Source organism: Meriones unguiculatus, chromosome 11, assembly GCF_030254825.1.
Source record: "Meriones unguiculatus strain TT.TT164.6M chromosome 11, Bangor_MerUng_6.1, whole genome shotgun sequence".
NCBI classification, from domain to species: Eukaryota; Metazoa; Chordata; class Mammalia; order Rodentia; family Muridae; genus Meriones; species Meriones unguiculatus.
Window position 1 is genome coordinate 72800757 of NC_083359.1, and position 240826 is coordinate 73041582.

The 240826-nt window shown below is 41.0% G+C and overlaps 3 protein-coding genes and 2 pseudogenes across 12 annotated transcripts; 2 read left to right on the forward strand and 3 right to left on the reverse strand.

Annotated features, from left to right (window-relative positions):
- Positions 1 to 109238: 109238 nt before the first annotated feature.
- On the forward strand, positions 109239 to 129073 carry Ivns1abp (influenza virus NS1A binding protein). 3 transcript variants are annotated; one of them, XM_021640012.2, is made up of 15 exons: positions 109239 to 109378; positions 113794 to 114015; positions 115520 to 115648; positions 116087 to 116256; positions 116351 to 116426; positions 118522 to 118695; positions 119260 to 119385; positions 120732 to 120839; positions 124270 to 124399; positions 124603 to 124827; positions 125323 to 125444; positions 125534 to 125660; positions 125738 to 125869; positions 126055 to 126228; positions 127754 to 129073. In XM_021640012.2, exons 3-15 carry the CDS (start codon positions 115538 to 115540, stop codon positions 128005 to 128007), a joined length of 1929 nt encoding a protein of 642 aa, XP_021495687.1. In that variant the 5' UTR covers positions 109239 to 109378; positions 113794 to 114015; positions 115520 to 115537; the 3' UTR covers positions 128008 to 129073. The 3 variants fall into 3 exon arrangements, 2 of the variants coding, with proteins under 2 accessions (XP_021495687.1, XP_060220425.1); XR_009584591.1 differs by lacking the exons at positions 124270 to 124399; positions 124603 to 124827; positions 125323 to 125444; ... (2 more) ...; positions 126055 to 126228; positions 127754 to 129073 and adding an exon at positions 119794 to 119934; XM_060364442.1 differs by lacking the exons at positions 109239 to 109378; positions 113794 to 114015; positions 115520 to 115648; ... (2 more) ...; positions 118522 to 118695; positions 119260 to 119385 and adding an exon at positions 119797 to 119934.
- Positions 129074 to 135803: 6730 nt separating this feature from the next.
- Positions 135804 to 200158, reverse strand: Swt1 (SWT1 RNA endoribonuclease homolog). 5 transcript variants are annotated; one of them, XM_060364439.1, is made up of 20 exons: positions 200019 to 200158; positions 195510 to 195608; positions 190985 to 191062; positions 189067 to 189156; positions 185526 to 185584; positions 183430 to 184117; positions 180696 to 180755; positions 178731 to 178860; positions 177305 to 177406; positions 176664 to 176852; positions 174996 to 175089; positions 170562 to 170707; positions 169227 to 169378; positions 165303 to 165441; positions 162029 to 162177; positions 158239 to 158435; positions 152512 to 152643; positions 144186 to 144252; positions 142583 to 142647; positions 135804 to 136631 (listed from the first exon to the last, which is right to left on the reverse strand). In XM_060364439.1, the coding sequence occupies exons 2-20, from the start codon at positions 195561 to 195563 to the stop codon at positions 136505 to 136507; spliced, it is 2718 nt and encodes a 905-aa protein (XP_060220422.1). In that variant the 5' UTR covers positions 195564 to 195608; positions 200019 to 200158; the 3' UTR covers positions 135804 to 136504. The 5 variants fall into 5 exon arrangements, with proteins under 5 accessions (XP_060220422.1, XP_060220418.1, XP_060220419.1 ...); XM_060364435.1 differs by lacking the exon at positions 189067 to 189156 and adding an exon at positions 198753 to 198915 and having other exon boundaries at positions 162029 to 162180; XM_060364438.1 differs by lacking the exon at positions 189067 to 189156 and adding an exon at positions 140480 to 140616 and having other exon boundaries at positions 136494 to 136631; positions 162029 to 162180.
- LOC110550248 (ATP synthase F(0) complex subunit C1, mitochondrial-like) lies at positions 171541 to 173355 on the reverse strand (annotated as a pseudogene).
- Positions 200159 to 200254: 96 nt separating the features above from the next.
- On the forward strand, positions 200255 to 228732 carry Trmt1l (tRNA methyltransferase 1 like). 4 transcript variants are annotated; one of them, XM_060364441.1, is made up of 16 exons: positions 200304 to 200645; positions 204523 to 204633; positions 206366 to 206479; positions 208905 to 209016; positions 209138 to 209202; positions 211097 to 211226; positions 212767 to 212890; positions 213315 to 213394; positions 214653 to 214896; positions 215365 to 215577; positions 217018 to 217208; positions 222212 to 222290; positions 224348 to 224514; positions 225332 to 225394; positions 228015 to 228141; positions 228240 to 228732. In XM_060364441.1, the coding sequence occupies exons 5-16, from the start codon at positions 209146 to 209148 to the stop codon at positions 228490 to 228492; spliced, it is 1728 nt and encodes a 575-aa protein (XP_060220424.1). In that variant the 5' UTR covers positions 200304 to 200645; positions 204523 to 204633; positions 206366 to 206479; positions 208905 to 209016; positions 209138 to 209145; the 3' UTR covers positions 228493 to 228732. The 4 variants fall into 4 exon arrangements, with proteins under 4 accessions (XP_021495694.1, XP_021495695.1, XP_060220424.1 ...); XM_021640019.2 differs by lacking the exon at positions 208905 to 209016 and having other exon boundaries at positions 200255 to 200817; XM_060364440.1 differs by lacking the exon at positions 208905 to 209016.
- On the reverse strand, positions 221461 to 221779 carry LOC110550257 (cytochrome c, somatic-like; annotated as a pseudogene).
- Positions 228733 to 240826: the final 12094 nt, after the last annotated feature.

Sequence of the window (240826 nt, forward strand, 5' to 3'; positions counted from 1 at the left end):
TCTGTTTCAAGTGTTTAGAGCAAATTTTAAACACCTTTTTCTTTGAGATTTTATTTATTTATTTTATGTATATGAGTGCTCTACCTGCATGTACACCTGCCTGCGAGAAGAGGGCATTAGATTCCAGTGTCAATGGTTTTGAGCCACCATGTGGTTGCTAGGAATTGAACTCAGGACCTCTGAAGGAGCAAACAGTGGGTGAGTGTTCTTATCCACTGAGCCATCTCTCCAGCCCCCTAAACATCTTTTTCTTAAAATAGACAGCACATGATAACAATCATGTAATAGTTAAACAGCAGGTAGCAAATACACCAGTATGAATAGAGTGATCTCAAGCTAACAGCATCGCTGCTGTCTGTTCTGTCTGTAACATCGCTGCTGCTATAGACACAACTACCAACGGGGTGACCAAAAGGCTGCTCAACATGAGCCAGCACACTTCTACAAAGAACTCAGAGCTGCTCACAGCGTCTCTGTGGCTAAGACAGCAAAAGGAGCCCCAGTGGATTGCATATTTGCTAAGAAATCTGCTCAGCAGCCTTACAGCCAGCTCCTGTGCTAGTCCTGAAGGGCTCCCTAACCAAGTACAATAGAATCCTCTGCCTTTCGGTAGTTTCTACTTTAAAAAAATAAAATAAAATAAAAATACAAAGACAACTTTGAAATTTATAGGTGGTACCAGCCTAGAGATAGTAAGAAAAATTAAAAAAAAGCAAAAACAAACGAACAAACAAAACCTGAAAGAATCAATACTCCAAAGTGTCTTGGGTTAAGGGATCCAGTTTTCCCCCTGGGTAACCGCTGGTAAGGATTTGCTGGTAAGCTCTTGGAGTCTTCCTTGGAAGTAATTACGGGGCTCTATGGGCCCAATAGAAAGTAAATATACAAACAGTGAGTTTTCCTTTCACTCAGTTGTTTAACAATGACTAAGTGAGTTTCCTTTGTGCTCCAGGGAAAGTCTGAAGTAGTTCAGTAGGTCTGGAGTTCTGGTCACATGACATCTGATCTCTGAGGATAAAGGAAAGCACCTATATTCATTCACTCTTGCCCTTTTTTTTAATTTTTATTTTTTTTTTATTAGTTACAGTTTATTAACTTTGTATCTCAGCTGTAGCCTGCACTCTCATTCCCTCCCAATCTCACCCTTCCTCTCTCATCTCCTCCCTGCCCCTTTCAAAGTCCACTGATAGGGGAGGACCTCCTCCCCTTCCATCTGACCCTAGCTTATCAGGTATCTTCAGGACTGGCTGCAAAGTCCTCCTCTGTGGCCTAGCAAGGCTGCTCCTCCCTCGGGGCCTGGGGTTAGGGGGAGGTCAAAGAGCTAGCCAGTGAGTTCATGTCAGAAATAGTCCCTATTCCTCTTACTAGGAAAACCCACTTGGATACGAGCTACCATGGGCTATATCCAAGCAGGGGTTCTAGGTTATATCCATACATGGTCCTTGGTAGGAGATACAGTCTCATAAAAGACCCCTGTGCCCAAATATATTTGATCCTTGTGGAGCTTCTCTCCTCTCCAGGTCATACTAACTCCCCCTTCTTTCATATGATTCCCTGCACTCTGCTGAAGATTTGGTTATGAGTCTCAGTATCTACTTTGATACACTGCTAGGTAGTCTTTCAGAGGCCCTCTGTGTTAGGCTCCTGTCCTGTTACTTGTTTTCTCCAACATCCAATGTCCATCCCATTTATCTTTTTAAGTGAGGATTGATCATCTTACCCTGGGTCCTCTTTCTTGTTTATATTCTTTAGGTGTACAGATTTCAGTATGTTTATCCTATCTTACAGATATAGTACCCACTTATAAGTGAGTATATACCATGTGTGTCTTTCTCCTTCTGGGATACCTCACTCAGGATGATCTTTTCTGGTTCCCACCATTTGCCTGCAAATTTCATGATTTCCTTGCTTTTAATTGCTGAGTGGTATTCCATTAGGTAAATGTACCACAATTTCTGTATCCATTCCTCAACTGAGGGACATCTGGGTTGTTTCCAGATTCTGGTTATTACGAATAAAACTGCTACAAACATGGTTGAGCAAATGTCCTTATTGTGTACGTGAGCATCTTTTGGATATATGCCTAGGAGTGGTATAGCTGGATCTTGAGGAAGCGCTATTTCTAATTGTCTGAGAAAGCGCCAGATTGCTTTCCAAAGTGGTTGTACAAGTTTACATTCCCACCAGCAGTGGAGGAGGGTTCCCCTTTCTCCACATCATCTCCAGCATGTGTTGTCACTTGAGTTTTTGATCTTAGCCATTCTGATGGGTATAAGGTGAAATCTCAGGGTCTTTTTGATTTGCATCTCTCTGAGGCTAAGGACGTTGAGCATCTCTTTAAGTGTTTCTCTGCCATTCCATATTCCTCTACAGAGAATTCTCTGTTTAGCTCTGTACCCCATTTCTTAACAGCTGCTCTTAACCAAAGACAGGTTAGACTACTTTTTTAAGGTCAAAAAACTAGTGGGTGAGCCAGCTGGGACTGTAGCACAGGCAGCCTGTTTGTGGTGTGGATACCCCAGATAGTACGCACTACCTGAGTGTGACCCCTCAGAGTCTACAGAGGGTGAGAAAGCTGACTCTACATGCCATCCTCAGACATCCATTTTTGCTGTGACACATGCACACAAAATAATAGAACAGCTTTTTTTCTTTATTAACTTCTTCATTTTACATCCCAATTGTAGCACCCTCCCTCATCTCCTCCTGGTCCCATCCTCCCTCCCTCTTCTCCCCTATTCCTGTCCCCTAGTCCTCAGAAAGGGGGAGCCCTTCTCCCTTATCAACTGACCCCAGACTATCAAGTCTCTTCAGGACTGCCTGCATCCTCTTCCTCTGTGGCCTGATAAGGCCTCCTTACCCTGGAGAAGTGAACAAAGAGAAGACAACAGAGTTCATGCATGGACTCTCCCTTGGACTCTCCCCTGCTCCCTAGTAGGTGAGCTGCATGCAAACTGAGCTGCCTATCAGCTACATCTGAATAGGGGGCCTGGGTCCTTTTCATGCATGGTCCTTGGTTGGTACATCAGTCTCCACAGGCCCCCCACAGGCCCAGGTTTGTTGGCTCTGTTGATCTTCTTATGGAGATCCTGTCCTCTCTAAGTCCTTCTATCTCCCCACTCTTCTATAAGACTCCCTGTGCTCTCTCCAAAGTTTGGCTGTGAGTCTCAGCATCTGCTTTGATTCTCTGCTGGGTGTGGAGTCTTTCAAAGGACATCCATAGAAGGATCCCATCCTGTTCCCTCTCCTCAGTCACTTCCAGTGTCTATTCTGTTTGCCCTTCTGAATGAGAATTAAACATCCTCCCTAGAGTCCTCCTTGTTACTTAGCTTCTTTAGATCTGTGGATTATAGTGTTGTTATTCTGTATTATACGGCTAATATCCACTTATAAGTGAGTATATACCATGCATGTCTTTCTGGGTCTGGGTTACCTCACTCAGGATGATCTCTTCCAGATCCATCTATTTGTCTGCAAATTTCATGATTTCCTTGTTTTTAATAGCTGAATAGTATTCCATTGTGTAGGTGTACCACAGTTTCTTTATCCATTCTTCGGTTGAGGGACATCTTGGTTGTTTCCAGATTCTGGCTATTATGAATAAAGCCAGAATGAACATAGTTGAGCAAATGTCCTTGTTGTATGTTGGAGCATCTTTTGGGTATATGCCCGGGAGTGGTATAGCTGGGTCTTGAGATAGACTATTCCCAATTTTCTGAGAAAGCTACAGATTAATTTCAAAAGTGATTGAAAAAATTTGCACTCCCACCAGCAATGGGGGAGGGTTCCCCTTTCTCTACAACCTTGCAAGCAAGTACTTTCACTTGAGTTTTTGATCTTTGCCATTCTAATAGGTGTAAGATGGAATCTCAGAGTTGTTTTGATTTTCATTTCCCTGATGACGAAGGATCCCACATTTCTTTAAGTGCATCTCAGCCACTCAAGAGTCCTCTGTTGAGAATTCTGTTTAGTTCTATACCCCATTTTTAACTGAATTATTTAATTTGTGTTGGGGGTTGGTCTGATGCTTATATTTTGATGCTAATCACTAGCACTCAAGATCTGGTTATTGCTTGGATATGCCTATCCTTGTTATGTAAACCCTCATAAGACATTATACTTGATGAGTTGATTAAAAGGTTTAAAACCTGGGCAGGGCAGAATGGGGTAGGCGTGGCTAAAGTTCCAGGGCTTTGGGAAGAGGAGAATCATGGGAAGAAGGCAGACAAACAGGAAGAGAGGAGGAAGGAGGATGCCACAATGGGTTGGCATGGAGAAGAAATCTCGTGGGCTGGGAGGAAGAACTCCAATAATGTCTTGGAAAGACCCAGATGAAGAATCCAAGCAAGTATTCATAAGATTATGGACAGAAGGTAGTCCAGATAAGGATGGTTAAGGCAGATGGCATTGGACGGGGGTTGGGAGGTGAATGGTAAGGTTGTTGAGACCGTGCAGGTGAAATATCTGCCTAGCCCAAGGTAAATAAGGCAATTATAAAATCAACTGGTGTCTGTGTTTTATTTGTGATAGTTAGTTAAATAATACTGCTGTGATAATCATACAGCAAATAATAAATAATATATAGCCCAACACCAATTTTTAGTGTTTAATTTCTTGAGTTCTTTATATATTCTGGAGCTATTTGCATTTGTGTGGTTTACTGCAGCACTGTGGAGAGGCTTAAGGAAGCCCCAGAGTTAGGGGAAAGTTGAATTCAGCCACTTCAGTCTAACAAACAAGGCAGAGGCGTTAGCTACCTTCCCTGTCAGGAAAGGCTCCAGCTGGAAGTCTGTCAGACCACGTGGGGAAATTCCAACTGTGGACGCCCTCCAGGAACACTTGAACCAGTACCATGACTACTCCAAACTAATATCTGGAGGTCTGTGGCCAAATGCTTAGCCGCATCTCCCAGTTGGGAGAAAGGATCAGTGTGAAGGTTCGTCCCTCAGATGCTCAAGCCCTCTACTTCACAGAGATAAACAAATGCTTTCTGAATGGAGACCAGCCTCAGGTGGCAAACACAAACCTCTGCAGACCTAGCTGTACTTCTGGAGAAAACCACTATTAGACAAGGGCCGTATTATGTTTGCAGACCTCAGGGCAAAGCCTGGCACATGTCCTACAGTAGCCTGGAGTTTACCAGGGAATGAGTAATTCAGAAAGAGGTTTGCAAACTGTGGGCCTAGACCAGATGGAAAAACAAGCTACTGGCTTCCATGAAGTACAAGTTTCAACCATGGTGCCAGCAATAGCCTCCTCCTCCACGATTGCATTTTGGAAAGAATGGGAATTATAGTAATCTAAATTACACATACTTTCCAAAGCAAAGTTAAGTCCGACCACGATACAAAAGGTTTGTTTACGTCTTCTCTGGTTCATTGAGACGCTGCTGCCTGGCTCCCACACCCTAAGCACTGTGCTCTCAGGGCACTGACTCAAGCAGGAACCAGCCACCACAGCCAGGAGAAAAAAGTCTTCTTCTGAATGAAATTAGCTTTTGTTTCCCTGGCCCCCTTTGAGCTTGATGGACATTTACACATGAAATATAGAAAAAGTAAGGCTCAAAGAGGCAAATTATCAAGTTTGTCGGTGTGGTGAGGTTGACAATGAAGCATACACATAATAAGAAAGCTGATAAAAATTTAAAGAGATTTCTGCAATAAAGACTTAAGTAATGGAAGTTTGGTTTGTCTGTTTGGTTTTTTTTTTTTAATGGATGAGGCTAGCAAGAAGGTTCAACAGATAAGGGCACAAGCCTGATTACCTGAGTTGGACCTTTGGAGTCGACATGATGGAAAGAAAGAACCGCATCTTTTTTTTTTTATTGTTTATTATTATTAGTTACATTTTATTAACTCTGTATCCCAGCTGTATCCCGCTCCCTCATTCCCTCCCAATCCCACCCTCACTCCCTCATCTCCTCCCTGCCCCTCCCTTTCCAAGTCCACTGATAGGGGGGGACCTCCTCCCCTTTCGTCTGGCCCTGTTTTATCAGGTATCTTCAGGACTGGCTGCAAAGTCCTCCTCTGTGGCCTAGCAAGACTGCTTCTCCCTTGGGGGTGGGGAGTCAAAGAGCCAGCCATTGAGTTCCTGTCAGAGATAGTCCCTGTTCCCCTTACTAAAAGATCATTCTAAGTGAAGTATCCCAGAAGGAGAAAGACAAACATGGTATATCCTCGCTTATATAGACCTACAAGATATGATAAACATAATGAAATCTATACACCTAAAGAAGATAAACAAGAAAGAGGATACAGGGTAAGATGATCAATCCTCACTGAGAATGACAAATGAGATGTGCATTGGACATATGACAGGAGTCTACCGCAGAAGGCATCTGAAAGACTACCAAGCAGCGTATAAAAACAGATACTAAGACTCATGACCAAACCTTCGGCAGAGTACAGGGAATCATAAGAAAGAAGGGGAGTTAGTATGACATAGAAAGGATAGGAGCTCCACAAGGACCAAATATCTCTGGGCACAGGGGTTTTTTCTGAAACTGTTTCTCCAACCAAGGACCATGTATGGATATAACCTAGAACCTTTGCTTGGATGAAGCTCATGGTAGCTCAAGAACCGCATCTTTTAAGTTGTCCCCTCGTCTCAATAAATGTTCCATGGCACAAACATGTGTGCAAGCATGTGTGCACAAACACACACTAAATAAGTAAAAACAGAAATTCTTAATAACACACACTGTCTCAGAATCACCTCTCCGTTTATTTCCCCATCAATCTCCCCAGAGCCCTAACATTGTAGATGTAATAATTATCAAAAGTCCCATGAACCCTGATTACTTAAATGACTCTAAATGGTTTTAACTATGACTTTCACTTCAGGCCAACAATATCACAACTTGTTTCTCTCACACTTGTGAAAATCAAATCTGTGGATATTAAATGAACATCACTTATTCATCAAAGGCTGTGAGAGATACAAATATCAGCATCTTGCAAGTTATAATCTAAAGAGAAAACATATAACCACGGAAAACAATAAATAATGAGATTTAAATGCATACTTTAATGCATAGAATCCATTACATACTCATACATGGTCATCACAAGGTCAACCAACTCACAACTGTGTAGGTAGATGGCTGCTGTGTGCATGCTAAAGCTGCAAGGCTGGAAAAAGAATGCAGACTCCTGTTGCCATTATGCTGGGGTGTGGCTTAGGAATGGTAGCTAATCGACCTAACAGGGGGTGTCAAATTCCAGCCCCAAAGCTTGCCCAGCACCAGAGCTGGTGATTACATAAACACCCAGAATCCACTCACCTTCCTCTATAAAACACAGACTAAACCCACCTCCCAGATGGCACCAAGGGTAAAGTAATACTCCCATAGCACATTCCCAGCGATGGTCAGTGCCCAAGAACTATCAACACCGTGCCTATCTGTGATTGAGTCTGGGGCAATTTTTTTTTTTTTTTCTGAGTATCATGATCCCTTGACAAATCCAAGCACAAGTTTTTATTGCATGGGTTTCCTGCATCCCATGTTGACTTCCAGGCTCCCAAGCACAGTGAGTCCTATCGGATTTCCCTGACAGCTCTAGTGAGAGGTGAGTAAACCAGTGCCTATCCCAGATGAAGCAAAGGTTCCCTAACTTCTTTCCCCTGAAAAGAATCTCTCCTTTCAGGCTTTCTCAAATCCAATTCCGTTCTCAAAGGCACCACCCTTGCCAGGCATCTTTTCAGACACAACTAATCACCTTCTCTACCCACCTACTCAAGGAGCTGTTAACAAGAACACAGTCCCCTCCTGGTCTCTGGTTGGCTCACGAGCCTGGCTGTTTTCGCTGACACATGCATGTGGATAAAGCCAGACATCTGTTCTAGAATTTCTCTCTGTGATTACTGGAGACACTGGGTAAGACCATAGAGATGCAATTAGCAAATTGTCCTGGCTGGGATACTATTGCTAGGATGAAACACCATCGCCAGAAGCAAACTGGGAAGGAAAGGATTTCTTTGCTTACTCTTCCACGTCCTAATCCATCACTGAAGTAAGTCAGGATAGAAACTCAAGCATGAGAGAAACAAGAGCTGGAGTCAAGAGCTGATGCAGAGGCCAAGCTTACTGGCTTGCTCCCCATGGGTTGCTCCGCCTGCTATCTTATAGAACTCAGGACCACCAGCCCAGGGATGTCCCTACCAAGGATGGGCTGGGCTCTCCCACATCAATCAATAATTAAGAAAATGCCTCACAGGCTTGCCTGCAGCTTGATCTTACAGAGCGTTTTTCTCAATTGAGGATCCTTCCTCTCAGATGACTACAGCTTATGTCAAATTGCCACAAAATACCAGCAAACAAATCTATCAGCAGTGCCATCTATTTAGGGACTCTCTCTACTGATATGCAGACAGTGACTCTGGCCTGAAAACCATGAAAAAGAAGGAAGCCAGTTCAAATGAAAATGAAAAGCCCCAAAGTAATTATGTTTTCTTTCACATAATGAGAGGAACTTGTCATTTCAAAACACCAACATCTATTTCATGCAGCCTGACACCCACATCTCAATCCAATGCCCTTTGTTTCTTTATTCTGTGCTTTCTACTGATGTCATATGGAAAGGAAATGGGCCATCTGAAAGCACCATAGCAAAGAAGGTCAGATGGAAGAGCACTTGACCTTCTTCAGCTGGAAAGTGGCCCATGGCTCTGCCCATTGGTCTGTCCTGTGAGTGCCAGGTCATGACTAGGTTTCCAGCGTAGTTGTACAGAAAGAGAATCAATGATCAATGAATAAAGCGGAGTATCATTAGAAATCATCTTATTGATTCTTTAAAAAAAAAAAACAGTAGTACTTGGTTTTACTCTAGGTCTCTGGGCTATCTAGTCTCTAGTTCTTGATTGCTCAAGCAGTATTGGATGTGGGCTCCTTCTCATGGAGTGGGCCTTAGGTCAAATCAGAGTACCCCAATAAGTTCTATTCCACTATTGTCCTACCATACTACGCAAACAGGACAGATTATGCCCAACAGTTCAAAGGTTCTGTGGATGGGTTGCTATCCCCATTTTTCTTTCAGCAGCCTGCCAAGTACCTTTCCACAAAGGACTAGAGAGACTAGAACACAGGGGTGAGGGCTCCGAGAAGGTAGCAGCTTGACTTCTCCATGTTCGATGAATTGTGTGGGTGTTGTCCTCAGCAATGGGGCCTCTGCTGTCAGTTTTCAGAAAGCATCCCTTTGTCTTAGCAACAGCCTAGCTTATTTGGGGATGTCCATAGGACCCCCTTGACCAACACCTCAATTGAATGCAACCTAGTCCTGCCACTAGAGATGCCTCTGAAAGATGGCCAGTGTATGAGACTCCATATTCCCATTACGAAGAGTCCGCGTTAGGATCACCCTTGTAGATTCCAGGAAGTCTGCGCAGTGCCACGTTTCCCCGCCCCACCCGGCACACCTTCAGTGCCAGCCATTTCTCCCCACAGTCTCTCCCTTCCCCCAGTCCTCACCATCTGATTCCCTTCTCTCATCTCCACATTCCCCCAGTCTGCCTGTAAAAATCTACTGTATTTCCCCATCGCAGAGTGTTCCCTGCACCCTCCGCAGATCCTTCTTTTTTTCCTAACCTCCCTGAGTCTATGGATCGTGGCTTGATTATCACTTACTTCACAGCTAATAAACACTTATGAGTGAGCACATACCATATTTGTCTTTCTGGGTCTGGGTCATCTCATTCAGGATGATTTTTTTTTCTAGTTCCATCCATTTGCTTGCAAATTTCATGATGTCATTTTTTTTTAACCACTGAGTAACACTCTACTGTGTAAATGTACCACTATTTCTTTACCCATTATCTATTCTCTTATTGAGGAACATCTAGGTTATTTGCAGTTTCTGGCTATTATGGAGAAAACCACCATGAACATGACTGAACAAGTGTCCTTGTGATGTGATGGGGTGTTCTTTGGGTATACACCTAAGGGTGGTGTAACCAAGTCCTGAAATAGATTGATTTTCAGCTTTCTGAGAAACCACCACCTTGATTTCCCGAGTCTTTGCAAGTTTGTACTCCCACGAGCAAGGTGTGAGAGCGTCCCCCTTGCTCCACATCCTCACCAGCATGAACTGTCACTGGTGTTATTGCGAGGAAGGCTGCCTGTGGTGGTTCTCCTACTGAAAGCCTTTATTTCAATGGTGTGTATCACACAATTAAAACACACTCATGGGCAACAATTAAAACAGTTAACCAAGCAGAGGGAGAAGCCCGTTATCCTGTAATTCCCTAGCTCCGAGATAAGAGCTCTTTTCTATCTTGTTTTCAATTAACCTTATGGCAACAAATCTATTCCTGTCACCGAGAACTGACTTCCTAACACTACTTAAAATGGTGGCGGTGTGTGTGTGTGTGTGTGTGTGTGTGTGTGTGTGCATTTTTCCTTTCTAAATGCCATCCTTGGCCAACCTCCATTTGTGGAGGTTCGGGTCACTCCTGCCGTTCTTGCGGTCGGAACTGCAGGACCCACACCGAGGCTATCACATGTTTGCTCTGTGTGTAGGCTGGGGTTGAGCCTCAGTCGCGTTTACAGATGGTGCGGTCAACACTCGTAGGATGTGGAATGCTGAGCCTCCTATGCTAGAGGATAAGGGAAGCAGCACAGCATATGGTCCGTGTTGCCCAGAAGGGGAGAGCCTGGATGGAGAGGGAAGCTGGGAAGTCATGTATAATCCTCATGGCTGTAGGTCCCACGGAAGGTCTGTCTTCCGTGACGGCGAACCGAAGAGCACAGGGGTAGAAGGCTGGACGTGTGAAGCTGCCCCCCCGGGGGGGGGGCACTCCCCTCCTCCCCAGCCAGCCCAAAGCTTGCGCAGTATTTTGTCATCAGGCAGGAGTCAGTCCCGGAGGCTGTGGACATACATGCTCAGCAACATTGTGCTTCGTCCAGGCCAGAGACTAAAAGGAGCGCGCTGTAAGTTCGTTCTTTTAAGATTTTTTTTTCCTTCAAGTCTTTCTGTGTTTATCACACGTTCTTGCTGGGTGATTTTGGAAGTTGGCGCGCACCAGGCCACATTATGATACTGTCCTGTGTAAGCCACACATTGTTTGAATCTACGCCCTTTCTCAGCCTCCACCTCCACGTTCAGTGACATCACAAAGCAATAAGGTTACTTACTTACTTTTTAAAAAATTACGGCACTGCACAGAGTCAGAATAAAGTATAAAATGTAACTTTTCATTGGGCTGGGAGGAAAGCTTTATTTCTGTTCCGCCACAGCATCTTCTGTTCCACCTCCTCAGACAGACGCATAAATCACTGGAAACTGCGGGATGATTCCCCGCCTCATAAAAACTGCCCCAGTGATCCGAAGTTGTCACCAAGAAATTAATTTTGCACTTTTTTTTTTTTTTTCTAAAACAGAGTCTCCTGTAGTCCAGGCTAGCCTTGAACTTGTCATGGAGCCAAGAATGACCATAGATTTCTGATCCTCTTGCCTTCAAAAGCTTCAAGCTCTGGGACTTCGGGTGAGTCCTGAAACTTTTACTTTCAGTCCCCAGCAACCTCCTGAGAAGAAGCAAACGTTAGATCTCTGAGGGTGTGGGAGGACAAGCTGCCACGTTCGGAGGAGGATTCCGGGAGAAAGAAGGTGAGACAGGGAGTGGGCAGGAACGAAGTCTCACAGGAGGACACATTTAACCTGGCTTCAAAGACAGAAGCTCTGCCAGATGCCCGGACTTGTTTTACTGCTGCTGGGGTGTCCTTTCATCCATGCTCAAGCCGAAATGCTGACTAATCAGAACACCAGAGTTACAGCCACACCTTGCTAGAGCCAGGGGTCCAGAAAGAGGTACTTTAGTGGGGAAGTGGCCGGAAATGCTTCTCTGCGCTATGGCCAGGCTGTTTTGTTCTCTTGCTTCTCCATGTATTTCCTTCCCCAATTGCACCACATCCCTTACATTCAAAGCTGAAGCTTCTGATCAAGATGTTGCAAACACTAAGGGTCAAAAGAAGGTTCACGGTGACTCAACCATCCAGCCGTGACGCAATCTCCACAGCCCTGTGTCCGCAGCACAGAGCAGACCGTTTGGAAACGGAGCCATCACGCTCCATCTCTTCCCGTAAGCTCGGTGGGCTCTGCGCGGCCCGACTGGAGAGAAGCTGGGACAGAGATGGCTGACGATTGGAATATCTCTCCTTCCGCTGCCCTTCATGAGAATTCTTCCCCAAATCTGCATCCCACATTCTCAGCTTAGCAACAACCTCCTAGTATGCCGATTTTCCCATTTTATCATGAGACTGTTGAAGATGGAAAAAAAGGTTTGGGGGAGGGGAGTTAAAATGGTTTAGCACATGTAGAAGCCTGCCACCAAGCTTGGCAGCCTGAGTTCGATCCTCGGATCCCACATCGTGGAAGGAGAGAACCAGTTCCCGAAGTTGTCTCCTCACCTCCACGTGCACGCTGTGGTATAGATGAGACGAACACACACACACACACGCACGCACACACACACACACACACGCTAAAGGTCCTGCAGAGTGTTAACTTCAGACTTCCAAGAGCTGTGTCCTCTCCTTGACCTCACAGACTCTAAGTGACCTGGAAGGGGGTGACTCACACTTCACCGGAGAGCACCGTGAGCACAGAATCTACCGCTCAGGTGGACCTGAGGGCCACCTGAGGACTACCCTACCTTTGTAATTACCTGGAATAACAAAATTTTACAGACTGCATAGATTAAACAGTACAGAAATTTCTCACATGTAGTGTGTGTGTGTGTGTGTATGTGTGTGTGTGTGTGCACGCACGCGCATGTGTGTTCATCTCATCTCCATGTGCAGCCCAGAACAGCCTGAATCTCTCAATTCTCCTTCCTGAGTGTTTCAATTCCATGTTCGCACCGAGTGGATTTTCTGCTGTGCAGATGTCCGCTTACTGATCTTCTTTGTTAACAGTATAATACAAACTGTGTTGAGGCTTTTCCTTCAGCGCCCCTTGAGTTCGTAGTCTGTGTCTCCAAAGCTAGCCACATTCTGCATTACCGGTGTGACTGATGAATTTGGAGAACAGCAGGGGACACGGTTTCATTTGTAACTCTGTCCTCCTGTCCTCAGGAAGGATTTCCAAGGGCTAAAGCTCCTTGCTCAGTCAGGGATGGTGGGTGTAGGCTTTCTTTGAAGAGAAAGGGTCCTGGCATGGAAGAGATGGCCAAGAAGGAGAAAGCTGCTTACAGCTTTCCTCAGCCCTGCTGAGGAAATAAGCCGGAGGAGGGACTGACTTCAGCAAGGAGGGAAACTTTGGACCTGGCAAGACACAGCCCAAGGTAAGAAAGGTGTCCCCCATCACCATCAGATGGCACATGGTGGGGCGAGCCATGTGGCCAGGTACTCAGAGCAGCAGACCTTACCGGCGGGGACTGCCCAGGCTTGACAGCCCAACCTAGTGACTCATCCACCCTTCCCCCAGGCCCAGGAAGAGCATACAGTGTTAGTTACTGTGGTAGGCATTGCTTCTTATCTTAGCAGGCAGATGGTGCTTTTTTCCTTTGTTTGTTTCAGTTACACTAACAACAATGACCACACAGTTGATTGGATGTTATCGGGTGTTACCCCTATTTGATACAGAGAGCAACTGAGGCACACAGAGGCTAGATTAACTGGTCTAAGGTCACACAGCTAAGCGAGTTCATGTTTGAACTAAGAACTTGGTCCAGTCAGCGTCTTCCCCGTTTCTATCTGTCTTTGGGAGGCAGCATGGTTCGGCTAGCATCCCATAACGAGAAAAGCACAAACCCTTGCTCCACCCACTCTTAGCACCCTAGTCTCATCGCTGTGACCGGAGGCAGGTTAATCTTGCTGCACTCAGTTGCCTCCTACTCAAAATAGGGATAACTAATGAAAATTCCAACCAAAGAAACATAGTGTATATCATTCTTCTTTTTCTTTCTTGGATGGCTATGGCTAAATGAAATTCTCTTAAAAATGTGACTTGTATCACAAGTTTACATTAATTGCTATTTATTTTTTTATTTTTAGTTTTGTTTCTCCTCACAGGGTTTCTCTATGTAGCTTTGACTATCCTGGAACTCGCTCTGTAGACCAGGCTGCCTTCGGTCTCACAGAGATCCGCCTGCCTCTGCCTCCCAAGAGCTGAGATTAAAGACGTGCACCACAACCACCTGTCTTAATTGATATTACTAATTTGAAATTATCCTTTGGGGGGGGGGGATCTGAAGAGATGACTCAGCAGTTAAAAGCATGCGTTGCTCCTCCAGGAGACCCAAGTTTGAGCCCCAGAACAGCCTAAAAACACCTGTAACCGCAGCTCTCGGGAATCTGACTCCTTCTTCTGGCCTTTGCAGCAACCCACAGGCGTGTAACATATACTCACACAGACACACACACACATACACACGAAAAAAAATAAGTATTTGAAGAAGTAAGGGGAAAGCTATGCGTCTTAATCTATTCTTCAGCAAAAGCATGTCAGGTTCTTTTTACCTCTTCTCCAAAGCCCCTACTGATTGCTTATTCATATCGTGTCTTCATTGCCCCTACAGTGTCTCAGTGCCTCATGTTCAGTTTCTCGCTCAGGCTTATGGTGACACTTTCCATAAACTGGTCCTTGTTAAAGTTCTCAGAGACCTTGAGGTACAGGCGGCTTCATCGACACTATTATTTCTCGGTTTTCTGCAGGGACTCCTCTTGGGCTGGGGTGACACTATTCAGAGTTCTTTGACAGTAGGTAACACTCTGCTTTATTCATTACATTTCCAAAGACGTTACTTTATTTTTCTCCTGAGTTGCGAGTCATGTACTAATCTTTTTCATTTCCTGCTTAGGGATTTGAAGTAAAGCACATGGCATTGGACAGCCTGGCTAACTCACCTGCTTCCTGGGAAGTGGCTGAAGGGAGAATGGAAAGGGAGAACCGGGGCTCACTGGCTTTGAAGCAGAGCCTTTTATTATAAAGAAAAGCAGTGATGGGGGGCGGCGGACAGAGAGGGTCTGCTGGGCCTTCTCTGTGCATTATCCAGATCTTTTGCATGGAATAATCAGAAAGACAGGCATTCTTTGCCCTGACTGTGGCCCTCCACTCTCCAGCCAAGATGTACCCTCAGTAGGGGACTGCCCATTTGCCTGGAGCAGAACTGAAGCCAGAACACAGCATTTTCCCTCTGAACCCAATCCCATGCTCTACGCTGTTTACATTTAGCTCAAGTGCACAGCGCGGTAATGCTTTGACCTCCCTTTGTTATCTAGCTGTCCAGTCAGCAGGCTTTTCATTCGTAGTAAAGAGAAAAATATAAACACAATCCAAGGTTACAAGTCACACGTATGTGGTGGCCAGAGGTCAGTGGTCAGGGTCCTTCCTGGATAGCTGTCCGCCTTTTTTTTTTTTCCCAAAGACAGAATCTCTCACTGAATCTGGAGCTTACTAATTGTCTAGACTGGCTGGCCAGTGATTTCTGAAATCCACCTACATGTGCACATGTGTGCACACACACACATGCACAGACACACACTTTTCCTTCAGTGTTGGGAATCCTCATGCATACACAGCATATACCTTATCAATGGAGTCACCTCCCCAGCTTCAGGTCTGTGGTTTCTCGGGATCAGTTTAGGCTCATGTCGCTCCCCTAAATAACATTTCACACTTTAAATAGCCACAGCTTTCCATAATGTAAACAACTCAAGGAGACAGGAGCCCCTCTTTCTTCTCTAGGGTGGTGAATAACCTGCGATTAGATAAGCTAGGGACCTGGAGGAAAACCAGCTCCTACTGTTCCCCTAACGAATATAGCAACAAAACAGCTCCTTAGGACGTTCTGCTCCACTCACAGGTCAGTGCCTTGCTCAGCCATCATCAGAGAAGCTCCCTCCTACAGATGGGAACAAACACGGAGACCCACAGCCCGACAATATTCAGAGAGAGTGAGAGACCTTGGAACACTCAGCTGCAGAGCAGATCCCTCATCAAATCTGTTTTCTCAGAGCTCAGGGAACTCTGCAGAAGACGAGGCAGAAGGAATGGAAGAGCGGAAGGGACTGGAGGACACCATGGAATCGAAGCCCTCTAGACACACCAGGGCTGGAACACAAATGAACTCCCAGAGGCTGAGGCAGCATGCGCAGGGCATGCACAGGTCTGTGCCGGAGAGAAGACACAACTCCCATCCCTAACCCAGAAACCCTCTCCAGTAGATAGCCTCTTACAGCTTCCCAAGGGAGCTGGGAAAACAAACCACTCTTAAGGGTAGGCGGCCTGCCCAGCCCTACGCGGCCAACACAGAGGGAACTCAACAGCTCCTTTGGAGGTTTTTATCTTATAATGTTAAGTCAGGGCTCTTTTTATTTTTTAACCTTATAGGTCCTTTGCTTCCTATTTGGGGTTTTTAGTGTGTATGTGCGTGCGTGCATGCGTGCATGCGTGTGTGTGTGTGTGTGTGTGTGTTTGTGTGTGTGAATATGTGTGTCTGTGTGTACGTGTGGTATCTGTGTCTTTGTGTGTGTGTCTGTCTGTGTAAGTATGTGTGTGTATTTGTGTCTGTGTATGTGTGTATGACTGTGTGTATGCGTGTGTGTCTGTGTATATCTGTATGTGTGCATTTATATGCATTTCTTGTGCTTTTACTTTGGCTCTTTTTCTTATTTGGTTGTTTTGTCACATTCTGACTTGTTTTTTATTTAACTTATGGTATTTTATTTTACTTTATTATTATTCCTTACAGCCCTGTTTGGTGTGTGTGTGTGTGTGTGTGTTTTCCCTAAGGAGAAAGAGAAAGTGTATGGACCCAGACAGGAAGGGCATTGAGGAGAACTAGGAGGAGTAGGGTGAGGGAAACTGTAACCAAACTAAATTGTGTGAAAAAAAAATCTTTTCAATAAAAGGGGAAAAAAAAGAATCTTTTTGTGAGGAAAATCGAATGGTTTATATGGTTTATATGGTGTTCCATAACCATTGAACCTGGTCTTCAGTAGTTGTTTAACACTATCTCATGAGCATTTTTTTTTAACTAGAAACTCTGGCATTCACTGGACCACCCCCCCCAGAATCCCATTTTGCCCCCTTTCTCTACCTCCTCCTGTAGCTTTGTGCTTCGCTTGTCTAAGAAAGCAGAGGATGTCTCAAGCAAATATCAGTTCCTTTCATCTCAGTATGGATGGTTTTAGATTTTTTTCCCCAAGTAAAACATAACAAAAGCGATAAAGAAATGTCGCTACTCAAAATAGATAAAAGCAATGAATAAAGAACTTAACAAAAACAATAACGTTTTAAATATTAGTATAGAGCACAGTGTCATGTAAAAGACAGAGAAGGTTGATATTAAAGGGAGTAGGCAGAAGAAGCTTTACAGTTCATCCGTGATTGGAGATCTGGGTACCTTTTTATATATATCTTTTTTCCATTATTTTTTATTTTTATTTTTTATAATTTATTAACTTAGTATCCCAGTTGTGGCCCCCTCCCTCATCTCCTCCCAGTCCCACCCTCCCTCTCTCTTCTGGTTCTGCTGGTGGAAACCAGTCTGGTCACAGCTTGGATGGGCAACAGCTGGAGGTTTCCTGGACACAGCACTTTGTCCCAGAGCAGGTTTGGATGAGGGGTGGGGAGGATAGCATGGAGCACCTAGACCTGCAGCTTTGGGACAAGTATGAGCACGACTTGCCGGAAGAGGCCTGCCATCTCTACTGTCTCACAGGGACCAGCCCTGCCACTCCTGGACCCATCAAAGCCTCGATGTGCACTTCCATGCCCATGTGAGACACAGCACACCCAATGCTTCTCTCCCTGTCTCTCCTCTCCAGTAACTTCCTGAAGCCATGGTTGCAGAATGAGAGAATAGCACAGAGACTAGGACGACAACAAGCTGTAAGAAAAATGCCCTCCAAATCAAGACACAAAACAAAACAAAACAAAAACACAGTCTTGAAATCACTGCGTGAGAGAGACCTTGACTACTGTTGAAAGGAGATGGAAATTAGATGCGCTTTGACTTTGGAAACAATGAACCGGGAGCTGCCAGAAACTCCTAACTCTGGAACGCCCTTGACCTTGCTACTATCTATTGCATTGAAAACAAGAAATGCTCTTCTGGGACTGAAGTTATCACTTGGTGCTGAACATTTCTTTGTTATATACAAGGCTCTGGGCTCAGTTCCCAGCACCATATAATGGCAGAAAGAAGGAAAAAGGGAAGAGAATGAGAATGGAGGGAAAGAACTAACCCGATCTCCTAGCTGTGAGAGGAGGATGTGGGGAAATATGAAAACCAACAAGATGAAGAGTGAAATTGGCCACCAATTTGACTGTAGGAGGGACACTAGTTAGAGTAGTGGTTCATTGGTCTAGTGACTTCTATTGCGCAAGCATCTTACTGTGCAGGTTTTATGTACTTGTTAAGGATGGCTCTACTTTTTAGCGTTACATCTTTCCCAAGGACTTCCCAGAACACATTTGAGATAGCCAAAGGGTCCTTGGTGATGGCCAGAGAAAAAGACTCTGCCCAAGGCTCACACCCCCATCTTATCACACAAAAATTCTCCGTGCAAAAACACAACTCAAGTGATGTCTTCACCGAAGCAGCCAAGACATCTGAACCAGGAAATGCACCGACGGAAAGGGACGCTCTGTGAGATTTTAAAAGATTGAACAGGAAGAGCCAGTGAGAGTTTCAGGGCTTGATGCTGCCTCGGGCATTTGGCATTAAACACGTGTGCACTGGAGGTAATGACAGAGCCCTTCAAGACGTGTGCAGGAACAAATGAAATTGGAAACTGGAATACACAACACTTTCTTTGATGGGGGAAGAAGTGGGGTGTAACTGAGCTCAGGCAGGAGACTGGCTTCCAGGCCAGTCTAGGCAAAGCATCTGCGTTTAGGGAGAGAGAATGCTTCAGAGGAGTTGGAGGACAACTGGGATTGAAATGTTCCCAATTTTTCCAATTGCACTTAGAAGAGAATTATTTGCTTGTTTGTTTTTTGTTGTTGTTGTTTTTATTTGCACTATTATTACATATGGGGGCACTTGCCCCAGTGCTAGGCTGGAGGTCAGGGGCTAACTCTTCTGAGCCGATTGTCCTCTTCCACCTTGTTTTACCTTGTTTTGTTTTGTGTTTTAAGCAGAGCCTCCATTGTTTCTGCCCTGCTTTGTCCTACAGGCTCACTGGCCCTTGAGCGTCTGGAAGATTCTTTTTCGCTCGGCCTCCTATCTCACCCAGGATCATAGATGCAGGCCTTCATGCCTGACACTTTGTGCAAATCCATGGCATTGGACTCGGATCATCAGGCCTGCATACCAAGCAAGCCCTCTTGTCCACTGAGCCTCCGTCAGGTCTTTATTTGCTTCTTTAGGTCATCTCCTTCCTGGGGAAGATGACTATGGCCAGTGGAGCAATGTCTACAGCTCTCTGATTAGCACACGAGCCAAGAGCTCTCCATTTGTTTTCACTCTTATCTCCAACTTATTTGTTCCTGAAAACACTAGTTTAATCCTATTGTCTCGATATATCAATAATGTGGGAAAGACGATAGCCTGAGCACTTTAGGAATACAAATTGCACAGAAAAAGAAAGGTGCCAAAGAGACCTCTTCATTTTCTTTTTTGTTGTCGTTATTTTTAAATTTTTTTTCAATTGAACACTTTTTTTAACCTCTTCATTTTCTGTTCCTCATCAAGTGTTCACCTTTTTTTTGTTTTTATCGTTAAGCAGAATTTTGCAAGCCAAAAGCATAAATAAAAACTAAAAGATCAAAAGATTTGAGAAGGGAGGAGGAAAAAAATTAAAGTAAAAGACAATGTTAAGGAAATCTTAGAAGCTCATTTCAAAAAAAGAAAAATTCACTGAGTTTGAATTACTTTTCATAAAATACGTGCTCACCTTTTCTGGCTCTTAATAACTGCCATAGAGAGCCAGAAATCCAATATCTGTTTGTGTTAGTGGTCAGTGTAAACGGGATAACTGAAATGCTCTGATTCCTACTGAGCAAGGGAACGTGAGAGCAAGTGCCTGCCCAGTGCTGTCCGCAGAGGGGGGTCCAGGACTCATTTACAGATGGACTTTAACTTATGCCTTGGGTATTTGTCTCAAAGTAACTCGGTGAAGTCACTTTTTTAAACACGTGAGTTGAATACAGGATCTTAGGCCTACAGTAAGAGAATAAAGATGAAAGCCCCCGAATCTTTTGACAAATAGCATAGCTTAGCTGCCCCCCCCCAAAAAAAAAAGTCTGTAGCTGCTCATGTACACTCCATGTGTCTCTATGGAGCTATTTCTGGTCAGGACGTGTTACAGACTAACATAGAAAGGTCGTTTCTTCTATTCCAAAGGAGTACTGGACTATGATGTGAGGACCAACAAATAAATTACTTACAATTATTCATATTGTTACTAAATGCTAGGCAAATTAATAATCCAATTTTATTAAAAAGGTGCACGTATCTTGGAAAATTACCATTATGCACTGTGGGTATGCCAGTCTCTCCGGCCGGGAGTGGCTGGGGCAACATCTGGGCATTGTGGGGTTATAATATTTGTGACATTGTTGTAAGGAGTACAGGAGTCAACACCTCATTTGTTGTTGGGGGGGTTGTTTGTTTGTTTGAATTTTTGGTTTTTCAAGACAGGGTTTTCTCTGTGTAGCCTTGGCTATCCTGGAATTCACTCTGTAGACCAGGCTGGCCTCAAACTCAGAGATCCACCTGCTTCTGCCTCCTGAGTGCTGGAATTAAAGGCACAGGCCATTGGGCCAGGTATGGTGGTGCACACCTTTAGTCCCAGCACTTGGGAGGCAAAGACAGGTAGATCTCTGTGAGTTCGAGGCCAGCCTGGTCTACAAAGCAAGTTCCGGGACAGCCAAGGCTACACAGAGAAACCCTGTCTCAAAAAAAAAAAAAAAAAGTATAGGCCATCATGCCCAGCTAACACCTGCTACTTCTTAAATGTTAATACTTGTGAACAGTAGTAGGGCGTACTCAAAACAAAACAAAACATTCTATTTTAAAGGTTGCTTGTTTTCAAATGAGCATGTAAGTACTTGAAATTTTTTAAGTATTTAGCCATTCTGGAGGATTTTGGCTCTTGGATGAATTTGTCAGATCCTCTTCCCTCCTGGAGGCTTGCAGCCAAATTGCAAGGGTGGGGGTGTGCGTCTCAGCTCTCCAAGGCTGCAGGGAGCCTGCTACACAAACCTTTGTCTCTCCACCTTGCATTCCTTCTGCAGCTGCCCCTCGTAAGCTGCCAAGAGATGGCTTCCCTTGAACTCCTGCTCCTTCAGGGATGACCTCATACCTCTTGGTACAGAAGGTGAGGGCACTTCCAACTCACTGCTTTCTCTTCTCTCTTTTACCACTAGCCAACCCATCCCCAAGGAAATTCCTGGGGGAATCTCAGGCCTCCTTTTTGTGATTTTAGCACAAGCTCAAATTCTATATGAGCTTCCTACACTAATGGGAACAGGATTCATATCCAGTGTATATTGTTCTGTTTTCAAATCCTTCAGGTTTTCTTCAAAACCGTGGCTTGTGATCCAACGATAATATGAGCAAATTAATTTTAAAAGGGTCTTGTGACTTGCGGATTAGTCAAGTAAGTGCATTTCTACTCAAATAAACCATATATACTAGGTAGTTTTGAGCTTTGGGGATGAGATGTGTTAAAACAATTGCAGTTTTTCCTCCTCTTACATACAGTAGAGAGAGTTTGGCTCTGAAAGTGGATCTATCAAAATACAAGTATTTCACCCAATGCCTGCTTTACACCTTTAACTTATTTTTCACATGCTCCAAGAGCTGAACTGAAGTTGTGCCAGTGGTACCGTTGTACGTGCCTGTAGTGCCTGTACTACGGGGCTGAGGCGCAAGCAAAACAATCCTGAGGCTATATGGCAAGCTGGGGTCTAGCTTGGGCTACGTAGGGAGCAGCGGTCCCACAAAACAAAGAACGAAAGTAAAGGGACCGCCGCGGCTCTCACAATCCAGTAGAGGATGAGGAAGGTCGGCGTGAATTCTCCGTAACATTCACTGCCCCCTGGAATATACTGATTCCCCACACAATATACTGTTTCCTCGCTTGTTCAGTTTTGCGCTTCGGTGTTTTTAATTTGTTTTCCAGTTTCCCTTTACGGGCTTCCGGTGCTTACATCACTCCTCCCCATGGGATCAGAAGGAAAAATCACCAGGTGTACCCATTGACAAGTTCCTCCTCTGATCCCGAGGATCCGGTCTGCTTTCTCTTTAAGCCTGCCATATTAAATGAACCTGAGGAAAAGTACCTTCACGTATTTCTCAATACACCACACCCTTTAAAACAGCAGCTTCCGGGAGCCAGTGGCCCCAACCTTGTGCCGCTTTGCATAAGGTTACAAGAACTCTTCTATTAAAAGACAGATGTTGGCCAGTGTCCCTCTACCAGTTGCTGTCCCCATAAAGCACGGCTTACCTGCCTGAGGCTTCCCCATAGACTGGCAAAGGATCAGAATTTTTATTTTAATAAACTTCTGTGTTCTTCCTTTATTTCAAAGAATGCCACTAGGTGTATACCAGAGTGAGCAGGAAACAGGGGTGACTGTCTGTGGTCACTGTGCCTACAAAACTCCCGTTAGCAAAGATTCTTTCATGCAAAACCTCCTCTTTCTTTTCTGGTGCCTCCTTACTCTGGTAATTATGAAATTGCTTCAGACAGAGAGAACTCTAGCTGGTAACACTTCAAAGCTATTTGTTCCTCTAAATAAATCAGTGACAGAAGGACAAAGTTTCAATGCGAGTTATGAGTACCTTCAAGCTGGTTGTGGCTGGGTTGTGCCTGCTTTCCGAGCTCTCAAGAGCTGGAAATACAAAGAGCATGAAGAAGTTCAAAGCCAATTTTTAACTACACAGCAGATTTTGAGCCAGGCTGAGGTACAGGAGATCCTGTTTCCACAATAACAATAAATAAATTTCAGAAAGATGTAAATAACAATTTTATTTTCATAAAGTTATCTTATAACTATGAAAACTATAACAAAACAATGATATAAATAAGGACAAAAAGAATGAGAATTATAGTAAATTGTTTGCCAGGACAGCCTGGCTTCTAGCTCTATCCCTTTACACTGATCCCTGTTCTCACAAACTTCTTGCTAGTTACCCTCATCACAACCTCTCCCATTTTACCATGGGAAAAGTTTACCATTTTACTTTCTCTTAAATAGCTGAAGCTTTTTAATTGAGGCATAATTTACACGTTTCATGTCTTAAAATTCAGTGGATTTTTTTAGGGTATTTACAGAATCATTCATACTACCATCCAGGTTTAAAACATTTCCCAAAGTTCATGTTAAACCTAACAGAGCTTAGTCTTTGAACACTTGTCCTCTTTCTTTCTCTCTCTCTCTCTCTCTCTCTCTCTCTCTCTTTCAATAAGCTCACCTGGTCTGTACATTTTAAATACCAGGTATATCCCAGGGACTCCCAAATCCATAACTCCACCCTGGACCTTTCCCTAGACTCTAGACTCATCTCTTGATGTCTAATAGACATCTCAAACCTAGCAGGCCTCGAATCAAGTTTCCATCTTTACCTAAACAATTGCTAGGAGTTCCTTATTACAGTTGCTGGTGCCAACACCCTAGGGTCATTCTCAACTCCTCATTCTCTTCATCCTAGCAACCACTCCATTAGAAACTCTGCTGACTCCACCTCTAAAATGCATCCATCCAGAATGCACCCACTTCTCGCACCCCGACTGATGCTCTTGTCTCTAAGCCAACATATCCCTCTCTTCTACCATTAAGTGGTGCCATTACAAGTCCCCTGGTCCTATACTTATTCCATATACACAGCCATGAAGATAGGAGCCAAAATGATTCCTTTTAAACTTGGGTCAGATCACACCATAACTCTAAGCAAAATCTTGGAATGACTTCCCATCTCATACACAGCAAAAGCCGACATCTTTTCAGTTGCTCACCAATCACCCGCCCTCAGTTTCTGGTCTTTTCCCAGGATCTCTCTGCGTCAGTCTCACTGTCTCCTTGCTATTCCTCAAACATGCTTGCCTTAGCATACTGCCATCAACACTTTCTTCTACCTGGAAGATTTTCCTCCAGTAAACTGTTCAGCTGATCTCTATTTCCTATAAGCCTTTGTTCTCTTTGGAGCCTTCCTTCATCATGCTAGTGTGTGTGTGTGTGTGTGTGTGTGTGTTGCTTGCATGTGTGTGGTCTGAGCACCACATATGTCTCGTATGTGCCCATAAAGACCAGCAGAGAGCATCAGATTCCCTAGAACTGGAGTTATAGATAGTTGTGAGCCACCTTTGGGTACTGGGAATCAAACCAAGGTCCCCTGAAAGAACCAATACTCTTAACAGCTGAGCTGTCTCTCCAGCTCAAATCCTTGAAAAAAAATAGGAAAATAAAGTTGTGACATCCTGGTATGAGATTTTTTTATAAACAAGACAAAATATGTACAAACCAGAAAGAAAAATACTGACATAGATGCTATACTTACAATAGAAAGCATGCACATAACAGGAGGCCCAACAAACAAAGTTAAACCATGTGCCACAACCTAAATGCTGAGACATATAACCAAAGAACTAATTTTCAGTGTTTGTTTTAACCACAAATCAGAAAGGAAAAGATGGTCAACAATGTAAATGTTGACTATATCACTAACAAAAAAAGGAATATTTTTCTGAGCAGTAAGTATTCCTATAAAACGTGTTCAATTTACAACAAGAATATACAGCTGTATATTCCTAGGTGATGGAACCTAGGTCTGGAGGTGCAGCTCAATTGCAGAGCACTTGCTTAGCGTGGGAAGGGACTTGAGGGTCACACTCTAGCCCCAACACACACGCAGACACACACACAAGAGAGAGAGATAGGCAGAGATTCAGAGAGACAGAGCGAGAGCTAGAGGGATCCTAATAATACAAAGTCTAATTTGTAAGGATGTGGGAGAAATAAAGTTGCTATATACCTCAGATGAGCTTTTACACTGGGTTATCTGCTTTGGAGAACAATTTGGGAATACTTAGTAAACCTGAGAGTATACAGATCCTAGAATCAAATAGATCCATTTTGAGGAATATATATACATATATATACATATGTGTGTGTGTGTGTGTGTGTGTGTGTGTGTGTGTAATTGTGAGCTGGTTTTGTTTTGTGGGTTTTTATCAGTTTTTTTTGTTTGTTTGTTTTTGAGATGAGGTTTCCTGTAGCCCAGGCTAGCCTCAAACTCCCTGTTTATCTGAGGATACCCTTGAACTTCTGATCCTCCTGCTAACACCTCCCAAGTGCTAGGCTTACACAAATACACCACACCCAGTTGCTTGCAGTGCTAGAGAACAAACCTGTGGCTCTGTGCATACTAGGCAGGTAAGCACTCTGCTAGCTGGCCTACATCCTCAGCCCCCATAATTGTGCATTTGAAGAACTCAATGTTCAAGAGCATATAATAAATAAGACAATACCTTGGTATGTAATTATGCTAATTTCAATGATATAAGGTTATTTATAAACATGCATTCAATAAATATAGAAATTACATATTTTATATATTAAACATATAAGTATAAAAATACAAAGCACAGACATGGGGAAGTCTCTGTGTTTTATAGTAGATCACAAAATGACGATTTTTCCACCCTCCTTCAAATCAACTCCCTTTCCATATAACCTTGCTTCTGTACCAGTCCATTTTCCCATCCCTTGAACAGATTGTTTCTGTGAGCTCTCTCCATCAGTAAGGTGAACAGGAAGAACTATTTTGCCAGGGGCCCTGCACACTTCTGTTCCACTCTCCCTCTTAACTTCCCTGTTGGTATAATGTCCTTTTAAAATGTATACACCTTACCCTTGTTCATTCAAATGCTGATTTCTCCCCCTCTTCCCCCCCCCCACTTTCTGGTTTCAATCCTGATATTGCATTGTGATACTTATCCTAAGCATCTTGTCTCAGCTTTGTGTAAACAGGCCAAAATAAAGCAACTAGCCACAATCTTGAGCAGGGAAAGAAAGTAGACTGGAGAAGGGAGGAGCCAGAGGACAGGAAAGAGAGTGGGAGAAAAAAAGGCGGGAGAGAACTAGGAAAGAGAGCTGGAGGACAGATCTTGGAATGACGTGGAGAGATGGACTGGACCTAATATATCACAAAAAGCAAGTATAATGTAGGAAATCTAAATGTTAGGAAACTATGAGGGCTTGGAGGTTTAGGTTGGAACAACTATTGCCCAGCATTGTGTTCTAGATTAATTAAATAAATCCCAGTGTCTGTGTGGTGATTTGGGTATTCAGCTGTTTAGGACTAACAGCAGCTTTACCAGAATATATGTCAATAGTAAATAATAATTACCACTTACAATTACCGCTGCCTTTTGAATGAGTCTCAGCCTGCTGCTGACTGATGAGCAGTACACAGCCCAGACGCCTCATACCCCAGCCTACAATTAACTAGCTGACAGGCATGTGATTAAGGCTCTGCCAAAACAAACCAACAAGCAGCACCCTGCTTTTTTTAACCATAGACACTGGGCAAGCCTAGTAACGTAAGTGCAGTCTACCTTCTATCCGAGGAAGGACCTGCTGACCTGTGGACTCCTGAGCAGTGATAAGCGGTGGTTGCTTTCAGTGACTCAGTTTGGGGAGGGGTAGTCGTTTTCACATAGCAGAATTACTAAGGCTTTATACCATGTTCAGAACTGTGATATATCTAAGGGAAGAGTATCCTGGGGCAAGAGCCTTTCACCTTTAAAACAAGATCCTTTCACGTAAAAACAAATTTCAGCTCAGCACTAGGAATGGAAGTCCGAGTCTTACTCATGCTCCGTGGCTTAGTTCCTATCGCTGTGATGAAACAGCAGGACGGAAAGCAATGTGGAGAGGAAAGGGTTTGTTTTGCTCATAGTTCCATATAACAATGAAAGCATCAAAAGCAGTGAAAGCAAGAATTCACTCAGGGCTGGAACCTGGAGACAGGAGCTGATGCAGAAGCCATGGAGGGATGCTGCTTACTGGCCTGCTCCTCAATGTCTTGCTCAGCCTGCTTTCCTATAGAACCCCGGACCACCAGCCCGAGGATGGCTCCACCCATAATGGGCTGGCCCCATCATTCACTAATTAAGAAAATGCCTTACAGGCTTGTCTACAGCACAGTCTCATGAAGGCATTTTCTCAGTTGAGGTTCCCTCCTAAGCTGCCTGCCATTGCGCTATAGTTGAGGTCTATAGGTAATTTTGAAAAAGATTTTAATGTCTCGAATGCTTGTTATATCTGCATAGTAGGGGTTGGAGAGTTAAAAGGGCGTATTGCTCTTTCAGAGGATCAAAGTTCAGTTCCCATCAGGCAGCTCACAACTGCTTAAAAAAAAAAAAAAAACAAAACAAAAAAACACTTCCAGGAGGATGCATTTTCTAGTTATCTTCAACATGTCTGGCCTCCAAAGGTACTGTGCTCACTTGCCATACCTACCCACAGACACACAGATACATACTACAAACTAAAACAAGTCTTTGTAAAAATAAATAAATAAACCTTCACAGTGGGGACCTGGCAGTCTGTTCTGACGTTCCATGACTGCAGACACTTGGGATGACGCCTCAGTAGCATAAAGATGCAGGTACCCAGGCTTTCCAGTTTTGTTTTTTGTTTTTAACCATGTCTGTGTGAACACAGCAGACATAGACATGACTAAAAGATTCGCCCTGTCATTTGCTTCCCACATAGACGGTCTACCCAGAAACTTGGACATAGGACACATTGACTTACGTAACTGACCTCATGAACCACGGTGACTCACACAGAACACATGTTTTGGTCACACCCCATGGTGTGGTAACTCATAAACAAGAGCTAGGAGAGAACGTCAAACCTCCAATTAATCAGAACTTAGGAAGTAATTTCTTTCATGAAAAAAAGTTATAATCTAATTTTAGCAGGAAACAAACTGGCATTAAACAGTTTGTTTAATCTTCAGATTGACTCCCGGGGCCAGGGAAGACTCATATATTGATGTTTCCATGTTTAATATTAGGGAGGAGACTGCATAAACCTGCTGAGGACTATGTTTGTCAAAGACTAAGATAAATGGATTTTCTACTTGATCTTTATTTATCTAAAAAATTAATTCAACTGTCATTTCCTCCCAATGAACAATGATGACATTATTAAAGTAGAATTATTTTAGTTTTTTTTTAGAAGCTTAAGCTTTAAAAAGCATTCATACCATAAGAGAATGAAGAAGTAGGAATTATAATCTACTGAAAATTGAGCCGTCCATAACTCCCAATTCCTCTTGTTGGAAAAAAAATCAACAGATTTCCAAGGACTTAGTGTGGCCAATTTTAATAGGCTAAACCACACAATTAAATTAAAACAAAACATGTCTGAGCTCAGAACATTGGACCACAGCATGAACAAGCAATAACAGGTCCCTCTGCCTTTAGAGTCGGAATGTAAATGATTCCTTTACACAGAAAAGAATGGAAAAGTCTAGTGCAAACATCATCCCGGGTGTCAAGCTAGGAGAATGGTCATTTGTAACCAAAGACAAGACCAGAAGAAGGACTTAGAAGAGACAGACAGAACAGGCAGACAACAGAAGTGGAAAGCGTATACTCTGAGATGCTTCAAATTGTACCCCAGCCAAGGCAGCAGAGCCATCAAGGCTACACACTGCTAAACACAAATTAATTTTATTTATAAACAGAAGTGCAAGCCAGTCCTTTCTCATCTACTCATGCATTAAACATATTAATGGCCCCTTTACCTTTCTAATGTTCTACCATCTATAATGATTAAAATGCAGTCTTATTAATTGGATTTTAGGTATGACTTTTGTTGTTTGGCAGGGATTTTGTTTGTTTGTTTTTGTTTTTGTTTTGAGGCAGGATTTCATTATGTGTCTCTGGCTGCACTGGAACTCACTCTGTAGACCAGGCTGGCCTCAAACTCACAGAGATCTGCTTGCCTCTGCCTCCCAAGTGCTGGAATCAAGGGCATGCCCCACCACCTCCTGGCTTGTTGTTTAGTGTTTTAAGACAGAGATTTAGTCTCCTCGATGGCCTGAAATTCCTTGTGTAGAGCAGCCTGGTCTTAACAGCAGCGATCTTCCAGCTTCTGCCTCCTAAGGTGCCAGAATGAGGGACATAGGACACCACATCTGGCCTTTAGGCTTAGTTTGTTTAATAACAAATGATTCTAGAGCTTCAAGAAGTTGAGTTGTTCGGGAGTCCAAGAGATCCCAAAACAGTATAGGTTCTTTCTGTTGCCCTTGGTTGCCTCTCAGGGTTAAAGGTAAGTTGCTCTTGCTGAAGACACCGTTCATATGGGACCCAGGACTCAGAGGATCAGAGCTGGAACTGGCCTGAAGACCTCCTCCCTGAGCGCTAGCTTTCAAGGTGATCTAAAAAGGCAATACGCAAGTGTTCAATAGTCCTTCCCAGCTGGCATACTGACGAACTACAAGGACAATCAACAGGGCACCATATCCCTGAGTGTGAGATGGTGGCACTCTTTTTTTTTTTTTTTTTGCAGTAACCAACACATGCCTAATTGGACTCAACAAGATGAGGATCGTGCTTGGTAATACAAACCTAGCCAACTTACCCAGGCGCTAGTGAGGCCACGGGTTTTAAAGAAGAACATCGTACCTAAATGTAACCTAACCAGGATAATCCCTATCTATATTTTAAATACTTATCCTTACACCCACAGATAAATATGTGTCACACCTTCATCAAAGAAACTTCTCTTTGCAACAGGTGGAGACCATCACAGAAAACCACAACTCATCAGAATTCAGAGAACAACTGATTATGGGCTGTCCAGCTTCAACTGGTACCTCTACAATACAACCCCAGCACCTGAAGCTCAGGAAACATCGTGGCAGAAAGGGAGGAAGCATTGTAAGGGCTGCGAGATTGCATTCCCTGGAAATGATAGGCAAGCTCCAACAATATGGATGCCGAAACAGGTATGACCCCAAGAGGAATGCCAACATGAAAGGGGAAAAACTCACAGGGACCCCAGCCAAAGGCAAATAGAACTAGAGTCAACTAAGGAACGCCGAGAGTGGGATAAATAATCTCTCCCAGGCATAACCCCAATTGGCTATCAATACCACTTGGTCAGTATCATCATATACATGCAAGTAACACTAATTGGGCAAGTTGTGTGTGTGTATACATATATACACATATATACATATAAGTATGTATGTATATGTGTGTGTGTGTGTTTGGCAATACCAGTTAAAGAAAAAAGGCCATGAATTTATGAGGTGGATGTTAAATGGGAGGGGTTGGAGGGAAGAAAGGGAAGGGAGAAATGATGCAATTACGTTTTAATTTAAAAATAAAAGTTAGCCAGGCAGTGGTGGTGCATGCCTTTACTCCTAGCACTTGGCTTTAATCATAGCACTTGGGAGGCAGAAGCAGGTGGATCTCTGTGAGTCTGAGGCCAGCCTGGTCTACAGAGTGAGTTCCAGGACAGCCAGGGCTACACAGAGAAACCCTGTCTTAGAAAACCAAAATTAATTCATTCATTCATTAACTAACTTGAAATTTACATTAAAAAATAGCATAGCAAAAAGACAATATGGCAGAGTGAATCAAATATCCTAACATCTGAAAAATCAAAACATGTGACAATAATAGTAAAAATGGGGTTGATGAGATGGCTTAGCTAGTAAAAGCCCATACTGCCAAGCCTCACAACCTGATTTTGCTCCCCAGCATCCACTTGGTGGATGAAGAAAGCCCACTCCCAGAAGTTGTCCTTTGACCATCACATGTGTGCCGTGGCATGCATGCATGTGAAAACACCCATGATAGATAAATGAAATGTAATCTAAAACTTAAATAATAATAAAAGAGCAAATAAACAGGGATGAACTGGGAGAGATGGCACATGCCAGTCTTAGAAGCACAAAGGTCCTAGCACCCATAGATGAGCACTGGGGAAACCAAGAATGTTAAACACACAAGATTGTCCCTTCAGTGGAAGAGATGTATAACCTGGCTGTCCACCCTGAAGGCTGAGAATGGAGGTGGTTGATTGCCCGGTGATCTCTAGGGCCAGGCCATACCCAGCTCCCACAACCAAGACTGGAGAAACTTAATATTCTAGGTGACCTTTGTGTTATATGTATGGCCGGGGGCTCCTGCAACCAGGACCGGAGATGGTTAATAGCCTACATGACCTTCACAGTATCTGTATGACCAAGACCACACCAGGTCCTCCCCTAGGCCCTTAAGAGAGCACATGTAGTCTATCTCTAGAACCCATCTTCATGGAACAAGACTGTGGGTAGGCAAGACAGGAACGATTAAGTGGAAATTAAGGCCCCAGGAAGAGTCAGAAAAAAATTAAATAAAACCTGGAAGAGTCTGTCCAAGAACGAAATACAGCCCCAGCTTGGTTGGATAATCTTTGCTACAGAACGTCCAATAAACTCTCGAGTGGAAGAGTAAAGCTCAGGTCTTCCAGCTGGGCTGCGTGTTACTCCAACCTCAAATGCAGCCATGCAGCCTCTAAAGCACTTCCCAGCCAGACAGGGTGTGGGATGCACAGCTGCCATGCCAGAACTGGGAGGTAGAGGCAAGGGGGTCGAAAGTTCAAGATCAGCTTCGAAGGAGATTGAGGCCAGCCTGGGATACAAGAACCTTTATGGGAAGAAAGAAGAAACGGAAGGGATGGGAGGAGAAAGGAAGAGACTGTCTAGGAGAAACTACAATCTAAGGAAAATTCCCTATGAGGATTTTCCCAGATGAACATTTTAAAAAATGAAAATAAAAACTTATAAAAAAAATTACAGGGCTAGGGAAATGGTTCACAGGAGGGTGCTAACATTGCAGTGTTTGATACACATACACATACTACTCATACACCATACACACATACACACCACACACACACGCTCCCCAACACACACACACAGTGGCACTTCACCACATCAGCAGAGATGAATTGCAGCAAAAAACAGAACAGTCTATGAAGCTTCAAAATATTTACTCAGTGACTGGTCAATTAATAATAATAATGCTGTTCTAGAGAATTCTCTGGGGATATATCTCAGTGGTTAAATACTGCCCAAGATGTACAAAGGTGTAGGTTCAATCCCCCTATACTATACACACACACACTATAACGAGAAAAAGAATTCTGTAAGCCAGTACCCTTGGGGAACACAGAATTGTAACAGTAAGCACTTAGTCATTCAGGCTAAGTATTTCTGTGCTTTCTAGGACTGTAGAAAAAAAAATGGTTAAGGTAGCAAGGGATACTGTTGGTATAATATTCTTTTGAAATGTATACACCTTACCCTTGTTCATTCAAATGCTGATTTCTTCCCACTCCCCTCTCTGGTTTCAATCGGGATATTGCATTGTGATACTTACTCTGAGCATCCTGTCTCAACTGTGTGTAAACAGGCCAAAATAAAACAACTAGCCACAATGTTGTACAAAGGGAGGAGCCAGAGGAAAGGAAAGAGGGGAGGAGCCAGAGGGCAGGAAATGAGTGGGAGGAGAAAGGGCAAGAGGAAAGCTTGGAGAGAGATCTAGGAACAACTTAGAAAGATGGACTGGACCTAATATATCACTAAAAGCAAGTATAATGTGGTGAAATCTAAATGTTAGGAAACTATGAGGACTTGGAGGTTTAGGAGGGAGTAACTATTGCCCAGCATTGTGTTCTAGGTTAATTAAATAAACCCCAGTGTCTGTGTGGTGCTTTGGTTATACAGCTGTTTAGGACTAACAGCAGCTTTACTAAAAGATAATTATTAGTAAATATTAATCATCACATACAACAGGATACAAAGTGTTATCCTGTGTCCTGGTTAGTCTTTTTGTCAACATGACACAAACCAGCGTTATCTGGGAAGAGGAAACTCAGTTGAGAAAATGCCTCCATCCAGATTGTCTGTAGGCAAGCCTGTAGGGCATTTTTTAAATTAATAATTATGTGGAAAGGCCCAGCCTCCCCTGCCACCTCTTAGCAGGCAGATCAGGTCATCCTGGAGTTTGTAAGAAAGCAAACTAAGCAAGACACAGAGCCATCCAGTGAGAAGCACTCCTATGTGGCCTCTGCTCCAGTTCCTGACTTCAGGTTTCTGCCCTGCTTGAGTGTCTGCCATGACTCTTTCAGTGATACACTGTTACCTACAAATATAAGACAAGCTAAACCTTTTCCTTCCAAAGTTGTGTTTGGTCCTGGTCTTACCACACAATAGAAATCGAAGACACTGTGTCTCAATTAACTAATTAAACTTTAAAATGTCCACAGATGCTGAATGTCACCATTCTCCTCATTCTCTATGATCACTACATTTCCATTTTAATTGCACTGAGTTTTCAATATATACTCATCACATCAGATATTGTTAGTTAACTCTAGCCTACATCAAATATTTATCCAACCCTAACTATGCTCCTCAGGGACTATGAAAGTACACATGGTGCTAAAGACGCTAATGAAAATAGCTCCCGAGCATTTTGTCATTTAAAGTCATAACTACAGATGAAATCCCCACCCTGTATGTTTGAAACTAGAATAGAAATGAAGAATTCTTTTGACATGCAAGTTCTGATCGTACAGCATCTTCCTGGAGCACTTTTGAGAATTCTAGGATAGAATCAGGGCTTGGGGAAAAAAATGTCCAGATCAATTAGTATACACTTTATGATTTTATTCATATTTTACTTTCATGACTTCTTTTTTTTTTAAAGATTTATTTATTATGCATACAAGGTTCTGTCTGCATGTACACCTGCACACCAGAAAAGGGCACCAGATCTCATTATAGATGATTGTGAGCCACCATGCGGTTGCTGGGAATTGAACTCAGGACCTCTGGAAGAGCAAGCAGTGCTCTTAACCTCTGAGCCATCTCTCTAGCCCCTACTTTCATGACTTCTTAAAGTGTTTTTGTTTTGTTTTGTTTTGTTTTTTTAAGGGAGCCAGGTATGGAATATTGGGCATTGACATTTAAAAAGGGAAAGAAGAAAAAAGAAAGGAAGAAAGGATGGAAAGAAGGAAAGGCAGGCAGGCAGGCAAGAAAGAAGAAAGAAAAAGAACCTCAGAAAACTGCTCAGTGGTGATACCATCCAGCTGAAAAGAGAGTTCCTGAAAAGAAGCAATCAGTGTGTCATAGGTCACGTGTGCCTGGAGGAAAAAAAGCCTGAAAGTGGCGATTCACTGGCGACCTCTCTGAAAGCAGTTGCAGGTTTGTGGTGGGATGGAAACTTACCAACAGAGACTGGAAAGGACAGAAGTGAACACTCTCCATATTTTCTAGAGCTCTGAGCTCCCTCATACTTCATTCTGTTTCTTCCTATACAATAACACACATGTTTGGTTCTGTGTTTACGTCTCTATAATTACAGATTCTAAAGTTGTAGCTCTAGGCTGTTTGCTTATAGCATATCCATATTTCTAGGACATGACTTCTTTCTGCAAACACAGATAGTTCTGGGAGCCTGTTTTCCTTATTGTCACCCTCAGCCAGTGCCTACTTTGCTTCTGTTAAAATGTCCCCTATTTCAATAACAAAATATTTTATCTCAATGTAGTGTTTACAACTCCTAAGACAGCCAATACTCTTGGGCTTTCTTCAGTTAAAGTTCTATGAGTGCAGAGCTGGCAGGGTCTAATTTATTTACCAACTAGCCTGTGTCTTTAAAACTATTTAGAATGTTTTTTAATATGAGTTGGTTCAAATAATTAATTATAGTCCAGTATAAATTAAGGAATATTTAATCTAAGTCTGAATGTGGTTGAAAAGGAGAAATAAATATGGTCCCCAAATGTGGCTCTCAGTAGGAGTATTCACTAAAACTGTATCATATACACATACTAAAGATATGCAGTAAACATAGGGTCCAATTCACTGCAGATCATACTAAGAACCTGAAAATAGCAGTTTCTGCCCCCACATCCAGCCTTGTTCTAAGGAAAAGGTTGCACGCAGTGTTTCACATTAATCTTATTTTGTCACGCCTTGATACCACAGAACAACAAACAATTAAATCAGGAGTCAAAGAAATGGAAAGACACTAAGCTGTGAGAAATAAACCCTGAGTAGAGATGAGACCCACACTAAGCTGTGAGAAATAAACCCTGAGTAGAGATGAGACCCTTGTTCTCTGCTGTGACAATGACAGTAAGCATGTGGCCTGCCAGGTCATGGAGGGGAGTTGGGTCTCTAATAAGCTCTTTCCTGTCTGAACAAAGACTGATTTCAAAATCAGTTAGTTATAACATTTATTTTGGTGTGTGTCTATGTGTGTGTGTCCATATAATGCAACCTGAACTCAAACTTGCAATCCTTCTGCCTCCAGACTCGGGTATTATAGGTTTGTCCCACTCCTGGCTTCAGGTTTGAATTATGAAAATTCATTCCAAACCAAGTGTGGGTGAGTCCTTCGGTCAGTTTTTAAGCTACAAAACCATTGTGAAGGTAATTTGCCATCAGCTGAAGCATACTGGAATAGTTACATCATCATCCTTAGACAATTCAGGATGAAGAAATGCCATCCACTATATCATGAGTCATTACATGACTTACTGTGGCTTTGTCTATAGCTTGTGTGACATGAACAAATTAATTGTTATTAAATATTAGTGTAAGATTTGTATCATTGGAGCAGGAGCTGTCTCTGACATGGACTCTGTTTCCTGCTTTTGGATCACTTTTTCCTAGCTGGACTGCCCAGCCTCAGTGGAAGAGGTTGTGCTTAGTTCTGAAGCAGATTGATGTGCCAGGCAGGGAGAGGGATCCTTCTTTTCTGAGGAACAGGGGAAGGGAGAAAGGGGGATGGTGGTGGGAGGGTGGGACTGGGAAGAGACGAAGGAGGGGTCTGCCATAAGGATGTAAATGAATATATATATAAATAAATTTTTTTGAAAGATTTGTGCCATGTAATTTAAAAGTCAAGATCAAAGCTCTAGAGACACAAACTCTCCAGCTCATTACCTCATGGGCATACTAATAATACTCTCTCCATTTATTTTTATGTCTCGTAAATATTTAGTCTTGCTTGGAAAACAGGCTTAAATCTAGACATCTAACACAGAGCCAAAAGTTTCCTTCTGTCAGACAAGACAGTTTTCATTTTTCTGCTGAGTCTGGAGAGTCATCAAGAGAAGAGCACTCTGCTACCAGGCTACATCCTGACCTAAAGCTTATTGTTTCAGCACATCCCCTGTCCTAAAACTTTTGTCGCTGTTTGTGGAGAATTTTAGGGCAATAGCTTAACACTTCACCCTAAAGTACTTTAAAAACCCAGCTCTAAGTGGCTGTGTGAATCTTCATTTGCATTTGCTAAATGTTAAGTGAACTCGCCTGCTTTTGCCATTTAAGTTGAGTGATAATAATTTATTCAATTTTTGCTGTGTCCTAACTGTGCCATGATTTTGACATAAATTACCTCATCTAACATTCACTCTACTTTCATAAGTAAATGTCACTCTCCTCATTTTCCAGATGAGAGGAAGAAGGCTTGAGGAAATCAAATGCCGAAAGGCAAAGCCAAACTGAAGTCACTTCTCTCGAGCCTTGTGGGAGGGAAGAGATGTCAGATACAAAGTGAACAATTGTCAGAGTCAGGAGCAGAAAAATCTGCATGTTCCAAGAAAGTCAGCAGTAGTAAAATTCCACTCCCCTGCTCATAATTCTGAAGATCCTCAGGAACTTGATAAATCCTCAGTGACTGATAGCTCTATCTCAGCCTGGAGTTAGATGGGACCATTGTGATAGCAAAAATAGACATTATCCTTGTTCTCTGAAGAAGCCGCCAAAAGCTTGGGTGGGTGAATGTTCATAGAATGTCACATGACCCATAAGAATGAAGCCCAGACACACACCCAAGTCCCCCCAAACACTGTCCTTTCTCTGGTATAACACATGGCCTTCTCATTGGCAGTGTTCTGTTTAAGTGTGTAGGGTCTTGACTTCATTGTTTAGCCCTTTGACTTCATTGTTTAGATTCCTAGGACCTGCTAAGAAAGGCTTAGACTTTCCTTTAATCCCTGGTATTCTTTAAACTTGACCTTGGGAAGAACCTGGAACTATAGATGTAGCTTTGTTGCTACTGGCAGAAAGATAAGTCATTAATCTTTATACCCACAGAGCCTAGAACTGACAAGGGGTGATGATGTTGGTACCTCAGTGATAGAATGGTTGCTTACTGAATACTGAATCCTTGGAATTCAAAGCAAGCCTAGCACTTGGAAAAAAATCTGTAAATGCTGCTTAATGGGTTAGAGAAAGAATACAGTTAGCATGATCACTTCTATGTAGACCAGTGGCCTTCAGCCTAGGGACCATAAATCCTAAGGGATATCTTAAGTGATCCATAGATATAGGAAAGAAAATGCCAGAATTTATACACCAATTTCTCACCTCATCAATTTTTAATTTCTGTCTTGTCTTATCATGCATATAACATATTAGCGTAGTGATACCATATGTATTTTACAACTAGATGTAAAGAAAATAACTGTGTAATTTCTTAAGCAGAGCAAATATAAATGTGTTAAGGAAAAACAAGTGAGAGTAAGAAGGGCTCTAACATAGAAACATCCAAATGACTATATAAGTATTAGGATTATTTTACACAAAAGTTTTTACTGATGAGATCTATAGTGACTCCTAAGATAATATACATTGGCAGGGTGGCGGTTGGTTGCCTCTCGGGAATTGAGTGTGGGCCTCTATTGCTGAAGACACTGCACACTCAGAACACAGACTACTGGGTGATTTGAACCAGATCTGACCTGGAAGCCTCTTTTCTGTGGTCTAGCTTTCATGATTCCAGAAAATACTACGTGAGTCAAAGAAGGGAAGCAGTTTTGCAACACTATGGACGGTGACAATTACCAGCATGGCAAGATATAGATAAAGGTGCAGCAAGTGTCACTGACATGTTAGTTGTAACCAGCAGCTGCCTAATTGTTTTTAAGACCTATTTAACAGGGGAGAAATATGCCTGGTAGCAGAACATGAAGCCAAGTATGCAGGGCTAATGAGGACATGGACCTTAAGAAAGAAATCTCCTACCATTACTTTGCTAGGCCATCATAATCCCTTACTACTTTCTAGTTCTTGTCCTTAGACCACAGAGAAGTGTAGCTACTGCCCCACATCAAGAAAAAAAAAAAAACTCTCTTTATAGCAAATGGAGACCATTGCAGAGACCACAACTGGACCCAATGCAGAGATCAACAGCCCCTGAGTCTCCCAGCTCTAACTGATAAACCTACAGCACAGCTCCTGTATCTATGGCTCAGAGAACTTGAGGGAAGAGGGGGCCAGAACGCCAGGAAACCTGCTGTGAAACAGTCTCTCCCAGAAATGGATGCATGAACAAAAAACCAGAACAATGGCAATATCAGTGGACAAATTAATGTGGAAAGGTGAAGTTTTTGAGGGGTCCCACCCCTAAATAAAAAAAAAACTACAGGCAGCTAATGACTGCTGGGAGAAGAATTAGCCTCTCCCAGGAATTATCCCCCTATTGTTTATCCACAATTATAATTTTTGTGTTTGTAACAATAATAATCAAAGAAAAGGAGGCTCCCAACTTGAGTGTGGAAAGATGTGGAAGGGGCTTGAGGGACGGTAGCTGTGATGAAGAAAGGGTAAGGGGGAAGCTATAGAATTCTATTTGAATTAAAAAAGAAAAATTTAAAAGATGGTAGAAACTTCTAGTTAAGATGAACTCATTTGTCTTGGCCTCCATGAGCCTTGCAAGGGATCCAAAAGACCTGAGGTGGTTGTTTTTAAAGATGAGTGGGAATCTCCTGAGTAGTTTGCTAACAGTGCAGATGTCCCCTTTCTACACTAATTCAGTAGATATGTAGTAAGGTCCAAACCCCCGCATTTTTAACAAACCAAATAAATCTGTGCAGGTGTTCTCACACCACAAGGCTGCAGTGAACAAGGGACCTCTTCTCCTACCACCGCTGCCACCCATCAGATACACCAGTGGAGTTTCGAAAAACAGAGAGCCAAGAAATCTCTGAGGGAGGAACAATTGTACATTGGCTATGGACTTAATGCCTTGGAAAAACAAGTATAATGGTGATAGAAAGATGATAAAATGAGATATCGTTTATTGATGACCCCTTAAGATAGTTTGTTTCTGATCGTTTTTATAATCCTGCAAGGTTGTTATCATCAGCTACGTCATATAAAAAGGAGTGGTCCTTATCAAGGGCAGGTGTGACTTTTCCATAAGCTCCAGGCTCGGAGGAAACTTTCTTTACAGCGTTCCAACTGCCCGTCATCCCTCTAGTGTGCAGGACAGTGGTACTTACGATCCTGGCCTACTTGCTATGTGCTGTATTCTGATTCACAACTCCAATGTGGCTGAGAATTAGACTTCCTGGTATCTTGTCTTTGCTCACGTTAAGCCTGGAAAGTCCAGAGAGAGCTACTGATATTATACTGCAATAATCCTCTCACGAAGAGGTATTATAAAGATAATGACTCTTAATAAAAATGCTCCAAAGTATTCCACTGAATTCATTTCTCAGGCCCTCAATGGCTGTCTGTAAAGTTGGAAGGCTTAAGCTAAACACCCATTCACCTATTCTAGCCCCAAACTTAAACAATTATAATGAACCTCAGAATTTCACAAGGCAAGCAATTCTTTATGTAAAAGCCTCCTGGTTTCCGTATCAGAGCTGTTACCAACTTTCCACATCTTTTCCTGTGCGGACTCATGAGCTTTCCTGCAAAAACTGGGTAAGCCCCAAGGAGAAGTCCAGGCCACCCAGAGCTACAGCAGCTGCTAAGGGCATAAACCTGGGAGGTGACTTACTGGTACCGAGAGAGTCAAAACTTCCCTGCTAAGCTGCATCTAGATTCCTGACCCTCAGAAGCTGTGCGTTAGGGGCTGGTGCGATGGCTCAGCTGTTCGCAGCCCTCGCCGCGACCGGGACTTGTTTTCTAGCACCCACATGTTGATTTGCAGCCATCTGTGACTCCAGTCTCAGGAATGCTGAATGTCCTCTTCTGGTTTCATGGGCATCAGGAACTTGTATAGAACACAGACATGGATGCAAACAAACCACCCATACACATAAATTAAAAACTGTAAGATAATAAATGTCTATTGTTTTAAGCTTAAATATATACATAAGTGGCAATACTCTGAGGACTCGTTGCTGAAACAGGCCAGCACAAGCCAACTCTCAGAGATATGAAGATTAGTCAGAACCCTAAAACAGTATTTGGTGGAGTCCTATTCATAGATCAGAAGCTCTAGAAGTGGCTTAGAAGTAATGCATTCCTCCCTTCCCACAGAGTTCCTGGATCTGATCAGCAGAAGAAGAGTTAAGTGAAACTTTAGGTCTGGACTCCAGCTATAAACTCATTGCGAAGTACTAGTACCTCATATGAGATCATTCTGACACTAAATTCTTCAAGAGAACTACCCTTAATCCTCAGCATCTGGGCATAGTCTAGAGTCTACAGGGAACCTAGGTCGGCTTATGTGCTCTGTAAAGATGACACTCATGTTGTTGGGCCATTACTTTGACCCTATTCTGTTGAGATTCCTTGGAATTTACATAAAAACCATGTCTTTCATCTTGACCCTCCAAAGGCAATCAATCAGACAAGATTCTAACTACTCAACTAAGGAATTTTTGTTTGCACCTTAATTCATATCTGTCTGTCTGGGTGCTAAAAAGATGACTGAGTGGTTAAGAGTGCGTATTGCTCTTCCAGAAGACCCCATGTCAGTTCCCAGCTCCTCCACAGACCAGTTCACAACTGCCTGTAATTCCAGTTCCAGTTCCAAGGGGTCCTCTTCTGGCCTCCAGCAGCACACAAATACATATGGCATGCACACAGCCATCAATAAAAATAGTACCTGATTGTGATCATAAGTACAGTTGGTAGGTTGTCTGGTACAGTTCTCCGGTGCAGTAAGACAAGAATCATCATTGCTTCTACTCGTTCCAGATGGGTCTGCAGGTGTCCTTACCGCCGAGTTCATTCTCTGACTTCAGAGAGAATTCTGTTGTGAAGCAATGACACTTCTGAACTGAAGAATAAGTTTGAATATATACCAATATCTACTAGCTTTTAAAAGGTGGTTATTAACTAACTTCCATTCCTATATTTTCTAAGTCGTAGGGCTTGAGTGGTTGTTTTGTTGTTTTTACAAGTGTGTTTTGTTGTTATGATATTGTTCCAACAACATCTGGTAGTGTTTTGATAAAGAACTTTATTTTTTAAAGTCTCATTGTTTTTCACTGCATTCTTCAATGAGCTTTGGCAATAAAAATATTCAATGCTATATCATCATTTAATTTTATAACTGTGGCTGTTTGAATAAGAATGACTCCCCTAGGCTTATATATTTGAATTCTTAGTCACCAGGAAGTAGCACTATTTCAAAGGATTTAGAAGGATTAAGAGGTTTGGGTTTAGCCAGGCGTGGTGACACACACATGTAATCTCAGCACTCAGGGAGGCAGAGGCAGACAGATCTCTGTGAGTCTGAGGCCAGCCTGGTCTACAAAGAGTGTCCAGAACAGCGAAAGCTGCACAGAGAAACCCTATCTCAGAAACATAAAAAGAAATGAGGTTTGGATTTGTTGGAGGAAGTGTGTCACTGGGGGTGGGATTTGAAGTTTCTAAAGCCCACGCCAAACTCACAGTCTCTCTTTCTGCCTATGGATGAGGGTGTAGAACTCTCAGCTACTTCTTTAGGATCCTGTCTGCTTGCACGCTGCCATGCTCCCACCTTGGTGATAATGGACCAACCTCTGAAACACTAAGCAAACCCACAAGTAAATGCTTCCTTTTATAAGAATTGCCTTGGACATGGTATCTATTCACAGCAACAGAACAGTGACTAAGGCGATAACCAAAACAGAAGATGAAATAACTATTGACTTTAGGGTGTAATGGTGGTTGTCTTCTGTGCCATAAAACTGTCTTTATTGTTCCGGAAAAACAACCGACAGGAGCTGTGCCACCTTCTTTATCCCCTGATGGACGCCCCACCTGCTGAACATGCCCAGGGTGTGCCCTTCAGCCGCTTGCTACATAGCACAGCCCTCAATTTCCTCAACTTCATGTGTAAAGGTTTGGATTTCATGGCAGTGAAAGTCTCTTCCTGGACCACATTCGATCAACACAAAATCTCTTTTCTGATATTTCTGAGTTTCTGCTCTTAAGCAAAACTTATCTAAAAAAAAAAAAAAATCAATTCCATGGCAATAGCTGTGAAACGCCGGCTAAATGAATATAGTCTGGCTCAAGATGGTTCCAGATGACCTTCCGGCATTTTTCTTTGCATCCTTTCGGAGAATGAACCCTCTCCAGTCTTGGCTTCATTTTACCTTCCCCTCAGAGAAAAACGATTCTCTGCCCACGGTGTTCCTTGGTGGAGAGATGCTCATTGCAAGCGGCTGACACTAAGAATGTACCCACTGTGCCCTGGTTTGACGTAACCATGAAAGCCAGACCTGACATGAGCGCTTCCCTCTGGCCTATCTAGATATAATTGTTTTGTCTTTGAATTAAATGTCTTCTGCCATTAATCCTGGCACTTGGGAAGCAGAGGTCAGTAGATCTCTATGAGTGCCAGGCTAGCCCTAAGGCTACATAGTGAGTTCCAGGCGAGACAGGATTACCTAGTGAGACACTGTCTCAAACAAACAAGCAAGCAAATAAATGTATGATATGGTGATTGGAATAAGAATGGGGCCCATAGCTGGGCACAGTGGTACACACCTGTGATCCCAGCCCTCAGTGAGGCAGAGACAAGCAGATCTCTGTGAGTTAGAGGCCAGCCTGGTCTACAAAGCAAGTCTAGGACAGCCAAAGCTACAAAGAGAAAGCCTGTCTCTAAAAACAAATATATATATATATAGTGGACCCCATAGGTTCATATATTTAAATGTTTATAGGGAGTGGCACTATTTGAAAGGATTAGGAGGTTAGGAGGTGTGGTCTTGTTGGAGGAACTCTGTCACTGGGAGTGGGCTTTGAGTTTTCAAAACTAGAAGCCAGGCTCAGTGGCTCACTCTTCCTGCTGCCTGCATATCTGGATGTAGAACTCACAGCTCCTTCTCCAGCACCATGTCTGTCTGCATGCCACCATGCTTCCCACCATGCTGAGAACAGACTAAGTCTCTGAAATACTAAGTAAGCCCCAATTAAATATTTTTCTTCATAAGAGTTGTCATGGTCATGGTATCTTTTCTATCAATAGAACATTGGCTAAGACATATACATATACATACATATATATATATATGTATGTATGTATCTATGTATCTATGTATATATATGTGTGTGTGTGTGTGTGTGTGTGTGCCATATATGTGCATCATATATATATAAAACATAAACCTTTACTGCCTCTGGAAAGATGTCTGTGTGAATTCCACTCTAGTTTGGTGTCTTGCTTATGAAAGGTCATAGGCTGACAATCTATGGACTTTATTTGGCTAATTAAGATATCATTGTCAAAAAAATTGCCCCAGAAACACCTGGTGCTACCGCTCCAATGGGACCAGCAGAAAGAGTTACAGTAGCATTGTTGACAGACAGGCATGTAACATTGCAACATAGACTGAACTTAATTTGCTGTATAACCAAGAATGACCTTAAACTTCTTATCCCCTGCCTGTACCACCTAAGTGCAGAGATTTCAGACGTACAGCACCAAACCCAGCTGAAATTCTGGAAGGATCAGCTACTCATTTTTCTCAGATTCTTGCTAGATTAACACTGAAAGATCTATGTCCTAGAAAAACCAGGATGGATGGTAATCCTATGAAAAATATTGGCTCAGTCATTCTTTGTGTGTTTTTTACATTCATTCATTCATTCATTTTGTGTATGTGTGCATGCATGGTATGCATTTGGAGGTCAGGAAACTTATTTTTGTAGTCGGTTCTTTCCTTCCAACTTTGCAGGTCACAGGCATCAAACTTGGGTAGCTAGGCTTGGCAGCAAGGACCTTCACCCACCCTTACCAGAAATCCAGCTAACTCTCGGAGGCTAGTGAAGTCAGGGGTCTTGAGTAGGAACCTACACCTCCCGCTTTACTAAACCAGCACAATCCCTAAACATTGTTCAAACAGTTGTCCTCGTGCCTAGAGATAAGTGTGCTACTCGACCCCATCAAGGAAACGTCTCTTTGCAACAGACGGCGACCATTACAGAAAAACACAACCAATCAAAATGCAGAGCTGTGGAACCCAGTCCCAATGGATATGCCTATAATGACTCCTAGCCCTTAGTCTCGGGATCATTTCAGAAGAGTGGATGGAAAGACTGTAAGAGTTAGAGGATCTGGGAGTTTGCTGAGATTGTGTCTCCTAGGAGAGTCAAAAGCTGCAGCCTGCACAGTCTCAGGCACATGATTGCCTAAGCCTGAGCTGAAAGGTACAGAAACAACAGGCATTAACATGGCCGGGCAGAGCTCACAAGGCCTCAGCCCTAACCCTACAGGAACAATGACAGGTAACTACGAATGCTGAGAACACAGTCTTCCCCAGGGAAGAGCACACCAATTGATTGTCTAGTGGCAAGCAGCCCTGAAAACATGCACAAAGGTAACATTATACAGACCGACCAGGTTGAACTTATGTATTTAGGAATGTATACATATTCATAAACCTACGCATATCACCTACAGAAACATACATTACATTAATTACAACAATTAATAAAAAACATGGCATGAACTTGAAGAAAAGGAAGAAGAGGTAAGTGAGTAGGTTTGGAAGGAGAAAAAGAAAGGAAGAAATGACATAATTAAAATCTCAAAACGAAAAGAAATAATTAGGATAATAATAAAAATACCTTGCGTGTTTGCTGTTCCTAACAGGATCAAAATTGCTAACACCACCAGTCCCACGCCACCCTACCCCCATCCCACCACGACCTCACCCAGCCCCACCCTACCCACCGCCATGGACAGGTAAAAATCAGATAAACCTTGTCTTGGCCACCAGGGAAATTCTTCAGTTCCAGTCTCTCTAATTTCTAAGCTTCATTAACCTTAAAGAGCTTAAACCTTAATTCACGATCCTCCCAGCTCGGCCTCCCCTAATGCTGCAGTTATGACAGGTAACACCATATCTAGCCATAGTTCTTTGTCAACACAGAAATTCCTCTTCTGAGACTCCCCATAATTTAATTCCTCCTTCAGTTTATTGCCACTGCCTCATGTTAGAAATAAATGTCAAGAGCCACTGTAGAAATGGTGTCAGGCTGGCCAGTCTCGCACTTTCCTCATAGAGCTAAAAAGAATGTATAACTCCCGTCTCTGGAGTTAGTTGGCGCAGTTGGGTTCCACAACGTGAGATGGATGTTACAGAAATGACAAAGTGCTTCATGTTCACGAATTTCAGCTATTGTGTCCTCTTGTATCTGTATTTTTTGGTTTTTCAGTTTTGAAGGTCAATCCCAAGGCCTCATGTATGTTAGGCATGAGTTCTAACACGGAACCATATACCCAGCCCCAGTTATTGTATTGGGAGGATAAGAAATCATTCTTAAAGAGGTGTTTTGAATGAGAATGGCTCACATATATTTGAATGCTTCGTCCCCAGCTGGTAGAACTGTTTTGAAGCTATTAGAAACTGCTGGCCATATAGATGCCTCACAGTTGTTGTCTCTGTAAAAGTAACTTTCATAAGCCTGATATAATTGTCATCTTCAAGGCTTACTGCCAACTGAGGCCTAGTCTTGGAAGCTTCTAGCCTCCGTACAATCTAATCTAGGCCTAGAATGTTTTCAGCCTCTGAGACTTCTGAACTCTGGCTGGCTGGTTCAACTCAGCTGTCTGTCTCAAACTCCTCTCCAAGCTGACTGATTGAAACTGGCTTCACTCAGTTTCTCACTGCATTGCTTTGCATTGCCTCAAACTAATTCTAACAATATGTTCTAATCTTCTGGCTCCTTCTCATTCTCTGGGTCATCTGTCTTCACCTGTGTCTAGCTTGTTCTCTTTTCATCCTGTCTCTATAAAAAACTGTCTCTGAATTCTACAAACTGAACTGCCAGGAACCCAGTCTCTTAACTCACTCTCAACTGAACTGCCTGAACAGCACTGACTAGAATTCAGAGATTTTCAAGCCTCTGTCTCCCAAGTGTTAGAATTAAAGGCATGTATCACCATGACTAGACCTAAGCTTTTCTTTACCTGAAACTTGCTCTATACCAGGCTGGCCTTGAACTCAGAGATCTGCTTGCCTCCATCTCCTAGAATTAAAAGTGTGTCTGTATTCCAGATGGATCACACAGACCCAGAAGGTCTTTAGATGTTCTTTCTTGTGAGAGCAGTCACATTCTGAATTAAAACTCCTCTTCATGTCTCAACATGTTATCTCTTAGCTACTGCTCCAATAGCATACACACCTATGTGCTGCCTTACTCCCTGACATGATGGTAATTGTTGAGGCTTGCTTTAACTTTTAGCATTTTATAAATTATAACCCTCTGATGAGACCTACTTTAGTTTTTAGCATGACTGTAGCTCCTCTGTGGACACCTGCTTTAGCCTAACTGAAGCCACTTTGTCTTTAGTCGCCATTTTAGTCATAAGGTGAAACTGAGTTATGTCACCAGACTCTGCCTGACCTAAGAATAGCCTTTTACTTACAATTCAATACTTTTTTTTTAATGTTCTGCTTGCATTGATGATAAATGTATGTTCTACTTAAGCAAAACCACAATAGCCTGCTATATTTCCTTTCTCCCAGAATGATGGGAAACTAGAAAGCCCCCAAGCTCCTCAACTCTATATCCTAGCCAATCATCTTAAAATGCTTTGCCTAGCTATCTAGACACAATGTATCTGGAATAGAATTGATTCTTCCTGCTTGGTTATGGTCTTTTTCCTTAAAAAAAAAAAACAAAAACAAAAAAAAAAAACTCACTCTGAAAAAGGCTCAGCGTCACAGTCCTGGTTCCCAAATCCAGACTGTGTCCCTCACCAGTCAGACTTTGCTAAGTATTCAATAAACTTCCAACTACCTGAGTGTGGTATCTGAGTAGTCAGTGTGTGTGGCTATTTCTGAGTTTCAACAGTCATGGACTCACCCTCTAAAACTGTAAGCAAGCCCCCAATAAAAACTTTCTTTTATAAGTTGCTTTGGTCATGGTGTTTCTTCACAGCAATAGAAAAGTAAGTAACTAAGACATATGGTATCCATCAGCATCATACCAAAGAGACATTTGACTATTTGGCTTGTTTTTACTGTGATGTAGTTGCCTGGAAGATACACCTTAAAAATTCCTTTACTTTTTTCCTCTAATTCTTTCTCTCCCATCCTGCCTGCAGATAGTGGACTGCCCCTCACAGTCCATTTAAAATTCCTTGAAATGTCTGTTCTGTGCTGAAAAGCTGAAAAAGCTAAATCCATGTTTTCCAGACTCCAACTATCCAAGACTTTGGTGTTGATTTGTCCGGCCATTTGGGTATTATTGGCTTGAGAGCCAGATGATCTGCCTGTAGAAGGTTCTTATTCATTTGTTTCAATTGTTGTCTCAGAGGCTTACTGCCTCCTTTGGCTAACCTAGGCCTAGGATGTTTTCAGCCTCTGAGACTTACTGCTTAACGAGCATACATTTTCTAGTTCTTATAGAGCTCTGGGTTGGCTGGTTTAACTTGGCTGTTCTGTCTCAATCCCATCTGACTTATACAATCTGGATTCTCTCTCAGCCCCTGAATTGCTCTGCTTGGCCTCAAACTAACTCCTGCAATCTTTTCTAATCTTCTGGCTCCCTCTCATTTTCTGGCTCATTTGGTCTGCACCTGTGTCTAACTTATTCTCTCTCTGTGTGTATGAACTGTCTCTCTATTCTTGTCCTGGTAAAACTGCCTTCTCTCTCTGTATTGACCCTTAAGTAGCTTCCCTTTCTTCTCTCTTCTTGTAAGAGTCGGGTATATCCTATTCTGTCAAGTCTTTCTCTTTTTCATTGCTGTTTCTGCCACTCAGACATCACTTTCAAACATGGGTGCTTCCTTCTACAAACTAACTTTACCTTCATTGTTTGAGATTAAAGGTGTGTGTGTGTGTGTGTGTGTGTGTGTGTGTGTGTGTGTGTGTACCACCAGGCCTGGATCTAAGCTTTTCTTTACCTGAAACTTGCTCTGTACCAGGCTGGCTTTGAACTCAGATCTGCTTGCCTCTGTCTCCTGGATTAAAGGTGCATTTGTATTCCAGCTGGATCACACAGACCTAGAAGGTCTTTGAATGTGATCTCTTGCCAGAACAGCCATGTTCTGAATTAATAATCTTCTACATCTGCCTCTGTTGCTTCTCTTTCTGCTGGCCCTACTTGAGTGGCGGTGTCAGGTGTCTATGAGGTAACTCTTGATAGTTCTGGCCACTTTCTCATAGTGGTCCTCTGCTTTGGTGGCGGCAATGTGGTCTCAGAGCCAATAACTAAGACTTCGATGTTCCAGTTTACCGATATACTGCTCAGTGAAAGGAGAGACAATATAGCTCCAAAAATGCATGACTTTCAAAGTTGCTCCTATAACTCAGCACAAGAGCCGGATGCGTTGGCACACTCCTGTAATCCCAGCACCCAGGGAGGCAGAGGGAGGCAGATCTCTATGAGTTAGAGGACAGTCTGGTCTACAAAAGCGAGTCCAGGATAGCCAAGCTACACAGAAAAACCCGTCTCAAAAAAACAAACAAACAAACAAATAAAAACTCACCATGAGGCTGTTTGCAGCCTTCAACATGATTCTATGAACCGTGGTCTGCTAGAGTGGATTTCTTCATTCTACCACTCCTTGGCAGGCACAAGCCCAGCTACTGGGAATTATCCCATCCTGAAATAGTTAGGAGATAGGTTTATTGATTCTACAAACTATAGATGTGGAAATGTCTTAGATTTGGAGATGACTTGATAAAAAATCATGTAGAAGAAATAACAGGATGGAGCTAAAGGGGTGGCTCAGCAGTCAAGAGCACGCACTACTCTTGAAGAGTTCAGTTCCCAGCATCTATGTAGGGCAGCCCATTACTGCCTGCAACTCCAGCTCCAGAGGGTCCAGCACCTCTGTCCTATGCAGGCATGTGTGCATACCTGAGCACAGACAAACACACTTACACATAATTAAAGATAATAAAATAAAAGAAGAAATGAGATAATTCCAAAGGTAAATGCAATCAGAAACTAAGATAAAGAAACAGTAGCTAAGCCAGGAGGGTGATGTAAGAAAGGATGAGCAGATATTGACAAGTGACATTTGATCAGAGATCTGAGTGGTAAAGAAACAGAGACCTGCAAACAGAGCTGGTCAGGAATGTCAGTTGAAAGAAACAGGCCCATAAGGAGAGAATGAGCTCCAGATGGAGAGAGACAGAAGAAAGAACAGCTTGCCTGCAGCAGAGCGAGAGAAGGTCTGTGCTCATTGCCTTCTTCACTGATGATATTTGTTGAAAAACTGTCAAGCACTAGATCAGTGCAGAATAGAGGTGACAATTTCTGTTCTCGTGAACTTGTATCTCAGTGAGGAGAAACGGGGAAACACACCAAGCAAATAAATAGACAGAATGCCTACTGAGTCAGTCATGGCTCTCCACCAGGACCAGGGGCATGAGATGTTTGTCATTATCTAGAGATGCTTCTGGCTACCACAACTTGAAGAAGTATACTCCATAGATAGATAGGGATATCTCTAAACATCCTACATTGTGCAGGACACACCCAACAACAAGAACAATCCCCTTACTAGAGAGCGCACTTGGACACTGAGCTGCCATGGGCTACATCTGAGCAATATGTAGGTTATCTCCATGCATGGTCCTTGGTTGGAGTATCAGTCTCAGAAAAGACCCCTGGGCCAGATATTTTTTGGTTCTGTTGCTCTCCTTGTGGAGCTCCTGTCCCCTTCAGGTCTTTTGTCTCCCCCTTCTTTCATAAGATTCCCTGCATTCTGTCTGCCTCTGACATGAACTCAGGGGCTGGCTCTTTGGTCACATCTCCCTGAAGGGGGGAGCAGCCTTATCAGGCCACAGAGGAGGACAATGCAGCCAGTCCTGCTGAGACCTGATAGGCTAGGGTCAGATGGAAGGGGAGGAGGACCTCCCCATCAGTGGACTGGGGGAGGGGCATGGGAGGAGAAGAAAGAGGGCGGGCAGGAATGGGAGGGGACTAGGGAAAGGGCTACTACTGGGATACACAGTGAATAAATTGTAATCAAAATAAATAAGCAAATAATAAAAATTTAAAAAGAATGATCCCCAACTATCTAGCGACAAGACTGACAGACCTTGTTTCAGATGATGACAAGAATTTCAGTGGCCGGGTTGGGGGGAGGCAATGAAGAGTTTTGAGAGGCAGGGAGAAAAGAAGAACTTCCGAGGAAGGTGGAATCCAGACAAAACTAAGGACAAGGTTGGCTGTGGTGGACCACGGTGGTCAGTCTATAACCTCAACATTTGAGAAGCTGAGATATGAGGCAAGTTTGAAGCCAGAACTACAGAGAGACCTGTCTCAAAGCAAATCGCAGAAAAGGGGAGACAAGGATGTAAGGGGACACCAACAGCAAGAGCACCACAGGGCAGGAGTGTGTGGCTGGCTCATCTTGGTTGTCAACTCGATTGGATCTAGAACCAACTGAGAAACATGCCTGTGGGTGTTGATTTCTTGTGAGGATTAACTGAAGAGAAAGACCCTCCCCCAGAGGGAATGGCACCTTCTAGTTCCAGCCCATATATAAGGAGGTTGGTGGGGGGAAGGGGGCTGCTTTTCGCCTCCAGGTCTTTCCTTCTTGCTCACAAGGCAACTGGGCTGTGCTTCTGCTGCCGCCGCTCTGCTACACTTACATCAGAGCCCGGCTTCTCGGGCTTGCAGCTTTGACTGAAGAACAGTGGCTCTCCAAGGATTCTCCAGGCCTTTTGGCACAAGATTGGGATCCTGTGTCATGTACCTTCAAAGGTGGAGCAGTTGCCAGGTTCTCAGGCTCCGCAGTGTGCAGATGGCCAGGCTGGGCTCCCCGTTATGCACCAAGAAGGCTAATCTAATCAATCTCATGGGTATTGCATATCCATTTGATCAGTTCTGTTCCAAGACATAAGAGCATTTGGGGGTTGGGAGGAAGACAAGATCAAGCAGAGCAAAGAGACTAATGTAGTACTTGAGAAAGCAAACTGGAAAAGCTAGCAGGGGTCCAGCTATGTCAAGCTCTGGCTTGTGTTCTGTGATAAGAAAACAATTAGGGAACTTTGAACACGACAGTGACATGATTTGTGACTCTGCGGTTTTTACTGTTACTGTTTGGCTTGTTTATTTTACCAAGAGAGAGCGTCATGTAGCCCAGACTAGCCTCAAACTTGCTATGTAGCCAAGGCCTCCTGCCTCCAACTCCCAAGTGCTGGGATTACATTGTATGCCACAGCACCTGGTGCCTGACTCCATTTCTGAAAGACTCAGTCACAAGCGCAGAGAGAGAAATGATCGGGCAGTAAGTGGACTGCAAGGACAAGGGAGACATTCAGCAGCAATTTAGCTCCAGATGTGAGCTAGCAGAAGGCCTGAGCTGCTGGGCATCAAAAAGGGAGCATTGTGGGAGAAGCAGGTATGGGAGGCAAGAGAACCATGCACTTCCTGTTCAATACCAGAGCTTGAGGCATGTGCCAAAATTCCAGAGCATGACCGTACTGGCTGTTCAAGGGAATGGACTGAGTGTGTATGTCTATCAAAATCAGTGAAAAGATGGTCTCCAGAAGTATGAGCTACGGAAAGTCACCAAGGACACGAATGTGATGGAGGAGAAGTCAAGACTGGTGGTTACACAGGCACAGGCTGCACTGGCTGAGAGGTGTCGAATGTAAGAAGCATGGTCAGATATTTTGCTAGCAAAGACATGTTATAATTACTCATCAGGCCGGGCATGGTATCATACACCTGTAATCCCAGGCTCTGGGACGCAGAGGCAGATGGATCATTGTGAGTTCAAGGCCAGTCTGATCTACAAAAAGAACCCAGGATAGTTAAGGCTACACAGAGAAACCCTGTCTCAAAAAATAACAACAACAAAATTACTCATCAGAATGCTACTTCTAAAATGAAGGACTAATGTCTAACTTTCATATATATTCACCTTTCAAACTAACTCCCAAAAGTGAATGATTATTACTATCACTTCCTGAGAGAAAAGCTAAAACCAAAATATTTAAAGTAATAGTATCAAGGGTCATGGAGATTGCCTAAAGAGTTCCATAATGAGATAGTTTTAAAAAAATCCAATCTCAACCCAAACATTAGAGAAAAGGAGACTAAAGGATTATGTATTCCATCCATAGGTTTCTGGGACATCAGTCTATAATTAGCCCAGGTCACACAACTAGTCTGAGGCATAAAAACAACAGGATGATTAATGAACTGTTTCTTATCTCAGTTCTCTCCTTTTTGTCTTATTAAGAAAACCAATTGAGAATAAAAACAAAATTCTTAGGAAATTAAAATTTCAGTCAGGCATGCAGGGGTGATTCAATATATGGAAATCCATCAATGTAATCCACTATATAAACAAACTGAAAGAAAAAAAAACACATCATCATTTCCTTAGATGCTAAAAAAGTATTTGACAAAATCCAACACCCATGCATGTTTAAAGTCTTGGAGAGATCAGGGATACAAGGCACATATGTAAACATAGTAAAGGCGATATACAGCAAGCCTATAGCCAACATCAAACTAAACAGAGAGAAATTTAAATCAATCCCACTAAAATCAGGGACAAGGCAAGGCTGCCCACTCTCTCCATATCTCTTCAACATAGTTCTAGAAGTCCTTGCTAGAGCAATAAGACAACTAAAGGAGATCAAGGGGATACAAATCAGAAAGGAAGAAGTCAAAGCAGATGATATGATAGTATACATGAGTGACCCCAAAAATTCAACCAGAAAACTCCTTCAGCTGATAAATACCTTCAGCAAAGTGGCTGGATACAAAATTAACTCAAAAAATCAGTAGCCCTCCTGTATACGAAAGACAAAAGGGCTGAGAAAGAAATTAGAAAAACTACCCCCTTCACAATAGCCACTAATGGCATAAAGTACCTTGGTGTGACTCTAACCAAGCAAGTCAAAGACCTGTTTGAAAAAACTTCAAGTCTCTGAAGAGAGAAATTGAAGAAGCTATCAGAAGATAACGCTCATGGATCAGGGATTAACATAGTGAAAATGGCCATCCTGCTAAAAGCAATATACAGATTCAATGCAATTACCATCAAATTACCAACTCATTTTTTTTTTTTACAGAACTTGAAAGAACAATTCTCAATTTCATATGGAAAAACAAAAAACCCAGAATTGTGAAAACAATCCTGTACAACAACAGATCTTATGGCGGTATCTCCATCCCTGGTCTCAAGCTGTACTACAGAGAAATAGTAATAAAAACTGCATGGTACTGGCATAGAAACAGAATGTTGGATCAATGGAATCAAATAGAAGACCCAGAAATAAATCCCCACACTTAGGGATACTTGATTTTTTTACAAAGAAGCCAAAACCATACAATGGAAAAAAAGATAGCATCTTCAACAAATGGTACTGGTCTAACTGGATGTCTACATGTAGAAAAATGCAAATAGAGCCATATTTATCACCCTGCACAAAACTAAAGTCCAAGTGGATCAAAGACCTCAACATAAAATCAGATACACTAAATCTGTTAGAAGAAAAAGAAAAGGGGAAGAGCCTTGAACTCACTGGCACAGGAGACAGCTTCCTGAACAGAACACCAATAGCACAGGCTCTAAGAGCAACAATCAATAAATGGAACCTCACGAAACTGAAAAGCTTCTGTAAAGCAAAGGACACTGTCATCAGAACAAAATGATAGCCTACAGACTGGGAATGGATCTTCACCACCCTATTTCTGACAGAGGGCTAATATCCAGAATATATAAAGAACTCAAGAAGTTAAACAACAACAAATCAAGTAATCCAATTAAAAAATGGGGTACAGAGCTAAACAGAGAATTCTCTGCAGAGGAATATAAAATGGCAGAGAAACACTTAAAGAAATGCTCAGTGTCCTTAGCCATCAGGGAAATACAAATCAAAACAACTCTGAGATTTTACCTTACAACCATCAGAATAGCTAAGATCAAAAACTCAAGTGACAACACATGCTGGAGAGGATGTGGAGAAAGGGGAACCCTCCTCCATTGCTGGTGGGAATATAAACTTGTACAACCACTTTGGAAATCAATCTGCTGCTTTCTCAGACAATTAGGAATAGCGCTTCCTCAAGATCCAGCTGTACCACTCCTAGGCGTACATCCAAAATATGCTCAAGTACACAACAAGGACATTTGCTCAACCATATTTGTAGCACCTTTATTTGTAATAGCCAGAACCTGGAAACAACCCAACTGTCCCTCAACAGAGGAATGGATACAGAAATTGTGGTACATTTTCACAATGGATACTACTCAGTAATTAAAAGCAAGGGAATCATGAAATTTGCAGATAAATAGTGGGATCTAGAAAAGATCATCCTGAGTGAGGTATCCCAGAAGCAGAAAGACACACATGGTATATACTCACTTATAAGTGGATCTTAGACATATAATATAGGTGAAACATACTAAAAGCTGTACACCTAAACAAGGTAAGCAAGAAGGAGGACCCTGGGTAAGATGACCAATTCTCACTCAGAAAGGCAAACAGGAGGAACATTGGAACAGGGAGAAAACAGGGAAAAAGACAGGAGCCTACCACAGAGGGCCTCTAAAAGACTCTACCCAGCAGGGTATATCAAAGCAGATGCTGAGACTCATAGCCAAACTTTGGGCAGAGTGCAGGGAATTTTATAAAAAAGGGGGGAGAAAGAAAGACCTGGAGAGGACAGGAGCTCCACAAAGAGAGCAACAGAAGCAAAAAATCTGGGCCCAGGGGTCTTTTCTGAGACTGATACTCTAACCAAAGACCATGCATGGAGATAACCTAGAACCCTTTACAGCTGTAGCCCATGGCAGCTCAATCTCCAAATGGGTTCCATAGTAATGGGAAGAGAGACTGTCTCTGACATGAACTTAGTGGCTGGCTCTTTGATCACCTCCACCTGAGGTGGGAGCAGCCTTACCAGGCCACAGAGGAAGACAATGCAGCCAGTCCTGATAAGACCTGATAGGCTAGGGTCAGATGGAAGGGGAGAAGGACCTCCCCTATCAGTGGACAGGGGGAGGGGCATTGGAGAAGATGAGAGAGTGTGGGATTGGGAGAGGATGAGGGAGGGGGCAACAGCTGGGATATAAAGTGAATAAACTGTAATTAATTTAAAAAAAAAAGTTAAAAAATTTCAGCCGGGGTGGGGGTGGGAATCCTACTTTCTCTAAATACTATGTTTTCATAAAATCCATCCTAGGTGTTAGTTTTTAGGCAGCCTGCTACTGGGTTGCCTAGCAACCTATGATGTCATCATGTGTTGCTGGCCAGGTAGCCACACCTGGTGGGCGTGGTTACGTTGCTCCTTTAAAGGATTAGTCAGCCACTTTACCCCTCTCTTGGCTCTTGCTCTCTTGGGTCTTGCCTTCTTGCCCTCTTGGCTCTTGGCTCTTGCCCTCTCCCCTTTCTCTGTCGGGGCACCCCCTCTGATTCCCCCAATCATGTCTCTCTCTCTCTTCATCTCCATCTAATAAACCTCTTTCTTGTAAAATCTGCTGTGCACTTCGTCGTTGTCTTATTTGGTCCCAACACTGGGAACAGTCCGTAGTGTAAAGCAAATGTCTCTGTAACTGGAGAAGAATAAAGCATTGGCCCAGCAAGTGAAGGAGTGTGCCCCTGAGCTGAGAACCTGCCTCTGTCCCTGGCATGTTTGTGGTAGAAGGAAAGAACCAACAAGCCGTTATCAGCAACCAATAGTTGCCCTCTGACCCCCACACACAGGCACATGCATACTCACACGAATAAATACATGTAATAAAATACTTTTTTGTGGAGACAGGATTTCTCTTTGTATCCTTGGCTGTCCTGGAACTCGCTCTGTAGCCCGTGTTGGCCTCGAACTCTCAGAGATCCGCCTGCCACTGCTTCCCGAGTGCTGGGGTTAGAGGTGTGTGCACCACCACCGCCCAGCTAAAAATATTAAAAAAAAGCAAAGCTGTGAAGCCAGATTTGGTGGCAACTCAGCAGTCCTACCACTGTCAGGAATGAGGCAGTGGGGTCTGAACTCCAGGCAGCCAGGGCTAGAATATGCCTCTCTCTCTTTGGCTTTTTGAGACAGGGTTCTCTGTGCATCCCTGAGTGTCCTGGAACTCATTCTGCAGTCCAGCCTGGTCACAAGAGATCCACCTGCCTCTGCCTCCCCAGTCTTTGGTTAAAGGCATGGGCCACTGCCAATGCCACCACTACCACCCTGCTGACCCTGTCTCTTAAAAGGAAGACAGCAGCAACAAAAAAGAGCCATGCTTGGCACTAAACTCAAGGATAAAATGGCAACCCTGTTTAGGGAAGATAGAATAAGCTCCCTGGCAAGCTACTCAGCAGCTAGGAGGGAAGTGGACAAGGGAGCAAACAGAAGAGTGCGCCTTGATTTGTCCAAGATGCTGTTTACCTCGTGCAAACATAAGCCACCATTAAGAAAGCTGCTGCTTACCCTGACAGAGTCTCCCACGGGTACTCCTGTAGGGAGAGTGAGTCTGTGCATTGCCTGAGGAGGACACACAAAACTCCTTTTCATTCATGCCTTAAAGCACACTCTCAAGGACACACATTTATTTCCGACAAATGAGGGCTGAGGGAAGGTGAGAAATGCCAGGTCTCCAACATAAACAAAGGAAGAGAAACAGAAGGGGAAGTAAGCTGGCCCAGACATCCGGTGAGTCAGTGACTCAGTCCCTGTCACCTCCCTCTGTGTTCGGCAAGCAAATGCGGAAAGACAGAGCCACCTTAGGTCTGGATTTGCCCAGGGTCAGGGGAAATGAGTAATAGAGCCTACAAGCTCACAGTGAGTGCCTCAGACTGCAGACCTTTCTTTTTCAGGAGAGCTATCTGTCCTGGGGGCTGGAGAGATGATTCAGCAGTTAGCAGAGTTGGATGCTCTTCCAGAGGATCAGGGTTCATTCCCCATCTTCCCTATGGCGGCTCACGATCGTCTGTAAATCCAGTTCCAAGGAATTTGGCAGCATCTGCCCTACAGGCTCCAGGCTTGCATGTGGTGCACAAACATTCACACACAATTTTAGAAAGAAGGAAAGAAAGAAAGAAAGAAAGAAAGAAAGAAAGAAAGAAAGAAAGAAAGAAAGAAAGAAAGAAAGAAAGAAGGCTACCATCTCACTGCCAGGCCCTGGGTTGGATCTCAGTACAGAAAAGAAGTCTCACTCAGTTACAATTTTCCAAAATGAGAATGATTTGTGTCTGCTTCTAGAATTCCACCGCATTCATTCTCCATAAAATTACTCTGGAGACAGAAAATATGGTTTAGGTGGTGTGATGGTTAGAGTTAATTGTCAGTTTAACAAGATCTACAGTCAGAGAGAGGAGAGGGGCTGTGTGGATTACATGAACTGATGTGGAAAGCCCCATCTTAACTGTGATGGAACGATTCTGTGGATCCAGGACCGTGGAAGTGGAGAAAGAGAACTGCATAGCAGCAGGCACTCATTGTTCTCTGATGCTTGACCGTGGAAGCAACATGACTGGCTGCTTCAAGATCCTGTGACCTCCATGCCATGGTGGACTGTGACCTATGAGCCAGGATAAGCCCTCCCCCCTTAAATTGTTCTTGTCAGAGTATTTGATCACAGCAGTGAGGAAAAACACTAAAACAAGCAAGATCCAGCTGTTGAGAAAGAGATGTGCTGATGGTATCTTCAGGATCAGTAGGACCAGAATCCTGATTCCCAAGCCCCATCCTTGAGTACTGTGGTACCTTGAGCTTGGTACTGTGGCCTCTAGAGGAACCAGGTTAACCACGTCACTAGATACTATTTGCCAGTGTCCCAGAATGTTGGTTATTTTCTACACCATTCTTAGGAACATATTTCCATATTCTTCCCACATTTCTCCCATGGGCTCTCCTCCCTGAATCTTCCTTCATTATTCTTCCCAGGCAACTGGTACTTGGGTCTTGTATCTCAGTTTCTCTGCAGAAATGAAATGTCCTTAGTTAGGACTCAGTCTACAGTATTCAATCCCATTCTGCCCCTATACTATCTAACATGGCACATTTATATAAAAATAAGAAGACCTTATAATGATCACAGATAGTAAGGAAATGTTGATTGGCTACAAGGATAGAAGGGATCTTTCCAGATGGTTCTAGGAATTCATGAGACATGTGTAAGTGCATCTAGAAACAGTATTGTCTGAAAGCGGTACTTTGATTCAGAAAATAAGTAAACCTTTATGTGATGTTGTAAAGGGCTCTAGAGACAGACCAAAGTTCAAAGCCCTTTCCAACTTTAATTTCAAAAATACTGTTTTAGTTCGTTGAATGGTTTTAGTGTGTGTGGGAGACTAGGAGCAGAGAGACAGAGAAAAGAGGGAGAGAAGAGGGAGAAAAGACATACTGGAGTTTCATACAGTCCAAGCTAGCCTCAGACTTGCTATGTAGACAAGACTGACCTTGAACTCCTGACCTTCCCGCCTCTCTCAAGCACAGGTCAAAATTATTGTTACAGTTTGTTCTCTGCTACTGTAATGGAATAGCTCAGAATAGGTAATTCTTAATAGCAGATACATTTTTAGCTGACAGTTCTAAAGATAAGGAAACCCAAGGCCTGGTACCCCCGCCACCCCCATGGGAAGGACCTTCATGCTGTATTGTATGTAGCATGACAGGTCATGTGAGCACACAAGAGACAGGGAGGAGAAACCGACTAACTCCTTTTCATTGAGGAACCCCCTTCATCGCACAATAATACATTAATCCATTCATGACCACTGAACCTAGTAGAGGTCTCACCTCCTGATGCTATTACAATGTCAATTAAATCTCTACCTGAACTTTGGAGCAGGTACTCAAACCATCACAATGATTTTGAGGCTTGCCTTAGCTGGATAATCCTGTCTTGCTACTGTCCCCATGAAACACCGCCATTTCCGCAGACAGTTCCAGATGCTCTAGCAGACAGCCTGATTGAAACGCTCCCTACTTACAACCCCTAAGGAAGACATCCTGGAAACTTCTTGCTTTGTGGTTGTCATACACTCATTTTACTTGGCCACCATGAACACTCACTGTCCAGGAAGGACACTAAGCAGGTGGAACCCCATATGGAGAAGGGCTACTTAATGTATTAGCCTTGCACTCCTTTGCTCTGTGTTTGTGGTGTATCCAAGATAGGCTGAATTCAGTAAAAAGTGAAAGAATGATTTTCCACTATTAGGTTATTTTTTTTTAACTCTATCTTTTCAGTAGGAAATGTCACATAGACTTCAGTGGGCTCCTTCTTTCCCAGGAATGGTAAGTTGCCTACGAACACCACAGAGAAAATAGTCAGGAAAGTTGATAACATGGCCCTTGAAAATACCACCCTTCCTGGCTTGATGCTCTTACAGCGGCATCCTCGCTCCCTGAAACACAGACAGACACTGCTGGAGACTACACTCTATGAGGTAATGCATTCAAGTGAGAATCCAGGGTTCAAGTTTCTACTCTTGCCTATCTGTACTGGCGAGTTTTCTGTCAACTTGACCCAAGCTAGAATCATCAGAGTGGGGAAGCTTCAATTGAGAAAATGTCTCCATAAGATCCAGCTATAGGAGAGTCTGGAGGACATTTTCTTAGTTAGTGATTGATGGCGGAGGGCCTAGCCCATTGTGTGTGGTGCCGTCCCTGGCCTGGTGGTCTTAGGTTCTAGAAGAGAGTTTGCAGGCTGAGCAAACCACAAGGAGCAAGCTGGTAAGCAATGCTCCTCCATGGCCTCTGCATCAGCTCCTGCCTCCTGGTTCCTGATCTACTTGACTTCCTGTCCTGACTTCCTATGATGATGAACTGTGATGTATCATATATTGATATATGATAAACAATTTCTTTATGTAAATTGTTTTGCTACTTGGAAAGAACAAAAGTAAAACAAAAATACTATCGCAAATTATTTTAAAGCTTTACTTACTTACCCGTGTGTGCCTACGTCTGCATGAATATCCATGCATGCATATGTGCAGGCACCGGCTTGTGTGCGTGCACAGGCCAGAAGAAGGCATGGGTGTCCCCCGGCTGTCACCCGGGCCCACTTATTTTGATACAGGATCTCTCCCTCAAGCTGGAGCTTGTGTTTTCTTGGGAAGGCTGGAATCTGGCCAGCTGCAGAGATCCTCCTGTCTCTACCCCTGTTGGGACTGGAGTTACAGACCTGTGCAGGATGCCAGGCTCCTTATGTGGGTGCTGGGGTCTGGACTCTGTTTCTACGATTGTGTGACAAGCGCTCCAAAGGGTGACACTGTCTCTGCAGACTCCATTACAAGTTCTTCTCACCAATCTCATAGCATAGAATGCTTTGTGAGCTCAGAGCTATTTTCTCCAGCTAGAAATTATTCTTGATACAAGCTGGGAGTGGTGAGACACAACTTTTTTTTTTTCCATTGAAAATAATTTTTTCATGCAATATATTCTGATCATGGTTCCCTTCCTTAAACTCCTCCCGGATCCTCCCACCCCTCACCCATCCAACATCACACCTTCTCTCTCTCTCTCTCTCTTTGGAAAATAAACAAGCAAACAAAAAAAAACAAACAAATCACAATATAATAATAATAACAACAAAGTGAAGGCACAAGGAGCATACACACAAACAAAACCTATAAAAAGAAAAACTTGGAAAAATAATAAAATAAAAAGAAAAACAAAACAAAACAAAAAAAAAAACTTGGAAGCCATAATAAACAAGCAGAAGATCAGTAAGACTAAATAAATAAATAAATAAACAAGCAAACAAACAAGTGGGACAAAATGTCTATAAAAATATCCTTGAGCTCATTTTGTGTCATCATCTGTTGCGGGGCATGGAGCCTGCCCTTACATGCAGTTATATTCTTAGTGACACTCCGCTGGAGAGAAGGAAACTAATTCTTCCCTCGCAAGTGGCTGTCAGTTGGGGACACTCCTTGGTGAGTGGTGGGATACCATGTCCACTCCCCCCTCGGCACTGGGACCCTGTCTGACTTGCGCCTTTGTGGGCCCACGTGGCTCGTGTCTTTAACTCAAGCACTGGGTAATATGATGTAGGTGGATCTCTGCGACATTGAGGCCAGCCTGGTCTTCAGAGTGTGTTGCAAGGACTCCACCGTTATACACTGTCTCAAAAACAAAACAAACAAACAAATGAAAACTGAGTTTAGATTAAAAAAAACAACAACAACAACACATAAAATTCAAGCAGGAACCCATGTGCCTGAATCTCAGTACTGGGGAGGCCAACACAGGTGAATTACTGGGGATTGCTGGCCAGCTGTCCTAGCCAAATCAGTGAGCTGCAGGTACTGGAGGGATGGCTCAGGATTAAGGGCATGGACTGCTCTTCCATAGGACCCAGGTTCAAATCCCAGCACTCCCATGGCAGCATACAACTATCTGTAACTCTAAAGATCTGACACTCTCATTCACACAGACATACATGCAGGCAAAATACCAACGCAAAAACAAAAACAAAAATATTCAAAACCTTCTGGTAAAGGCTATTCTGAATCCTTCCCAATTTCTGTGAAAATAACGAATTTAGTGACCAGAATCACACAAGCTACAGAACCTTCAGTAATTCCTTGAGCAGCTATAAAGGTTACAACACACCCATTCATTTTCCTGCTCAGAAAATCACTAGGCTGGGCATGGAAAAATCCCAAGTTCAGTACCTCTGCTGTCTTAAACCAGCTCTGCCGGCATCCGACAGGCCAATCTGGAAACCATGATTAATCCCTAAGTAAACAGAAAAGAGGCCATGGGAGCCCCGAGGAGACAAACCTGAGTCAGCCTCTGAGCCTGGACTGAGTCCACTGGCCTACCCCCTCCTTCAGGAGCAGGCTCACTTGCCAGGGGACTTCCACCGACCAGAAAGGCCTTCTGTGGGGGCAGGGACCTTGGCGTTCCTGAGGGTCTGTCTGGCTTCTTCTGTACCCACTTCTTTTCTTCCTATGTACTCCTATGCCTCTTTCTTCATTGGATCCCCTTCCCTCTCCCAAATTTACACCAGTTTACTGTGTACACGTAACTTTGATTTTTCTGTCTCCTGGAAGACAGAAAAGATAGATAGATCAATCGATCAATAGATAGATTGATTAACAGATTGATAGATAGATTTTTTTTTCCCTAAAGAAAAACAACTTTTCTTTTGTTTGGTCATTTGAATATGTGTATGTTTAAAATGGGGTCTCTTGTAGCTCAGAATGACCTCAAATTTACCATGTAGGTAAGGATGACCTTGAACTCCTGACCCTCCATCAACCTCCACCTGTCAGGGCTAGGATCACAGGCATGTGGCACCAACCCCAACCACAGCATTTGGTGTTCCACTCTTTCTTCCACCTATTCACCACAGGCACTTCCTCTCTCCTAGTGCTAGGCTGGGCACTGTTTTTCTCCAGGTGAGTGAGCACAGTTCAAAACATGCAGCAGATTCTTAGCAAATACCTATTGAGGCGAATGAAATAGATCACAGGGTCTCTGAGTTACAGCATAATTACAGTAGTCATTCGTTACTCAGTTTAACTTTTCCTAGCTTCCGTTACCTGAACACACTAGAAATGATCAAGAAGGAAAGAAAAAAAAAATGAATGCTGTAGTTGCTAGGGTTTACACCAAGAACAAGTCACCTACGTGTCCACGGAAGTCTAAAGGTTTCGGAAAGGTGCTATTTTGCACTCACACCACATACTGGAAAATGTGTGTAAATGTTTAGTTAGGACAAAAAAGGGCTTTAAAACATAAGTTCAGTATTATCTGTAGTTTCACACATCCACCGGGGTCGTGAAATAAACCCAATAGGGAAGAGGGATCTGCTGATATCCTTAAATATTGTCAGTGGCCACCTCGGGTTTTCCAGTTCTGGTGTTTTAGGGCAGAGTATTTAGCAGAGACAGGGTTATAGAAGAAGCAGGCATGGTTTGCTGGGAAAAGAGACACTTCCAAGAAGTGGGGAGCAAAGAGAGTTTAGGCCATCTGTCCTTACAGTACAAAGAGTTGGTCTTCCTGAATCTGTGTGTGTGGCACGTGTGCATTTGAATATGTTTGCATGCTTGTGGGCACACATGTGCACAGGTGTAGCTGCACGCGTATGGATGTGGCACGTGGTCGATGTCAGGAATCTTTCTCCATCGATCTCTACCCTCTAGCTTTCTCAATGAAGCCCAGAGCTCACCAGTTTGACTGGTCTTGCTAGCCAGCTTGCTCTGAGGATGTCCTCTTTGTCTTCCATGGCCAGCCAGAACCGCAGCCTGGTTGTGTGTTGTGGGGATCCAAAACCCCAGTCATGTTACTTATGTGGCAAGTACTTAAACCACTGAGCCATCTCCCCAAGACATAGACTTAGGGGTTATCATTTGCAAGACATGGGTTTTGGGGGTTTTGTTTGTTTGTTTGGCTATTTGCACTTTTCTGCATATGCTTGTCTCTGCTATGTATAATAACATATACAGCTTCATGTGTTGCATGTCTCATTAGCGTCTTGAATCTCTACCCAGGGGTGTGTATTGTAATATTTTAATGAGCCACAGGTCACCTTCAGGCACAGTGCCCCAGCACCTGAGCCAGATTTAGGCAGCCCAGCTGGAGAGTTCCAGCCTCTCTCTTTTCCAGCTGGTTTCTTCCATATGTTAATTTATTAGCTTCATGTGCAAAGCAAGGCTCAGAGCCTCATTCAGAATCATTCCCCTGCCTCACCAGTAGAACCACCTCAATCCAGTAATCATAATTACCACGGAGGCCAGACAAGGAGGCCCAAGGCTCCCGTGCAGCAGTGGTCCGTAGTTTCTCAGTTTTAGTACTCACCTGCTTTGTAAACTTGAGCTGGTCGCTTAACTTCTCCAGGCATCATTTTTCCTATCTGTGATACAATAGTGTTTTTAAATTTTGCTCGGTTCATATAGTAGTTGCAAGAATTAAATGGGACTATATACATGTGTGTGCCTCGGGTTCATCTGAGATGCATTTTCTATATAAGACAAGTAATGCATTAGGACGTTCCAGAAAGCTTTTAAAAACCTCGATTATTTTATCAAGTAGCGTAAATTATGTATATAAATTCTTTCCAAATTTCTTACAAGGCATTTTCTCATGAATAAAACCCGCTTTCATTTCCCAAGACCATTTATTTGTCTGTACTTTCAGCCTGCTAACCTATGCAAATTTTTTCTCTAAGCAAAATGCCTCCTGCTTTGTTTTCCTTTGTTGATTCTTGTCAACAGACTCTGCTTCCTTTCCAGTGAAACTATTTATCATATGAAAAGCAAGGTAATTAAAGGTCCTCCCTGACGACAACCTCATGAAAATGATTACACTTTAACATCAATGGTAAATTGCACTAGACCAGAAAAAAAAAAAAATTAAAGCAAGTTTTTAGATGTGGCAAGTTTTACTTAGCACAAAGGAATCACCACTTTTAGTATCTTAAAATAACAGCGAGTATAAGAATCCAACACATTTTCAAATATTTTAGCCTATAGTTCTCCTCCTTACTTCAGTATGTATTGGATTCTTGTAGTTGCTATAACAAATTGCCACAAGCTTTGTGGCTCAAAGCAGCCGAAATTCATTTTCCCAAGATTCTAGAGTCGGGGCTGGAGAGTAAGGGCTCAGCGGGTAAGGGCACTGACTGCTCTTCCAGAGGTCCTGAGTTCAATTCCCAGCAACCACATGGTGGCTCATGACCATCTGCAATGGAATCTGATTTCCTCTTCTGGTGTGTGTGAAAACAGAGCATTCATATACATAAAATAAATAAATCTTAAAAAAAAAAAAAAGGTTCTAGAGTGGAGGAAATTTGAAAACAGTGTTTTAATTCTTTTCATTTTGTGTGTGTATTATCTGCTTGTCTGTGTGCATCGCATTCACACAGGCAGGTGCCCACGGAGGCCAGAAGGTGTAGGATCCCTGGAACTGGAATGGCAGGTAGTTTGTTTCCTGACATAGATGCTGGGAAACAAACAAACAAACAAACAAGACCAGCAAGCTCCATTGAGCGCTGAGATGTCTCTACAGCCCCTTGTAATCACTTTCGCTTGGCTGACACCGAGGAGCTCACCACCCCATCTGCACCCCTCCCGAAGCCTTTCAGCTTCTTGTGGCTAGCAACTGCATCACTCCAGGCTCTGCCTCCACGGTCACACTGCCGCCTTGTCTTCAACATACTGCCTCTCCCTGTCCCTTATAAGGGTATAGGTGATGACTGTTAGGACCACCCAAGTGAGGGTAACTACTGTCTCTAGACTTTAATCACATCGGCAGACACATGTGTGTGTGTGTGTGTGTGTGTGTGTGTGTGTGTGTGTGTATGTATGTCTGCCTGTCTGTCTCTGTCTATTTATAGGTTTCAGGGATTAAGATGTGGCCCTCAAATTTAGCATCTACTAGAATCACCTGGAGGGAGATCCTAAGAAACACGGCTTGCTGGGCCTCCTGCTGAGCTTCTCATTGGATAATCTGGAGTAAAGTCTAAGATTCTGAATTATGAACCAGTTCCCAGGCAATGCTGCTGGTGGTCCTCCTTTGAGCACTACTAATTTATACAGGATTCAAAATTGATCTTCTTAGCCACGTGTAGCAGAGCATCCCTACAATCCTAGTACATGGGAGGCTGAAGCAGAAAGATCACAACCTCAAGACCAAACTGAGAAACAGTGAGACTGTGTGTGTATTTGTGTGTGTATCTCTGTATATGCATTCTTTCTTGCTTAATTTTACCACCTTAAGCTGTATGCTGCCAGCTTTTGTGTCTATCTCAGGCGTGTATTCAAATCAGATAGCTCATTGCAACAGGTATCTCTTTTCATATACTGACAGCTTGTGCAGTGAGACAAATCCTAACAGCTCATGCAGTGTTCCCGCTGGTTTCTGTGAGAGAAAGGACACAATAATTCCTACGACCTGGTACTCGAGGACCCACAGTATAACCTCTTTGCAGCTACCCTCTTTGGGATACCCGGGAAACCTCTGCATTCATCTCCCAAAGGCAAGACTCCCTCCTGTGCTTCAGTCGGAAAGACTATCCCTTGTCACCTGTCTTTAGTTAACGCCCCTTTGTCCAGCAGAATCCTGACGTTCCCTAAGGTCCGCTGCACCTTCTTCGCCTCTCTTCCCCTGATGGGTATCGCCCTACTCTCTACGCGGCACCGTCTAGAGCGACCTGGTAACAAAAGCTTCTATCTTGACTCACAATTACCCCTGCAGTCTCCAGTCCTTGGTTGATTATCAGCTCCACAGGGTAATGTTCCTGCTTGTTTAATTTCCAAACAGAATGCTGTCCAACATTTGGCACTTCACATCCGCTCCAAGCTCCTGGCAGCTGACGAGCTGACGGCGCACAAATGTTGTTGTTGTCACCTCTTTTCTCTGGGGACCTAGCACCCCCCCCCCCGCCTCCGTCCACCTCTGAGGCTCTCTCTATGGCTGTCAGTAGAAGCACTTTCACACAGAATCCATCTTCCTCTCTCACAGACATGAATTCTTTTCCTAAGATTTAAAAAATAAGTTTCTAAGCCGGGCCTGGTGGCACAGGCCTGAAATCCCAGCGCCCTGGGAAGCAGAGGCGGGCGGATCTCTCTGAGTTCAAAGACAGCCTGGTCTACAAAGCGAGTCCAGGACAGCCAAGGCTACCCAGAAAAGCCCTGTCTTGGGGGGGAAAAAAAGCTTCTAGAGAAAACAGACTCCTTCCTGTCCAGTGGAGAAGCTGGGGACATGTTCGCCTCATGGGGAAAACAGGCTAGAGAGACCGAGGTTGGCACACAAGGGGAAAAATGAGAGGGGAGACAGTCCCGCGACTCAGGAGTGCAGGCTCTTTGCTTCCTTCACCAGCTAATTAAGTTGCCACCATGCCTACTCTGACTCAGCAGCTTCTGCCACTGGCAGCCTGCAGTTCTAGGCACTAACTAATTCATGCAGAGGGCAAAGGGACTGGTTACCATAAGAACCTCTTCAGTGCCACCTCCATTGTCCTGAGAAGAAAGGCAAAGCCCCACCCCGGGGACCTCTGACCCTCTCTATAGGTTAGACCATGCAAAGCCCTCAAAGCTGTTAGGTACCGCTTATCATTACAAACTTAAGCAGGAAAACAAAAACAAAAACAAAAAGATAGAAATGGAGCTGTCTGGAGAACATTTCTTCTGAGGTCCTGGCCAACACTTTTACTATGATATTTGGAAAGCTCATGGAAGTGAAAATTACTAAAATTCATTATATACATGTATAAAACTGTCAATGGATTAAAAAAATTCAAAGCCCCAAAAACATCCCATAAAGAACGTTTCTCTTGAATAATAGGAAGCTCTGGGCTGGCAGGCAGAGAAACAAATTTAAAAGATGGCAGAGACATGTGCCAAAAGAAATCTAAGCAGACAAATAGCAGCGCTAAAAAAAAAAAAAAAAAAAAAAAAAGCCTTTACATGTCCAGAGCTGTTTGGCTTTGGGCAGGCTCTGTTACCAGGACTCTGGATCAAGGCTCCTCAAGCTGCATTTCCTCAAACTGCACGTGTCTAGAGAGGCCTGCACGCCTGTGCTGTCCTGCTCTGTATGCTTGACTTTGGAATGAATTCAGAATCGCCTCTAGGAATGGAAGTGCACATTAAGCATTTGCAGCTCTCTTGCCTCCTCTGGAACCTGCTGAAGTTGAAAGAAAAGGTTTGGCCTCTTGGTCACAGGTCTCTGCTTAACGAATGCTTTCAAGGCCAACAAATTTATTTACGAACATTGTAACTTAGGAGTATCGCCTTGTGTTCCTTCTCAGGGTCAAATACAATTGTTACCAACTTTTACAGGGTTGAACACTCAAGTAAAGATTTCTGAACCACACATTGAATGAAATGAAACGGCCAGTTCCCACAGCACTCCCGAAACTCAAATCCTCCACAATACCAACACCAGCCTTTAGCTTTTCTGCTCCCTTTTTGATGTGGTGATGGTTTCGTTGTTGGTGTCATTTTGATTTAGGGTTTGGTTTTCTTGAAACAGGATTTCAGTATGTAGCCCGGGCTGGCCTCAAGCCCATACCAATCCTCCTGTCTCAGCTTGTGGAGTGCCACCACTTTGAGCCGTCCTCCCATTCGTGTCAGTGAGAACATGATTCCCCAGAGGCTAGTCCAGACTTCACTCGTGTGTGTGTTGTGGTTCGCTGACACATACTGGGCGAGCACTCTGCTGCTGAGCCACATCCTCAGCCTTCCAAGTTCACCCTCTGGAAACTAAGCACCTCTGAGAGACAGTGAGTTTCTGGTGCTTGAAGAGCACTTGGTTCTTCATCACTTTTCTCTCCTTTGTCATTGCCTGGAAAAAAAATGTAATGCTCTTTTATGTATTATTTATTTATTTATTTATTGAGTGTGTGCATGTGTTGTGTGTACCCCCATGAGAATCCACATACCACACCACACAATGCTTTCCTTCCACCTCGTAAGTTCCAGGGATCAAACACAGGTCTTCAGGCTTGGCGGCAAGCACTTTGACTAGCTGGGCCCTCTTGCTGGCCTAGGGCATGGCTGCCTCTCAACACGTTTTTTTCCGATTGATCTAATCTGTTCAAATGTCTCTAAAACAACAGACAAAAGCACAATAACTTCCTGTAATTATTCGCATTTAAACACCCATAGTTAGGGTGTGTTACCTGCTACAGTGCCAACCCTTGGGAGGTAGAGGTAAAAGAATGAGGAGTCCAAGAGCAGCCTTGGCTACACCATGAGTTTAAGAGCCTAAGTGAAAATTTTATCTGCGCATGGCAGAGCCATGGTAGAAAGGCTGTTCTGGCACCATCAAGCAGCCACAGTAGCCAAAGTCTCCTTTTGCCTGACAATGTGTGAAAAAGAACCTTACGTCTTGCCTGAGATCCCTCTTTGAGCATTTGTTTCAGAAGCTGGTACCTAATGATGAGAGGTAGGAAGGTCAGCCTCTGGTCTTCCACAGTTTTCACCACAAATAATAAATTAGTAGAGGTGATGAACTTTCTATTCATTTTAGAGTTGAGGAACATGAGACGGAAGAAGCGATTACATCACAGAGGAACTGACTGTAGACACCAGAAACTCAACTTAGAGGTTTTTTGTATGTAGTATTCCAATAATGTCTGTAGAGCATGTGCTTATAGCTCCATATATTTATCTATAGAAAAGAGAAAGTCCTATAAATGCAGACATGCCCTCCCACCGTGGAAACTGAAAGAATCAAGTCACTGCCCCAATTCCCAATTCATCCCAACCATGGAGCAAGCTAATAAGGCAGGGGTTCTCAACCTGTGAGTTGTGACCCCTTTGGGGAGTCACATATCAGATATCCTGCATATCAGATATTTACATTATGATTTGTAACAGTAGCAAAACTGCAGTTATGAAGTAGCAACGAAATCACTTTGTGGTTGGAATCGCCATAACATGAGGAACTGTGTTAAAGGGTTACAGCACTAGGAAGGTTGAGAACCACTTTGTAAGACATTCATTAGTTATGCCATGTTCTCACTGACCATCATGAGACTCAAAGGAAGTGTCTGGAGACAAGGAAGGACCCACAAAGTCTTTTAGAATGCCTAAGGTTCCAGCACACCCCCAAACCTGGCTCTCTAATATCCCACCAATTCTGAGCACATCAGCAATAGCACCAAATATTTCGCCCCAATACTCTTCGGATTCAGTTCATCTGTTAGTTTTTTGTTGGCAGCAACTAAGAAATTCTCACCACACAATTTCCTAGCACTATGAGAAAATAAAAGAGAGACAGAGAGGGAGAGAAATCTCTCTTTCAAGCAAGTAATCTTTGTGAAAAACCTAATTCAATGAATAAAATACCAAAACAAAAAAATCATTTTAATAAGTATAACAAGGTCTAGTGAGGCACGGTGGTACAAACCTGTGGTTTCAGCTCCTTGAGGGGTGAAGAAAGGAGGCTCACATAAGCTCTAGTTCAAGATCATCCTAGGCAGCATACTCCCATATCAAGGTAATAGATAAAAAGGAAAGTCATTCTTATATAAATAATGAGCTGTAGAATATAAACGCATGTATGGTTCTACACATCTTGAGAAGTTAGTCCATGAATTTTCTTCTTTTACATGTGAGTTTTTCTATCCAAAACCTTTGAATATAACACTTCAAAACTTAGCAACTTCTAGATAGCTGGCAACTCTGAGCAGTCATGTGTACGCTTAACCACCTTCGTCAATTTCCCCATTGATAGATGTTTAAATTCTCTATTGGCATTTTAAAACATTAAATCTTACTTTTTTTCATTACAAACTTTTTTTTCCCAAATAAAAGAATTAAAATCAGACCTTGGAAAACTTTTAATGGCTAAGTGCAGGCTTATTTTTGTTGCTCCAGTTATATATATTTTTTAAGACAGAGTCTCATGAGCTAGCTTCAAACTTGGCTGGCCTTGAACTCCTGATCTTACCCCTCTACTTCCCAAGTACTAGAATTACAGGTATGGATTACAATGCCTATTATCACAGGCTTAAATGTAGAGTAAAATTATTCATTTATTTATTTATCTATTTATTTATTTATTTTTGAGGCAGGGTTTCTTTGTGTACCCTTGGATGTCCTGAGCTCACTCTGTAGACCAGGCTGGCCTCAAACTCACAGCGATCTTCCTGCCTCTGCTTCCCAAGTGTGGGATTAAAGGCCTGCGCCCAGCTGAGTAAAATTATTTTTAAGTGGATTTCCTATTTAAAAAATCAAGGTACTCAAACTATAAAATGCTGTTAATAAAAATAATTAAAAAAAAAACAACAACTTTGTTTTCAAGTACAAAACAAACAAAAAGCTTAGTAGCTTTTTAATCTCTGAAGTCTTCCTTTTTGTGTCCTAGTCTGCATTGTATCTCTTAGTTTATGTTCTTTAAAAATAATTAGTGAGGCCATGATGTAGCTTTATGTTTTAGAAATACTAAAAACTCTAAACCAAGTAAGTTGGGAGCAGCTTGGCTGAAAAAAAAAAAAAAAAAAAAAAAGGCGTGGTTGGTTCAGAACTCCCGGTGGCTAAAATGATTTGCCTCTGATCTACAGTGTTTTCCATTTTACACATCAGCCAAGCAGAAGCCGCTGGTTGCTAAGCAACAGCTCTTTGCTTACTGACCAGAAAAAGAAGGCCATGTTTTTAAAGACATAATATACACTATATAAAGTTAAAGAAAGATACACAGTTAGGATGTTGCCCAGATTTATCATACTGATTTCATAACAATAATATGTTCGTTCTGAATTTATTTATCTATGCATCTGAGAATAACTGTACACTTGTCCTGCCAGGATCTTCTTGCTACTGAGACGCTCTGAAGAATTACAGAAAGTAAGCATTTGCAGTAAAATTTTCCCTAGAAACTGTCAACTGTCAGCCAGGTTGTGTGGAACCACAACCTACCCAAAGAGGCATTACTCCTGCACCCTCGCCATGCCATGCTCTGAGAACCATTCACTTTTGGCTCTGTGTATTTCTCGCAGAGAAAACTGTTAGTGGCTCCTGGACATTTTACAAGATGTTAGCAGTGTCCTAAGGTCACCACACCTATCAGTTCACGCTGAGCTTTGCATTAGGCAGGTGGGGGAGAAGCGAGAGGTTGTGGGAGGTGTGCAGCCTTGCTCCTCTGCACGGGGCAGGACTTACCCAGACACTCGTGGGCGACACTCGTGGGCGTCTCCGTGCAGGAGACCACAGGCCTCCACCATTTCACAATTCTGCCTTTTGCAAGGTAGTTCACCTATTGCCTAACCCCACCACCAGCACCTCTCTCTCTCAAAATATATCCTCCTCCGGATACCCAGAACTCGGATTACATTTGGGAGTTCAATTTGTTAACAACCTTGCAACGTGAGTTTTAGTTCGCTTTTAAGGGAGCAGGAATTAAGGGTGGGAAGGCAATCCAACAGGTGTCGAAGAACCAGACAAGTTGTGGTTTTGGTCCAGAGAGAACTAAATGTGTGTCAGTTCATCTGCCTGTGGCCACATGCTGTGCTTGCTCAGAACAGATCACATTACAGAAGTCTCCAGGGAGTCTCAGGTAAACACTGCTTCTGGGGGTTGCTTCCTTTGAACACTAGAGTGGCTCTTTTTCATTGTAGTTGTTGCAAACTTAACTTACAATACAGACATAGAGGCGCATGCCTGTAACCCCAGTACTTGGGAGTAGAGGCATGAAGACCAGGAGCTCAAGCCTAACCTCAAATACATAGTTAATTTGAGGTCAGGCTAGGCTACAGAGGACCCATTCTCAAAAAGAAAAATATAATATAATATAATATAATATAATATAATATAATATAATATAATATAATATAGAAACAAAAACCTCAGCTTAGCATATAAAACAGTAACGAAGTTGCTGGAGTGATGGCTCAGCAGTTAAGAGCACTGGCTGCTCCTCCAGAGGACCCAGGTTCAATTCCCAGCACCCATATCTATCCCAGCCCACAACTATCTGTAACTCTAATCTCAGAGGATCCAACGTCCTCTTCCGGCCTCTGTGGGCACCAGGCATGCATATGCACAGACATTCATACACACAAAACACCCATGCACTTACAAAAACAGTAATAATACAAAACGACTTCTTTTCCTTAGCATCTAAAATGAGTAGTGTAGTCGTGAGAATTCATCCATTGTTCAGAAAAGGTCCGATTAGCCTGGGAAGATCTGTGGTCAAAGGAGTAGTGGACCATGTTAGGCCTTGAAGAAGACTGAGAAATTACATTATTCAGCGTGTGTGTGTGTGTGTGTGTGTGTGTGTGTGTGTGTGTGTAAAAGAGGGACTAAAGGAAGAGAGAGGATGAGCTTACCGTGACATGCATGTTGGAGTCAGAGGTCAACCTGTAGCAGTTGTTTTTTCTTCCTCCACCTGGGGATCCTGGGATCCGACTCAGGACTCAGGGTTGGTGGCAAGTGCCTTTACCTGCTGAGCCATCTTGGTAGCCAACAAGCTTTCAACATCATTTTACTCTCTGTAGCATCTTTAAATGTCTCAAACCAAGAACTGCTGGTGTAGACAGTACAGCGTGTACTTTACATGAAGCAGCAGCGTGGGCTTGCCCACAGCAACAACAAAAGAGAGAAAGAACACATTCATTTCTTTAGGGAAAAAAAAATGACCATATGTGCTCAGGCTTTGAAAGAGGCCTCCTGAACTGAGGCAGAAAGCAGAAGCTATGGGAATCTGAGACTATCTGCCGCATGTCCATGTCCGGTAACTGAAGAGAAGGGGACAGGCTCAAACACAATGACTGTCACGTAGTCACTCAAGCACTAGTGTAAGCAGACAATTCCTGTGGGCAGCTCCAAGCTGGTCTGGCTAAGGGAATGGGTGGAAAACCAAGAGAGCTTGGTGCTGTGATCAGGCAGCCTCTGGGCTGTAGAGGGGACCATCGAGACTGCCCAGAGAGGAAGACACCAAGAAACACAGCAAGCCTCTGTGTCTGCACTCGGTGACGTGGGCGGTTCCACAGGTCGCTCACTGAAATACAGGCGCCAACAGGTTTCGCTTGGTAGCTCAGGCTTGTTTAGAACTCACTACCGTGCTCAGACTAGCTTGAACCTGTTGGTTCCCCTCCCGAGTGTTAACAGCCTAGCTGTAAAGTGATCTATAGTTAGCCAAAGTGGCGCACGTCTGTGATTTCAGCCAGCACTAGGGAAGCAGAGGCAAGAGATCAGGGGCTTGAGAGCTAACCTCACCCAAATGAGTTTGAGGCGGCCTGGGCTACATGAGACCTTGTCTCAAAAACAAAATAAAGAAAAAACAAAAGTCCTAGGCCAGTGAGATGGCTTACCAGGTAGAGGCGCTTGCTGTCAAGCCTGATGAGTGGACTTCCATCTCCGGATTCCATGTGGTGAGGAAGAGAACTACCTCCCACAAATGGTCCTCTGACTGACACATCCATGCTATGTCATCCATGCATGTGTGATGTACATACACGCACACACAGAGGGAATAAATAATAAATAAATATAATAAAGCAGTTTAAAAATAAAAATTCTAAAATGGGATTATATCTATTAAAGTCTTTATTCTTGTTTTCATTTATTATTATTATTATTAGCTACATTTTATTAACTCTGTATCCCAGCTGTATCCCGCTCCCTTATTCCCTCCCAATTCCACCCTCCCTCCCTCAGCTCCTCCCTGCCCCTTTCCAAGTCCACAGATTGGGGAGGACCTCCTCCCCTTTCGCCTGGCCCTGTTTTATCAGGTATCTTCAGGACTGGCTGCAAAGTCTTTATTCTTATGTCTGCCTCCTCTCCTTCCTCGCTTTGGGCTCAGTGTAGGGCGGTGAGTGTTGGTTTGCCTGTAGTACAGGCAGAAATTATTTTCTCCTTGAATTATTTCTTCAAAGGAGGCAGACATTCAAGGTGATTTTTTAAAAAAAAAGTAAATACAACAAAATCAAGAAAAGGTTCCTGAAAACATTGTACAGTAAAATCAGCTAAAGAAAGAAAATCCCAAATGCACTCATCAATCTTTGTTAAAACTTCTTGTTCAAACCGGGCATAGCAGTTTGGTTACATCTGTGATCCCAGCACTGGGTAAGCAGACACAGGGAGCTTACAAGTCTAAGGCCACCCAGGACTATAGAGTAAGACCATGTACCAAAAACAAACAAACAAACAAACAGGAAACAAACAATAAAAGCCCTCTCACCTTGTTTTCCTATTTCATTCACTCTGTGGACAGCATCCCACCCTCCCCATGCTGGACACACAGGACAGAAACGCATGGTCCCAGTTCCCACACTGAAGAGGAAGCAGATGCCCAAGTCTGAAATGGCAGCTTAGGGTAAGAATATTCTAATGGTAACAGGAAGAGGGGACCAATGCCAGGGACCACCCATCTAGGAAAAAGGAAAGGAAGAATGTGTCTACTTTAAAAAAAAAAAAGATGCAATAGGAAGAAGAATATGGTGGGCACACCTGTTACCCCAACATTTGTGAGGTAAAGGCAGGAAGATCAGGAGTTCAAAGTCACCCTTAGCTACAGAACATGTTCAATGCCAGCCTGGGCTTCATGAGACCTTGTCTCAAATAAATAAAAAAATAGTGCAGTGCAGCTGTGTCTTGAGGCATGAGTACAAAATTCTAAAAAGATAAGTTTAGGGTCCTGGTATGGTTGTGCACACCTTTAATCCCAGCACGAAGAAGGCAGAGGCCTGGGGATGTCCGTGACTTTGAGAAAAGCCTGTTCTATATGAGTGAATCCCAGCCCTGCTGGGCTACGTAGTAAGACCCTGTCCAAAAGTAAAGCAAAGAAAAGGAAGGAAGGAGAGAGAGAGAAGAGAAAAAAAAGAAAAGGAATTGGAGGCTCAGGAGAAGGCACTGACTACCAAACCTGACAATCTGAGATCCATTCCCAGAACACACATGGTGGAAAGAGAGAACCGACTCTTGAAAGCTGTTCTCTGCCCTGCACACGCATGTTTGAGCTTCAGAGCTTAAAAACTGACAATATGTATAAGATCCTAGGAAGACAAGAGGCCCTGGTGTGCAGGAGGCCAGTGAGAACCAGTGAGAACGCCATGGCCTAGAGATAAGACAATAAAGATAGCACAGGGCCAGGCCTCTAAGGTTCTTTTGTTGTTGTTTTATTACGCTGGGAAATTTGGCCTCTATCCCAAGGGCAAGCAGGTGCTGACAGAGACACTGGAAGGCAATGGAATGAGCCAGAGATAGGAACAATGAATAGTGTGACCAAGCAAAAGTAGAGGAATAACTATGGCCCAAGGTACATGCCTGTAATCCCAGTACCCAGGGCCAGAAGGATTCAGAGTTCAAAGTGAGACACCCCCCCCTCAAAATGTCTTCCCCTAAAAAGAAAAAAGGCCTAACCAAGGAAAACTGGAAAAAGAGAGTAGAAAAATGCTTACTTGTACTAATTTATTCATTTTTCATGATAAGGATTCTACGGGAACACCTAAAATCCAATCAGAAAATAGAAACTGATATAGAAATTGCTATTACCCATAGCCTTAAAAGGTGACCATTAGGGGAAATCAAATACACAGGAGCTGACAAATGTCAAAAGTAAAAGTCAGCAATTTAGGTGGGACTTTTTATTAGACTGCTTCCTGTTCTTCACAGCAGGAAGTCTCTTGTCCAGAGTTGGCAAAGCATGAATTGGAAAATCGCAAACACTCATAATGAGACCCATTTCTTTCTATGTTATCCCAAAACTTTAAAATATTTTAACGCCAGCCAGGCGGTGACGGTGGCACACGCCTTAATCTTAGCACTCAGGAAGGCAGACGCAGGCCGATCTTTGAGTTCAAGTCCAGCCTGGTCTACAGAGCAAGTTCTAGGACAGCCAGGTCTACACAGAGAAACCCCATTTCGAGAAAAATATATATACACACACACACATACATACCTATGTACATATACACACAGTAAAGTTGGCAAAACAAAGTTGAGGGCCTAAGTTTAGATCCCAAGCTCCCATGAAGAAAGCCAGGCATGGCAGCCTGCACCTGTATTCCAGGATTGGGGATGCAGAAAAAGGAGCTCCCTGGGACTTAGGAGACAGCTAGCCTAGGCAAATCAGCAAGTTCCTTATTCTTTTGTCAAAAAAACAAAAACAAACAAAACAAAACAAAACAAAAACTTGTGGAGCTCCTGTCCCCTCCAGGTCTTTCTATCTCTCCCTTCTTTCATAAAATTCCCTGCACTCTGCCCAAAGTTTGGCTATGAGGCTCAGCATCTTCTTTAATACACTGCTGGGTAGAGTCTTCCAGAGGCCCCCCTGTGGAATTCTCCTGTCCTGTTCCCTGTTTTCTCCTACTTCTATCCTGTTTGCCCTTCTGAATGAGGATTAAGCCTTTTCCTAGTGTCCTCCTTATTGTTTAGCTTCTTTAGGACTGTAGATTTTAGTATGTTTACCCTACATTATATAGCTAATATCCACTTATAAGAGGGGACAGGAACTCCACAAGGAGACCAATAGAGCCAAATAATCTGAGCCCAGGGTGGGGGGAGGGGACCTGCAGAGATTGCTGTATCAACCGAAGGATCATGCATCAAGAGGAACTAGACCCCCTGCTCAGATGTAGCCAATGGGTACCTCAGTCTCCATGTGGGTTCCCTAGTAAGGAGAGCAGGGGCAGTCACTGGCATGAAGTCAGTTGCCTGGTCTTTGATCACCTCCCCTTGGGCAGATTGGCTTTACTAGGCCAGAGAGAAAGAGGATGCAGGCAGTTCTAATGAGACCCTATAGGCTAGGATTAGATAGTGGGAGAGGAGAACCTCCCCTATCAGTGGACTAGGGGAGGGACATAGGAAGAGAAGTAGGAGGGAGGGTGGGGCTGGGAGGAGATGAGGGAGGGGGCTACAGCTGGAATACAAAGGGATTAAACGATAATAAATAATGATGATGATGATGATGATGATGATGAAAGAAAAATAATTAATAGACAATAGGGTGGGACTAAGTCCACAATTCTGCATTTTGATTGGTGGTGCTTTTCTGTAGTAGTCTCCTTCTGTTACAAAGAGAAGTTGACTTGATGAGGGGGTGAAGACGACACTTATCTGTGAGTATAAGGACAGATATTTGAAGTGTAATAAGGGATTGTGCTGCTTTAGTAAAATGGATGGTTTGTAGGTTCTTCTCCAAGACCCGTGACTGCACCAGCTCTGGGTAGCTGACTAGGTTTCCAGCACCAGGCATGAGTCCCCTCGTGCTGAATGGGTCTTAAGTGCAATTGGAGAGCTATTGGTTACTGCCAAGGTATGCAAAATAACTCCAGTACCTAAGGCTCAGGGAACATTGTGGAACACATCCAAAGTCAATTCCGGGCCTCCACTGCAAATGCACACACATATACCCACCCACTCATATGTACCACACAAATGCACACCACACACACACACACACACACACACACACAAAGGAAAAATAACTGGATGAAAATACATAAAAATATTAACAGTCATTATCTGCAGAAAGTGGAATTGTGGGCTATGAGATAATTTTTTACATTTTCATAAATGCTGAGTTGCAAACAATTGTTACTATTGTAGTCCTTGGAAATTTTACTTAAAACAAAATAGCTCTATTATCATTTCAACAGTAAGGATGTGCCTAAGAGGGAGATGGGAGAGGGGGTTGGGGAGAGAGGAGCCAAACTCTTCGAGGTTGCCTGTGCAAAGGAGATAGTTAGGAAAGATGGCTGAGGAAGCGTCCATATGTTGTCATGGACTATGCTTTCATACTGTGAAAAATTTGCATTTTCTTCTATTCCTTTTTATACTTGAGGAGAGAGAGACAGGAAGAGAGAGAGAGAAGTGAAGTGTAAGAAAGTGGAAGGAGGAAGGGAGATTACCTTGGGTAGGAGAATATTTGGCAGTTTCAATGGAGATAATAAGTCTCTGGGTTCTAACCAACCCCATCCTAGCTACAGTTCCATCAAGCACTTACACAGACCTTTTGTTTTCAGTAATTACCCAGGATTTAATCCTTTTTCTTTCTTTCTTTCTTTTTTTTTTTTTAATAAAAGCAAACAGCAGCTAGCCTGTGAGTGGAAACACACCTCACCTCCGGTTGCTTTTTTAAGGGTATTTCTAGAAAGGCCTAAGTGAGGAGGAAAGGCCCACCCGGAGTGTGAACACGACCATCGCATGGGCTGGGGTGGAGGACTGAGTGAACAGGAGAAGGCCAGCTGAGCTCCGCTTCTCACTGCGCTCTGCTTCCTGACTCCAAGATCCAAGGCGACCAGCGGGTCCACACCCCTGCTGCCAGGCTCCCTCACCATGAGGACCTGCACCCCCAAACTGTGAGCCAGGCAGCACCTCTCCCTGGAGGAGCCCGTGCCATCAATCACTTGGGCATGCCTTGCTTTCTTCTGAGCTCCGCTCTTCCTCCTAATCTTCCTCCTTGAGCCTAGGTTGAAGCATCTGTATAAAATCTCGCTGCTCCACAAAGCAAGGAAGGTCCTGTGAGCTTTCGTTAGGTCGTTTTTTGTGGGACGTATTTTAACACCAACAAGAAACGCCATGACCATCTCCCTTAAGAGGAAATACATGTAGAAGGTGACCTGTAATTGAGATGTCAGAAATAACAAGTGGTAACAACAGTTCTCGGACTTACACTCTAGTTCCTGGCTTCACGAACGGAATTCCCTCATGTCTCAGGGAAAGTACTTTAGCCACGGTAGTCTGCGACCAAAGATGGAGATGTGATATCACCGGCTGGAGGATTTTTCTTTTGGAGAGCTAGGTCCATGTTATGGAAATATCTTTCTAAAGGGGAATAGCCAATTAACGGTGGAGAACTCCCCCTTTCAGTGGACTAGGGGAAGAGGGTGAGGGGAGGAGGGAAGGAAGGTGGAATTGGGGGGAATTAAGGGAGAGGGCTTCAATCAGGATATACATGAATAAATTGTAAAGAAAAAAATTTTTAATTAAAATTAAAAAAAAAAAAAAAAGAATAGCCAGCGAAAGAGGATCCAGACAGTCCTGATGAGCCTGATAAGCTAGGGTCAGATAGTAGGGGAGGAGGACCACCCCTATTAGTGGACTAGGGGAGGGGCATAGGAGGAGATGAGGGAGGGAGGGTGGGCCAGGAGAAGATGAGGGAGGGAGCTACTGCAGGGATACAAAGTGAATAAACTGTATTTTTTTTAAATGACTATGAACATTTAAAAAAAGGATAGTAAAAAAACAAAAACAAACAACAACAACAACAACAAAAAAACAACTATTGAAAAAAAAATTGTTCTTTATTGAATGGAAATATTAAGAGGACTTCCCCAAGAGAAGGAAAGACCTGGAGGGGACAGGAGCTCCACAAGGTGAACAACAGAACCAAGAAATCTGGGCACAGGGATCTTTTCTGAGACTGATACTCCAAGCAAGGACTATTCGTGGAGATAACCTAGAACCCCTGCACAGATGTAGCCCATGGCAGCTCAGTATCCAAGAGGGTACCCTAGTAAGGGGAACAGGGACTGTCTCTGACATGAACTCAGTGGCTGGCTCTTTGATCACCTCCCCCTGAGGGGAGTGCAGCCTTGCCAGGCCACAAAGAAAGACAATGCAGCCAGTCCTGATGAGACCTGATAGGCTAGGGTCAGATGGAAGGGGAGGAAGACCTCCCCTATCAGTGGGTTGGGGGAGGGGGAGGAGAGGAGAAGAGGAAGGAAAGATGGGATTGGGAGGGGACAAAGGAGGGGGCTACAGCTGGGATACAAAGTGAATAAACTGTAAAAGACTTCCCCAACCAGAAATGCTATTGGCTCAATCCCTGAAATGCCCTGTTTGGTGTGAAGGAGCACTCTCTCCCTGCCTGGTGTGAAGGAGCACTCCCCCTCTGCCTGGTGTGAAAGAGCACTGCTGCTCTTTCTTCCTCTTGCATCACTTTCTCCACCTGAGTGCTCATTACTGTGTTGCCTTTCCAGGGCCACCTCTGGCCTCTGCTCTCAAGAGTAAGTCTCCAAAGAGATGTTTATTATCAGTCTATGTTCAGCTAGCCTTCGATGGTATAATGAGAAAAAAAGTCTTCAAGGCATACACTAATGACACAGTACAGACTCCTGAGGACTTCAAAGGGCTTAAGATAATTAGCACACATGTCACTTCTCTACTTTAGACACAGAAAACCTGAGGAACAAGAAGTGGAAATGCTTTAATTATAAGTTAATTGAGAAAAAGCGATGAGCCGTACTATAAGTGCTAAATTAACAACCTAATTGTTTTTATTTCTCTTCATTGTTTTCATGTATATTAAGGAAGGCACAAACCCTATTAAATCTGCCCTAAATATTCAAATGGAAAAATGTCACAGGAGCTTTAAAGTCCCTTGAAAATAGTATCTTTGTGTTGTGATTAAAAAATATATATGACATCAACTACACTAAATGCAAAACAAGAATGCAAAACAAGCTCTGAATATTTCTCAAGGTAGGGTCCATTACACAAAACATCGGTCCATCATTTACAAGCCTTTGCTTTTCCTATGCAAAATGCCCAAGTGGGGCAGGGCATGGAGCTGGGTCCTATGCACTCCCTGACCTGTACTGTCTTTAACCCTTAGAGATTTCCCTTTGGCATTTCTTGCTGTTTGTTCTGTTTGACTATTTTTGAAATAAAGCCTCACTCTACAGCCCTTGGACTCTAAGTTGAGATCTCCCTGCCTTGGTGTTCCAGTACTACAATGTTCTTAAAACTGTTGAGCCATCTCTCCAGTCCCCACTAGACCTGATAGGCTAGGGTCAGAGAGAAGGGGAGGAGGACCTCCCCTATCAGTGGACTGGGGGAGGGGCACGGGAGGAGATGAAGGAGGGAGGGTGGGATTGGGAGGCGATGAGGGAGAGGGCTGCAGCTGGGCTACAAAGCGAATAAACGGTAATAAATAAATTAATAAATTAAAACAAACAAACAAAAAAAACCATAGCCTAGACTGTCCTCAAACTCATAATCCCCCTGGGGAGGGGCATGAATGTGCCAGCAGTGTCTGTGGGGTTTGGGACAGGTCCAAGGACAACAAGGAGTTGGCCTCTCCTTTCACAATGTGGATTCCAGGGACCAAACTCAGATAACCAGACACGGTAGCAAGAGTCTTTCCCTCCTGAGCCATCTCAATGGCTCTCATGTGGCAATCTCCATTAGAGTTCAAGTCACCTGAGAGCAGAGACAGACCTATTGGTTATGACATAATGATAACAGTCCAGGTAAGAGGGAGGGAAACGAGCAGATCCTTTGCCGGGCTGGTAAAACTGTAAAAACCTCAAATGTAAATTTGAATCATCAGCTTTTGGATTAACTATAATCACACTGCAGAGAATCCCTTTGTCTGGATCAGGACTGCAACCTGGATTCCCGGGGTGTCTGGCTCAGAGTGATGAGCCCCCAAGTGCCCGGTGCTGGAGGGGTGGTTGTTGAGAGCTAACCGTCAGTATCCTAAAGGGACTTGCCTGAAAGGAAGAGTTCTGTTCCTTTTTCCCTCCAGTACAACTTGCTCTCAGCTTTGAACTTGACAGGAAAACAAATACTGAGTGGTACTACTATTGCTACGACTTCTGGAAAAGCTTACGCCACACACCCAAAGCACACACATGTTCAGTGTGTATGAGCCATGATCTGAGTAATGTAGCTTTTAAAAGAAAGGCACTGAAACACCAGAATAAACATAACACATCAGAAGTATTTCAAAACACAAAGGACTTTTTTTTTTCTTTCAGGGCAGCTGTGCCCCACTGTCCTGAAGTCTCACTGAATACACACTGTAAACAGAATTTCTTGTCCTTGATCTTACAGTAAACACTAAAGAGCTCTCTGTCCCTGGGCTCTGATTCCAGAGGGCTCCTGGGAAAGGAAAGAGCAAGCAGTTATGCACACTTACTCTGAGAATGGATCATTGGGTCTGAAATAATAGCTTCTTGGATTTTTGCATACCCAAGTTCCATGAGCTGAAATGATTTAAAAACCTATGAAGAGATGTGTAACAGAAATATAACTGAAGAAACACGAGAGACACCTGCCATTTGATCACATGGCATCACTCACACTCAGATGAAGGAGACCTTCAGTGGGGATAGTGGTGCTCCTCTGTACAGTCCGCCAGGGCAGCCTGTCAGCGTGACGGAAGGAGAGCTGAAAATAGTCGGTGTTTTTCATTCCCAAGTTTGTCAAGGGCAACCCAGTAGCCAAAGACAGCCATTACCTTCATTCTGTGGATATCTGTGAGCCAGTAACACACCAGGCACTGTGCTGGGCTCAGCAGAAAAGACCGCACACACACGAACTAGAACTATGCGATGTCCCTGTTTTAAAAAGTGAGGGGGGGGGAGCATAGCACAGTAGATGTACATGTAAAGTGCGCACAAAGCCCTAGGTTCAAACCTGAGTACCCAAAAGAAACAAAAAGGGCAACCCTATTTGATTATAATTGAAACACATTATCTATTTAGGAAGATGCACAATGAAACCCATTATTATGTAAAATTCATATATGCTAATAAAAACATTTTTATTTACTTTTATGTATGTGAATGCTCTGTTTTCACAGCATACCAGAGGAGGGCACCAGATATTACTGTAGATGGTTATGAGCCACCATGGGGGTGCTGGGAATTGAACTCGGACTGTCTGGAAGATGCAGTCAGTGCTCTTAACCACTGAGCCATCTCTCCAGCCCCTAAAAAGCATTTTTAAACAGTAACCCTAGCTGCTATCTAAAGAAATATGAGAAATATCATGGTGGGTGGACCTCTTTCATGATGGCTTAAGAGAAAATGCCACACGGAAATGCGGAACTAAAGCCCACCCCACCAAAACCGTGTGGCTTATCTGAGCCTCGCTTTCAGAGAAGTTGAGGGAGGGAGAGTGGAGGAAGAGTTGACAGAGAGGACATAATGGGCTTGGTCACTTTGTTTTCCTGTTGTTCAAGCTCCTGTTTAAAGCTGCTGCCCCTCTCGCCCAGCACTGCACCTCCGTGTTTAGATGATGCTGACTCCAAGTTGATCTAATTCAATCTCTGAGCTCAATGGGTTGGATTTTTGTCTTCTAGAAATGCCTCTAAGAGGCACCCTTAATGCAAAACCCCTGAAGAGTACCTGGTTTTTAAATTTGATTGTTAACAACTTGATTGTTAACCTTTTTAATTAGGTGTGGGTAGGTGGGTATAGGCACATGCGTGCAGGTGTCTCCCGATGCCAGGGGCGTCAGATCCCCGTGCAGCTGGAGTGACAAGTGGTTGTGAGCCGTCTGATTATGGGTACTGGCAATCAAACCCAGGCCCTCTGCTAGAGCACTTCATAACTGCTAAGCCACCCATCTCTCCAGCCTGTTCGTGGTTTGTTCATTGGTTGGTTAATTGGTTGCTTTGCCGTTTGGCTGATTAATTGATTGGTTGGTTTGGTTTTGGTTTTTGAGACATGGTCTTCTGTACTCCAAGCTGGCCTTTAATTTATTATGTAGCCAAGCATGACCCTGAGCTTCTAATCTTCCAGCTTCTCCCTCCCAAGGGTGGGGACTACAGGCCTGTGCCACCACACTGAGTTTTACATAGTGCTGGGGATAGAGCCCAAGGCTTTGTGCAAACCAAAAGTGGTCTCCTTCTGACCACCAGGCAAACACTCAATGGAAATACATCCCAGCCCGGAACTGTACCTTTTAAAAGTGACAGCGGCCTCCGGCCTCTGCTCAGCTTCCTGCTCCTATCTCTGTAGAAAGAACTGAGGCAGACAGACAGACTGCAGAGTGGATGACAGAGAATTGCCAAGTAAAGCGGGGCACTGTCCCAGGGAGTCTCAGTGTAGTCAAATGTTATCTACTTCCTAACACTCCTGAGATAGCCTCCCTGAGGGGCGTTTTCCTGTCCAGGTAACTGACAGGCCCATATGGATTGACTCTCACAGGATGCAGCAATGGTGTGTTTCTGTTTTCAGGAAGCCCCCTGTTGATGTTAGTCTTGTCAGCTTAGGGTTTGGGGAACCAGCTTGAGACAGTCATCACTTATTGACTGTCAGGGTCTGACTCGGGTCTCTCCCACTGAGCAGCAATTAGAGTCCTGAAGTCAGAGCCCAGGCAGTTGACTGTGAAGCAGGAGTCCAGCCCTGATGTCCTCCCTGAAGCCTGCTGAGAGCTAACTAGGCACCTAACCCAAGCATTGATCCTATTCGAGCTACTTTGCAATTATTTTTCATGGTTTGATTACTCATTTGATTAAAAATATTCTTATTTTTTTGCCTGGACTCAGAAATCTAAGTTCTTAGAAAGAAGAAACTGTGCCCTGACAATCTGCTCTCAGCACTTTAACTTCATCACACCCTTGGGCAAAACTTGAGAATATTCCACAGCCTCTTCTAATTCCATTCTGGCGCATCTTCTTGAGAGGAGTAGCTGGCATTCACGTGCAGTACACATACAGGGAAACGAGATACTGGCTTTTGGTGGCCTTGGTTCCTGGCTTCTGACCTCTATTCAAGAGCTTTCTGACAACATAACGGTGGACATCTTCTTCAAAGAGACCGGAAATTTTGCAGATTCTGCTGGACACCACCCCCACCCCCAGGCAACACGGCGTGATAATATGTCAGCTCCAGAAACGCTTTCAACAAGAACAAGTGGAGAAACTCCAGGCAGAGTGAAGAGGGGTTTCTCAACCTGTGGGGTCCCATATCAGATCTCCTGTATGTTGGATATTTACATTACGATTCACAACCGTAACAAAATTAAAAGTTACGAAGTAGCAAAGAAATAATCGTCACCACAACAGAAGGAACTATATTAAAGGGCGGCAGAATTAGGGTTGAGAACCACTGGGCTAAAACATTACATCCTCAAATAGATGTGTGCCTTCTTTCTCTAGGTCTCCTTGAAGGCCTCGTACTCGATGGCAGGCAGACAGCAGGAGTCAGGACATCCTGCTTCGTGGGGGTATCTTTTTTGTTATTCCTGCCACTAACTGAGGTCCCATAGCTCCCCATCCTTCTCTACCTAAAACTGGAGCAGCAGCCTTCTTGCACAAAGTCTGCAGGTGCTGCTCACTGTCCAGTGGGTTTCTGACCTCAGGGGTCACAGAATATGTTCACTGCCATCTTGACGTGGCTGGAGACGCCAGGAAACAGGGTTTGCTTGCTTGGTTGTATTCTGCATTTTTTTTGGATGGTTTTTTGTTTGTTTGTTTGTTTGTTTGTTTGTTTTGAGACAGATTCTCACTCTGTAGCCCATGATGGCCTCCAGTTCCTGGCAGTCTCCCTGCCTCAGCCTTTTGAGTGCTGGAAATACAGGTTACAAGCATGAGCCACCAAGCCTAACAGACATTACAAAAGTGCGATGTTGGAAAACATGGTCAACATTTTATTTTGGGTGGAAATAATATAGTTTAAGTACTATTCCTCTTTGACTCAAGAGGATACAGGAGAATACATTCAGTAGAATCATACACATTCATACATAATCCTGTGTGTATGTGTGTGTGTGTGAGAGAGAGAGAGAGAGAGAGAGAAGAGATGTTCATGCCCACATTTGACAAAGAATCTTGCTATGAAACCCCACCTAGCCTTGAATTTGAACTTGTAATCTTCCTGCTCCCACTTCCCTACTACTGACACTTCTGGTTACAACTAAAAAAAAAGAAAAGAAAAAAAAGAAAAGAGAGAGAGAGACAGGATCTCATTATGTAGCCCAGGCTAGCCCTTGAACTCTCAACCCTTTCTCTCATTAGAAGCATAAACCACCTTTACCTAGGTTGGCTAGCTATTTGTTTTTTAAGAGAAATGGTTTTGGGTTTTGTAATTAAAAAACAAATTATCTCTTTGTTTATGACAGGGTCTAATGTTGCCCAAGCTGACCTTGACCTCCTGATCCTCCTCACAAGCGCTGAGATTACATGTACGCAGCACCACACAGAGCTCACATGATCTCTTTTTCAAAATAAATCCCACTTTAAAATGTTGAGCAAAATGGCTCAGCAGGTAAAGGTGCTTGCTGCCAGGCCCGAGGCCCTGAATTCAGCCTCTGGACCCACATGATGTAAGAAGAGAACCAATTCCTACACATTGTCCTCTGACCTCCTCATACAGGCAATGGCAAGCACACGCCACAAGTACACACACAAGCAAAATAAATACTTAAAAACAATTTTAAGTAGCTGCTGGAATTTTAGTTCTACCACACAGCGAATTTCACTCAAAAACAAGAAAAAAAATGCTCCCTGAATTCCAAGTCATTGTTTTATGAAATATTATATCTATGTAATCTAACATTTTACATATAAACACACACATATATACAAGTATATATATATATAATATATATATGTGCGTATAGTGAAGGCCTTTCTAAGTGAGCCAAAGCTCTTTACAACCTAGCTAGAGTCCCACTAAAATATTTAAGAACAAAATTATTCATGACACTTGTTAACATCAGGAAAAGCAGACTACGGGAAAAGCCGTGGCAGTGGAGATTCACAGGAGAGAAGAGAGATTGGCTAACTCCAAATGTAAAGAAAAGTGAGACTTTCCAGCCAACGTGAGCGTCCTGGGGCAGACAGACTAGGTGGACAGGAAGTGGCTAAGAGAAAGCGTCAAGGAACACAGTGGTTCCGGCTAAACCAACCAAGCCAGATTCTTGCTGGAGAAACAGGAAGTTGATTAGGCATCAGATGAGAGTGTACGAGAAAGACTGATCAGATTTTGAGGGTGACTAGACACTGAGGTGGGGATTCTCGATACACAGATTTGAAAGAATTTTTACTAAAACCGAGCTTTGGGGGGACGTGGCCAAGAAGGGGTCTATGAGGCTCAGCAGAGCTGGGTGGAAGTCTGGCTGCGTAGAGACAGGGTGAGTAGCACAGCCATGGCTCCGGAAAAGGCTCTGCAGTGTTTTCCCCAACACATCTGGGAGCCACAGGTAGGAAATGACCCACAAAGGCTAGTTTCCTTCGAAATCCTCCCTTTTGGTCACAACTGGTCCTGTTTTATGTAACAAGGGAGTTCTTTTAGTGGTGTGGGAAAAGCTGGCTTAAGCGCCCTGAATGGCTCCTGAGTTACAAGCGCGGCTACCTAGCTCCGGGTGAAGTGGGCAGGCATAGGGAACGCTTTAGCTTTACGCTCGGTTTGGGCTACACATATGCTCCTCTTCTAACAATGCAGCTAGCCACCTAGGATCCCCACCGGCATCAGGCCATGTGTTCATCCCTCCTGGAAGCTGGCAATAGGCGTCTTTGCCCGTAACCACCATCAGTGACTCTTCTGTTACAGACAGTTTTATGCATGTATATTCAGGATATACATGCGCACAGGAGTGAGGACATCCAACCGGCCCAGATTGGTGTGGGCATATATGAACCTTTAGAGATCTTCCTCTGTTTGCCATTTTATGGTTCCATTGGTTCTTTGTTGGGATCTCTTTTGTTGTTGTTTTGTTTCGTTGTTTGAGACAGGGTTTCTCTGTGCAGCCCTGGCTGTCCCGGAGCTCACTTTGTAGACCAGGCTGGCCTCAAACTCACAGAGATCCAGCTGGCTCTGCCTCCCAAGTGCTGGGATTAAAGGCGTGTACCACCATTTCCCTATTTGCCATTTTATGACCGTGCATAAAGGAGCATACGCATGATTAAAGATGAGGTGCATCATGGGAAGAAACACGCACAGCAGAAAAAACGGTCACATCAACCAAACCCATCAATCAAAGCATAGAATCACTCAAATTGCATCCCTTACCAAAACGGCCCCTCCTTTCCCTAAAATCTCATAAAGACAGGTGGCGGCCGTTGCTCTGACAAAACTCCCGATTTGAACTATCACTTTGCTCCTGAGTAAACATTACTTTGCAATCTGTATGCACTTGTATTTCAATTCTTTGATTAAGATGTCAAGAACCTGGAAACACCTGCTTCAAAAAACAACCCCCATTTAAAAAAAAAAAAAAAGCTTCAGGAAGAAAAATGTCTACAGTATATGTGGCTTGCTATACTATACACAGTCAACAAGCTTGCAGGTCCAAGCTAAACAACAGTCACACTTGCCTGAGCATGTCTCAGGCTCAGCTAGTGTCAATGAGAGGGTCGGAGACCATGGCCTTCAAGCTGGAGTACCCATAATCTAATTCTTGGGGTTCAATAACATAGACAGCAGAAAAGATCAATGCTCAGACCAACTTGGTCCTGTCTTCTTGTAGCCCTCTCTTCCTGAGGAGACTGCTGTAGCCATCTATGCCTCTCTGTCCTTCACTCCCTTTCTCAGCTGAAGGCCATGAACACATACAACCCTATACCCCATTAGGTCCTAAGCTTTTTGGGTGCTTGCTCCAGCGTAAATACCTCTGGGGTACAGAGCATGGGGAAGAGGGGAGTGTGATCTGCTGAAAAGGACCAGGAAAGAGAGAGCAAGGCCTTCTCTCTGCTACTTGCTCTGGTTCTGTCTGTCCCTCATAGTGAGAAGTGAGGTAGCAAAGACACGGCTTTAAGCTTTTCCGGACAGGAAAGGTGACCTAGTATTTAACCACTTTCTTTGCCATCATTGCCTGATTTGAATGCTACAAGCCTACAGCCCTGGGCTTTGAGGGATATGGTACTGAAAGCCCAACGATAAATCAGGACAGAGTGTTCAATAGTTGACTTACAAATGTACAAACAGTTACAAGCTAAATGAAAGTTCTTAAGCTTTGAGTTAAAATATGGGATGACAGTTGAAGCAAGGCCCCGATGAAAGGCCGGTGTTTGTTTATACACGTATCAGTTACATGTATAGGCTTTGTCGAGGATAAAGCTGATTTTTAATTCAACTGGATTATTCACAGTCTGATTCTTGGGACTTGTCAACTCTCAGGAAAAGAGGCCTGAGGTCATAAGATACCGAGTGCCACATCACCCAGACAATCCATGGGGTCAAAGGAACAATTATAACTTAGGTCTTAGTTGGCCTAACTCTCAGTTCTAGAACCAGGTATTTCATGCCATAAAACAGAGTAAATATTTACATCCTCAAGCAAACGGAAGTGGCTGGTTTTATAGACAGAAAAGGGTTTGGACACAGCTGACACAGTCATCAAATGCAGACTGGCCATTCTGATCACTTTCCCTGAAGACGAGGCCAAGGAGACAAAATAAAATTGTAAAGTAATAAAGTCTGCCAACTAGTTGACATCTGATTACTTCCAGCTACTTTTTCTGTGTGTAAAAAAAAAGAATGCAAATGGACCTTATTGTCACGCCAATCGAAACTGACCTCTTTGGGCAATAAGCTTTTATCTCTGCAATCCTATTTTCTTGGAGGTTCGGATAAACTAATTTTACCTGGGCCATGTGAAAACTTCAGTGCAGGAGGCCAATAAGTTAGCTCAATGGGTAAAACACCAACGCTGACAACTTACATTTGACCCCTGGGACCCTCATAAGGAAGGGGAGAACTGAGTCCAGAAAGTTGTCCTCTGACCTCCGCATGTGTGTCATGGCATGCACACACACAAATAAATGTGTAACTTGTTCAAAACTTTACTGCAGGCTGGTAAGAGAGCTCACTCGGTAGAGGGTTTGCCTAGCACATACAAAGCTCCGGGTTTGATCGCCACCATCACACAAGAGTGGGCTTGGTGACCTGAATCTATAACCAGAGCGCTGAGGAAGTAGAAGCAGGTGACTTAGGAGGTCAAAGTGATCCTTGGCCTCAAGGTGAGTATAAGGCCAGCCCGGACTACATCTCAACAGGAAGCACAGACTAGACACCAAACACACTGTCTGAAGGGCGTGGCTTTATCTTTTCTCCACATTTGTTGTTGTGGCTGTTTTGTTCTTAATCCTCAGCTTGCTGACGATGCCATTCAGCATTCAGCTGTGAAACAGGATTGGCTCAGATGTGGGCAGACCAAAGTGCGTGAAGCTGGTCACGAAGTGTCCCTCACTCACCAGGCCCGTCACACTGCTGGTGGCATCTCATCGCGTACAGGTCGAGCCTTGCCAAGAGGGTACTGGGTATGGTGGTGTGTGCCTTTAATGCCAACAACACTCAAGAGGTAGATCTCTGTGAGTTCAAGGCCAGCCTGGTCTACATGGAGAGTTCCAGGTTAGCAAGGGCTACACAGTGAGACCCTGTCTCAAAAAAAGATAGAAAAAAATTAAAAAAAAAAATCTGTTTTCTGTGGAGTCCTGAGAAAGATCTATAATATCCATACTCATATGTTTAGTTTTGAACGAGCTTACATGTATATAGCAAGCCAAAATAAAAAATAAATAAATAGCAAATGAGAGGTAGATAGAGAAAAACACTAAATCTGAGGCTGAAAACATGCAGCAGAAATCCACTAGGGAAGCCAAACAGCCGGAGTTCTCAATAGAGCGCCATAGACAGAGCAACGAGTCCCTGGAGATTGGGCTTCTAAGTCACAGAACAAGTTAACAGGGAAAGGCAGGACCGTCAAATCCGGGGCTTGCAAACATCTACCAGGAAGTGACAGAGGAAACCTGATTACGGCAGCCGGCAGAACTTCCACAGGGAGCATCCTAGGCACAGCAAAGCCAGAGAGGCTTCCAGCTGAACTAAAACAACAGATAAGAGATAACCCCGTTAACGGAGGATTCACAACGCCCAGCAGAAGACAGGTGGGGAACTGGGACGGCCAGCTAGTGATCTGGACCGGGCTTTCTCTTCCTGGATGAACGCCCCAAGGCCGAACCTCCAGCCTCTCTCTCCCATGGGTAATTTCATACCATGGGAGAAATAATAACAGCCGCTGGAAATGCTCTACCGTCTGTGTGTTTGCTTTGGTAACGTAAATTATGTGTAAGTTGGGAGAGCGGTGTGTACACGTGTGAGTGCAGGTGCCCCGGAGTCCAGAAGAGGCTGTCGGATCCCCTGGAGCTGCACTTACAGGATGTGGGCTGCCCAGCATGGGTGCTGGGAATCCAGCCTGCGTGCGTGCGTGCGTGCGTGCGTGCGTGCGTGCGTGCGTGCGTGCGTGCGTGCGTGCGTGCTCTGCAAGAGAACACCTACAGGAGTACACCTGAGGCCGTGGTTCTCAACCTTCCTAACGCTGCGACCCTCTAATCTGGTTCTTCATGTTCATTTTCCTTGCTATTTCGTATCTGTAATTTCGCTAGCTGTGAATCATAATGTAAACATCGGTGTGAGTGTTGAGAACCACTGAGCTAAGCCTTAGTTCCAGCCTCTGTCTTCTGGCTGTTTTTAAAGACATAATGTTTTGTTTTGTTTTGTTTTTGTTTTGTTTATGTGGCTGTTTTGCTGTTCTCTTCTCTCCTTGACAGAGTTAGAGGGACCAGCCCATTCCTTGGAAAACACTCTGAGACAAACATGCTTGTATCTGAAATAAGATGGGGGCGATCTTGCTTCCAAAGCCAGCTTCTCAATGAGCGCAAGCATCACTCGACAGTTTACCAGCAGAAAGTTCTTTATTGCCTGTACGTTGTGTGGTGAAGGACACACCACTATTTTCACCTCTTTGTCTCCAGGACTAGCCCTCTCTTTGATGCTGTTGCCCATTCAGTGGCCTTCATCCCATATGACTAAAACAACACTATTTTCTAGCTCAAGAAAAAAAAATGTCATTTTAAATATAGTCTATTGTTATTCTGTGTGTGTCGCAGGGGGCGGGAGGGGAGGAGGTGGCGAGGGTGCGCTGTGGAACACACACAGAGGTCAGTAGACAACTTAGGAAAGTCATGTGACAATTAAGAACAGCTTTTGGGAGTTGGTTCTCTTTCTACCAGGCTTGCTCGGAGATGGGGTTCCAGGTCGCCAGGCTTGCCCAGCAAGCACTTCACCCACTGAGCCATCTCGCAGGCTGGGCAACAACAGAAGAATCCCTAACTCTTCACATTGAGAACTTTTTAAGAACTTACAGTAATTCTAGCACTTGGGAGGCAGGAGGACGCTGTGAGTTCGAGGCCAGCTGGTCTACAAAGTGAGCCCAGGACAGCCAAGGCTACACAGAGAAACCCTGTCTTAAAAAATATTTTTACAGTCCTGCTTAGTCCAAGTATCAGCAGGAATTCAATGTATGCTTCGGCAAAAATGACTGAGTTCTCCAGGATGAGGAATTATTACGTATGGACCGCACAAAATTTGCAGGTTACGTTCTGTGCCAAAACATGTGTAGGCTTCCTCGCAGAGGACTGTTTAGTATGTGCTAGTGTACTTCTGCAAAGCTGGAATTTCTGGTCTCCTCGGCACCTGGAGGCCCTGTCACACTCCATTTTCTTCTAGACCAATAGGATCGTATATACCCTCTGGGTAATTTGGTGAGAACTTCAAATCATTTTCCGTAATAACCTTTTTACGCTCCGGTCCAGATGATCAAGACCCTCTGTGACCTCACACACATCAAGCAGAATTTAGAAAGGGCCTGGAAATTACCAGTGGGAACTTCACGGTCACTTCCCTTCATAAGACTCCCTGACGACGGTAACACATGGGGACCCGCCTAGCAACCAGCCCCACCACTTCTCAGCCCAGCGCTCTAAAGGAGCGGTTGTCAACCCAGGAGTCGAGACCCCTTTGGGGGCCGCATATAAGATTTACAGGCGATTCAAAGCAGTAGCAAAATTACAGCTATGAAGTAGCAACAAAAATAGTTTTATGGTTGGGGGTCACCACAAGGTGAGGAACTGTATTAAAGGGTCGCAGCATCAGGGGGATTGCGAGCTACTTCTAAAGCATTCCTGATAGGCAGTTGGAATCAATGTCTACGTTGAGATCTTTTTTGCGGTTCTAGGGTTAAATTAAACCACACACACACACGTAGATGCCTACCTAGCCCTTGTTTTCTTATCTCTTTGTGGATTGTGTGTGTGGTAGTGAGTGGTATTTGTGTGTAATAGGTGGGGGGTACATGTGTGCCAGGTGTGCAAGTGTGCGCATGTGAAGGCCAGAAGTCATCATTGGGTGACTTCATCATTTGCTCTCTACCTTAGTGATTGAGACAGGGTCTCTCACTTATCCCAGAGGCCATGAATTCAGCTAGATTTGCTGGCCGGCAGCAGCCATGAGGCTCCTCCCACCTCAGAATCACCAGCGCTAAGATAATAGGCATGATTTGCTGCAGCTAGCTTCTTATGTGGGTGCTGGCATCCAAACTCAGGCCCTCATGCTTCACAGGATGTATTTTATTGACCCTTTGTTTTATTTACATTCTGGTAGTGTGGGAAACAGAAGGCAGAACCTCAAGCACATAAAAGTCTAGTTTGGGGGAAGGTTTTTTGCTATTCACTTAACAGTTTTTGAGGGGGGGGTCTCATTGTAGCCCAGGCTGGCCAACTGATGATTTGAACTTCTGATGCTCCTGTTTCCACCTCCTAAGTGCTGGAATTACAGACATTTGCCATTACACCCAGTTCATGTAGGGATGGGGTTGAACCAGGACCTAATGTACACCAAGCGAGCACTTTACTAATGAAGTACATCTCTGGCCCTGGGGAAGAGTTTTGAGCATTCCAAATATTGTTTCTGGCACCCAATGTCATATCTGCGATGGTGGCGTCCTTTAGATGGCTCCAAAATTCATCTCCCTCTGTTTAACCCCACACCATAATTCTAACCCCATTTATAATGTTTGGACTTAAATCAAGATATACCTTCAGATGGACAGTAAGGAACAGCTTGTTTTTTGTTTGTTTGTTTGTTTTGTAAACTGTCAGAGAGAAAATGCCCAGTGGTTGCCCACATTTTCTGTTAAGGTGGCCCTTAAGATTTTAGTTTCCTTGGTGTTTAAGGTAAGTGCTAAGTGTTTTCATTTATTTATTAACTTACCTAACTGTGAGAGCTATTAAAAGTAATCATTACCTAGGTGTTATTAAATATTGACAGGTGTGCCTAAGAGCTACAGCTTCGATCATCTGTGATGGGTAAGCTCTGCGAGAAAGTAACTCCAAATCTTGCTTATAGGATTTCAGAACCTGAGCAAAGCATGTTAAGACCTGGGAGTAAGCAGATGTGCCTACCTAGTCTAGCATTTTACACAAACAAAACAAAACAAACAGAAAAAAAAAAAAACAATCAAAACATCGACAACACAAAACCCGTAGCTTCTACCTATGGAAGAAAGTCCATGGTCAATTACATGTTTACACATCTTTCAGCTTGCTGTCGTTGTTTACATTCTTTTCGAGACTGGGAGTTGAACCGAGAGCCTCACAGCTGTGAGGCAAGTGAGCGACCATGCAGTGACAGCGCATTACAATTATTACCACTGCTTCCTGTGGTTAAGGTTGGAGGAATCTGTTTCCCCCAGGTCGGTTGGGTCAGGGGCAATCTTTTAGAGAACGCTGGAACTTTTCTGTCTGTTAATAAATGGAACAACCTCTGAAGAACACATTTTGGGAAATGTGTGTCTAGCACATGGCCTCAACCAGGGAAAACACTTAAAATGGGAAAGAACAAAGAAGTGACCATCCAATACCTAACTTCAATCTGAATATCCTCTGACTGTTTCACAGACCCCAAGCCCCCACTCCCCAGTCACTCACAGGGTCAAGGATGATGTCTTAACAGTGTGATGGTTCTGAGGGAGGAAGAATCAGTTTTAAGGGTGTGGTTCCAGGTAGTTGACCATATTGAAATTGGTTGCACGTACTCATGAATCCACAAGCACTGTAAACTGGAAGAAGTGCATTATGAGAGGAGAGAGAGAGAGGGGACAAAAAAGAGAGAAAGAGAGGGGGACAAAAAAGAGAGAAAGAGAGAGAGCAGAGTTGGGAGGAGTGAATAACAAGGATGTATCTAGCAGGAGTTAGGGGGAGGAAGGTGGGTGAATATTATATGCATATATGAGAGGCTCAATAAATAAATTATATTAAACAACAACAAGAATTGAACTGAAGGCTTTCCCTGCCTTCCCATTTGGGTCCCCATCTTGCTGCCTGTGGTGGGGTGCGATAGCTCCTCTAATAAAGCTTTCACCTGAAAGGTAATTCTGTCTCACCTTCCCTTTTACCGAACCTGTAACATCTTTTATTTATAAATACTTGCTGCCAATACCTGGAATTGAAGGAGGTTTTGTTTTCAGTCAGTGCCCCATCGTGGCTGCCTGTGGTTTGATGGCTTTATTAATGAATAATCCTAATGAAGTTCTAAGAGGGAAAACAATTATTTTTCAAGTTTAAAGTAAAAAGAAAACTACCAGTGGGTCCTACCACCTTCTTGGAATACTGGTTTTTGGGGGGAGGATGGGTAGAGGAGATCGTGAAGGATCACAAAAAGGGTGTAGTTGTCACTTCAGACTATACACAAAGCAGGTCACAAGTTACCCTGGTGTATTTACATATCCGTGGGATCCCAGTATCTGCTAGTGAAAATGTTTACTATTATGGCAAGGGGGAAGCAATATTGTGTGCATTTTTATATTGTGTAAATTCTTTGCCTGCCATGTCTTGTTTGAATTTGTCATTGCTCCTGAAAGTCTCTTAACCATTAAAGATTCTTATAAGAAATAATGCTTTAAAAACACATGGAACAGCTGGGTGGTGGTGGTGCACGCTTTTAATCTAAGCACTCGGGAGGCAGGTGGATCCCTGAATTCAAGCGCAGCCTGGTCTACAGAGTGAGTTCCAGGACAGCCAGGGCTACACGGAGAAATCCTGTCTCTCCTTCTCGTTCCAAAGACAAACAAACAAACAAAAAAGCCAGGCATGGGGGCATGCCTTTTATCTCAGCATCTAGGGAGGCAGAGGCAGGAAGATCACTGTGAGTTGGAGGCCAGCCTAGTCTACAAAGCAAGCCCAGGACAGCCAAGGCTACACAAAACCCTGTCTTGAACCCCCACAAAAGATAATAAATAAATATTACATATATATACTATAGATACATGTACACATATGTAATATATATACAGTCTATAATAAAACACAGAAACTTTAAAAATAATTAAATAGACTGGTATTATGGCTCAATGTATAAAGGCACTCACCACTAAGCCTGAAAACCCTAGTTTGATCCACAGAACCCATATGGTGGAAGGAGAATCATTTCTCAATTTAGCAAGTTGTCCTTTGGCGTCCTGGTGCATATCATGGCAAGCACACGCGCACTCACACACACACACACACACACACACACACACACATACACACATACACACATTATTTTAAAATACATTTTTTAAAAAGCTCTGCCAGGCATGATGGCACATTCCAGGATTTCCAGCAATAGGAGGTAGAGGCAGGAGGATCAGAAGTTTAAGGTCAATTCTAGGCCAGTCTGGGATACATGAGCCCCTGCCTGCCGACCCCCCAAAGCCAAAATCCAAATGCCCACAAACACTACATTGAAAGGTAACATATCCTACTATGGGGCAAGGAATGGTTATTTTATTTATGGGATCTTCAAATAAGCACTTTTTAAAAATAAAAAATTTAAAGTTGGCATAAAAGTGATATATCTCATTATGGCATTTTCATACATATGTATTGTGATATTTTGTTCTTACTCATTCCCCTCTATCTGGTCTCCTTCCTGCTCCCAAAATAGTGTCTCATGTACCCCGTTATATTCCCTTTCCCCTCCCCCTTACGATCTCATTCTCAGAAAAAAAAAATCTCATTCTCCTCACCATATATATATATATATACACACACACACATATATTTTTTCATATATATGTGTGTATATATACATTATACATATTATAATGTATATTCTCGTTGTGAGAGAAAACATGCAGCGTTTGTTGTTTGTAAGAATGGCTTGTTTAACTTTACATTCAGATCTCCAAGTTCATCAATTTTCCTGCAAGTGTCATAGTTTCATTTTTCTATATGGAACGGGAACAATTCTAATGAAGGTGAATAAAGGCACATTTTTAAGCAATCAAAAACCACGTTAGAGCTTCGGGAGTGTATTAAAAACAGACTAAGTAGTTACAACTTCTACTTTGGTTCAGAAAATTGATTCTTCCAACAGTAGTATGGCTAAGAATTTTTAAAGACATAGCTGACCCTCCTCTATTAATCTATAGAGTAATGCCTCAAGCAGTAGGAAGATTTTACTGTGTGTCAAAGGACTTAACCCCCCAAACAGAATGCCTTTGTGATTATAACTCATATTTGAACATGAAAGACTAACAAAATACGTATCTCATTTCCTTGAAAACAAGTGAAAGTGTAAGTGTGCTCACGTGGATTACTGTGGAAAAGAGTAAAGAGTTCACATAGAACAGTAAAATACAGATCATAGATGCAACCACTGCTTTGGTTTGAATGCCCTCATCAAAACTTCATGAAATTTAATCCACACTGTTGAGACACAAAGAAGGTAGCAACTACAACTATGGTCTCTGGGGGTGAGGGGATCTTCGGGAGGTTGCTGGGGCCTTGATCCACAGGGACTGTGGATTTGGGGGCAAGCAGCAGGGTCTTATATATAGCCCAGGATGCCCTAAATTTGTGGTGTGGAAAAGGATGACCTTGAACTTCTGCCCTTTCATGTCTAACCACCCAGGTCCTGGAGCTTAGGGATGTACCACTATGCCCAACTGGGACTGTGGCTTTACATGAAGAGGAGAGATCTGAGATCTAAGCTAGGACATGGCTTCACCGTATGGTGCCCTGTGTCAACTTGGAACTCTACAAAGTCTTCACCGAAGAAGGACCCTAGCAGATGTGGCCACCATCATCTTTAACCTGTCCTTCTTTAAACTACGAGTAGGTACACTTTTTATTCTTTGTACTCAGTCTTTATTCAAATATAAGGTTGCTCAATTTGTCAAAATTATGAAGAGTATTTTGTTAAAATTATTTCAAATGTTTGAGTTTCCTACATATATGTAATGAATTTTAATTGTTTTCTTTCCCATTCCCTTCTCTCACCCACTTCCTTCTCCCACTGGAGCCCATCTTGACAAGTTCTGCCTCTTGCCTTCACAGCTGCTTTCTGGGTGACAGTATTTCCTATATTGAATGCCAGCATGAACTATTAAGCCTTTCCTACTTAAGCCCTTACTGAAAAAAAGGCCACCTTGAAAAAACATGCCCGAGCATAGCGCCTTTGCTGACAATATACAAAGAACTAACTGGTTAAGTGGAGAAAGGGCATGGCAACAGCCAGATTGCTAGGTTACAAGTGATGAAAAGCCAAGTTGCCTAGTATGAAAAAGAAAAAATAAAACAAACAAACAAAACCAAAAAACAAAACAAACAAAAAACCACTTACTGATTCATGTTAAGTCCGGGCCATTGGCTTCAGTTGGGGCTGGATTCTGAGGCTGCACCCTGGGCACCGGCCTGTCCCTCTTTGTCACTTCTCCCTTTGCTGGGACAGTCAGGCTTCCGTCAGCACAGGAGGACCCCAGCAGCACCATGCACACATCTTTCACATTCCCAGGCAGCCAGTGACCAAGGATTCGTTCTCATTGTGCTAATTCTGCAACTAAAATGTGCTATGCTAAAGCAGAGAGAGGAGGGGGGGTGTGACGGTTGGAAAACCATCGATATTTCTACAGCAGCTCCTGTGTAACCAACCTTTCAGCTGTGGAAGCTCCTAGTTTTGAAAATTGGATGGTAGGAATTCATGGAGCTATGAGCTCATATAACCACCTCAGACTTTTATGGCAGCAGGACAGTAGACTGAGAAAGGGTCCTATTTAAATGTTGCTGAGTGAAACTTTGTTGAGTGAAGCCCAAAAGCCATGAATAAGGAGATTATTACTCACACACTCACACCCGTTCTAGAGAGAAATGCCTGACACATCTACATACCAGACTTAGTTTAAAAAGCAGCAGAACTCTCACCAGTCTGGTATCTATGAAAACTTCACCTGTAGCTTCTGCATGAGTTCAAAATATGAAAAGTCACGAAGAAAGCGAAGAAGTCAAGGCGGGAGTTCAAGAGTATTGAGTGTTTGGGCTTCCTCTCCACCCACACTCCTCTCTCATGCTAACTCTCTTGCATAAAGAGGTTACCGTTAGGAAAGAGACAGAGGCACCTCCCTTCCCCAGTGTTAAATATGCTATCCTATGGGAGAGGAGAAAAACTGATCAAGAAGTGAAGGGAATGAGGCCGTGTCCCTTGAGGTAGCATGGTCAGGCCAGCCCTGCTGACAAAGTGACATCTGCACAGAAGGCTAAGAACGAGCAAGGAGGAGCTGCAGGTAACTCAGAAGCAGTGGCGTGTTTCTCTCTCAGTGTTGGGAACTGAACCCAAGAACCTGGTTCACCCTCCTGGGTGAGCCTCCTGAGGTCACACTGGAGGACAGTGACCCCAAAAGCCCTGGCTGGGAACATATGTAATATGTTCTGAGATAGAAACAGAGGCATAAGAGACTGTAAAAGAGAGAGAGAGAGAGAGAGAGAGAGAGAGAGAGAGAGAAGAGGCAAGAGGCAGGAAGTGAGGTGAGAAGATGGAGTTGCCACCCAGCACCATGGGGTCAAGAGTAAAACAAGAATAGGAGAAAAACCTCCCTATTCCCTGGCTCATGGTAAGGACCTTAGCTTTGGGTGGGGCAGAAGGGAGCACTGAAATAGAATGTGGGGTTAGTTTTGATTCAGATGGAATTATTACTTGTCTCTTAACAACTGAAAGTGGTTAAATACCCTAGAGAAGTAGAGAGCAATGGGATTTCCGAGAGGCATTTTATATAGCAGAGGTGGGGGAGGGGGTATAGAAGAGAATAAGAAAGAGTCCATGTTTGAAGCTTAGATAAAAATCTAAGCCAGGCACATTGGCTCTTGCCTGCAATCCCAGAACTCAGGGAGGCAGAGGCAGAAGGATCTCTGTGAATTCTAGGCCAGCTGGTCTACAAAGCGAAACCAGGATAGTCAAGGATAGCCAGAGAAACCCTGTCTCAAAAAAAAAAAAAAAAAAAAAAAATCAATCTATTTCCTGTAAAAGGAACTTTTATTTGCCTGTTTCAGTTACTGTCTCAGAGGATTACTGTTCTGACTGCTAACCTAGGCCTAGTACTGAAAGCTTCTAGCCTCCTCACGGTCTAACCTAGGATGTTTTCTGCCTCTGAGACTTAGAGCTTAATAAACTCACCCTTTCTTGTTCTTTCTGAACTCTTCTGGCTGGTTCAGTTCAGCTGTTCTGAACGCCTCTCTCTCCCAACTAACTTATTCAATCCGGCTTTTCTCTAAGCCTCTGCATTGCTCTGCTTGGCCTCTAATTCCAGCAATCTGCTCTAATCTTCTGGCTCCTCAGCCTCTGGCTCATTCAGTCTTCACTGGAGTTCTCTCTCTGCAACCTGTCTATTACTGTCCCAGTAAAACTGCCTCTCTCTCTCTCTTTATATATATATATACATATATATATATATCTGTATTGACCCTTAAGCAGCTTCTCTTTCCTCTCTCTTCTCCTGAAGCTCAGAATATCCTATTCTGTCAATTATTTCTCTGATTCAGCACTGTTTCTGCCACTCCATTAGACGTCACTTTCAAACATGGGTGCTTCCTTCTACAAACTAACTTTACCTTCTCTGTTTGGGAATAAAGCCAGGTACCAGCACACCTGGATCTAAGTTTTTCCTTACCTGAAACTTGCCCTATGCCAGGCTGGCCTTGAACTCAGATCTGCTTGCCTCTTGTCTCCTGGATTAAAGGTATGTTTGTATTCCAGTCAGATCACACAAACCTAGATCATCTTTGGATGTAATCTCTTGCCAGAACAGCCATGTTCTGAATTAACATTCCTTTACAATTTTTACAGCAGAGATTTTTATCTATCCAATAACTTGTTACCTTCCAAAGGGGGGGGGGGGGAGACAGCCCATTTGTAAATCTTAATTTATCTCTTTATTTTTATTTTTTGAGATTATAATTACATAATTTCCCCTTTCCCTTTCCTCTCTCTAAACCCTCCTGTTTATCTCTCCTTGCTCTCTTTCAAATCTCTGGCCTCTTTTTTTACTATTGGTGTGTGTGCGCGTGCGCACACATGCTTGAATGCGTTCCCCATACATGAATGCAACCTGCTCAGTCTGTACAATGTTACTAGCATGTGTATGTATGTTTTCAGAGCTGACCACTTGGCATTGAATAACCAGGTGTGCTCTCCCCTGGGGAAGACTCTTTCTCCCACTCTCAGCATCCCTTGGTGTCTGTAGTTCTCTGTGGTTAGGCCTCTTGTGCTTTCCCCATGTCTTCGTTAAGCAGATACTTGATAGACATCTGCTGTGGAGCCTCAAGTAGGCTAATATGCCATCTGGGAGAATAAGAATGATGTGGCCTGCATCAGTTATCAGTGTGAAGAAAGGGAAGACTTGTATACTTTAGATATTTAGATATATTAGACTTTCTAGATTGTATACTTTAAAGCCGAGGCTGTGGCCTTCACATGTGGCCTCCTGACCTTTCATCAGAGCCACCTACAAACAGCTTATGTGTGTTTGTGGGACAGAATCACTAACCAAGAAGTCCCTTGCACAGAAATGGTTACTTCTTGCCAGTTTCTCACGGGTGGTGTGGGCTCCAGGAAGTGCAAACAGCTGTGGTATAATACAGGGAACAGAAACAGAACAGCATGCAGAAGGCCCACAACCTTTGGGGTTATATAAGATGGAAGTTTGCTTTCTTTTCAGACAGCCGTCTCCAGTCCACCAGTCCAGAGAAGGCACACAGCAGCCCAAGGTCACAGGGCTGGGCCATTCCTAGGGCACTGCCTTGCTCATTCTTGTGAATGCATGGTTGAAAACAAAGACTTGACAGTCTGGGTGATGGTGGCTCATGCCTGTAATTCTAACACTCCAGTGGCTGAGGCACCAGGATTACTGGGAATTTGAGGGCTGCAGGGTAAGACATTGTTTCAAAAAAAAAAGAAGAACCGACCCATCGTTTTTAACTCTACCAGCAGGAGAAAGGCACTCTGCGGGACACCTCCACTATTAAGTCCTCTCACAGTGCCTCAGTTACCAAAGCTAAGTCAAATGGAGGTGGGGGTCAGCGCTTCAGTGAAGACAGAGAGAACAGGCGGGGGATAGAGGCGAGTACACATTTTAGCAACACACACGCACAACCATCACCAGTTTTTTCTTTGAACTCCTGACCATCCCGCTTCTGCCTCTAGAGTGCCAGAATTACACGTATTCAGCACCTTGCCCAGCATCCTGCCGTTTTCCTGTCTAATAAGCCGTGAGAGACAATTGGGAGAGAATGCATTTCACTTCCTGATTCTGTCCCTGAGGATATAAATTTTGGAGACACGTGGCAGAGAGGTGCGACTCTTAAGGAACAGAACCTTATCGATTATGGCATTATGACTTTGTCTTCAGCAGTTAGAAAACTTGGCTCTCACGATAGTGTAAAATTTTTGTTGTTTTGTTCACATGAGGTCTCACTAGGAAGCCCTGGCTAGCCTGAGACTCAAGGTGATCCTTCTGCCTTTGCCTCCTGAGTTCTGAGATTATAGGTGTGTACCACCATGCTCAGATCTAGTGTGGTAAATTTTCTCATTGTTCTTCCCCTCGTTGTCTTCAGATAACAGAAGGAGGAAGAATGTTACAACCCGGCTGCTCTGCCCTTTCTGCCATTTCCTTTTGCAAAACTTCTTCACTTCCCTTGCTGGGTGGTCAGTTTACACTAGCTACAGCTGGCTGGTTGTTGTACTTGAACTATATTGTGTAACTTTCATTCATTAAGTTTTCAATGAGATCACAACAAAAGATCTCCCAGGACTGAACTATGAAGATCATGCTACACGTTAACAGGACTTTGTTTTTACACTTGAGTCATGACATTGGAACTCAGTATGGAGGCTATTTCTTCCATGCCTTTCTTATTTGCAAGGATCAAACTGAGCAAACAAAGATTTTTCTTCTGTTTGGTATGGGACACAAGCCTGTAATCACAGCACACGGAGGGTGTAGGCAGGAAGATACGGACTTCAAGGTGATCCTCAGCTACATAGCAAGTGTGAGGCCAGTCTGGGCTACAGGAGAACCTTTTCCAAACAAAAAGGTAGCCAGGCATGGTGGCACATGCCTTGAATCCAAGCATTCAGGGAGATGGAGGCAGGTGGGACACTGGAGGCCAGACTCTTCTAGAGTCCAGGACAGCCAAGGCTACAGAAAAACCCTATCTTGAAAACATAAAACAAACAAACAAAAAACAAAGAATGCTTTGTGATTGGTTTTGTTGTTTTTTTGGTTTTGTTTGTTCGGCTATAAAAAGCCTAGAGTTCCAGGGTAGAACATAACACCTGTGGCCACATGTCAAACAAGAAGCAGGTTTGAAGGTTTTACCTGGGGAAGAACACGAAAAGTTTTATTTTGTGTTATTTTTAGAGACAGAATCTTACGCATTGCAGGGACAGCCCAGAACTTACTATGCAGCCAAGAATGACCTTGGCACATATAATATAGGATAAACCTACAAAAACCTGTACACCTAAAGGAGTTGAGCTAGGATGACGACCTTGGGTAAGATGCTCAGTCCTCGCTCATAAAGGCAAATGGGACAGACACTGGAAGAAGGAGAAAACAGGGAACAGGACAGAAGCCTTCCACGGAGGACCTCTGAAAGACTCTACCAGGCAGTGTATAAAAGCAGATAATGAGACTCTAAAACAAACTTTGGGCAGAGTTTCTTATGTAAGAAGGGGGAGATAGTAAGACCTGGAGAGGACAGGAGCTCCACAAGCGAAGCAACGAAACCAAAATATCTGGGGCACAGGTTTCTTTTCTGAGACTGACACTCCAACCAAGGACCATTCATGGATATAACCTAGAACACCTGCTCAGATGCAACCCATGACAGCTCAGTATCCAAGTGGATACCTCGTAAGGGGAACAGGGACTGTCTCTGAACTGAACTCAGTGGCTAGCTCTTTGACTGCCTTCGCTGGATGGAGGAGCAGCCTTGCCAAGCCACAGAGGATGACAATGCAGCCAGTTCAGATGAGACTGGATAAGCTAGGGTCAGATGGAAGGGGAGGAGGACCTCCCCTATCTGTGGACTTGGAGAGGGGCATAGGAGGAGATGAGTGAGGGAACTACAGCTGGGATACAAAGTGAATAAACTGTAATTGATATAAAAAATAAAAAATTAATTAAAAAAAGAATGACCTTGGCTTCATGATCCTCCTCTCTAGCCTCTTAAACCCAGGGCTTTGTAAGAGCAAGGAGGACAGTCTATCAACTGAGCAATATCTACATCCCAGTCTTAGCACAAAGTCTTAATTCCTTAGAAACTGTTGAAAAGGAACCTTTGTAGTTGGAGTAGGAGACAAGTGGATTTCAAAACTTTAACAGTAATGACTTCAGAAAATTAGCACAAGGTCATTAGTAACATTGTCCCTTTGGGTACTGTAATTGAGCACTAAGATATTCTAAAATATATTTAAAATTTGTTTTTGTTTTAGGTTTTTGTTTTTTTTTTGGTTTGAGACAGGGCTTCTCTGTGCATGTAGCCTTGGCTGTCCTGGATTCACTTTGTAGACCAGGCTGGCTTTGAACTCACAGGGATCTGCCTGACTCTGCCTCCCTGAGTGCTGGGATTACAGCTGTGTGCCACCACGCCCTGGCAGCATTTTCTAAGCATCAGATTTATAAACAAATAAAAGAAACAGTTTACTTTATTCTGATGAAAAATCTATGAAGGTCTTGCCAAGAAAATGGAATCTTTATAGCTGGGAATGCATATACAAGAAAATATTTAAGAAAGGCACCAAGCTAATTTTTATGCATTACAAAACAACAATTTCCAGTTGACCTACTTTAATGGGGGAGGGGGAATGGGAGCTGGAGGATTTTCCCCTAGGCTTCTTGTGCCTTTTTTGATACCACTATTTTGTAGTTCTTGCTCTTAAGGGTTCACTAATGTGCCCTGAAAAATACCTTGAAGGGCCAAAGGGGAAAAAAGAGGAAGAAACTGAGGAAATTGAAACATTAACTGCAAGGAATGAAAAATAACAGGCAAGCCAGTCACTCAGAACACAAGCGAAAACTGGATTGGAGGAAGAAAGCAGTGCTCTGCCAAGCTGGGCCTGCTTTCATTATGCATAGGACACACAGAAGACATCAGCAATTGATCCAGATAATGTCATGTGGCACAGACGTCTTAAGATGTAAACAAAAGTCCAACTTACAGTTAATGTTAAGACTGATTTATTGAGCATCAGAATTGCCAGGTGGGTGATGCTGAATTAAGTCAATCTGCTGTAATTAGCGTGCCTACTGAGAGAGAGGTGGCAAGTTATCTGAGAGAAATAAAGCTGGTTCTTCTGCTTAGAGCAGATACAAAGGGATCTGCAGTGTTTTTTGCTTTTGTTTTTAAACTTTAGTGTGGGGAAAAGTTGCTAGGATGCTTGTCAAATGTCTTAGGGCCCTTTCCCAGAGACTGAAACTCAGCAGCTGGAGGGCAGAGTTTCTGCTGTTAGTACTTTAGGTATCTGCAGGGTGAGGGGATCATTTTGTTCTTCTCACCCTGTGCACTGAGAGACACACGGTGTGCACTGAGGTGTTCTGGAGGATCCCACGCCCTTGATTACCAGTAGTAAGGCCTCAGCCTCCTAGTTGTTTCCAGATATTGCCAAAGGTCCCCAGGGAAAAATTAAGTCCCTCCCTTTGAAAGCCTAGGGACTTGTGTGCCTACATGATTTTTACACGTGGTCAGGGACTACACTTAAGGGCTGAACCGTGTCCTCTCCCTTCAAATTCATGAAGTTTTAACTCTCAGTGCCTCCAAACATGACCTCATTTGGGAACAGAGCAGCTGCAGATTTAGCTAAAATAGGGTACTGGAATACAGTGGCTCTTACTTCAACATGACTGGTAACCTCTCGGAAAATACCACATAAATATTAGAGTTGGTGTTGGCAGGGTGTTTCTGTATTTCCAGTACTTGGAAGCCTGAGGCAGGAGGATCCTAAGCCCAAACCCAGACTGGGCTCCTTGAACAATGGAATTATGCTGTTGAAGTTAGGGCACTATCAGAAGGTAGCTAGGAGCAAGCCCTTCCCTAGTTTCAGAGGAAGAACCTCTGGCTAGGGCCTTGACCTCAGACTTAACCTCTATAACTGGATACAAATGTATGTCCTCTAAAGCAGTCTGGTCATTTGTTTCGGTGGCCTTAGCAAATAAGCACACGGAGAATAAACAAACCACTGGCCAGAGGTCAGTATGGGATATTATCTGAAGCATGACCAAAGAGAAAAATGAAGATGATGATGGTCACCTGTAAAAGGATTTTTTTATTTGCCTGCTTCAGTTGTTGTCTGGAGGCTTACTGCCTCTTGTCTGCTAACCGAGGCCTAACACTGGAAGCTTCCAGCCCCCATACACTCTAACCTATGCCTAGAATGTTTTCAGCCTCTGAGACTTACTGCTGAATAAGCTCACTCTTTCATGTTCTGAGCCCTAGGCTGGCTGGTTCAACTCCTCTCCCAGATAACTTATTCAGTCTGGCTTTTTCTCTCGGCCCCGAATTGCTCTGCTTGGCCTCAAACTAATTTCAGAAATTTTTTCTAAGCTTCCGTCTCCTCATTCTCTGGCTCATTCAGTCTACACCTGAGTTCTCTCTCTGCAACCTGTCTATTACCATCCCAGTAAAACTGCCTCCTCTGTATTGACCGTTAAGCAGCTTCCCTTTCCTCTCTCTTCTGAGAGTTTGGCATATCCTCTTCTGTCAAGTCTTTTCTCTGGCACAGTTTCTGCCACTCCTTTAGACATCACTTTCAAACATGCATGCTTCCTTCTACAAACTAACTTTACCTTCATCATTAGGTAAAACGATGAAAGCAGGTATCACCATGCCTGGATCTAAGCTTTTCTTCACCAGAAGCTTGCTCTATACCAGGCTGGCCTTGAACTCAGATCTGCTTGCCCCTGTCTTCTGGATTATAAGTGTGTTTGTATTCCAGCCGGATCACACAGACCTAGAAGATATTTGGATGTGATCTCTTGCTGGAAGTGCCATGTTCTGAATTAAAATTCCTCTACGGTCACCAATCCCTAACACAAAAAAATGCACTCAATAAATGAGCACTTAGAGAAAATCTGTCTGTATGTGTTTGCGGTGTTGGACATAAAATCCAAGCACTCTAGGGCTTTAGGCAAACACTTTACTGCTGAGCTGTGTCCTCAGCCCTGACAGCAACATTGTATCATTTGTTACTGTTAAAGACATAATGCAAATAATCACTTCTCGCTCACTTTCAAGTGTCAGTGGCTATTCTTTTAGACTGAAATGCCTGACAGATACAGCATATAAATTATGCTAGTGTTCATAGAGAAGGAAATACACAAAGGCAAAAATGCACTGCCTCTGATCACACTGTAGCTTTAAGAGAAGTGTTGACTGTTTCAGATTACAAAGGCGCTATTTAGTGTACAGCAAGAAGGACCGTGTGTCCTGCAAGCCAGTCCTGTGCCTCTCTCACTGCTAGAAAGAGTCCAACAGTCCTGTTCCCTAAGAGTCTCATTTGCAACACAAGTAATGTACTATCAGAAAAAGTGGACTGGCAAATACCAGTCTTTTTCTCTTTAAGACACAAAAATCACACCAGTTGACATCTTGGTTTCCACTTCCTCCTTCCGTTAAAACAACAACAAAAAAAAGGAAGTAAGTCCCCTGGCCCGAGCTCATATTTTTTAAAAAGTAATGAAGATCCCCAATTTTATATTTCCTGCCCCAGAAGCATAAAGTCGGGTAGGAAGCATTGTCAAAGAGCTCCGAGAAATGCCTAGAAATTAAATGGGATGATCAAATACGAAGTTAGGTCTAGACTGTCCAGGTTCCCTCTATAAACCAGCACGAGCAGGCCATTAACCTAGAAACCTTGACCTGTGTATATTTTACGCACGGTTGGATATAATCTCACCAAATCCCCCTCATCTTCAGTCCAGGGAACTTTCCAATGTGCCCTTCAGAATCACGTGAAGCGGTTGTGGCGGCCACCTTAAATCACATCTGACCTAAACAGTTTGCCTCCCAGGGCCAAGGTGGGTGGATAATTGTTCTTGGCTCCGGGTTAAAAGGCCCCGGGAGGTCGAGATAGGGACTAACAATTCTCCAAGCTACTTTCCTTGCCCAAAGTAGGCGACACTTAGTGAGGAACTGACTCCCGGGGACAAAAAGTAGACGTGAACACGTTTTTATGGCGCGCAGATAATATCTCTTCAACTGTTTTCACCCCCTCACTGAACCCTCACCCAAACCAAGCCAAAAGAGGGGCTGGTTGTTCTGGCCCTCCTCTCGGACTTATCCCTTCTTCTTCCTCCATTCCTCACCCCTCCACCTCCAAGGCAAAGGCTCACGCCAAACCACTGCCCGGGTCCCACAACAGGCAGATCCAGTTTAGGGTGGTTGCCTAGAAGTCAGTGTGACGCTGAGAACTCCAACCGCCACGTCGGATCTCTGGAGAAGGCAGAGCAGGTGAAGGGGCAGGAGGGAATCGGTTCCCGGACGGCAAGGAAGGGCGAAGCCAGGGTGTGTGGCACCGGAGGGGACGCGCGAGATAAGTAACACGAGGTGCCGCCACCCGCTCCCCGGGATCACCTTGCGCTGACCTACTTGAGCCGGGAAGGGAGGAGGGGGCGGCTAAGGAGGGGGAGCCGGGAGGTGGGCGGGGCCCTGCGCGGGGGCGGAGCCTCGGAGCGGGAGCTTCCCGGGAGCTCGCCTCTGATTGGCCCAGGCCTCCGAGCCGGAAGCGGCCCGGAGGCGTTGGCGGCAGCGCACGTGGTGACGTGCGAGGGAGTGCGGCGCGAGCGCGCGCGGTAGCAGCGGCGGCGGCGGCAGTGTGTCCGGGACGCGCGTGGAGGTCGGTCGCTCGGAGCCGCTGGGCGCGTCGTGGCGGCGAGCGAGTTCCTGCGAGTTCCCGGTGGCCTTCCCGTGTCCGCAGCCTCCCGCCTGGTCGACCCGCGCCCCTTCCCGCGCCTTCCGCCTGCAGCCCGTCGAAGCTCCGGAGATGAATTTCGCCATCTCTTTAGGGATGACCCAGGTAGCGCGCTGTCCGCGGGAGGAAGAGGGCGGGGTGGGGAGATGGTGACCGTGCGGAGCGTCCGGCCCTCCCGGGAGAGGCGGGCGGCGCTGGGGGTGGGGGGTCCCGCGCTCGCGCCGTTGCCGGCTCGCGTGGGCCGAGCGCGGTGGTCCGGGACCGTCCTCCGCCGAGGCGGGGACCGTCAGGCTTCCCCGCAGGGTGACGAGGCGGCCCGGGACCTGGCCCCGCGGGCCGCTTAGGAGGGTGACCCGCCGGAAGAGAGCGGACTGTGGGCACCGCGGGCTTGCGGGCAGCGTTCCCCGCTGTCAGAGCGGCTGCCGGCTGCGGGTCCGGGCTCCCCGAGCTGGGGCTGCCCGCGGCCCGCGCCTGGACCTGGGGAGTCGGCTTCAGAGCGCATCGGTCCCCGGGACCCGACGTGGGGTGGCACGGGGTCCCTGGTCGCCGTGAACCGCGGGGTCCTTTGTTCCAGCTCCACGTTGCCCGCTTTTCTTGCCAAGCGCGGGGAGAAGGAGGCGGGAGGAGCGAGGGAGCGGCTGCCCTGACGTGTCAGCGCTGAGTGACTGCGCCGCCGGCCAATCGTGGCCGGGGGTGTGCGGGCGCGGGCGCCTCTCTGTGCCCGCCGAGAGCGCGCCCCGGGCCTGCATCTCGGGGTCCCTGCGCACCGGGCCACCGGCTCCACGCTCTCCGGGAGAAATGGGTGGGGAGTACGCGGTCTGAACGTTCATCCTTTTTTGTGAAGGACCTCGTTGTAGGTTCCTGTTAGGAAGAGGTCGAGGAAGTTAACGTAAGGAAATCTGAACACACACACACTCCCGAACTTGAGAAATATTTTGCCCTTTTTTCTCAATACCATGTAGACAAATGATTTCGGACAGCAGGCATTTCCATCGTAAAGAAACGGACGACCCCAAAGGGAACGTTTTGATTAATGTCTGTTGTCAGTCGTGGAGGAGTTAGAACACTCCGACGTCAAATTCTCGGGAGTTTTTGTTGTGGCAAGGCACCATAGCTGCACAGTATGGATTCCATCACCATCATATTGTCTTTAATTTTAAGGCCGATGGTTGATTTTAGGGAAAATAACTGATGAGAAATAGTTTCAGGTTGAATCCTGCTAAAACTTGCATCTTAAAAATGTTAGAGACCTAATTTGCAAGTCTCGGTGTAAACACTGAATGGCTAGAATTGGATTGAAACTAGTAAATTCTAATGCCACCTAGCAATCGGCATATCAAACACGATACATTATATCAGACCTCGCTGCAGAGAGGCCCCGAGTGGCTTTCCTCTTGGGTTCCTAATAGGTAAATTCTCAGGTTAACTAATAGATATCCATTTCTATAGCCTTTGTCATAATTTATAGTTGTCTTCTGACTTTGTCCTTTCCAAAGATAAAGCATATAAGGTTTTATTTTAGGGTTAAATTAGTGGGGGTTGGCCCTTTGCTTTTAAATGGTGAGGTTTTGCCTTTCTTGCGTTTTAGGTGCCATGTGAATGTAGTTTTCAGTTAAGTTTCTTTGAATGTCTTTGGCAATGTAATGTAACTCCCAAAAGAATTCTTAGCTTTTTATCAGTGTGGTGGTATAGTCAGGTACTGCAGGTAGGAATTCTTGCAGGTTGAGTAACTTCCTACTTTCTGTTGGTGTTAAAAATATTATTGGAGTGTGTTCTGGGGTTTTACTTAACTTATAAATGTCAGTTGTCAGCTTGTTATTTCTCCAACCGTGCCACAGTATTCAGCATCGTTGTTCAGAGTCTTCATTTAAATGTCTGTGTCCATGTTTTCCCCAGGAATGCCCCCACTACACTTTCTCAAGCGACCTTTCTTTTTTTTAACCTTCTTAAGAAAAGATCTTATTTATTTATTTATTTTATGCATATTAGTACTCTAAGAGGGTAGTAGAGGGTGTAGATGGTTGTGAGCCACCATGTGGTTGCTGGGAATTGAACTCAGGACCTCTGGAAGAGCAGACAGTGCTCTTAACTATTGAGCCATTTCCAGCCCCAAACACCCTTTCTTAAATCAGTCCTTCTCCTGGTCTTCATACTGAGCATTGTTTAAACCTTAAAATAAGTTGGTTACTTCCTCTCCCACCATGTACCATGTGCATCCTGCAATCTACCATCTATTGAAACCAAAATAGCTACAGTTTCTGGAATATGTGTGCTGTCATACCTTCCTTTCCCCTTAGCTTGAGCTCTTTGTCCTGTCTGCCTCTGCTTGCTTTGGCCTCTGAAATGTTTAAGGCTGCGGAATTAAGCGAACTCCATTTTGTTCTAAGCATTTCATTCCAGTTTTCATCTGCCACATTTAGTGTTGCAAATGTTTGTGGCTCAGTGGTTAAGTGCTTGCCTGATATGCATGAAGCCTGAGGAGGGAGTTCTTAAATTACTTCATAATTGACTTCCTTGAAAAAAATTACCTTTAAACCTAAATATTTGTGGTTTACCTTGGTAATGTTTTGAAAATGTGATGTTTCCTTTTGCTTAGTGGAGGGTGGGGACTGCTATGCCTTCTGTTTTCATAGCTCTGTAAGTCCTGCTGGATTATATTTCACTTAAGCTAATCTTCTGGGCCATAGGAGTTCTTGAATTCTGTGTTGTAAAAGCAAGCCCCCAGTCTTCTTGTGCTAGCCACACTAAGGCCTAGAAATGTGGTTAACAGTATATATTCTTTTTGACCCATCTTAGTAATAAAAATGAACTGGTTCAAACTGTATCAAAATAAATTTTTATATTCTTACATGACTTTGGGATGTTTGAGCCTTGGTCTGGCTTTTGAAAAACAAAATTTCTCTCCATTTAAAAATATTGTTAGTTATTATGTTGTATATATGAGCTAAGAAACATGAAATTTGAGGATATTTTAAGTTTTTAAAAAATTTAATGTGTGTGGATGTTTTGTCTGCATGTTTGTATGTACTCCACATGGAGTCCAGAAAGCATATATCCAAGCTTACCTTAATGAATGTGAACATGAACTTTTCAGTACAAGCTTGCATTAACGGCAACATCATTTGGACTTGGGCTAGCTTTTAAATCAAATAGTTTTAATGATGGGCTGGTGATGATAAAAGGGACGCTCATATTAAGTAAGATTCTTTTCTTGACATTCTCATGTAACCTAGGTCAGCCTTGAAACTCACTATGTAACTCAAGTTGGCTTTGAACTCTGAATCCTCCCATTTCACTCCCAAGTACTAGGAATATTGTCCTGTGTGCCCATCTCATATGTTAAGATCTTAATAGGCAGAAAGTCCCATAGTAAATGAAAAGACTATTTTACAAAAATCAAAACAGTATTGTATAGATACATAATGTACAAGTGCCTATGCCAGAATTGCTCCAAAAATTCTTTGAAGTTTTCTCTTTAAACATTATAGTAATTTTAGTGAATCCAAGTTAGAACATCCAAACTGTCAAAATAATAACCATTTGGCTGGGAAGCTGGCTCTTCCAGAGGACCCAGGTGTTTTCCCAGCATCCATGGAGCTGAGCACGCTTAACTCCAGTTCCAGGGTATTCATGCCTTCTCCTGGCCTCTGCGGGCACTGCAGCATGGTAAACAGACACGGACAGGCAGAACTCAACTTCAAAATGTTTATACATCTCCAGCGTGCTCTCTGAGTTCATGGGCTGGGATTACCTGTTTCCAGAGAACATTTATTTTGTTAAAACTAGCTCTGTAAGAAAAGATAGAAATTGTAAAGCAGAAGAATTCAACATATGGTGGTGCGATAGAGTTGGTTCGGTTTTGATTTTAAGACCGTCTTGTGCAACACAGGCTGGCCTCAAAGATGAACAAGGCAGAGGATTTTCCTGGATCAGCACAGAACAGATGGTTCTGGACAATCATGCATATCTTGCTAGAAGGCTCTGAGTGTGGAGACTGGGGAACACTGCTTCTTCCTGGCTCTAAGAAACTGGTGAAGGCTTCACAGCCAGAAGAGTTCAGCTGTCAGGGGTTGTTTTCCAGGTGGAGAGGCGACGTGAAACAAAGGCAGGGGTTAAATATAAAACACTTTGGGGAGCGGGGTGTCTGCCTTACAGCAGAGTCTATGTCTGGGAATTGTGCTCAAAGGTGGTTTCCTGGCTGCTAAAGCAGACATCTTGTGTTTGCATATTAGCTGGAACCTAATAGTAAATAACTTTGAGTTAATGTTCTTAATTGTTCTATACATATCAGGCTAGCGTATGCCTCTTGAACAAGAAGAAAAGTCTTTTTGTTTTTAAATCACTGAGTATTTGTATTTTAAATAAAAAGGAATTGTAGTTTGTGATTTTTTTTTAATGTAGTATGAATATTTTTTTGCCATTTTTTTTTTCTACCTCAAACTGATTTGTTTTGTATGACCTCTTCTACCTAGATAGCTTGGTTTGTGCGAATATCTAACTTACATATGCTATTGTTACAGATTATGATGCATGATTATCACAGAAGAAATTCATGTCTATAGCTTTTAAGGACTTGATTACATCATTTTCAAGCCTGATAGTTTTGGAACCACCATTAAAGCCTAAGACATCTACCTTCACTCAGCCACCTGTCTTCATACCTTAACAAAGTGCTTTGTTTCAACACTCTGTCTCCGGATCATTTGCATTCTCAGTGACACATTTCTCGTCAGGAATAGTTGGTAAGTGAATATTCTGCATGTCTTTATTTTATTTGTGGAGTCAGGGGAGGTTCTTGGGAGTTGGCTCAGTGGGAAAAGGCATTTTCTACACAAGCTTGGCGACCTGCGTTTGATCCCTGGAAACCCAAATAAAGGTAGAAGGAAAATGGATTAAACAAAGTTGCCCGACTTTTACACACAAGTGATGGGGCATGCTTCCCCCCACCCCATGATCACCATGATGATGATGATGATGATGATGATGATGATGATGATGATGAAGAATGTCTTGTTAAAGACCCAGGTTTTCTGAAAACTGTACTGAGTATAGCCTTAATTTCTCTTATTGTTTAAAAGGGCAGAGGGGTCCCTAATCATTTGAATATGAAAACGTTAAAAAATTATTATACCGTGTGTTTGTTGTGTGCGTGCGTGTGTGTGTGCGTGGTATTGAGGTCAGAAGAGACAAGTTGAAATACTTAGTTCTTTCCTTTTACAAACATGTGGGCCCTGGGCCTTGAATTCAAGTCATCAGGCTAGGTATTAAGTATCTCTGCCTGATTAGGACCCATCTTGCAGGCACCTGTAAAACTTCCTTATCATTTCCTTTTTAACTTTTTGAAATTGAAATGTGATTTTTTTTCCCTTCTTTTTCCTCCCTTAGTTTTTGTTTCTATGACCTGAAGTCTCATACTACTGCTCTTTAACAGTTTATTTTATGTATTACTAGTTTTACAAGTTAAGTTGAAAACATGTTTTGAGAACAACAGGCTGGAGATGTAGCTCGTGGTTGTGCTTGCCTAGCATATTTGAGGCCCTAGGTTCTGTTCTCAGTGTTGTATATGGAAAATGGTGTTTTGCCAGGGATAGGAGTATGTGCCTGTGGCCCCTGCCCTTTGGTAAAGGAAAGGAGGATTGCAGAGTTCAGGGCCAATCTCAACCGTGTTCTGAATTTAAGGCCGGACTGGGCTATATGAGATGTGTCAAAAAATGAACATTGATTTATTTTTATTTGATAGTAAAGGAAGGACAGCAGCCAAGTCCAGGAAAGTGTAGATGTGGCTCTTAAGTCATTCGGTTATATAGGTTTGAGCAGGAGTGTTTCATTCCCCTCCCATCAGAAGGAATGTGTGTTAGACATGGAAAACTGGTTCAGGTTTTTGGGATATTCACTACAGTATGACTGATTATAAAAACTGAAGATCAAAGTCAGGATAAAAACATGAGCATCCTAAAACACTGTTGTTTCAGCTAGATAAATTTTTTAGTGGGTTGGTAAGATAGAATTTGGGTATAAAGATACTATTTTATGATTGAAAAAAATTCACCCAGCCATTCTTTTTTGAAACAGGGTTTCACCGTGTAACTTGGCTAACCCTGCGTAGCCCAGGCTGGCCTCAAACTCAGCAACCTGCCTGCCTCTGCCTCCCAAGTGCTGATATTAAAGGCATGCATCACCTCCTGAAAACAAAAAAATTTAAAAACTATTTACATGTGAAGTAACAGCTTTCTTTTTTCTCTTTAGCCAAATTTATAAGGAAAAATGATTCCCAATGGATATTTGATGTTTGAAGATGAAAATTTTATTGAATCTTCTGTTGCCAAATTAAATGCCCTGAGGAAAAGTGGGCAGTTCTGTGATGTTCGACTTCAGGTATTTAAAACCCAGTTCATGACCTTTTGTTGCTAAAAAGGTAAAAACCCATTAAAGCCATCAGTCGGACTCCCCCCCCCAACAGGCATTTAATGAGATGAATAGATTTTGTGAGATTTTATTTATTTTTCTTTATGTGTATGGGTGTTTCACCTGCATGTATGTCTTTGTACCACATGTGTGTAGTGCTCATGGAGGTGAAGAGACACAGGATCCCCTGGAATTGGAGTTACAGATGGTTGTGAGCCACCATGTGGGTGCTAGTCCTCTGGAAGAGCAGCCAGTGCTCTTAACCATTGAGCCAACTTTCTAGCTGTGAGATGACACTTTTTTTAAAAAAAGACTTTTAACTAGAAATATGAGACAAAGCAAGCTGGTATGTTAGCTGGAGAAGCACGTAGTCTACAAGACTTCTCATTTTGGTTTTCACTGTTTCAGGTCTGTGGCCATGAGATGCTAGCACACAGGGCCGTCCTGGCTTGCTGCAGCCCCTATCTATTTGAAATCTTTAATAGTGACAGTGATCCTCATGGAGTTTCTCACGTGAAGTTGGATGATCTCAATCCAGAAGCTGTTGAAGTCTTGCTGAATTACGCCTACACTGCTCAGTGAGTACCTTTTAAGTGAACTAGAAAAATCAGAGAATACCAAGTGTCTGTATTTTAAAGCCTGGTATTTATAACTAAACAATTTTTTTAATAGGTTGAAAGCGGATAAGGAATTAGTAAAAGATGTTTATTCTGCTGCAAAGAAGCTGAAGATGGACCGAGTAAAGCAGGTAGAGTATCACACACTGTGACAGTGGCAGAACAGTAGCGTGTTCTCTGGGTTAGAATATAGAGATTGTCATGAAACATTTAGTTAGGCACAAGGATTTGGAAATTCTGTCCCTTCTCTATATGAGTGTTGTTTTTTGACCCTTGGGCTTTTAGTAAGTAATGTGGAAGGTTTGATCACCTGTCCTCTTGGCTGGCAGTCTTCTCTGGCATAATGGTTGTGCCAGTCTTTCTCAGTGAATTTTCCATTCAATATTCTTATATTTAAATGACTTCTAAATTTTTCTATGATGACAGATGGTATTGGGAAATGACATTACACAAAATGCTATGTTTTTGCAATGTGTATATTTATTTTTGACAGTATGTTAAATAGCATTACTTAACACTGTAAGGTTACTACAGAACTGTAGTTTAGCCTTGACATGAACCTTTTGGCTTGAGCATAAGCTGAGATCAGTTTCAAGATTGCATGTTCACCCTGGAGCAATGCAAAAGAAATCTGTAAAGGAATTAAAGTGGCACAGTGACATTATCTGAGAGCACGAATTAATATGTGTATGTTCTGCATGCATGTGAGAAAGTGCCTGCAGAGACCAGAAGAAGACGTTGAGTTCTCAGAAACTAGAGTTAGCAATGGTTGTGAGCCACCTGCCTGATATGGGTGCTGGAAACCCAAGCTCAGTTCTTCTGGAAGAACACTTAGCTCTTAGAAAAGCAACAAGTGCTCAACCCACCCTTTTCTCCAGCACCCGCAATCATAGCATTTTTAAGCAGAGAAGATGGCTTTGAATAAGGGCCAGCCTTCTTTTTAAATAAAGTTTTATATAAAAGAAGGGCTATGTGGATTCTATGCTTCGTAGTTACAGTAACAAAAGTTAAACTATTGGTTCTCAACCTTTCTAATGCACTTTAATTAATTTAACTTTCTAATGAACTTTAATACAGTTCATGTTGTGGTGACCCCAACAAAAGTTAAAGTATTGGTTCTCAACCTTTCTAATGCACTTTAATAATTTAACTTTCTAATGAACTTTAATACAGTTCATGTTGTGGTGACCCCAACCATAAAATTATTTTTGTTGCTACTTCATAACTGTAATTTGGTTATTGGTATGAATTATAATATAAGTAACTGATATTTTCAATAATCTTAGGTGACCCGTGTGAAAGGGTCATTTAACCCCAAAGGGGTTGTGATCCACAGATTGAGAACTGCTGAGTTAAACAGTTGGAACGGACAATGGTCCAAAAACTCTAGTTGCTTTTGGAAAAGACCCAGGTTTAGTTGGTTCTAAGCACAGGATGGCTCACAACCATCTGTAACTCTGTCGCCAGAGTTTAAGGCCTTCTCGTGGCCTCTGTAGACACTGCATGCGCATGGTGTAGTCCATAGACACACATGCAGGCAAACACCCATCTACACATAAAGTGAAAAGAAGTGAATCTTTAAAAAAGAAGCCTGTGATTAGGCCAGCAGGTAAGGTGCTTGCTGTATCAAGCATGGTGAACTGGCTTCTAACCCATGCAAAATGCTGAAGAGGAGAACCTACTCTATGAGCCTACCTTCTAAACCCACCCCCTCACACACACGGTGCACATCATTTAACAGTCTAGTTTCTTCCTACTACAGATGCTATTTTTTCAAAATTATTTTCTAATCCTCTTACCTTTTACTACATTCTGTATGTGTTGTATATACACTCAGCTTTTCTGTCGTGTAGCCAGTTTATATCTCACTTTGAGAGAGCCTTACCTGACTGCACCCAGAACCTGCACATCTGCTGCTAAACAAGTTACAGTTTTGTCTTGACGGTTCTCGTCTGCATTTTGTTTGCTTTTATTTTGAGACATCTTGTTATATAGCTCAGGCTGGTTTGGGGCTTTGATTTTTTTTTTTGGGTCTCAGCCTCCCAAGTGCCCCAGATTCTAAGCATCTGTACAACACCATCCCCATACTTGTGCTGTTAAGTTTGATGCTATACCATGTTTAGTCTGATTGCTGGCTCATCTTTGTATTTCACATGTTGTTTATGTACTGACATTAAATATCCAGGAAACTATGCAAATGTTGGTATACTGTATTTCTTTTGTAAGGTCTGCGGAGATTATTTACTATCTAGAATGGATGTTACTAGCTGCATCTCTTACCGAAATTTTGCAAATTGTATGGGAGACTCCCGTTTGTTGAATAAGGTTGACGCTTACATTCAGGAGCATTTGTTAAAAATTTCAGAAGAGGAGGAATTCCTTAAGCTTCCGAGACTAAAGGTAAGGGGCAGGCCAGATAGACTGACATTGGCACAGTCTTTGGCATGTGAATAAGGGTGACAATAATGCTGATACATTGCAGTGATTGCTACTCTTGGTGTAATGGGTTTTTTCCTCCCAGTTTGTTTATTTCCTTTATGTAGGCTTACCGATTTCCTTGCAAATTAGAAAAGAATTATGGAATGTAACTTTTAATACAATATTTTTGAGAATTTAAAGTGTGCAGTATGTTTTTACCACATTCACCCCCAGATCCACACTCAACTTCATGTCCTCTCGAATTTCTTTTGACCTATATGCTGCTTTGTTACTGATGAGTATGGAACAACCCACTAAAGTGTGGTAGGCCTACCAGCAGCCACAACCTTAAAGAAACCTCGCTTCCCAGAAACCATCAACTACTGGTAGCACCTCAGCTAGTGGTGGGGCTCATGGGGGCTCATGACCTCCCCCCCCATACCCCAGGAATAAAACTTATTATGAAGCTGAACATTAACTGAGAACTAGAATTTCAAAGCTAATGTGGATATCACTGGTTTTTGTTTTATTTATTTATAATTCTAGTTGGAGGTAATGCTTGAAGACAATGTTTGCTTGCCCAGCAATGGCAAATTGTACACAAAGGTAATCAACTGGGTGCAGCGTAGCATCTGGGAGAATGGAGACAGCCTGGAAGAGCTCATGGAAGAGGTTAGTTTTAAAGTAAATGGGATCCAACAGTTCTTACAAATTATTTTTGCTATGACATGAAGGATTCCCTTTCACTTTTATTTTATAACCATGACCCTAAAGAATTTAAATTTTGCTATAGGTACCCCTAAGCTGAGAAACAGGGGGGGTGTCCAGGTGAGCTGAATGAACTGTTCAGTTTGGTCTTCTGCTTTTCTTTTTTGTTTTGTTTTTTTTTTTTCTTTTTTCTTTGCTTATTATGTGCTGTTAACTTTCTTTAAAGTAGCATGTAACTTGCTTTAGAAATGGGAGGTGGTACTGACATTTTCTGTAGATTCTTAATTTTTCTTCACAGGTTTTTACTTTAAGTTTGACAAGTAGGTAAAGCTTCTAATGGTTGTTCCTCCCCATTGGTTTATCTCCCCATAGGTTTATTAACAAAACTAGGATCCCCAAGACTGAAGAAGCGAGAAGAAACCTCGAGTGTATTGACACGTAAAGAAGCAGCAGTCCTGCCCCAGTTCTCCTAAGAAAAGTCCGCTGTGGGCAGAGAACGATGATGATTTAACGGTGTTTACTCCTTTACAGGGCTCTTCCCTCTAAGGCTTGTGGTTTTCAATGGTGTTGTTCATGTAGTCAGTTAACTTGGGGCTGTTTTTAAAAGTACACAAGAAAAACAAAATTGGATGGAAAAGTTGGGACTAGTCCATGTGTTGGTTGAAGCAGTGGAGTAACTTGGAGTGTATCATTCCATAGAAGCCCTCCACATTCACTAAAGCTTACTAACTCTGTTAGGCCATAACCACCATCACTGCATTCTAAAAGGGCTAACAGATGCTCTTTAAATTCTGTGACTTCTTACTTGGGAGTCAGATACATTGTTCGTGTATTTGCATCTGTGCAGGAAGATTGCAGCTTGCTTGAAGTTTTGCATTTGTTTTTTTCTTTATGTGTTTTTCTTGACATTATCTACAGGGGAGAAGTGTGTTTATTCAAACAGTGCCATTTATCGTGAAAGGTGTTTTATTGTAAATATGTATATTTAAGAATCTCTGTTGTACTATGCCTTTTTCTCTTAATGTCATACAATAGAAGCTATGGAAACAATGAAGATTTCTTTCAAGCCAATCAAGCCAAGGACTCTTCAGCCAGTATTAGAAGATATTGTATTTGATTTTGATTTTTGTTTTGGTTTTGCTTTTTACATTTTTACCACCATGACATGTGTTTTTCTTTACTTCGGGATCCTGCCAGAGTAAGATGTCAAGACGCACACTGGAGGTTACCTTGAGGCGGTTGTGTATGTGCACACTAGCGAGTAGCCATGGTGACAGTAGCCACATGGGTGTTCTGTTGCTGTTTTGCAGGTTCAAACCTTGTACTACTCAGCTGATCACAAGCTGCTTGATGGGAACCTACTAGATGGACAGGCTGAGGTGTTTGGCAGTGATGATGACCACATTCAGTTTGTGCAGGTACACATTGCACAGTCTGAGGTAACCTCAGGTTAAATTTAACTGGAGAACTTTGTAGTGTACTTAAATTTCCTTTAATAAAGGAAAGTGGACAAACTTCATTGTTATAACTGGACAGAGACATTTTTGGGGGAAAACAAGCATATTTTAGAGCTACCAGCATTTTTACCACACCAATAGAAGCTAACTCAGCAAATTAGATAAACCCCATTTACACCTTTTCTCTCAAAATACCGTTCAAAACTAGTAATGACAACAGCAGTATATCAGGTTTTTGTTATTTTGATTCAGTGGGGTTTTTTTTTTGTTTGTTTCTTTATTTGTAACACGCATGACTAATAGGGCCAGTTTTAAAAAGATAAGAGTTGACTTAGATTGCTGATGGCTGTGAAAGAAACTTTGGCTATTTCTTTAATTTCTGAAACTCCCATGAAATAGAAATGGTATCATGATTTATAATGTTAAGTTATATGATGTTGAACGCAGAAATGGTTGATCGTGTCTTACTGTGTGAACTAGATATCTCTCAGGCATATATTTCAAAACAATATAGTTTAATTGTCCTGATGGAATTACTTCTGTAGTCTTTTATTTAAATACATAATTCAGATACTTTTTAACAGTAGAGAACAAACAGTGAAGTGTATAAACAATTTTAACCAATGGTCACTGACAGAATACAGAAAAGAAATATCTATTGTTTGTGTGTTGGAAATTAAACCCAGTGCTCTACATATGTTCTTCATGCCTTCCAACACTGAGCAACATCCCAGTAGCCCTATAAATTATGTCACAGTGAGCTGGTCACTAAACCATGGAGCCTTTCCCTTTTCAGTCACAGCCCTGTACTGTCCAAAGAAACATTGCCCTAACTTGGGACACAAACATATTTTTCCTGTGTTTGGAATTTTTATAAAAGAGTCATGCAATATGCATTTTTTTTTATTTGATGTTTAGCTCAGCACTGTGAAGTAAGGATATGGAGAGTAAACCCAGATCATGGAATGTTGTCCTTTAAAAGTTGGGTCAATTGGTAGTGTATAGACTTTTGTGCTTATGTTAACAGATGGTAGCTGTCTGTGGTGTCCTGTTACAGTAGTACTATTTCTAAAGAATTTGGGGTCTTGAATTGGCCAAAAGCCATGTTTATATCTGTACTTGGAGCATCTGGGGTTGTTTTCTCTGTTGATTATAAACACTGTAAGTTAAAGTAGCCTTTCCAATGGTAAAACATGCCAGCAGACTGTGAAGCTTGATAGGAGGACACAGCATATCTAGCTTCTGTTACACGACCCTATCAAGGTGGTAAACAGTACAGTCAAAGAAGAGGCCTCTACCGGAAGAGGGCCTAAGGGAGCCTGTGGAGATGTGAGGGAGAGGGCAGAGGAGAGTAGGCTTAGGACGTAGAGGATTTGTGTTAGACAGTGGTAGGTCATCTGTGCAAGGGTGCTTGCTCGGTGGTTGGCAGTCTAGTCTGAAAAGTAGGCATGCACAGCTAATGCTTTTTTCCTCCCAGTGACAAGATTTTTTTATTTTTTTCTTTTAAATTTTACTTTGCGTGGCATTGGGGATCAAACCTAGGGCCTTTCTATATGACAGGCAAATGTTCTACCACTGAGCTACATGCACAGCAAGGAGAATTTAGACACGAATACTAAGTGATAAGAATACATACATTTGAGAATGTTAATAGTGAAACATTTTGAAACAGTTTAGAGAAGTGTGGTCATTTCTGTTTCTAGTTGACATTTGTTAATCATAGGAAATGGCTAACTGTTGACTCTGGGCCATATGATCCCAACAGTTTGCATTTTTTAACTTTCCAAAATTGTTGGCTTGGACTTCACTTTTTTTTCTTTTTTTCTTTTTTTTTTAATGGTCAGACACAGATGGTAGATAAAGCTTATGAGAACAGTTTGTAGACTATTGCAGGTAACAGTTTAAGTTTTCAAGAATGGTGAGCTTAATAATCTACGGGTATGGAGGAGAGACATAGATCTCCAAAGATTGAGGGTAGGTCTTAATAGTATTTTAGGAAGGTTTGAGGAGATAATGACAGTGTGTGGTATTCTGACCTTTCTGTCTTGATAAAATCCTGAATAGAGATCACGGATCAGAAAAGGTCGTGCCGTAGGTTTCAGAATGGGAAAAGCAGGTTGAAAGGAAGCCTGGAAGGTAGGAATGTGATTAGAACTCACTCAAACTGTAAAAGCTGCCTATGAAGAAAAGTGTGGAAGCCAAAGAAATTATAGGCTCTCAAATCACGGAAGTCTAAAAGATAGGAATGCATTCTATTTGTGTAAGAAGCTATATAAGGATTTGTGTATCAGCTGTGCCCGTAGTCTTTAGTGATATAGTGTACATCACATTCATGCTCATTTTCAGTTACCATTCATATGTTAGAGCGGTTTTATTGCTGTAAAGCCTTTTGAGTATAAACATCACCTATTTCTTATTTTGTGATACTTTGAACTCCTACCCCCAGATTGAGGTAGACATTTTAATGTATCTTGTACTAATTTTCAAAAATCAGAATATTTTTCTTTGTCTTTCTATTGCTGTTTGTTTCCACCTGCAGTGCAAGTTAGTATTAGAAACTGTACTTGTTTGTGCAGTCTGTACCTGGGGACCAGAATAAGTGGGTGAGCAGAGTTTGCCAGGTTTTGAAGTGTGGCGCCTGTTCTCTTCATGGTAGACATTTTAAGGCTCAGTATCACTCTGTAGCTCAGGCTGTGATGAAAGGTGTGCACCACCATCAAATCCTGAGTGCTGCTCACGATTCTAGATGATCCCTTCTCTTGGAAAGCCATCTACAAAAGAAGGTCATATACAAACATACTAATTCTCAAAGAATCATTTGTTCCTGTTCCTGTATTACAGTTTTGAGGATGGTTCTTTTAGTATTAATTCTGATTGCTCTGTATGTTTAACCTAAAACATACACATATATGCTTCCAATTGACACTCCTTCCCTGCAAAATGCTTTCAGAGAGGTTGGCAGAATCTGTGTGGACTCACTCTTTGCTGGCATTGTATGAAGGATACTATTCTAGAGAGTTTGGTTAGGTTGACAGTTTCTTGCACAGAGCAGATGAGATGTTTTTTTTTTTCTCTTCCTTCCTGCTCCTACATTGAGATATCATTCTGGTGCTTGATCTGTGACTTGTTTTTTGAGTTAAGTTCATCTGTTCATCTTTTTCTGAGCATAGAGTTGTATAAATGTAGCCACTTCATTTTAAGTGATAGTGTAAGTGTGGCGGTAATTTGTCAGCTGGAAAGTGTTGGTTTGTGTTCAGTTTAGTGTGCTGTGAGTGTGCTGTGTAGGCGGAAGGCGCTCAGTGTATTGGCAGTGTTGCCCAGTAGCTCAGGAACAAAGGTACAACAGGAATGCTTCTGGCTAGGTTTCTGTAGCTGCCTTTTGATTTTGCAGAAAAAGCCACCCCGTGAGAATGGCCATAAGCAGATAAGTGGCAGTTCCACTGGATGTCTCTCTTCTCCAAATGCTTCAATGCAAAGTCCTAAGCATGAGTGGAAAATCGTTGCTTCAGAAAAGACTTCAAGTAAGTTTGTCTTCAGTTTATCTATTTGTAAGGATAGTTGTCAGTTTAATACTTGGAGATTGACTAGGGAAATACTCAGAGCAATGACAAATGGAAAGACATAGCAACGTGTTCCAGTCTGGAGACGGGAATACAATTCAGAATCTCTAACCATCCCAAGTGTTAATAGTTCCATGGTAAACACAGAGCTCTTGTGTTCACAGATAACACTTACTTGTGCCTGGCTGTGCTGGATGGTACATTCTGTGTCATTTTCCTTCATGGGCGGAACAGTCCACAGAGCTCACCAACAAGTACTCCAAAACTGAGCAAGAGTCTAAGCTTTGAGATGCAGCCAGATGAGCTCCCAGAGAAGCCCATGTCGCCCATGCAGTATGCGCGGTCTGGGCTCGGGACAGCAGAGATGAATGGCAAACTCATAGCTGCAGGTAAGAGCAGAACAGTGAGTGGGACACACAGCCTGAGATGAGTGTTTATATTGACTTGGGACGAGAGGGTCAGTATGCTTTATTTCAAGACAGAAAACATTCCTGTTGAATATCCTTGACTTTGGGTAGAGGAAATCATTGTTTTAAATTAAAACGGGTGGTGTGCTAGGGCTTGCTAGGCCAAGTGTTACAGTATACCCATTGTTAGACTACATAGTAAATAAACTTCTTAATTTCAAGCCAGAATAAGCAGTTTGCTCATACATTATGTTACTCCTTGACTATTAGGAATGTTTAGTTAAATGCTTTTCTTATAGGGTTCATTACTTAAAGACATCCTGGTGGGGTTCTGGTGACACATAATTTTCAATCTTAGTCCTTGGAAGGTGAAATAAGAGGCTCATATCTGTAAGACCAGCCTGGAATACATAAGAAAATGTAGCCATTCTGATTCTGTGTCACATTTTAGGCAAACTTTTATGATTCTTTTGCCAGGTGGCTATAACAGAGAAGAATGTCTTCGAACAGTTGAATGCTATGATCCACACACAGATCATTGGTCCTTCCTTGCTCCCATGAGAACACCAAGAGCCCGCTTTCAAATGGCTGTGCTGTTGGTAAGCACATTATGGTGCAAAACAATTTTTTAGCTGTTTTTTTTCTTAGACCTTTCCAGGAGAAATTCTCACTTAAAATTTTGACATAGGGACAACTCTACGTGGTGGGTGGATCAAATGGACACTCAGATGACCTGAGCTGTGGAGAAATGTATGATCCAAGCATTGATGACTGGACCCCTGTTCCAGAGTTGAGAACTAACCGATGTAATGCAGGTAATAAAACTTATGAGACAGGTGGGGCTTAGTCGTGTGTGGTAATTAAGTTATTAATATGTTTTACACCTTCCTAGGAGTGTGTGCTCTGAATGGGAAATTGTACATCGTTGGTGGCTCTGATCCGTATGGTCAAAAAGGCCTGAAAAATTGTGATGTGTTTGATCCTGTAACAAAGTCGTGGACAAGCTGTGCTCCTCTTAACATTCGTAAGTTGTTTGGTCTCTTGTTTTGTTTTGGGGGACAGGGTTTGGGCATGAACCCCTGGCTAGCTTGGATTTTTTTTTGCAGATGAAACCGACTGCCTTGAACTTGCAAGACTCGTGAATTAACAGTGCATATTTACAGTGTTGATGGCTTTAGTAATAATTCTGGTTTGCCTTGATTTTTATAGGTAGACACCAGTCTGCAGTTTGTGAACTTGGTGGTTATTTGTATATAATTGGAGGTGCAGAATCTTGGAATTGTCTCAACACAGTAGAACGGTACAATCCTGAAAATAACACGTGGACTTTAATTGCACCCATGAATGTGGCTAGGCGAGGAGCTGGAGTCGCTGTTCTTGATGGTAAGTATCTAGGTTTGGACAGGCAAACAGTACAAAGTGGCAAGAGTTAGTTCCAAAATTCCAAGAAGGGTTACTTAACACACTTGTGTACAGGGCCTGGTGAGATGGTTCAGCAGGTAGAATGCCTGCTTTACTGCAAGCAGCCCTGAGTTGGATCCCCAGAATCCATGTTAAAGGTGGAAGGGAGGAACGGACTCCACAGGTGTGTCCTCTGACTTCTGTATGTACTGTAGCATGTGCATACCCTCACCGTGTCATACACATAGTAATTATGAATTTTTTTTTTTTTAATTCAGATACATTCTGTCTCTTGTGACACAAAGGGATTAGGGATTTCCCTCCAAGTGTCTGATAGTAACTTAAATATATTCATTCACCCATATCTTAGTGGGTATTCTTAACCATGTTCCAAGTTTCCCTCTGTGAGCTGTATTTGTAAATCGGACTTGTATTAATTAGTTAACATCATTTGGAACAAAGCTGAATCTTAGACAAACTGTGGCTCAGCTCGTGAGCATGACAGTGTGCTGATAGTAGTCAGCAACCTCCTGCCCCAGGATCCTCAACCTTTGTGAGCCCTGTCAGTGTAATTACAGCTGTGTACATCAAGCTGGTTAAGTGATTGCCAGAAGCAAGAATAATGAATCTGAGAATTAATGATTTTTTTTTCCTGTAGAGTTTACTGCTGACAGTTTTGTTGCAGTATTTAACTATTGTCTACTTTGCATAGATGTTTGCAAAGTCATAAGTGTGTCTGGAAGAGATGTCTATACCAGAGATCATATGCAGATGAAAGTGCTAAAAGTTCAGTCATTGGTCTGTTTTCTGTAGCTTTTGTGGTGCTAGTTTGATCCAGGGCCTTACTTCTACTGGGCAAGTGTTCTACCATTGACATATGTATGTATCCCGGCCCCTCCTATAACTTCCCTTAACATATAGAACTATGCTAGTTTGTCGTATCTTTAGGCAAGTTTTCAACCTTTATGTCTCTTACTTCATCTGTGAAATGACCGCAGTAGTAATTTCTAGAATTGTGGGAGATTGTAGTAAAGATGGTGCAGTTTCTACCCTTTTTCTCCTTGTGGTCACCTGAGTCTCCAAACAAATGGATTCTTAGCCATTTAACTCCTCTTATATCCATGGATTCCTTCTTAGCCATTTAACTCCTCTTATATCCATGGTTTCCTTCTTAGCCATTTAACTCCTCTTATATCCATGGATTCCAGTATCCTTGCCACAGTCATACAGATCTTTTCTTTTTATAAGACAAGATCTTACTATGTAGTCCAGACAGACCTCAGACTGGTGTCCTCCATCTTGGCTTCACAAGTGGTGACATTACAAGTATGTTACTGTGCTTTGCCCACATAGGTATTTACTTGAAACTTTTTTTTTTTTTTTTTTTTCCTTTTTAAACAGAAGAGACAGTCATTTCTCCAGAAGACTCACCCAGAGTTTGGGAGGTTTTTAATTTTTGTGTTTTTTTGAGCCTCTTTAGACTGACTGTTGTGTGTTTCTCTTTTAGGAAAGCTGTTTGTAGGTGGTGGCTTTGATGGTTCTCATGCCATCAGTTGTGTGGAGATGTACGATCCAGCCAGAAATGAATGGAAGATGATGGGAAATATGACTTCACCGAGGAGCAATGCTGGGATCACAACTGTAGGGAATACTATTTATGCAGTGGGAGGATTTGATGGCAACGAGTTTCTGAATACGGTGGAAGTCTATAACCTTGAGTCAAATGAGTGGAGCCCTTATACAAAGATTTTTCAGTTTTAACAAATTTAAGACCCCCCCCCACCAACTAACAGGCTTAGTGATGTAATTGTGTTTAGTAGAAGTACACTTGTGAATATGGAGGGTGGGGATAGATGTTGCTAACAGCAACACAAAGCTTTTGCATATTGCATATTATTAAACATGCTGTACATACTTTTTGTTTGGAAAGGAATGCAAAGATGAAGGTCTGTTTGTGTATTCTTAAAGACATCTTTAGTTATTTTACTTTTTGAAGGTTGATACTGTAAAAGAATAAACCATGAATTGATTGGGAACATCATTTCAAGAAGTCCCTGCTCCTCCACATTTGTTTTGCCGATTTGCACATTAAATGATCCTTCCCTCAAATCTGTCTTCAGGGGCAAGAGAGGTAGGGTTTAAAAGTAGGCAGTTGGGTTTTTTAAGGGCCCTTTTTCAATAACTGGAACACTCTATAACAAGATACTTATTTAAATAGATAACAATGACTATTTTTGTTTTTATTAAAAGAAAGTTGACATGCCTACCAATATTTAGTCTTTTATGATTACATTTTTATAACTTTTTATATTCTCAGTGGAGTGCTTTATCTGTTGAAGTAAAATGTGACAGATTGACATTAGTAAAGCAGAGTGGCAATCGAAAGGATACAGAGCGGGGTGTTTCAAATGCTCAGAATACAAACTTTAGCATTTGCCGCAGCTATACTTTTTTCTTTTCTATTTGACAGTGCAGTATCAATGTTTATTTGGATGGAATTGCGGAACAGTAATATAGTAATAATTCAAGCCTGGGTTTGATGAATTACTTAATTTACTGAGAGTAGGACATTTAACCTGTCTTTATTTATCATTAACAAAACAGTTGTAAGTGGAAGCCTTTGATTGACAAAAATTAAACTGCATTGAGTTTGTGAATGCACCCTTTTCCAGAAGTGTTTTGTTCAGCTTTCTTACCTGGATTAATACTGGTTGGCGTGGCTGGGTGTCTGATGTGTAGTGCTACACACCTAATTTATGGTGCCCAAATGAGTGTATCCTAATGCTTACTGCAGATGCAAACACATTAAAGGTACTTTGCAGTAAAACCTTGCACTGTGGGATTAATGTCCAAGTGTTTGTTAATTCCTTACAATGTGGATTGTTTTTTGGATTTTCCTAGTAAGGATGAGCTTACAGTATCAGTGAAGAAGACTTATTTGTCATATCTGATGTGGGGCTTGTGTTTCACAGGAGCCCAGTCAGCCAGCTGGCATAAGATGGCTATGTGGCTGATGTGGGGTTAGATTGTATTTTATTCAGCTGTTGGACTGGTCCTTTGCCACTTCATTTCTCTGGTGTACAACCACCTACCTTAAAGAAAGGTCTACCTGTTGTGTGTAGTTGTTTCCTGGTTTGTTTTTTGATTGAACTAATTTGGCAGGTTAGCAGATTTGATATGCCCTGTTCCTTATACAGAGGAATATATAATGACTTATAATGACTGTTCCTTATACAGAGCTGTATTCTGTTCAGCTGTGAAATAAAGTTTGAGTTGAGGAATTTGAAAATCACCTTTCATTGCATAAGTCACGTGCTTCATGCAAATAGTATAAGAATACTTGATTTGGAAATTTGCCTGAGTTCACTGTAACAAAATAGGAATATGTTGCCGAAAAGCATGCTTTTCAAGAAGTGGCAATGACCTAGCTCCATACCAAAAACCAAACAAAACCCAGTACATCTAAAAGTTGTGGGTTTTGTTTTGTTTTTCAGGGAAGGGGAAAATGGCATTGTCTGTATACTTTTTAACAATTGGAGGTTCATTTTATCATTATGCAGTTGAAAATCTCTTTCAAAACAAAATAAAAGGTCTATATCTCTAGCTGTCTTGGAACTCTGCAGCACCAGGCTGGTCTTGAACTCACAGAATCACAGTGATCTGCTTGCCTCTGAGTGCCAGGATACCTGCATATGCCACCATACCTCGTAACCAGTACCTTTTTAAATTTCATTATCATTTTAACTTTTTTAGATGTATTTTATTTGAGTATGTATGTGCAGTGGCCACATAAATCAAATGAGATTGTCATAACACCTGGAACTAGAATTATATATGGATAGTTATGGGCCACTACAAGGCTCCTAGGAAGCAGACTCAAGGCTTCTGCAAGAACCACTACTACAGGCCATGTCTCCAGCCCCATTCTATACTTTTGATCGGTTGTAATAGACAGAAAACTTAAAACTTGAACAAAATATTTTCCCATACTCAAGGATGAGTTTTCTTTAAGACAAGATCAGGATCTCACAGTGTAGCACTAGCTGGCCTGGAACTTACCATGCAGACCATGCTGGCCTCTAATGTAGATGGTCTGTCTCTGCCTCCCAAATGCTAGGATTAAGGGCATGCTGTGCATTTATTATGTTCAGAGTAGTTCACCACTGCCTAAAGTGTTTTACAATTCTCTAAAGATAACTGGGAAGGATGTGGTAGGATGCAAGAATCCTTACTGACAAGTCAGTGTTTTATCTAACCTTTAACATCTCCAGAACTACTTAATGAAAGGAGGCAGAAGCTAAAGGTGTCTAGGTAAACAGTCCTGTCGCTGCAGCGTTGCCTCAGGAGTCTGAGTCACAGTAAAGTCTGTAGTATTTCTCTTGATTTGAAGGATCAGACACTTCATATACATAACCAAGGAAAATCTGAGTGGTAACATTAACAAGGGAAGAAACAAGGCATGAAGTAGATTAACTGAGTCAAAAGGAAAATCACAATGAATGTCAAGTAAGGCCAAACCCACCACTTCAAAGTTCAGCGTGGGTGGGAAAGTTGCAAAGGAACAACTGCCATCAATCAAGTTTTATCAGAAGTTAAAATGATACACTGAGTGACAAATATTTAACAGTGGCCAATACCGAAATTTACAGTGGCACACCTTTAATCCTAGCATTGAGGAGACAGGCAGGCTATTATATACATGAGCTTCAGGCCAGCCAGGGCTACACAGACTTTATCTAAAGAAAAAACAAAAACAGAAACAAAAACCAACCTTTGTCAGTACTCAAGATGTTAGTCCCTGGAGTGATGGCTCAGAGGTTAAGAGCACTGGCTGCTCTTCCAAAGGTCCTGAATTAAATAATTCCCAGCAACCACATGGTGGCTCACAACCATATGTAATGATATATGGTACCTTTTGGCATACAGGCAGAACACTGTATACATAATAATAAACCTTTTTTAAAAATGTTAGAGCCCCTCACAGGGCAGACAAGTATACTGCTTATGATACTTGGTTTGTTGGTGTTTTAACTTCTTGAGTTCTTTATATATTCTGGATATTAGCCCTCTGTCAGATACAGGGTTGGTGAAGATCTTTTTCCAGTCTGTAGGCTGGGAATCTGAAATCATCAGAATCTGGAAACAATCTAAACGTCTCTCAACTGAAGAATAGATACAGAAGTTGTGATACATTTATATAACAGAATACTATTCAGCAGTTAAAATACAAGGAAATAATGAAATTTGCAGGCAAATGGTGGGAACTAGAAAAGATCATCCTGAGTGAGGTAACCCAGAAGCAGAAAGACACATTTGGTATATACTCACTTATATATAAGTAGATATTAGCCATATAAGATAAACATATTAAAATCTATAGTCTAAAGAAGCTAAACAAGGAAGACCCCAGGGAAGAGGCTTAAGCCTCATTCAGAAGCTGGATTCTTAACATACAGGTGGAACTGCAAGATCATGTAGGCACTTTGAAAAGTGTAGTTCAGTAACACCTGAGAAAGTAACTGCATTGGTGGTTATTTATAAAAGTAAAAAGGGATTCAAGTTCCCCAAGCTGAAAGCTAATGGTGTATACTAGAATATGCAGGATAAAAAGAATGATGGTACTGATGGACTGCACACATTAAGAATCTGCCCTTCCTTTTAAACAAGGAAAATTGGAGCTATACAGATACTAATGTGGCCCTACACAAAGATGACATGCAAATTTGTGGTGAGTCTCTTCCAGCCCAACGGACTTTTTAATCTTGGAACTAGGAGGACACTGTAAGAAGGATGAAAACCTTGCATTGTCTTTTAAAGAATGACTGTTCAGGAAGCATTTGATTGTTGCTTCAACTGTGACAACTTCTACCATTGGCAGAAGACTACACCTTTGAGAGCATTTAGCATAGTCTGGCTGAGCTTCTGAATCTTTGCTTTTGCAGACATAATTTTTTTTTCCCAATACAGTTATTCAACCCGTCTTTGGCTCTATTTCAACCCATCCGAACTCCTGTCAATGCTGGGCCCTCACTTAGGAAATCTTTTGAGGATAGTCTTTAACTAGATGTAGTGGTTACTGTACAAGGTACCTCTCCATGTCGGTCACTCGATGGTGGAAAAGGCAGAAGTGATTTTTTGGAGTTGCTTAGGTGACTGTTTCTAGCAAGTAAATTCTTGAGGTTGGTATTCAGGGAAACTTCTTTTGCTGTGATATCATTTAGGCTTTTCACTTTGGTGGAACAGTCAAATGTAGATAACTCCATTTCTACTTGGCCCAGCTTGTTCCGTTTTGACATAGCAGGGTAGCGGAATAGCAACCTTTGATGCCATATGGCCTCACCACAGGTGTTCTGAAAGCACCACACCTGCTGGAACATCTCAGATGCGGCTGAGGTGGCTATCTCATGGGTAGCTAGATGTCAAGCAATTTTCCTACTTTAAATAAGGTGGAGAAATAAGTGAGGGAAATATCCCCCTATGAAACCCTGCTGTACCCACATAAATAGAAAGCATAACAACAACAAAAAGGCTCCAATTCTGTAGCATTCTAGAAAAGGGGAAACGGCAGAAAAAGCAAATTTATCTGGTACAAACCCCAAGGTGGGGATGGGAGTGGTTACAAAAGGACACAAGAATTTGTAGGGGTGATATGACTTCTGACTTGAATGAACTGGTGATTTCATGATTGTGTATTCACTAAAGTTCACAGAAGTCTAGAAGGGGAAAGTTGTTTTTCTCGCTTAACCCACAAAGTAGTTCAAATAGGCTTAAAAAGAAGAGGACAGACCTATATTTTACCTCACTAGGGAACCAGTTACTCTCACCTTGGAAACATCTTTACGAGCTGATAGTTTAGCTAGTAATCATTAGTTTACAGTAGAGTTGCAGAGGCTGAGAAAAGGTTAAAATGCAAAAATAATAATGTTAAAAGATGGAACTGTCGGGCTAAGGTGTAGTTGGTTGAGCTTGCTTAGTGCACAGGAAGACACCTGTGTTCCATCCTTAGCACCTTAACACAGCAATCCTGCCTCAGTTTCCTGAGTGCTGGGATTAGTTCTTATGTTATACACAGATTCATGGATATTTTTGTGGTTTTGTTTTTCAGTTTTATGTGTTGAGGGTGTTTTGTCTGCATGTATGTGTGTGTACCAGATGCATGCATGCTGGCCAGAAGAGTGGGGTTTGATGCCCTGAAACTGAAGTTATAGAGGATTGTGAGCTATCAGTCTTGTGTTAGAGGTGTGGCTAGCCTCTGGTATTGACTAGGTAGGCCAGGCTTGTTTCAAACTTTTGGTTATCATCTTATACTTTCCTTCTGAATAATTGGACCATAGCTTTGAGCCACCTTGCCTGACCTTCATGGATGTGTGTGTGTAGACTGCTGTCCCTTTAAGCTGTATTCCTGTCACTTCCTGAGGCAGAGTCCTTCACTGACTCAGCTAGACTGACCAGCAGGCAACAGGGATTCTCCTGTTCCCTGCTCCCCTGCACTATCATCACAGGGATGCACCATTACTGGCTTTCTCACCTGGGTGTGGGTATCACACACAGGTCCTCATATCAGCATGGCAAGCCTTTACCAACTACCTAATTCTGTCTCAAAATAAAATGCTGTACTGGAGAGATGGCTCAGGGGTTAAGAGCACCTACTGCTTTTACATAGAACACAGGTTTGATTCCCAGCACCCACATGTTGGTCACAACTGTTAAGTACAATTCCATGGTATACACTGCTCTCTTCTAACTTCTACAGGCACCAGACACTTAGCTGGTACACACACTTGCATGTGGGCAGAACAGTTATTATACATACAAAATAAAAATAATTTTGAAAATTCCATGCTTTGGTATTTGGTCCCATTTTATACATTTTTTTCTAACTTAATTTTACAAAAACCAATCTGTTTTCTTCCTAGGAGAGGATATTCTGGTTTGGTAGGTCCCAGGCACACTATTGTTTTGCCCCAAGGAAAAGTGACTAAAGAACTGAAGTATAGAATACTTCATTAAGACTTGCAGTGGATAGGTCCGACTGCAGATTAGAACTTCATAGTTCTGTTTTAATTTGACATTGTAGGTCTTTGCTTGTCTCAGAGAAGACCATTACAGGACAGACCCAAGTACTACTTTCTTGATATTTGAAATGTCATCTTAATGGAGATTAGTCTTCTCAGAGTCAGTCCATGTTTTTGTAGTGTCTTAGCCAACTCTTAGATCCCAGGTCATAGTGTTCATATTCCTGACTTGCCAACTTCCTGGCCCGCCTGTCTGGTAGAATGCTTTTCAGCCTGAATCATCTTGATAGGCTGGGGTGAATGACCTTCCCTACTGAGTATTCAGACAAATCTGTACTCTCCAAAGTGCTACTTAGAACACTTGCAAATCCAGAGACTGGACAAAGCCAGCCACCCTATACTTTCATTGCTCTTACGACCTTTTGCTAATCTACCTCAGTGACTAAACCTCCATGCAAGCAGGAACTGCATGATCCTATGTTTAATTCAATATGACCAGTGGGGTCAGTGCTGACAAACTGACTACATGCTTTACTTTGCTTAGACTTGAAAGCTCTGTGCTGTGCATTGGGAGGCAGAGACAGGCAGATCCTCAGAGCTCACTGGCCAGACCCTAACTCAGTAAGAGAGTGACTGAGTCACTTTTCTGAGACAGAGTCCCTCAGTGAACCTCAAGCTCATCAACTCAGTTAGACTGCCTGTCCAGCAAGCCTCAGGGATTCTCTTGCCCCTGCTTCCCCTGCACTAGGGATACAACTTTAACAAACAGATCATTGAGTCTCTATTAGATCTTGGAATGTAGCCCATAAAGATATTCTTCTGGAGTCAAAGTACCCTCAAATGTTGCCTTTCCTAAGAGATTTAATACTATACCACATTAAATATTCAGGGTAGGAGGCAGGACGGGAAGACAGCTCAGTTGGTAAAGGCTTGCCATGCTGACCGACGAGTGATAACTGCAACCAGGTGAAAAAGCCAGTAATGGTGCATCCCTGTGATCTTACTGTTGAGATAGGATCAGGCCAGTGATCTCTGGGGATCTGCCTGTCTCGACCTCTACAGCATGAGCATTATAGGAAATGCTGCTATGCCTGCCTTTTTATATGGAAGCTGGGAATCTGGATTCAGGTCCTCCTGCTTTCCTGGCAAGCACTTTACTGAAGCCAGCATGGTGCTGCATGCCAGTAATGCTAGCCCGTAATGCAAAGCAGGAAGACTGCCACAAGTTTGAGACCAAACTGACCTATCAGGCCAACCAGGGTTATGTAGCAATACCTTTATCTCAAAAACCAACGAGGAGGAGGAAGACCTGACATGCTAAAGTTTCTAGCTTGTCTAGAGGCTCAGGGCCCTGCTGGACACTCCTCTGTCCATAAACTTTAATATGTGGGTTTTCTCACCTTGCAGGATCTTGCTGAGCAGATCTTGTAACAACAATTATTGAATGTCCAGATTCAATTCTTTCTACTGAAAAGACTCATTTATAATCACACCTTGTACTCATTTCAGAGACAGAATTTGGAAGTAAACTGAAAAGCAGAATATTACTAAAATAAGTTATTTATTGCTATCTTAAAAATAAATTAACATTTATTATAGACTATCAAATTTGCTTTAATCTAATCTTAACAAAAGCATAATACATTCCAGTAAGCAAGGATTTCCAAATTCATGTGGAACCAAGTCAATTAAACACTTGAGTTTTAGGCAGGGACAAACAGCAGCCACTGCCGTGTAATTCCCAAAATCCACACTCCTTCACATTAAAGGGGAAAACTCGGAGGGGCTCCTCCCCACAGAAAAATGACACATCCCCAAAGAGAAGGCGTTAGCTCAAAATTCTATTTCATATCCCTGAAGAAGGTGGCAGTTTTCCCACCAGTTTTATATAAATAACAGTTTGTTCATGAAAGCAGCCCATTCATGGAATGTGGCAGCATGGTCATGTCTTAAGTCTTAGGGCTTGGCAGTGTCTGGTCATGTGCCCACATTCAGAGTTAGGAAAGATGCTAAGGCTGTGGGCTGCCATCGTTTCACAGGAACATGAGAAGGTGGCTCTCTTTTCCTTAGAGGTAGGAAGTATTATCACTCCAGAAGAGCTGGGTCTGCAGTTTACCTTATAGTGGACTCAATGAGATGGTCAATAAAACATTTTTTGTCTCTATGAAAGATTTTTCTTGTTAGATTCGCTTCAAAAAAGAGCAATCAGGGTTGACAGTGTGTTACTCAAGAGATGGATGTTATTAAGTCTTGTTGAGCATGTTTTCACACCATCCTCTGTTTTTGGCCTCCATATACACAGACGCACTGCACTGCTGCATGGTATATTCCATCTCAATCAGCTGGCGGCATCCAATGGTTAATTTTTCCCTAGGAGAACAAAACATGGTAAATCACAAAACGAATAGTCAAAATCCCAGGACTGCAGAGGCAGAGACAGGCAGGTAACACTGAGTTTGAGAAAACCTGCTCTATGGAGTTCCAGTCTAGCCAGGGCTAAACACCCTGTCTCAACATTTTATTTATCTATTTATGTTTATTTTTTGGGTTTTCAAGGCAGAGTTTCTCTGTGTAGCCCTGGCTGTCCTGGAACTCACTCTGTAGACCAGGCTGGCCTCAAACTCACAGGTATCCACCCTAGTGCTGGGATTAAAGAAATACAGCACTGCTGCCTGGCAATTATTTATTTTTAAGTGAATGCATACGTGTATGTCTATGTATGGGCTTATGCATGAGTGTAGTGCCCACAAAAGCCAGGAGTGTGTCAGGTCTCCTGGGGATGGAGTTACAGGTAACTGTAAGATGCCCAAGTTTGATGCAAACTCCAGTCAGTCCTCTCCAAAAGCAATATGACCTCTTAACCCCTAAGCCATTTCTTCAGCCCACCACCTACATTTGACCCCTGGACCCACACAGAAGCAAAAAGTAATTCTCCAAACACACACACACACACACACCACTTTTTAAATAAAAAATAGGTAAGTTATTTAGCTGGGTGTGGTGGCGCTTGGGAGGCTAAAGCAAGAAAATTCTCAAATTCAAGGCCAGTCTCCCATACACAGTGAGTTCCAGACCAGCATGAATTATAGCATGAACTCCACCTCAAAACAAACACACAACAAAAGAATTGTATGTATTTACTGTATATGGCATGGTTTAAAATTTGTATACATTATGGAATTGGCTTAGTCGAATAATTAATATAATTACTTCCTAAATCTCTTGAACTATTACTCATGACTGAAATTTTGTGTTATTTAACTAACATCCACCCAATCTTTCTACCACTACCTCCAGGCCTATTTTTGAATTCTACTATTTTGGTTTTGCATAAAGTGAGATCATAGAGTAATAGCATCAAGGTTCATCCATATATCTGCAACAAAAGGACTTCCTTCTTTTCAAAGGCTAAACAGTATTCCTTATCTATTTATTAGCTGGTAGACATTTAGACTGTTCCTAAATCTTGGCTACTGTGACTGACGCTACACTGAAAAATGAAGTGCAGAAATCTTATATCTATTTCCCTTGGATATATTAAAATTTTCTGTCTCTCTCACTCTCTGTCTCTCTCAGCGATACTGAGGATTAAACATAAGACTTTATGCATTTAGAGAAAAAAGGTAAACATGGGGATTACAGATTTCTAGCTGTAATTCCTAGAATTAAAAAATAAGGGTTCCTATGGCAGAATTCTGTAAATAAGCAAAGGTGAAAGTAGAATACTGTACATTGAACAGTTTAATTTTCTATCTTACTCTTTGAAGGATCTCTCCTAGCAGGAGGCAGGCTTATGTATAGATGTCACCAAGGAGTAAGGGACATCTGTAAGAGAGATGGCTACACTGTATCTACTTCAGTTGGAGAGTTTAAGAAAAATGGGCTGTAGAGATCATCAAGTCTTGAAGGAACAGAACTTCAGAAAAGGATAGGTGCCATGCTGCTGGTGGGTAAAAGTGCTTGCTGCTAAGCCTGATGACCTGAGTTTGGTTTTCAGAACCTATGTGGTATGAAGAGAGAACCAACTCCAGCAAACTATCCTCTGACCTATACATGCCCCCATGACCAAACAGTAAAACCACTCATGTAAGCCAACTAGCAATTAAATTAATATTCATAACTCCAAAGCAAAGGTGGGATATGGTGGGAGTGATGGTACACACCTTTAATCCCAGTACTTGAGAGGCCAGGGGATCTATTTGACTTTGAGGTCAGCCTGGTCTAATAGTGAGCTTCAGACCAGCCAACGTTACACAGTAAGACTCTGTCTCAAAATAAACAAAAACTTTGGGAAAGCAGGAAGTCATGCCTACTTCACAATTTTAAAAATTATTACTTTAAAATGTTTACTCTGTGTAGGAGCCCAAAGGGCAAATGAGGATGCTGATGGAGTTACTAGGAGGTTCTAAGCTACCCAACTTCAGTGCTGAAAACAAAAATCAGATTCTCTAGAAGAACAGTGAATACTCAATCTCTAAGCCATCTTTCTGGCTCTAATTACTTTTTTTTTTAACCTGAGATGAATCCAGTTGACTGTCAAAAGCAAACGGGTCTCCAATTTATAAGACCGCTACTTCTAGGGCACCAAAGCATTATATTTAACATATTTCCATCTAAGATATGGTCTCCTTAAGTTCAGGAAAATTACTCAGTATAATCTCTGATGTAGGTATCCAAGAAAGGACAGTTACCTTCATTACACATATGTCATTACTTCATTACACATATGTCATAGCTTTTAAAATGGCTCCAAGCCATGTCCACAGTGTTGGAGAAGACTATAGCTACCTCTCCTCCCATATGATGAATTCCTTGATGTAGGGTACTAAGGGAAAAGAGCTAGTCAGAACTTAGGATTCCATGAGAGAAAGGAAAGACAACAAAAAAGTAAATACAATATACATGAATAGCCTCACTTCTGGAGGATGTGTGGCTTCTCAGAGACTAAAACCCAATTTTGGGGTTGGGGTTGGGAAAGAAGGACACAGGAGGGAATAATGAGAGGATAACTAACACTAAACACCTTCTGAAAAAGCCCTATAGAGACCACTACACACACATACACATGCACACACACACATAAAAGAAATTTAAATGGAATTATCCTATAATCAGTGCACAACACCTGAACTAGATACCATAAGCTACCAAATAAAAACCCAGTAGTACCAGGAATGTGTTAATTCTTTTTGAGCTGTTAGTCAATGTGAGAAAACAGACCACAAAACATTATAGACTACTGGCACTGTTACCAGAACTAGGTTACCCTCCAGAACTTGACAGTAGATCCTACTACAGGAAACACCACAAAACTGAGCCACAAACATGGAAAGATCAAGTGAGTGACCTGGAAGTTTCATCCAGCTGTCTAGCTTTTACAGGGCTGGAAGGTGCTATGAATGCTACTACAAAAGAAAACTAATCATCAATCTCACTTAGCCATGAGCTATAATAATGACTTGCCTGGCAAGATATGCCCACTGGATTTACCCACACCTGACACTGTTGGTGAGGCCAAGTACTTGTGACTTGATAGGTCATAGGCCCTTGTAGAAAAGCTACTATTGGGCAGGAGAGATGGCTCAGTGGCTAAGAGCACTGGCTGCTCTTCCGGAGGTCCTAAATTCAATTTCCAGCAACCACATGGTGGCTTTCAACCATCTACACTTATACTATAATCTGATGCCCTCTTCTAGCATGCAGGTATACATACAGAGCACTCATAATAAATAAACAAACAAACAAATAAATAAATAGGCAAATAAATAAATAAATAAATAGATGACATTAAAAAAGAAAGCCTACTATTATTAATTCTGCTAAATGGACACAGCATTAAAATGACTCCTAATGACTTACTGCTATATCACAGATCAATGCTTGTCTCAGACCTCATCAGAGAACTCTCCTGTAGGAGATGCTGATCTATACAGAGAACCACAACAGTCAATATGTAGAGAGTAAGACTTAGGACATACTCATCCCAAAATGGGACATACACTTCCCTTTAAAGATCATGGATCTGTGAGGAAGAGGATGGGAAGACTGTATGAGCCAGAGATAATAGCTGCTGTCAAAGAAATGGTATTTTCTGATTATAACAGGGTAGAGTTACATACAAACTCACAGAGATGTAACAGCATTGACAAGACTTACACACACTCAAGCCAGACAAAAACAAAATATGTGGGAAGGGAGGTATAGGCACGCAGTCTCACCCTTCCATGAGGAGTTGCTGGCATTTGATAGTTGTCAGGAAAGGCAAAGCCAGTGTTTTCTTAATGGTGTGACCTTTATATTACCACATTCCATGGTAGGTCCCACAGTCAAAAGTAGTTGGCTAACACAAACTAGACTTGATGGGAGAAGGAGAAGGACAGGGAGAGAGAAACACATGAAGTTGGGTGGGTAGGAAGGCAGAAGGGGTGAATACAATCAAAACATACTGTATGAAATTCTCAAAAAATTAATAAAGATATTATTTTTTTTTAAATTGGCCTTGTTACCCTAGGCCCACTTCTTATACATAAAGTTAAATTAGTTTTTTGATTTTGCTGCCAATTCTTTACAACTAATTTTCAGAATACCCTTGCAAAGGTTCAGAATAGCAGAAATAAAAACATTTTCTTATATACTCTAAAATAAAGCAGAAATTAGGCAGGTCCACATTCCTATCCTTGGTCCTCTTTTCTATAGCTGAAAACAAACAAATATACCCTTCAGTAACTGAATCTATTTCCCTTCCCTACCCTCAAGGTTAAAAAGGGGCTTCTTCTCCTCAGCCTAGTGGCACTGAGTTCCTTCCTTTCACATGAGTCAGTATTCAACCATTACTCATAGTTCTTTCCTTCAGTAAGCTGTCAGTGCCAGAAACTGTTCCTTGTAGCTGGTATGGTAAAGGAGATCCTAAGTACCTTTCCTCAAGGCTTAACTGTGGGACAGATAATCAGCACCTTATTTCCTTCCTCCAGCATCTCCAGTGAGTCATTCCCCTTGAGCACTCACCGCTTGGTGATGGGGCCCTCACAAAAGAGAGAAGCAGCTCAATACATTTTTAGATACTTCCTAACTGCAAGAAAGTTTGTCCTTGGGACCCATAAAAGTAATTTATCTGAGTAAGTTAAAATGAAAACTATTTCTACTTTCTTCCTCTGACAGTCATATTATCTCGAGTGCCTTAAATGTGATCTTCATGTCAGCTTTTTAAAAAAGTTTTATTTTTATTTATTATTTACACAGTATTCTGCCTGCATGTATGCCTGTACAGCAGATCTCATTATAGAATAGTTGTGAGCCAGCATGTGGTTGCTGGGAATGGAACTCAGGACTTTTGGAAGAACAGCCAGTGCTCTTAACCTCTGAGCCCTCACTTTAGCCCCATGTCTCAGCTTTTTAAGCAGCTGAGATTACAGGGATGCACCACCACACCTACCTAACACTCTAAAGTTCTGAATTTACATACATATGCAGATATGTGGGTAGATATGACCCACATGAACAAAAGCTCTTTAGAGGTCTTCAGCAATCTATAAAAAATAGATGATACTTATTTATAGTCCCAGCTACTAGGGAGGCTGAGACAAGAGTTGTTGGCTCTCCAAGTTCAAAGCCAGTATTAGCAATACAGCAAGACCTTACCTCAGAGTAAATAAATAAATACGATTGTACATACATGTATACATGAAATAATCTTGAGTTCAAACATTTGAAAACCACTTTAGATAGCTGATAAACTAACATAGGCTTTTTGCATATATAAAATATTCTGTGTTAACAAAGGTTAAAAAAAATCATGAGAGCCAGGTGTGGTAGCGCACACCTGTAATCACAGCGTTCAGAAGGCAGAAGCAGACAAATCTCTGTGAGTTTGAGGCCAGCCTGGTCTACAAAGCAAATCAGAGCAGCGAAGGCTAAAAAGAGAAATGCTGTCTCAAAAAACAAAAACAAAATCACAAAGAGGGGTTAGGAAGCACTTCAGTAAAAAAGTGCTTGCCAGGAAAGCATAAGGACCTGACTCAGATTCCCAGCTTCCACATAAAAATGCACATAATTAAAGCAGCATCTGCCTATAATCCTCATGCTATGGAGACAAAGACAGGCAGATCCCCAGAGCACATGGGCCAGACCCTGTCTCAACAAGAAGGTGGAGACTGAGGAAGACAGATGACTCCTCTACAAGCTTACACATGCATGTTCTCTCTCTCTCCCTCCCCACCCATACTCTCTCTCACACACGCACACACCATATTTTAAAAAATGGCTTTACCCTCCCATAGTGATAGCAAACAGATATCTCATTATCTACATATAGATGTGCTTACCGATACTCAGTCTGAGAAACACAATCATAAAGTTCCTGGGCAGTAAATTTGACATTTTTGTTTACCTAAAAAGAAGCAAACTACAGTTATTAAGGAGATACGTTAAATGAGCAATGAAAGTACAATTAGAATGGGTCATATCTTGAGAGCAGAAACTCAGATCTTCAGTCACTGCCTAAAACACAACGAAAATAGGCTGGAGAGATGGCTCAGTGGTTAAGAGTTCTGGCTGTTCTTCCAAAGATCCTGAGTTCAATTCCCAGCAACGACATGGTGGCTCACAACCATCTAATGAGATCAGGTGCCTTTTTCTGGTGTGCAGGTGTACATGCAGACAGAATACTGTATGCATAATAAATAAATCTTTTTAAAAAGACAACAAAAACAGTGACAGGAAGAAGTTCAGTGACCATAATGTTAACACTGAACTATGTACAAACTTCAGTCCTATTTACAACTATCTATTCATAGAACTGAAATAGTAGAAATGAGATAGTCCTGAATGTAGTAGAATCTTTGAAAAGCAGATTACTTTGGTGTTCAACTGACAGAAACAATGCTTCTGTAAGTAGAGCAAAATATCTGATTTACTTAGGAAAAGGTTTGACTTACAATTATTTCTGTCCCTTGCTCTTCCCTTCCCCCACCTCCATTCATTCATTCACTCATTCATTGATTCTTTTTCTTCCTCTCTCCCTGATTCTTTATGGTCCTAGGAATCCAGCTCGGAGCTTCATGCATGCTAAGCAAATGTTCCACTCCAGAACTATGCCCTAGCCCATGAACATTTTCTTAAAATCTGTATTTTAAAAACCCAGAGACATAATTTATATAACTATAAATGTAAAAGTCTACCACTCAAATTGTTGCACACTTGAAACACAAAATGAAAGAATATTTTCTTTTCTGAAATTTGATTTTATCATTAGTGTGTGAGTATGTATGTTAGTGTGGTATTATTTATGCCATGGTGCAAATTTGAGAGTAAATGGGTTTCAGGGAAGAAAGTCACATCACCAAGCCTGCACAGCTTGCACACTGTTACCAGCTAAGCCATCTCATTAGCCTAGAATCTTTTCTTTCTTAGAACTCACTACTACTGATGCAATGAGTTGCTGGTCTGTTTCACGGCCTATGGCTTCTGCTACACTATCAAAACTAGAGGCTCACCCAGACTTGTCTCAGCTATCCCACTGTTACCCTGTGTCACAGAGATTCTGCAGCTTTGGATCTGCCGGACTGACCCCTTCATGTGAGCCAACTCAAAGCCCTGGATCTGGGCCTGGGTGGAAGCTGAGTAGTTCAGTCCTACAGCTCTCCCAACACTGGTCCCAGTGGCTCACCCAAGGGCCTAAATTGGCAAGGGGTGGGGTCAGCTTTCTCTGCTGCAGGCTAGCTCATATATCTTAAATGCACACTTTTTAAAAACAAGCAGAGAAACATGTCACTTGCAAATTTTTATGATACTCAGAAGCTTTAAGTCAGCCTGTACAAGACAGCAAGATCCTGGCTCAAGAAAAATCTTCATTTAATGAAAATATTAATAGTAATCTTACTGTATTTTTATAGCCAAACAATATAGAAATACAATATATTTTCATACCTCATACTTGATTAGGAAGTTATAGAGCATCTCAACATCTTGATAACTACTATTAGGAGCCAAAATCCTAAAAACAAACAAAGGACCATAAAAATTAATTTTTAAAAATACTTTTTTCTCCTTCAAACTTATACATATTCATGTTTATTAAGTTTATTTACAGGTTTACAAAACCATTAACTCAATTCAACTGAGATCAATTCATTAAAATATTTTAGTTAGTTTAACACCTATACATTAATGATCACAAACATTCTTTTTAACCTGCTGAGACAAGTCTTATATAGCCCAGATTGGCCTCAAACAGGAAATATAGACAAGGTTGGCCCTGAACTCATAATCCTCCTGCCTCCACCTCCCAAGTACTGAGATTATAGTGCCTATATGCCATAAACATTCTTACATGTGAAATAATTATAATTCATGTATTGCATTATAATAATGCTTGGTTCTCAAAAGGGAGACAGTAATGTGAATTTACACTTTATATATTTTAAGCTGCAGATTTCTTTCTATAATGCTCAAAAGACAACAAACAAAATCCACAGACATATAAAAGATTGTAGCCAAATTCAAATAACACCGAGCTATCAGCATAGTATTCTATGAAAACCAACACTTAATCAGACTACAAGAACTCATGGAAGTAACATGGAACAAATGATAAAAATCTTGACTAAAAAGAGAGGGCAGTATTTTCTACCCTCTAATAGATATTCTTTTATACTGCTTGCTTATTTTTTTTAAAATCTACTCATTTATTTATTTGGTGGCTTTGAGTGTTTTGTCTGCATGTATGTTTGTGTACTGCATAGCTGCCTGGTCTAGATGGAAGCCAGAAAATGTTGGATCCCCCGGGACCTGGAGTTACAGACAGTTGTGAGCCTCCATGGATGCTGAGAACTGAACCCAGTCCTCTGGAAGAGCAGCAAGTGCTTCTAATCACTGAGCCACTGCTCTAACCCCTCACATATACATTTATTTTCCTATCTATTAACTAAGAATAATTAAAGTATTTGTTTCATAGAACTTTTGTATGAAATAAATGAGTTACTATTAGAAGCCTCAGCCAGGTATGGTGGCATATGCCTATAACACCTGTATGTAAAGAATTAACATGGGAGATTGCCTCTTGCTTAAGACTAGTCCTGGCTTCACAATGAGTTCCAGATACCCTGGCTTGTCTCAAAATTTAATAAATATAATTTGCAACAATAAATTTTATTGATTTATCTTAGGTTTGGGGAAGCTTTTTGAGACAAAGGTTTCATGTAGCTTAGGCTAGCCTGAACTACATAGTTGAGGCTGTCCTTTAATTTCTCATCCCTGTATCACCATACCTGGCTCAGAAAAGCCCTAATTGTGTCAGATACAGAAAATACCATATATAAAAGTTATAACTAACATAACTACCATCAACAACTTTGCCTACTTTCAAGCCACAAAATAAATGAACAGTGCCATAACTAATAAGGAATCAAGACACTTTAATTAACTCTTAAAATTCCAAGGGGCTTTTAACCACAACAATGTTCCTAGGCCCTCATGTCCTTTCCAATCATAAGGTTTCATGAAAGCTAAGTGATATCAAAAATTTCACATATCTTTATAGATTATTTGTCTATAGTATACTCATGAAAGCTTTTATAAATATTTCAGGATATAGTCAAACTTGAAATGTACTCTGGTATTTTAGAAAGGGAATAATCCAATATATATTTAGCATAAAAATCTGAATAACTCCAATTTTGTGGGGAAAAGTTTTCTCCCATCAAGGATTTTTAAAATATAATTTAAAATACAACCTCATGATAGGCAATGGTGACACATATATTTAATCCCAGCACTTGAGAGGCAGAGGCAGGCAGATTTCTGAGTTCAAGGCCAGCCTGGTCTACAGAGTAAGTACCGGAACAGTCAGGGCTACACAGTGAAACCCTGTCTTGAAAAACAATGAAGTAAATAAAAATATACAAAGATAACCCATAAGCCATATAAACACACACACACATACATACACACACACACATATGGACAATATATCTGGGATAGAAAAAATAATTTACTATAAAAAATACAGCACATTATCACTATGTGCAGTCACCCTACATGCAATATTATACAAGAGCTTCTTACTCCTAGGTGTAACTTTGTACCATGGAGCTATATGTACAGATCAGTGCCTTGTTCAACTATCATCAGAGAGTCTTCCTCCTACAGCAGATAGGAACATAGAGAGACCCTGAGCCGGATAGTATGCAGAGAGGAGAGACCTTGGAACACTCAGCCATAAACAAGAGGTCTCCATCAAATTCTTCCCTTTGGAGCTCAGGAAACCATGTGGAAGAGGAGGCAGAAAGAGTGTAAAAGCCAGAGGGGATGGGCACCAAGTAAACAAGGCCTTCTAAATAAACATGAACAAAGCTCATATGAACTCAAGAGAGATGGAAGCAGCATTTACAGGGGCTGCACCAAGTCCTCTGTATTTATATCATGGCTTCCAGCTAATTTTTTAATAGGATTCCTGAACATGAGAACAAGTGGGTCTCTGATTCTTGTGCCTTCTCTTAGGCTCTTTTCCTTCTGTTGGTCTGTACTAACCAAGTTTGATGTGGTAGTTTTTGTTATATTTTGTTATATTTTTAAAGATGGATGGATGGATTGATGGGTGGATTAAAGCCTAACCACTAGGATAAAGATTAACAATTGATCTGTCACTTATACCTGCTGGGAGGAGGAAAATCAGTATTCTCCAATGGAATAACAGTGGGTATTAACCACTCCAGGACAGGCCTCGTATTCAGAAGTACTTGACCAACATAAAACAGACCCACAGAGGTTTTTTTGTTTTGTTTTAAATATGTGTTTTTATGTGGTTAGTTTGTTTTTTTTTCTTTTTGGGTGTGGTTTTGTTTTCTTAGTATGGGGGATTTTTTGTTTGTTTTTTGAGAAAGAACGTAAAGTTGGGTGGATAGGGAGAGAGGATCTGGAAGGATTCGAGAAGAAGAATATAATCAAAATACATTCAAATTTAAAACTTGTTTTAAATACTAAAAAAATGAATTATACTAGAAGGTTGAATTTAGGCTTCATTACACTCTATCAAGCCTGAGTTTAAGAGAATACAATTTTTACTGGTAGGAAAAAAATGCGAACTTACTCATTACAAGTATAGCTTTACTTTATGTTAAGGGTCTTTTGCTTATATATTACGGTTTACAATCAACATGTTTTTATGGGTTTTGAGTGAGTAAATATGTGTATCTGAGTGTCTGTGTGTATGTGTTTCTCATGCTTTTTTTTCCTGTTTGTTTTCTTTACAAAGAGAGAAAGAGGGGCTGGAGAGATAATTCACTGGTTAAGAGCACTATCTGCTCTTCTAAAGGACCCAGATTCAATTCCCAGCACCCACATAGCAGCTCACAACTGTCTGCATCGGCAATTCCAAAGGATCTGACACCTTCACACTAATGCACATAAAATTAAATACAGAATTAAAAAAAAAGAGAGAGAGAGAGAAAGAATGCATACAGTTAGACACTGAGAAACTGGGAGGACAAGAGGGAGTAGAAACAACAATTAGAATATATTGTCTGGGGGCTGGAGAGATAGCTTAGTGGTTAAGAGTACTGACTGCTTTTCCAGAGGATCGGGCCTCAATTCCTAGCACCTACATGGCAGCTCACAACTGACTGTAATTTCAAAAGAATATATTCACAACTGTCTGTAATTTCAGAAGAATATATTGTCTGGAAATTTTTTCAATAAAAATTTAAAACAAAACTCTTTCACTAGATTCTATCTTTCTGCCTGCTAACTGAAATTTAAACAATTAATAAAGAGATATAAGGATTAGGAAACTGTATAAGATATTATGCTAAGAGCTATTTGGGCAAATTATTAAAGACTTTTTCACCTACTCTAGATATTAATGCCTTTTTGATCTCCTTAGCCCTTAAAGTTATTCAATTTATTTATTTTCTTATTCTTTATCAACTCTATATTTCTCCCTGCTGTACCTCTTTTGAAACCTCTATATTAACTAATCATCTACTGCATACTAAATAAGTATCCCTCAATCAGAAAGAGTATAACACATTCACTAATATGTACTGGACAAGAAATACAGCTCAGCTGGTAGAATATTTGTATAGCATGCACTGGGCCTGGTGACACATACCTATCATCCCCACACTGGGAAAAAAAAAGGCAGAAATATCAGAAGTTCATGGTCATCTTTGGCCACATAGCGAATCTGAGGCCAGTCTGGGTTACATGAGACCATGCCTCAAAATAAAAAACACCCAAACACTTACTGACCATCTATTGACCAACAACATGCACAATGTTTTAGACATAGAAAAGGCATTTTCTGCCTCACAGTCTTAGGAGGCTTGTTATAAACTACAGGAAATAAAATTATGTATACATAGGACATGGATGGTAGAGCAACTATGTCTTGTCATTTACAAACAATAGGTTATATTATTTTTCTGGTACTCACCAAAGCAACTAATATACCTGGTGACAGAAAGACCCAGGAGTATATGGAAATCCTGATAAAGAGGCAAAGTGATGTCTAAGAAACCATGGAAAAATTTGAGGAGGACTAAGCCACTAAGTTCATGTCAGAGACAGTCTCTCTTCCCATTACTATGGAACCCACTTGGAGATTGAGCTGCCATGGGCTACATCTGAGCAGGGTTCTAGGTATCTCCATGCATGGTCCTTGGTTAGAGTATCAGTCTCAAAAAAGACCCCTGGGCCCAGATATTTTTTGCTTCTGTTGCTCTCTTTGTGGAGCTCCTGTCCCCTCCAGGTCTTACTAACTCCCCCTTCTTTCATATGATTCCCTGCACTCTGCCCAAAGTTTGGCTATGAGTCTCAGCCTCTGCTTTGATAACCTGCAGGGTAGAGTCTTTCAGAGGCCCTCTGTGGTAGGCTCCTGTCCTGTTTCCTGTTTTCTGCCTCTTCCAATGTCCATCTTGTTTGCCTTTCTGAATGAGGATTGGTCATCTTACCCAGGGTCCTCCTTCTTGATTAGCTTCTTTAGGTGTACAGATTTTAGTATGTTTATCCTATATTATATGTCTAATATCCACATATAAGTGAGTATATACCGTGTGTATCTTTCTGCTTCTGGGATACCTCACTCAGGATGATCTTTTCTAGTTTCCACCATTTGCCTGCAAATTTCATGATTTCCTTGTTTTTAATTGCTGAGTAGTATTCCACTGTGTAAATGTACCACAATTTCTGTATCCATTCCTCTGTTGAGAGACATCTGGGTTGTTTCCAGGTTCTGACTATTACGAATAAAGCTGCTACGAACATAGTTGAGAAAATGTCTTTGTTGTGTACTTGAACATATTTTGGATATATGCCTAGGAGTGGTATAGCTGGATCTTGAGGAAGCACTAAGCAGAGGACACTGTCATCAGAACAAAATGAGAGTCTACAGATTGGGAAAAGATCTTCACCAACCCTTTATCTGACAGAAGGCTAATATCAAGAATATATAAAGAATGGAAAAAGATAAAAAGTAACAAATCAATAATCAATTAAATCAATTAAAAATGGTTTACAGATCTAAACAGAGAATTCTCTATAGAGAAATATTGAATAGCAGAGAAACACTTAAAGAAATGCTCAACATCCTTAGCTATAAGAGAAATGCAAATCAAAACCACCCTGAGATTTCACCTTACACCCATCAGAATGGCTAAGATCAAAAACTCAAGTGACAATACATGCTGGAGAGGATGTGGAGAAAGGGGAACCCCGCCTCCACTGCTGGTGAGAATGTAAACTTGCACTATCACTTTGGAAATCAATCTGGTGCATTCTCACACAGGGGGCTTCTTAAAGACTCTACTCAGTAGGGTATCGAAGCAGATGCTGAGACTCATAGTGAAACTTTGGGCAGAGCGCAGGGAATCTTATGGAAGAAGGAGACAGAAAGACCTGGAGGGGACAGAAGCTCTACAAAGAGACCAACACAGAGCCAAAAAATCTGGGTTCACAGGGTCTTACAGACTAATGAATCAACCAAGGACTATGCATGGAGAGGACCTAGACCCCTGGCTCAGATGTAGACCATAGGCAGCTCAGGCTCCATGTGGGTTCCCTAGAAAGGGGAGCAGAGGCAGTCACTGGCATGAACTTGGTTGCTTGCTCTTTGTTCACCTCCTCCTGGTGAGGTGGCCTTCTTAGGCCACAGAGAAAGAGGATCTAGACAGTCCAAATGAAACCTGATTGGCTAGGGTCAGATCGTAGAGAAGAAAGACTTCCCCTATTAGTGGACAGGGGGAGGGACTTGGGAGTTGGGGAGGAAGAGTAGGACCAGGAAGAGATGAGCAAGAAGGCTATAGCCAGGATACAAAGTGAGTAAATTATAATAAATAATAATAATAAAGAAAAAATTAAAAAAATAAAATGTTAAAAAAGTTCTCTTAAAAGAATCATTGAGTTGGTTATTGATATCAGCACCTCATTTTCTTTTTTTTGTTTTGTTTTGTTTTCCAAGACAGAGTTTCTCTGTGTAGCGTTGGCCGTCCTGGACTCACTTTATAGACCTGTCCTGGAAGGTCAGGTGTGAGCCAGGCTGGCCTCGAACTCAGAGAGACCTGCCTGCCTCTGCCTCCCGAAGTAATGGGACTATAGGTATGAGCTACTATGCCCAGCTTCATTTTCAAACCACAATAATCTATAAAACACTGAGAATATTATCCTCTCACTTATATCTTGCCTTAAGTCAGAGTCTCTTTGACATAGTCCATGCTGGCTCACCTTGAACTTGAAATCCTCTTGTGCTAGCCTCTCAAATAGTAGTGTTACTTTAAAACAACCTATAGCATAAGTTTATAAAGCTACTAATATGCTAGTGGATATAAAATGATTACAAGAGACTAGCATAGTACACAATATTTCCAAAGCTTTTTTTGATCAGAAACACTCTGTCAAGGAACTCTTATGTATGCTTAATTTATAAGCTAAACTTTATTATTGATAATACATTAACAGACATAGTACGTGTGGTACTCAATTGTTTGTGGTTTCAGGAATGACTGGGAATATTGAGATGCACATTTAATACATGAGAAGGCACTACTGCATTTTTTTTTTTTGAGAGAGAGGGTTTCTCTCTGTAGCCCTGGCTGTCTGAGAACTCGCTTTGTAGATTTGGCTGGCCCTGAACTCACAGAGCTCCTCCTGCCTCTGTCTTCCACGTGCTAGGATTAAAGCTGTATGCAACTCCTAGTCCATCCCCGGCCACTACTGTATCTTTTAACATGACTGTTCCCATGTTGGAGTCATAGGTTGCACCATATTTAGCTTTGGTTCCCTGGTATACAGTATGATGTCAACCCCAGATGGTGCTCAGTAAGCATCAGTCAAGTGACTTAAAGACAAATTTATATACTTCCTTTCTGCAGAGGCGTTGTAAAACATGGGTTTATATATGCAAGTGAGCATCAGTCACTTGAGTATTTATTATTACTTGAAGTTAAAAGATTTACTGCATATAGAGGCTGTATTTGACCCATGTTAGGATCTGCCATGTTTTAGTTCACTAATAATTTAAAATTGGCAAGACTTTGATAACTGCTTTTTGTAAAATATCACTTGTAGTCCAAAATTAGGTAAAATACCCTTTAAATATTAGTAATTATATGAATTTTTTAAAGTTATAAAAGAAAAGCCTATTATTTCCTATACATGACAAATATTTAAATCAGACATATATAAAAACAAGACCATGTTGCCTATCACACTTATATTTCAGTTTGTAGTACAGTGAAACTGTGCTTTAGGAATTTAATCCTGTTAAAACTTAATGTATTTGTTTTAGAGAGGCAGTGATAATTAACATATTTCTTGCATGGGTAATTACCAAGTGCCCAAAAGTGCCTGGGACTGTCCCAGAAACTGTAATATCAAATAAAATCAAGTCCTTCAGAGAGGGGGTATCTAGTATTTTTTTTTCTTCCTATAAAAGGTTAAGGTAGAAACATTTTTGTGTTCTAAACTACAAATCCATATTATCTGTAGGAAAGAAAGAAAGGTAAATCTAAAAGCCAATCATCTGTTAAGTATGGTGGTGTACAGCGTCAGTCCCAGCACTCAGGGCACTCAGGAGACAGAGCGAGGCAGATCTCTGTGAGTCTGAGGCCAATCTGGCCCACATCTGCCTTTCAAGGCTCAATAGTGGGACCCCGTGTCAATAAAAGCCAATAGTTTATAACATGCTGAAAGACTTCTAGCAGGTCTTAATTAAGCTGATTAATATAGAATTTATAAATTTTAAATTTAACATAATGTTTACCTTTGAATTCCTTCAAGAATATCTTTCACAGCTGCCATCAACTTTTGAAGATATGCAAATGCTTCTCTAAATGATGCTAGTTTTGAAGTGGTCAGAGTTGAACTTGAGTCCAGTTTTTGAAACACATCTGTGCTAAAAAACGGAAAGAAAAGATGTACTTACTTAGGACTTGTAGGTGTTTTCATCGATAACATATAAAAAAAGTAACAATGTGATTAATTTTTTTGCAATGCTTATCTATTTAAATTAGAAATAAATGACTATGACATGAAAGAAGTCTAGGCTAAGATCCACACTAGGAATCTAGGCCACACACCATACTAAAGGAATTAATATATTAAAGGAATTAATATAAAAACTAGGTACATTTCACTCGAAAAAACACAGAGATGTCATACTCCAACCAAGGACTATTCATGGAGGTAACCTAGAACCCCTGCACAGATGTAGCCCATGGCAGTTCAGTGTCCAAGTGGGTTACATAGTAATGGGAAGAGGGACTGCCTCTGACATGAACTGATTGGCCTGTTCTTTGATCACCTCCCCCTGAGTGGGGAGCAGCCTTACCAGGCCACAGAAGATGACAATGCAGCCACTTCTAATGAGAACTGATAGACTAAGATCAGAAAGGAGAGGAGGACCTCCCCTATCAGTGGACTTGGGGAGGGGCATGCATGCAGAAAGAGGAGGGAGGGTGGGATCGGGAGGGGAGGCGGGAGGGGCTTATGGGGGGGATACAAAATGAATAAAGTGTAATTAATAAAAGTTAAATAAAAAATAAAAAACACAGAGATGTAGAAGTAATATTATTAACATTCTTTCAAGTGTGCCTCCCAAGTGCTAAGATTAAAGGTATATGCAACTCCTACCCCATCCCCAGCCACTATTGTGTCACTTAACATGACTGTTCCCATGTTGGAGTCAGAGGTTGCACTACATTTATCTTTGGTTCCCTGGCACCTAGTTTGATGTCAACCCCAGCTGTTAGTCAGTAAGCATCAAGTGATTTAAAGACAAGAACATAAACATGAAGAAAGAACTACGAATCAGATTAAATAAAAAACTGGAAGTTTATCCTTGTAATTCCACTTCCAGAAGGTTATTGTGAATTAATAATTGCAATAGATAATTAGTGAAACTTTTAATGTCTACTTATTAAATTACTAAGATATTTTTAAATGTTTATGTTATATATGAATAAAAAATAAGACTAGGTATTGTGGTGCATGCCTTTAATCCTAGCAGTTGGGAGTCAAAAGCAGGCAGATAGATCTAAGTTCAAAGTCAGCCTAGGCTATGCAGTAAGCTCAGAACAGCCAGAGTTACATGGTGAGACCTTGTCCCTACATAAATCAATATTTACTTAGGTAACAGTAACCATATTAAAAATCAAAACACTTTGTATCTGAATAGTGTCCTCCAAATTCACATTCATCTAGAGCAGTGGTTCTCTACCAGTGGCTTGCAACCCTTTTGGTGGTCAAATGATCCTTTCTCAAGGCTCACCTACAACCATCAGAAAACATAGATATTTACATTATGATTCATAACATTAGTAAAATTACAGCTATGAAATGTCAACGGAACTAACTTTATAATTGGAGGAGTCACTACAACATGAGGAACTGTATTAGAGGGTCGCAGCATTACCAAGGTTGAGAACCACTGATCTAGGTATCACCTGAAACAGAGCTTTGGCAAATGTAAATGGTTAAGCTAAAAGAGGGTTGGATTAGAATAAGCCATACCCTCTCCATGAAGACAAAAGTAGAGACTGGAGAGATGCAATTACTAGGCAAGGACTAAGGTTGACCACTGGAAGACAGAAAGGCACAGAGCAGATTCTCAATTAGAACTCCCTCCCATCTTTTGCTTTTCCAGTTTTGGGTCTTCATTACTGTTCTCAAATGAAGTTATAATGCTCTAAGATACATACTTTTATGGTGACTCCTCTGGGAAACTAACACATATGCCTAGAAGCAAAGATGGATCTACAGAATATTAACATTAACTATGATACCCTTTAGGTAGCAGCATTAAAGAAACACATAAAGCTGAACACATCATGGCACATGCCTGTGATGACTACAGAGGCAGGAGGATTTGTGTTGAGTTTGAGATCAGCCTTGCATACATAGCAAACTCTAGGACTACATAAAGAGAGCCTGCCTCAAGAAAAAAAAAGGGGGGGGGGAGGAGGAGGGGCTGGAGAAATGGCTCAGTGGCTAAGAGCACTGATTGTTCTTCAGGAGGACCGGGTTCAATTGTCAGCACCCACAGGGTAGCTCACAACTGTCTGTAACTCCAGGATCTGACAACTTCACACAGCTATACATACAGGCAAAACACCAACATACATAAATTAATTAAAAAAAAATGAATGAACAAAACAAACAAACATGAGTGTGTTAAAACAGTCCAAAGTCTAAGTCATGAAATTTTGGAGTCTGTAGACCTTAAAGATCATGTGATCCTATTCTGCCTCAAGATGAACAAACTGATTTTCAGAAAGACTAGTTTTCATAAAGCCATTGTCTTTATTGTCCCAAGAGGAACTGGCACAATTTTTATGTATCAAAAATACTAAGCCAAGGTGGTTCCCATGTCATTAATCCCAGCACTCAGGAGGCAGAGAAAAGTGAATTTTCCAGGCCAGTCAGGGCTACATAGTGAGACTGTCTCAAAAAGGAGGGAAAAAGAGAAAGTAGCAAAACAGTTTTGTTATTTTTACATAAAGTGCAACATAAAAATATAGACTAAATAAATTTTATTAATATAATTCATTATAAAGTCAGTTGATTCTGGACAGAAACATTTCAAATCAGTTATATGTAAAAGCTGCACTCTACTGTCAGATTCATTAGACTTAACATTATGAAATAAGCTATTCGACTGGCTAAGTAGTCAGTTTATAGAAAATTATCAACTGCCAAAAGCAGTTTATTATTTTTCCCTGCACAGTATTAATAAAATTCTGAGTCACTGAGAATAGTAATGACAAAGGTAACAAACTGTAATTACAAATCATTCTGTAAACTCAGAATACACATTTAAACAAGTGCCTCAGAAACATGAATGATAAATTTCAGAAAAGCCTTGCTTTGTTTTGTTTTTGAGACAGAATCCTATGTATCCCAGACTGGCCTCCATGTTACAACCATTCTGTCTCACCCTCCTGACCAGTAAGTAGGATTATAAGCCTATGTTACTATGTTCAGATAAAAGATTATTTTTTGACCTGAATCAGCACTACAAAGCACTCAACATCTAATTTCCTCATTAATAAGACAACAAGAACCTGACATTATATGATATAAATTCAAAACTGATTATCAAGCCACAAAAATGGTGGCATTTATAGTTGTGCAAAAGAACTTGTGTGTTTTTTTTCCTATTGCTAAATAAAATACTCTGGCAAAAGCAATTTAAGAAGGAAAAGGTTTACTTTAGTTCACAGTTCTGGGTTCAGTTCATGGAGGGGGCATCAGAAAGCCACAGGAATTTGAGGCAGCTAGTCACATCACAGCCACAGTCACAAAGCAGAGATAAATATGCACTGCTGCTCAGCTCCCTTTACTTCACACATCCTGGACCCAGCCAGGGGAGAGTGCTGCCCTCTGCCGGCGGGTCTTCAATTAAGCAAATAAGCAATCAAGACAATCTTCCAGAGGCATACCCAGAGGCTCATCACCCAGATGTTTCTAGATTCTGCCTAGGTGATAATAACCATAAGCATATTCTAGGGACTTCTATGAATAATTAAGAATAGACCTATCAGACCTCCAAATGAGCATTTTTATATGAAAGAATTAAGATCCAATGAGTTCTACTACAATTCTGGTATACAACTAGACTTTTGTAAAAAAAAAAAAAAAAAAAAAAAACTAGGCTAAATAAATATATATCGTTAAGGTAATATAAACATTGTCACTTACTGAAATGCTATTATATAGTCTATTATCCAGCAATAGCACAAAGCTCTCTAGCATACAATACAATTGCATGAATATTACAGATCAACGCCTATGCTTTCAAACCGTATCTCAGATATGGTTTTATATTTAAAGCAGTCATTCCTGCCTCCTACATATAGTAATTTTCTATAAGCATATATATCTGATTAGCCAAAACACTGAAAATATTCTGACTAGAAAAACAAATTGACACATTAAAAATTATGAGTCTGTAATATGAGCTTAGTTCACATGCCAGATGCAGTTATATATTTTAGTATGATGGCTTAGCAGGCCATAAATTTGTTGAAAAATGTTTTAATTATAGCCAAGGACTAAAAAAAAATGAGCTCTAATAACAAAGAAGACAAATGGGAGGGTAGAGGAAAGAAAAGACAAATTAGAATGAGGCACAGGGAAATATGCAACATAAACATATACTTACATGAAATTTTAAAATAAACTGATGTACAAGTAAATAAATAAATAAAATGAGTTTCTAATATCCAATTTTGTAGTAGCCGATTGTGAATAGATATTTCGGTAAACTGCTAATATTACTCTGGTAATTTTAAAAACAAACAGATGATCTTAATTTAAAACAACAGTCACCCTGGACCTTGAAGGAAAGTAAATTAGTTATATAGAGACAACGTGCTTAGGGAAAAGAATAGCTCTTCATCTATTTTAAAATCAGTGGTTTTAAGCTATATAAGCTATTCTAACAGCACCTTATTTGAAAAACTACTCAAAGGGAATGTAACCCACGTCAGAACATCTGTCTAAAATACAAGTGCTCCCAAACATTGGGAGAGAAAAAGGGGAAGGCAGCAAAATGGCTTACTCAGGTGAAGATTCTTGCTGCTAAGCCTGATGACTTGAATTTGATCCCTGGAAATCACATAGTAGAGGGAAAGAACCCGTTTCTGCAAACTGTCCTCTGACCTCCACTCTATGACATCCCACACCCACATACACACAAATAAATATAAAATTAAAACTACCCAAGAATGGTCTGTGTATTTCTTCATTTCAGAATTTTATGTTTATATTCATGTTTTATCTTTATATATTAAAGTAATAGTATTTTACATTTAAAATAACTGTATTTATCCACCTTTAAAACTCTTATATGAATTTTCTATAACCCAAGAAACTTTTCTCAAGTTATTGCCAGTTTAATTACAGACTTGCAACATGCTAAGCTGTTGAATCAATCTAAGTGACTCACTACTTGTGACCTATGGAAACAATGCTCCTCATCTTTACTTATCTATCTATCTATCTATCTATCTATCTATCTATCTATCTATCTATCTATCGGTTTTTCGAGACAGGGTTTCTCTGTGTAGCACTGGCTATCCTGGACTTGCTTTGTTGCCCAAGCTGTCCTCAAACCCACAAAGATCTACCTGCCTCTGCCTCCCAAGTGCCAGGATTAAAGGTGTGTGCCACCTCATCTTGATTACATCAAAATCACCTGAATTCTTTTTTAATGCACTCTCAGATTCACGTTGCCTCTACTGAATCTAAATTTCTAAGAATAGTATTTAGTTATAGAAACTCTAAAAACTTCCAGGTAATTCTGATGTTTACCCCTATTTAAACATAAATATTTCTAACATACCAATTTGACAAAAGGCCCTTAATATGACAATCTAGAACAATAAACCCATAGCCCAAATACTAACTACAGTAGAAATGGTAATAACAGAAACCCTACAAAAAGCAAACTTGTTATGATTAAGATGAAAATGTCTTGGGAATTTTGTACCTGTTCTGATATATTGAAGTCCAAACATTTTCCAGGACAGACCAGATTTCTTGATGCCTGGTGAACTGGGGAAGCTGGTGAACTGGAGAATCCAAGAAAACAGTGACTTCTTGGTTATGAAGATTCATCAAAGAAGTGTCTTCCTGCTTTTTACTCACTGTGCTTTCTGAAGAACTTGGCTTAAATTTTGTCTTGACCTGTGACATAAGAATTACATGAAATGCACACCAATCCTTCACTAGTAACTGAGAAAACTGAGATATTAGCTTTCCAGACACGCTGGCTAATCTTCTCTTTCATATGCATAGAATATTCCTAGGAAAGCATTAGATATAGAAAAAAATATTTTTCGTTCCTATTATATCAAATATGGTCAATTTATTTGCTATAATAACCTTTCTTAGCTAATATGCAAATGCCAATTAAGAATACTGTTCAATATATCGTTATGTAGAGACAAAGGGCAAACTAGGATGATTAAATAGGGAAGGGGATTGAAGAAAAAGGGTAAAGAAGGAAATCTGGGAAGGAACTACTAACACTAATGGCCATTTGAAAATCCATATGGAAACCTACTGTAGAAGCGTCCTAAAATATATGAAGGGAATCTAAATGGAATAACCTAATAATAAGGGAAATAATGCCCCAACTAGACATCTTATGTCACTAAGTAAAACTTCCAGTGTCAGGAGTGGGTTATGTTTTGATGAGTTGTTGGTCAAAGGAGTCCATGGAAACCCCCAAATATCACAGATTATTGTCAAGGCTATTGATTACCCTCTACAACCTGATGGTAAGGCCCTACTGCTGAAGACAACACTTACACAGAGAGGTTGAGCTGGTGTCTAATTAGAGCCTTCACTACAACTGACTAGGGTTTATGATACTGGAAGGTACGCTGCATGCTAGCAGAAGAGAAAAGGAATTAATCATCAATATTTCTCAGAAACAAACCTGGTGATGTACAAAAGTAACTGGCCTGAAAGATATACTGGCTGAATGGTTACACAAATGTTACGTGATTAAACCAACCTGATTGAATTTAAGGCCCACTCTTAAGATGGAATCCACATCCGACACTACTAAAGTGGCCAAGAACCTGAAACCAGACAGATCATGGGCCTAAGGAGAGACATAGCAATAAAATGATGCCTAATGACATGCTGCTGTATCCATAGTTTAGTGCCTTGCTCTGCTCTTATTAGAGAAGCTGCTTCTTGCAGTAGATGGGAACAAACACAGAGACCCACAACTGGACAATGTGAAGATAGTGAGAGACTTTGGAGCACTCAGTACTAAATGGGATGTATTCATCAAAGCCCCATCTCCATCCCAGGCTCAGGGATCTATGTGGAAGAGGAGATGGAAAGACTGTAAGACCCAGAGGTGACACATGACTCCAAGGAAACAATGTCTTCCAGATACAAGAAGGAAGCACATATGAATTCACAGAGACAATGACAGCACACAGAAGCCCTATAAAGGTTCAAGCCAGACTAGTGTAGTGTGATTTCTCTTATATGGCTGGCCCCTTAAGGGATCCCCAGTTGCTTGTCAACCAGCTCTTTAAGTCTTAGCTGTATTACTGCTTGACTCTATGACCTTCAGTGTTGGTTGCCTCTTGGATTTCTGTGAACAGGATAGGTTATAAAAAGCCAGCTGAGGCTTGGCAGGGCTAGCAAAATGAGAAAGAAGAGAAGGCAAGATTTTGTTAGGAGACAGTTAAGCCAGGAGAAGTTGAACTGAGCAGATGGGCTAGAACAATTGTTATAATTTGGAGCAACTAGTACTGGGAAAAATGGGAGAAAGGACTGTTTAAGCAGACTATTGGAGAACTGAGGGAGGGACATCTGAGAGAAACATTTAAAGCATCTGGGCTGGAAACTGGGAGGAAGGCTAGCCGAGAGTTAAGAGAACTAGCCACTTTATAGATAGGGTCCCAGCACTGAGAAAGTCAAGTGAACACAAGCTCTCATGCCTAACCAAAAAACTATTTGCAATTGATTCCCACTTGCAAAGACAAAATTAGTTTTCTCCAATGGAGTCTCACTGCACATATTAACTATAAGGCTAACACCAATGCCCAGTAGTAGGTGGCCAACACAAAAGAAAAAATAGTTCTCTAGGGTTAAACTTCTATGTTAATAAAAGATGATTTCAAAAGTTAATGTCTTACTATTTTTATGCTTTAAAATGCTTTAAACAAAATTTCTAATACTATATAAATATTAATGTTGCTATTTATGTGAACATGGTGTGTACAGGAGCTTTCTACAGGTTTCATATTAGCTCACTCAATCCTCATGACTACCCAGTACTATGACACAGAAACCCTATGAAACAGAACAATTCAGATTTTTAAGTAGAGGAAATTTAAAAACAGAAAGATTTAAAAACTCATGCAAGATAGTAAGAAGCCTAAGAGAGATTTGATTCTTAGTAATCTATAAAAAAAAGGTTATGATTCCACACTATTCTCTATTTTTATGGGTCAGAAAGCAAAAAAGCGATGATCTCACTTTATCTGTTTATATTAAATTATTAACTTAATAAACATAAATAATGGACTTTTTTCCCCTAAAATTAACTTTTGTGACAGTGCTGGGACGAACTCAAGGCTCTGTCCATGCTCTCCACTGAGCTACCACCCATATAACTGTTTTAACTAGCATAAACATTTGAAATTAAGTCTTTACCTATTTCTCCTTTGTTCTGGCTCTGAAATCAAGAGTATACACAAGCATGCTAGTGGATTTTGTTTTTTAATAAACACTTATATAGCACTTACTATCTGCAAGGCACTAAGTTATTCGTTAACTTAGTTCATTCTTATGGGAATTCTAAGTCAAGAAATATTATTGTACTCATTTTACAAAAGAGGGCAGGGGTTTAAAGACTGAAAGAACTTAAAGAACCAGAGGCAAAAAAACAAAACAAGAACAAAAACCCACAGGCAGGATCCTGAACATGCAAAATCTAAAACTAATCAACAAAATCGATTTGAATTATTCTAGCATGGTGGCTGATGAAAATATTCTGGTGTTGGAAAGCTAACAAGACAAGGGTGTTTTTACCCTTCCCTACTCTCACACCTCTCAGACACCCATCTGAAAATGAGGCTAATTAACTGTCTCATTTTAGTTTCTCAGAAGCTTCTCCCAAGCAAATAGATAATGAATGTTTTTTTTTTATTTTCTGTACTTGATAAATTAAGTGTACTTTTCAAGTTCTACTGAGATACCCTATTTTAGAAATAATTTTACTTTTCAAGTTAGAGACATAAATGGATACTTAAGATATGTACCACATCTAAGTGAATTACATAACAATCCTCAGAAAAATGTTTTAGGGCTCCGAATGCTCAGTTGGTAAAGTGCTTTGCCTCGCATACATGACACTATGGATTAGATCTCAAGCACTACATAACCAGAGCATGAGAGTTCTTCTATAACCCCAGGAGTTAAAGGTAAAAGGATAAAGAGTTTAAGGTTATCCTTGGCCACAAAGAAAATGTAGACTAGCCTAGGCTACATGAAAACCCTGTTACCAATAATAACAACAACAACATCAAAAAACCCTCAACAACTATTGTGATACAACTTTCATAAGATGAATGTTTCATAACCTGTAATAAGACTTGCTTATACTTCTATATACTTGCTATTTACTCAAAGTCTTTAGAATACCAGAATAAGTCAGGATAATAATATCCTTTTATTTTTGTCCACTAAATTCATGTTTAGAATGTATGTGATCAGGTACTCTAAACAGTAATCTATAGGTATCTTACCTCTGCAAGTACTTGGAGGAGTCTGTTTACTTGAGCAAAGGTATGGGGAAGAATACCATCATAATTTGACCTTGTACTGAAGGCACGTAACAAACTTTTAGAATCCTGAAGCAGAAATTTCACTGTTGCAAAATCCACTGAATTATTACCTACTAAGAGAGAATTAAGAAAAAAAATATAAAAGAACAGGCATACAACACAATGATCCCCTGAAACACTAATCAAGTATTAATTTTACAATTTAAATAAACATTTCCGCATACATGTCACAACTAATAGTCTCTCTGTTATAGGAAGCAACAATTGAACACATTTATTTATAGACAAAGTGTTCATGCTGACTCTGGTATTGTTTTCAGATTCTAGGAGCTCCTTGAACACAGGCAACATCAAAGGGAAGAGAAGTGAAATATGACATTCTTCATAAAAAGGATTAATCACTAGATAAAACGCCAAGCACAGTGCTTTCAAAGCTGAAGCTGTCTCACATCCAGATAACTATTATAAAGGAATGAGTCACATATTAGAGACAAGCATATAAATTAGATGTGGCTCCTGTCATGATTAAGCAACTATCATGTACCTAAAAATCTATCACATGAGAAGTAAAACAAAATTTATTGATAATAGTATATTATCTCTTTATATACAAGAGTTCAGCTAATGAAGACTTTGGACAACAATAAGAAACAAAAGAATCTAGAATTTCCCTCCTGTGTATTAAAGTAAGATAACCTGCCATAAGGCTCTCCAATCAATTCCCAAGTTATTGGTGACAATCATTTCAGAGGTCTGAGATGTTACACAGAGGCCAGAAACATTATGAAAAGAACTACACAGTAGTGCATCCCTGTGATCCCAGTACTCAGAGGCAGAGGAAGGGAAACTGCTACAAGTTCAAGGACAGTCTTGTCTACATAGTGAGGGACTGTCTGAAACAAACAAAAAACATCTGAAAACTATGTGACACACGCAAGGCAAGCCTGGGCTACATGAGATGTCTCAAAAAATTGAAAAACAGTTTTTGTTAAAATTCTGAAAAAAAGCAAAATAAGAATGATAAATTCTATACAGATATAACAAAAACAAAAATTCATATAGACAAAGTCAAAAAAGTTAATCAGTCATTTCCAAACATTGCTCCATGAATTGATATAATGATATTAAGCTTGGAATACTGAAGTCAAACACATGTACAATGCAACAACTACACACACTACTATTTAAAGACAGTATACAAAATTACACATCATGACTTTTCTAATGTACAGTCATTTGAAAAGCTGGAACTCATGGTGCACACCTGTAATCACAGCACATGAGGCAGCAGGAGAATCATAGGCTCAAGATTATCCTAAGCTACACATTAATTTCAGGGCCAGCCCAAAATATAAGATCCTGTCTCAAAATAAACAAAATTATCTTAGAGTGAAAACTATATATTCTCTACAAGCCACAAAACAAGAAGTATCAGATTTATCTAGATCAAGGACTATAATGGAAGTTTTGGTTTCTTTTAAAACTCAGTTATGTATATATTTTTTGTTTTAATTCCAAGTGTGGCATTTTATTTTGGGCTTTAGTTTGTCCACAGCTGATAGGAACATTTCAACACAGCAGCTTGGAGGGGACAGCTTGCTGCGTTTGCTATTGATGGGAGATTGCTATAGACCCCAAAGAACCCATCAACCCTAAATATCTGGGAGAAATAAAGGGATCTGCGATCCCTCTCCCCAGTAATCTTCTCTCTCCTACCTGGGGTTCGGGGTTGGGAGAGGCTTTAAGAAACCCCAAATAAAAGGTTTTAAAAGGAGTGTAACAGAGGATCAATAATTAGGTACCACCTAGTGACTACAAAAATAATTTTTAATAGAACATACAGTCAAGCCAGGCAGTGGTGGCACACTACTTTAATCCTAGCACTCGGGAGGCGGAGGCAGAGGCAGGTGGATCTCTGTGAGTTCAAGGCCAACCCGGTCTACAGGGCTAGTTCTGGGACAGCCAAGGCTACGCAGAGAAACTGTCTTGAAAAACAAACTAACAAAAAAAGAAAGATACAGCCACTGTACCCTTAGTTTTTCTCCCAACCACCAGTGAAAACTACTACCTGTCACCTTTCTGCTACATGTTAGGACAGAATACTGCTTACCCTTAGGAAGGCAATCATACAAGAGCAGCTAAATAACAAATTTTTGAAACTATCCTATAAATGGTATCATTGTTAATGTTCCTAGACATTGTGAATATATAATTTCTAAAAATATATACTTTAAAAGCTGTTGGCACGGAAGAGATGACTCGCTCTATAGGTAAAGTGCTTGCTGTGCAACCATGAGGACCAGACCTCAAATCCCCCAAAATGCTGGGTTTGTGTAGTGACCTACCCACTCATAATTCTACACTTAAAGGGAAAAGATGAGATAACCAGAGCAGGTTGGCTAGCATGAAGAGCCATACCGATAAGATAAGCTCTGGGTTTGGCTGATTCCTACCTTTCCACCTTATTTTTTGAGACAGGGTCTCAAAACTCTGAACCTGGAACTTGCCAATTCAGCCAGATTGACTGATCAACAAGCCCTAGGGATGTCGTCTCTGCCTCCCCAGCAAGGTATTACAGGCACAAACAACCACACCCAGGTTTTCACCTGGGTGCTGCACTGAACTCAGTCCCTCATTCTTAGTTTCTAAGCATTTTACTGACTGAACAGCCCCCCAGCTTTTCTGATGTTCGCACACGTGTGTACGTGTACGTGTCTGTTTTGGAGATGCCTGTGCATGCATGGAGTCTAGTAGTTGAAATCCTGAAGTATTCCTCCATGGATTTTCCACCTTGTTTTTTCAAACAGTTGATCATCAAAACTTAAGACCTCTAGCTGAACTAGCTAGCCCCTAAAACCTACCTGTCCCCATCCCCCAAGCTCTAGGTTAGAGCACACTGCCACACACAGCTTTTACTGGGCTCTGTAGATCTGAATAGAGGTCATTATGCTTATACAGCAAGTACTTTACCTACTGAGCCATTTCTTCAACCCATTTTGGTTGATTATTGTTTTGTTTTGTTTTTTTCTGATTTTAGAAATGATCCTATACAGTTTAGATTGGCCTTGCACTTACTATGTAACAGAAGTTTACCTTGAACTTCTGAAGTTTACCTTGAACTTCTGATTTTCCTGCCTCCATCTCTCAAGTGCTAGGATTACAAGCACCTGTCACCACACTAGACTGACTTAATACTTACAGACTATTGTGAAAGCAAGTAAAAAAAGATTCATACCTGTAGAGAGATTTTCATATAGGCTCTCAATAGTTAAAAGCAACTTATTTTCCATAACCAATCCAAACACAGCCAGCCAATGTTTTTTAAAGCACTGTAGTAGATTTATTAGAGTCCATGGTGGTTTCAAGTACAGCACCTAAAAAGTATTACAAAATCACCATCTACTGATTTATTTTACCTATCATTTAAACATAGCAATACAGGGACTTATATACATATCCCTAACAAAAAGAGAGCCAGTCAGACTTACATCTTACCTTTTAAAGTACCTCTTACCTTTTAAAATAAGAAGTACTAATCAGAATTTTAAAGTGCTAAGTCTATTACAGATTATTTTTATTTTTTATATTAATTACAGTTTATTCACTTTGCATCCCAGCTGTAGTAACATCCCTCATTCCCTCCCTATCTCACCCTCCGTCCCTCATCTCCTCCCATGCCCCTCTCGAAGTCCACTGATAAGGGAGGCCTCCTTCCCTTCCATCTAACCCTAGCTTGTCAGGTCTCATCAGGACTGGCTACACTGTCCTTCTCTGTGGCCTGGTAAGGCTGCTTGCCCCTCAGGGGGAAGTGATTAAAGAGGCAGCCACTGAGTTCATGTCAGAGACAGTCCCCGTTCCCATTACTAGGGCACCCACTTGGAGACTGAGCTGTCATGGGCTACATCTGAGCAGGGAGTTCTAGGTTATATCCATGAATGGTCCTTGGTTGGAGTATCAGTCTCAGAAAAGACCCAAGTCAAGATTTTTTGGTTCTGTTGCTCTCCTTGTAGAGCTCCTGTACTCTCCAGGTCTTACTATCTCCCCCTTCTTACATAAGATTCTCTGCACTCTGCCCAAAGTTTGGTTATGAGTCTCATTATCTGCTTTTATACAATGCTGGGTAGTCTTTCAGAGGCCCTCTGTGGTAGGCTTCTGTCCTGTTTCCTGTTTTCTCCTTCTTCCAATGTCCATTCCGTTTGTCTTTCTGAGTGAGGATTAACCATCTTACCAAGGGTGGTCCTTCTTGACTAGCTTCTTTAGGTGTACAGATTTTGGTATGTTTATCCTATATTATATGTCTAATATCCACTTATAAGTGAGTATATACCGTGTGTCTTTCTGCTTCTGTTATCAGACACACTAAATCAGTTAGAAGAAAAGTGGGGAAGAGCCTAGAACTCAATTGGCACAAGAGACAACTTCCTGAACAGAACACCAACAGCACAGGCTCTAAGAGCAACAATCAATAAATGGGACCTGATGAAACTGAAAAGCTTCTGTAAAGCAAAAGACACTCTCATCAGAACAAATGATAGCCTACAGACTGGGAAAGGATCTTCACCAACCCTATATCTGACAGAGGGCTAATATCCAGAATATATAAAGAACTCCAGAAGTTAAAAAGCAACAAATCAAATAATCTAATTAAAAAATGGGGTACAGAGCTAAATAGAGAATTCTCAATGGAGGAATATTGAATGGCAGAGAAACACCTAAAGAAATGCTCAATGTCCTTAGTCATCAGGGAAATGCAAATCAAAATGACCCTGAGATTTTACCTTACACCCATCAGAATGGCTAAGATAAAAAACTCAAGTGACAACACATGCTGGAGAGAATATGGAGAAAGGGGAACCCTCCTCCATTGCTGGTGGGAATGTAAACTTATACAATCACTTTGGAAAGCAATCTGGCGCTTTCTCAAACAATTAGGAATAGCGCTTCCTCAAGATCCAGCTATACCACTCCTAGGCATACATCCAAAATATGCTCAAGAATACAACACGGACATCTGCTCAATCATGTTTGTAGCAGCTTTATTCGTAATAGCCAGAATATGGGAACAACCCAGATGTCCCTCAGTTGAGGACTGGATACAGAAATTGTGGTACATTTACCCAGTGAAATACTACTCAACAATTAAAAACAAGGAAATCATAAAATTTGCAGACAAATGGTAGACAGATTGATTTTTTTTATAAAATTCATATTATTAACCTTTTGTTTCATAACTTTTAAGTACAGAAAGCAAACTCTAATTAGAGAAACAGCATAGTTTTAACCAGAAGGGTATCTCAACCCACTTTTTTCTTTTTTAAAATGAAGGCTTTTTTAATGTGTACGAGTTTTCATTACATATATGTCTGCACACCATGTCCCCACACAGGCCAGAAGAAAACAACAAATTCTTTAGAATTGAGGTTACAATTGTGAGTGGCCATTTGTAAGCTAGGACCTGAACCAGGGTCCTCTGCAAGAACAACAAGTGCTCTTGGCCACTTCAGCCTTTCAATCTGCTTTTCTAAATGGTCATTTCTATAAGCAAAATAATATAAATGTTTCATACTACCAGAAGGCAAATCTATAAAGAAAAAAAAAAAAAAAAAAAAACAATCAAATGCTACTCTTATTTGCTACAGTCTTACAAAGACATATTTATAAATAATTCAGGAAGATGTCAATATTTGTGTTTTTATGAAATATCTAATTTAAACCAATCCTCCTAGATCTTTTTTATTATTCTTTATTATTTTTGGATCAGCAATTGATAATATCATTAATCAACAAACATCACACTGGCAAGGTTTAAAATCTTACTGAATAACTGGGATAAAGACCTCAGCTACAATTAATGGGCTGTAACATTTCTCCTAGCTACAAATTTGAATTTGAAACAAACATTAAGTTTTAAAACTAGGCTTTTAAATTTTATAAACTATGGTTTATAAATTTAGTGTTTCATTTAACTGTAAAAAAGACATTGAGCTAATGAAATTCAAAATATCTTATTATCATTTTTACTTTCATATTTATATGGCATAAAAGTCAAATATACAGACATTTCTTCAAACATTTTGACCAAATCAAACTGAATAGGTGAAATATTTATTGTTTGTTTATTTTGTTTGGAGACAGAGTCTCTTGTATCCCAAGCTCACTATATAGCCAAAAATGATTTGGAAGTCCTAGTCCTCTTACCTCCCTACTTTCCAGTGCTAGAAGTAGAGGCATGTGCCACTACACATGGTTTATGTAGCACTGGAAATAAAACCTGTGGCCTCCACAGAGGAACAAAGCAACCAGTGCTGATGAGACCTGATAGGCTAGGGTCAAATAGAGGGGCAGGAAGACCTCACCTATCAGTGGACTAGGGGAGGGGCATAGGGGAAGGAGAGGAAGGGAAAGTGGGTTTGGGAGGAGACAAGGGAGGGGGATACAGCTGGGGTACAAATTGCATAAATTGTAATAACTGATAATAATAAAAAAAATTTTTTTAAACCTGTGGCCTCATGCATTCCAGTCAACCATTCTACCAACTGAGCTATATCCCTAGTCCTTGTGGGAGACTTTTAAGGATTTTCAATTTAAGCTCTAGGAGATCAATATATCAAATATTCATAGTAGGTGCACAGTAACTACTAGTTAATTAAAAAAAATAACACAGAATCTTCACTTGGAGTACCTTCTCTTTCTCATTTTTCCTAAATATATCTACTTTTGCTCTGTTCAAATAAATAAATGCTACACGGTCCTAACCTTTTAGAAACGTTCATCAAATAATTATCAAAAAGTTATTACAAGGTGGGCAAGATGGTTCAGTACATTGAGGCACTTGCCACTAAGACTGACAACCTGGGTTTAATCCAGAGGAGCCCACATGATAGGAGAGAACCAGTTGCTCCCAACTTGTCTTCTGACTTCCACAGCATCACCATGACAAACATGCTTGCATACATACACACACTTGCACACATACACACACTTGCACACTTACATATTCAAAATAAATATATACAATCAAATTTTAAATTATCATAAAACTTAGAGAAAATGTGAGATATGGATTACTGGAAAGCTTTTTAATTTATACAAATATCTTCTAAGATAACAAATCATCAATAATAAAAAGAAATCTCAACTAATATAGTTAAATAGGTACCTCCATCCAAAGATTTCCAAAAGCAATTTTCATTTCTGTTTCTAATATTGAAGATAAAGCTGTCCCAAGATATTTTTCAAGATCATTTATAATGGGTTGAAGTAGAATGGACAATCGAGAATTTGTAGACTCTTCATTAGCTTCAGGCGTTACTAAAAGAGGAAATTACCTTTGGTTTTATTATTTGGGACAGAGTTTCATGTAGTACAATGCAGAAAGTACTCCTAAGCACTGAAGGAAAGTTTTCCCACAGGAGGAAAAACTGAGATACATTTATAAACAGCAACATGCAATGTAATAGTTCATCAAATATCAAGTCACAGAATAGAGCTTTCTAATAAAAGAGCAGCATTGTCCTTATATGTCTGTATGTCTGTCTTTCTTTTTTCTTTCTTTTTGTGAGGGGAGGTTTGAAACAGGGTTACTCTGTATGGCCTTGGCTGTCCTAGACTTGCTTTGTAGAGCAGGCTGGCCTCGAACTCACAGAGATCCCCCTGCCTCTGTCTCCCAGAGTGCTGGGATTACATGCTTGCACCACCGCACCCAGCTGCCTTTATATTTCTCATTAGTTTAAATGTTAAGAAAGAACTATTTTACTAGAGTTGTATGATATTTGCTTTTTCTGTATTAGTAAAGGATTAGAAGCATGAAACTAATTTTACAAAAATATTAGAAAATTCCACTTCAAACGGGTATTTCCAGCCTGGCAGGGGTGGCACACACCTTTAATCCCAGCACTCAGGAGGCAGAGGCAGGCAGATTTCTGGGAGTTCCTGGCCAGCCTAGTCTACAAAGTGAGTTCCAGGACAGCTAGAGCTGGTACACAGAAAAACTGTCTCAAAAGAAACAAAACAAAACAAAAAGAGTATTTCCTACAGCTATTAATTTAAAAGACACATTTTGCAAGGTACAAGTTGTTATGCCCACAATGATTCTAAACACGTAAAAGTGAGAAAATTGATAAAAATAAAATTACCTTGTAAAAGTATATGGACATGGACAGCAATAACAGTGATGTTTGGTTTTTTTTTGTTGTTGTTGTTTGTTTTCGGAACAGGGTTTCTCTGTGTAGCTGTGGCTGTCCTAGACCTCACTAGACCAGGCTAGCCTTGACGATCTGCCTGCCTCTGCCTCCCTGAATACTGGGATTAAGGGGTATACTACCACACCTGGCTGTTCTTTTGCATTTTTATAATTTTTATTTAGTACATATGAGAAAATGTTCCAAATTAATCATTTTAAATGTACAATATGAAAATTTTTTATTAGTTTGAAATGTCAGCAAAAATACTAGTGCATAAGACATATTTCTAATCATTCAAGTAAAACTGTTACCTGCTTTCAACTGTGGCTTAGACATACCAGGCTGAAGACATATATCTGTGTTCAGAGTTAAATTTAGTATCTCTGCATCCAACTCTTCTTTACTGAGTGACTTCACACCACTTATGATGCTTTTACTTCTTAAATTTCTATCATCCCTAAAGGTGGGGTTTGGGAAAAAACATTTTAGAAGATCAACTAGATATTTTTAGATGATCAACTGTGTTTCAATTCAAACATATAAGATCTAGTCAAAGGTTGATTAATTATCAATATGAACACTAAAAATAGCTTTAAGTTTAGAAATGAACTTGATAAAAACATTTATAGGGGACTGGAGAGGTCGTTCAGTGGTTCAGAGTGTTTCTTGTTTGTTCACAGTACAAGAGGACCCTGGCCTCTGCAGGTACCTGCACTCATGTAGACATACCCACACACAGACATATGCACATACGCATTATTAAAGATGACAAAACAAAACTTTAAAAAATCAAAGTTTAGATTACTTGAAGCTTCTACAAACTTCTCTTTTAGCACCCATATAGCCCACAAATTTTATATGTTGTCTTTTTATTTTCTTTCAGTATTTGTGTGTGTGTGTGTGTGTATGTGTGTGTGTGTGTGTATGCTCACACAAGCATGTATCACATGCACAGTGTGCAGAGGCCAGAATAGGTTGCTAGATTCCTTGGAGCTCAAGTTTTAGGTAATTGTAAGCTGCCCAATGTTGGGTTAGAAACCAAACTCAGATCCTCTGAAAGAGCAGTACATGCTGGATTATCTTTCTAGCTCCTAAGCTTCACATTAAGAAACAAGAAAAAAAAAAGGGGGGGGGAAGACATAATAGCACTTTCTGGATGATGAAAAAGTTATATATTGAGAGAAGTATTAACTATGGCACTGTATCGATTTGATAATGCCTACAGTTAATGTATTTGTACATTTCAATTTAAGTACATTTTTTCCTCAAAATCAGACAACTATGCAAAAATAATCGCACTAGATAGGGGATGAATAAAGATTTATAAATAAAATATATAAATTTATAAAATAAAGATTTTTTTTCTTGAGAAACGTTGTTTAATGCTAAAGCTTAGCACACTCCAGCACCAGGACACCAGGACTGGCATGGAGTCAAAGCAGCAGGGACGGCTGGGTGACCCCATGGAGCCTCACATGGCAAAGAGGATGAGGAAGGCGACCATCACACAGAAGAGTTCCATGGCCTCAGACAGGGCAAAGCACAGAATGGCACAGGAGAAGAGCTGCTGCTTGAGAGACAGGTTCCTGGCATAGCCAATAATCAAGCTACCAAACACTGTTCCAATGCCAGCCCCTGCTCCAGCCACACCAACTGTGGCAGCCCCAGCACTGATAAATTTGGTTGCCATGTCAATGTCCCAGGAAATAATACTGGTCTGGAATTCCTGTCTGGCCACCTGGAGAGAGAGGGGAGCTGCTGCAGAAAGGCTGTTTAGATGGGGCCTTTGGTCGGCTCAGGAGGGAGGCAGACACAGGCCTGGTTAGACCCCTGGTACAGGAGCAGATCAGAACTGGAGAAACGAGCAGTGCCTTGGTGGTCTGCACTTTTCAATCTGCACTCCCACTCCCCTTCAGCCCCTGATCAGCCCACAGCACTTTCCCTGTTCCGAACGGCAGACTCTTAATAACTGTTGGAGCTACATCAGCATTTCATTCCTCTCTCCCTTCTAGAACTGGGTCTCATGGATACTGGGAGGTGCTCTGCCACTCAACTATATTCCCAGTCCCAGGAGTTTCTTCTTCACTCTGAATATTGTTAGGATTCTCCACAATATAAATCTTTTTTAAAAATAATTAAGTACCATTTTAATTTTCAGAAGAATATTGGCAGCAATTGTGGAAGTAGAAACCATGGCGGTATTTAGAGTAGAAAAGGAAAAAAACGTGGCTTGTTTTTTATGTTTGTTTTGTTTTGAAAATGTACCATAAAGATTTACTTCCTACACCCCAAACCTCAAAAGAGTTCTCAGAATCTGCAAACAACCCATCTAATGACCATTTTATTTGGGATAGAGGAAAGGCAACAAGGCAGGCAGATCTGCGTGTGATGACTGAGGTGAGCCACCACGCTCTATTTTTTTTTTTTTTTTTTTTTTTGAGATGGAGCTCTCGCTAGGTAACCCAACTGGCCTTCAACAGTGAGGTGATTTTCCTGAAAGTTTCCCGATTAGCAGAACTAGAAGAGCCCACTACCTCACTCATATTTTCGTTATCACTTGGGTGTTAAACTTTAAAGGGTTCTCCAAGGGAAATGATGTGATTCTAGAAGTTCTTGAACCTGAAGAAGAGATACTTGTTGCAAACATAGGGCGTAAACAAAGCGCTGGAGCAAGGACACATCCCGGGAATTGGCAGAGGGACCACCTGGAGGAAACCGAACTGAGCGAAGTCTCAAACAAACCAAAGGAACCCACAGAAAAACATGTTTTAATGTGGGATTGTGGCAGGGAGATACAGAGACCTAACAGAACAAGGTTACTGGAGTATGAGAGAGCAGGGCATCCACAAGACTGCCCAGGGCTTTGGGAATGGAGAGGGTGGGGCTCTTTTTACTCACTTAAAGAATAGACTAGAAAAAAAGCTAGCATTCTTTTTTTAATGGTGATCGATTTCAATCAAATAAGTAGGTGAGTATATTAATCTGGAGCTCAGAAGAATCATATAGACTAGAGATGTTAATTGAGATTGTTAGCTGATTTGAGAAAGTAAATCTAAGTGAAATCTTAAAATAATGCATAGCAGTACCTTCTGACTCCAGACCCATCCTTTCATAAGGAGTCTGCCTTCTCAGTTACTTTCTTTTCGGTTTTTTAATACTTTATGTATAAGAGTGTGCTGTTTGCATGCCTTTCTGTTAACCACGTGCACGCCGTGCCTGCAGAGGCCAGATGTAGATATGCATCTCCTCTAGTGGAGTTACAGATGCTTGTAAGCTGTCATGTAGACACTGGGAATTGAACCTAGGTCCTCGCTCTGCAAGATCACCCAGTGCTCTTAAGCACTGAGCCATCTCTCCAGCCCTACTTTCTCTTAAATAAACTGTTTCTCAGCCTTCAAAAAAAAAAAATAATAGTACACTGTGTTGAATAAACTTTTCTATTACTAACAGCAACAACTAGTACCTGTAACATCATCATCATCATTATCCAACAACAAACCAGATGCACCCTCACGATAGGAGGTATAAGCAGATGACGTACACAATACACATTATCATCACTTAAAGAAAAATCGTGTTGTGTGTGATAGCACACACCTTTATACCCACTACTCAGGGCACAGAGACAGGTGGATTGTTGTGAGTTTGATACCAGCAGGTTTTACATAGGAGTTCTAGGGTATCCAAGAGGTGCTGGCTCACACCTTTAATCCCAGCACTCAGGAGTCGGAGGCAGGTGGATCTCTTGAGTTCGAGGCCAGCCTGGTCTACAAAGTGAGTTCCAGAATGGCTAGGGCTACACAGAGAAACCAAGTCTCAAAATAAACAAACAAGTTTATTAAAAATTATTAAAAATACAAAGTGAATAAATTGTAATTAATGAAATAAATAAATAAATAAATTTATTTTAAAAGTTCTCAGCCAACCAGGGCTACATGATTACATGAGTCCCTGTCTCCATTAAAAAAAAAAAAAAAAATTGACCATGCGCTAGGCACTACTCTAATTCCTTTCCATACACTATCTGATAAACCGTATAAGGCAGGTATTAATACTTGTGTTTATTATACACAAGAAAGGTAAGTTAGGAAACTAGAGAATCATGCAGCTGACAACGGACAGACCTAGGATCTAGCCCAGGAAAACTGACTGCAGAAGAGGCACTCACGACACAGCAGAGCACAAGCAAACCCTCTTCTTGTATGGAAATAGATAACCACCTTCTTACCTCATACAACTAAAAACGTCTTTAAGATTTTGAACCAACATTTCCCCTTCCTCTCTCAAAAGTGTTCTGAATACTATATAAAAATAAAAGTTCATTTATTTAGTATCTCATTTCTCTGGAATCATATATCATAAAAAAATAGATGAGTATGATTAGTGGTAGATTTAAAAGTTAAGTGTTCGATCCTTGATTTGGTAAATATAATTCCCTTTTTTTTTTTTTTTCTAGAGCTGAGGACCGAACCCAGGGCCCACTCTACCAGAGCTAAATTCCCAACCCCAAATAGTTTATTTTATTTTCTTTTATGTATATTGATGTAAAGACATCAGATCACCTAGGACTGGAGCTACAGACAGTTATGAGCTGCCATATGGGTGCTGGGAATTGAACCTGAGTCCTTTGGAAGAGCAGCCAATGCTCTGAACCACTGAGCCATCCCTCCAGCCCCAGTAAATATAATTTCTAAAAATTCTTTGCCATAAGCTATTATTTTAATCACAATGACTATGAAACTCACGTGCACAGAATAACAAGAGAACACGGGAATAATTCCTGGTACTGAAGACAGCATTTTAATACTCGATCATCATTGTTCTCATCACTCAATTCATCTGCAAATGTGGCAAAGGCAACTATCAATAAGTGTGTTAAAATCTGGACATTACTTGAGCATGCTGGCTCATGCCTGTTATCCCTGTTTTCAAGTGGCTGAGGCAGGAAGATTGCCCCAAATTTAAGACTAGCCTGGGCTAGAGTGAGACCCAGGAAATGAGAAGAAAAAGCTGGACTGGAGACAGAACAGGCTGGGACAATAGTTCAGTTAGTAAGTGCCTGTTTCTTCAGGACAACCGGGGAAGATACCAAAACGTCAACCTCTGGCTTTCTCATGCAGACACATATACCTGCACACATGCCTGTGTGTATGCAGAAAAATACACCCACACAGAATAAAACCTCCTATCACCTGATTAATCTTAACAATATCTACAAATCAAAACATGTAAGTTTTGAGGCAATGAAGCTACTCTGATGGTGGATACACGTCACTAAGTATTTCTCCAAACACTACAATGTGAACTGGGTGTCAGATTTGTCAGTGTAGCTGCACTGACTGTAATACTTTTTATCTTTTTGGTTTTTTGAGACAGGATTTCTGCAAACTTTGATATTCTGAAACTAACTATGTAGAACAGGTTGGCGTCGAACTCACAGAGGTCAGCTTGCCTCTGCCTTCCAACTGCTAGGGTTAAAGGCATGAGCCACCACTAGTGACGAAAATATACTTATTTTGATGGACAGTATTGACTGTAAGAGAATATTATGAAAAAAAGAAATAAGTATGTATGGGACTAGAAGCATATGAGAAATTTCCATTACTTCTGCTCAACTTTATTGTAAAGCTCAAACATATCTAATCATCTGCTTTTAAAAATGTATCTAACAGGCTGCAAACTCATTTAAGAAATGAAGATAGCAAAACAGTGTCTACATTCACAAACTCTGAATCTAGACTTCACTTAAATTAGACTTTGCCTGGATTCAAAGAAATGAAATGTGATCAGAATGTTAAATATCTGACTAGAAAACCAAAGTTACGAATTCTAGTCTCAATTCAGTCACTCAAATATTATATATAAAATACAATTGCAGCATGTTTGACATTTTAAAAGGTCTGTAACTAAATTTATTGTGCCTGTTTTTCCTTAGCCTCTAAAACATTGCATTTAGAGAAGTGCAAGAAAAGAAACATATGCCTTTGGCAGAAAAAAACAAAAAGTGAGAAGGGAAGACAGAAAAAGAAAGAGGAGGAGGAAAAGGGTAAGGAGAGGAGAGAGAGAAGAGAGAGAAGGAAAGAAAGAAGGGGAGAGAAGAAGGAGGGAGAGGAAGCAATAGAATGGAAATGTAAATCATTATAAAAAAAAAAAAGAAGGGGGAATCCAAAGTTCTATAGTATAGCCAAGTATGCATAAAACTATATAATCACGATCTGTGAAATACTAACATAGCCTAAGAAAGTATTAGGAAAAACAAAGCCAAAGATTCCCAAAAGGAGCCACAAATTATCATAATACTGTTTTCATTTCACATAATAAAGGCAAATGGCTAATTTTTAAACCATTTTTTCCAAAAATAAGCAAAAACCCAGACAAATCTTTATTGAAGCTTAGCCAAGAACAATACTTACAAAGTTTTTGCGATGCCAGCTGTAATGGCTGACCCCACAGCTTTCTATCTTGATTTCTGAGGCTGTCGTTGATGAAATGAATTGCGGGTACAGCTTTATGCTGGACATGTTTCAGCAATTTTCCTGCTTTCATACGATCTAGCTCTTGCATAACCACCCAGGGAATTATCAACACAAGTGTCTCAAAGTCTAAAAAATAAAGATATTTTTTTTTTTTAGAACCCAACATGTATGGAGCTACTAAATCAATTTCTGGAAAAGTCAAAGTTTTAGAGTCTATGGGCCATGGAGATGGCTTGGGAGACAAGTGTATTTGCTGCCAAACCTGATGACTCACATGGTGGCAGGGGACAAACTCCTACAAGTTGTCTGTAAGTTGTTCTCTAACTACCACACATATCCTGTGGCATGCACATATGTGCACACACACAAATAAATAAATACAAAAAACTAATTTTAAAATACAGTGTCATTCCAACGTATTTCAGATTTCTAGGTTATGCTATTAAGGTTATCTTCTTAGAATTTTCAGATGATAGAATATAACTGTGAGAAAAACAACTCTGCTAATATAAAGTATCAACTCAAAAAAACAAAAAACAAAAACAAAAAAACAGAATCTATGAATGTTTTATAAATACCTGGTATTTCTGTCGTCTTCAAAATTTTAACAAATTTGAGATGATTCATCAGAATATTTGTGTCAATAACAATTAGAAGCTTTTTGTCTGAGGCAGTACTTGCTAGAGAAGAAGAGCAAAGTTACTGTTTCATGACACTTGATAATGAATTATGACTAAATCTGGATATCACAGAAGCACAGATAATTCATTTAACTGTAAAGCCTCTATGTCTTCTAAGCCTAATGGTATAAAAAAATCAATCGTAGGCTTCTCAAGCCATTAACTACCTGACCTATCACTTGCTGCCTCGTAAATTTCAGCCACTCAGGATTCTCTGGGCAGGATCAACAACCTTGGTTAAGCCAGAGTCTGTGCTGAAGGTCAACGAGGACTTGTCCAGGTCAGAGAAGGTAAGGCCTGGCACAGCTGGAGCACAGGAGCAAACAGGTCAAGACTGGAGAACTACCCACAGAGTGCTCTTGGGAGTATTCTCATGGGAAGAGGTCCTTTAAACAAGACTACAAAACTCCTGTTAACAGTAACTCCTATTACTTCAGTTCTTAAGGGAAAAAACAGTAATTGTAAATTCCCAACCCAGTAAACTATCATAAATTGTCTGCGGTTATATTATAATCACAAACTGACCTGTCCCAGCAGTAACTATGATTCTAAATCCTTCCTCCATACCTGGTAGTTATACACTCAAAAAGGATAAATTAATTTTATTATAACATCAATAAAACATCACTGAAAAGCTAAATATGTAAAAAGGAAAATATATAAAAGTAGCAGTGTTACTTCATAGGACATTTGGGTAAGTTTTCTATTAGATCTTATAAGGAAAAGATTATAAATTTATAAAATATGAGTATTTTAAATAAGAACAAAAGGTACCACAACACTTTTTACAGAGAATTCAAATCAGTATACTAATTTAGGTAATCTTATTTTTTTATTTATTTTGCAACAGGGCATATATAAGACTGTATAGAATAGGCTATCATGGAACTCTATGTGGTGCAAGACCATCTCGAGCTCCTCAGCCTCATGCTTCAGCCTCCCAAGTATTGGGACAATAGGCATGTACCACCACTTCCTGTACTTTGAATAATTGTTATTATCTGTTCCCAGTAGTAAAAATAACCAAAAATTTACTATATTAATAAGGAAACCATGAAAATAATACCTTCAAGCAAACTGTCTTCTATTTGATCAGTGTTTTACAGATTAAAAGAACTAAAAGTTATAATTAAGATCAAGAATAAAAAAGTGCATAACTTCATTAGTCATGAGAAAAAGAAAATGTCTAATGGTCTAGTAAGATAAGAGATACACCATGATTTTAACTGAGCACATTTTAGCATTTTATCTATACACTGTAAAAATTGAATGCTGGTACAACAATTCTTAGAAAAACACAGATCATAAAAATTAAGAAGTATACCAGCAGAAGAATGTACATCATCTTCTACCAAGTCAATTTCCATACTCATTAACTCTCCAGATGGTGGAACCACAGGTAAATCCACACTTTTTCCCACACGTGCAGCATGGAGCTCTTCTACTATCTGCATCTAAATTGTAAAAGACCCCAATGAAGTATCTAGTTACTTACTGCAGATATTAAGGAAAGAAAGCAATACATCACAAAAAGGCCTTACATAAAAACATAAAAACATATGGATTTATAACCACAGTTTTAAAGTAAGTTCCTTTCTGTAGTAGCCTCAGGCAAGCAAACTGTTTTACTACTTTAAAACCTAATTTGCCCACTTATAAAGAATATCAAATTTATCTATTTTCTTTAGGATTTTTTGTTTTGTTTTCCTGAGACAGGGTTTCTCTGTATAGTCCTAGCTCTCTTGGAACTCACTTTATAGATCAGGCAGGCCTCAAACTCACAGAGATGGACCTGTCTCTGCCTCCCAAATGCTAGGATTAAAGGCGTGTGCTCCCCTGTCTGGCGAGGATTTTTGTGTCATTAAAGTAAGTTGTGTGAAGTGCCTTCTACAAAACGTAGCGCACAGGCATTCTCATCTCAAAGCGCTTTAAAAAGAGTTGCCCTTCTCTACCGAGTGTGGCCGCAGACTACCGGAGTGCTGGAAGGCTTGCCTAGCATGTGCAAGTCACTGGATCCAATCCCCGGCTCCAGTAAAAACAAAAGTGTGCTGTCAAGTATCCTTGAGATTTCTAATATTGCTTATCAACTATCAGAAACTAAACACTAAATCTTTTATTAATTGCATTACACTTTAAAAATTTCTCTTGTACACTGGTATGCATGCGCCTAAGCACCTTTACCCACACGCCATCTCAGTGGCTCTCAACTATAAAGCTTAAGATCCTTCTCATTTTAGAAGTAGCTCTCTGGTGGTATTCTGATATACAATAATTAAACTATGGCTGGAGATGGTGGCACACACTATAATTCCAGCACTCAGAAGGCTGAGGCTGGAAAATCATGAGGTAAAGGCCAATCATCTTTGTATAAGAAGAAGAAGGCCAAGTACACAGTAAGAACTGTCTCAGATTTAAACTTTCAAAAGAAAATGAGAATGTATTCTCTTTAAAGCAGACATGAACGGTCTTCTATCAAGGAGCACTGAACAGTTAGACAGGAAAATACAAGTAACTATTATAAACAAAGGTTATCCACAATTGTTTAAAGAGAAAGATACAAAATGTTAGTGACTTTTAATTTACTCAGGCAACATAAAATTATACACAATAATTTTATGAAGATAAATCATAGGATTCTAAGTAGAAAATAAAGCAATAGGTAAAAAGATGAAATATCGTGGACTTTCATTTTCACTGAATAACAATGTCATCTTACTGCTGAGTAGAAAAATAAAGAATGAGTTGGTGTCACACCGCATTTTGGCAACTCTAGGTATACACATGCAAAAGCATAACATTAAACTAATATAAAGGAACCTGTGGCCCAGGAACATCACGCTCTGTTTAAAGCAGATTAGCTTATTAAAAGCAAGGGTAAATGCATGTAAATATAAAGACTTCTCCAAGTATTTTCCCCTGGTGCTACAGACAAGCACTCCACCAACTACACTACAGCCCTCGTCCCTCCAAACAGTGTCTGATAACCTAATTACAACTTACAAACTGAACTTCCTAATAAGTCCAAGTATAAGATTTTTAGAGTTTAAGTAGAGACATATTTTCATACTGCCAAGGTTTTTACAGACATTTTATTAAAAGTAAGAACTGCTTAGCTAGGCACCCCTGTAACTCCAGCATTCAGAAGGCCAAGTAAGGAGGATCCAAGTTTGAGATCAGCCTGGGCTACATAGTGAGACCCTGTCCCACACCTTCACACAGCCCCAAAAAGGAAGAATGAAAGAACTTTGAATTTCTTTAAAATATAAAAGTAAATAAGCGCATCAGTAACCTCTTCATCTGTATCTTGGATATTCTCAGATGACACTGAAGAACACGGTGTTTCAAAACTCTGCAATGAGAAAGGGTTTGGAGTTAAGCTTTGTATGATGTATAACAGCATCTCTGGACTCAGGTGGCCAGCTACCAGAACTGGTACCCATCGTGTGTTATGTGTGTAAATCAGAGGACAACTTGGGAGACTCAGTTCCCTCCTTCCACCACATAGGTCCCAGGGATCAAAACCATGTCATCAGGTTTGATGGCAAGTGCCTTCATTCACTGAGCCACCTTGCCAGCTGCCAACCACACTAACGAACAAAAATGTCTCCAGACATTAATAAACGCCCTTAGGGATAAGAGATCACCTCTAGAAGAGAAAAGCCCTGTGCTACCAAGTCATTAAATGTGAGTCATACGCTTTAGGGCTTTTATACTCATTAAAATACTCATCTTTCAATAACAGAATTATGTCACCCTAAGGAATATCCATCATAAAGATAAACAAGCAAGGTTTCAGTGGAAGAAAAATTTTATTCATAAATCGCTGAAGTGTTTCCCAGCCCTCTGGCTAACATCAAGTATAGAAATCAGTGAGCCATTTCTAAAAGTGACCTGCCAAAACAACGAGAGAAATCTAAGGACTGATACAGCTAAGGAGAAAAGGCAAAAAACAGAGAGCTGTATTCTACAGTGAGTGAGAGCATCAGAGGTCGGGTTTCTCGTCTCTTCTAACAGAGACTGAAATATCTTTCAATAAACCTCAACTCTGAGCCAATACTTTAATATTTTATAAGATTTATAATTCCTTCTCTCTCTTACTTTAAATCTTATTAAAATTTCTCAAAGGTTTTCTTAAATGAAGAAGTGTCATGGAAACTAGACTGATCAGAACTGCTTGTAACTAGACATTCTAAGTACCCATGTTCTCTTCTTCAGGCCAGTTCTACCCACTGCTCTCTGGCCTCACCTCACTTCTCAATGTGAAGTCAATGAGTCCATCACCTAACAATGCAGGATATTTATGTTAACTGTCTTTGAAACTTCCTAAGCATATTACAAATGAAAACAGCAGCGGGCATTTAGCTGATGTTGCACCTTACTATGCTTTATTAAATGCACTGAGGATAAATTTTATCTGTTAAAGTGACTCTAATGGGAAAACATGACTATCTTGCTCCCCTGATTACTTCTCAGTGCCTCTCATAGTTCTATCTACAAGACACAAAACAAAACACTAGGCTTTCCTATTAGACACTATTCGTCACTGTTCTATTGGTAGGAAGCAGCACCATGACCAAGGCAACAATTATAAAAGGAAGCATTTAATTGGGGGCTTGCTTACAGTTTGACAGTGTTAGTCCATGGTCATCATGGCAGACAGGCAGAGCACTGGAGCAGCAGCTGAGAGCTACATTCTATCCACAGGCAGCAGGCAGAGACACACTGGGCCTGGCAAGGGCTTTAGAAATTTTAAAGCCCACTCACAGCAAAAACAAGGAAACACCTCCTAAATCCTTGTAAATAGTTCATCAACTGAGGATTACACATGCAAATATGTGAGCCTATGGAAGACATTCTCATTCAAACCACCAAGACATAAAACCATCTATTATCTGTGGATTTCTATCCAACACTTCTCTGTCTGTCTTGGCCTGTCTCAGTCTCTTCTCTTTTGCTATGCAGAACATGCTAGCCTTCAATCTGTGACAATCCTCTGCCTCAGCCTCCAGTGTACAGGGATTATACAGGCATGCCACAGATTCTCTCTGTGTTTTGTTTTCTTGTTAGGACAAAGTATAGTGTAGTTCAGTACAGGCTGTTTCTGAATTCACTATATTACTGAAGGAGCTTACATTCCTGGATTTCCTGCCTCCACCTCACAGGGGCATGCTCCTACAGTTGTAATAACCCAAAGTTCCAAAAAAGTTTTCTTAAAGGTAAATAATTTTATTCACCATAGAAAAGGTCAGAGAAAGGTTATTAAAGTGGTCCACAAATGTCAACTTATTATGTAATTTAGAAGCAAGAATGTTTCAAGGTTTGTAGACTGGATTGTGTTATGCTGTGGCAGAAGAAAGGCTTCAAGATTAGTACGCAAAAGAAGCCCTCACAGAAACACTGGGATACACCTCCACCAGGGCTACATATAAGATCAACACATGCACAAGAAAAGCCTGCAACATACAAACATGGGAAAAAGTGAGCACCACGAATATATAGGTAGAGATTAAGATGTGATAGGCAATGCATGAAGCTGTATGCAGAACCGCAAGTAACAGATCAACCACAGAAAAGTCCACTGCTAAAATAAGCCAGAAAGTCAACACTGAAGTAATATAAAACTGCAACTCCTTGTACAGTAGGTAGGAAGCTGAGTTACTAAAGTTCCTCTCTGCCCTGGCTGGCTTCCTCCCATTGAAAGCGTATCTTCTCCTAATCAACTGCCACTGCCGGAAATGGTACCCTTTCTGAGTAAATTCTCTCTTTGCTTCCTACTACCTACATGTCTTGGCACAGTTCTCTGTCCAGAGCACAAGAACCTGGATGCTGTTCTGAGACTCCAAAACCAGGTGGCATCAGCGTCACCCTAAGGAGGCTGGGATGAAAAGAGTAAGACAAGACACGGGTACATTTCTACATGTCTAAATTTAAACCTCTGTAATTAGCATCCTAACAGAAGCAACTAAAATCTGAGTATTTTAAATATTTTTACTAAAACCAAACCTCTTCATTTTATATATTACCTGGATACAGTTTTCCTTAGAATATGAACCATTCATTTCTTGGTGCTCGCAATGGTATTTTCTTTTCCCCTCACAAACAGTCTGCTTATGTGCTGAACCTGAAAACAAGTTTTCAGTTTTGTGCGTGGCCGGACTTAATGACATCTGGTAACTGTGCAAGCATTCCTTGATCTCCTGCTTAATCTTTGACTTACTAGAGTCTACATTAAAGACGTTTTCTTCCACAGGCTTCTGGAGGGTGCTAGAGGACTTTTTTGGAATTTTGAAGCTGATCTTCTTTCTTCCAGATTGAAATGGTTCCTTGATATTGTTGAAATTATAATTCTGAGGAAGTTGATCTTTCTTGCACTTCTCCAATTCTTCAGAACTATCTTTATCCTTCTTGTTCTTTTCTTTCAGTTCTTTCATCTTCTTCTGAAGAAGTGAATGTGACCAATTCTTGTCCATTGTCTGGCCTTCAGGTTTAGATTTCACACCTTTGGTAATTTTAATGTTGCTATGTTTTTTTATTTCATAATCGGGCTTACTTCCAGTATTGGTCAATTTATTAGCTTTAAGTTTAGTATCTTCAATTTCATTTGATGTACATCTCTGTGAAGTAATTTGATTATTATTTGAATATGATGCTACGTCGGTTGAGGAACTCAATTTTGGTCTCTTTCTAGGCGTGTCAACTTCTACATTCAATCTATAAAGCAGCATAAATACTGAGGTTAGTTATGTTTGTTATTCAAACTGTTGCATTGCCGCCATTATGTTACAAGTTAACTGGGCTAGCTCTAAACTTCTTAAAAATGTCAGAAACAGGGCTAGAGAGTTGGCTCAGTGCTTAAAAGTTCACACTGCTTGGACTGGAGATGGCTTAGAGGTTAAGAGCACTGGCTCCTCTTCCAAAGGTCCTGAATTCAATTCCCAGCAACCACACAGTGGCGTACAACCATCTATAATACGATCTGGTGCCCTCTTCTGGCACGCAAGTGTACATGCAGACAGAACACTGTATACATAATAAATAAATAAATCTTTTAAAAAAAGGAAAAAAAATAATTCATACTACTCACATAGAGGGCTTGAGTTTCATTCCCAGCACCCAAACTAGGTAGCTCATAATTGTATGCTTTTTATATTTATGCCGATTATTAACAAGAAATTTCCTAACTATAAAATTCTTTGAAACGCTTATCCAAAGAATGAAAAAAAAATTGAAAAAAAAAAAACAAAAACAAACAAACCTAATTTCCTTGTCTCCACCATCATTCTTCATATTTTTAGTTGTAATCACGATGGTAAATTAACACAATTTTGGAGCCATACCTATAATTTGGTAAATTACATATTTTCTCACAGGTACTATATAATCTATACATAATTTCTAAATTAGATTCAACAAGCTCTTTACTCATACATATAATAAAGTTATATACCTTATAACTCTGTATAAAAACCAAGTCCCAAGAGTTAACAACAATCTATACTGTATCTGAGTACATTATAAAACAGTTTTGGTGGATTTTTATTTCACTCAACTCTTTCTTAAACTTCTGGTAATCTACCAGAAATATTTGCATGCAAACAGTACTCATCAAAGTAAATAAAGTGTTTTCCAAATTTAAATATTTAGTCTTGGGCCAGCAAGGTGGCTCAGTGGGTGAGTGTACCTCCCACCACCAAGACTAACAACTTGAGTTCAATGCCTGGAATTCCCCAGTGGAAAAAAAAACCAACTCCTGCAAGTTGTTCTTTGACCTCCACATACCAAGAACACATACATGCTCCCAACATAAAATGACTACAAAGTAATTAAATAAATATTTAGTCCTGATGTTTATCATGGTGATTTCAAGATTTAACCTAGGCTACATGGCAAGCTCCAGGACAGCCTGATCTACATACATAGCTACACTTTGTCCCTAAATCCCAAGGGTGGGGATATAGCCCAATAATAAGAGTGATTGCCTAGCACACACAAGACACTGGGGGTTCAATCCCCAGTAATAATAGTAATTAAAAAATTGTTTTTAGTCTCACTAATTCTGAGCCAAAACTGTATAAAGATGTCAAGAAAAAAAAAAAAAAAAGAGAGAGAGAGAATTTACCTTTTCAGACCTTGTTTTCTCTCTGTATTATAATATAGAATGTCTGTATCATCTGGCTTCTGAAATTAAAAAAAAACAGAAAATATAATTGTGTACTGTTTTTACAGTTACAGGGAAGAATAAGAAACATCTGTGTTCATAAAAATGTGTCTACCATAAAAATTCACTTAATCTTTCTAATCATCTTGGGACAGATATTATCACATTTATTACTGAGAAAGCACCCAAGCTTACAGAGTTTGAGATCATTCTGATCATCACAGTGGAAGTTAGTGGAAGTCATGATCTAAAACATGTCTGTCTAACTCAATTACACCATCTTATCTAGGTAATCAGAGGACCCAGATACAAAAAGATAAAGATATAAAGGACATGTACAAATATCTTAATTATTTTTAATTTTTTTTTACAACTTATTCATTTTATATCCCAACTGAGGTCCTCTCCCTCAACTCCTCCCAGTCCCAACCTCCCTTTCTTCCCCCCCCAACCTCTTCCCCTAATCCACTGAAAGAGGGTGTTCTCCTCTGCCATCTGCCCATAGCTTATCACGTCTGCTCAGGACTACCTGAATCCTCTTCCTCTGTGGCCTGGCAAGACCACATCACCAGGGGCAAGTGATCAAAAAACAGGTAACCAGGGGCTGGAGAGAGAGCTCAGTGGTTAAGAGCGCTGACTGCTTGTTCTTCCAGAGGACCCAGGTTCAATTCCCAGCACCCACATGGCAGTTCACAACTGTCTGTAACCCCTATTCCAGGGGTTCAACACCTTCACATAGACACGCGCAGTCAAAAACACCAATGTACATTAAATAAATTAGAGCAGGCAACAGAGTTCAGGCCAGAGGCAGCCCCTGCTCCCCTCACTTAGGAACCCACATAAAGACTGAGCTTCCTAAGGGCTGTATCTGAGCAGTAGGTCTAGGTCCTCTCCATGCATGGTTCTTGGTTGGTGCATCAGTCTCTGCAGGACTCCCTGGGCTCAGGTTTTTTAGTTTTGTTGGTCTCCTTGTGGGGCTCCTGTCCTTCTATCTCCCCCTGCCCCTTCTTCCATAAGACTCCCTGTGCTCTGCCCAAAGTTTGGCTGTGAGTCTCATAAATAGCCTAATTAAAAGGATATAACTAAATGTCAAAGTAGAGTAACAGTCAGTATATGCTAAGAGTTCAAAACATCCACCATCAAAAGATGGAAGATACTCGTGGGAAAAGATTAGCAGAAGATATGAGAAAGGCGAAAAACAGTAAATGATATGAATTCAGCAGGAAAAAAAAAAAGATTAATTAGCCCCACTGGAGGGAGAGGAAGTCTGTCAAGAAACAAAGGACAGGTGATAAATTACTTAGTTAAGAATGGACCAAATTTAATTTAGCAGAGGACAAATAAGAACGCTGGGGCTGGCAGTGTGCACACACAGCATGTGTAAGGCCTTGGGTTTGATCCCCAGCACTAAGACTGATATAAAAACAATAAACTGAAGCAAACTTAATCACAACCATGTGCCACATATTTTTCAGTAACAGACCACACATGTAACAGTACTCCATGATGAAACTGGAAAAGAATGCATAGCTGCAAAGTCATGAGAAAAGCAGAACACAACTCCCAAGAAAATGCTAAGTGAAGGATACTGCAGAAGCCTTTGAAGACCTCAATATGCTACAAAAAACCTTTAAAACAGCCCACAATACCAAAGGTTTCCATTACTGGAGAACGTTCATGCTGCAAGCAATGAAAAAATTATAGAAAAATACAGAAAGAAAATTTCTATCACAAGCCCTCTAACTGTACATTAAAACTTTGCTATGTCTAAGTGTACTGAGTGTTCCAAGCCAATTACTTGAAAGAGTAAAACAGAAAGACTAATTCATCCAAGAATTCAAGGCCAGCCTCAGAAATATAGTAAGAGTCAATCTCTTGAGGGGAAAAAGAAAAAACAAACAAACAAACAAACAACAACAACAACAGAACACTTTTAAATCCTTAAAAAAAGCGCAGGAGAGATGACTCAGAGATTAAGAGCACTCGTTATTCTTCCAAAGGTTCTGAGTTCAATTCCCAGCAACCACATGGTATCTAATAACCATCGATAATGAGATCTGGTGCCCTCTTCTGGCATGCAAGCACACACGCAGGCAGAACACTGTACATAATATATTTTAAAAACTTTCATCAACCCCTTCTTCCATAAGACTCCCTGCAGTCTGCCCAAAGCTTGGCTATGAGTCTCAGTATCTGCTTCAATATCCTGCAGGGTAGAGTCTTTCAGAAGCCCTCTGTGGTAGGCTTCTGTCCTGTTCCCTGTTTTCTCCCTCTTCCGATGTCTATCCTGTTTTCCCTACTGAATGAGGATTAAGCATATTACCCATGGACCTCCATCTTGCTTAGCTTCTTTTTTTTTTAATTAATTAATTAATTTATTTATTTATTTATTACATATGCAGTGTTCTGCCTGCATGTGTGCCTACACACCAGAAGAGGGCACCAGATCTCATTATAGGTGGTTGTGAGCCCCCCATGTGGTTGCTGGGAATTGAACTCAGGACCTCTGGAAGAGCAGCCAGTGCTCTTAACCTCTGCACCATTTCTCCAGCCCTTGCTTAGCTTCTTTAGGTGTACAGATTTTAGTATGTTTATCCTATATTATATGTCTAATATCCACGTATAAGTGAGCATACACCATGTGTGTCTTTCTGCTTCTGGGGTACCTCACACAGAATGATCTTTTTTTAGTTCCCACCATTTGCCTGCAAATTTCATGATTTCCTTGTTTTTAATTGCTGAGTAGTACTCCATTGTGTAAATGTAAGCTCCACAAGAAGAACAACAGAACCAAAAAAATCTGGGCACAGAGGTCTTTTCTGAGACTGATACTCCAACCAAAAACCATGCCTGTTTGGCATGATCTATGATTCTTTAGATTATGCAAAGAAGAATGAGCCTAAGCACAGACTTGCAAGACATGGCCTTTATGAAAAGAAAAAGACCTCCCGTAAACGAAAGGAACGCAAGAACAGAATGAAGAAGGTCAGGGGGACTGCGAAGGCCAACGTTGGTGCCGGCAAAAAGCCAAAGGAGTAGATCTTTTTGCGGTGACTTGATCTGCTGTGATGTGCACATTTCTGAGAGGACAAATAAACTGAAAAGCTTCTGTGTCAAAAAAAAAAAAAAAAAAAAAAAACCATGCCTGGAGATAATCTAAAACCCCTCCACAGATGTAGCCCATGGCAGCTCAATCTCCAAGTGCGGAGTGGGGAGGCAGCCTTACCAGGACACAGAGGAAGACAATGGAGCCAGTCCTGATAAAACCTGATAGGCTAGGGTCAGATGGAAGGGGAGGAGGACCTCCCCTATCAGTTGACTGGGGGAGGGGCAAGGGAGAAGAGGGAGGGAAAGTGGGATTGGGCCAGGGATGAGGGAGGGGGCTATAGCTGGGATACAAAATAAATAAGCTGTAATTAATAAAAATAAATAAATAAAAATAAAAATAAAAAGGGAAAAAAGACTTAAGAAAAATAATTTCATTGAGTTATGGTATCTAAACACTTAAGAGTTTTCTCTTCTGGGTTGAAGCTAGTTTAACACAGTGTACTGAACTAGTAGAGCCTACTGAGATTTCTCCCTCCTTCTTGTCCTAAGAATGCCACTCAGGATTAAAAATGAACAGAAAAAGCACAAAATAAAGCCTGACTTAATCATTATAAACTGACATTCTCATTCAAAAATGAGCTCTGAGAACCCTAAGAGACACAAACTTTAATAAGAAGGAAGACTCAATCAAGAGGAGGATTCAAGGAGAAGCCAGAAGCCTTGTGCGCTTCTGAAGTGGAGGTGAGCTGAGTACAGTCAGATAAAAATGCTGTGAGACAGCACTGCCACAGTGGGATTCAGTCCATTAGACAAAACCCCATATCTCATTTTCAATGGATCAAAAGGCTGAAGACAATGTTGTCTGAAGTACCTTCTATTTTACCAAAGAGGTGAGTCTTAAATAAATTCTTGCCTCCATAAAGGTTAAGCTCTAATGAAAAAAATATATAAATATTCTAATATGTTTAGCATGTCAGATGATACTACAGATGAAATAAAATAGAAAAAAGGTGAAGAGCTGTTAAGTAGAAAGATTAAAAAAAATTCCACTGATAAGCTGACAACTGAATGAGGAGACCTTAGTGAAGAAACAAGGGCTAGAAATGTAGCTCAGTGGACTGCTTGCCTAGCACGCATAGGCCCTGTGTGCAATCTCTAGCACCACATACACTAGGCACAATGGTCCACACTTGTAACCCAAACATGGTAAAGTAATGGTAAAGTGTGTCTGTAGAGTAGATGGCCTTCCCAGTCCCAGAAGGGGCTTTTAACATGGAAAACCTCAAAAAACTACAGAAAAGAGAAGTGACATAATCTGACATACTGTAATAGGACCAAATCGGCCACTATGTTATAAATATACCATGAGGTAGCAAAGGAAGAGACAGGGAGAAGAATTTAGAAACCAGAGAAATAACTAAGGAAAAGAAGTTCTTTGCTTAGATCACAATAACAGCAAGAAAGGAAGTAGTGAGACTCTGAAGATGTCAAAAAGAGAAAACTGACAGAAACTGATTACAGTCTGGCTGCAGGTTCAGGCTAACTACCAAGTTTTGTCCTAAGCCAAAAGAATGGACTGCAGTTTACTAAATTAGAAAAACTGAGCTTGGTTACTTGAAAGGTTAACAAAATGAATAAGAAAACTGGAAGCAGTGGCACACTCCTTTAATTTCAGCACTTCAGAAGCTACTACAGCCTAGTCTACATGGTGAGATCCAGGCCAGCCAGGGCTACATAGAGAGATATCCTGTCTCAAAAAAAAAAAAAAAAAAAAAAAGGGAAAGAAAGGAAGAAAGGAAGGAAGGGAGGGTGGGAGCAGAGGAAGGGAGGAAGAAAAAAAGAAGAAATGATTCAGAGCTGTGTGTAGTGCTGCAGACCTGTAACCCTGGCTCTTAGGACGACTAAGACAGTCTAAGGTATGCTACAGTAACAATGCCTTGAAGATCCTGCTTCAAGAAAAAAACAAATACATATGGAGGAACCAGCACAATAAATCTGAGAAACAGTCACCAAGAGATAAGGAAAACTACCAAAGTGAAGTATCTCAGAAGTCAAGTCTGGAAAGTGTCTCAAAGAAAGGGCACAATCAACTATAGCAAACACAGCTCGGATGTCAAGGCAGACTGCTCTCTTAGTTAACTGATCGAGTCAGCAACACAAGAACAATCACCAGCTTGAAGAAAGCACATCCAGAGGAGTAATGGCAAGAAAGCTATGCGCTAAGCCTCAATTTCTTATCTGTGATTTAAATAATACACCACCACCTCACAGATCTACAATAATTTTTTATATCACACTACAAAATTAAGGTGCTTTGTTTTCATTACACAATTTTTTAAAAAAAGGTTAAGTCAGCAAATTAAAATTCTTACTTTATCAAAAGTTGAAGCGGTGGTCCGTTTTTTCTGATATACTTTCCCACAGGATTCTTTGGTAGTCATCTTGAAAAACTAAAAATACATTCAAAGAACATTTTTTTTAACCACAATAAAAAGTATATCACAAGCCACTCTTCATTTAAAGTTTTACAAAATAATTTTCATTTTCTTGCCACATCCAGTACAGCAAAAACTAAAACTTGGAGTTCTTAGGAAAGAACAATGACCTCAGAGACTCACAGGGACTCTGAGTTTCCTTCACTAAGCAAAGAGAAGTTAATTTTACAGGGAGTATCCTGCTATCTAGAGCTGTAGAGACACTAAGGGCTCAGGGATTCCAAAAGACATACTTCCCCCCCCAAAAAAAAAAAAAACCACACATAAGGGAATTTTCCTTCTGGCTATCAGATTGCCCTACAGTTTTCCAAAGACACCTGAAACTCCAAGGGAAGGATTATCTGAATCACAAACTGCCCTTGAATCTAGGTTCTCCATTGATCGAAGCTTGAAAAGCCCTCTGCAAAACAACAATTTCTAATTATCCTCAAGATACAGTTCTCTCACTGTTTCTCAATACTTAGTTACATTCTCTTGCCTAAAGATCTGCTTCTTCAGCTTCATCAGTCAACTTTTCAGGAATGGTCCTCAAGACACTCTGCCTTCACCCTTAAGCATCCGATCACCATTTCTGGCTGCCTAAAAGACTGTTTATTTTGCCCTGGAAACACCTGGAAACAGATTAATTCTTCATTTCTCAGCAAACTGTCACTCACTATATGATACTTCAAAGAAACTGCATATATATGCATATATATATATATATATATATATATATATATATATGAAGCCCCAGTTTCATCTTATGTAAAACAGGGACAGCTTATCCTAGAACATTTTTTTTAAGGAGCCAAAGAGCACAACAGATACAAAAACTACTTTGAGGCTGGTGAGATGGTTCAGTTGGTTGTGTTCTGGAGATGGACTTAAAGGTGCTTCTCGTCATGTTAAAAACATCTGTTTAATGTGTATATCTGACCCAAAGCCATAGCCTTTACTATAGTATTCTTAATATCTGCCATTTCTGGGGTAGACTTTGACACAAGAATATCTTAAACCTATTCCTTCTAGTTACTTTATAAAGAAAAATCCAAGCATCCAGGGTTTAGCACTAAAGCCAGTAAGGTATTTCTGCCTAACTTTCCAGTGTAAACATGAAGATGGGGGCTAAAAGTAGATGCTGAGTGTATGAAAACTGGCCAAGCTCCATTTGTGGCTGATTACCAACAGCTCTGCCCACAGAAGAAATGTTACCGTGGACACACTTAAGTTGTTTATAAAGGTTATAAAACAGCTAACTGATACTCATTTAGTGGGATGCAGTTTTATCTGTTACTCTCAAAATGTTATATTCGATTTACTGATGTTACTTTTCTGAGTTGTTTTTTTTTAATATATTTCCTTTTGTGTGCAAAAAAAAAAATTCATATGAGTTTCAGGATGTGACCTGGCATAGCTCAAAAGGATCACAGATGAGATTTTCCCTGGTCTTTCCCATTTAATAGACAAATTTTAACTTCTGTCTCCAGTCTGAATTTGTCTCAGGAGATTTTCACCTGATTTTCACCTGTTTGACTCTGTTCCGGGATCAGCTATGGACTACAAGCTGAAATCTGGACTTCCTGAAAACTGACATGATTGCTTCCTGCCTCTTCGGGTGGATCAACTAACCAATTGGGACTGCCCCATTGCCCAGCTTTTGACTGGCATTTCAGCCTCTCTAGTCCCGATCAACTAACCGATTGGGACTGCCCCACTGCCCAGCTTTTGACTGGCATTTCAGCCTCTCTAGTCCCAGATGCAGGGTCCAATTGTCAGCACTGAAGTAGCTCCAGAAGATGGATCTCCAGCCCAAAATCCCAAATTGGCCTAGAAATACTAAATATGATTAATTTCTCCTAAGATAATTCTGAAGCAGTGTAAAGATCAATTTATGGCCCACAGGATTTGCTGAGAGAACTTGCTGAATTTTTCTTAGGCCCACTGTACCAACTGTTAAGAAGATCCTTAAAATGCTAATTAGCAGTCTTGTGTTTCCTATATGATCCAATAAACCACCACTCAGAACACATATAAACACATCCCGGGAATAAAAACATGGGCTATTAAGTTTTCACGATCGCCTTCCTATGGAAAGAAATACAACGCTCAATTGACACTTAGCAGATTCTTCTCCATACAACACATGGGTTCCAAATTCTTCTCGGAAGTGAAAATAAACTACAGAAAATTTAGTAAGACAAATCTACCTATCTGTGTAAGTACTGACTGAAAAATTAATTTACCGTTTCTAAATCTTTACAGGGTCTACTACCTTAGAGGCTGCAACACAGTTGAAAGGAGTTTTTTTTTTTCTTTTTCTTTTTTAACTATTGTAGACTGGGTCGAGATGGAAACTACTAAAGACATTAGCCGACACAGCCACTAATCTCCTTGTTTATGTTACCTTTATATTATCTGCTACAGGGAAGTAATTTTAGAAAAAATATTTGGCAGTTTCAGAACTTCTTTTTGTATTAATGTAACTTGTTTTTGTTTTGCCTATAAAAAGCAAATTGTGGACGCTGGGCTCCAGCAGGATCATGTCAGGATGGAAAGGATTTTGATGAGAGTTTTTATGTTGTCTGAAAAGCAAGGGAGAGAGCAAGAGAGCAAGAGATATTTAAAAAATAAAATAGATTATCTAAAATAAGAATGTCTGGTTAAGCCAGAAGAACGAAGCTAGGAACCTGAAGGTATATAGAATGTTGCAGAAGGTTAGTGAATGTATTATAAAAAGTCAGAGAGTTAATATGATTTGAGAAAGAACTATATTTAAAAATATGTTATAATTCATTTAAAAGGCTGGTGATTCTTCATTGCAAAATATTTTTTATGCTCTTTTACGGGGAAGAATTCTGGCTGATAGGTTTGGTGTGGCCAGAACAGTTTGTACAGTTTAAAATTGTTCTGTACTGTTATGTTATGCAGTTGGTTCTAAAATTTATTTGATCACAATGTTAGGACTTTTGGTTGTGGGAGATTATGGATGCTCCACAGTGTTTGCTGTATCATCAGCATCACCTAATGGCTATTTTTGGTACTGTCAGCTATTATCTTGGGCATCTACTTAGCTGAAATGGAAACTAATATTGCAGCAACTGGAACAACTGGGCTAAAAGCCTAGAGAGACACTAGAGAAAAAGATAATAGTTCTTTTTGGCTTACTACCCCTATATCCACCCTGAAGGGACCCCTACTCATTTTGATTTTTATCTTTGGACCTTGTATTTTCAATTGCTTGATGGCTTTCATAAAGAAATGCTTGAGAGCAATACACTAACGGTACTCAGATCCCATTGTAAAAAGGCAAATCTATAGGATACAAGGGGTCATATCTGGAAGACCCAAGATTGGGTTTTCAAATGATCATGGGAAAGGGGGAAATGAGAGACCAAAAGATTAAAAATTAGCAGCTATTATTAATTAAGGCCTGAACTAGGTGGGTGGAGAAATCTAGTAATGCCCTGAGGGGAAGAACCACCTTACTGCGTTCTTTCCCCACCCACTAGAGGTAACAGTTGCTAGGAAACTGGCCCATCTCCCTAGGGAGGGACACCAGGTCATTATGGTCTGGGGACCTTCCTATAGCCAATCAATTCAAAATGTAGCATTTTGACCAATAGATGCTTGCCAGGCAGGAATCACCCCTGCCTTGGGCATGCTGGGAGGGACCAGAATCTTAAAATCACCCAAATAACCTGAGCAAGGCTCCCACCACTTCGATGGTGGGGGGTGTGGGCCCAAGCTGCAGCTTGTAATTTACAATAAAAAGAACCTCATGTACTTACAGTGGAGTCTAGTTATTCCTGGTCTTTTGGGGTTCGTGAACTGGGCAGAACAGTAGGAGTGCCCTCTCATTTACATGCACACACTGTGACATGCATGCTCCCAGTTATACACACACAGTAAGTAACAAAAATCTTAAATTACTTTGCATAAGGCTGTATATAGTAGGACTAAATAAATACCTATCTGGTTAGCTTTTTACCAGATCTAGAGTTCCTTGAAAAGTGTGCTGCATTGGTGGACAAACTTAATAGATAGAGTATGCCTATAATCCCAGCACTTGAGAAAATACAGCAGGAGGATTGCTACAAGTCCAGACAGAGCTACATAATAAGCTCTTCAGAGTAAGATTCTACGTAAAAGAACAAAGCAAAAGTTAAGAGAAATATTCATGAATGACTGGGTGAGTGAATGAGTAAATTCATATCCTCAGTGTATCAACTTTTTTATTCTGAACTACTTCTGACTGTATCCTAAATCACAGGTTTTCTGTCCATTTCTTAACCCAGTTTTACATTTCCAGCTCTGTTTTAGACCAAAGGCAATTAACATTAGCCAGTGACCAAAAACAAAACAAAATACCCCCCCCCAAAAAAAAGACAGAAAGGAAATTGTAAGACAAGCACAGACATACCTTACGGTCGTAAACAGTCTCAAGCTTATGGGCACTGGTAGTACAGAGCAGCATCCTGTGCTAGGATATGGTGGCCAAAGACTGGAAACATCACCATATCTGTTGGGGCAGGACAACATTAAAGTGATGTTAAAAGAGCAACAGCTGGCAGTTACAATATGAACATAGCAAAGGCTACAATCCACGTCATTCCAATTACTCCTGGTCATTCACAAGCCAAATAATTAAAGTATAAAATAAGATCTCTCAGCATTTGGAAGGCAGTGGCAAGCTACACAGCAGATGCTGAGGCTCATAAGCAAACTTTGAGCAAATTACAGGGGATCTTAGGAAAGAAGAGGGAGATAGAAAGACCTGGAGGGAACAGGAGCTCCACAAGAAGAGCAACAGAGCCAAAAAATCTGGGCACAAGATTCTTTTCTGAGACTGATACTCCAACCAAGGACCATACATGGAGATAACCTAGGTCCCCTGCACAGATGGCAGCTCAGTATCCAAGTGAGTTCCCTAGTAAAGGAAACAGGGGCTATCTCTGACATGAACTCAGTGGCTGGCCCTTTGATCACCAACCTCTGGGGGAGGGGGAAGGAGCCTTACCCCACAGAGGAAGACAATGCAGGCAGTCCTGATAGGCTAGGGTCAAATGGAAGGGGAGAAGGACCTCCCCTATTAGTGGACTGAGGGAGGGGCATGGGAGAGGAAGCTGTAGGGGGCTTCAGTTGGGATACAAAGTGAATAAATTGTAATAAATAAAAAATAAAAAAGAGGAAAAACACAATTAAAAAAAAAGACTCCATCTTCTCAGATGTCTCTAGCCTATGTCAACTTGACTTAAAACCAGCAAGCACAGCATCCATGTGTTACTACATATTTTAGATCTTATGAGCATGAAATTCACATTCCTTTTATGCAAATAAACAAACTCACTGAGATGGATTGAGTGTGATTCCAGCTTCTTAAACTAGGGGTTACCACCCTATTTTGACAACATTAGAAGGTTTCTGAACAAGGACTAAAAAAACTGAAACTCATGTGTAATAAACCCTAGGTATTTCAGACTATACTCATCAGCACTCTATCCTGTGACTTCTTTGCTGCCTTGAACAGAGTATATGTACACTTTGCATTTCTCATGCCCTCATACCCACAAGACCCCCGCTAATGCAGCCTGAAATATCTTGGCTTGTATTTGTGGCTACTGTACGTCATGAACTGCAGTGTTTTTTCTGGACATGCAAAATTTTATGCTCTTATAAACATTAATAATGGCTTGATTACAGAAAACAGAATTTTAGTATCTTCCTACAGCAATTCATCAGCATGTAAGCATTCAATTACTTTATTTTTGGACTGTATTGTTTTAGAATGTTTGTGTGCAAATTGCTGTCTGAGTTGCTAACTTTAGTTTCAGAGTTTTAAAAAGTTAAATTAATTTTGGTTTGAGATTAAAAAAACTTAACAATTTTTAAAATGATTCTAGACATACTTCTGCTCATAAGCATTACATATTATGTGAAACAATGTTTTCAGCACTGATTAGATAATTCAAACTATCAATCAACTCTGAAAAGTTGAAGATGTTCTTGTAGTATCAAATATTTAATCAAGATTTAATCCTTCATATAAAAATAAGCATTTTTCATTAGCATGCAAATTTGCTTTTACTTTTAGTAAATGGTAAAATCATATATCAAAAAATTATTTTAAAATAAATTTAAAATTTATTTTCAGCAAATGTTTGATTTGTATATATTTTAGATCTCTATATCCCTGGGTCCAATAAAAACTTCTTAAGCAAAAAAGGATCAAAGGTAGAAAAATTCTAAGCAAGCCCTCTCATAGATGGTTCCCCAACAGTACTGCAGCTGGGTACTATAATACTTATATGGTGTCTTCCACAACAAACAAGACTAATCTATAAAATCAACAGGATATTACTGCATAGTGTACATTAGCTAGGATTTCTATTGCTGTAAGAAAGACCATGATCAAAGCAACTTGGGGAGGAAAAGGCTTATTTCACTAACACGTCCACAACATTGTCTATCACTGAGGGAAGTCATGTCAAGAACCCAAACCGGGCATGGATCTGAAGGCAAGATGTGATGCAGAGACTATGGAGGAATTCTGCTTACTGGCTTGCTTACCTGCTTTCCTAAACACCTCAGGACAACCTGACCAGGGCTGGCAGCATCCAGAATGGGCTGGGACCTCCCAAATCAATCACTCATTAAAAATATGCCCAACCTGCTTATCTACAGCCCAGGCTTGTGGAACCATTTTCTCAATTAAGATTCCTTCTTCTCAGGTACGTCTAGTTTTGTGTCAAGCTGAAACCAACCCCCACCCCCAAAAGTCAACCAGCATGGATGGCATGCAGTTACCTCATAAAAGACAGGTGGCTTCTGTCTTTCTATCCTAGATTACTCATTCTAGGGAAAGCCAGACACCAAGTCCTAAATGACACTTAAGTAGCCCATGGGAAGTCACATCTAGTAACCAAAACCAAGTTTCAGGCAAGTGAGTAACTTTGAAGGGGACTTTACATGACAGTGAGTAGACCTAGCAGGTAGCTTCACTGTATCCTCATTAAAGACCCAAAGCCAGATCTACACAGGAAGTTAATTTTTAATTCCTGATCTGCAAAAACATGGAAGTCCCAGGTGTTTATTGTTGCTTTAAAGTATGAAATAATAGCTGGATAGTGGTGGTGCATGCCTTTAATTCCAGCACTCTCAAGGGCAGAGGCAGGCAGATCTCTGAGTTCAAGTCCAGCCTGGTCAACAAGAGTGAGCTGAAGGACAGCAAGTACTACACAGAAAATCCGTCTCAAACAAACAAGAGATAGCTTATGCAGCAGTGCAACTGATGCTTAAGTCCACTCTCTTAAGTCTTTAAACTGAAAATTCCTTGATGCTTAGAAATTCTGAACTAAAACTGCCACTGAATCCCCATGCAAACATTTCATTTTTGTCATCTGTTTTCTAGCTGGTATTAAATGAGGTTAAAATATCGAATAGGGCTTTCAAATTAAGCATTTAATCTTAAATAAATTAAAAAAGGAAATCAAGTGCTAAGAATGTCATTTAGAGATAAGATACATTGCCTGTTATGCACACCCAAAGTCGTGGGTTTCATACTCAACACCACTACGGCTGCCAAGAGTGGAGGAGTAAGGGGTGAGGCGGGTGCTCTGGAAATTAAAACTGTCATTCCTTTTTTACATAAAAATAATTAACTTACTTTTCTTTTATGTGCACTCTGTCTGCATTCATGTCTGTGTGAAGGTGTCAGATCTCCTGGAGCTGAAGTTACAGATGGCTGTGAGCTGCCGTGTGGGTGCTGGGAATTGAAATCAAGTCCTGAAGAGCAGCCTGTGCCATCTTTCCAAGCCTCGTTAACATTTCTATAAATTGTAATCAGTGCTATCATCTCACTTTTAATTGACTGTTAAATAGTCAACTCTACATATAGGAATACTAGTCAAATAGAAGCAACGGCTTAAAAAGGCTTTATTTGTACTTCGGTATCAGACCTCTAACCTACAAACTTGTACTTAACCTTTCCTATTGAGATAAGCACATTCCAAGCCCTTAGGGCCTTTAGAATTTGCAAAAGATTAGTGGTGACAATCTGTTTACATTAAACTGGTGAAGGAAAAACACTCCAACTAGGAAGGGCAACGAGAAAGTGACCTCCCTGACGGAATTTCAAGGAGCCAAATAATCACACACCATCTCTTTTGGTTTCCCAACTGAGGAACAGACCAGTGGGCAAGGACTTAGCTTTATTATCTGGAAGTGTGAGTTTTGTACCTGAGAAACTTCGATGCTGCCCTGAAAGTTCAAGACAGTCCTAAGTGGGGCCAAAAAAAAGAAAATTCAAGTTGGCCTTTTTTTTTTTCTTTTTTTCGTCTGCTCCACTGTGCTTATTAGAAATAAAGAGGAAAAAAAAAAAAAAGTAAGGCTTCGGTGACAAACAAGTCCAGGATAAAAAATATACAAAACCTGGGGCGCAGAGGAAAGATTCCCTAGTCATATACCTTGGAGAATCTGAAATGCATCAACGCGAACGGAAGTGCAGACCTTTGTTAGCAAAAACCTAAGAACCGGTCAAAACAGCAAAAACAATCTCCTACGATCACGCCGCACTTACTCTGGTAACGTTAAGGTTGAAGCAAAATAAAAAATGAGAAGAGTGGTCGGGTCACAAGTGTGAGTAAGGCTGGGGGAGAGAGCCAGGACACTACCTCGGGGACATGACAGAAAAGTGGTTCTGCGACTCCTAAACTGCCTAGGCCCACCCCCTCGGAAGCCGCCATCCCCAGCCTCAGGTCCTGTTGGAGCAACTTGGCTGCCGGCCACACCCTCCACAGAGCGTCCACAGATTCGTCCGGCCCACACCTAAGCTCGCGGGCCCGGAGCTCGACCTGCGTCCGAATCCCTGAGACCAGGAATGAAAGGCTGCCGCCCAGCGAAGAGCCCACGCACCCCGAACACCCTAACTTACCAGGGTCCGCGGCACAGCAGCAACAGCTGCGACTCTCCGGCCCCGGCGGATGCCAAAAGCGTCTTTCCAAACCCCGCTGCACGCTGGGAAATGTAGTTCTGTGCTCGGACCCAGCCAGACGCCGAACGCTCCAGGAAATTCTAGAGTTCGCGGAGATCCCTATGTAGTTCCTCTAAGGACCGGAACTGAGCTCCGCCCAGGAGGCGCGATGGCTCCTGGGTGTTGTAGTCTTAGCTCGGTTCGGTGGCAGCCGGGGCTGCGGAGACGGAGACCGAGGAAACGGAACTCTTTCTACTCATTGGACACTGGCCCCTGCACGCTTCTGCGCAGTCCGCGGTGGCGTCGTAACGCCTCGGGGAAGGGGAAGCCGGCGAAGGCTCGAACCGCTGCCACTGGCTTTCAGTTTTTCTGCTGACAGGGTTGGGTCCCTGGCGCTTCGCCGTTTGACTGTGGCACGCGTACGGCCTTCCCTTTTGCTTCCCCGCCCTTGGATCTAGCCCTGTGGGCATTAGCGTCAATTATTCCACTCCGCTGCGAGTCCCCTCCGCGTCCCCGGGCACGGAGGCCGTAACTATGGAGAATATGGCGGAGGAGGAGCTGCTACCCCAGGAGGAGAAGGAGGCCCAGGTCAGGGTCCCGACCCCGGCCCCGGATTCGGCTCCGGTCCCAGCTCCGGCCGCAGATTCGGCTCTGGACTCGGCTCCGACGCCGGACTCGGATCCAGCCCCAGCCCTTGCCCCGGCCCCGGCTCCGGCCCTGTCCCCGTCCCTAGCCTCTGTCCCTGAGGAGGCTGAAAGCAGTAAGTGCAGACGGCCTGGTCTTTCTGCCGCAGAGAAGCAAGAAACCGTGCCTTGCTCGGGAATAAGGGAGGCCCTTCTCCGGGGTGGTTTTTAAGGTGGAAAGGCAGATTTAGGGAAATGGGGTAAGGAGGAACCAGAGCGGCAGGTAAGAGTAAAAGGAGTACAAGGACATTATGAAGGAGCTGTGAAGGCCAGGGTGATGCGGATGAAAATAAACAAGGAGATTAGTGGTTGTGTCGGCTAATGTCTTTATTAGTTTCCATCTCGACCCAATCTACAGTAGTTAAAAAAGAAAAAAAAAAAAAATCCTTTCAACTGTGTTGCAGCCTCTAAGGTAGTAGACCCTGTAAAGATTTAGAAACGGTAAACTAATTTTTCAGTCAGGACTTAGACACACAGGTAGATTTGTCTTATTAAATTTTCTGTAGAGTATTTTCGCTTCCGAGAAGAATTTGAAACCCATGTGTTGTATGGAGAGGAATCTGCTAAGTGTCAATTGAGCGTTGTATTTCTTTCCATAGGAAGGCGATCGTGAAAACTTAATAGCCCATGTTTTTATCCCCAGGATGCGTTTATATGTGTTCTGCTGGCTTATTGGATCATATAGGAAACACAAGACTGATAATTAGCATTTTAAGGATCTTCTTAACAGTTGGTACAGTGGGCCTAAGAAAAATTCAGCAAGTTCTCTCAGCAAATCCTGTGGGCCATAAATTGATCTTTACACTGCTTCAGAATTATCTTAGGAGAAATTAATCATATTTAGTATTTCTAGGCCAATTCGGAATTTGATGTTTTTAAAACAGTCATAATCTAAGAGAACTATTCTGCAGTTCTAAAACCACATTTAAGAGTAGCAGGGCTGATCACAGGAAGGACAAAATCAGCCAATAGGCTCCTCATCATTTGATATCACAGCTTTTAGTACAAAATAAGACCTTTCTTCCCCGACCCCCACCCCTTTTGTTACCTACAGTCTGATGGATAAGGAATTTTACACTGTTAAGGGAGTAGCTCCCATCCTCCTGATTATGCTTAAATCAGAAGTATGTTCAGCAGTTTGGCGAATGCATGCCTTCTTCACTTTCTTACCATTTTAATACCTTAACACTGGCATAGAAGCTCCACATGGTAGCGCACATCTGTAATCCCGGCACTCCAGAGACACTAGCAGGAGGGGTGGCAAATTAGAGGTCAACCTGAGCCACTTAAGGAGACATTGTCTCAAAAGTGTGTCTAAAGTGTTTGAGGAAGGGTGTTGGAAACTTTTGCATCTATGTGCTAAAATTTATAAATGTGAAGTTTCAAGAATGTGTGTTGTTGAAGAAACTTTAAACACACTAATCATTTAAAAATGTGTTTTTAGGTGATCTAGTTAGTCCTTTGAAGTCAGTCATAGCAGCCAGGCAAGTGGTGAGTCTGAAGTAGAGTTGAAAACTCAGGAAAAAGTAACAAGTTGTGAAAGAACCTTCTAGTATATTGGGTTCATCTATGTTAACAGCAGCTTTGCTTTCTTGATTATTAATATGTTACAAAAAACAAGTTGCCTTTTTTAAATACAAATGATATCTACCATGTTGAACCAGAAAGTGATTTCACATATACATATGGACATGAATTTTCAGACAGGTTTTTAATTTCCTTCGGTAGTGTACTGGATCATTTTAAGTTTTCTTTTTCTAATTTAGTAGGCCCTTTTATTTTTTACTGCCTAACAGAATAGTTGAGTAGGGATGTCTTTATGCAGCCTCTAGATCAGAGATCCACCTGCCTCTGCCTCCTGGGATTAAAGGTGTGTGCCACCACTGCCCAGCTTCCTGTGGGTCTTTAAAAACTGCAGAGAAAGGATAACCAAATAAAAAGAGAAAGTAAATTCAGAAAACCATTGTAGATGTTTTTTCAGGAACTTTGGTAGTGCAGAGAAAGAGACAGATGAAACTGCAATTGTTTTTTTCTAAGGATGAAGAATGCATGTGCTTTGCAGGGGAAAGGAGCATTTACAAAGTGGGGACCTGAATAAATAAGACCAGATGATGCTAACTGACTGGCAAACACTGCAAAGAGGAAGAGGTGCTGGAATAAACCTCAGGGCTCTCAATGTGTTCAATGATTTAAAGCCATAAGAATTTTAATTCAATTTTTGATGCTGCCATCTTCCTGTCTATTCTCCCAGCTTCACTCTCAATCTGCTCATTCACTCATGTGTATAATCTCTGACCCCCCCTTTTTTTTTTGTCTTTCTCATGTAAACAAGAAAAAGGCAGTAGTTGTACTTGATTCATCATTTTGGTGATGTCAGCTAAATGTCAACTGTAGGAGGTGGTACTCAGCAGGCACTAAAGACAGTTAAGTAGTTTTTAAAAACAGACATTTAGAATGTAGTAACACATTTTCTACACTAGTTCTGGAACCTAACACCATCAGACATTTCTGCTCAAAAGACAATTTTCTAAGCAAAAGCAAAGAGTGGCAAATACCATTGTATTATTACCTTCTCTTCTCTCTTGAAATAAGAGCTCCCTACACTTCTAAGCCTGGTCTGGAATTTACTGTGTAGCCCATGCTGGCTTCAAATTCATTATCCTTCTACCTCAGTCTCCCAGATGCTGGGATTACAGGTATGTGCCACTATGCTAGCTTGATTAACTTCATTTACCAGGCCTTGTTCAAAAACTTATAATGAGATAAAGTCAAAAAGAAAAAAGTATATTTAGTTTTTAGATCTGATAATAATGATCAAAAAACAATTCATTTGTACAAATTAAACTACCACATTTAAAATGCAAGGAGTTCTCTTTCATAGCTCAGACATATGTGTGCAACAGGACAACAAGCTTTTTGTTCATGAGGCTGCTTTGGATTTATAAGACTAGTCACCAAGTCTACTTAATTGAAATTCTGTTTATAATCTAAGTTATGAAGTTATGTTCATGATTTGTTAATTCTAGCAAGAATGTTCTCAGCTGCTTGTTGGAATTAACTAGTGATTTTATGGCTTCATATTACCTTTACATCTGCTACTCATTTCACTTTACCTCCTATTACAGTTTAAAAATAGCATGTTAATCTCCCATATGTAATTATAGTTCTTTGAAGATACAAAACATGGATTATAGTTCTTTAGCTGTTTTATACAGGGTAGAATTTTTTTTTTGACATGGTCTCATTCAAATCATTTACTCCCTCCAAAACCTGAAGCCATGTAAATAAATGTAAATGTGTATGTTTATATAATATATATTTTATGTATATGTCCCATGCTGGCTTTGAATATACTTTTTAGTTGAAGATAACTCTAAACTTCCTGTCCTCCTGTCTGTACCTCTGTGCTGAGGTTACAGTTATGCACCACTGTGCCCCATTTATGTGGTACTGAGGATCAGGCTCAGCGCTTTCTGGATGCTGGGCAAGTATTCTGCCAACTGAGCCACACCTGCAGCCCCAAGGGAGAAACATTTTCCATGGAATTGCCTTGGCTAAATAAAATTTTAAAGCTGAATTGTGCACGGTAGAGTTTTTCTAACATTCTGCATTCTGAGTTGTGCTTGCCATTGTCTAAATTGAGCTTTTAGCATTCCCCATGGGCAATAGCAGTCCCCTAGACTCTATACTATAGAAAACAAAAGCATAAACTTCTGTATGGTGTGAATAACTAAGGGGGAAATTGCAAAGACAATCTTCTAACTCTTAAAATTTCTTTTCAGAGAGACACATCTCAATTCAGAGGCGGCTTGCTGACCTGGAGAAGTTAGCTCTGGTGACTGAAGGAGATGTTGATTCTGCCAGTTCATTGAACTCAGATAATCTGGATTCAGGTATCTCCATGTTTGGGGCCATACACTTAATTTCTATTTTGTTCCTTTTGTTTTTGATTTCTTGAGACAAAATCTCATATTTTTGTTGTCGTTGTTCTGCTTTTTTCTTTTTTTCTCTTTATTTTGAGACATTCATTTTTTTTAATGGATCACCATTTTTCAGCTCATGAAAACTATTAATAAATTTATTCTCGTTGACTAGAACAGTAGTAAAATCTCTTTGAGGAAATTACAGTTTCATGTTTAAGTACTGTGTTTCTATAAGGTGGTAATTGAATTAGCAATAAGTTTTGGACATTCCACAACAGTGTTTTAAATAACATAGCAGGGACTGGAGAGGTGGCTCAGTGCTGGCTGAGCTCTGGCTGCTCTTCCAGAGGACCTGGATTCAATTCCCAGCACCCACAGCCATTTATAACTCCAGTTTCAGGTAATTCAATGCCCTCTTCTGGCCACTATACGTACCAGGCATGTCCACAATACATAGACATACATGCAGGCAAAACACATAAATAACACTTAAAATAAAATAAATAACATAGCAGTTAAAATCCCCTGGTGTAAAAGGGAAGCAGCATAGTTGATACAAAAGTTCTGAAGTGTTGTCAGTGCTCCACTCTCCTGCCTCTGCTCCGCTATTCTCTTTCTTTCTTTAATTATTTTATTTATTTGGTGAAAAGAGCTTTCCATATCATGCATATGGAAGTCAGAGGGCAATATGTGGAAGCCAGTTTTTTCCTTCCATGTGAGTTCCAGAGATCAGACTGAGGCCATCTCAGCCACTATATTCTAGGGGCTTAGTTTTCATGTTTATTTAAAATAGGCAATACATATACAAACATTAATTATACTTATTCATGCATTGTTCTATATGTGAAAGATATTTGCTAAATTTAAAATATCATTAGTGATTTACTACTTGTATATGTTTTATTGCTTTAAGCTTAAATTTGGGACTTTAATTCTTTACCTGCTTATTGGTGGGAGCTGGGCATTGAACACAGGTTGTCAGACTTGGCAACGAGTAAATGCTTCTAGCACTAAGACATCTTGCCAGCCTGAGATTTTCATTCTTGGACACTGTTTATCAGAATTGTTATTTGAAGTGTACTATATTACGATGTTAATGACCTCTTTTGATGCTCCATATAGTCTTTTTCGGGAATACTTCATAAATAATGGAATATACAGATTATATATAAATATAGTAATATAAATGTATAAATGTAGTGAAACAGTCAAATTCACGATATGATGGTTTTACCAGGTCCCTTGTCTTGGAATAGCAATTATTACATTCTGTCTTCTATTTTTCTTACCCAATGTTTTGGCTGTCATTACTGCTGCCAGAATAATAGGGAAGTACCATAGCAGGTGCTCAGGCATCTCTGTCCCAACTCTACCCTTCTAGAAATGCCATACATATTTCTGGTTTTCCATTCTAAGGTGCTGAGTGGTGGTCTCTGTGGCAAAAGTTCAGCTGAAGGAAATATCACTTTTTGAACTTTACTGTTCCTGCTGGCAACAACCATCATCAGCTAGCCACAGATAGCAGAGTTTCAAGGCTGAAAAATAGTCATTTATATGCTGCAGTTCTCATGAAGGACATCCACGATCAGAAATGTTTTCTTCTTACAGTTAAGAAAGTCTATCTATGGGGAGTTTCCCTGTTACTTTGTAGCTGATTCCAGGCATTAATAGCTGATAGTCTGTGTTTTTTCTACTTTTTTAGAAAACAGTAAAACTTGCCCACTGTGCCCTAAAGAAAAGTTCAGAGCTTATAGTAGTCATAAGCTTCGTCGACACCTTCAGAATTTACACTGGAAAATCTCAGTTGAATTTGAAGGTTAGTATTTTTCTGCTTGCTTAGAGTAATTTACATGAAATTTGACATTTGTTAAATTGGAATTTTACTGTAAACATCAAGTATTTTCACTTTATATTATGATGAATGTCTCCACTCTTAATGTATTTGATAAAAGACAGTATACAGTCCTGTAGGCAGTAAACACATGACATTTAATTTAGTAGACATTTATTAGCCATCTGTGACTGTGGCTTATTGGGTAACTCTGACCTAGGAGTCCCTGCTGCTCATTAAACAATATTCTGCTAAGCTTCTTTTCCTCTTGTAGAACAGCTACTGTTTGACCTATAATTTTAAAGAGAAAGTAATTGCAGAAAAGCAAGAAAATTTTTTAAAATGGTATTTATTTTAGAGAAAAGTAATTTTTATAGTTGAAAATTTCAGGATATTGATAGAAATAAATAAATATTCAGAAATCACAGGCTTTACTGTAGATAAAAGGAAAATATTAAAAATACACTAAGTATAATGAAAGTTTCACGTTAAGAAACTAGATTCTGAGGCCGGGAAGTGTCATAGTTTTTGGGGGGAAATGGCATCATCTTTTACATTTAAATTGCATATATTTTTTATGTGTCATATCAGTAAAATAATCAATAGACAAGAGTAGAAATACAACCATAGATAGATATGTGAGGATATACTTTGTGACAAAAACTTGGAATTAAAGGGAATATTAACTACGTTGTGGTATATACGTAGCAAATGCAGCCACTGAAAAGAATACGTTCTATATATTGTAGCAAACGTTACAGTTGAGTTGTTAGAGTTGAGTTGTTTATGTTTTTTGTTTTGTTTTTGTTTGTTTGGGGTTTGTTTGGTTGGTTGGTTTGGTTTTGGTTTCTCCAGACAATTGAACATGTGGACCAGTCAGCATCCTCTCACTGAGGTAACAGTTGCTGAGGATGGAAGAGACGTTTCTTCAGTAGCTTAGCCACTAGTAAAATGCCTATGCTTCTGACACAAACCCTCACCTACACTCTTATAATTAATGAAATTCACTGGATCATAATTTTTTTTAAAGACATGAAGGTAGAGGGGATCTAGTTGGGAACAGGAAGGGGTCAGCAGGAGTGAAATGGGATCAAGATATGATAGGTTTTTTTTGTCATAGTTTGTTCTAAAGTAACTGGCATATTTTAAAGGGATATAATGCAGAAGAAACAAGACATGTGAGATAAGCCACAAATGCTTGGCTTTGAAACTTGAGTAACTAGAAAAATGGAGTTGCCCCTTATTGAGCCAATGGCAGCTGCAATCAGAGAAAATCTGGGAAGCAGGCCAGGACCTTAGCTTTATAAAGTTGAGATGCATCAAAGTGGAGACATCCAGTGTCCTAGAAGGCTATATGAATGTGAAACTTAAGGGAGTACTTGGGGCTAGACATATACATTTGGGAGATGTCAGAATACAGGTAGTATTTAAAAAAAGCCATGAGATTTGATGCAGGTATGCGAATCAATAGAAAAAAGCCAGCGGGAGCTGAGTTCTTGGGCACTTTAGCAATTGGGGGAAATGATGCAAAGCATTAGAATAGAGGAGACATAAGTAACAGACTGAGTGAGGAAAGTTATAAGTCATGTCGTAAGCAAAATAAAACTAAAAGATCTGGTTCAAGAAAGTTCATAGAGACTGAGATATAGCTCAGTAGTAAAGTAATTCCTTACCATGTAGAAAGTTCAAGAACTTATCCCTAGAATTACCCAAAAAAAGAAAGAATGAACTGAAGAAAGGAATACTGGTTTGTTGTAAGACAGGCTCTCAAATTGCCCAGGCTGACTATAAGTAGCTCTAAAGCTGAGAATGACACCGTTCTGCCTCTACCTCCCGAGGGCTGGGTTTTCAGGCACGCTTCACAGTACCCAGTATCTTGACAGATGAGTTTTCAGATGACCAATAACCAATTTAAATTCCTTATTGGGCATTTGAATTAGGGGTCTTGATGTCGAGAATAACTTAGTTACTAACACTATAATTTGACATTCCTTCCCATAAAACCATTGAACCCATGAAAGAAGTTTAGAGTTTCTAGAGGAAAACTACATAGCCACCATCCAAGCCAGAAAAATATCTGTGTTTTAGGACATAGAAAAAAATGTAAAGATCAATATCCAAAACTAAGAATAATAAATTCAAAAATAAACATTTTCTAAAAGGTAGGAGGAAAAACAAGATTATCTGGTATGGTCATGAAGAACTATGAAGCAAAGATGATGAAGTTTAAGGAGCTAAATGCCTAAGAACAAACCATCTTAACAGAACTAGAAATTGAACATAAGCCTCTGTTTGTTTATATTGATATATCTGCTTATCTCGTTTATAAAATAATGCTCTTCAAGTAATTATGTTACAAATAGAAGAATAATCCTAATTATTCTTTTTTTTTTTTTTCTTTTTGAGACAGGGTCTCATTACCCAGCCCTGGCTGACCTGGAGCTCACTATGTAGATCAGGCTGGCCTCAAACTCACAGAAATTCACCTACCTGCCTCTGCTTCCTGAATGCTGGGATTAAAGGCATGTGCCAGCATACCTGGTGATCCTAATTATTTTTAGAAAATTAAAAACATATTTATAATTTTCAGTGTCCGTAGGATGTTTAATGAGTAATAACACAGCGAGCTCTTTTTCTTTCTAGGCTACAGGATGTGCATCTGTCACTTAGCTTGTCGACCAGTAAAACCAACCATTGTTGGAGAACAGGTAAGCAGAGGGTAGATTCTTATTTTAAGTTGGTTGACTGTAAAGAAAGCACAAGTTTTATTTGCTTTAAAATTACCTTTGCCAAAGGTCAAGGGTCTATTCTAGATTTAAAATTAAAATACTCATGTGCAGCAGTATGGTTTTTATTTTGGGGACAGAATCCTTTATAGCTCACACTTGACATCATATTCACTGTGTAGCTGGGGCTGACCTTGAACTCCTGATCCTCCCATCCTTACTTCCTGAGTACTGCAATGACAGACATGTGCCATCACTTCCAGTTATACAGTTGTGGTGACTGAGCCCAAGGCTTTGTGCATACTCCAGTACTCTACCAACTGAGCTACATCCTTAGCCTGTCCTGGTTTACTTTAAAATCCTTAGCTCAGTGCTTTCAGGTGATTATGAAGGATTAATATAAAATGTACAGAAAAAAATATTGTTGCTCTTCTTCTTTTTCATTTTATTTTCTGTGTATTGGTGTTTGCCTGCCTGTATGTCTGTGTACCACTTCCATGCCCAGTGCCCATTGAGGTTTGAAGAGGGCATCAGATCCCCTCGAAATGGAATCACAGATGGTTGGAAGATACCATGTGGGTGATAGGAATCAAACCTGAGTTCTGTAGCTAGTGGCTTTAACTGCTAAGCCACCTTGCCAGCCCTCATTTTATAGTTCTTTATTTCAGTTAGATGTATTATTTTTATGCTCAAAATGAAAATTATCCATTAATTAAGAACATTTTAAAAAGATAATTTTTTGCTTTGGTAATAAATTTTGATGAAGAACCTTCTGATATCTGAGCTAGTAAATACCTTCATTTTTCAATTTCATGTTGTCCTTCCCACTGTTGTTATTTTTAAAGCTTAACTTTAACACTCAAGAACCAGATGGGTTTTTTTAGTTTGACTTTTGGTTTTTGAGATGGTGTCTCAATATGGAGCCCAGCCTGGCCTTGAACATGCTCTGTAGCCCAGGATGAAGTGCGTATGTTTACTGTTAAAATCAGTCTGACTGACAGGGAATACAGCGTATAAAATTGCTTTAGTGATGCTACCCAGAAAGCAGTTTGTTAAAGTCTGTGTGTGTGTGTGTGTGTGTGTGTGTGTGTGTGTGTGTGTGTTCGTGTGTGTGTGTGTGTGTGTTCGCGTGTTCGCGTGTTCGCGTGTTCGCGTGTGTGCTCGCTCACGCACACTGTATGTATGTTTCTGTGTCTGCATGTATGTGTAGAGGCCAGAGTTTGACATTTTTTGAGATGGAGTCTCTTACTGAGCCTGGAGCTAAATGATTCAGCCCGGCTGGACAGCCATTTATCGCTAAGTCTCTGTCTCTACCTCTCCAGTACTGGGGTTCTAGTAACACACCAGCAGAGCTGGCTTTTCATGTAGGTGCCAGGGATCCAGGCTCAGTTCCTCATTCTTGCACAGCCAGAAGTCTACACAGAGATCCATTCGCCTGCCTCTGCCTCCCTGAATGCTGGGATTAAAGGCATACGCCATCATGCCCAGCTGTGTCGTGGCATATCTTGAAACTGAGTGTTAGTAAAGTAGTTGTATCAAGAAGTCTACAAATGCTTCAGCTCAGGTCTTATTCTCTAAGAAAGCCAGCTAAAATTAGCAGCAACAGCACTGTTAGCATCATCCCAGTAGAGTTGTAGCTTATATAAATAACAGCGTATTGGTTTACTGATTAGAATTAATGGAAAAACTAGAAAAGCTAATTTGTGGCCTGCTGTAACAAAGCGTAGCACTGACGAAGTTATCCTTTCAAAGTTACATCAAGAAATAAACACCATCTTTTATACTATTAAATCCAGTAGTCACTAACATGTTGCAGCTTGAAACTTGCATTTCATTGCCTTAGTAACCTGTTTAAATGAAATAATCCATTCGATAGATATCCAGTAAATTGGGTGCCCATTATCATTGCATCATTTGTTCAGCAACAATCACCAGAAGGACTGACATGCTAGGACATGTTACGCGCCATGTGAATAAAGGAGAAACTAAATCCAGATATATTGCTGGTAAGTTAAGCAGTCTTGTTAACATATTAATAATTAGGCCTTTATTTTTTTAGACAATAAGTAATTAAAACATACTGATTTGACTAAATAATTTGACAAGTAATCCATTACTTCACATTTTTTCTTTTTTTAAAACAAAATTATTTATTTATTATGAATACAGTGCCTATCTGCATGTACACCTGCAGGCCAGAAGAGGGCACCAGATATCACTTCAGATGGTTGTGAGCCACCTTGTGCTTACAGGGAACTGAACTTGGCACCTCTGGAAGAGCAGCCAGTGCTCTTAACCTCTGAGCCATCTCTCCAGCCCCACGTTTTTCTCTTTCTATGAGGTTTCCAAAAACGTTCAACTATCTTCAACAAATATTAATAAATGTTGTAAAATGTTGTAAATGTTGCAAATAGGCATATTAATGTTTAGAATGAAAATAATGAAAAATTATAGAATTATAGGCATATATAGATAGAACTAGTCATAGGACTTTTATAGCAATAACTGTCGTACTTATGGTGGGAAAGGGATGCCCAAAATAAAGACCTTTATTCTGAGGGATGTAAAATATGGATGTAAAATGATAACAAAGTTAGCCTTTAGGGCCAAGAGTATCCATTTCATTCTCTCACAGGGCATCATTTGCAAAAGCTGATACTCTGAGATGTAAGGCATGCCTGTGCAGCAACTGTAGAAGGGCGCACAACAATAGAAAAGCTTGCTTTTGTTGCTGTTATCAAAGGAATTATGGTTGTCACTTCATGTCCTAAATATAACATTGGCTGGAAAAGGACAACCAAAGGATGTAATTATTTTTCTAAATTACATATGTCTCATTTTTTTAATATTTAATACATATGCACATCAGTATTCCATTTGTTTTATAGCTAAAGGATTATAATGTATACTAAATATAAAATGTTCTTGTCATTACTTAATAGCCATTTGAATGCATTGTTTAGTTGAAAATTATAATTATGGGAAAGGGAAGCCCATGAGGTTGCTTAATGGGTAGAAGTCCTTCTATGCATGCCTGAGCAAAGTTCCATCCCTGGATCTACAAGGTAGCAAGGGGAAACTGACTCCCAAGGGTGTTCTTAAGTTCAGTATGTTTGGAAAATACTGAGATTTTTATTGAGCCAACTAATAGAAAGCAAGCATACAAATACTCAATTTTTATACTATTACAAGATACTCCATGGCCAACCTGTGAGAGCATAATGTAGTACTTAGTGAGTCATAAAAATATTTTAGGATTTTGTGCTATCTGTTGGTATTCTTGGGTTTTATAATACTGAGAATAGTGATACACAGTCAGAATTTTAAGTAAATAAACTTCCCTGCATTCACCAAATTCTTACGTAGGCACTTTCCACAGACAGTGAAATAAATTTGTTCTATGGCTTTCTTTTCTTTTTATTTTATAGCTACCAGGCTACTTGCTTTAGCACAGAATAATATAAAGTTACTTTTTAAAATGGATCATGTTGGGTATTTAGCATTTTTTCAATTATCTTGTAGTAATCTTTTTTCTTTCTATTTTAGCTTCTACTACCAAATCATCTAATGAAATTTTGAAGGAGGCAGACACAGATATACAAGTTTTTCCTAACTACTCAATACCTCAGAAAACAGATTCATATTTTAATCCCAAAATGAAACTAAATCGGTAAGACATTGAAAATACTGATAGAATTTTTAGTACATCTTGTTTTGGGGGAGAGGGTGATCTCAAGACAGAGTTTTAGTACTTCTTTTAACCTCTGTGTTCGTGTGTATTAAGATTAAAGTCATCTATTTTAACATTTTCTCAAAATATTTCTTTTTTCTACCAACCCAGTTTTTCAGTCAAAGACTAAAATAGACCCAACTTTATGTAATTAAACCTGAACAGACTGGTAGATAAGGTTTATTAAATAAATGAGTGCTTGTTAAATAAAATTCAGTTAGATTCATAGTTTAACTTAACAAAACTTACAGGTTTTGAAGTATTAATTTGGGAATGTATATTAGGTAGGTATTAGGTGTTCAAAATTCCACAAAGATGAAACTATCGTACAGCAAAGTTACTTCATATTATTCCTTCTTTCTAGTCAGATAATATTCTGTACATTGGCTGCTTTGGCTAAGGAACGAAAACCTTTGGAGTGCTTAGATGCCTTTGGAGCCACTGGTAAGTAAAAATAATAATAATAATAATTGTGTATTTTTTTTACTTTTTTTTTTTGGTTGTTTATTTTACCTGCATGGATGTTTGTGTATCAAATCCATGCAGTACCTTGAGAGGCCAGAAGAGGGCATCAAATTCTCTGGAACTGCAGTTAGAAATGGATATAAGCCACAATGTAGGTGCTAGGACTCCAGCCCAGGTCCTCTGGAAGAGCAGCCAGTGCTCATAACTTATAATCCATCTCTCCAGCCCCTATATAATGTCATTTTTTAAAAAGGAAACATATGGATATGATGTCTAGCAAAATGTTTTCATGAGCTGCACGTAGTGGTGGACACTTTTAATCCCAGCACTTAGGAGTCAAAGGCAGGTGGATCTCTCTGAGTCCAAGGTCAGCTTTGTTTACATAGTGAGTTCCAGGACAGCCAGAGCTACATAGAGAAACCCTGTCTGGAAAAACCAACAAAAAAAAAAAAAAAAAAAGAAAGGAAGGAAGGAAGATCTAAAAAGATAAAAAGGTTTTCACATAAAGAAAAAATTTAAGATTCAAGGTAAGCTTTTTCCAGCTTTTTAATGATATTTTTCAAGAATTTAAAGCAAATCCTGGACATATTATTTTATGTAAATATTTGTTGGATTACTTAAAATATAAGGTTTAACCCCCACCACCTCAGACAAGGTATCAATGTGTGGCTGAATTCAACTCCTTGATCTCCTGATCCTCCTGCCTTAGCTTCCACATGCTGAGATTATAGGACTGTAAGGCATTTTTTCTTCCAAGTGAAGATACAGTAGCATTATTATACCTAGAAAATAAAAACTGAATTCATTAATACCAACAATTACTTAGATACTTAAACATTTTTAAAATTTTTAAAACATTTAAAAATTTTTTAAATTAAAAATTCAAATCAGAATCCAAAGAGTATGTCTTTCCATTGTTTCAAGTCTAAGGCTCTTCTTTTTTGTTGTTGTGTTCTTTTGAGACAGAGTCTTAACTGTGTAGCCTTGGCTGACCTGGAACTCACTATGTACCCCAGGATGGCCTCGAACCCACTGATTGTGAATTCTACCTGCCTCTGCCCAGAATTAAAAGCATGCACCACCATGCCCAGCCAAACCTCTTCTTAATATGGTCTCCTATCATTGTGAGCATATAAGTGAAAAAGAGAGAGAGAGAGTTGCTTATAAAACACTTTTTTGGTCATTAATATTAAACTTTTTAGCTTAAACATTCATCTTCTTCCCTGTTTCTCCCAAGGAATAATGGGATTACAGTGGGCAAAACACCTTGGAAATGCAGTCAAAGTTACAATTAATGACTTGAATGAAAACTCGGTGACTTTGATTCAGAAAAACTGCCACTTAAACAAATTGAAAGTGGTGGTAGAGCGGGAAGAAAAGAAGGAGGGTGATGCCCTTGAAGAAGATGGCACTCTGGGGGGCATCCAGGTGACCAGGATGGACGCCAATGTGCTGATGCACCTGAGATCTTTTGATTTCATGTAAGTGAAAAAGATTTGTCAGATATACACTAAACAGATCCCCTGGAGGTGGGTGCTTTAAAATAAAAGACATTTGTGGTGGTTTATTTTAATACAGGTTTTTGGCCTTGGCCTGAAATATCCAATAAGAAAAACTTCAGACTTCCTGGGAATGAACTTTTGATCTTAGGATAAGTTATTTCCATGTGTTTTACATGTCCTAGATTATTTTGTTACTTAAATAGATGTTCAACGTACTTTTTTCTCTCTCTCAATTTTATGAGACAGTAAGTTCCCTTTAGCCCAGGCTGGCCTCAAACTGGAAACTCTCCTGCCTCCATCTCTTGAGGGCTGGGATTACAGGTGTGTTGCCATCACACCTGCCTTGCAAACTTTTGAATCCATGAAATTTTATCTTTAGAAATAATACTGGTATAATGTGGATTACTGATGCAAACTTAGATGTGTGTATTTTCTTTCTGATTGTAGACACCTAGATCCTTTTGGAACATCAGTGAACTACCTAGACTCTGCATTCAGAAACGTAAGAAACCTTGGCATAGTATCAGTGACTTCTACAGATATCAGTTCCTTATATGCCAAGGCACAGCATGTTGCCCGGCGACACTATGGATGTAACATTGTCCGAACAGAGTATTACAAGGAGCTAGCAGCCAGAATTGTCGTAGCTGCAGTGGCAAGGTACCAGATTGCCAATGGTGCATCTACTATGTTTTACTGTGACTCATGATTTTGAAAAGATAATACTGTGAATGAGTGCTTATTCTTCAAAATATGCATTAATTTTTTAATTCTACATCCTTTATGTGTAATTTTAATTTGATGTAGTGGTTTTAATTTTATGGGGTTTTTTTTCTTTTTTTTTTTAACATACATTCATTTATTTGTGTGTATTTGTGTAGGTTCATGTGTGGAGTTCAGAGAACATCTTGAAATAATTGGTTCTCTCCTACCATTGTGGGTTCTGGAGATCAAATCAGTTATCAGGCTTGGCAGCAAGCACCTTTACCCACTGAGCCATTTTGATGGCTTATTTTTGTTTTGTCAGAACTTTATTTATAGGAATAGACAAGAGATAGCAACATTAAAAGGAAAAACAAGCTTTGTTTTTAGATTTATAAGCTATTTGAAAGACCATTTCATCCTCATATAGTCTGAATAAAATGATGGCTTCTAACTTGATTCTGAAAATGACCTTGTAAAAATGGAAGATCTTCTCCCTAGGATTTCAGAGCTATTGAAATGAAGGAAGTCTGTTATCTACTGTGCACAGAATTTTATGCTACAAGAAAATATTTTTTTAGTATTAGCGTGTGTGTGTGTAAGTGTGTATGTCATATTCATGGGCACATTCATGCAGGAATGTTCCAGGGTCAGAAGAGGGCATCAGATCCTCTGGAACTAGAGTTACACGCAGTTGTGAGCTACCGTGTGCATGGTGAGAAGTGAACCCCAGTTTTCTGAAGAGCAGCAAACACTCTTAGCGGCTGAGCCATCTTCCAGCCCCTACAAGAATAACTTAATACTGCAGTTTGACAGGGAGAGTGCTAATAATGGATGACAAGCCCATCCACTTGCTAACCCAGCTCAAGCTCTGCAGCACTTGGAGGGAGACTCTTACCTCCATGTAATTACATGGTTATTAGTCTTCATAGGTCCTCAGCAACAGTCCTGAACAGAATTTGCACATGATGTTTGCTATGTGTACACAAAGCATTCACTAGAGCAGGTTTGGAAATGGTGTGCCTTGTAGTACTTCATCCACTGGAAGAAAGAGCTTTGACTGTTCCTCAGGACATATTCAAAAACTAGCTGAATATGGTCAGTATTAAATAAAGATATGTGGTTTGGAAGATGCTTTTTTAAGGAAAAAAAATAGATTAAATTCAGACTAATAATCATGATTACAGAAAACAGTCATGCTGAAAACCAGAGATTACAGTCCTCTCTTACTAAGAAGTGTCTAGAGACTGAAGACTTTGCCTAACAACTGTATTCCCTGTACTTTAATGTGTATGAAAGTCATGGTAATGATCTTTTGTTAGTGCTGTCAATACAGTGCTATACAAAGGAAATGATAAGCTGTCAAAATAGCTTGTGATGCTTTTTTTTTTTCAACAGAGCTGCAGCACGGTGCAATAAAGGTATAGAAGTGCTATTTGCAGTGGCTCTGGAACACTTTGTGTTGGTGGTGGTGAGAGTCTTAAGAGGGCCTACTTCAGCAGATGAGACTGCCAAGAAAGTCCAGTACCTGATCCACTGCCAGTGGTGTGAAGAAAGGATTTTTCAGAAGGATGGTAATATGGTAGAAGGTAAAATGCAATTCCCCTGGCCTGCACATTTCCTGTCAGCCTCCAGTAAATGAACCTTCATCGTGTCCCTCATTATCTATACTGCGCTGTGCTTTTAAACACAGCTGGTGTAGAACTGAAGCAACCTTGCCCTGTCCTTTATTGAGACACCTGGAGATAACATAGTTTTTCTACTATCGGTTAATTTTAGAAACATAATCAGATCATCTATGTGTCTAGACTATTATAAATTATTAATTTTATAAAAATTATTTTCACATTTCTGGTTAAATGCTACCAGTTATAAAATTCATTCATTGAGTCCCTGCTGTGTGTCAATCCTTGGGACACACAGGAAAGATCATTCAGTAAATATTCATTATGTCCTTGCTGTATGCCAGGCCTTAGGATGAACAGGGAAAATTACAGCTCATGCTGGTAGAAAACTGTTTGTTTGTTTTCTTGGGACACAGCAACAGTCTTGCCCACTGTTTGTCTATTAAGTTCTTGGTATTTGTTTTAATGTGAATTTACTTAATGTATATAGGGGGTTTGTCTGCATAAATATTTTGATATGTGCCTGGTATCCACAGAGGCCAGAAAAGGGCATTGGGTCTCCTGGAACTAGAGTTACAGACAATTATGAGCAGCTGTGGGTGCTGGGAATCAAACCCAAATGATCTGGAAGAGCAGCCAGTGCTCATAACTGTTGAAGTATCTCTTCAGATCTCGGATGTGAATTTTTAAGATTTATTTAACTCTACAAATTAAAGTTGTTTACCCCTTTCTGTATAAATTGTAAGATTGTTTTGTTTTTCCTATGCTTCAGTTTACTTTGTTTTTGTTTCTGTTTTGTTTGTTTGTTTTTAATTTAGGTTTTGGGGCTTTTGGGGGGGAATGTTTGTTTGTGGCTGATGTTAAAGTTACCTATATTCTGGCTTTTGTCTGTAAGGAAATTACTATCCCTAGGTACTTCCGGGGAGGTTAGGTTTAATTGACTAGGCCAGCGCTTCCCAACTAGAGGACAGTACATACTTTGTCTTGCACTAAGCCCACATTTTGCTTCTGGATTTTCTGTTTTTGTCTATGGAAGGGCGTCTATTCATACACCTCCATGACACCAATTGATGCTTTTTAGCTTTTTGACAGTGTATATCATATATCCCAGCCAATGGTGACCTTGAACTTTTTTTAGTTTTCTTTTAATTGCTTTTATTTATTTATTGTGTGTGTGAGAGAGTTTGCCAAGGCATGCATGAGAAGATCAGAATGCAACCTATAGGAGTCAGTTCTTTCCTCAAGCCATGTGAGTCCCAGGGTCCAAACACTGGTCATCAGGCTTGTCACTAAGGTGGCTAGCCCCTTTACTCTCTGAGCCATCTTACTGGCCTTGGCTTTGAGCTGGTAGAGGCCTTCCTGCCTCTACCTCCCAATGCTTAGATTATAGGTATGCTCCCAGGCCTGCTTTGTGGGGTGCTTCGCATCAAACCTAGGGCTTTGTGTGCTAGGTTAGCACTCTACCAACTGAACCACATCCCCACCCATTATTTTATTATGCTAGGGATGAAAGCCAGCCAGGCAGTTAACCAACTGAGCTTCTCTCCCCAGCCACTAATTTTGTTGAGTAACAAAATAATATTATTATATAGACTAGAAGTGGTTTATTTCATCAAGCTATTCCAAAAACAGGCAGTGGTCAACCTACAGATAACCTGGAATAAGGAAAATTTAGTTCAAGAAGTCCTTTTGAGTTTTCAAGATAGGGTCTCACTGTTGTAGCTCTGGCTGTCCTAGAACTCACTGTGTAGACCAGGCTGGCCTAAAGTCATGCATCACCATGCCTGGTGAGAGGGTCTAATTTTTTTGGTTGTTGTTGTTTCTTTGTGTAACAGCCCTGGCTGTCCTGAAACTTGTAGACCACACTGGCCTTGAACTCATAGAGATCCTCCTGTCTTTCCCTGGGATTAAAGGCATGTGTACAATTCCTGGCTTTTTTTTTTTCCCCCTTGAAGTTCTAATGTAATTTTTGAAAGGGCTATTTTTGAGGGCTCATGGTGTAGCTCAGTAGTACAAGAGCATTTACCTAACATGGGTGAGGTCCTGGTTCAACTCCCAAGCACCACTAGCATGAATAAATAAATAAGTTTATTATTCTTTAGTGAACTTTAAAGTTCTACGATAGACTATCATATTATTTTAGAAACTAATAATAATTTCTTTTCTGTTGTCTCAGCCACTCATTAGTCTCTAAACTGAATTAGATTCTTCTAGCCTATATTCTTCTGGCTGAATGAAGCCAATATAGCAAAACAACTGTTACCTCAAATGCCTTTAATCCCAGCATTCTGGAGGCAGAGGCAGGCTGATCTATGTGAGTTTGAGCCCAGCCTGGACTGTAGAGCAAGTTCCAAGACAGCCAGGGCTACACAGAGAAACCCCCATGTCTTGAAAAACAAAAAAAAAATTGTAAGATATATAAAATATTGTAAAATAAATCTATATTTTGATTAGGATGTTATTTAAATGGGTATATATATATATATATACATACATATACATATATATACACACATACTCATTTAACTCATTTACTTTTCAATAAACAATGTATACATTTTGTTGCATAGAAATTATATCTCAGTAAGTTAATTTTGAAATATTAAAATTGTGTAGATTTTTTGTTATGTATTATTATAACTAAAAGTATCATTTATGCCTCTAAAAAGCCATTTAAATCTACTCTCTTAAGATTTAATCCTGTAATCTGTGTGATTGAGGGTTTTTTTAGTATATCTGTGTGTATGTGCGTATCCAGCCCTATTCCATTTTTTTTTTTTTTCCTAAATGCTCGCTAGCGTGATCTACTGATCAGTTCTGAGGTGAACATTATACAGAAAGCCTAATTTGGTGGTGGAAGGCTCCTTTGGGGTGTTTGTTCTTATTTGTTTGAGTTTTGAAAGCCTATGTGTAGCACAGGCTGACCTCCACCCAGAGATCTACTGCATCTGATTCTGCCAAATACTGGGACTAAAAGCACCACATGGGCATCCCAGTTCATTTTTCCTGTGAAACAGGCTCTCCTTGAACCTGGGACTCGGCCGACAGCTGTCAAGCCTCACCAATCCTCCTGCCTGCCACTTCACAGTGCTAGGCTTCTGGGTGCTGTGTGTGTCCTTGTTCAGCCATTAACCTGAGTGCCAGGGATTCAAACTCAGGTCCTCATGATTGAGTAGCAAACACTGTTGCCCACCGAGCCATCTCCTCAGCCCTGTGATTGAGGTTGGTTCCTGGGGGTTTTTTTGTTTTTGTTTTTAACTATTAAATACTCTTTACTTTACACCATACACAAGCCACACTAAAATGCCTTTCAGTAGTAAAAGGTGGCATTCTTTGACAGAGGAAATGCCAGTGCTGAACCTGATGTCTAACTGCTGCCTGTGATAGGCCAACAGACACAAATTGAAATGCAGGTAAGGCTCCTGCTTGGTTCTGAGACAGTAAAGAGACGTTTCCCAGCGTTTAAACATACTAAGATAGCCAGTCATGTAAGTATAAAAAACATTCAAAGGGTATCCCCAGCTTTGTGGAAGTGATAGTATTTACAGAACTGGAACTTCTTTTTGTTTTGTTTTGTTATTGTTTGTTTGTTTTGGTTTTTGTTGTTTTGTTTTGTTTTATGAGACAGGGTTTCTCTGCTCTGTAGACCAGGTGGCCTCAAACTCAGAGATCTGCCTGCCTTTGCTTTCTGAGTGGTGTGTACCACCACTGCCCAGCTGGAATTGCTATTTTTTAAAAAAATAATTTAATTTTATTTTTTTGTGCACTGGTGAGACGGTATCAGATCTCTTGGAACTGGAGTTATAGACAGGTGTAAGCTGCTGTGTGGGTGCTGGGAATTGAACCCAGGCTCTCTGAAAGAGCAGCCAGTGCTCTTAACCACTAAGCCATCTCTCCAACCCCTGGAATTGCTGTTTTTTTTTAAGAGATTTATTTATTTATCTGAATGCTCTGTCTGCATGTATACCTGAAAGTTAATAGAGGGCATCAGACCCCATTACAGATGGTTCTGGAAGAGCAGCCTTTGCTCTTAACCTCTGAGCCATCTCTCTAGCTCCTGGAATTGCTATTTTTAAAGATCATATCCACTTTGCCTCAAATCAGAACTGTTCAACAATATATTCTGTCCCCTATTCATCATCTAAATTTTAATTTATGATTTAAATTGTGGCATACATTAAAACTGTGAGACTTCTTTTGTAATAAATAAGGAAGTGGTATTACTCACTAGTAGCCTTTTTAAGATAACTTATTGGGTCTGTTCTTTCTCCCTTTTTCTTAATCCCGGTGAAAACTATTTTTGTTCCAGGGATGTACTCTCTGGGACGCTCCAGCACTCCAGCAGCATCATCTCTCCAGGTGATACCTCAGCTCTTGGCATCTCTGTAGGGGAATCCAGTGGCCTGAGCTGGCTTCTGCCCAAACAAACCATCAAGATTTGGTCCAGCTTTAAGCGTGCCTCCCTTTTTCACAGTGTGGCACTGGTGACACTTCTGAGCAAAAATCTTTTTGCCTTTCTCAACATCACCAATTTTTAATTAATTCTTTCCCCACTACTCAACACTGCAAACATTTCCACCTAATGATTATATATATAATATATATAGATAGATTATATATATAATATATATTATTTCCTTTTGAGACAGGGTTTCTTTGTCTAACCCTCTGCCTAGCTGTCCTTTGTAAACCAGGCTGCCCTCCAACTCAGAGATCTGCCTGCCTCTGCCTCCCAAGTGCTGGGATTAAAGATGTGTACCACCACGACTGCCATTCTTAAGATTTTTAACAGTACCTACCTTCAAAGAGTTTTAAGGATTAAGTTTTCAAATCCATATAAAGTTCTTAGCACAGTACCTGATACATTGTAGGTCCTCAGAATATAGTTATTAATATAACAGTTATAGCATTTACATTTGTCATTTATCCTATATATATGGATATGTATGTATATTTTGTTTTTACAGAAAACCCATATAGACAGCTGCCTTGTAATTGTCATGGGAGCATGCCTGGGAAGACAGCAATAGAACTCGGGCCTCTGTGGTATGTACCTAGATACAGTGTTCAAGTTTGATTTACTGATTGTCAGCTTTTGAAGTGTAAGTAAATGATTATGACTCCCCTTCTCCTGTGAACTTGAGTATTTCCAGGTATCTCTAATAGTTTAATAGCTAATAGGGTGACAGGTAAGCTGAATCTGCAAACTCAATAACCTGTGTCTGAATAGTAAGAAAGAAGCTGTTTTGATTTGTTTTTTAAAAGTGGTGTCTCTGAGAAGAGAGCTGTCCCAGCAGTTAGGAGCCCTTGCTTTTGCAGAGGATGGGTATTGCTTCCCTGCACCTACATCAGGTGACTCTCAACAGCCTGTAGCTCCAGCTCCAGGGAACGCAGTGCCCCCTTCTGATCTCCATAGGTACCCGTACTCATATACACATACCCACACACTCATACATAATTTAAAATATAATAAATCTTTTATTTTAAAGGCAGAGTCGCTTATCCCTTACAAACATCCGGAGAATGAATGACCCAGTCCTACCTTCTGTTACACAGTGATGCTTCTCACTGCTTACAGAACAAAAATTGAGACTTAACAGGTTGCTGCCTCCAGCAAGATGATCTAGCCTAGCCAGCTTCCTCATTTTATGAACAAGGAAATTATGATGGTGTTTTTAAGTGCTTGCTAAATCTGACCAAAATAATAATGATGATGATAATTATTATTAGCAAGTCAGGGCCAGAACTTAGTTTTTCCAACTTCCAGGCCAGGATGTTACCAGGAATCCTTGACTTCTCACTCAGAGCCACTGCCTGCCAGAATCTTTTTCCTCCCAACGTCAGCCTAGGCTACACTCCCACTTCATTCTCTCCTTAATGTCCCAACACATGCAACCATTAAATTCTCTTCAGCAGATCTCACATTGACTACTCATTTTAAACTTTTAAATGGTCCTTTCATTATTCTCATTATTTAACATTTATGTTTACTACTTTATAACCACTACTCAGTGAAGAAACTTTGTGCAAAGCATGATTCACAGGCTGTCTCATTCCTATAAGAAGTTTGTGAGTTTTATTTACAGTGTCATGATAAGCAATGTAAGAATCAGAAGGAGATACAGGGCCTGATGGTACAAGTCAGTGATCCAGCTACTCCTGAGGCAAAAGGACCCACAAGGTCCAGGCTAGCTCTAAAGTGAGGTTTTGGACTACAGCTGTGAGTTCAAGGCCAACATGGGAAGCTTAATGAAACTGTCAGGGAAACTATTGGAAAGAGGGAGGGTAAAAAAAAATTGGCTGAAGATAGATTCAGTGCTAAAGCACTTGTCTCTCATGCATAAGGCTCTAGGATCAAACCCCAGTCATAGGAGGAGAAAACAGTCGTTATTGCTCTAGGTGACCTGGTAAGTAGAGCCAGGGCTAGAACCCAGGCTTTTCACTCTTGGAATGCATATTTTGTTATCTATGTACATGCTGCTCAATTTAAATGGAAGCATTCAGCCCTGAGCCTTTTTGAAACAGAGCCTCACTATGTAGCCTTAACTAGTCCAAAACTCCCTGTATTGACTAGGCTGGCCCTTGAACTCACAAAGATCCACTTGTCTCTGCCTCCTCAGTGCCAGGTTTAAAGATGTGGTGGTGCCCTGGACCATCTTTAAATTATAGTCCTTACATAGGCAACAAAATGGAGAATAACTGTTACTGGCTGAGTGTACACTGCAAAAACTTATGCTTTGTATTGTGTTCTGTTTGCATTTATGGAGTTTTTCAGACTTTTACAGTCAACATTGTCTTTCCTGTTTGACTATGCTCTCTGGATACCCACTCCATTTTTCCTAGTCTTCTGTAACTTAGAGCCAATAAATTCTAGTCGATTTTCTGCAAATGAAATGTTTTGGCTAATCTTACTAATTTACAGAGCTAACATGATAAAAGGATGAGGAACTTGTATATAAATAATTCTAAATAAAAAATTTCTGAATTTTAATAATATTCTATCCTACAATTTGTTATATGTTTTAGTTGTAAAATTATGGAAATTTTTCTAAGAAAATAAACATTTCTCAAGCCCAGTTTTCTGTACACTTTTTCTTTTCCAGGTCAAGCTCCCTTTTCAATACTGGATTCCTCAAAAGAATGCTATTTGAATCTCTTCATCATGGTTTGGATGACATTCAGCCCCTAATAAAGACGTTAATCTTTGAGTCAGAGTGTACTCCCCACAGTCAGTGTTCAGTGCATGTACCTTCAGATCCCAGCAAGCAAGGTGACTAGCTTGTTAGATGACCCATTATGTTATAAGCAAAATAATGTAATAGTATACTTTAAATCCTCCATAGTGAGTCTAATCATAATTTGGTTGTTCCTTTTTTTTTTTTTTTTTTTTGGAGGCAAGGACACTTATAGCCCAGGTTGGCAATAAATTCCTGATCTTCCTGCCTTTACCTCCAAAGTGCTGGGCACACACTACAGTTCTTGTCAACCCTCTGTCCACTTTCTACTCTTCTATAGAGAACAACTATAGGTAATTGTAGGAGTGCCATAGCCACAGATTTTAGTAATACCTAACGAACTGCAGAGAATCAATGTACATATCCCTTAGTGAAGCTGGTTTTTACTCCTTAGATAGGCAGTATCAGTGTGTCTGGCTACTGATAGAAGGGAGGGTGCAGACTAGTCTTGATGCTTTCAGAAGTAATCAAAAGAGGTTGCTGTTGCAGACATAAAGTATATCCTTGTTTTTCTCTTGAAGACAGCTTAGCTAGTGGAATTAAAGATGTGTGCCACCATGCTCAGCCTAAAAGAGATTTTTAAAATTTCCTTTAACATTAGCACTACCATGTGTGGAGGCACATGTGTGGAGATGGGAGGACAGCTTACAGTCAGGTCTGCCCTGCCTTTCCATGGGTTCTGCGAATTGAACTCAGATTACAAGCACTTTTAACTACTGAACTATCTTGCTAGCCCAAAAAGTTAAAAATACCATTCTTGTATGTTCAAAAATGTAGGTAGGATTCCAGTTTTATTTAAACATTAAGTTGTTAATGTCATCTATAAATGTTTCCCATTTGTTTTTATTTTAGAAGAAAATGGTGTATTTATTAAAACTACCGATGATACCACAATAGATATTTACAGTACACAGGGTATGTATATATTGTAATATCTACTATTAAGTATCAGTGTATTCTAAATGTGTCATAAATACAGATTTAAAAACAAAATATACACAGCACTAGAGCCTGTAATTACAGGCTATAATATTGTAGTATTAGTTGCTCGCTTATATGTTTATCTTCAATGAAAAGAAAACTTACAGTTCCTGTTAAAAGTATATGGTTTAGCTGGGCAGTGGTGGCACATGCCTTTTATCCTAGCACTCAGGTAGCAGAGGCAGTCGGATCTCTGAGTTTGAGGCCAGCCTGGTCTACAGAGAGTTCCAGGACAGCCAAGGCTACACAGAGAAACCCTGTCTTGAGAAAAACAATAAAACAACAGTTTGTGTGTGTGTGTGTATGTATATACACATTTTATATATTATATATTAATGTATATGTATTATAAATATATGCATTGATATATAATATATTGTAATATTAATTATGTATAATAATATACTGTTACAGATTATTTTATATGTTTTAATGTATAATATAGTGTGTATTAATTTTATGTGTTAATATAAAATATGTTTTAATAAAATCACCAATCCTGTCCATTTAGCACCATCAGCTAATGTGATAGCATGCAAATCCCTGAAAATGCTCCGGTGTGCTGACAAGTAGAGGACTGACCAAGCAGCACTTGTGTGCTGTACTGCACATTGGTTCTGAGAGCGCAGAATGGTCTACCTCATTGTGTTGCTAAGAACAGAAAGTAAAACATGAATATGCTTTAAGACATTTTAAATTTGTAAGGTTTTTCTTACATCTAAGTTAAGAAAATTGAACTAATCTCTGGGCTATTTTATAGCCATAGACCTTTATGTTTATATGAAGACTATCAGTACAACACAGGCAAAAAGAAAATCCACATGCTGCTTCTAACAGTTAGTGTTAAGGTTAAGGTATCGTGTTGATTTCTTTATTATAGGTCATTTTATAATTTGTTCTACAAATGGGTATTTTTTTCCACTATGTGCCATGTTGGTTTCATGTAATAGTATCAGTTTTACTTGTCTGGTTTAATTTTAATTGGGAGTCCTGAGTTGTTGTTGCATATTATTGTAGAAAGGAAACAGTTCAGCAGTAACTTATCTTGGCATGTCACACACCGTTTCCCTGCACTATATCGCCTTAATCATATGTCAGTTGTCTGTCCTATTGAAAGCGTGTGAGGATAATCCCTACATGTAGTCAAGGCTTAGCTGGGTTCCGCAGCACATTCCTGTAGTGCCGGCAATGAGGAAGGTTGGGCAGGAGAAGTTCTTGAGCTCACAGCTTTGGAACTAGCCTGGACAAGAGTAAGACCCACCTAATACGTAATATCACAGTCTGAAAGCTCAAGTCAAATTTCCTTTTAGTATTTGAAGACTCAGTTACTTTGTGTGCTGCATTCATGTGAACCTTTTGGAAAGATGCACTTCTGGCGTCACTTGTTCGGCATCACTTGTTTGCCTCATTGCACTTAACATGTAAAGACTAAGTACTGTGGTGTTGAGGAATAGGCAAGGAGGCTATTTATTGTACTTTTTTCGGTCTGTGACAGCACTCGTGAAACTTGTGATGTGTTTTAATTCTTGCCTGTGTGTATTGTCGTTCACCCAGTCTCTGAACAATAGTAAAGTAAGGGTGTTGTTTTGTAAATATTTTTAATCACATACATGTTAAGAGGAAGTCATGTGCACGTGTAAGTGCAGATACCCTCAGAGGAAAGCACTGATCCATTGGAGCCTCAGTAAACAGTAGCTATGAGCCACTGTTTGGGTGCTATCTTTGTGGAGTAGTGAGTGCTCTTCACTGCTGACGTAAGATTTTTGTTGTTGTTTTTTGTTTTGAGACAGGGTTTCTCTGTGTAGCCTTAGCTGTCCTGGACTCACTTTGTAGAGCAGGCTGGCTTCAAGTCACAGTGATCCTCCTGCCTCTGCCTCCCAAGTGTTAGTAATAAAGGTATATGCCACCATGCCTTTTATTTTTTAAATATCATTATTATTATTATTATTATTATTATTTATTATTATTATTATAGTGTTCTGCTTGCATGTATGCCTATGCACCAGAAGAGGGCAGCAGATCTTACTATAGATGGTTATAAGCCACCATGTGGTTGCTAGGAATTGAACTCAGGACCTTTGGAAGAAGAGCTAGTGCTCTTAACCCCTGAGCCATCTCTCCAGCCCAAGATTTTTTTTTTCCTTGAGAATTTCATATGTGGTGTTTTTGTTTTCACATTCATTGAGAACTAACTATGTAACAGTAGAACAGTCAAATATAAAGAAAAAAAAGAATGACATTGTCTCTAGGAGTCTAGATTGTAATTTAGGGAGAAAGGATTTACACATTCACAAGCCCTGCAAACAACACCGTGGAAAAAGGACAGAGCTTAGCCAGGCTCTGGACTGGTGTTGTGTGGATTCATAAACAGGGTCATACAAGAAGCGGAAACAGCAGAGGCTTAAGGTAGAAGGAAGTTCTTCATCAAGCAGCAGCTGGATAGGTGACATGAGTGAAGGTCAGCGAGAATTTGGTAATCAACACGATTTTAAGAGCATTCAAACCTGCATTTATTTTTAAGAGCATGCTTGTTCTGTGTGTGTGTGTGTTCCAGGGAAGAGAAAAAGTAATGAAACCGTCAGTAACGTAGCCAAGAAGCAGAAGAGTGACGCCAGCTCTGCACATCCTCCCTTCTATTACAACATCCACAGACACAGCATTAAAGGGATGAACATGCCAAAGTAAGACAGCCAGTGGCCAAACGTTTATTTCATATTTTAATAACATTGTGATGTAAGTAGAAACATGAGAGCCTAATAACTTTGTTTCCCTATTGCAGGTTAAAAAAGTTTCTGTGCTGTCTTTCCCAAGCAGGCTTTCGAGTAAGCCGAACTCACTTTGACCCAATGGGTATTCGTACAGATGCCCCTCTGGTGCAGTTTAAATCTATCCTGTTGAAGTACAGCACCCCCACTTACACTGGAGGACAATCAGAAGGTCACATGCAATCAACATCTGATGATACGGTAGCCGACAGGGTTGAAATGTCAGTGACTGACAAAGCAGAAGCCAGTGGCTGCAGAAGATGGTAAACACGGAGAGGGTTTCTTCTCAGCATTCTGTCTGATGGCACGATGGCCCTGTACCACCCACCTGTAATTCTTTTTTTATTCTTTCATCTTAGTGATATAAGATAAAAAAAAAATTTAAAAAGCACTGTTTTCATTCAGAAAATTGGCTTTCTCTGACTTGGCTGGTGTGAGAGCTTTGCTTTTTAAGTTTTTATTATTTTAAAGAAAAAATTTAATAAAAATATTTCATGATGAAACCAAGTTTCTGCCTGGGTTTACACAACTGTTCAGTAATTTAGAAATTTTTCACATGTATCTCTTGGAAATTGGAGCATGTTATGGAAGTCACCCTTTTCCTCTTCTGGTACCATGGGTAAACTAGAGGCTCAGGCTCTCAGGTGGCTGGAATGCAGGCATGCACCACATACTCAGCCTAGCATTTCTTACGATATTTCTGCTTTATATAACATACAAAGTAAAGCTGAAGCCTTAATGTACTGAAATGACCATGTATAAAATGTTGTTCTAGGTGACTCGTTTAAAATACAGCTGTAAAATGTAAAATATTTTCCTACTTTTGAGAAACCATACTTTTCATTGTTTCCCTTGTAGCCTCTGAGAAATTCAGTACTTGCCTGCTACGGAACTATATTTTTTACAAGTTGATATTCTAGGTGACTAAACTTCAAGAGTAAGATTTTTGTCAAAATAACTGTTGTCATTGCCATGTCCACAATATGAAATCACAGAGATTCTATTATATTTTGTTTTGTTTCGCTTTTTCCAAGAAAGGATTTCTCTATGTAGCCCTGTCTGTCCTGGAGTTCACTTTGTAGAACAGAGGCTTCAAACACTCAGAGATCCACCTGCTTCTGCCTCCCAAATGCTGGGATTAAAAGTGTGTGCCCAGCTTGATATTTTATTATAAATTAGACATTTTAGGTGATCATTAGGTGCCTCAGTTAATGCATACACCAGTGCCCATAAGCTTAGTTGTGCTACCACTCAGAAGTAAAACTTGCCGTGTCAAGAAAGAGGCACAGAGCTGGGGATGGTTCAGCAGTTACAGGCATTGAGTGTTCTTGTAGAGGACCCAGATTCTGTTCCCAGCACCAACATGAAGGCTCGTCAATGACTAGTTCCAGAGAATCTGATGCCCTCTTCTCACCTCTGAGGGCACTGGACAGATGTGTGGTCCAGACACACATTCGGGCTTAGCACTCGTGAAATCAAATAAATACATTTTCCAAAATTGGGCATTAGTTGGAATTTGACTGAGTTGGCTGTTTTGAGGTATGCATGCATTTTAGATGAGTAGGAAAAAACCTTGTTTCCATTAATTTTCTTGTGTCACTTAAAAGAATTTAGATGAAAAGACTTGGTATAAAATTTAGGACTTGAAGGAGAAGAGGACCTCCCCTATCAGTGAACTTGGGGAGGGGCATGCGTGAAGAAGGGGGAGGGTGGGATCGGGAGGGGAGGAGGGAGGAGCTTATGGGGGGATACAAAGTGAATAAAGTATAATTAATAAAAAATTTAGGACTCTGTTTTGGGCACTGAGTCCATATTTACCATAAGTGTTTCTTGGGGAAGCTTGGGAGAGGATATAACAGGAAGTGATGGGGAAAGGAGTAGAGGAAATGTAGCATTAAAGTAGCACAAGTAAAGAAGAAAATGCATTTCTCTGATAATTAAGGACATTGAGTATTTCTTTAAGAGTCTCTCCACCTTCTAATATTCCTATGTTGAGAATTCTCTATTTAGCTTTGTACTGCATTTTTTAATTGGATATTTGATTTGGTGGTGTTTAATTTCTTGAGTTCTTTATATATTTTGGATATTAGCCTTCTGTTGGATGTAGTATTGGTGAAGATCTTTTCCCAGTCTGTAGACTCTCGTTTTGTTCTGTTGACAGTGTCCTTAACGAAAGCTTCTCTTCATGAGGTCCCAATTTATTAGTTGTTGATCTTAGAGCCTGAGCTGTTGGTGTTCTGTTTAGAAAGTTGTCTCCTGTATTCAGTGTCTTTAGTCATCAGGGAAATGCAAACCAAAATGACTCTGAGGTTCTATCTTACACCCATCAGAATGGCTAAGATCAAAAACTCAAGTGATAACACATACTGGAAAGGATGTGGAAAAAGGGGAACCCTCCTTCTTTGCTGATGGGAGTGCAAACTTGTACAACCACTTTGGAAATCAATCTGGTGCTTTCTTAGAAAATTGAAAATGGCGCTCCCTCATGATCTAGCTATACCACTCCTAGACATATACCCAAAAGATGTTCCACAATACAAGGACATTTCCTCAAATATGTTTACAGCAGCTTTATTCACAATAGCCAGAATCTGGAAACAACCTAGACATCCCTCAACAAAAGAATGGATACAGAAATTGTGATATATTTACACAATGGAATACTACTCAGCTATTAAAAAAAAAAAAAGGAAATGATAAAATTTGCAGGCAAATGGATGGAACTAGACAAAATCATCCTAAGTGAGGTATCCCAGATCCAGAAAGATGTACACAGTATATACTCAATTATAAATGGATATTAGGCCTATAGTAAAAGATAATCATACTGCAATCCACAGACCTAAGGAGGAGAGCCCTAGGGAAGATGCTTCATTCTCATTCAGAATGGCAAACAGGTTAGACATTGAACGCAGTGTAAGAGAGGGTAAAGGATGGGAGCCTACTATAGAAGGTTCTCTGAAAGGCTCCACCCAACAGGAGAAATCAAGCAGATGGCAGAGGCTCAAAGCCAAACTTTATAGACAGAACACAGGGAATCTTATGGAAGAGTGGAGGGAACAGAAGAACCTGAAGAGGCAAGAGCTCCACAAGAAAACCAACAGAGCCAACAAATCTGGGCCCAGGGGGACCAACAAAGGACCATGCATAGAGTCAATCTAGATACCCTGCTCATATGTAGCCCGTAGGCAGCTCAGTCTCCCATGTGGTTTCCCTAGTATAAGGAGCAGTAGTTATTTCTGACATGGACTCAGTTGCCTGCTCTTTGATCACTTCCCCCTGGCAGGGTGGTCTTGGCAGGCCACAAAGAGGATCCAGGCAGTCATGATGAGGCTTGATAGGCTAGGGTCAGATAGTAGGGGAAGAGGACTTTCCCTTTCTGTGGACTGTGGGAAGGAGATAGGAGGGAAGAGGGAGGGAGGATGGGACTGGGAGAAGATGAGGGAGGGGGCTACAATCAGGATATAAAGCGAATAAATTAGGGGGAAAAATAAAATACAACACACTCCAAAATGTTTTCCCCCTCTCAACTAGTAAATGCATTTTGGTCAAGTTCAGGGCAAGGTGGCACACAGGTTAGCTTTGCCCACACATCTAGCCAGTTTCAGTTACAAATGTACATAAAACATTTAAAACTTTATTTGCATAATTTTTTGAATTTTTAGAGCAAATCAGCAAACAAGCACTCACCAATCTGATTCAATACATATTTAGTCAGTTTTAATATCAAATTTTGCTAAATGTGCATTAGCCTAATTATACTGATCAGTGCTGGGTTGAATGTGATGCAAAAACCCAAATTCAGGGGAAGGGGGTATCTTGATTTGGGGTTGGAGGGGGTTGTTTGTTTGGTTTCTGTTTTCAAACAGGGTCTGACTATAAAGCTCTGACTAATCTGGAACTTGTATGGAAACCAGGCTGGTCTCAAGATAAATAATGGGTTATGAAGTAGGATTTACTGAGTTGTCATAGAGTAACTAAACCTTTTAGTGAGGTATTAAAATTGTCACCGACCAAGGCAACAAGCATACGGAAGGGGGGTATGGGCACTCATTCATCCAGTCTTTGAAAACTCCTACTGCTATTCTCAGGTCCAGCTCTTACCTGATCAGTGTGTCTCAGAAGACCCCACAAGACAGCAAGCTAAGCCACATGGTTCTAACCTATCTTGGCCTTAAAAGTACAAGAAGCTTTAAAAATGAACGTCTCCTCATTTTAGGGCCTATTTTGAGAATTTGAGTATCCATCATTAAGAAATGAGGTTTCCCACACCAGGAGGATGTTTTGTTTTGTTTTTTTAATTATCTCAACAAGCTGCATCTATTCAAAGTGCCTCTTCCCTCATCTGCCATCTAGTCATCTTCTGTTTCCATTCTTTCCCACTCTGAAATTCCAGCTCCTTTTCCAGCCCAAGGATAATTCCCTGGCTTTCTAGAGATTAGACAGACTATTAAATGCTAGTAAACTGAGCTGGGCCTGGGAGTACACTCCTTTAATCTCAGCATTTGGGAGGCAGAGGAAGACAGGTCTGAACTCAAGGCCAGCCTGGGCTATATAGTGAGTCCAATCCAGCCAACCAGGACTCCCTAACTCTGTCTTTAAAAAATAAACAAACAAATAAGGAAACTGGATGAGCTATCTGGAATCCACACGTTTCTTCAACCTCATTTCATACTTTGAAGTGGAGTGAGAAGAGGAAATTGAAGGCTAGGTAGACCAGAGGAGAAAAGACATTTGACAGTATTGTGATTGCTCATCTTTATGTAAGAACATGGTCTTTTCAAAAATTGTTTTTTCCTTTTTCTTTACAAAACTTACACAGTCTGTAACCATTCTTGTTAATACTCCCATTTCACAGAGACAGGCAGTAAGGCAAAATACAATGCAAGAGCTTTCTCAAGTGCTACTCTAAAACTGCCAAGCACATGAGCCAAGATCCAATACCTTGGTGGGTCCTGAGTGTTTACGTATTTGATAATCTTATTAATTCAAATATTAAAAAGTAAAAGTACTGAATTGGACACAGGCAGTCACCAGAAACGTGTGGAACAGAATAGTGATGTTAACCTCTACCTACCATGCACTCTCCATTATGAGAACGCTCCTAATCATGTTTTATACTCAGTAATTTATGCATCTGTAGGAAGTACTAAACTTCATTCTCATTTTTTTATGGTCAAAGTTTTCTAAGGACTTAGTTTCAAATGGATAGTAAAACTACTGCAAATGAAAATCTTCTGAAGATAACTAGTAAAAAATACTAAGCTCCAGTTTCTCATTAGCCAGTTAGAAAATCTCAGTACACTTGATGACAATCTATCTTGACTATCCAATTTGGTAAATATTTTGTGTATCTTTAAGTATAAAGTATTCTCGCTTCACATTAAAATAGACATGAGCCCTTTTACAAAGAGAATGTACTGGTCAAAGAGCTGAACTGAAGTATTTGCTGAGGCACAGAATGACAGTGACATTTTTTGTCTTCATTTTGTTTTTACCAACACAATACACACACAGTTTCACAAGTCAAATTAATTTGGTTTTTGAGACAGGGTTTCTCTGTGTAGCCTTGGATGTCCTGGACTCACTTTGTAGAACAGACCAGCCTCGAACTCACAGTGCTCTGTCTTCCTCTGCCTCCCTAAGTGCTGGGACGAAAGGTGTGTACCACCACGCCTGGCTTTAAATTAATTCTTTGGAGAAGAACTCCAAGATGTGCTTTCTAACTATCTAACAACCCTCATTTAGATACCAACCACTAAATGATGATAAAGATGATCTACTTGGCCCGATGTCTTCCGGGCTTCCTATACTACTTGATGTCTATATGTATCATTTTACCTATAGGGAGGGGGCAGGCTGGGAAACCTGGGCCATTCATAAAGGCATAAATGCCATTGACAAAGGATCTATTTTCATGACCTAAAGAATCTCCTCACCCTCCAAACTATTAGGTTATGTTTCAATGAGACTGGAGGGATGGTTAATGTCTATGTGTGTCCTCTTTCATCATTTTGTTTTTGTTTTTCAAGACGGTTTCTCTGTGTAACCCTGGCTGTCCTAGAACTTGCTCTGTATACCAGGCTGGCCTCAGACTCAGAGATCCACCTGCCTCTGCCTCCTGTGTGCTGGGATTAAAGGCGTGTGCCACCACCGCCCTGCTTCATTTTCACTTTTAACTGCACCTTTGCCATTCTCTCTTCACCCCACCCCAGATCCACCATTCTCTTCTATGCTTCTGAATCTAATTTGCTTAGGTTTCATGCCATGCTTTTCTGAGGCTTGTTTGTTCATGTAACTTGTACTACCATCCAGATTCATCCATGTTATCACAAAATAATTTTCTTCTGGTATTCCAATGTATGTGTATACACTTGTATACATTCATTCACCAATGTTACAAAAACATGAATGCTGACCATTTTTTAACAGTGCCCCTATTTCGTGTGGACAGATGTGGTTTGCGTGAGAAATGTCCTCTGTAGACTTGGGTATTTGACCACTTGGTGACACTGTTAGCGAGGGCTGGGTCATGCTGCCTTGCTGGAAGAAGTCTACCCCGAGGGGCGGCCTCTGAAGATTACACAGCCTTCCCCTGCCTCCAGCTCCCTCTTGTTCCGGGCCCTGCTACTTGCTGCCATGCCTCCCATCATGTTGGACGCTTAACTATCTGAAACCATGCCTAAGTCCACATAAACACTTCCTTCTCTAAGTTGCAATGGTCATGAGCTTTTCATCAAACAAATAAAAAATAGTTCTAGTTCTCATTCTGTTGTGGATTTGGTGGAGGAAGTAGTGAATGCATGTATAAAATATATTATTCAGTACTGAAATGTAAAATTTAATATGAAGTTCCAGAATCCATCCTAAATGCCTGTTCTAAATATGTTCAAAATTCACTGAGTTGTATGAACTTTGGGAGGTGGTTTTATCTGTTTATTAAAGTTTTTTATAAACTTTCGTAATAAAGTTTATAAAATTAAAAAAGGAATAAAACAGAAAAGATTTACCAATTTGCTTAAAACTCTTCCATTGAAGGACATCTAGAAGTGGCTTCCCAGTTGGGGTTATCAGAAATAAAGTTATCAGCCTAGCGGTGATGGTGCATGCCAAGATCCCAGCACTCAGGAGGCAGAGATAGTCAGATCTCTGAGATCTCTGGTCACTCTAAAACCAGCCTGGTCTACAGAGTGAGTTCCAAGATAGCCAAAGCTACAGAGAAACCCTGTCTCGAAAAAACAAAAACAAGCAAAGTTATCAAGAACAACCAATAAAGAAGAAAAAAAAAAAAAAAAACTAATACAGATGCCATGAAGGTAAACTGCTGAATATGGCTTTCTTCCTTTTTTTCTTTTTTTCCCTTTTCCTTTCTTTAAAACTGAGTCCTGTGTCTCTGGCTAGTATGGAACTCAATACATAGACCAGGCTTGCCGCAAACTCAGAGACTGGCATGCCTCTGCTTCCTGGGTGCTGGATTAAAAGTATGCACCATCACACCCAGTTGAGTTTTCCGTTTAATATCTGAGGGACCTCCATAGTTTTCCGTAAAGGTTCCAATAACTTATTTCCCACAAAGTAGTTGTTTTCTGTTTTCTAAAACTCAAAAATACTGATCTTTTACTCTGGTAGTAGCCCTTCTAACACTTTCTGATGCTATCTTATAATCTGCATTTTTCTGATTATAGTGCTTTGATAGGGGCATTTCACAGGCTTTGCAAAAACATTTGTACTTTATTCTAAAGCAAATATCTAACGTTTTGATTGTTCTTAGTGAACCTTCAACCAGATGTCATCCAAATGACTACGCAGGAGGAATACAAGACGAAGTGACTTTGGTGCTTGCACACCCTCATCCTGCTACACACAGAACATAAGGAGAAAAGCACAACATTGTCAGCTGACCTCAGAGACTAGCCCCACCCCCCGACAGGAGGGGCAGGACTTGCTTTTGCAGTGGTTCAGTGTTTGCCCTCCTTATATACAATCTACTAGCTAGAGAAGGAAGACAATGTTAGGAAACTAATCCAGTTTTAGATTGCTGGCTTTCCATAAAATACAGCTGCAACTCGGTTTCTGGTTCAGTGTAGTTTTCAGCATTTCTTCCTGTAATTGTTGCCTATTTGTCTTCTGTTGAAAGCTGTGTTTGGACCCTTTGCCCATCTTTAAACTGATTATCTCTGATTTTCACATTTTTAGTTATTTTATGTGCATTGGTATTTTGCCTGCATGTATGTCAGTGTGTCTGTGAGGTTAACAGTTCCCCTAAAACTGGAGTTACAGACAGTTGTAAGCTGCCAGATGGGTGCTGGGAATTGAACCCAGTCCTCTGGAAGAGCAGCCACTTTTAACCACTGAGCCATCTCTCCAGCCTTAAACTGAATTTCTTAATGAGATTTGCTGTGATGGGATTGCTAAGAATGGGAAAGAACTGCCAAGATGACATACATTTATGTATGAAGTGTGTTGAAGAGGTTTGTGGCCAGCAAGGCAGCAAGACTGCCTCAAAAATAAGGAGAGAATAGAACACATTCAGTTGCCAACATTTGAGAACAGTGTGATGGCTGCTGTTTAGACCAGAAAAGAGGGTCCTTGTGGCAACACATTATGATAAAAATCTTACATTTTAAGAGACACACTTGTGCCGGATTTCACGACCAAAATTAGTAATACACCTCCAGTTCACTTAAGACTTATCAATGAGTTCTTTAACACGGCCAGCTTGTTTCATCTGCCTCTAAGACAGGTCTCAACCTTCCCAATGCTGCGACCCTTTAACACAGCTCATGTTGTGGTGACCCCAATCATAACTATTTTTGTTGCTACTTCCTATCTGTAATTTTGTTACTGTTAAGAATCAGTAATCTAAATATCTGATATACAGGATACTGATGTGACCCCTGTGAAAAGGTTAGTTCAACTCCACCCCCCAAGGGTGGATTCAATTCACTGTTCTAAGAGAACAATATAGTCAGTATTTACTTGCCTTGGGGTCCCCGGGTTAGTCTTTACAATCTAAATAGATAGCTGTGAACTTAAATTATGCATCTTCCATGCCCCTAACCCAGAGAAATGCATGTGTCAGAATAATCATTTGCTGAAAACAGCAAATAGACTGAAAGCCGTCTTTAAATTTTTATTAATTTTGTTTATTAATTTAATTTTGCTTGCATGTATGTGTATGTATACCATTCGCATGCTTGAAGGTCAGAAGATGGTATTGGTATCCACTGGACTGGAGTTGTGAACTAACATGTGGGTGCTGGAAAGCAACACAGGTCTTGTGCAAAACGAACAAGTGCTCTCAACAACCACTGAGCCGTCTTACCAGCCCTACTGAAAGCAATTATACAAAGGAATATCCATCGTGTTGATTTATTTTGCTTTTGTGTATGAAGGTTTTGGCTACTTGTATGTATATTCAGCACATGCATGCCTGGTGCCCAGGGAGGTCAGAAGAGGGCATTAGATTTCTTGGAACTAGTGTCACAGATGGTTATAAGCCATCATGTGGGTGCTGGGAATCAAACCCCAGTCCTCGCCAAGAGCAACCAGTGCTCTTAACCACTAAGCCGTATCTTCAACCCCATCACAAAACAAGTTGAGACAACATGCGGCTCTAACTTGATGATGTTATTTGTAGTAGTGTTTGTTGTGGCGGGCAGTTGGGATCAGATGCAATCTGTTAAAACATTTCTGTAAAGTATTCTATTCCTTCTCCCATGGGATGCTTTCTGTGCTGCTCAGTGAAAGAGAACAAACCTTTTGTTAGGGATAAGCCAACAGAGGGACACATTCCAATGTGGGACAGATACATACAGTAACATTCAGGCAAGCAGCTTTAGACTCAAGCAGCAGACAGGGAACAAGACACAGACAGGTCCAGGTAGAGAACGCACACCCAGAATTGCTCTTGGCTAAACGATACCAAGGATTAAGTGTTTGTGGTGGCTTGAATAAGAAGCCCCATAGGCTCACAGATTTGAATGCTTTGTCACAAGCCAATGTTAACTATTTGGATTAGGAGGTGTAGCCTTGATGGAGGAAACGTGTCACTAAGGGTGGCCTTTTAAGTTTCAAAAGTCTCCTCCTCTCGCGGATCAGCACGTAGCTCTCGCACCAAGCCTGCAGCCACGTTAACTGGTTAACCACGTTAACTGGTTAATCCTCTGAAACTGTAAGCAAGCCCCCAGCTAAATGCTTTCTCTGATAAGAGTTGTCGTGGTTAATAAAAATAGATATCTGTGCATTAAAAAAAAGTTGCCTTGGTCCTTAATTCTTCGTATTGATGACTGTTTAGTATTAATGTATTCAAATCAATCACAATTTGGTGCTCCATTTGAGGTCATGTAAGGAATCTTTAATGTGTAGTCTACGTAGGCAACCAGGGTGAGAAAATGTCTAAGGTTTTCAGATTTACACATTGCTATTTGATCTTCACACTGAAAAAAGTAAAATGTCCATGGTTTAAGCCATCTAGCCTGTTGTACTGTTACAACCGTCTTTTTTACATTATACATTGACCTAATGTGAGAATGCCTTAATTTTGGTTTGTAGAATTTTAGGTATAAGCATTTTTTGCTTATTTTTCTGTTTAGCCCTTTAAAATGTCATTCACTACTGTTAGCATACAGACAGTTCAGCTGGCCTGCCCTCAGTACCTAGCAACTTACATCACCTGCCTGGACCACCACATGTGGGCTGCCAGGTTTCAGCTCTCTCACATTTTCTGTCCTAGGAGGCCCCTTGCTCTTCCTCCTGGCCTACAGCCCTTCTGCAGGCCCTGCTCTCCCGTCCTCCAATAAGCCTCCTTATACCAGACCTGTTGAAGCGTAATTCCTCAGAGGCATACCTCTGCCATGGGCTCACCATAGTACCCCACCGCATCTAATTTTAATTTGTAACAACTACCTCTCCACACCTGTGGTGTAAAGGAAACTGTTGTCAAGGATTCCTTGACTGTGCATTCCTTTTCTCTTGCTGGTTCCAAGTGTTTGCAAGTGTTCAGTCTATTGTAGTTTGTAGTTTGCAGTGTAGACGTAAAAGTTGATGGCATTTTTGTGGTCCTATTTTAACGTTTCTGGAAATGATCTCTCCAAAACTCCCTACTGGTTTTAGAATTTTCATTCTGTGTTAGATCACTGATAGCATCCCTAAAGTCATTTTCTTTAAGACAGTTTCTTTGTGTAGCCCAGGCTGTCCTAGAACTCCCTATGTAGACCTTTGCCTCCTGAGTACTAGGAATTAAAGGAGCTACCACCATCACCACCAGGCTATAATATCATTTCTTTTTCCATTGTTTGTGATGAGGTGGCATTTTTCATCTGTCAGTTTTCAAATTAACTATTAATCCTAGCAATTTAAGCCTGTTGGAACCTTCTAGTGAGTTGTTTAGTCATTGTTTTTCTCCTAATTTTTGTTTCGTTTTTAGACGAGGTCTTACGATGTAGCTCAGGCTGATCTAGCATTTGCTACATAGACCTGGCTTGCCCAAAAAATAAGAGGTGTATCTGCTTCTGCCTGAGTGCTGGGATTAAAGGCGTTCAATACCACCAATGGCCCAGTCCGGTTTTCCTCTTAATTTGGTATGTACCTGCATCAGTTACTTGTGCCACGTGAGTACCTTGGAAGACTAGAAAAGGACGACAGATCACCCAGAACTGAAGTTGATAGTTATGAACCTTCTGGATGCAGCTGCTGTGAACAAAACCAGAACCCTGCACAAAACAGTGTTCTCTTTTAAGTCACCTTTCCATCCCCTGGTCCTTCTCCATATTCCCATGACTTAGCCAGAGCATCTCTATTTGTGCAGTTTACAAAATCTGAATACAAGTTCAAAATCTGTGCTCCCTCACAGATGCTCCCCTGTGCCTTTCCATGTCTTTTAATACACTGTTGTCAACACCTAGACTTTTAGCTAAGAATTCAATCAACAGCCAGCATACAACTGGGTGTGACTGTGGTATAGGCTTGTAATACCAGTACTCCGGAAGTGAAGGCAAGAGATTCAAAAGTTCAAGGTCACCCTTGACTTAATAGCAAATTCCAGGCCAGTCTGGGCTACCTGAAACCGTGACTCAAAAAACTTCTGGCGCAGACAACTCTGGGTATCGGAATTCACTCTCCATGTGTTCCTGCTTAAGTGACCTTGCTAGATTGACTTTTTTTTTTTTTTTTTAAGTTTGCATGTGTTGCACACGACCACAGAAGCCTCTCCCTCAGTAGTTACTCTCTGGACAGGGCCAATAAACTCCTTCCCACCTTGTTTTCAGTTACCCACCTAACACTCTACTAACAGTTTGTGCTGGGCCTCAGTTTCCAACTTTTGCTCATACAGAGCAATTGGTTTTCATAGCCATCTCTGGAAGACGATTTAAGCTGAGGAAAATAGGGGTCAACTTGAAATACTATTTATGCCAAGTTCTTGAATATTCAGAATTGTCAGAAGCCTTCGGTTAATCCTAGGTCTTGGAAGAACCTCTTGAACCTTACATCCCCAGGCAGCTGTGGCAAAAGCCCATGCTCACACACAAATCACAGGCGCGAGTGCTGATTCACACACACACACACACATACACACACAGTGTATACTACCTTGTCAACC

Bases quoted from the DNA above. Each gene is read 5' to 3' on its own strand.
- Ivns1abp (XM_021640012.2), top strand. From the start codon at position 115,538: ATGATTCCCAATGGATATTTGATGTTTGAAGATGAAAATTTTATTGAA. The intron at 116,257-116,350 runs GTGAGTACCTTT...TTTTTTTAATAG, and splicing joins AATTACGCCTACACTGCTCA to GTTGAAAGCGGATAAGGAAT. The intron at 124,400-124,602 runs GTAAGTTTGTCT...TTGTGTTCACAG, and splicing joins TGCTTCAGAAAAGACTTCAA to ATAACACTTACTTGTGCCTG.
- Swt1 (XM_060364439.1), bottom strand. From the start codon at position 195,563: ATGCTGCTCTGTACTACCAGTGCCCATAAGCTTGAGACTGTTTACGAC. The intron at 191,063-195,509 runs GTATGTCTGTGC...ATGTATTTTTAG, and splicing joins AGACTGTTTACGACCGTAAG to TTTTTCAAGATGACTACCAA. The intron at 189,157-190,984 runs GTAAGAATTTTA...TGGCATTCTTAG, and splicing joins CCGCTTCAACTTTTGATAAA to GACAAGAAGGAGGGAGAAAT.
- Trmt1l (XM_021640019.2), top strand. From the start codon at position 200,592: ATGGAGAATATGGCGGAGGAGGAGCTGCTACCCCAGGAGGAGAAGGAG. The intron at 213,395-214,652 runs GTAAGTAAAAAT...GTTTCTCCCAAG, and splicing joins AGATGCCTTTGGAGCCACTG to GAATAATGGGATTACAGTGG. The intron at 225,395-228,014 runs GTATGTATATAT...TGTGTGTTCCAG, and splicing joins AGATATTTACAGTACACAGG to GGAAGAGAAAAAGTAATGAA.